The sequence below is a fragment of the Eubalaena glacialis genome, chromosome 5, assembly GCF_028564815.1.
Source record: "Eubalaena glacialis isolate mEubGla1 chromosome 5, mEubGla1.1.hap2.+ XY, whole genome shotgun sequence".
NCBI classification, from domain to species: Eukaryota; Metazoa; Chordata; class Mammalia; order Artiodactyla; family Balaenidae; genus Eubalaena; species Eubalaena glacialis.
This window is the reverse complement of record NC_083720.1, coordinates 81,833,024-82,121,381: the sequence shown is the minus strand read 5'-3', so window position 1 is coordinate 82,121,381 and position 288,358 is coordinate 81,833,024. Positions and strand designations below refer to the sequence as shown.

General features: G+C 34.8%; 1 pseudogene; it reads right to left on the bottom strand.

Annotated features, from left to right (window-relative positions):
- Positions 1–228,898: 228,898 nt before the first annotated feature.
- On the bottom strand, positions 228,899–229,052 carry LOC133092808 (small nucleolar RNA SNORA70; annotated as a pseudogene).
- Between the last annotated feature and the right edge of the window lie 59,306 nt (positions 229,053–288,358).

The following is a 288,358-nucleotide window of genomic DNA, read 5'->3' as shown; positions in this document are numbered from 1 at the left end:
TGTCCAGGCAGGGCTTAAGAGGCAGAGATTTTTCAAATCCTCTTTAAAGAAGGACGTCATCAGTGAGGCCTGACAACAGATAAACTGCCACTGCGTGTTGCATGAATCATGAATGATTGGATGAAAGGAAGGAAGGAAGGAATGAAGAATGTAGGGGAACTCCAACCAGCACTAGAGTTCAAGAGCAGGCCCTCACTCCAAATGCCAACAACAAACCACTGCTGAGAGTTTATGTAACTGGAGTGCAGACAAGCAGCAGTAAGATAGGGACCTAGTTCTTCAGACTGTCCATTTGCTGTTAGCCAGGGGCATTTTAAGACTCCTATTTAGAAGAGTGATAAAGAGACATGTTCCCTGTTCTAATTCAGGGCACCGGTTCTAATAAGTGAATTTCTGTCTTGTTTTGGGTTCCTACATGGAAACAGGAAACAAAGAATCCGGTCCAATTTCTAATACAAGGAGAATTTGTAAGAACCATTTTATCTGAAAAAGGATCCAAGGATGTTAGAAGGGGATACAAGGGTAAAAGACTTTTGGAAACCCAATAATGATTCTGCTGGTGAAGCCGAAGTCAAGAAAGACTGGGCCAGAGTGGGGCTTGGCCTGGCAGGAAGCAGAAATGCTCTGAAAACAGGATTCGCTCAAATCAGGATTACCAGTATACCTGTCTTGACTCAGAGTCACCTGAGTTTTCTTCAAAAAAAGTTTTTTGGTCAAATTATCCAATGCACAAAGTTATAAAATTCAAGAAGTTTCACAAGTTTATAAGAGCAACAAAAAGCAGTGCCTGCCCTATCCCTCTTCACTTCTGATTCTTGCTTCATGGAGACAGCTGTTTTAAATATTTCTCCTAGTAATCACCTTCGTATTTCTAAACAGAATGCTTACATAATATTCTGTGAGTTTGTAATTTTAATTTTGGATATTATCTGTTACCTTCCTACTAAAGATGAGGATGTAGCTTCTTATACCAGACCAGTACTTCACCTCACATGCATTTGCCTTTCCCCTGCCCTCCCAATACAGTTCAGTGAGAACATAGTTATTATCCCATGTATACATTATTATCTCTATGTAACTATTGTTCACAACTGAGCCCTTTGGCATATAAATATTAAAGTTCCTTTCTTATACTTATTTTTGCTTAAGTTAAAGATTGCCTACATTTTCATTCTTTTAGTTTTCTGTACTTTTATCATGAATTCACTCTCATACTCAGAATATGCCTTTTAAAAGGTTTCATTTTCATTTTAGTTTCACTTCTTCAGATTTTCTCTGAGCACTTCATCATCACCTCCAGGATTCCCTTTACCTCCCGCCTGGGTTAAATCTCTGGTGTTCTCAGTTCCATGCCTTCTTACTTGATTACCTCATCTACTTTGGTGAATGTATCTTTCAATATGTTCTTGAGAAGAAATGGATAGGAGGTAAATACTTTTAGGCCTTACATTGCTAAAAATTCTTTCTTCCATTCTTGATTGATAGGCTGGCTGAATATAAAATTCTAGTTTGGAAATTAATTCCCCTTAGAATTGTCAAGGCATTACTCAGCTGCCTTCTGGTTTCCAGGGTTGCTTTTGTGAAGCATATCATAGTATGGATGATTGCTATTTTGAGGACTTGTTTCTCTGGAAACTTTTCTGATTCTTTATTGAACTTTGTGTTTTGAAACTTCACTATGATGTGTCTCGGTAAGGATTTTTCCTTATCCCCTGGTAAATTTGTTTGCTAGAGCAGTTGTAACAAAATACCACAGACTCGGTAGCTGAAACAACAGAAATCTACTTTCCCATGGTTCTGGAAGCTAGAGGTCCAAGATCAAGGTGCCAGTAAGTTTAGTTCCTTCTGAGGTCTCTCTCCTTGACTTGCAGATGGTTGCCTTTTAGCTGTATCCTTACATGGTCTTTCTTTTGTGCAAGTGGGCCCCTGGTGTCTTTTTGTGTCTCCAAATTTCCCTCTTGTAAGGTAACCAGTCAGATTTGATTAGGGTCCATGATAATGACCTCATTTTAATCACTTCTTGAAAAGCTCTATCTCTAAATACATTCTGAGGTACAGTGGGTTAAGATTTCAACATATAAACTTGAGGGGACATAATTCAGCCCATAACATTTGGGGTAATCCCTTTAATTCTGAGACATTTCCTTGAATTAATTTTTTATAGTTTACACTCTAACCATTTTATCTATTCTTTCTTTTTGAGATTCTTATTATATGGATGCTGGACTTCTTAACCAATCTTCTCATTCTCTAACATTTCCTTTCCAATTTCCTTCTCTTTGTATTTTTATTCTTATTTCTAGTAATTGTTCTCCAGCTTTATTTTTTCATACTCATTTGATTCTCATATTATGTTTCTACTTTTTAAGAGATGCTTTGTATTCTCTGTATGTTCTATTTTTATGGACTTGTTTTATTTAATCATTTCCCTTATCCCTGAAATACCATGAAATATTATGTTTAAAAAATTTTTATCTGTTCTTTGTACTTTCTCTCTTTTCTTCTTTCATCTTATATCTTAGAGTTTTTGCTCAGGTGAATGGTGATCTTCGGCTGTCCATTCATATTTAGGAATAAGGCACCTTACAACTGATTGGACACTTTTGTCTAAGGTGAGTCTCATCAACTGGTTGATTTCACTATTGGCTGCTCTTTTGTTGGGAATACTGTTAATAATTGTACATTATTTCTTTTAGGCTTATTTTCCCCAGAGACAAATTCTCCAGTCTCTTGCCTATGGGATCTAAACCCACGTCTGCCAGCATTCTCAGGGTTTTGTGGAGCGGGTGACTAAACACAGTTTATTAACCAGACTTGCACTTCATCTCTCTCCTCTGAATCTTGGACTCCTGCCCTCAGTTCTTCTTGATATTCTTTAGTCCAGAGTTTCCAGGGTTCAATCTCATCAGAATAAACTCCATTCTTCTGGAGGTTTATGAAGCTTGATCTTGGAGACTGCTTAATGCAAAGGTTTTCAACTCTTGGTCCCTTCCTTTGTTATTTTGTACCTTATTAAACTTTTTATGTCATTTTAATGAGGTTTTATTATGTTAAGCAACTTGCTGAAAATTTTAGAGCTAAGAAATGCAGTTCTTACACTGAACCTCGAATATGTCTTGATTGAATTCTATTAGTCTGCTATGAACTCTGTTTTGCCAACTATCTTAGCCAAAAGGATTAAAAAAAAAAAGTCCACTTTTCAGAAGGCTCCACAAGATGAAGACAGTGCAGAACTGTCCTAAGGGGTGTAGGGGTAGAAGTGGGATGTCTAAATATGCAAGTGCTATAGGTGATGACTTCGTAGTTTCCCCATCCTTATTCCTAGGAGTAAATACAGAACGTAAAGTATGCTCAGAGAAAATGGTAATTTGCCTCTTTTTTTGTTTGTTTGTTTGGTACTTCTTTCTTAAATGGGAAAGTATGTAGCTTTACTCCTTAGGGGGATATTTCTCTTTCCTGGAAGATCCTCAGCCTATGCTCTCTGAAACCTATATAAACTATCTTCTCAGAACACATGGCTTTATTTTTTCCCTGATTTCTGAATTGAATTAAATGTGCCATAAGTACCCTAAAACTAGTCTAGTGTTTTAGAGGTTTTTTAAACCAAAATTAGAGTGAGATTGAAATACTTGGGCTCTGACAGTAAACCATTGGTAGACCCAGACTTCTCCACCTGGCCACCTCGAAGACTTCATATGCATAAAATTGACCTATGTTTCCTCTAGCTTGATATCCAACTGACATGTAGATGTATGTAAGGTAGAGTCATAGAAGCAAAGCTTTCCAGATAGGAAAAAACCTTAGGAAACCTCTAGTCTATGACTCTTATAGGAAAATATAAGTTTCAGTACTGTAATTACTTCAGAGAATTATTTTTTAATGTCTTAGTTAAATAGATTATTTAATTAAATGAATTTTTATGGCCTACATACATTTGTTAAAATATCCAAAATATTTAACCATAAACCTTTACTATTTTTCAATAAATCTCATAATAATGATATAGTATGATTTTATATCAAGTTGATAGTAACTTATGAAATTATCAATCTTGCAATTCAATAGTCAATTTCCTATTTCATTTATTTGCATGTAAAAATGCATAGCAGTTAACATTTTAGAAAGCAGGAAGCATTGTCTTTGCTTCTTCTTAAGTGCTATAAAGTACTTACTATGAAATTGTCATATTTTGGAACTGGATTAAACTATATAATTATGATTTCATGTATTTGGCTAATCTATAATTATAGAGTCTTTGACTATTGCACATAGCATTTAAAATTATACAACAAGATTAAAAATATTACATGTAAAAATCTGAGGCCAAATTAATAGTGAACTGCTGAATCCAAATGTTAATATATGGTATCTTTAAAGTTTAAAACAATACCAGTCCCCTATACGAGGAAGATTAAGTTAAAAAATTAGTGGTGTATGACAATATTCCAAGTTAAACAGAATATAGCTTCAGGAATTTCTTGGCTTGGAATGTCTTACAGATTACTTTTTTGATGACTATGTCAGTAGTCTAGATTTTATCTATCATTTATGTTAGAGCTTTTCAATTCATGCTGACATTTAGTTCACTGTTTTATAAGTTTTAGAAATAATTTTGTGGACAACACTTTCTGTTAATTCCCAAAGCTTAATCTGCCTAATTTTATCAAAGCTCCAAATATGGTATTCTCTCCTGACCAAAATTATATTTTTTTGAAATTTGTTTTTCCAAATATATAACTCATCAGAATGTTTGTACTTCTTTTGTAACTTCTTACATTCATAAACATTTCCCCTGTCCTTATTTGAAACACTTCTTTACAACTAAGAAATATTGCAGCAATACCAAAGTATCTGTAGACTAAGCTAAAGACCGGTGGCTAAGAGTCTTAAGAAAATTACTAAGAATTATGTGATACTGAGGAGATACATTTTTGTTCTACAAAAAAGATTTTCAGTTCTCTATGTTGCTAAGATCCTTTAAAGTTAGCATATTGATGAATGTTAGGATAAAATGTACCTTCTCCTACTTACTGTCATTTTCTTTCTGTAAAGAAAGTTGCTTTGATTTACACATTTCAAAATTTTGCTTGACTAGTGGAAGTTGTCACCTGCATTCTTCGTATTCAAATAATAGAGTGAGCAACAGTGAACAAGTGATTGAAAAACACCGCTTTTGTTTTCTCACATTCTTACCTTCTTAGTGAAAAGACATGCACTGCAAAATTAAGAAACAGAATAGTATCCAAGTGTTCAGGCACAGTATCAAGAATTACCCATGTATCCAGAAACAAAATGTTCCTCAGTGATATCAAAATAGAACAGGAGGGAAACAGAAAGGAAGGTATTACTGGTTGGATATACTGAAGAGCACTTTAGTTTAAAAAATTCTAAGATAAAGAAAATGGAAAGCTGTTGCAAAACAGAATATGTTCATTAAAATGAATTTGTTTTAAAGCTTCCTCTTCTAACTAGCAAATGAGAATCAAAGCACTAATAATTAAGTATAAAGACACTCTTTTTTGAGGGTTAGCAATGCAGGTTAATAACCCAGTCTAGTAAAGGCAGGAAGATATAGGAATACTGAGTTTCAGAAAGGCCAAGTTCTGTACTTTTATTGATATAAATGGCTTGTTTGAGACTGTTTTCTTTTTGTGAGCCTGCCAGAGGAATGTCTACTGCATCTTGATTATGGAGATTTTATTTATACAGCAACTATTAAAAATCAATGACATGTAGCAACTTACTTTTTAATATACTTTTGCTTTTGATTGAATTTTGCTCTGTATGGAGATGGATGGTGATTGGCTTACTAGCTTAACTTTGCTCAGGAATGCTGCTCCCATTTGTAAAACTGAAGTCAGTCTCCACTTATTTTCCCCGTCCTCACACTCTCAGGATTTTACAATAACAATATATCTTGGTATATTCATGTTCTTTTCTTAAAAATGAAAAAAAAAGGATTCCTCAGTCAGGTACACCATCAGTCAAATCTTCCCCAACTGAACTCCATCGTTCTGTGCTTAAGGAGCACAGACATACATCACCTCAAACCTCCATTCTACTGTGGCTGTGTCAGAATAAGATAGACAAGCATAGGTTAGAAATTAGTATCTTACTTCTCTATTTCTTATGTAGAAATATTCAGGTCTCCCTGAATCTTGAATTGTCTTATGCCCCATGAGTTTTTATAACCATAGCAATGCTTTTAAGATTATTCTTTTAACCTAATATTTTAAAAAAGAATAACACAGTCTAAGAGCCTTATCTGTATCCTCAGTTGTTCTCTGCCCTTTTCCTAGGCTGTCCTCTCTTCATTATTGCCAAAATGGTTGTGGACTAGAGGGACAAAAAATATTGAGATGTGGACAGAGCTAATTAGCTTCAGAACCCTAGTAAACCTCCTTATGTGAGAGCCATAACTGTAAATACAAGCCTGCTTCAAACCACTCTCTCATTCAAGAGCAATCATAACGAGTACCATCTGCCAAAGAGGAGAGAGAAGGCTGCTTGGAGCAGTTGGCTTTGTAGAATGAGCTGCAACTTGTATCATTGTGTTCTAGCTCTTTGTTTCAAGGAAGCATGTTTGCTTTGACAATGAGCTCATGTTTTCTTTTAAATATTGTTTACATGGGAGTTAAACATCAAATAAACAACAGGCACTGATGTTAAGAAATTCAGGGCTGATTTCCTTTACATTCCTCTTTCATCTAGCAGAGGATTATACTCTATTGTTCCTAGCTGCATTCAAATCATTTGCATATGTTGTAATTAAAATCTTTGAAGTTTACTGATTACTGTTATGTGTAGAACAAAGTATCTTTAATCAATATGTGCTGTACAGATAAATAATATGTATATAAAACACTGTTAGGCACTGTTGGTGTACACTAAAATTATTAGATACATTTTTTTCCATTAATAAGAGCCTTATTGTCTAGGTTTCAAGACAGGATATATGTGTAATAATGACGACAGCTAACATTTTTGGTATGCGTTATAATTCAGGTAGTTGCTCATTTAGATACATTGTTTCTTTTTTTAGATAATCACACAATAACATTTAATTGCACATCAAGACATGATATGATTCAATGGCCATGTATGGTTGTTGAGAGACTGAAAAGTATAATGTTAATCAAAGTGCTCAGGGAAGACATCAAAGAAGAGGGTACCTGATTATTACTGATAGACAGGTAGATACATAGATAGATAGATAGTCTCAGGCAGGATAAACCCAATAGTCTCAGGCAGGATAAACCCAAGGAGAAACATGCCAAGACACATAGTAATTAAACTGACAAAAATTAAAAACAAAGAAAAAATATTAAAAGCAACAAGGGAAAAATGAAAAATAACATACAAGGGAACTCCCATAAGGTTATCAGCTGATTTCTCGCAGAAACTCTGCAAGCCAAAAGGGAGTGGCATGATATATTTAAAGTGATGAATGGGAAGAACCTACAACCAAGAATACTCTACCCAGCAAGGTTCTCATTCAGATTTGATGGAGAAATCAAAAGCTTTACAGACAAGCAAAAGCTAAGAGAATCCAGCACCACCAGACCGGCTTTGCAACACATGCTAAAGGAACTCCTTTAGGCGGGAAAGAGACTAGCAACTTAAAAAAAAAAAAATTGTACATATATAGGCTGTTATATCAAAACCTCATGGGAAGAGCAAACCCCAAAACTACAATAGATGCATACATACAAAGGAAAAAGCAAGCCAAACACAACACTAAAAATGGTCATCAAACCACAAGAGAACAAAAGAGGAAGGGAAGAAAAAAGACCTACAAAAACAAACCCAAAACAATTAAGAAAATGGCAAAAGGAATACACACATTGATAATTACCTTACATGTAAATGGATTAAATGTGCCAACCAAAAGACATAGACTGGCTGAGTGAATACAAAAAACAAGACCCATATATATGCTGTCTAAAAGACACCCACTTCAGATCCAGGGACACATACAGACTGAAAGTGAGGGGATGGAGAAAGGTATTCCATGCAAATGGAAATCAAAAGAAAGTAGGAGTAGCAGTATTCATATCAGACAAAATAGACTTTAAAATAAATACTGTTATAAGAGACAAAGAAGGACACTACGTAATGATCAAGGGATCAACCCAAGAAGAAGATATAACAATTGTAAATATATGTGCGCCCAACATAGGAGCACCTCAATATGTAAGGCAAATACTAACACCCATAAATGGAGAAATCGACAGTAACACAATAATAATGGGGGAATTTAACACCCTGCTTTCTTCAATGGATAGATCAGCCAGACAGAAAATCAATACGGAAACACAGGTCTTAAATGACACATTAGCCCAGATGGACTTAAATGATGTTTATAGAGCATTCCATCCAAAAGCAGCAGAATACACATTCTTCTCAAGTGCACATGGAACACTGTCTAGGGCTGATCACATACTGGGCCACAAGGCGAACATCGGTAAATTTAAAAAAACTGAAATCACATCAAGCATCTTTTCTGATCACAACACTGAGACTAGAAATAAACTACAAGGAAAAAAACTATAAAAAACACAAAAACATGGAGGCTTGAAAATATGCTACTAAACAACCAATGGATCACTGAAGAAATCAAAGAGGAAATCAAAAAATACCTAGAGACAAATGAAAATGAAAGCGCAACAATCCAAAACCTACTGGATGCAGCAAAAGTAGTTCTAAGAGGGAAGTATATAGCAATACAATTTTACCTCAGGAAACAAGAAGAATCTCAAATAAACGACCTAACCTTATACCTAAAGCAACTAGAGAAAGAAGAACAAACAAAACCTAAAGTCAGTAAAAGGAAAGAAATCATAAAGAGCAGAGCAGAAATAAATGAAATAGAGAAGAAGAAAACAAGAGAAAAGATCAATGAAAATAGAAGCTTGTTCTTTGAAAAGATAAAGAAAATTGATAAACCTTTAGCCAGACTCATCAAGAAAAAAAGGGAGAGGACTCAAATCAATAAAATTAGAAATGAAAAAGCAGACGTTACAACTGACACCACAGAAATACAAAGGATCATAAGAGACTACTAGAAACAACTGTATGCCAATAAAATGGACAACCTGGAAGAAATGGACAAATTCTTAGAAAGGTACAGTCTACCAAGACTGAACCAGGAAGTAATAGAAAATATGAACAAACAAATCACAAGCACTGAAATTGAAACTGTGATTAAAAAACTCCTAACAAACAAAAGTCCAGGACCTGATGGCTTCACAGGCATATTCTATCGAACATTTAGAGAAGAGTGAACACTTATCCTTCTGAAACTGTTCCAAAAAATTGCAGAGGAAGGAAAAGTCCCAAACTCATTCTATGAGGCCACCATCACCCTGATACCAAAACCAGACAATGATAACACACGCACAAAAAAAAACTACAGGCCAGTATCACTGGTGAAAATAGACGTAAAAATCCTCTACAAAATACTAGCAAACTGAATCCAACAATACATTAAAAGGATCATACACCATGATCAAATGGGATTTATCCCAGGGATGCAAGGATTTTTCAATATATGCAAATCAATCAGTGTGATACACGACATCAACAAATTGAAAACCATATGATTATCTCAACAGATGCAGAAAAAGCTTTTGATAAAATTCAGCACCCATTTATGATAAAAACGCTCCAGAAAGTGGGCATAGAGGGAACATACCTTAACATAATAAAGGCCATATATGACAAACCTACAGCTAACATCATATTCAATGGTAAAAAGCTGAAAGCATTTCCTCTAAGATCAGGAACAAGACAAGGATGTCCACTCTCGCCACTTTTATTCAATAGTTTTGGAAGTCCTAGCTACAGCAATTAGAGAAGAAAAGGAAATAAAATTAATCCAAATTGGAAAAGAAAAAGGGAAACTGTCACTGTTTGCAGAGGAAATTATACTATAGATAGAAGATCCTAAAGACGCTACCAGAAAACTACTAGAGCTCATCAATGAATTTGGTAAAGTTGCAGGATACAAAATTAATACACAGAAATCTGTTGTATTTCTATACACTAAGAATGAAAGACCTGAACGAGACATTCAAGAAACAATCCCATTTACCATCGAATCAAAAAGAAAAAAATACCTAGGAGTAAACCTACCTAAGGAGACAAAGGCCTATACTCTGAAAACTATAAGATGATGATGAAAGAAATCAAAAAAGACACAAACAGATGGAAAGATATACCATGTTCATGGATAGGAATAATCAGTATTGTCAAATTGACTATACAACCCAAGACAATCTACAGATTCAATGCAATCCCTATCAAATTACCAATGGCATTTTTTACAGAACTAGAACGAAAAAAATATTAAAATTTGTATGGAGACATAAAAGACCCCAAATAGACAAAGCAATCCTGAGAAAGAAAATTGGAGCTGGAAGAATCAGGCTCCCTGACTTCAGACTATACTACAAAGCTATAGTCATCAAAACAGTATGTCAGTCGCACAAAAATAGAACTATAAATCAATGGAACAGGATAGAAAGCCCAGAAATAAACCCAAACACCTATAGTCAATTAATCTAAGACAAAGGAGGCAAGACTACACAATGTTGGAAAAACAGTCTCTTCAATAAATGGTGCTGGGAAAACTGGACAGCTACATGTAAAAAAATGAAATTAGATCATTCTTTAACACCATACACAAAAATCAGCTCAAAAAGGATTAAAAACCTAAATGTCAGACCAGACACTATAAAACTCTTAGAGAAAAACATAGGCAGAACACTTTCTGACATAAATTGTAGCAATATCTTTTTCCGATCCGTCTCCCAAAATAAGGGAAATAAAAACAAAAATAAATAAATAGGACCTGGACTTCCCTGGTGGTGCAGTGGTTAAGAATCCACCTGCCAATGCAGGGGACACGGATTCGATCCCTGGTCCGGGAAGATCCCACATGCTGCAGAGAAACTAGGCCTGTGCGCCACAACAACTGAGCCCACGTGCTGCAACTACTGAAGCTCATGTGCCTAAAGCCCACGTTCCACAACAAGAGAAGCCATCGCAATGAGAAGCCCGTGCACTGCAACGCAGAGTAGCCCCCACTCACCACAACTAGAGAAGCCTGTGCACAGCAACAAAGCCCCAACACAGCCAAAAATAAATTAAAAAATAAAAAAACTGGGACCTAATTAAACCGAAAAGCTTTCGCACAACAAAGGAAACCATAAACAAAATGAAAAGAAAACCCACAGATTGGGAGAAAGTATTTGCAAATAAATGATGTGACTGACAAGGTATTAGTCTCCAAAATTTACAAACAGCTCATGAGGCTTAATATCACCAAAACAAAACCCAATCAAAAAATGGGCAGAAGACCTAAATAGACATTTCTCCAAAGAAGACATACAGATGGCCAGGAGGCACATGAAAAGATGTTCAACATCGCTAATTATTAGAGAAGTGAAAATGAAAACTACGATGAGATATCACCTCACACTAGTCAAAACGGCTATCATCAAAAAAAATCCACAAACAATAAATGCTGGAGAGCGTGTGGAGAGAAGGGAACCCTCTTACACTGTGGGAATGTAAATTGGTACAGCCACTATAGAGAACAGTATGGAGGTTCCTTAAGATACTAAAATAGAGGTACCATATGATCCTGCACTCCCACTCCTGGGCATATATCCAGAGAAAACGTGGTTCAAAAGGATACATGCACCCCAATGTTCATTGCAGCACTGTTTACAATAGCCAAGACATGGAAGCAACCTAAATGTCTATCGACAGAAGAATGGATAAAGAAGATGTGGTACATATATACAATGGAATATTACTCAACCATTAAAAAGAATGAAATAACTCCATTTGCAGCAACATGGATGGACCTAGAGATTGTCATACTGAGTGAAGTAAGTCCGACAGAGAAAGAGAAAGATCGTATGATATCCCTTATATGCATAATCTAAAAAGGAAATGATACCTCCTTTGTCATAAATTAGGTGACCATATGTGCATGGGTTCTCTGGGCATTCTATCCTGTACCTACAATGGAGAAAAGACAGCCTCTTCAATAAGTGGTGCTGGGAAAACTGGAGAGCTACATGTAAAAGAATGAAATTAGAACACTACCTAATACCATACACAAAAATAAACTCCAAATGGATTAAAGACCTAAATGTAAGACCAGACACTATGAAACTCTTACAGGAAAACATGGGAAAAACACTCTTTGACATAAACCACAGCAAGATCTTTTTTGACCCACCTCCTAGAGTAACAGAAATAAAAATAAAAATAAACAAATGGGACTTAAACTTAAAAGCTTTTGCACAGCAAAGGAAACCATAAACAAGACAAAAGACAACCCTCAGAATGGGAGAAAATATTTGCAAATGAAAAAACAGACAAAAGATTAATCTCCAAAATATACAAACAGCTCATGGAGCTCAATATCAAAAAAAAAAAAATCCAATTAAAAAATGGGCAGAAGACCTAAATAGACATTTTACCAAGGAAGACATACAGATGGCCAAGAGGCACACGAAAAGATGCTCAATATCACTAATTATTAGAGAAATGCAAATCAAAACTACAATGAGGTATCACCTCACGCCTGTCAGAATGGTCATTATCAAAAAATCTAGAAACAATATATGCTGGAAAGGATGTGGTGAAAAAGGAACGCACCTGCACTGTTGTTGGGAATGTAAATTGATACAACCACTATGGAAAACAGTATGGAGGTTCCTAAATAACTAAAAATAGAACTACCATATGACCCAGCAATCCCACTACTGGAAATATACCCTGAGAAAATCATAATTCAAAAAGAGACATGTACCACAGTGTTCATTGCAGCACTATTTACAATAGCCAGAACATGGAACCAACCTAAATGTCCATTGACAGATGAATGGATAAAGAAGATATGGCACATATATACAATGGAATATTATTCAGTCATAAAAAGAAATGAAATTGAGTTTTTTGTAGTGAGGTGGATGGACCTAGAGTCTGTCATACAGAGTGAAGTATGTCAGAAAGAGAAAAACAAACACCGTATGCTAACGTGTATATATGGAATCTAAAAAAGAAAAAAATGGTACTGATGAACCTAGCTGCAGGGCAGGAGTGAAGATGTAGACATAGAGAATGGATTTGAGGACACGGGGTGGGAGGGGGAAGCTGGTGCGAAGTGAGTGTAGCATCAACATATATAAACTACCAAATATAAAATAGTTAGCTAGTGGGAAGCAGCAGCATAGCACAGGGAGATCAGCTCGGTTCTTTGTGATGACCTAGAGGGGTGGGATAGGGAGGATGGGAGGGAGGCTCAAGAGGGAGGAGATATGGGGACACATGTATGCATTTGGCTAATTCACTTTGGTGTACAGCAGAAACTAACATAGTATTGTGAAGCAATTATACTCCAATAAAGACCTATTTAAAAAAAGGAAATGATACAAATGAACTGATTTACAAAACAGAAACAGACTCATAGACTTAGAGAACAAAGTTATGGTTACTGGGGCGGGTGGGAAGCATGGGAGGAAGGTATAATTAGGGAGCTTGGGATCAACATGTACACACTGCTATTTTTAAAATGGATAATCAACAAGGACCTACTGTATAGCATAGGGAACTCTGTTCGATGTTATGTGGCAGTCTGGATGGGAGAGGAGTTTGGGAGAGAATGGATACATGTATATGTATGGCTGAGTTCCATTGCTGTGTACCTGCAACTATCACAACATTGTTAATTGTCTCTACTCCAATATAAAATAAAAAGTTAAAAAAAAAGATTGCATGCATATAATATGGTGGATAATTTGACTGCCAAGAGTATTGCTTTTTGAAGAAAAATTTGAGGAGGAAGAGACAAGCATAGTATAAGATATATAATCTAATGGTTAATATTCTGGGCTTTGGACTAAGATTTTAAATATCAGCACTATCCCCTATAAGATATATGATATTGGTCAAGTTATTTGGTTCCTTTATTTCTTTATGTATAGAGTAGAAATAATTTATTGCATCCATAACATTGTTGGTTGTTGTGAATATTAAGTGAGATAATGTATGCAAATGTTAGTATAGTGCCTGGCACAAAATATGTTAATAAATATGAATTATTGTTATTATTAAATAATCTCAATGAGGTTCTTCTATAATTGTAGAACTTAGGATCATAGAGGATTTTTATTTTATATTTGAGGACTTGAGATATCTGGAGCTAACTGGCTTTTCTAAGCACATGCACTAGTAAGTTGATGAACAAAAGCTAAGAACATTTACCATTTTTTCTTTCCATTACAACAATACATAAGCATTTTTTCAAGCCCTGATCTATTATATTTACCTACACTTTTTCTGTGAGACACAAAAATGAATCTTATTTACAAACAGACAAGCAGAGTTACCTCTCCCTGAGTCCCTGAGAGATTCTCACAGGATATAGTGTTAGTAATCAGGAAATCGACCAGTCTTAAAAATGACCAACTATTCCAGTTGTTTTCCTACCTCTTTCATTACTTTTGCTGCTTCCCCTTTCTCTCTCCCTACCCTGATTATGCCTTTATTAATACTCAGTTCTCTATATGGAATCTTCCTAATGGGGATTCTAAATTATGCTCACTCTTCAGCTTATCCAAGAGTTTACTATGCAGCCAGGAAAGTGTTCCTGAGATGTGAAGATTTCAGTAAACACCAACCACATTTCTACCACTGAGGAGACTTCCAACCCTGTCCAGAGGTTAATTATATCAGAATTTCCTTTCTCCTCACTACTGTCTTCTGCATTCACACCTCTTCCCACAGGTAAAATAGGCCGCGTGATCCAATGTTAATGCATTCCTAAAGCTTGTTGTCAAAAGGAGTGCCAAAGAAAACTGAAGGGAAGAATAGACTAAAGAGGAAAATATAAAAGAGTAATCGCCATGCTTCTAATACACTGAATTCAATTTCTGCCGTTCCAAAAAGCTGCCATGTATGATATGTGGCTTTTATTCTATTGGGAGTTGCCTTAAACTGAAGAAACTGAAAACAGTATAGAAGATTGTTTTGATTCTTAGCAAGAATTGCCCTCCTAGTGGCAATGGCCATTCTTTCTTCTCAAAGCTCTGTGATGGAGGTTTCCTGAAGGGTAAATAGCCCCTCCCTCCAAGCTGAGAAGAAGGGCAGCATTTGAAAGAACTTGAGCCCATTACAGAGTTCTTGAAATATAAAGGGATATGGGGAAGGGAAATGTGGGCAGGGAGGGAAGTAGCATCAGAAAGAGAGAACTAAGACCTCAATATAAAATTAAAAGTTTAAAAAACATGTAAAAAAAAAAAGAGAGAGAACAAGAGATAAAGTGCTAACAGATGAGTTTGAAGAAAATCAGGTAAGAGAAAAAAGGCATGGCAGAAAAGAGGAGAGGGAAAAAAAAGAGCACCTGCAAGCAGAGGACAAACCAAAGTTGCTGAATCTAGAAAAGCCAAATCTATTTATGGTAGTAACAATGGGAAATGAAGATACTCGCCATGGAAATCTGTTTGATCCTGCAGTATGGTCTGTAACATTAACTGAAAAAATAATCAATCAAGCCAAAGGTGAGAAAAAAAAATGCACTGAGGTGTAGAGCTAGCATCCCAGACTAGCAAACAATTGTATTCTCTGGTAAGGAGGAAATGGAAATTAAGTTCATATTTTTAATGTTTCCCTAAAAGCATCTGTAATTAGTTTATGTTTTAAATTTAACTGATTGATAAATCTGGATATAATTTTGCCCCATATTGTGCTGATTGAGTTATTTTTAAATAGTCTTTTGATTTGAAGTATGAATTTGAGAATCCTAATCAGGACTGTTTGGAATTTAAATTACTGAATCTGTGCATACTGTTCTGACACTCTGGTCATTATATATCTATATCTTATTGATGCAAAGGATAAATCATTAACTTAATTCCTACACAGGCTATTATTGATATATTATGGAAGATAATTAGATTGATTATGTCCGGGGGTGAAAAGTTACCTATTTTTACACTATTAATGACATAATTTGGATACACTGTCCAGGAAAAAAAAAGTTTGTAGCAGTGTGGAGCAGCATCACTGGGCAATATTATTTTTAGCTTTCTTCTGTGTAAAAAAAAGAGATATACTTTTAAAAATATCTGACATATCTTAGGTAGAACTAGTTATGTGTAATAAAACAATTTACCAATATTACCATTTACATTAAATGTATGCAACTACTCTGTGGGTATTTGGTATTGCTGTAAAATGTGATATCAATATTTTAATGTCTACCATATTCTGATATGATTTTTTCTAGGATAAATTGCAACATATCCCTTCCTCCCCATTTTGATGTACTTTAATTGACTTTTGAGTGATTTATGTATAGGTCTTATTTGGATGATATTTTAATGCCTAAAAAGAAACCAACACATTTTCCAAAACAGCTTTTCAATCAACCAAGTTTAAATTTTCACTTAAAACCATTTACATGAGGATTTGTCAGAGCCCTATCTATGGGGCCATGTTTCTCTTGGTCAAATGTTGATTTAGTTTTATTCCTCCTTGCTATTTTCTAAGTTATTTTTGAGTTTGGCCAGTTGGTTCCTTACTTTATTGTTGAAGCAGCTTTTCCAGACTTCTTATTCAATCATGGAAATTTTCTAACCAAAACCAGAAAACTTTGATGAATCACGGTGTATATTTCATATACACATTTCACAATAGCCTCATATTTTGGGGGGGTCTCTGGTTGCCCTGTTTGGGTTATTTCACTTAGAGTCTTCATAAAAAAAGTAAAGTTATTCAGTCTACTTTAAGATCCATGTCATAGGGAAAAAGACAAAAAACAATAATGGAGCTGTTAGAATTTATTTTTAGTACATTATAAAATAGCTTTCTACACATTTAAAAATAGAGGGATGGTGAATGAATATAAAATTTTCTGTTTAAAACACACAAGAGTTTTTTAAAAATCTTTTCCAGATAAAAAATAGTAGTATTTAATATCTATTAGCTGATGAGTACTAAAACCCATCTGTGGTAAGAGTTCTTAGTTTCATGCTTTATTTTCTACCAAATTTTCATTATTGCTTTCTTAAAATAAATGTTGAATATTCATTGCTTCAGATTTGAGGACCTGATATGAATCTTCATACCCTTTTGGGTCCAGAGGCCACATGATTAGAACTCGTTAAGATTTTCTTCTTGTTTCATAAATGTTAATTTTCGGAATTCTATTACACTTAGGTAATGCATAATATTTAAGTACTCTGCACAAATAAATAACATATTCAGCTTATATGGCTAAAATACAAAATGCTACATTATTTCCACGGTTGATATATTAAGCTTCCATGTTGCTAGCCTTGGAAAAATTGTTACCATATTTGCATAGCTGAACATCTGGAAGATCCTTTCCCTAAGGTTCTCTGGCCACACAGAAATCCTTCCAGTTATTTTTGAAACAGAAGGCTTTATTGACTGCCTGGAGCCTAAATGCCCACCACATAGTAAATGACCACAGTGGGTTATCCTTCAATCTTATCCATTCCTAGTTTGTTCATCTAAATGTGATCATTCACATCCATCTTCTTCCTCCGTTATCTGTTTTCTATTGACTTCCCCCAACATCTTGTGACTTCCAGGACCTTGTGCCATCTCCTTCCTTCCTTCTCTGCTCTAACAGTCTGTTCCCTTCCATGGGATATGCTATATTCTCATAAATTTTAGACCACAGTCATCAACATCTAGATACAAAGGGCTTCAAAGGAAAACAAATCTTATTTTCTTCAGGTCTATGGACAAGTGCTTATAACAACATTTTTGTGTATATTGTAGCTTCATAAAATAGTTACATTAAACTATCATTTCTCAATTGGTTTTCACGGTTCTACTTGGTAATGCTGTTATATTATCTCCATTTTTTTTAGAGGAGAAAATGGATGCTTAGAGAATTTATCTTACGTGACCAAAATTATTGAGCTGATATTCAATGAATGGGGGCTTTATACTACCTCTAAGCCAAATCCTTTTATACTACATCAGGCCAATATTCTGATGAGAAATTCTTGGAATGTTATTGATATCAATATTCAGGAATATTATATCCAAGTTTCCATGAGCCTGTGATCTAGGTATATACATTCTCAGAGTGTGCTACCATATATGAAATTTTATAATTCAAGAAAAAAGGATGAAGGGCAAGTTTTATTCCGCTTAAGTCAAAAGATATTTATAACATGACTTTTTTGTTTCGTGTTATGAGGGACTGAAAATAAGTAAAATACTGAACTCATTCATAGAGTTAGAAAGTGGAGAGAATTGGGCCAGCATCCATAAACATGGCATTAAACCCATCAAATGTGTGGTCAATGGTTAAAGAGTGGCAAAATGCTTTAGATACAATTGTAGGTACAATTTATTGAGTGTTTCCTATGTCTATATGCAGGAAACTATGATATATACACACGTACTCAAACCTACAAACATGTAGAGTTAAACCAGTCTTTACAAAACTATGTGAGTTAGATATTTGTTTCATTTTAATGACTAAGGATTTTGACAATAGAAAAATTAAGAGATGTGTCCAAGGTCACAAGTTGGTAAGAGACAGAATCAACATTTGTATCCAGTTCTGTTATCAAAGCCCAACATGTTTTAATGCCTAAAGAATGGGGGGATAGAATAGAATGTTCAGGAAAACCTTCCTGAAATGGATAAAATGTGTGTTTGGCTTTTAAGCATTAAGAAGATTTGTATATATGAGGAGATAGGGGAGAGATTATTGAGATTTAGAGCAATAGTGAGTAGAGTGCACCTAAAGGAATGGAAATCTTTATAAGGAATTTAAAGTGTAGTGGGAATATCAGTTCGGCTGGAATTATGATGACACATTGGGAACAAAGGAAAGTACAGACAGAAAAGCAAGCACATTGTTTAGGCTTGCAATATTTAGATTGCCAGGTAGGAAACCAAGAGGACTAATTAAATAACCATTGAAAAAGGTTTTTTAATAAACTAATTTTGAAAATTATTAAATATATTTTTCTTTTTTAGAGCAGTTTTAGGTTCACAGCAAAGTTGAGCGTAGGGTACAGAGATTTCCCATATACCTCCTGCCCCCACACATGCAGAGCCTCCCCCATTATCAACATCCCCTACCAGAGTGGTACATTTGTTACAACTGAACTTAACACATCTTAATCACTCAAACTCCATAGTTTACCTTAGGTTTTACTCTTGATGTTTTACATTCTGTGGACTTGAGAAAATGTATAATGACATGTATCCATCATTAGGATATTATACAGAGTATTTTCACTGCCCTAAAAATCCTCTGTGCTCTGCCTATTCATCCCTTCCCCTCGTCTCATCATGACATTTTTCGAGAATGAAAATATCTTAATAAAATTTATATTTTAGGAAGATTAATCTGATGCTGATATTCTCTAGGGATACCAAAGAAACATGTAATAGGAATATTATTTTTTCATAGTTGTAATTTGGAATAATTCATTCATGCAGTGAATGTAAAAGGAGGACCCCAAGAAAAAGAGTGGAAAAAGTCAAACCTCATTCTCTGAAGAGAGAGAAGAGGGCATGAAAAATGAGAGAGTTTTCAGTTTAACTAGTAGGAAAAAATGGAATCCAATTCATTCTACATTTTCCGAGCACCATCTAAGTGTGAGACATTATATTAAGAATTAGTTTAATCCTGTCCCAATAGGTAGGGGAATTGAGAGAGAAAGGACATCGTAGACAGAGATGAGTCTGATGTCATGCCGTAAAGAATTATTAGGAATCGTTTAATTTACAGGTGTCTGAAATAGGAGATAGAGGTCAATATTCGAAATTGTAAAATGGTCCTATTAAGGGTCAGAGAACAGAATTTAAAGAAGTGATGGTGAGGCCTTTCTCCTTGCAAAATATATTCTTCTAGAGGGGAAAAAAGAAGAGCCAGTGAGGAACATAAAGACCAATATGCAAAACAAAAATAAGAATGTTTTATTTTCATAAAGGAAAGATAGTTTATAAATTATGGAAAAGCACTAAAGAATCATTTTTAAGGACTTTGGAAAATGAAAGACTTGTATATTATATATATTTTTTTAATTTTGTCTTTTGGTTCAAAGAGATTTTGTTGTGGTTTTTGTTTGCTTCTCAAGCACGTATTTTCCCTCTATAAACTGTAGGCTTCAAAAGAAAACTCAGATTCTGGTTTAAGATTTCTTTCAAGAGTTTTCTATAGTGTTCTTACCAAAAAAATACTTTGCTATTGAAGAAAGAAAAGATCAAAACAGCAAAGTAATAGATACTTTATTAAAAAAATAAATTTTCTAAAACAGTTTGTTATGAAAATGTAATCTATTTTCCTTTATACAAGAGATTACCAAAAATGTGTGCAATTTCTAATCTCTCAGGAATGACATGATAAAAGATTATGATACCTTGGATGAACTGCACTGCTGTCATTAATTACAGTAACCTATGTTATCTAACAGAACCAACTTACTTAAAATATTGAAAGCATTATTGCCTAAAACAAGTCTTATTGTTTTGACTTGCTATGATTTTCACATACAATGGATTACATTATGTTGACAATACATATATCCAAGTTTACAAAGATGTAGCTGATAATCACAAAATTGATTTGGACCCTTCCTTTCCTTAAGGAATTTAAAAATGATAGTTCTAAAATATGAATTGATTTTTGTAGTGTGAAATCAGATATAAAATTGAATCGTGTGATTTGAAGTTCAAAATATTTCTAAGCCCAAATTGTCTTCTTGGGAATTGTTATGCACATTTCACATTGTTTTATATATTTTCATTGTGTTTGAATTCAATTCCCTTAAAAATCATGAAGAATGCTGTGTTAGGCTTGGCAGTATAAATCATAGAAGAGTCCCATGCTGTTGACAGTTGTTGCCTTGGGAAGTTTGATACTTCTAGGTTACATATATTCTTTAAATTTTATGTTACATTCATTAATAGTTATTATCCTCTGTTTCAAGTACCTCCTTTCAGAACTGTTTAAAAACCTGAGAAGACAAACCAAAGATATACCTCTCTACTATTCAGATATACCACAGTAATGGTAAAGTTGCAGAAGCATGGGCAATGCAGAATCACCAGGCAGTCCAAAACTGGTAGGTTATTGGTTTAAAATGAAGACACCTTGGTATAACAACTTGGCATAATACATAAAACACAGGCATTTTTTAAGTAGAACTCTGTGTCTTTATTTAGTAGAACTACATTTCTTCCTTAAATCACAGGATTACTGTGTGAATCAAATGTGCAACCAAAAATCAAGGGCAGAAGACTAGCATATGTTTTTATTTCAGGAAAAGTTATTTGCAAATTATAGCCCAGATATATGGACTGTATTTGATGACACACAGATGACCAAGAGGCACATGAAAAGATGCTCAACATTGCTAATTATTAGAGAAATGCAAATCAAAACTATAATGACGTACCACCTCACACCAGGTCAGAATGGCTATCATTAAAAAGTCTACAAATAATAAATGCTGGCGAGAATGTGGAGAAAAGGAAACCCTCCTATGCTGTTGGTGGGAATGTAAATTGGTGCAGCCACTGTGGAAACAGTGTGGAGGTTTCTCAGAAAACTAAAAATAGAATTACCATATGATCCAGCAATCCCACTCCTGAGCATGTATCCGGACAAAACTATAATTTGAAAAAATACATGCACCCCTATGTTCATAGCAGCACTATTCTCAATAGCCAAGACATGGAAACAACCTAAAAGTCCATCAACAGATGAATGGATAAGGAAGATGTGTTACATATATACAACGAATACTACTCAGCCATAAAAAAGAACAAAACAATGGCATTTGCAGCAACATGGATGCAACTAGAGATTATCATACTAAGTGAAGTAAGTCAGAAGGAGAAAGACAAATACAATATGATATCACTTATATGTGGAATCTAAAATGTGACACGAGTGAACCTATCTATGAAACAGAAACAGAATCATGGACATAGAGAATAGACTGGTGGTTGCCAAGGGGGAAGGGGTTGGGGGAGGGATGGAGTGGGAGGTTGGGATTAGCAGATGTAGGCTTTTATATGTAGAATGGATAAGCAGCAAGGCCCTATTGTATGGCACAGAGAACTATGTTCAATATCCTATAATAGACCATAATGGAAAAGAATATTAAAAAAGAATATATATATATAATGTGTGTGTGTATATATATATATATATATATATATATATATATACACATATATATAAAATTGAATCACTTTGCTATACAGCAGTAATTAACACAACATTGTAAATCAGCTATACTTCAATAAAATAAAATAAAAACAAAACAAAACAAAACAAAAAAATGGTGAGAACCTGAACAGACTTTTTCCAAAGAAGGCATACAGATGACTGACAGTTGAATACTCAACACCATTAATCATAAGGGAAATGCAAATCAAAACCACAGTGAGATATCACTTCATGCCTGTTAGAATGGCCATTATCAAAAAGATAAGAAATAACAAATGTTGGTAAGGATGCAGAGAATAAGGAAACCTTGTGAACTGTTGGTGGAACTCTAAATTTGGGTAGCCACTGTGGAAAACAGTATGGAGTTTCCTCAAAAAGTAAAAAATTGAACTACTGTATTATCCAGCAATTCCATTTCTGTGTATCTATCTGGAGAAAATGAAAACACAAACTCTAAAAGATATCTGCACTGCCACGTTCAGTGCAGCATTATTTATAGTAGCTAAGACATGAAAACATTCTAAGTTAATCAACAGATGAATAAAGAAAATTGCTATATATATATATATAAAATATATATATAATATATATTATATATTACATACACACACACACACACACACACACACACACACACACACAAAGGACTGTTATTCAGCCATGAAAAGAAGGAAATCTTGCAATTTGCAGCAACACAGATGCACCTTGATGGCATTATGCTAAGTGAAATGAGTCAGACAGACAAAGATAAATACAGTGTGATCTCACTTACATGTGGCATCTGGGAAGAAAAACAAGCTCATATATACAAAGAACAGATTAGTGGTTGCAGAGGTTGAGTGTGGGTTGGGCAAAATGGGTTAAAGGGCTCAAAATATGCAAGCTTCCATTTATAAAATAAATGTCACGGGATGTAATGTAGAGCATGGTGACTATAGTTAATAATATTGTATTGTATATTTGAAAGCTCCTCATAGAGTAGGTTTCAAATGTTCTCACATCAAGGAAAGAAAATTTGTAACTATGAGTGGTGATGGATGTTAACTAGACTTATTGTGATGATGATCATATGCAATATATACAAATATTGAAGCATTATGTTGTACACCTGAAAATAATGTTATATGTCAATTCTATTTCAATTACAAACACTAAGGAAATATTCCTCTAATCATAAACTATCCCCCTTTATCAAGAGAAAACATACATTTTCTGCCTAGAATTACATAAACAGAACTCTTCCAGAGCTCCAGGGAATAATAGGCCACCAGTGCCACCTTGGGCTGCAGGTTTCAGGAACATGAAAAGAAGACTTTTCTATCCTGGTTCTTGCCTTTTCAGTGTTCTCAGCTGTCAACATATGGTGGTGGGATGGGTTTGGGCCACGTTTTGTGTTCCTAAATAATAAGTTTGAGATGCTGTCCTCCTTCTCTACAAGAGCCCTGGACACTCATCTATCAACCAACTTGCCTGGGTATACCTACTATGTTAGGACTTTAGAAAACAAACCACTTCGTTATGTATTTTTAAAAGTAGTGGCAGGAAAGCTAATATTCAAGGCAAAACTAAAAAAGTCCTGATACTACCAAAGCTAAAGGGACTTGCCTAAGGTCACAGACACCAGAAGGTACAGATCCAGGTTTTAACTACATTACACTAGGACAAAATACAAATTTTTCAGCAAGGCTAAACTCCCTGGGACTTGGCCAGTACCGGTCTAGTCTCTTGACCCTCTGCAACTTGTACTCTTGGCTCCATATCCATCTTATATTTCCAGACAGCACCCTACTCATTCTGATCTCCAAGCCTTTGCACACACTGATTCATGTGCTCATAATACTCAGTCCACCGCCCACCTCCTTCACCTGGCTAATTGCTGGCCACAATTTTGTTCTAAGCATAAAAAAGCCACCCTATAGAGTGAACATATAATCTACCCTAAGTGGATTATCTGCTTACTCTATTAACAGATCTGAGTGTGTGTGTATAAACCTACATACTTGCATATTTGTATATAAGTGCATACACAAATACACAGAGTGTGCACAGTTCCATCAGTCAAGCTTCAACCATAGAAACAGACCAGCAGTAGATATAAATTGAGACCGATTGCAGGGCACTGGCTTGCAGGATCTTGGGGGTTGGCTGGGCAAGCCCAAAATGTATGAGGCAGGCTGTCAGGAAAGGCAGTCTGTCAGGAAAGGCAGTGTGGGACCCTGTTAGCCATGGCTGGAACTTTTGTCCACAGGTGGAATTTCTTCTTCATCAGGGAAACTTCAGCTCTGATCTTAAGGCATTTCAAATGATTAAATCAGGCATATCCAGATTATCTGGAAAAATCTATTTTACTTAAAGTCAACTGATGATAATCACATCTATGGAAATACCTTCAGAGCAATACCTAGATTAGTGTTTGATTGAATAACTAGGGACTGTAGCCTAGCAAAATTTACACATTAAGAATTCATCACAATAGCATGTATAGTATGTGAGTTGAGGAGTCGACAGTTTATAGTTATATAATGTCACATCTCTTTTCATTAATATTGTTAGCATCTAATATCCAGGACTGAGTTTTGAAATCCTTGGTTCCAAAAATATTGCAAATATATTAATATTATCAGAATTTATTGAATATACAGTACATGAAAATCATTGAAGTAGCAAATCATCTGATTTATATTACTGAAGTAATTATCCAAACATACTTACCCATTTTTTGTGGTTTTAAGTTTTAACATAAGCTTAGCCTATTCTTTCAGCATCCTGGGGGAACTATTATAATGCTATTTTTCTCTGAAATATTTAATATATATGGGTGCATATACATATACATACATTATATATGTACCAATCTACTAGATTATGCTATTAATATACTGAATACATTTTATTCCTGTCTTATGCTCTCAGCCAATGAAAGCTAGTGAATAAATCTGTTGTAAATATCCTTGGTTAAAAGTTTTTTTGCACCATTTCACCAACACTCAGCCAATAAGCAATAGATTGAGCTATCTTAAATTCAGTAAGATGTGAAATCTCTGCTCTTTATTCTACTGTGGCTTCATGTTAATTAATTTGTTTATTATTTTCTAATTTGTTTAATATTTTTGTACCATAATGCCTGAAAAAAATGTACAAGTGATAGCATAATAGCACTGTTCAGTACATCCAAGAAGTGAAGTTCAAGAAGATTCAAGGAATATATAATATAGCACACACAGAGCTAAAGTTGAATTGGAAATTACAAATTTATAGAAGTCTCCATACATGTTAGGGATTTAGCAAATATCACTTTTTCCTGGGAACATTACTCAACAATTACAGAAAATGTAGCTGGAAGCAACTATGGTCTAAGGCATGTCATTACCTCAATAGATGCAAAGAAATGAGAAAAGTGACCACCAATCTATGAAGTGAGAACTTAGAGCTGATTTTATTAAGAGTGCCTTTGGTGGAGATGCATTACCTCTCCTCTGACTCCAGACAAAATACAATATGCAAGTACTGAGACATTTTTAACGTGAGCGCTGTTCTCTATGCATTTGGTGCTACATTTTGGGTGGATAGAGAAAACTACAACAGAGTAGTTATATCCTTACACAAGATAAAAACCAAATTAGAAGTTCCAGGAGTAGTCACCTGAGAAGTAAGTATGATACCTGTTAGCAGCACAGTAAGGACAGCAGAAAAAGGGCTATTTTTATCAGAATGTAATGTTATGTGTAAAGGAGATGTACAGATGAGAAGTAGAAAGGAAACTTTTCATGAGAAATGTGGGGTTGGATCTGATCACAAAGGAAGTTTGCCTAAACAAAGGAGAGGCGAAGCCTTCTCTTTAAAGGGAGAAGTATTGGGAAGCTACAGTGTTCCTAGTAGAGTTTCAGACATGAATAGGGCAGCCTGGTTGCTGTGGAAGATTCGGGTACAGAATAGTAGGGGAAGAGGTTGGAAAAGTATGTTGTGACGAAACTGTGGAGGAATATCAATACCAAGAAACAAAGTTGGAATTTCTCCTTATAGGTAATGCTTCCTGAGAGAGCCATCAACATTGTGAGTGGTGGCAAGAATAACTGAACATGAGAATTTGAGAGAACACTTTAACTTAATAACTGTATCAGATGTATCACTTACCATAATGGACAGAATAAAATTATTTATTTTAGTGGTAGTGGTAACATATCAGGCCAGTGTTCTAATGAAAATGATTTGGTTTAATGAATTAACTTGTAAACCTACTGGGCAAGATATCTGATGCTATGTCAGGTACCAGGCTTAGCATACAGCCACTTTTCAAAAAGTGAAATGTAATAATGGGACTTGTCAAGGCTCTGAAGTAATAAATGTCATTAAACTCAAGAGATAAGGAGATCGCTTTGCTTTCATTTACTCAGGGACCTAAAAAGTCCCAGTTTCTCGGGAAAACATAAAAGCCTGTTAATAAATTTACATTTAACAGAATGAATACATTATATAAAGCCTGATTCAGGCCTCCCCATCGTAAAGGACAGGGAGTTTTACCTACAGTGATTGGTCTCTCAAAGATGTATGGGAAATCACCCCTCTCCTAATCACTGAATTAAACAAAATTTGCTAGCATTGGTTTAATCAGTACCCTGTAATCAAATCAGGCATGAAATCAAGTTTTGATTATACATTATTCTCCCTATTACGAACAAATTGCCAAATGACTGGAAACGCCCCTAAGTATGTAGGAGGATGGCAGAGGATGGAGGAGGCAAATAGTTTATTTAGCAGAACAGAGAAATACAATTAGATTTCACCAAGTTTACAGTTATTTAGCCTTCTTTTTGAGCTCTCCTGAAAGAACTAAGATTCCTTCCAGTAATACATCTAATTCTGCCCTAAAAGGCTCAACAAGTAGGGATAAAACTACTTGTTTTCTGTGAAATCTCTTCTTAAAAGTGCTTTAAAATGTACCATTTTTTAAAAAGCAAAGACAAGGACTTTCTATTTTTCCATTGACTCTTCTTATTTAATTCTCCAGTTAAGAGTGGTTTACTTAAAAAGTTAATTATAAAAATTTTGCTTTCTTCTAGATAAAGTCATGTTTAGGGTTGACTACCATGCCAAATTTTTTACTTACATATTCACGTTAAATTCTGACAACAGCACTATGAAGAAGGATTTCATTTTACAATAAGAAAAATGAGATTAACTTTTTCATCATACAGCTAAGTAGTAAATATGAAATCAAAATGTGCTTGATTCCAGAGTCCTGTTTTTTTATTACCATTATGAAGGCCATTTTCCCACTGTAAGATTTATTTGTTTTACCTGTTCAGGATGCCAGCAAGGTGGGTAATGAATATGGAAAAAAGTACCTCTCAGGCTAGTAGAGCTCATAAATTTTTTCAAAACTAGAAATCAATGATTTTCATTGATACATCAAGTCATTCAATTAAAAAAAAGTTTGTTGATGACCTAATGTGTTTCCGCATCAATTCAACAATACACAATCATTCAGCATAACCTAGTGTGCTTTATTAAAAGGACGCATGGTGTGAAAAATTAGAAAACTTTTGCATCCAGTACTAACTTTTAGTTTTAATGAAACTGATAATAGAAAAGGTGAGTGACCTACAAAGTATTGTTCAATTATTTGATTTATTGAAGAATTTTGTTTTGAAGGACAATATATGCAGACCACTGAATTGAGTTTTTGTTATTTAGAAAGAAAAGTTACACATAGTCCCGAGACCTCAAAAATCATTACTTCTACAGGGCATTTATTACATTTTAACTAGCAGAGATACATGTTAAAGAAAACTTCAAAAGTTTTTAAAAAAGACTATGGTTGAAGAACATGACTAGAATAATGAGAAAATCACAGAAATGATCAATGGATCAACTGACAGAGAGGCACATCAGAACAAAATGTGGTCAAGTGAATGACAAGAACAAAGCATTTGGGCTGAAAAGTGACAAAAATTTTAAAAAGGAAAGGATATTGGCTGAAAGCAGGAAGAGCAATGTTTGGCCTATAATTTCTTCTGGTTAACAGAGAAAGATGTTATATACAGAATTTTGAAGAAAAAAATATAACCCTAGAATTGTATGTTCAATTCAGCCATCACTTATGTGAGAAATAAAAATCTTCTCAGACATACACAGACAGAATCATTTATAAGAAATTATTTTGAAAACATGAGCTTACTATACTTTTAGAAAATATACACTAAAGAGACATGTAATAAAAGTCTATCTTCATCAATCCAACAATATTTATTGCACTATAACCATGTGCTAATCCCTGTAAGTAGGAGCAGAGTTTACATAAATGATCAAGATTAATTTTTTTCCTCTGTAAAGAGCTCAGGAAACATAAGATAGTAGCAAATAACAATACAAGATGATAAGGGCTAAAACAAAGGCACTATTAAAATTTAAATGGGATACATTTGTGGGAAAAAATTGACTCTGCCTAGAAGGAGAAACGGAAGGGGGATGATCTCAGGAAGTTATAGAGAAGGTATCACCTTTAAAAATGAGTAGGAGTTTGCTGGATGGAAAAGGAGACGGTGTAGATGAGGGAAGAAGAATAGAAGAGGGACTACCAGGTGAACAAAGTAGCATAAATAAAGGCCAAGATAAATAAAATGTTCTGCGGATTTGGGGATCAGAGATTCGACTACAGAATTGGGTACATGGTTGAGAGGGATGAATGTGGGAATATAATCTGGAGTCTGGTTATGAGGGATCGTATATGCTGTAGATCTTATATGCTGTATTTATTTTAAAATATCTAATGTAAAGCAAAACTTGAAGAATATACAGAAGTTAATTATTAATTTTAGAGAGTACATTTTATCAAACAGAGTTCATTCCACTCCTCAAAACTTTAAGCTTCATACTACTTTCATGAAAGTGTGTAAGTGACTTTTTTTTTTTCATAGACTTTTAGTTAATTTCTGGAGTTTTTTGTTTAGATAGAGTACGTATATTATGTTTCTTGACTTCGAGGAGCAAGTTTTAAAAATCCCTCAGTTAAGTTCACTATGAACACCTGTGTTTGAGAAGTAATTAACCACGAGCTTCATATCAATACTCTGTGTCCTAGGATAGACTAAGCAAACAGTCTTTTTCAAAATGAGTATATAGATATTCAATAGTCATTTTAATACCTGTTGTACAGCTGCTCACTTTCTCTCACCTACCTATAGGGCTTCAGATTTCAAATGATACCAAGAGTTGAAAAAATGCATAAATGATAAAAAAAAAATGTCCCATTGCTCTTTAAAATATGTTTTAAAAGCACACAACTAGTATACATAGAAATATTGCATTAGAATATCCATTCTTGGACTGGAAGAATCAATACTGTGAAAATGATTATAGTACCTAAAGCAATCTACAGATTCAATGCAATCCCTATCAAATTACCAATGGCATTTTTTACAGAACTAGAACAAAAAATCTTAAAATTTGTATGAAGACACAAAAGACCCCAAATAGCCAAAGGACTCTTGAGGGAAAAAAACGGAGCTGGAGGAATCAAACTCCCTGACTTCAGACTATATTACAAAGCTACAGTAATCAAGACAATATGGTACTGGCAAAAAACAGAAATATAGATCAATGGAACAAGATAGAAAGCCCAGAGATAAACCCATGCACCTATGGTCAACTAATCTATGACAAAGGAGGCAAGGCTATACAATGGAGAAAAGACAGTCTCTTCAATAAGTGGTGCTGGGAAAACTGAAGAGCTATATGTAAAAGAATGAAATTAGCACACTCCCTAACACCATACACAAAAATAAACTTAAAATGGATTAAAGATCTAAATGTAAGACCAGACACTATAAAAACTCTTAGAGGAAAACATAGGAAGAACACTCTTTGATATAAATCACAGCAAGATCTTTTTGACCCACCTCCTAGAGTAATGGAAATAAAAACAAAAATAAACAAATGGGACCTAATGAAACTTAAAAGCTTTTGCACAGCAAGGTAACTATAAACAAGACAAAAAGACAGCCCTCAGAATAGGAGAAAATATTTGCAAATTAATCAACAAAGGATTAATCTCCAAAATACATAAATAGTTCATGCAGCTCAACATTAAAAAAACAAACAACCCAATCAAAAAATGGGCAGAAGACCTAAATAGACATTTCTCCAAAGAAGACATACAGATGGCCAAGAGGCACATGAAAAGATGGTCAACATCACTAATTATCAGAGAAATGCAAATCAAAACTACAATGAGGTATCACCTCACACCAGTTAGAATGGGCATCATCAGAAAATCTACAAACAACAAATGCTGGAGAGGGTGTGGAGAAAAAGGAAGTCTCCTACACTGTTGGTGGGAATGTAAATTGATACAGCCACTATGGAGAACATTATGGAGGTTCCTTAAAAAATAAAAATAGAATTACCATACGACCCAGCCACGCCACTACTGGGCATATACCCAGAGAAATCTATAATTCAAAAAGACACATGCACCCCAGTGTTCACTGCAGCACTGTTTACAATAGCCAGGTCATGGAAGCAACCTAAATGTCCATCGACAGACAAATGGATAAAGAAGATGTGATACATAGATACCATGGAATATTACTCAGCTATAAAAAGGAATGAAATTGGGTCATTTGTAGAGATGATGATGGACCTAGAAACTGTCATACAAAGTGAAGTAAGTAAGAAAGAGAAAAACAAATATCATATATTAACTCATATATTTGGAATCTATAAAAATGGTACAGATGAACTGGTTTGCAAGGCAGAAATAGAGACACAGATGTAGAGAACAAACTTATGGACACCAAGGGGAGAAAGTGGGCAGGCAGTGGCTGTGATGGTGGGATGAACTACGAGATTGGGATTGACATATATATACTAATATGTATAAAATAGATAACTAATAAGAACCTTCTGTATAGCACAGGGAACTCCACTTTGCTGTACAGTAGAAATTAACACAACATTGTAAAACAACTATACCTGAACAACAAAAAAAGTAACTAAATCAAAATAAAAAAAAAAAGAATATCCATTCTTTTTGTATAAAAGGGTCTCTTAGAATATTTTTCCATTTTGAAAAATTGATTAGAATCCTATGGATCAATGCGTTTAGAAATTACAAGTTTATTACTCATTTTGAAGCCCTTATTACCATCTAGCAATGAACCTTTGTTTCTTTTCTTCTCCTGGTACACTCATGTTGATAACAGGGAGAACTCAGCCAGCCATGCACAGCCCTATGCCCACACTTCAGTTAAAATCTTCCTTCTTGTCCCATGAAGTTAGTACTGCTGAACTGCAATCTTTCTCTGTGTACAGACCTACTCTTTTGAAGCATATCATGACATCAAATTCAATGTCATTTTCAAGTAGATTAAGGTGTCTCCAGAGTGCCAATATGGATAAACAGCCACTCCTGTAGAAATGATGGATTTTATATTTTAAAAAAATAAGAAGCAATCCATGTACCTATTTGGACACAACAAACACCTTCCTTTCTATACAGAACTTACAAAACACTCCACAGGATCCTTGGCTTCGTGGGCTCTGCACTAGCAAGCCTATTTACTCCTACTGTGGCAAGCATATGTCTCTAGTGTTCACGAAGGGTTTACGGCTTTGTCAGGCATCAATTGCAGCAAATGTCTCCTTTTCTGTGTTTGATTATACCTTTTGTTCATGCTTTTCCTCAAAGCCTTTAAGTCAGAGGTTTTCAAGGACTAATACAGAAAAGGGGTAAGTGGGAAGCAAAATGCGCATATAGATCACTAGCATGGCTCACAAAATCAGGGATCACTAGGTTTTCTATCCTTTGAACCCATTCCAAATATATTTGGAATAAAATAGCCCTTTGAAATTGGTTGCTTAATGTAAACACATTACTAGCTTTACTTTTCTTAGCAAATACCTATTGAGATTTTTCAGTGTTTCAGCAGTGCTTATGCATAGAATAACAAGTATTAATACATGCACAAACTCTTGGGATTTGACTTTAGCATCCTACTAGATCTATATGTAACAATATACAGAGGCTAAAAACTTCATGTTGACAAAGACAAGATTTCTGTTACTATTGGTTATATAATATTTTTCATTCATTTAATTTATAAGCTCTTCTTGCAGGCTAACATTTATATCCATCCTATTTTAGACCTTGATCCCCAGAAAACAAAACCTGAGGCAAAGATTATTGCTAGTCGTTGACTTAGGAGTTACAATCACAGGGCAAAAAGAATGAGGGAAATGGAAGGTAAAATAGGAAAGGATGAGTAGCAATGCTGGTGATACTTTATTAAATTCACCAGTAAATGCAAGGAGATGCAACTAGCTGTTCAGGAGGTACACGCACTCTGCAACATAGGACATATCTCCCCAGCATGATATAGCCAACTGGGGGTAGGAAAAAGAGCAAATTTATTTGCCCAAAGCTCTCTAGACTTCTTTCACAATAACTAATGTTCCCACATAGAGAAAAAACTCCATTTCGCTTCTAATATTTATGTGCTAATCTTTCTTTAGTTGGTCAGGAAGCCAGATCTCATGCCCTATGGTGGGTGCTTCATTCAATTTGGAAGTGGTGGGAGAAACCATGAATTGAGGTCATGTGGCAGACATAATTGTATAGAGATAGAAAAATAAGGTCCAGCCCTAACGCAAACATCTAGTCCACCCCAGGCAGCAAAACCACATGGGCTTAAGCTATTATGCTCAGTGGCTGAGGGTCTGGGAAATGATGGTCTTGAGTGAATGGGAGGAGGCACTTGAAATATGCCCAATATTCAGCAAACCCTATAGGACATATATACTGCATTGCTTCTGTTAGGTTTTTTTGATGCTGCCCATCAGGATAAGAGGTATACAATTATTGATGATGGTCAAAAACTGTATTTTTATATTGAAAAATCATATTAATACTTTATGTTCATTGGGTATCAATTAGTAAATAATAATTATTTAATAATATTAAGATATAATTATATATATTATTTAGTAATAGGTTAGTAAATAATTTATATGGGTAATAAATCAAAGCCAGAAATAAAATAGCCAATATTATTTGTTGAGAGCCTACTATGCTCTAGGAATTGGTCTAATTTCCATGGATAGAAAATTGATTAAAACTAGAACTTCACACTTGAGATTCACAGTTGAACAGGATATAGATAAAAGTATATAAAATAGTATGATCTTAATAATGCGAAGTAGAAGTAACCTTAGGATATTACTGGAGTATAGAAGAGAAAAAGTCAAATAAGTCTTGGTAGCAAGATTCTTTAAGGAAAAAGTTAATCCAGTCTCAAAGGAAAAGAAAAGAGTTAAACAGGTGGATAAAGCAGACAAACTCATTAAAGGAAACGAAACCAGATTGTTCAAACAATTGGAGAAATGAAAATGTTCAGTATGAGATCAGCAAGATGTTTTACTTGGGGAAATGGTAAGAATTGAGACTGTGGACTTGTGTGATCAGCTGAAGAACTTTAGTTCAGTTCAAGGCAATTGAACCCATTCCCAAGGCAATGGGAACCCATTGAAAAATATGCAGGTCAGTGACAATACAGGTTCTGAGTTTTGAAATATCACTCTAGTTGTAGAGTGAAACCAATTGGAAATATCCAGACAATGGGCAGAGACTAGTCAGGACTTTGTTGTGTGGAAATAAATGAAGACCAACCAAATGAGAACAAGCAAAGGCTATTTATTCACAGCTTGCTATAGCAAGGGAGTCAGCCACCATCACTTGTGTTTTGGTTGAGTCTCAAAGGCAGACAGAGGAGAAGGAATGCTTTACAATGAAAAAAGGGAAGCTTCCAGGTAGGCTCTGATTGGAGACTATTGGCATGAGGAAGCTAGAGGTGGGCTAACTAGAAATGGGCATCCTGTGTGATTGGTTAGTGTACATATTTGGCTTTCTCTGGTTGGTCCTAAGTTGGGATAGAAGTTAGGGAAGCTATTGGTTACTAACCAAGGCCTGGCCATTTTGGGCCGACTGTTATAGAAGTTATCATTTAGCTTCCTGTATTGTTACTAGAGATAGTGCTCTGACTTCCTGTAAGTCTGACTTATAACAGGCTGGCTCCCTTGGCTGGTTATTGCACATAAAATTGTTGGTTTCCTGGGCAGGTTGCTGCAGGTTGTGAGACAGGTTTCTATTTTTATACATGGTCTAGACAGTGTTCATTTGTATATTCAGTTTCTCAGTTGGTATAGTCTAGTTAATACATAAGGACTGAAGAAAAGCTGTGACAGTGGTGATGGAATTGGAAAGATTTCAGAAGAAGTAATAGTATTTTTGTAATAATTTATATGTAAGAGAAAAATACACAAACATATTTCTTTTGGGGGCAAAATCACATTTGGTATAGCAGTAATCAGAGCAAGAGAACCACAGTAACAAAATAAAAAATGAACAAGTGGGAGTACATCAAATTAAAAATGTCTTGACAGCAAAAGAATGAGCAACGAAATGAAAAGAAAACATACAGAATGAAAACAATTGCAAACAATATATCTAATAAGGGGTTAATATCCAAAATATATAAAGATCTCATACAACTCAATAGCAGAATAATAATAATAATCCAATTGAAAAATGGGCAAAGGACCTGAATAAATCATTTTCTGAAGAAGGTGTATGAATGGCCACCAGGAACATGAAAAAATGCTCAACATCACTAATCATAAGGAAAATGCAAATCAAAACTGCAATGAGATATCACCTCATGCCTGTTAGAATGGCTATCATCAAAAGAGATAACAAATGCTGGCAAGGATGTAGAGAAAAAAGAACCCTCGTGTGTTATTGGTGGGATTGTAAACTGGTATAGCCAGTATAAAAAAAAGTATGGAAGTTGCTCAAAAAATTAAAAATAGAACTAAAATATGATCCAGCAATTCCACTTCTGGGATATATCGGAAGGAAATAAAAACACTGTGTCAAAGATATATCTGCACCCCCATGTTCACAGCAGCATTATTTATAATAGCCAAGACATGGAAACAACCTAAGTGTCTACTGACAGATGAATAAAGAAAATGAAAATTATATATATACATATATATAAAATAGAATATTACTCAGCCATTAATATATTATTTGAAAAAGGAAATCCTGCCATTTGCAACAACATGGATGGATCTTGAGGTCATTATGCTAAGTGAAATAAGTCAGACAGAGAAAGACAAATACTGTATGATCTCACTTATATGTAGAATCTAAAAAAATAACCAAAACCAAAAAAAACAAGGTCATAGAAAAAAAGGTCAGATTTATGGTTACCAGAGGCAGGGAGTAGCGGAGAGACAATTGGATAGAGATGGTCAAAAGGTACAAACTTCCAGTTATAAGATAAATGAGTACTAGGGATATAATGTACAACATGATGCCTATAGTTAAGACTGTTGTATGATATATAGGAAAGTTGTTAAGAGAGTAAATCCAGAGAGCTCTCAGGACAAGGAAAAAAACTTTTTTTCTATATATATGAAATGGTGGATGTTAATCAAAATTATTGTGGTAATCATTTTATAATATATATATATGTGTATCAAGTCACTATGCTACATGCCTTAAACTTATACAGTGCTATATGTCAAATATCTCAACTGGATAAAAAGAGGAAGAGAATGCTCTGGGGGTTTGGTAGTAGTGGACAGAGGTTACTCTGTTAACTTCATTTTGGGGCACATTGAGTTTCATGTATTAGTAGTTTCTAGGCATGTAAGAATAATTTTGCAGGGACCATATCTCCAACCTCTCCAAAAAAGCTTAGCAAATTGAAAGTCCTCAAAACACTTGATTTAGTAAGTTTAACATCTTGATTTAGCATTCGGGAGAAATATATAACCTGGAGATAAAGAATAGGTCACTGTTGGTGCTACAAATCATGATAATGGATAAAATTTTATCGGTTAAATATCTAGAGTTAAAGCGAGGGCTAAAGGGCCAATCCCTGGGGAAACCCTAATGTGTCAAGGGTAGGAAAGAGGAAACTGGAAAAAAGACCAATATGGGTGATACTCAAGGGTATTTTATGAAAAAGGAAAATAGCATTTAAGGAAGCTCAGTAATTTCTAAAGCTTCAGAAAAAAAGAATCACCATTAAAATGTGAGAATTTGGCAGATAAATGATGATTTTGGAAGTTAAGTCATGAACTTGTTGAGAGTTATTGACAATATACAATAGTATAAAACAAATAGAGTAATAAACGCCAAATACTTATAACCATTATGATCATTTTTACATTAAATAAAAATTTATTTTGTAACACAAATATGAAATATTGGGTTGGCCAAAAAGCCCGTTCGAGTTTTTCCATACCATCCTACAGAAAAATCTGAACAAACTTTTTTGCCAACCCAATACCTTATTTGCCTAAAGAATAAAATAAAATCTTGAAATATTAAAACTGAGGTACTTAGGCACAATTCTGAAAAGCTCTGAGATACTCTGGATTTTCATCTTTGGACTTAACCTGACTTTGTGAATGGTGTATATTTATTATAGTTCTAGGGATTAGGATTTATTAGTGAGGCTAGTGTAGCTATAAACTTGTTAGATGATGACACATAAAAATTTAAAATAATTGGGCAACCACTAAAGTAGAAATGCTGTATGCTGTCTTTCATTTATTTAATAATATCTATTGAGTATCTACTCTTTGCTGTGTAGTGAGAGAGCAACAGGAATACAATATTAGAACAAAAAGGCATAATGTACCTGCTTCAGGAAGCTTGTTATCATGTGGATGAGATACACACTAAAGAAATAATCACACAAATAATTAATAAATTAAAATCAAAATGTGACAAGTGCTATAACTGAAAGGTACAAGGTATATGAGAGCCCAGGTTAAGAAGAATTGATCTGTTTAGGAAGACAAGGAAAAGATTTCTTGAAGAGGTGAGTCTGAGCTCAGAATAGAACTGAATATTAAACCTGTTTGCAGGGCAGAAACAGAGACTCAGATGTAGAGAACAAACATATGGACACCAAGGGGGGAAAGTAGCAGGGGGGGTGGTGGTGGTGGGATGAATTGGGAGATAGGGATTGACATATATACACTAATAGTATAAAATAGATAACTAATAAGAACCTGCTGTATAAAAAATAAATAAAATTCGAAAATACAAAAAAAAAAAAAACCAAACTGAATATTAAACAGATAGTGAGAAAGATTGTGTGTGAGGGGGAAGAGGGCAGGTAAAATAATCCAGGTGGAGGGTATTACGGTTGTAAAGATTTGAGGAGGATGGGACAATTGAGGAATGGTAGGAGAGTATCAGAAAACACAAAAAGGGACTTCCCTGGTGGCGCAGTGGTTAAGAATCCACCTGCCAATGCAGAGGACACGGGTTCTATCCCTGGCCCAGGAAGATCCCACATGCTGCGGAGCAACTAAGTCTGCGTACCATAACTACAGAGCCCGTGTGCCCTAGAGCCTGTGTGCCACAACTACTGAGCCCACACGCTGCAACTACTGAGCCCGTGTGCTGCAACTACTGAAGCCCGGGTGCCTAGAGCCCGTGCTCTGCAACAAGAGAAACCACCGCAACGAGAAGCCTGTGCACCGCAATGAAGAGTAGCCCCCGCTCGCCATAACTAGAGAAAGCCTGTGCACAGTAACAAAGACCCAATGCAGACAAAAAAAGAAAAAAGAAAATACAAAAGACAAGGGCATAAAGGTGCGTGGTAGTGAGCCCACGAATGGAAGCCCATGTGAATTCATTAACAGTGTATGTAAATAAATTTAGTCATTATCCTAGCATAATGGAAAGAAAAATGTGTTTTTAACTAGGGGCAAGGGAATTAGCAAATATGTATTTCAAAACTATTGCTCTGGATTTAATGGATGGAATAGAGGAGACAAAAAACAGAAGTGGGGAGAAATATCGTAGTAATGTTGAAGCCACAGACATAATTCCCATTAGAAATTCAATTCAGTTAACTACATAGATACAGTTCTATATTCAGAAAAATCCAGAATATTTGGAACAGAAGTCTTTAAAATGTGATGTGTGTATATTAGTATCAACTACATTTTTTGGGGTTTTTTTCCAAAATGAACTCATCTGTCTTCCCTTCCTAACTTTCTTCATTCTGGTGTTTCTCGAGGTTAAAGTCATCTACATATTAAAGACATTTCACGAGTGATTCTGATATGCTCCTCTGATATGTTTACCAATTACTTAGCAACATGCTACTGAACAACAAATGAGTCAAAGAAGAAATTAAAAGAGAAATTAAAAAATACCTTGAAGGAGGAGCTTCAAAATGGTGGAAGAGTAAGACATGGAGATCACCTTACTCCCCACAAATACATCAGAAATATAACTACATGTGGAACAACTCCTACAGAACACCTACTGAATGCTGGCAGAAGACCTCAGACTTCCCAAAAGGCAAGAAACTCCCCACGTACCCACGTAGGGCAAAAGAAAAAAGAAAAAACAGAGACAAAAGAATAGGGAGGGGACCTGCATGAGTGGGAGGGAGCTGTGAAGGAGGAAAGGTTTCCACACACTAGGAAGGCCCTTCGCGGGTAGAGACTGTGGGTGGCGGAGGGGGGAAGCTTCTGAGCCACGGAGGAGAGCGCAGCAACAGGGGTACTGAGGGCAAAGCAGAGAGATTCCCACACAGAGGATTGGTGCCGACCAGCACTCACCAGCCCGAGAGGCTTGTCTACTTACCCGCCGAAGTGGGTGGGGGCTGGGAGCTGAGGCACCGGCTTTGGAGGTCAGATCCCAGGGAGAGGACTGGGGTTGGCTGTGTAAACACAGCCTGAAGGGGGCTAGTGCGCCACAGCTAGCCGGGAGGGAGTACGGGAAAAAGTCTGGAGCTGCCGAAGAGGCAACATACTTTTTCTTGCCTCTTTATTTCCTGGTGTGCGAGGAGAGGGGATTCAGAGCACCGCTTAAAGGAGCTCCAGAGACGGGCGCGAGCCGTGGCTATCAGCGTGGACCCCAGAAACGGGCATGAGACGCTAAGTCTGCTGCTGTAGCCACCAAGAAGCCTGTGTGCGAGCACAGGTCACTCTCCACACCTCTCCTCCTGGGACCCCGTGCAGCCCGCCACTGCCAGGGTCCCGTGATCCAGGGACAACTTTCCCTGGAGAACACACAGCACGCCTCAGGCTCTTGCAACGCCACGCCGGGCTCTGCCGCCACAGGCTGCCCCACATTCCATACCTCTCCCTCCCCCGAGCCTGAGTGAGCCAGAGCCCCCGAATCAGCTGCTCCTTTAACCCTGTTCTGTCTGAGCAAAGAACAGATGCCCTCAGGCCACCTACACGCAGAGGCGGGGCCAAATCCAAAGCTGAACCCCAGGAGCTATGCGAACAAATAAGAGAAAGGGAAATTTCTCCCAGCAGCCTCAGGAGCAGCGGATTAAATCTGTACAATCAACTTGATGTACCCTGCATCTGTGGAATACCTGAATAGACAACGAATCATCCCAAATTGAGGAGCTGGACTTTGGGAGCAACGATATATATATATATATATATATATATATTGTTCCCTTTTTCTCTTTTTGTGAGTGTGTATGTGTATGCTTCTGTATTTTGCCTGTATAGCTTTGCTTTTACCATTTGTTCTGGGTTTTGTCTGTCCGTTTTTTTGTTTGTTTTGTTTTGTTTTGCTTTTACTACAGTTTTTAGCACTTCTTATCATTGGTGGGTTTGTTTTTTTGGTTTCGTTGCTCTCTTCTTTCTTCCTTTTTTTATTTTTTATGTTTTTAATAAAGTTTTTATTTTAATAACTTTTTTATTAATTTCATTTCATTTTATTTTATCTTCCTCTTTCTTTCTTTCTTTTTTTTTCTCCCTTTTATTCTGAGCCGTGTGGAGGACAGGCTCTTGGTGCTCCAGGCAGGCATCAGGGCTATGCCTCTGAGGTGTGAGAGCCAAGTTCAGGACATTGGTCCACAAGAGACCTCGCAGCTCCATGTAATATCAAACGGCGAAATTCTCCCAGAGACCTCCATCTCAATGCCAAGACCCAGCTCCACTCAACGACGAGCAAGCTACAGTGCTGGACACCCTATGCCAAACAACTAGCAAGACAGGAACACAACCCCACCCATTAGGAGAGAGGCTGCCTAAAATCATAATAAGTTCACAGACACCCCAAAACACACCAACAGATGTGGACCTGCCCACCAGAAAGACAAGACCCAGCCTCATCCACCAGAACACAGGCACTAGTCCTCTGTACCAGAAAGCATACACAACTCACTGAACCTACCTTAGCCACTGGGGGCAGACACCAAAAACAACGGGAACTATGAACCTGCAGTCTGCGAAAAGGAGACCCCAAACACAGTAAGTTAAGGAAAATGAGAAGACAGAGAAACACACAGCAGATGAAGGAGAAAGGCAAAAACCCACCAGACCTAACAAATGAAGAGGAAATAGGCAGTCTACCTGAAAAAGAATTCAGAATAATGATAGTAAAGATGATCCAAAATCTTGAAAATAGAAAGGAGAAAGTACAAGAAATGTTTAACAAGGACCAAGAAGAAATAAAGAGCAAACAAAAAATGATGAACAACACAATAAATGAAATTAAAAATTCTCCAGAGGGAATCAATAGCAGAATACCTGAGGCAGAAGAACGGAGAAGTGACCTGGAAATAACTACTCCAGAGCAGAATAAAGAAAAAAGAATGAAAAGAATTGAGGACAGTCTCAGAGACATCTGGGACAACAGTAAACGCACCAACATTCGAATTATAGGGGTCCCAGAAGAAGAAGAGAAAAACAAAGGGACTGAGAAAATATTTGAAGAGATTATAGTTGAAAACTTCCCTAACATGGGAAGGGAAATAGTCACCCAAGTCCAGGAAGCACAGACAGTCCCATACAGGATAAATCCAAGGAGAAACACATTAAGACACATATTAATCAAGCTATCAAAAATTAAATACAAAGAAAAAATATTAAAAGCAGCAGGGGAAAAACAACAAATAACACACAAGGGAATCCCCATAAGGTTAACAGCTGATCTTTCAGCAGAAACTCTGCAAGGCAGAAGGGAGTGGCAGGACATATTTAAAGTGATGAAGGAGAAAAACCCACAACCAAGATTACTCTACCAACCAAGGATCTCATTCAGATTTGATGGAGAAATTAAAAGTTTACAGACAAGCAAAAGCTAAGAGAATTCAGCCCCACCAAACCAGCTTTACAACAAATGCTAAAGGAACTTCTCTAGGCAGGAAACACAAGAGAAAATACAAAACTACTGTAACAAATACAAAACAATTAAGAAAATGGTAATAGGAACATACATATCGATAATTACCTTAAATATAACTGGATTAAATGCTCCAACCAAAAGACATAGACTGGCTGAATGGATACAAAAACAAGACCCATATATATGTTGTCTACAAGAGACCCACTTCAGACCTAGGGACACATTCCATACAAGTGGAAATCAAAAAAAAGCTGGAGTAGCAATTCTCGAATCAGACAAAATAGTCTTTAAAACAAAGACTATTACAAGAGACAAAGAAAGACACTACAAAATGATCAAGGGATCAATCCAAGAAGAAGTTATAACAATTGTAAATATTTATGCCCCAACATAGGAGCACTTCAATACATAAGGCAAATACTAACAGCCATAAAAGGGGAAATCGACAGTAACACAATCATAGTAGGGGATTTTAACACCCCGCTTTCACCAATGGACAGATCATCCAAAATGAAAATAAATCAGGAAAAACAAGGTTTAAATGATACATTAAACAAGAAGGACGTAATTGATATCTATAGGATATTCCATCCAAAAACAACAGAATACACTTTCTTTTCAAGAGCTCATGGAACATTCTCCAGGATAGATCATATCTTGGGTCACAAATCAAGCCTTGGTAAATTTAAGAAAATTGAAATAGCATCAACTATGCTTTCCGACCACACCACTATGAGACTAGATATCAATTACAGGAAACAATCTGTAAAAAAAATCAAATACATGGAGGCTAAACAATACACTACTTAATAACCAAGAGATCACTGAAGAAATCAAAAAATACTTACAAACAAATGACAGTGAAAACACGATGACCCAAAACTTTTGGGATGCAGCAAAAGCAGTTCTAAGAGGGAAGTTTATAGCAATACAATCCTACCTTAAGAAACAAGAAACATCTCAAATAAACAACCTAACCTTACACCTAAAGCAATTAGAGAAAGAAGAACAAAAAAACCCTAAAGTTAGCAGAAGGAAAGAAATCATAAAGAGCAGATCAGAAATAAATGAAAAAGAAATAAAGGAAACGATAGCAAAGATCAATAAAACTAAAAGCTGGTTCTTTGAGAAGATAAACAAAATTGATAAATCATTAGCCAGACCCACCAAGAAAAAAAGGGAGAATACTCAAATCAATAGAATTAGAAATGAAAAAGGAGAAGTAACAATTGACACTGCAGAAACACAAAGGATCATGAGAGATTAGTACAAGCAACTATATGCCAATAAAATGGACCACCTGGAAAAATGGACAAATTCTTAGAAATGCACAACCTTCCAAGACTGAACCAGGAAGAAATAGAAAATATAAACAGACCAATCACAAGCACTGAAATTGAAACTGTGATTTAAAATCTCCCAACAAACAAAAGCCCAGGACCAGATGGCTTCACAGGCGAATTCTGTCAAACATTTAGAGACGAGCTAACACCTATCCTTCTCAAACTCTTCCAAAATGTAGCAGAGGGAGGAACACCCCCAAACTCATTGTACGAAACCACCATCAACCTGATACCAAAACCAGACAAAGATGTCACAAAGAAAGAAAACTACAGGCCAATATCACTGATGAACATAGATGCAAAAATCCTCAATGAAATACTAGCAAACAGCATCCAACAGCACATTAAAAGGATCATACACCATGATCAAGTGGGGTTTATTCCAGGAATGCAAGGATTCTTCAATATAAGCAAATCTATCAATGTGATACACCACATTAACAAATTGAAGGAGAAAAACCATATGATCATCTCAATAGATGCACAGAAAGCTTTCGACAAAATTTAACACCGATTTATGATAAAAAACCCTCCAGAAAGTAGGCACAGAGGGAACTTACCTTAACATAATAAAGGCCAAATATGACAAATCCAGAGCCAACATCGTCCTCAATGGTGAAAAACTGAAACCATTTCCACTACGATGAGGAACAAGACAAGGTTGCCCACTCTCACCACTATTATTCAACATAGTTTTGGAAGTTTTAGTCCCAGCAATTGGAGAAGCAAAAGAAATAAAAGGAATCCAAATCGGAAAAGAAGAAGTAAAGCTGTCACTGTTTGCAGATGACATGATACTATACATAGAGAATCCTAAAGATGCTACCAGAAAACTACCAGAGCTAATCATTGAATTTGGTAAAGTAGCAGGATACAAAATTAATGCATAGAAATCTCTTGCATTCCTATACACTCATGATGAAAAATCTGAAAGTGAAATTAAGAAAACACTCCCATTTACCATTGCAACAAAAAGCATAAAATATCTAGGAATAAACCTACCTAAAGAGACAAAAGACCTGTATGCAGAAAATTATAAGACACTGATGAAAGAAATTAAAGATGATACAAACAGTTGGAGAGATATACCATGTTCTTGGATTGGAAGAAACAACATTGTGAAAATGACTCTACTACCCAAAGCAATCTACAGATTCAATGAAATCCCTATCAAACTACCACTGGCATTTTTCACAGAACTAGAACAAAGAATTTCAAAATATGTATGGAAACACAGAAGACCCCGAATAGCCAAAGCAATCTTGAGAAAGAAAAATGGAGCTGGGGGAATCAGGGTCCCTGACTTCAGACTATACAACAAAGCTACAGTAATCAAGACAGTATGGTAATGGAACAAAAACAGAAATATAGATCAATGGAACAGGATAGAAAGCCCAGAGATAAACCCACACACATATGGTCATCTTATCTTTGATAAAGGAGGCAAGAATATTTATGGAGAAAAGACAGCCTCTTCAATAAGTGCTGCTGGGAAAACACGATAGCTACACATAAAGGAATGAAATTAGAACAGTCCCTAACACCACACACAAAAATAAACTCAAAATGGATTAAAGACTTAAATGTAAGGCCAGACACTATCAAACTCTTAGAGGAAAACACAGGCAGAACACTCTATGACATAGATCACAGCAAGATCCTTTCTGACCCACCTCCTAGAGAAATGGAAATAAAAACAAAAATAAACAAATGAGACCTAATGAAACTTAAAAGCTTTTGCACAGCAAATGAAACCATAAACAAGACCAAAAGACAACCCTCAGAATGGGAGAAAATATTTGCAAATGAAGCAATGACAAAGGGTTAACCTCCAAAATTTACAATCAGCTCATGCAGCTCAATATCAAAAAAACAAACAACCCAGTCCAAAAATGGGCAGAAGACCTAAATAGACATTTCTCCAAAGAAGATATACAGATTGCTAACAAACACATGAAAGCATGCTCAGCATCATTTATCATTAGAAAAATGCAAATCAAAACTACAATGAGGTATCATCTCACACCGGTCAGAATGGCCATCATCAAAAAATCTAGAAACAATAAATGCTGGAGAGGGTGTGGAGAAAAGGGAACCCTCTTGCACTGTTGGTGGGAATGTAAATCGATACAGCCACTATGGAGAACAGTATGGAGGTTCCTTAGAAAACTAAAAATAGAGCTACCATACGACCCAGCAATCCCACTACTAGGCATATACCCTGAGAAAACCATAATTCAAAAAGAGTCATGTACCACAATGTTCATTGCAGCTCTATTTACAATAGCCAGGACATGGAAGCAACCTGAGTGTCCATCAACTGATGAATGGATAAAGAAAATGTGGTACATATATACAATGGAATATTATTCAGCCATAAAAAGAAACGAAATTGTGTTATTTTTAGTGAGGTGGATGGCCCCAGTGTCTGTCATATAGAGTGAAGTAAGTCAGAAAGAGAAAAACAAATACCGTTTGCTAACACATTTATATGGAATCTAAAAAACAACAACAAAAAATGGTCATGAAGAACCTAGGGGCAAGACGGGAATAAAGATGCAGACCTACTAGAGAATGGACTTGAGGATACGGGGTGGAGGAAGGGTAAGCTGGGATAAAGTGAGAGAGTGGCATGGACATATATACACTACCAAATGTAAAATAGATAGCTAGTGGGAAGCAGCCGCATAGCACAGGGAGATCAGCTCGGTGCTTTATGACCACCTAGAGGGGTGGGATAGGGAGGGTGTGAGGGAGGGAGATGCAACAGGGAAGAGATATGGGGATATATGTATATGTATAACTAATTCACTTTGTTATAAAGCAGAATCTAACACACCATTGTAAAGCAATTATACTTCAATAAAGATGTTAAAAAAAATACCTTGAAACAAATGAAAATTGAAATACAACTTATCAAAACAATTGGAATGCAGCAACAGCAGTTCTAAAAGGGAACTTCATAGCAATAAATCCTTACATCAATAAGCAAGCTCAATATCTAATGAACAGTATAACTTTACACCTCAACAAACTATAAAAATAAGAAATAAACCCCAAAGTTAGTAGGAGGAAGAAAATAGAGATCAGAGTAGATATAAGTAAAATAGAGGAAAAAAAATACAATAGAAAAGACCAATGAAAACAAGAGCTGCTTATTTAAAAAGTTAAACAAAATTAACAAACCTTTGGGTAGACTCACCAAGAAGAAAATTATAGAGGATTCAATTAAAATCAGAAATGAAAGAGATGTCACTGCTGATACTAAAGAAATACAAAGTATCATAAAACACTACTATACAAAATCATATGACAAAAAATGGACACCCTAGATGAAATGGAGAAATTTCTAGAAACATACAACCTTCCAAGACTGAATCATGAAGAAATAGAAACTCTGAACGGACTGATTACTAGTAGGGAGATTGAATTGATAATCAAAAACCTCCCCAAAACCAAAAATTCCAGAACGAGTTGACTTCACTGGTGAATTCTGCCAAATATCTAAGGAGTTAATACAAATCCTCAGAAATTCTTCACAAATAGAAAAGGAGGGAACACTTCTACATTTTATGAGGACAGCATTACCCTGATACAGAAACCTGACAAAGATACCACAAGAAAATTTCAGGTCAATCTCTCTGATGAAGTATAGATGTAAAATCCTCAACAAAATACTAGCAAATCATATTCAACAATACATTAAAAGAATCATATAGTATGAGCAAGGGGGATTTATGCCAGGAATGCAAGGATGATACAGCATCTGCATATCAATGTGACACAACACATTAAGGAAATGATAAGAGAAATATATGATTATCTTAATATACACAGAAAAAAAAAATTGACTAAGTTCAACATCCAGTTATGATAAAAACTCTCAACAAAGTGGGTATAGAAAGAACATATATCAACATAATAAAGACTATGTAGGACGAGCCTACATGTAACATTGTACTCAACAGTAAAAAGCTGAGAGAACTTCCTCTAATATCAGGAACCAACAAGGATGCCTACTCTTACCACTTTTATTCAACATAGTACTGAAGTCTTAGCCAGAGGAATTAGGCAAGAAAAAGGAAAAAGAAGGCATCCAAAATGGAAAGGAAGAAGTACAGCTGTCACTGCTTGCAAAACACATGTTATTGTGTATAGAAAATCCTAAAGACTCCACCAAAACAACTGTTTTTACTAATAAATGAATTAAGTAAAGTTGCTGGATATAAAAATCAATATACAGAAATCTGTTGTGTTTCTATACACTAATAACTATCAGAAAGAGAAATTAAGAAAACAATCCCATTACAATTCCATAAAAAATAATAAAATAACTAGGAATAAATTTAACCAGGGAAATGAAAACCTGTACAAGACCTTTACACTGAAAACTACAAGACAGTGATTAAAGAAATTTTCAAACACATATAAATGGAAAGATATGCCATGCTCATGTGTCAGAAGAATTAATATTGTAAAAATGTCCATATTACCCAAGGCAACCTACAGACTCAATACAGTTCCTATAAAAATTCCAATGGCATTTTTCACAGAACTAGAACAAACAATCTCAAAATTTGTATGAAACTGCAAAAGACCAAAATAACCAAAGCAGCCTTGAGAAAGAACAAAGCTGGAGGCATCATGCTTCCTGATTTTAAACTATATTACAAAGCGATAGAAATCAAAACAGTATGGCATTGACAAAAACAGACAGATCGATCAATGGATAACATTAGAGAGCCCAGATATAAACTCAACCATATATGGTCAATTAATTTATGGCAAAGGAACTAAGAATATGCAACGGGGAAAAGACAGTCTCTTCAATAAATTGAGTTGAGAAAACTGAACAACCCAGTTATTATGCAAAATAATGAAACTGGACCACTATCTTACACCATACACAAAAGTTAACTCAAAATGCATTAAAAACTTGAAGGTAAGACCTGAAACCATAAAACTCCTAGAAGAAAATATAGGCAGTAAGCTCCTTGACATTGGTCTTGACAATGATTTTTTTGGATTTGATACCAAAAGCCATGGCAACAAAAGTTAAAATAAACAAGTAGAACCACATCAACTCAAAGCCTTCTGCAGAGCAAAGGAAACCATCACCTAAAAGAAGAGGTAACTTAACAAACTGGAGAAAATATTTGGAAATCATCTGATAACAAGTTAATATCCAAGATATGTAAAGATTTCATAAAACTCAATAGCAAACAAACAAAACCTGATTAAAGTGGCAGAGGATCTGAAGAGACATTTTTCCAAAGAAGACATACAAATGGCCAACAGGTACATTAAATGTGCACAGTATCACTAATCACCAGGGAAATATAAACCAAAACCACAATGGGATATCACCACACATCTGTTAGAATGGCTATTACCAAAAAGACAAGAGATAACGAATGTTGGCAAGGATGCGAAGAAAAGGAAACCCTTGTGCACTGTTGATAGGAAATTAAATTGGTGAAGCTACTATGGGAAACAGTATGGAGTTTGCTCAAAAAGTTAAAAATTGAACTACCATATGATACAGCAATTCCACTTCTGGAATATATGTGAAAGGAACAAAAACACTCTGCCAAAAAGATATCTGCACCCCAGTATTCATTGCAACATTACTTAAAATGGCCAAGACATGGAAACATCCTAAGTGTCCACCAACAGATGAATGGATAAAGAAGATGTGGCATATATATGTTATATATATAACAGGATATTATTCAGCCATAAAAAAAAGAAAATCTTGCCATTTGCCACAATATGGACGGACCTTGAGAGCATTATGCTAACGGAAATACATCAGAGAGACATAGACAAATACCCTATAATCTGACTTATATGTGGAAACTAAAAACAAAGCAAACCTCCAAACTCCGAGATATAGAGAACAGATTGGTGGTTGCCAGAGGTGCCTATCCTTATGAAGAGATAGGTGAAATGGGTGAAAGTTTTCAAAAGGTACAAACTTCCAGTTATAAGATAATTGTCACAGGGATGTAATGACAGCACAGTGACTATGTATACTGTATTGTATATTTGAAAATTGCTATGGAAGTAGATCTTTAAAGTTCTCATGACAAGAAAAACATGTGTTACTATATGTAGTGATGGATGTTAACTAGACTTATTATGGTGATCATTTCATATATATAGAAATACCAAATCATTATGTTGTATACCTGAAACTAATATAATGTTGTATATCAATTATTCTCAACAACAAAAAAATTTTAAAAATTGCTTAATAAGTAGTACTAAACCAAAGCAACATTTCTCAAAGATGGAATGTGGGTAGCCTACATCACTATCAGTAGGACATTTGATAAAAAGGATGACTCCTACAATTAATCTCATACCTATTAAATCAGAATCTCTTGGATTAGTGCCTGGGATTCTAAATATTTAGACTTATCCCATGTAATTATTATGGATGGGAAAGCTTGAGAATGCCTAATGTTGAAAAAAGAATGAATAGTAAGTTCTTCAAAAATACTCTATAAATATTGCTTTTCTTAATTAGTTTTTGATTTGTAAATACGAATTGCAGAGGGTTGGAGTGTTTGATGATGATCAGTAATTCAGGTACTATGTGTTACTGATTAGGGATGGTTAAATATGTATTAGAAATCAAGTAGCCAGATTACAGAGCTGAAATCCCTACCCAGAAATTAAGGAGCATGAAAAAATTCTCATCAGTATGGATGATCATCCCAACCCTAATATGATTTGCCCCTAAATACAATTCCTTTTCATTTTTATAAGAACCTTATGAAGAAATATTCTTATCAACATTGTTAAGAATTAGGGCTGTTTTTCAAGATTTACTAAGTACAGAGCCCAAGGGTTTTTCACTAAAATTGATTCAAAAAAAAAAAAAAAGGTCATGAAGAACCTAGTGGCAAGACGGGAATAAAGACACAGACCTACTAGAGAATGGACTTGAGGATATGGGGAGGGGGAGGGGTGAGATGTGACAGGGTGAGAGAGTGTCATGGACATATATACACTACCAAATGTAAAATAGATAGCTAGTGGGAAGCAGCCGCATAGCACAGGGAGATCAGCTCGGTGCTTTGTGACCACCTAGAGGGGTGGGATAGGGAGGATGGGAGGGAGGGAGATGCAAGAGGGAAGAGATATGGGAACATATGTATATGTATAACTGATTCACTTTGTTATAAAGCAGAAACTAACACACCACTGTAAAGCAATTATACTTCTATAAAGATGTTTAAAATAAATAAATAAAATTGATTCAAATATTCAAATAGATTCTGACTATAAAAATATAAACTTATATATTCTAAATGTTAAATAGAAAAATTTTATCTTAATATAAAGATGAAATAATACAGAAATATAGAAATAAAGATGAAATAAATATAAAAGTAGAATTTAGGGTATATTTTACAAATCCTTTACTGTGGGTATCCAATACTTATTTCCTTTTCTTAACAGCAAATTGCTATTCTTTCAGGGATTAATATTTTCAAATTATGCCCAGTCTTGATGGGATTGTTGACACAAATTTTCTATTTTCTCACTACAAAAATTACAGAATACTTTGAGATTTTCTCCACTAGACTCATAGTCTCAATGCCAACGAGTGCTCAGGCAATAGAATTCCTCTCTCTAGTCTAGGGACTGAGAATCTAGAAAAAGTCATGCAAGGAAAAATAGTTACTCAGAGCCTGATGTCAAGTTGTTCCAGTAACCTTCTGGAGCTACCACATTCCTGTTTTCAAGCCTATTTCTTCTACTCTAGTCAAATAAATGTGCTTTAGGGACAAATTCTTTAATAGGTGTGGTAAAGGGTTAGCATGCTGGAATTATCATAGGAATTAATTGTTTCAGTTAGGAGTTGATTTATAAGCTGAATGTATCATTGTCTATGTTTATGATGTACAGATATATGTCTACATCTCTAACTCTAAATTGCATACCTACTCATGGTTTATAAATGTTGATATGGCCCAAAGTGTGGAGGGGAAAGAGAAGGAGAAAGCATTTAATTTTTTCAATAATGATGTTGGTATTTTCTTTAGAAACCAGAAGTCAAACTCTGATACTGCTGCTGAAAGTTCTGTGTTGATATTAGTGCCATCTGTTAAATCATTTTTTGTGATTTATTGAGGACATATATTTCAAGAAATAACTGCTGTTTTTTCAGACAAACAATATTTAATTGTCTTTAATTAGTGTTCAGTGTTGCATGTTAATATATAATAATGGATGATAATCACAAACAAACACTGAGGTAGCAGGGATTTTCTGATATATCAATGTTTTTATGGGAAATTATTTTTTCTTTTCCTTTTTGAAGATAGACTTTTCTGTTTAGAAGAGATATGAAAGATGCCATCTTAATCATTAAAATAAACTCGCATATAAACAATCATTATTCCATGTGGGCATGTTACTCTGAGAACAAATTTTTAAGATACAGACCCATGAGGACAGTAAACTGCAGTAAATATTCCATGTTTTTTTTAATGATGTAGCAAATCTTATTGTTCATTGTCTTACCTGTGTTATCACCCTGGTTTATAATTTTCAACTGAAATCCCAGGTATATATGTATAGTCTCTTATACGGTTTTTTAGAACAGGTAAATATCACAGCAGAGATTTTCCATTTCTCTTTTGAGTTTCATTTGTAAAATGATTTGTGTTTCTATACAAATAACTATTTCTTCAGAAATACTTTTAAAACATAATGGGTACGTGTCATTCTACTGTTTAAAATCTTTCAATGGCTTCCTGATGCATTTAAGATAAAATTCATAGATAAAGCCCATAGTATGGACTTTGACAATTAGCATAATCCAGATTTTAACTAGTATAGACTCTCTAAGGACTCCTTTCCATGTGTACTTTCCTTTTGCTCACCACATATCCTGTTAACCTGGTGTTCTTTCAGTTACTCAAACTCCCAGTATGCTTGCTACTTTAAGCATGTATTATTCACATTACCTGGAATGTTTTTACTCCCATTTTTCTCCTGGTATCAGTTCTCAGCCATATTGTTCCCATGCTATTCATGCAGAAAATAGTTATGAACGCTTACTAAATGCCAGACACTCTTCTAGTCACTAGTAATCCAGTAGTGCATACAAAAGATAAAGTCCAGGCCTACCTAGAGCTTATATTCTAGTACACTAGAAACAATACATTGAATACATTGGTATGAATAGAATGCCAAGAAGTGATAAGAGCTATGGGAAAAAAAACACACAGCAAGATAGAAAATAGAATGGAAATAGGTACAATTTTAAATAGAGTGTTTAGAGAAGGCCTTCTTACGAAGGTTACATTTGAGCAGCAACCTAAATCACAAAAAAGTGAGCCATGCAAAAATCTGGAATAGAGTGATCCAAGAATAGAGAATGGCATGGCAAATATGCTGAAGAAAGAATTAGCATTATATTTTCAAAGATGAATAGGAAGGCCAGTAGGGATAGAGCCATAGGTGGTATAGACAAGAGGAAAGTAAAGACTAGATTATGTAGGTTCCATTGTCCATATGTTGTATTTTGTATTTATAATTTAAATTCATTGGATATTTTAAGGAAGAAAGTGATATGATCTGAATTATCATTAAAAAGCATCACCATGGCTACTAAGTGATAGCCTCTGAGAGATTTATAGACAGCTCTTGTCATATAACAAATCACCTCAAAAATAAAAGTACAGTGGAGGAAGAAAGAAGCCAAGGATGGTGAGGTGGCATACAAAATGGTGACTTACCATGACAGCACATGAAACAAAAGTTTCTAAGATGAGGAACAAGGCAAGGGTACTCACTCTAGCCACTTTTATTCAGTATGGTACTGGAAGTTCTAGCCAGAGCAATTAGACAAGAAAAAGCAAAAGGCCATCCACATTAGAAAGAAAAAAATTATCTCTGTTTGCAGATGACATGATCTTGTATGTACACAACTAAAGACTGCACACACATACAATTAGAAGTAATAACCAAATTCAGCAAAGTTGCAGGATACAAAATCAGCATACAAAACTCAGTTGCATCTTTATACACTAACAATGAACTATCTAAAGAATAAATTATGAAAACAATTGTACTTACAATAGCATAAAAAAGAATAAATACTTAAAAATAAACTTATCTAAAGAGGTAAAAGACTTGTACACTGAAAACTACAAACATTGGTGAAAGAAATTAAAGAATACACAAATGTAGTAATAAAAGCCAAATAGACAAGTGTGACTATATCAAACTCAAAAGCTTCTGAATAGCAAAGGAAACAACAAAGTGAAAAGACAATCTACAGAATGGAGAAAATATTTCAAGCCCTGTATTTGATAAAAGGTTAATATCCAAATTATATAAAGGGACCCCTACAACTTAATAGCAAAAAAGAACAAAACCACAAAACAACCTGATTTTTAAAATGGGCAAAGGACTTCAAGCAATATTTCTCCAAAGAAGACATACAAATGGCCAATAGGTATATGAAAATATGCTCAATATCACTAATTATCAGGGAAATGCAAATAAACCATATAAGATATCACCTCACACGTTAGGATGGCCATTATAAAAGAAACTCTTGTGTACTACTGGTCAGAATGTAAAATGGTGCAGCCACTATAGAAAACAGTATGGTAGTTATTCAAAACATTAAAAATAGAAGTACCACATGATTCAGAAGTTCCACTTCTGGATGTAAATTCTAATATGTCACAGGAGGACAAATACTGCATGATTCCACTTATATGAGGTACCTAAAATAGCCAAGTTCATAGAAATAGAGAATATAATGGTTGTTGCCAAAGGTTTGGGGGAGATGGAAATGGGGAGTTGCTCTTCAATGTATTTAAACTTGTTATTCAAGATGAATAAATTCTAGAGATATGCTGAACAACATTATGCCTATAGCTAACAATATCATATTTTACACTCAACACTTTGTTAAGAGAGTAGGACTCATGTTAAAATTTACCACAATAATAATTTAAAATGCTAGTTAAGAATGTAAGTGATGATATGAAAAAAGTTAATGTGATAGTGCCTGGTAGAGTTCAAATTTTGTAGAAGGGTAGTATTAAAAGAAATGGACCAGAAAGAGTGGGTAGTCACAGAGAAGGATGATTTCAGTTGAGGCCTGAATGTGGTGACATTATTGGTAGTGTTTAAGATATGAATGTAGGAGTCAAGAGGTGAGAAAAGGTTAGGAATAAGATCACTGTAGGTGAGGAAGTCAAGAAAATAGAAGACCAGGGTGCTGGGACAATCAGAATGGATAATAAAATCACAAGGCCTGTGTAATAATGAATAAAGATCTAGAAAACAGAATTCAAATGTCTTCAAGAAAGAGAGCATAACAGGGAGAATAGTGTATATTTGCAATGTGCAGAGAGAGTTGGTATCATGTGTTTTAGAGTAACTAAATTTCATTGGAAAGAAGGGAAAACATTGATCTGGAAATAGGAATAAAAAGCAGAGATAGATGACATAGGTGGTTGTGGTGGGGTTGGGGTTATGTGTCACAAGCATGATGAAATCAGTGCATCTTCTCCCTTCAACATATAATGGGGTCTCAATAAATACCTACTGAATGAAAGAATGCTAAGTATAAACATGAATCAATTCAGATGAAAGAGAAGGGGCTCCGGCCTTGTCTTAGTTAGTTTGGGCTGCTATAACAAAAATACCATCGAGTGCGTGGCTTAAACAAACATTTATTTCTCACAATTCTGGAGGCAAGGAAGTCCCAGATTAAGATGGTGACAGATATGGTGTCTTGTAAGTCTGCTTCCTCACCAGACATCATAGGCCATCTTTTTGCTGTGTCCTCAAATGGCAGAAGGGGCTAGAGAGTTCTCTGGAGTCTCTTTTATAGGGGTGCTAATCCTATTCATAAGGGCTCCACACTCATGACCTAATCACCTTTGAAAGGCCTCATCTCCAAATACCATCACATTGGGGGATTAGGATTTCAACATAGAAATTTGGAGGGAACACAAGCTTGAAACTCTGATATTAAGAAAATTTAGATATAATTTGTTTCTTACTAATAAAAAATGTTTAGGCTAGATTTGTAAGTATGATATTTGTTGAAAATAGTACTATTTGTAATATTATTATCACATTCAGTTCTTTAAAGATATTGGCAATAGTATAATTGAGAATATTCTATGACCATAAAACAAGCAACTCTTTCTAATTTTAGTTCCTAGTACTCCCTGGAATTTCAGCCAACACTAATTATTCTGAAAATGCACACTTTTGTATATTCTTTACTTATTTTTATATATTTAAATGTATTTCAAAGTTGTAAGCTTTTTTATTGAGTATCTTCATATTGTTACAGTAATATTCTAAATATCATTTTATTGCTTTTGTGATTTTTTGATAGAGTCTATTAAATACATTAGTAAGATTACTATAGTACTAATGACCGTTTTTTATTCTTGCCTTTACAAGTTCTATTATTTTCTTCTTCTAATTTTTGTCTTAGCATTCTAAAACCCATGTCCTTATTATTAAAATGATATGGATATTATGTGTATGTTTAAAATATTCTTGAGTTTATTTAGGAAAACAATATCAATAAAATATGCTTCTGTCCTGATTTTCAATAAAATTATTTAAAATAGTGAAAAGGGAATTCAGATAAATTATCATATGGAACTTTTAAACATACTGAATAATATTCTCCTCTCAGTGGCATTTGCTCCTATAAACAGAACTTTTGTTGACACCTGTGGATGTTACTGTTTGGCTAAAAGAAAAAGTGTAGAATGGATTACAAAATTATGAACTCTTGAGATCAGGAACATAGGGAGGCAACCTATGAAGATAGGGAAGTTGGCAGCAGAAAGAATTTTAAGAAAGTTGGAGGAAAATTATTGAGCTCTACTTTAAGTAGTTTTCTTAAAGAAAATTTAAAAATCTTATGCAGATATTTTATAGATAGTAGAAAGTAAGTGAAAGTCTACAAGCTGATGTATTCCTCTGGGAAAAGTAATATGTTGTAACAATGTGAAAGACATAATATGCTGTACAATTCAACAAAGCCAGTGGGAGATTGTATTGAGTACACTGGCCTATGCTTAAGTCACAAAATCAATAAAGATTTGCCTCTATATGGGAAGGCCTTCAGAAGATAAATTTCAGGGTACTAACACTAAATAATTATTTTTTTATCTACAGTATACTGAAAATAAAATAATTTTGTAGGTGGTATAGAAAACATCTTTCAATATTAAAAACATTTGGAAGAATATTTAGACATAATCAGTTTTAGTAAACACTTATTAAATAACTAATGTGTATATAAGACTACGCTAAATCTTTGGATGTAGGACATTTTCGTTTTCAATTCGTATTTTGCCCTTTGCTAATAAAAACCCCAAAGGTACAGAGTCATAATCATTTATAATGATTGCTAATAAAAACCCCAAAGGTACAGAGTCATAATCATAATAGAGTCATAATCATTTAAACTCCTCTTTCAGCCTGGGTTTTTTTCCTACTTATCTCATATGATTTTAAATATGTTGTTATATAATTTATTTTTTCTTGCATAAAATGAATTTATCCTGAAGTTGAAATACTGTGTCAATCATGCTGTTAGATATTCTTCAAAATGCAATATGCGTTTACCAGATAAAAGAAAAGGAAGTAAACCATTTGCAAGCACTCTAAACAAACTTCCAGACATTATTTCATGAGCACAATCAACTCATTAAGGCAACATGGAATGAATTAAGATATAGATCAAAATGACTATGATAAGAGCTTTAAAATATGCATTTAATATCAGCAGGCTTAAAATACTATTACAATGATCTTACTGAGCAATGACTAAATTTTTACATATTCAATTATTTGGAGCATAAAAATAATTCTAGAAATATTTTATGGAAAATAATTGGGTGATACATGGGAAACACAACTGGTTTTTCACCACTATGACAATGTTATAGAAAAGATACTTTTCTGCCACTCAGAATCCATCCTTCCTCTTACTAATGCATGCACATGCATATGGGCCCTCTAAGACATAGAACATACTAATAAAATAATAACAAAAAGAGAAAGCAAAATATGAAACAGATGTGAATAGGCCTAAAAATAATCCTTATTTACACACAAATACAATCTAACATTTAATAATTTTGTTTTCATTTTTAATAACATCCTATTTATTTTGGAAGATTTTTCCTGTCAAGGGGAAAATCTATTTTTAGTACAATATCAAAAATGCCATTCAGGAACAAAGAAAATTGAATATGAAAATAGGCAATATCAGTAGCTACTAGCCCTAGTGGAATTACATTTCCATATTTTCTCTTAATTAGTTGCAAAAGTATATTACTCTACCACAAAGTCTCTTTGCTGTACATTAGCAGTGCATATTTGTAGATTTCATTGTATTTGTGTTAAGAATATTTATAAATTATGTTCCTGAACAGTCTTGAACATGAATTAAAGTAAGTTCCCATTTAACACCAAGTTATTCTTTTACATTTAACCAATCATAATAAGTGGACATGGTTAATTTATAAGAGGAGATGGTTAATTTATTTGTTTTATAGTTGTATTTCATTTGACCTCTGTACAGCTTGTTATACAGCATATTTGTATTTATACAACATATTTAATGTCTTTGATGTGAGATTTTTAGAAATGTATAATAACTTCCTTTAAAATAGCATAAAGTACTTTTCAGGTGACCATGTAACACCTCAATACTATTAGAGAGTTGGAAGTAATGACAGTTTAAATTCAGCCACTAAAACATTTTTTTAAAAGTTATTATAAGTTCCCTTATTAGCTATGCTATTGTGTTGAAAATCTCATGACATCTGTCAAATGCCATTATATTTTTTGCAAACAGATACAACATCTAACCACTGTGGCCATATGAATATTACTGAATGTAGTTGCCTGGAATTTGTAACAACTTTTTAAAGGTTTTTTTCTTTTAATTCTAGGTCAGTGCATCTTTTCATCAATCATCCATTTACTATAATAATGGCATCTGTAAACATGCTGACAATCTATTGTCATGCCATAATATGCCTTGACACATTTATATGTGTGTGTTTTCTCCACATGATTTACTATTCAAAAGAAAGAGCAGAAATATTCATTGATAAATCAAGGAAGCATATCTTTATTTATGATGCCTCTTTCCAAGGCAAGTATTGAGATCTCAACTACCTAGGGACTTTTCCTAAACAATTTGCACATAGTCAAGCCTATCACTCTGTAGTAAGATGCTGAAGTGTTTTCAATCAGATTAGTTTCTGGATTGCTACACATTTTAAGACTCTTTATTACGGCAAATATTTAGTGTGCCTGTTTTGTAGTATCACAGATAAAAGTTTACATTGTATAAATGTAGCTTTTTCCCACTGGACAGCTAAAAGACTATACATAAAATGCTATCAAATTTTAGAAATCAGATGGTTCTCAAAGTGAATAGATTAGTTAGAAAAACAAGCTATTATTCAATGATCAACCAGAATAGATAATAATGAATGTTTTGCTGTTTCCTGATTTGTGAATGGCATGTTATTAGGTCCTATGAAAAATATTAAGAGTAACTAAAATTTATACAGAAGGGGGAAATACAGGGCAAATACATGTTAAAATGTAGGACGGAAAATTTGCCAAATGCCTATAGAAGAAATTATGTACTTAAGTTCTGAAAGAGACATTGAGCTCATTGAGATGACTATCTTTAGTCATTGAGATGACTATCTTTATTCATTGAGATGACTAAAGTCCAATAATTGTTAAAACGAGTGCACTTACCAGGGATTTTTAAATAGGTATTTTAAAGTTTGGAGGAGAAAATCATTGGGGAAAGGGTGGAGTCGATTCCAGTCTAGAGCAAAGACTTATACAAAGTTCAAGAACAAACACTCAAAATGTATCAACAGGAAAACAACCATGTTAGCTGGTCTGGAAGGGAACTTTTGCACAGATAGTAATGAAAGGTAAGTATAATTACATGAGGGAGCTTGAGAGGAAACATAGCTTACATTTGAAAAGAGGCACTAAACATCTTGGGTTTGAAAACAGCAAGAATGTGCCATTTATCAAGAAAAAAATAAAATTTACACCTACATAGTTTACAAATTTGATATCCTGTGTAGAGTTTTCAGTTAGATCATCTCGTGGTTGACACCCACTGAGCTTGGGTGGTCAAGGCTATCAAATGTTCTCTCAATGCCAAAGAACTACTCTCCCCTCCCTGGAATGGGAATTTGGGAAGTACAGGGGTGGCAATGCTAATTAGTGACTTTTGATAGGTGCATGAAATGTAGGCTTGGCAATTTTCCTTGGAGAAGTGATAAATGAATCATGGATCAGTTATTTAATGTGTTTTATTAATACAATTAAGACTCATTGAATTGACTAATGATTTTCAATAATGTAATACTTTATATTTGCGTCTAATTTTAGGAGCTTTATGGGCTCTAGAGAATTGTTTGGCTCAATATCATATTGAGGGGAAGAAATTGGGATTAACATTGGATAGAGAAATATATTAATATGAACTAAATCTCTAAGAAGTAAAAATCACTTTAAAAAACTAAATTCAAATGTTCAATTCACAAGCAAGATTCTTTATTAAATGTTGCAGTTCTTCAATGCCAAGTCCTAGTCTATTTCCTTTTCATTTTACATCATCTCCTAGAGTGATCTCATCCATGCCCATTATTGCCAATGACCACTTGTAAGCATATTACTCACATATTCTATCTCCAGCCCAGGGATCTCTCACGAGTTTTGTACTTGGCATTTTGGCATGGATCTCTCAAAGGCACTTGAAGCTGAACAAAAATAAAAAATAAATTCATGATCTTCTCCACACCCATTATTTTTTCTCTTTCATTGTTTTGAGTTGTACTTAATGGCAACATTATTTATTTTAAAAAGCAAGACATTTAAGACTTGGATTAAATGTCACATCTATAACTTTTGTTACAAAGTATACTTTAATGCATTTCAGACATTTTGTTTAGGATAATTGCCCTTATATCTTTATGTATATCCTTTAATTTTTATTTCCTCAGTAAATTTCTGTTAGTTTTAAAATGTTTTGTTTAAAATGTTATTTGGTTCTAACTTTTGAAAGGTATTTTGCCTTCATATAATATCTGATGTTGACATTCATTTTCTCATAGTGTGTTGAAGATGTTACTCCATTGTGTTCTGGCTTCCACTATTTCTATTGGAAAGTTCAGGAGTCACTTTAATATCAATTCCACAGAAGTTAATTGTCTTTTTTTTTCTGGCTGCTTTTAGAATTTTCTTTTTGTGTTAGGTGTTCTATATTTTATTTTGTTGTATCTAGGTGTGTATTTCTCTTTATATTTTTGAGGTGATTCAGCAGCCTTGTCGAATCACTGGCATATTGTACTTAATTATTTATGAAAAATTCTCATCCATTTTCTTGAATATTCTATCTCTTTCATTTTCTTTCTCTTTTCCTTCAGAAGCCCCAACTGGAGGTATATTACACATTCTCTCTGCTCTCTCTGTCTCTACTCAATGTTTTCATGTTTTCAACCTCTTTGTTTCTCTGTTATAATTTTGATAATTTCTTTACATCAATGTTTCAGGATATAAATTCCCTGCAGCTTCTTGTAGTCCACTGTTAATACTATTTATATAAAATTGCTCTGTTTAATTTGTAGGATTTTTACATGCATTTACATTGTATTCATATATGCTTGTGAATTTTTAACCCCTGACACTTTACTCATATTTTTAATTTCTTCTTATTGCCTTAAACATATTTTTAACATTATGCTTGATAATTTCAATATCTGAAATCTTTGTGCATCTCAGCTTTTGTCTTTTTTTTCTGTCATTCATGATGGCTTGTGTTTTGTTTGTTGTTATTATTTTTGTTTCTTTGTTTTTGCCACTGTGATTTTGTTATTCTTGGAGCATTATCTCTAGAAATTCCTGAAGGCAGCCATTGAAGGTGAGAATCTTAAAAAAAATTGTATTTGCGGGACTTCCATGGTGGTGCAGTGGTTAAGAATTGCCTGCCAATGCAGGGGACACAGGTTCGAGCCCTGGTCCGGGAAGATCCCACATGTCGCGGAGCAACTAAGCCTGTGTGCCACAACTACTGAGCCTGCGCTCTAGAGCCCGCAAGCCACAACTACTGAGCCCACGTGCCACAACTACTGAAGCCTGCATGCCTAGAGCCCATGCTCTGCAACAAGAGAAGCCAGCGCAATGAGAAGACTGTGCACCGCAACAAAGAGTAGCCCACGCTCACCACAACTAGAGAAAGCCCGCACGCAAGGAAGACCCAATGCAGCCAAAAATAAATAAATAAATTTATATATATATATATATAAAAAATTATATTTGCTTTGCTTTAAAAAGCATCTGGGAGCACTACAATTTTAACTAAATTCTCTCCTTGAAGTAACATGACCTCGTATTTAGGATTCCTTAAGTGAACTTTCCTCCCTTCATCAGTAAATTAACCTCCAGTATCTTGTTTCTTTCTCCCTATTTGAATACAAAACATAATTATTAACACATATCCTGGATGATGTGCTTTTTATTAAAGGCACTTGTTTCAAACTATCAAAGGCATAAGGATTTAGTTAGGCTCTAAGTGGAATATCTGAAATGATTAATTGAGTGCACTGGGTGACTAAGAAAATGTAAACAATGCCCTCCCTCCCCTCTTTTAATTGAAAATAATATAATGCTGTGCCTTACCTCCTAGTGTTTATAGTTAATTTCAGTTCAATGTTGAGTATGAGAACAATAATCTCACCATATGCAAACAAAAGCATAAATATAAATAAAGTTAAAGGCACAGAAAGGACTATTTACCAAAATTCTTTTGAAGTCAGTTAGAAAAATACCCTATAGTACCCAAACTTCTATTCCAGTATATAGCATAAAAATACCTTCTGAAGTGTTGTCTGGGTCTGCTCATCTGGTACATACACAGTATCAAGTTTAAGAACTCTTACTGTAGATGAACAGAGCAGTTATTTCTCTGCACTCTAAGTGTGATTTCAATATTCTGATATACTAAGTACTATCAAAATACACCATTTTAGAAAATGTTTTCTAAAGGCCACCTTGTATTTAACTTAACTAATGCTGTGGTTAATAGCTAACTATGCAACCACTTTCTCTCTCTTTACAAGTAAATCTCAAAATCCTCTATTTGCAAAAGGTCAACATAGGATCAGTATAAAAACAAAATAGTAATTGAATATAAATAAGAACTGTACTTTTTTGTCTTTTAAGTTGCTATAAATTACTTTATGATGTTAGATCAAAAAGGCTTATTTTCATGAATTGCTAGCTGTTTCCCTGTTTATGTTAATTGTAAGAAAAATTCTGCGCAATAGAGCTTTTTATTAATATGTATTTTTTCTATTTAAGAAAATAATTCTACTTGATTCAGAAGTCAAAGAAAACTGAGAAAAGCTCAATTAAGAAAAAATGACCTAAAATACCAATATACCAGAAGAATCATCTCTTTGGAGTGAACCCTTCTAAAATTTTGCCCATGTCTATGACATATAAAGATAGTTAAACTGTATAAACTATGTAATACATAAACATATATATATATATATATATATAGTGCATAAACACAGATCACAAAACCTACCACTCAGCATATATTATTTATAATTAGCTTTTTCAAAATACACATGTACACATATGTACTCGAAATACAGTTCATACAACTGTTATTTCAATGTTTTGATAAGCAACAGCAAATAAACATCATGATCCTTTAATTTTGTATGTTTAAACATAATTTTAATGATCATAGTATCTTCCTACCTAGTCTAAATGATTTCCACATTTTACACTCTCTCCTTATTACTATAAATAATTCAAACCTTCCAAAGGCAGTGCATTCTGGAGCATGAATTTTTATCTTATCTTTAAACTTGGGTGCTAATCAATGTCCAATATATATATACAGAAGCCTTGAGAGACTAGACAATGTCAGAGTACCATAAGTTCCAATGATAGCTACCATTTCTATGTCACTTTATATTTTATACAAAAATTTTTACAATCACTATTTAATAATATCTCTGAGGTAGATATTAATAGTAGCAGAACTGTATGGATTTAGGATAGAAGCAGACCTGGTTGAAATCAGCACTGAAACTTTCTGGTTCTACAGTCTCTGATAAGTTTATTAGTATCTCAGATCCTGTTTCCCCCTCCTTAAAATAGGATATTACCCATCTCCTGTATTCATTAGAGTGAATTAAAAGTGCATATGTGAACTGCTAGCATGAGTAAGTACTCAGTAAATGTCCTTTGTTATGACCTGCCTTTTTTCCAGATGAGGAAATGGAAGTATGGAGAGAGAAAAATCACATATCAAAACTTACTCAGTGGTAGTACCAGTAAAGTTGAACCTTGAATCCCAGTCTTTTGCACTGCACGCCATTTTCAAATATTGCCCTTTTAATATTTAGTACTCTCTACTGACAGGAGGTATGACAGAGAAATGGTAGGTCTAATTGTGGCTCTCAGCTTGAAATTGCAGAAAGAGGAGAATTGGATACTTTCCCTACGCCTTATACTAAGTCAAATATAAGGGAGATGCCTAGAATCTTCAGTATTTAAATGGTTCATAAATATAAGAAGGGATTAACAGAAATGGAATAAAAAACAAAAAATGAGAGTATTTAGTTTTAATGCTGGTTCCAAACACATTGTCCTAAAAAAATTTGCAAGGGTAGGAGAGATTTTGTATGTATGTCACTCTGTCCAATGTCAAACCAATTCTGCACAACATTTTTCATCAGAATATACAAGTTTGTTCAAATTCTTGATTTGGAATATTTTGCCATGTATTATTATAGCTTAAATTTTTTTCTATATTACTCTAAGTATTGAAAATATATTTAATGTCATATAATTTAATGTGAAATATAGAAGAAAATTCTAATTCTCTGGTAAAATGGATTAAGGGAGTCTTGACTAAATTTGACAATGGATCATCTCTTAAAGAGGTGTTAACTGGACTTATTTTAAAAGCAGAGATCACTTTAAAATTAGATTTAAAATACAGATCTAAGAAACCACATACTCAGGCAAAAACTATTTGTCAATACTGAAAATAAAACTGTAATAAGCTTCAAATAAATAGTCTTCTAAAGCTGTTGGTCAGCATGACTGAGATCTAAAAATCCATCTAACCCATCTAAATAGGGATCTGTGCCCCTCAGAAAACATATTTGCCCTATATGCTTACGTTGGGTGATACAAAGACTCAGTTGTCTAGTTTTTACTATAAAATAACGTTATCATAAAAATGATTTTGAACCTCCCTATAGCTCTATATTCATTCTTAACTTTATTAAATGCAGAAAAAGCAGAAAGATAAGGGAAAGAAGCAAAAAGCTCAACTTGGCAAAGCAACAACACATGTGGTGGCCCTGTGGAATCATCATTAGCCAGGATGTGGTCCTCAATGTTTCCAGATTTGAAACTCTATTTTTGGGTATAGCCAGACTGGATCTGGTCTGAAGAGGCTGAATCATGCTAATTAACAAGATAATGATGTATAAAGCAGATTCCAATTCATTACTTAACTGTGGAAGTTATATCTTTCCCAGAAAATTCATGTTCTCCTTACCCACAATGCTTATGTTATGTGATCAAGATCACAGGGCAACAAATTCATAATCAGAATCTGTCAGTTGTGTTCGAACATAGTAGCCCAAAAAAGGGATACACATGGTTGTGAGCAGAAGGTCTCAAATGGAGCTGATCTGATGGTGAGTCAGTCTTCAACACACCTGGGGAGATAATATATCTGCTTCACTTCATTCTCACCCTAACACTTCATAGAAATTCAGGGGGGAAAAAACCACAATTTTTTAAAGAACTCATATACTGTGATCAGCATGTGAAGTTTGAAAAATTTCTTTAGGTGATTCTGATATGCAGTTTGAGAACTACTGGTTTTGAGAGATATTTCTTCCAGGCCATGGGGAAACCTGATTAAAATATTCTCTAACATAGGATAGTTATTCTAGTATAGTCATACTAATCTCTGCCAGATAGTCAGGTCACACCTTACCTGATCAGCATTTGATAAACCTGATAAACATTTCACTTTTATGGCACAACATTCCTTTTTATTGATTATTTCTTAACTTCATTTTATAGATGATGGATTTGAAATAATGTTCAGTAACTTGGTCACTGTCACATTGATAATAAGTACCATAACTAGGATTCAGACACTTGTCTGCTTAAAACTTAAATCCTTACAACCCCACTTGCCCTCACTAGGAATAGTGTTTGATGAAACAAGTTATTTCACTGAGTACTATTTTTTACACCTGACAAATACTCTCCATATTTATTTACATATTTTCTGTAGACATCATCACGTGATTTTTTTTCATATAACACTATAATTGACATTTTGGTCATGTTTTAATTCTGATGATAAACCTTAGTTGGAGTCCAGGAACTCCTAAATTTTCATCACATTAAAAGTAGTTTTGGGCGGGAGATTGGCCAAGATGGTGGAGTAGAAAGACCCTGAGCTCATCTCCTCTCATGAGCACACCAAAATTGAAACTATTTGCAGAACAACTATCGATGAAGAAGACCAAAATCTACCAGAAAAGATCTTCTACAACTAAAGACATGAAGAAGGAAACACAATGAGACAGGAGGGGTGGACTCATGATATAATCAAGTCCCATACCCTGAGATGGACAACCCACAAAATGGAGGATAATTATATTGCAGAGGTTCTCCTCCAGGAGTGAGAGTTCTGAGCCCCATCTTGGGCTCCCCAGCTTGGTGGTCCTGCATTGGGAAGAAGAGACCCCAGAGCATTTGCCTTTGAAAGCTAGGGGGGCTTAATTTCAGGAGTCCCAAAGGACTGGGAGAAGTAGAGACTTCATGCTTAAAGGGTGCACACAAAATCTTACACACACTGGGACCTAGGGCAAAAGCAGTAATTTGATAGAAGCCTGGGCCAGACCTACATGCTGTTCTTAGAGAGTCTCCCAGAGAGGCAGGGGGGTGACTGTGACTCACACTGGGGACACAGACACTGGAAGAAGCCATTTGGGGGAGCTCTTTCTAACCCACATGGACACTGGTGCTGGCAGGCACCATTGTGCTATACTCTCTCTAGTTCATGAGCTCCAAAGCCTGGCTCCACCCAACAGCCTGTAGATGTCAGTGCTTGGACACCTCAGGCCAAGCAACTAACTGGGTAGGGACACAGCCCCACCCATCAGCAGACAGGATGATGCCTAACGACTTTCTGAGCCCACAGCTGCCTCTATACATGGTCCTGCCCACCAGAAGGCCAAGACCCAGCTCCATCCACCAGTGAGCAGGCACCAGCCCTGCCCTTCAGGAAGCCTGCACTAGCCTCTGGGCCAGCCTCACCCACCAGGGGGCAGACATCAGACACAAGAAAATCATAACCCCATAGCCTGCAGACCCAGTCTGCCCACAGCAGGCCAGACCTTGCCATTGGACCAGCTGGGTCTTGACCCTGTCCACTAGCAGAACAACACAAGCTTCAGAACAACTTGGACCCCATACCCAACTGTGTCACAAACTGGACACCCACCACCAGCAATCTGACACTAGCTCTGGGAACCCTGGGCCCTGTAGCCAGACTCCAGGACCTGGCTCTGCCTGCCAATAGTCTAGCACTAACCCAAGGACCTGGCTTCACCCACCAGTGAGCAGGCAACAGACCCAGAGTCTTCTGGACCCTGACACCACCCACCAGTGAACCAGCACTAGTCCCAGGGCCCCCTGGGGTTCTGCAGTCAGCCACCTCATGACCAGGCCCCACCAACAAGCAGTTGGCAGCCTCTGCACAAGGCAGGGCCTGGCAACCAACTGGACTAGGGGCTAAACAATACTGCCAGACTACTCACAGAGTCAGCCTGCTACAACAGAAGGACTCACATGGCCTTCATAGGGAAAACCTCTAGACATTATAGCTTGATAACAAGGAGAGTGCACTGCTGGGATGCATAGGATGTCTCCTACAGAAGGCCAACGTTGAGAAACATAACTAACCAACCAGATACATAAAAATACAAACAGCAACTTAAGCAAAATGAGGCAGCAGAGGGAGATGTTCCAGATGAAGGAACAAGATAAAACCCCAGAAGAACTAAGTGAGGAGATAGGCAATCTACCTGAGAAAGAGTTCAGAGTAATGATTGTGAAGGTGATCAAAGAAATATTATGCTAAGTGAAATAAGTCAGGCAGAGAAAGACAAATACTGTATGACATCACCTATATGTGGAATCTAAAAAGTACAACAAACTAGTGAATATAACAAATAAGAAGTAGACTCACAGTTACAGAGAACAAACTAGTGGTTACCAGTGGGGAGAGGGAAGCGGGGAGGGGCAATATGAGGTTAGGGGATTAAGAGGTACAAACTATTATACATAAAATAAGCTACAAGGATATATTGTACAACACAGGGAATATAGCCAATATTTTATAATAACTATAAATGGAGTATAACCTTTAAAATTATGAATTACTATAATGTACACCTATAATATATTTTACATCAACTATACTTCAATAGAAAAAGCAATTTGGATGGATTACTCTGCTTATAAGCAGAACTGAAAACATACCCAACTAAGGTTAAACATCAGTAAAACAAGTGATTAATATATTAGCAACCAGACATAATAGAATTGGGTAGGGGCTTGAAGAAGAAATCACTAGAAGACACTTCAGAGTACATTTTTGGCCTTAATCTTAGAAGGACAAGTTTGGTATTTCTAAGTGAACAGCATTTCTAATTAATTGTCACTTTCTGATAGCAGAAGAGAAACAGCAGTGTAGAATTCAGCTCTTCTGCAGCATTCTGAACAACTTCAGAAGACAATTTTCCCCCCTGAATTAACTATATACATTGTTAATCTCTGGAAAGCTGTTCACATTTACACAGTTCGATTGTCTATCTTGTGAAATGATAGATATATTCATGTCATTGGGGAATAAGTAGGAGCAAATAGGTTTTTCGGAGACCCACAAGAAGGTAGTTTAATGCCACTTTTATGTATCAATAAAACAAACTCTAGATCTCTAGCAACAATAGATTATTTAAAAACATCTGTACTTTCAGTGGGTTATGTGAACTTTCATTAGGAAGGCTGCATTATGTCTTGTAACAAAATCCAGTGTTAGAAGTACCCTGACAGTATCAGAATTCTCTTTGGAAAGGTTTCTGAAGTTCGTAAAAAGGTAAAGTCTAGGGCATTCTCTCAAGGGCCTCAGTCTCCATTGACTCTGACACCCCTGCCATGAGCGGATACATTCTTTCTTATGGCATTTGAATGCAGCACAATATCAATTTCACATAATTTAAATGAGAACCATGTCTATTGCATTTGTGCTTATGCCGTAAAATCAAGATTCATGAGGGCTCAAGGAGAATCAGGCCATGAATGTGTTATAAGTGAGATTGCTAAAGGCTGTAAAACTAAGGAAGTCATGTTATGGCAGTTTGTGATTCCCATCACAAATACAAATTTGAAAAATATATGCTATGTTGTTAAAGACTATAATAAATACAAAAATTATATTCATTTAGACTTTTCTAGGATTTGAAAGAAAAACATTATTTCAAAAATCTTCTCCCAAAACTGACTGCCAAATATCAAAAGGTTTGTGATGATTTATAGCTGAGGTATTTTTGTTCTTCACAATGAAGTGTGTGTGGGCTTTAGTTGCCATTCCTATGTAATTGATCTATACTAAAATATACCTTTTTAAGAAAGAAGATAGTTGCCTTAAGGTATAGCTTTCTGAATTCATACAGACACAAAAGAAAGGTCTCAATTCTCAATTCTACTTCCAGTGATTAAGATACTCTTAGATTTTGTTAAACTTTTACATTTACTTTATTTCCTCTGCCAGAATCATACACTTTTAATCACATAGCTTTTTTGTGGCATTTCTACTAAATAGAATATCCTTGTTACTGAGTGCAGTTTTGTTTTGTTGTTTCAGACACACAAAGTAGTAGAGTGCCTTTTCTTTTTTTGCCAATACATTTTGAATATAGTGACTTTAAATAATGTATCTTTTATTTCTGTATTTTCCTTTATATGTATGAATAATTATATATCACTGACATTGTACAGATCTTACCAAAACTGCATTTGTTTTATTAGGATTGGTTTGGGGTGGAAGCTATGGTACTTTAAGTCATTTTTTATTAATTCTGTGTATATGACCACAGGCAAGTGCTTTAAGTCAACATATTTAGATAAAACATTAAATAATTATATTCTCCATTAAAAATATTTCAAACCAATATACATTGACATATTTAAAATTAATTTCCACTCTAAGTGTTTACCAGTGGCACATGCTTGACATCGATAGTACTTAGTTTGATAACGGCCTTTGAATTTTGTAACTGCATATTGTGAAACAGTGTGACGGCTAACTAAAAACTTGATGGTCTTGCTTTGTCAAAATGGTTTAAATGTAAAAAATTCACATGTATAGCCTCGCAGTCTGCACTTCCTGCCCTCTCTTCTGACACCTGTGTCATGGATGGTTGCTCCAAGTCTCTCACCTATAGTCATAATAACCCTGTGCTCCTGCCCAATCCCTTTAACCTAATCATATGATAAACTCTCCTCCATCAAGATGATCTAGTATCATTTTTTTGTTGTTTTGTTGTGTTTTAATGTGTTTCATTACCCACTTCTTTCAAACTCAAGGTTTTCACAACCACTGTTTCCTCTGTGTAGACTTCTCTGACCCACTCTTCCCTTGGCTTTCCCTGCTCTTCCAGTAGGTATTTGGTTAAATATCACTTCCTTAGAGTGACTTTCCATGTGTTCTCAATATTGAATCAAGTTTCTCTTGTTATCCCCCCTCAAATTAAACTGCTCTTTTCCTTTATATCACTTACACCATTTATAATTACATATCTATTCAACTATTTGGTTTAAATCTATTTCTTTTACTAAAAAACAAAAGTCAAATGAAACGGAAAAAGGTCCCTGTGGACAAGTTCCATGTGTTTTGGTTTTACCATTGTATTGAATACTCAGCCCAGGGACAAATTGTGAATGAAAGAATGAAATAGTTTTGGTGTGAACATTACCTTGATGGTCAAAACAATGCTCTGTGAAATATCTAGAAAAACTGCTTTATGGATTATACTCAAACATGATCCCTAGGGAGGACAAATAAGCTTAGGAGAGATTAAGATTTTTGATAGTCATTTGAATCCTAGTTATAGTAATTATTAGCTACATAACACTGATGAAATAAACATTTTATTCTAGTTCCCTATCTATAAACGGAAAAGATCCAGCACAGTGCCTCAAATATAATATGTACCAAATAATCAGCAGCTATCAATATTGTAGAAATGTATTACAATAGAACTATACTATAAGATCTTTGTCTTTTCCTAGATTTCACATTAATAACTGAAATAGACTCAAACTATTCAAAATTATTATGCTGGTCACTACTGCTTCAGGCAAGTCATTTAGTGATTTTATCTTACTTGTAATTTCCATTCCAAAATGATGATCTTAACTATAAGTCAATGTTTTGTCAGGATTATGAGGTACTCTATTTTACAGATAGGTTTATAGATCAGGTTTTGCAAATCTGAAAAAACTATTGAAAAAATAAGTTGTGCTTTTTTTTTAAACTATCTTTCACAATGATCACCCTCTTTTTATTGTGTGAGCTTTCAGTGTGGGTGTATGAATGACCTGGGGTACATAACTGTTGAATCTGATGATTTGCTGAGGTGGCAAATGTTCTTCTGGGAATTTGTTTCTTTTTGTTGGGATTTAGCTAAAAAAAAAAAAATCAAGCTGATTTAAACATGTTTTAACAATGAAGTTTTGTGCAAATTTCATGTTCTTAATCAATGACATATGACCTAATAAAAATGAGAAGTGAAATGTTTAACATTTTTGTTTCAGTGATTGTTTTGTTTTAACATATGTTCCTATAGTTGTTTGGAGAATGATTTGCTGTAGTTTCAGATATTCTACATACTAAACTTTTCTTTCTTCTTTATCCTAATTAAAATTCTCATTTCTGTTGTATGATCCCAGGTAGACATAAAGAAGACAGCAACCTGTATAAATGATTAGAGTAAGATACATTAAGATATTAAATCTTCTCCTACACAGGAGAATGCATTAAAAAAAATAAATAAATAATTTAAATCTAATAAAGCTGCTGAAAAGTATCTGTGGGAAACTTTTTCATAAAAACTATCTGATTTACCTTATTATTTTCGGTCCCTTTAACATAAGAATGTATCACTAATGGGGTGTTGCACTTCTGAGAGACTTCTCAGATTACTACCTTATTTTATATAACAAGTACATTATAATGCTTATGTTGAACTTTAACATGAAATTCATAGGTGATTACTTTGAGGATTTGTGAATTCCTTTAGCAAAGCAAAAATAAATACATAAATATTTTTAAAAAATTAAAAAGGGGGAATTTCTTTTATTTTGCATTGTGTAATATATGTTTCTTGGCAAGCCTAAGTCATTAAAACACACACAGGCTGCCAGTTGATCTATTTTTTCCCCTCTGAAAAAGAGTTGGCAAATTGAATGTTTTTGGAGACAGACCCGTCAGCACTATACTGAGCTTTCTTTCTTTGGTTCTCTTATCAAACAATGACAATGATTAAAAGTGATGGATAGCAGATGCATTTGAATCTATAATTGAACTTTTTTAAGCATAATGACATTTTCACTCATTTTGAATTGGCTTGTAGGATCCTGCTGTTCAGCAAGAGCAAACGTTCATCCTAGAATGATTTATCTGTGGTCCTAGGTTGACTCCTCCAAACACTCTTGTTGCAGCTGGCAACCTTTAAATGAGAGACTAAAGCCAAATCAGAAGAGAGCTGAAACTTGTGTCATATTGAAAATGCAAGATACGTACCGGCCTTGAAGTACATATTACGCATTTGCTTTTTAGAGGATTATGTTTTTTCCTGCATTGATAGGACCAGATGTTGATGTTAATACATCTGGGAAACACATTTTTCTTTGTTTTGTATCAGAGGAGAGGAGGCTGTCAACTCTGGCAAAGTGCCAACTGATGCTTCTTAAGCTGCTGAAGGCACTAGGAAGGTAGACACTGATCAATCACAGAATGGAATTGTGGTGTTTTGGGTTACTGGAACTTTGACCAAGGATTCACATCACTATACATTGCGTTAAGGGAATTCATAATCCTCAGCAATTTTCAGTGAGTACTGGGTGATGTGTCTTTTTTCTGAGATTGTCAGTATATTGCCTAGAGTAGATTTTGAACATGTCAATCATTTGAATTGATGACTGAATTGGATGCAACCAATGATCATTTATCTGTTTTCCTTCTACACACTGAGACTAAGTGCGCTAGTTGTTTGTCTCTGTGAGACAACAGGGTACATTGGGAAAAAAAAGATATATATATCTGTGTGTGTGTATATATATATATATATATATATATATATATATATATACACACACACACACACACACACACACACACATACAGGCAATCAGAATACCAGAGTTTTAGTTCTACTGTGAGACTTTGGCTAGTGCCCTTATTTCTCAGTTCTTTGAATTATAAAAGAAGGAAGCTGACAAAATAATCTGAAATCCTTTGATTTCTAAGAATCTGTGATTTTCTTTACCTCTGACATTAAGACAAAATTGTAAACTTATAGCTCATATGTCTTTTGAACAGAAAACACCATATTTAGATGCTTCACATTTTCTGCCCCTTGTCACTATCTTTCATCCTTCTGTTTTGACATTTATATTGAAATGTGTTTTCGATTCCATAGAATTTTTAGTATGCATTTTCTTATTTTCTTACACCAAAATCTACAAAAATATGTATAGCAAAGATTAGTAGTATGTTATTTTGATTAGTTACCATTATTATTTTATGATCCTTCTTATAGAGATAAGGCAATTGAATGGTTAATTGAATTGTTCAAAATTTCCCAGTTAATAACAGGACTAGAATACAGTGTTGAATCCAGGTCATTTGTTTTAAACATTCAAAGCATATTAGTTGCCTCTTTAAACTTGGATCTAAATAAAGTAATAGCACGAAATTCATTACTCTGTCTAAATCCTGTCCTCTGGAAAACTGAAATCTAAGGTTCTCAATGTTATTCTTGATCTAGGTAAAGCATATACACAAACTCTAAAAACACTAGAGAAAAACAGACGCAGACAGTAAGCAATAAAATGGGTAACTGCTAACAGCAAAATGAAATATTAGGGAGAATTACAAGCTATAATTACTACAGCATTATTAGTCATATAGAGTTTTTTCACCTTCTGTTAAACAGTGGAATCTTCAAGTAAGATTCAAAGTTCAGAAATCATTTATGAGAAGTTCAAGTAGTAGTTAAAGAAAAGCAAATTTGGAGCTCTAGACCTGTGCTCTCAGGCTAGGTGTTTGCTGCCCAGGGTAAGTTCAAGCCACTCTAGACTGTTTTTTTCATTTACAAAATAAGGATTACACTAAGAAATATTAATTCTCCTTAACTCCAAAGTTTTGTGACATTTTTTAAAAAAAGCTCAGTAGCATTTCCCCTGACCTGGCTCTGATCTTTCTCCCTGACTCCTATGCTCATTGGGTTATTGCTTCAAGTGAATGGAAACTCCAAAGGCACAGAGATCCTGCCTACCTTCTTAATGATGTATCTCCGGCACCTAAAACAGTGACTACTACTAGTAGGGGATCAAAAAAAATTATTCTACTATAATGAATTAAATGTACTCAGATGTAAGGTATAAAAATAAAAAGCGAGGAGGAGACAAGATGACAAAGCAGAAGGATGTGAGCTCTCCCTTCTTACAGAAACACCAAAATCACAACTAACTGCTGAACAACCATTGACAAAGAAATGCTGGAACCTACCAAAAAAAGATATCCTACATCCAATGAAATGGCAGGAGGGGCTCAACTGCAATAAAATCAAATCCCACATATGCTGCATAGGCAACTCAGAAACTGGAAAACAGTTGTTTCACAGTTCTCCCACAGGAGTGAAAGTTCTGAGCTCCACACAGGCTTCCCAGCTTGATGGTCTGGCAATGGGAGGAGGAGCCCGCACAGAATGTGGCTTTGAAGACCAGTGGGATTTGACGTCAGGAATTCCACAGGGCTGGAAGAAACAGAAACTCTACTCTTGGAGGGCACACACAGGGTTTTGTGCACACCAGGACCCAGGGGAAAAAGCAGTAACCTCATAAGAGAGTGGGCCAGACTTACCTGCTACTATTGGAGGGTCTCCTGCAGAGATGGGGGGGCAGCTGTGGCTCACTGTGGGGACAAGGACACTGGCGGTGGCAAGCAGAGAAGAAAAAGAAATAAAGGGAATCCAAATAGGAAATGAAGAAGTAAAACTGTCACTGTTTGCAGATGACATGATACTATACACAGAAAACCCTAAAGATGCTACCAGAAAACAACTAGAGCTCATCAATGAATCTGATAAAGCTGCAGGATACAAAATTAATGCACAGAAATCTCTTGCATTCCTATAGACTAATAATGAAAGATCAGAAAGAGAACCTGAGGAAACAATCCCAGTTACCATCACATCAAAAACAAAAAAATACCTAGGAATAAACCTACCTAAGGAGACAAAACACCTGTACTTTGAAAACTATAAGATGCTGATGAAAAAAATCAAACATGACACAGACAGAAAGATATACCATGTTTTTGGATTGGAAGAATCAATATTGTCAAACTGACTATACTACCCAAAGCAATCTACAGATTCAATGCAATCCCTAGCAAACTACCTATGGCATTTTTCACAGAACTAGAACAAAAAATTTAAAAAATTTGCATGGAAACACAAAAGACCCCAAATAGCCAAAGCAACCTTGAGAAAGAAAAACATAGCTGGAGGAATCAGGCTCCCTGACTTCAGACTATACTACAAAGCTGCAATCTTCAAAACAGTATGGTACTGGAATAAAAACAAACATGTAGATCAACAGAACAGGATAGAAAGCCCAGAGATAAACCTACACACCTATGGTCAATTAATCTATGGAAAGGATGCAAGAATAAATAATGGAGAAAAGACAGTCCCTTCAATAAGTGGTGCTGGGAAAACTGGACAGCTACATGTAAAAGAATAAAGTTAGAACATTCTCTAACACCATATACAAAAATAAACTCAAAATGGATCAGAGACCTAAATGTAAGGCTGGACACTATAAAACTCTTAGAGGAAAACATAGGCAGAACAAACTTTGACAAAAATCACTGCCAAGAGTAATGAAAATAAAACCAAATATAAGCAAATAGGACCTAATTAAACTCAAAAGCTTTTTCACAGAAAAGGAAACCATAAACAAAATGACAACCCACAGAATGGGAGAAAATATTTGCAAACAATGGGACCAACAAGGGATTAATCTCCAAAATTTACAAACAGCTCATGAGGCTCATATCAATAAAACAAACAACCCAATCAAAAAATGGGCAGAAGACCTAAATAGACATCTCTCCAAAGAAGGCATACAGATGGCCATAAAGCACATGAAAAGATGCTCAACATCACTAATTATCAGAGAAATGCAAATCAAAACTACAATTAGATATCATCTCACACCAGTCAGAATGGCCATCATCAAAAAGTCTACAAACAATAAATGCTGGAGATGGTGTGGAGAAAAGTGAACCTTCCTACACTGTTGGTAGGAATGTAAATTGGTACAACCACTATGGAGAACAGTATGGAGGTTCCTTAAAGAACTAAAACTAGAGCTACCATGTGATCCAGCACTCCCACTCCTGGGCATACATCTGGAGAAAACTGTGACTCGAAAGGATACATGTACCCCAATGTTCACTGCAGCACTGTTTATAACAGCCAAGACATGAAAGCAACCTTAATGCCCATTGACAGAGGAATGGATAAACAAAATGTGGTACATATAAACAATGGAATACTATGCAGCCATTAAAGAGAATGAAATAATGACATTTGCAGCAACATGTATGGACCTGGAGATTATCATACTAAGCGAAGTAAGTCAGACACAAAGACAAATATCATATGATATCACTTATATGCACAATCTAAAAAAATGACACAAACTTATTTTACAAAACAGAAATAGATTCACAGACATAGAGAGTGAACTTATGGTTACCAGGTGGGAAGGGTGGGGGGAAGGGGTAGATTGGTAGTTTGGGATTGACATGCACACAGTGCTATACTTAAAATAGATAACCAACAAGGACCTACTGTATAGCACAGGAAACTGCTTAATACACTGTAATAACCTAAACAGGAAAATAATTTGAAAAATAATATATACATATATATATATAACTGAATCACTCTGCTGTACACCTGAAACTAACACAACATTGTTAATCAACTATACTCCAATATAAAATAAAATTTTATTTTAAATTTTAAAAATAAAAAGCTTATTAAACTTCTCAGAGAATATATCAGGAAGGCAGCAGAGAATTAACTATTAATAGTTCAAGCCCTGATTCTTGAATGCCTCTGTTAGTAACTGTTGGACCATACTAAGCTTTTCACGCCTCAATTTCTTCAACGATGAAATTGGGATGACATTAATACTGTCTCCCAGAGAGTTTTGTGATGATTAAATGAGATACTACACGTAATGCTTCCAGAAAATTGTCTATAATAAAAACACCTAAGATTTAGTGAAAGCTTACTAAAGACAATAATCTTTCAGAAAATTAGCTATTATTTTTACTTGGGAAAGAGTATAATTTTATCAGTGTATTCACAGTAGATACACAAAAATACAGGCTGACCAGCTTATATCATGCTATTCCTTATTCTTGGACCATTCTTTCAGGCAAGCTTCTATCAATTTCTCTTTTCCTTCCCTCAATGATTTCTATAAAATATCACTCAACTTGTGGATTTTCCTATGGTTTTGATACAAAAGGTGATTTCTTCCTCTGTCAGTTTTGCTCTGCACGTAACATAATTTACTTATTCTTCTTTCAGTATATTTGTTAGTTTCATGTTGGGCTTAACCTCTAAAATTCCCTCTTTAAAAAAATTTTTCATTTGTTGAAATTTCATGGTAATTTTTAAATTTTCATTTTTAATCTACTTTCCACACTAAGAAGCAATTCATCCTTCCTGAAATCTTCTTTTCTTTGGGTTTCTGTGACATTGGTTTCCTTTGGTTCTCTTATTTATCAGATATTCCTCTTCAACTTTATGTACTTGCTCTACTTTCCTCTTCCCAACTTTTGAGCGTAGGCTTCCCTTATTTTGCAAGCTCTTTTAATCCCAAGACTTCAAATATTAATTTTAGGTAGCTGATGCCAAAATCTATGTCTGTAACCCTTGGCCCATTCCTGAACTCAGACGTACATTTCTAAAAGCCTATTAAACATTTTCTCAAAAATCTTATAGATGCCATTCAAGTATTTCAAGCTCAATTTATCCAAATAGGACTCAGTTCATTTTTCAATCCACCCTTTCCCTCAAATATTATCCTATTCCCTAATTTTCAATATTATTTAATGGCATTTTATTCTACTCTGTTCTGCATTTTGTATGTTCTTACAAACCATAAGTGTTTAAACCGACTTAAAATATACAGTTACTTCCATTTGGTTATTCAATAAGTGATGATGACTGTAATAATTTTATTTATTCATCTTCTGGATTATTCTAAAAATATTTTAAAAGGCACCTACAAAGTACCTATTATAGAGTAAAACTAGTTTTAAAAATTAAAAAATGAGTTAAATTGTCATAGTGGTTTCAACCATATGCCTATGGTACAAATCTCATTATAATTTTAATTTTTTTACATAAATGCCCTTATAAGCAAATGTCTGATGTAATAGATACATTTAAACTATAATTGATGTCTTCCTAATTTTAATAAACTATACAAAATTATTAATAACTGAAAAATGTCAATAGTTGCAGTTTATGTAATAGGTGGGTTCTAACCTATATATGATTTATGAATTCATTTTATTTATATAGCTTTGATTTATTGATTGATTGGAGTATATTTGCTTTACAATTTTGTGTTAGTTTCTGCTGTATAGCAAAGTGAATCAGTTATACGTATTCATATATCCACTCTTTTTTAGATTTCCTTCCCATTTAGGTCACCACAGAGCACTGAGTAGAGTTCCCTGTGCTATACAGTAGATTCTCATTAGTTATCTATTTTATGCCAAACTCAATCCCAAACTCCCAATTCATCCCACCCACCCCTTCCCCCTTGGTAACTGTAAGTCTGTTTTCTATATCTGTGACTCTATTTCTGCTTTGCAAATAAGTTCACCTGTACTATTTTTCTAGATTCCACATATAAGCAATATTATATTTTTCTTTCTCTTTCTGACTTACTTCACTCTGTATGACAATCTCTAGGTTCATCCATGTCACTGCAAATGGCATTATTTCGTACCTTTTTATGGATGAGTAATATTCCATTGTATATATGTACCACATCTTCTTTATCCATTCCTCTGTCAATGGACATTTAAGTTGCTTCTATGTTCTGGCGCTTGTAAATAGTTCTGCAATGAACATCTGGGTGCAATGTATCCTTTCGAATTATGGTTTTCTCCAGATGTATGCCCAGGAGTGGGATTGCTGGGTCATCAAAACAGTATGGTACTGGCACAAAAACAGAAATATAGATCAATGGAACAGGATAGAAAGTCCAGAGATAAACCCATGTACCTATGGCCACCTAATCTATGACAAAGAGGCAAGAATATACAATGGAGAAAAGACAGTCTCTTCAATAAGTGGTGCAGGAAAAACTGAACAGCTACATGTAAAAGAATGAAATTAGAACACTCCCTATCACCATACATAAAAATAAATTCAGAATGGATTAAAGACCTAAATGTAAGGCCAGATACTATAAGACTGTTAGAGGAAAATATAGGCAGAACACTCTTTGACATAAATTGCAGCAATATCTGTTTCAGTCCACCACCTAGAGTAATGAAAATAAAAACAAAAATAAACAAATGGGATCTAATTAAACATAAAAGCCTTTGCACAGCAAAGGAAACCATCAACAAAATGAAAAGACAAGCCTCAGAATGGGAGAAAATATTTGCAAACCAAGCCACTGACAAGGGATTAATCTCCAAAATATACAAACAGCTCATGCAGCTCAATATCAAAAAAACAAACAACCCAATCAAAAAATGGGCAGAAAACCTAAACAGACATTTCTCCTAAGAAGACATACAGATGGCCAGGAGGCACACGAAAAGATGCTCAACATCACTAAGTATTAGGGAAATGAAATCAAAACTACAATGATGTATCACCTCACATCAGTCAGAATGGCTATCATCAAAAAGTGTACAAACAATAAATGCTGGAGAGGGTGTGGAGAAAAGGGAACCCTCCTACACTGTTGGTGGGAATGTAAATTGGTACAGCCACTATGGAGAACAGTATGGTGGTTCCTTAAAAAACTAAAACTAGAGCTACCATATGACCCAGCTTTAATTTATTTCAAAGAGTTTTCACTCATAAATGTGAAAATATTTTCCTTTTGCAGTTTAGATTTATAGTTTTTGAAGCCTAATATAGTGCTCATCTTTCTTGACAGGCATTTAAAATATTATATTCATAGCCATATTTCTAAAAATATTCAATATTTTATTATTAATTTTCAAAGCACTTTCAAGGTCTTGTTATTTAAAACCACGTTGTGAATGGGCATTATTAAAATTTTTACATTTTTAATTTATAGATTTACATTTAAAGTGATATTAAATAACATGGCCAAACCCACACCATTAGTAAATGGCAGAATTAGGACTTAATATACATCTTAAGATTCCCACTCCAATGCTCCTTCTACTCTATATGTCAAAATATCTGGGACATATGTTATCTCTTATCTATTTTATTTTTGGAGGAAAAATATCTTAAAAATTTTTCAATTACAATATGAATCTGGAACCATAGCCAGAATAATCATACTAAATCCTAAATCTAATCAAGTCACTTCACTTCTGGGTCCATTTTTGCCCTTAGATAGTCCAACCTCTGCAGCACAGGGCACCAGATCACTTCTCCAGCTTCCTGTCACACAGCCTCAACAAGTGAGCATGCTGTTACACATTAAACATTTTCATTTCTTTAATTTACAAGCTTTCCTAGCATCCAGATTTTTCCATATAATGCTTTCTTTGTCTGGGGGAAAGATTGAGAGATTTCCATGACTGGACTCCTCAAGCTTCATTTATATATAATTTGGGGGGAGCTCTTTCTTGACTACCACCTCTCCCCACTAACTTAAATCCTAGTATTTCATTGGTGGGCTCTCATAAGACTGTACTTCCTTATCATAGTACTTCTCGCATTGTTTTTAATTCCCTGCTCACATTACTGAATCTTTTCCTAGACCTTATTCAATTGTCCTTAGTGTCTAAGAGTACCTAAAGTAGGTACTGAATTAATATTCTTTGAATTAATTACAACTTTCCTAATCTGCTCTAGTTTTCTCATTCAAAGTCATTTAAGTATTGGTGAACTCATAATTTTTTGCTTATTCTCCAACTTATGATTTGACAGTTTAAGGGTGAGTGATCTATAAACCAGAAATCTGTCCTTCGAGCTGGACATTAGGATCACATTTTGAACCAAATACAGTAGAATCTTGTTATTCATGGGTTTAACATTGGCAGCTTCTACAATGTTGTGCTGATCTACCAGAAGGTTACTGAAATATAGTAACAACCACATCAGTTGAGGAAGGAATTGAAAGCAAATTCAATTTCAAGCTAATGTGAAAAAAGGAGTCACTTAACTAGTTATTGAGCTATTGACCTCCCAACTTCTGCATCCCAATGTGGCTTTGTATTTCTATAATGTAAACATCATCTTTTTTTTTTTTTAAATTGTCTGAAGAAAAATCCAGCTCTCATGTTTTGAGATGGCTGAAGCAAAATTTAAGAGGTCTGGTTCTTAGCTTAAAGGAGAAGTTTTATGAAGAAAATAATAAGGCATAGATGGTATTAACTCATCTCTAGTCATTTCTGGAACAAACTGAATATAGATAAATAAGAGGGAAATAGTAATATTTTACAAAACTGATATTCACAAAGATACATCAACTACAGATATCAAAGGTGTATCTTACAATAGCACAGTTGGTATTATTTTTACCCCAAACAATAAATGTTATAAAGAGTGAAAAAAACAGTATAATGTATTCTGATCATTTGCGTGGATATTTGTTTGTTTGTTTTAAAATATTTTTGAATAGGTCTATAAAGCATTGTAAAGTGAGTAGTTTCAATTTTTATGTTAACTTAGTTGAATCTCTTTGTGTTCAACTTCATTTTCCTAATTTCCTCCTCTTTCTTCTATCACTGTCTTCACGCCCTTGCTCAGTGAACTATTCCTCCACTATCACTTCACCTACCACATGTCCATCTCCAGATCTGGACTGTCTCTCTGCTGCTGATATTCTGAATAAAAATCATACATTTCCTTCTCTACCATCCAAACATGTTACTCATTTCTTATTTCTTTCCTTGACTAATAATATCATCATTTATCCAGTTACTCAGATTATGAATTGTGATACTATCCTTGGCTGTCCATCTTTCTACTTGCAATTTATCAGCAAATAATCATGTCAGTACCATCCTAAATTTTGTCTCATATATGTCTCCTTTCTAAGATCCTGTTTGCTAAAATTCATCATCCTTACAATGTTTCTTTCAAACAACTTACCATAATTTTCCTGTTGCTTTTTTCCTTTCTATTCCAGCCTCTATATTAATTACAGATTTTCCAGGTGACTTTCCATTTTTAAAACTTGTTAGGAAATTTCATTTAGCTAACAGTCTCTTTAACTCTTTCCTAAAATGTATTATCATTCATAGAAAACACAATATATAACATCTGAAATCAGCCTATTAACAAAATATTCATGAAAGTTATGAAAAATGCATAAAAATGATGTAACTAGAAAGAAAAATACAATTGAGGACTCATGTATGTTCTTAATAAAATAGAGATTAAAAAAAAAAGGAAAACAAAACAAAACAAGAGAAATAGATAAAAATGCTCTTGAAATACACTCTCATGTGGTATTACTTTTCTGGTGACCACAGAATTTTTCCTCTGTCAGTAATGCACCTCCGCACTTCTTAATTTATTCAGAGACTTCAACTTTTGGCAAATAAAAAGGCATTAATTGGTGACTGAGTCAGGGATTGTAGGTAGTAATCTACTGAAACTTGGAAAAGGTTTATTAACTGAAGATTAAGTTCAACAGCTTAAGTGGTGAATGTGAAAGAAGTAGAATGGATTCTCATAGAAATGCAGATTTTATTTAAGGATACCAAAAACTCTACTTTGAAATTAAGAGAATGTTACTATCACACATGGATTCAGCACTTCTACATCAGGCAGAAAAAATGCTAGGCCTTAGAAGCTGGGTTAGGAAAGATGCACGTGACAAGTTATTAATTTGAGAAAACCTTTCATCAAGTGATCAAAATTATAATGAGGACAAAGAATAGTCCATACATCTTCTCTGTTGACAAACTTTGAGCCATATTTGAGAATAAGTAAATAGAGTTGACCCGTGAACTTGGGGGCTAGGGGGCGGTGACCCTCTGCACAGTCAAAACTGTGTATAACTTTACAGTCGGCCCTCTATATCTGTGGTTTTGCATCTGCAGATTCAGTGAACCATGGATTGCTTAGTACTGTAGTATGTATTTAGTAAAAAAAAAAAAAAATTGAATATAAGTAGACCTGCACAGTTCAAGTCTGTGCTGTTCAAGGGTCAACTGTAGGAAAAGCAAAAACAAAAGCAAACAAACAAAAAAAGTAAAGGATGTAAGTAAAAATGGCAGAGTAAGGGAATGCAAATATCTGCCTCACCACAGAAGCAATAAAAAAAAAAAAAAAAGGGCAAAAACTGCCATAGTCAAAATTTTGGAACTCTGAAAACTAACCAAAAGCTTGCAGCAATTTGGGAATTGCTCCTTTAAGAAAAATGGCTGAATCTCTGTAAGAACATAAGACTTGTTAGCATTTTAACTTGAACTTGTCCCTTTTCCCACTTCCCAACTCAGAGGTACAGCTGAAAACAAAAGAAACATTTCTGGTACCAATACTGGAAAGAGCAGCATTGACCTCATTCCCAAATAATTGTCCTTATTTAATCTGTCTAATGACTCCCAGGAAAACCCACTCAAAATGTTTGTCTTTATCTTCCTTGATTCAGAACTCACCCTTCACTAAAACCATTACCTGGGAGGCATTTGTCAAAATATTTGTAGGTAGATATTTTAGTCACTGAGATAATGGATAGAAATTTTGGCAAACAAACATTAATCAAGAATGTTGGAAGACGTGTATACACTGCTATATTTAAAATATATAACCAATAAGGACCTACTCTATAGCACAAGGAGCTCTGCTCAATATTATGTAACAACCTAAATGGGAAAAGAATTTGAAAAAGAATAGATACATGTATATGTATAACTGAATCACTTTGCTGTACACCTGAAACAAACACAACACTGTTAATCAACTACAGTCCAATATAAAATAGAAAAATTAAAAAAAGAATCTTGGAAGAAAAGGCTGGAGAATGAGATGATTTGGGGGAATAAGGACTTTAAAAAGTGGGAATCTAGAGAGCTACATGCATGCCCAGGTTTTGTGCATGCTCAGGAAAGACATAAGATGCTAAGCATTCACTTCCAGCAAAAATTGAAGACTAAGGCAGAGTTGTAAATTGCCTGCCTGAGCATTGAAGGTGTGCCCCCAGCACATTCACAGACTGCAAAGACTGGGAAATATTTTGGTTCCAGGCATATAAGAAAATCTCTCTCCAATTATTAGCTTACCATGAAGTTAACAGAGCAGAGACTTCAGAGACTACACATGACAAGGAATACAGACTTCATAAAATTAGTTCAGAAAAGGCATTAAACAAGGAAAGAACAACAACAAACTGCAACAAAAACAAATCCTGGGGAAGAATCTTATTTCCAGAGTGGTCACATTATATATTCAAAATTTATGCTTCTCAACAAATAATTATGAGGCATGCAATGAAACAAGAATGTCTGGTCCATATGCAGGAAAAAAAGCAACCAATAGGAACTGTCCCCAAAGACACCCAGATGTTGGACTTATGAGACTTTAGATAATCTATTTTAAATATGTTCAAAGATCTAAAGGAAACTGTCTGAATAAGTGTGTGTAGCCATGGTTATATATCTGTATATCTGTATTTAAACCTTGAAATATTAAAAAATTGATTAGAATCTATTTTAAGTGAGAAAATGTCACCCAAGTCTATAAGATGGTGACATAGCTAGTAATAAATATTAGGTTTTTAGACTCCTCAGTACAATGTGGTTTCAATAATATCACATGTCTTCTTGTGACTTGTATATTATTTCTACAATCCTGTCTACTGCAGTATAATTTTTTATTTCTTCATTTATTTCAACTTGCACTTCTGACAGAAGATACTTTACAGTATAGTATCGGTATAGCAGAATTTCAGTCCTGACAATGTAGATCATCCAGTAAGATTTATCTTCTATGATTTCACTGAGACCATTCCAGTTATCTAACTGGATCCCCAAGACTGAATTTCCTTTTTGTTTTGTTTTATAACTCTAATGATCTAAATCACAACAGCTTTTTCTCACATAAATTTATTATAGATTATATTTTTCAAATTATATTTTTAAATATATTTCTACAAAATTATAATATCAATCTAAATTATAATAATTCTGTAAGCCTAGATTATACACACTATGATTATGTCACAACTATAATACTTAATGGGAGCCTGAACCCATAGGATTGAGACCCCAGTATCATTTTGAAATGGAAAATACTTATACATATATAATATTCCAGGTTACTAATTTTAGGATTTCATTTGGAATAGTTTGGGAACTAGGCCCTATAAATGTTTCATATACTTCAAAGTTACTCTCTTTTCCATCTGTCAATGTGAATAATACCCAGAAGCAACAAAGTAAGATTCATAACCTAAATTTCAATAATAACTATAGTTGCTATTCAAGATTTAATACTTTAAAACAAAGGTCAGTATCCTGAAAATTAGGTTTTGGTGTTCCAACAGGGAAATTTTTATTTCTCTGTTACATTTCTTTGTTTTAATTTCAGGTGATATCCTAAAGAAAGGGCACACATTCACTCTTGAAGGAATGATATTTTTCCCCGTATTTCATATACAGTTTTTCTTTTTTGATTAAAAAAAGGTACTTTAAATTATTACTCTTATATAGTTAAATAAATTGGGGTAAAATCTCCCTTGTAGGTATTCAAAGTGAGAAACCAATAACATTTTCTGTTTCTTCTTTGAGTCATGAAAGTATATGAAATATACATCAAAACAATTTTATTGCTATTCTTGTTTTCTCTTCATAATTTTGCTTACACAGTAATTATAGACTTCATACAATGTATAAACATCATCTAAGTAACATAAACTCAAGGGAAAAGTTTGGAGGTTAAGTGGGTGTTTAAACTGCATTGGATGGAATAATATCAATTATAAAAATGGTATACATTAGATATTACTTTTCTATTGATATATACAATATTTTCATGACATAATTAAAAACTTTGTTAATCAAGGTCCAAATCTCTAAAATTATCTTTGCTGTATGCTTTATAATGTTTTACTTACTACTTTGAGATAGTATAGAAACTACACAAACACCAAACAGTATTAAGCTAACATTTTCTTAATTCATAACTAATTCTTCATAATGAGCAATAGTATATATTTCAATTGGTTATTGTAATTATTATGTTACAAGGGCTTCTTTGGATAAATACAGCATTTTTTTTTCAATTAATGAAACGGTTATTTCTTTATGGCTTGAAACTTCAAAATCACCAACTAGGTTAAAAACTGAACATCCTGGGTTTAAGGGTACCTAATTGCAACTAGTAGGTATATAAGGTTTGGAGATCTAACACACAGTATACAATAATTATAGACAAACTGTATGTAATTATACAATAATTATAGACAAATGTATTATAAGTATTAAAATTTCTAAGAGACTATCTTAACTGTTTCCACCACTAGAAGAAATAATTATGTGGCATGACAGAGGTGTTAGCTAAAGCTACAATGGCATACATATTGCAATATAGCAAATGTATCAAATCAATAGGCCTACACCTTAAACTTATACAATGTTATGTCAATTACATCCTAATCATAATTTTAAAAAAAATGAACATCCCAGATAGGGAATAATATAACAGAATTATGGGAACAAAGTCCTCCAACCTTAATTAGGAACCACCATATCAGACAGCACCCGTCTTTTATCTTAGACTAGAGAGACAATGAATACCAGTCCAGTAAGGTCAATATCAGTTGTTATCACTGAGGCCAAGTCTTTTTCCATATCACAGTGTTATACAAAAAAAGAAGTCTGTTGTAAGTACCTAGGTTATATGTCTGGCAAATCCCAATATATCTCTTTGATGAATCACTTTACAAATCCTGAGATGATGTGCTCATTTACCACCAAGTTTCCTGTCTCCTCCATATTTCCAACCAGATGTCTTTTGAGGGTCATGATTCAGTTGAAATTAGTGGCTTTCTTTGTTCCCCCTCTACCTTCTGGTAAATGAAATTGGAACATAATACAGTTAAGAAGTTAGTAGTCTAAATGTATCCATTTTCAGCAAACTTATTTCTCTGTCACTTAGTTAAAATGGATAAGAGAAAATCATTGTCAAATAAGTACAATGATAAAATATTCCAGGATACTCTCCATTAAGAGTACCAAAAATAAATTAAAAATCCAAAAAGATAAGTCAAACCTGGCTTTTTCCACTTGCAGGAATATGACTTTAAGCAAGTGATTTATTTACACTAAGCCTCAGTATTTTCATCTTTTAAAACTTGGAGAGGGTTATTTATACATTCCTTGAAGGTTTGCTGTGATAATTAAATAAGTCAATAGCATGCACAATGACTGACATAGATAAAATGTATTATTAATTAGTCACTAATTTAATAATCATATATTCTAAAGAGACTCACTTATTAAAGATTTGTGCAAATGCTTACTAACAAGAAACATTTGGGGAAAAAAAATGAAGGGTTTTCATGTATTTCTATGTTTTAGTACTGTTTTATTCTACATAGGAATTCCTATCTGTACTTTCCTCATGGTATGTGGTTCAGCATCTACTGCTGAGTAGGGAGGAAATCTTTTATGGCTACATTAACATCTTATGGCCAGTAAGGGTTATTTTTTTTACTCTCTAGTCATAATTTATTATATTGGCTTTTTATTAGTTTGAAGAAGTCAATACTAGCATTCCCAAAGCACTAATATAGTCAAGCTCATTGTTGGGAAATAGCTATGAAATTTTCAGTGAATAATATTCTATAAACATAATTTGATAATGTTTTAATAGCAAATGCTTGGTAATAATTATGCTTTCAAATGTGCTGAGTAGAAAAACTCTTTAATGTGCTCTTGAGATCTTAATTCTGCAAGATGACTCTTACGAAGTATCTAGCAGCAAGTTACCACCAGGAAGTTAACTTTATTATGTGAGTATGCATGCATTTTCCAAACGTTGAATCATCTTATTTCTAATAGATACAGTGGTTATACCACTTAATTACATGCTTATTAAGAATTAATATGACAGCAACTGCCATAGACACAGCAGTGGTAGTAGATAATTTCCTGCAACATTCTTTATACCTGTTGCATTTAAGTTTCTCAAATAAAAAATATTCTAATAAGGTATTAATGTAAAATCTAAAACCTAGTCACTGAAATAAGAAAAACCAATTATTTATGAAAGTTGACACTTAATATTATGTTGGGACTCTAAGGAAAAGTCCCAGCCTTTAAAATTTATATCTATATGTCTATATCTATATCTACACACACCATATTTAAGACGTTACATTAATTTATATATACATATGTATTTAATGTAACATTTTAAATTTAAATTCCTTTTATCACTTTATCATACATTACCCAGATAATTTCTCATAAACATTTTTTGCCAACTATTAAAATAGAATCTACCCAAAAATAAAATTGAAGCAAATTTATTGCCCTTTGGTAAACACAACTTCTGTTACTTCACATATCAAAGGAAGCTCTTGTATCTAATAATTTTAAAAAATAACAAACTTTATTATTTAAAATTCTAAAAACATTTTATCTGCTTCCCTTAGGTCTTTAAATTTATACTATATTTCTTTCCTTTACTCCTTAGCACAATAGCCTAAAAACAAGTTTCTTAATTTTTAGTTGATCTAAAGGATAGCTTTTAAAAGTAATAATAGTAACAATATATTGGGTGCTATAGCATAGGGATAAGTGAAATGAATGACAGCAATGTCACAAAAGCAAGGAGGGAAGAATTGGGAATACTCCATTATCTAATACCTTCTGTACACATGAAGTGGTATAGTATTAGATGAGGGTAGACTTAGATAAAAATATATATATCGGAAACTTTATGACAAACACTAAGAAATACTGTAATTGATAATTGAAGAGAGGATATAAAATAGAATCATATAAAATGCTTGATTAAACTAGGGAAGGCTGGAAAAAAATGAAGAAATAAACAAATGCAATAAATAAACAGATACAAACATAGTGGATATTAATCCTACTATATCAATTACCATTTTATAAGTAAATGGTCTAAATGCAGCAATTAAAAGATAGACTGGAAGAACTGATTAACAATAAAGGACCTAACTGTATACCATCTACAAGCAACTCATTATAAATATAAACACTCAGATTCACATAAGTTCTAAACAACAGGCTGGGAAAAAATACACTGTAAATGAATCAAAGAAAGTGGAATTAGCTATTCTAATTTCAAACAAAGCATATTTCCGAACAGTAAAATTATCAGAGAATATAAGGGTATTCCATAATGATTAAAGAGTCAATTATCCAACAAGACAATAGTAAGTCTGTATATACCCAAAAGCAGAACATCAAAATAGATGAAACAAAACTGACAGAACTTAAGAAGAGATACACAAATCTACTACACTTGGGACTTCAACATGTCTCTTTCAGTAATTGCTATATCAAACAAGCAGAAAGTCAGTAAGGATATAGTTGACTGAACAAGATTATAAATCAACTCAATCTAATTGACATTTATAGAATAGTGTTTCCAATAACAGCCAAATACACATTCTTTTTAAACTCACAGGGAACAATCACCAGGTTGGACCACATTCTGTGCCATAAATCCCACCTTAACAAATTGTAAAGGATACAAACCATATAAAGTGTGTTCTCAGACTACAGTGAAATTAAACCAGAAATTATCAAAAGAAAGACAGCTGGAAAATCCCCCAATATTTGGAGATCAAACAACACACTTCAATATAAGATGAAGAGCAAATGAAGTCTCAACAGAAATTTTAAAACATTTTAACTAAATTATATGATAATGAAAATACAAAATTTATTGGATGCAGCAAAAACAGCATGTAGAGGAAAATTTACAGCACTATATATTAGAAACAAAGAAATATAAAGTCTATAACCTATGCTTCCATCTTAGGAAACTAGAGAAATGAGAGTTATTTAATTCTAAGGCAAGCATTACAAACAATACAATTAGAGAAGAAATTAATGATAGTGAAAATAGAGAAAACAAAAATAAATCAATGAACCCAAAAGCTGGGTGTTTGAAAGAGCGATGAAATTGATAAACTTCTAGTTAGGCCAAACAAGAAAAAAAAAAAAAGAGGAAATGCAGATTACCAATATTAGAAATGAAATAAGGGTTAACACTACTGATTCTTTGGACATTATAAAGAAATTAAAAGAATATGATGAGCAAACTCTATGGCTACAAATTTGTAACTTAAATGAAATGGACTAATTTCTTGTGATACACTGCCAAATCTTACCCAGTGAGGCCACACCTACCAGGCTGCCCATAGTATTCAGCCCATGCAACCCATGTAGGGGGCACCCCTAGAGCATGTATCTCAGGTGACCAGCAAGAAGTGAACTGCTGGCACACATAAGATGTCTCCTACAAAATGCCACTTCTCAAAGGTCAGGAAATGTAACCAAATACCAAATGCATAGAAATAAAAACAGCAACTTAGGAAAATGAGGTGACAGAGAAATATGTTCAAAATGAAGGAACAAGATAAAACCCCAGAAGAACTAAGTGAAGTGGAGATATGTAATCTACCCAATAAACAGTTCCAGGTAATGATCACAAGATGTTCAAAGAACTCAAGAGAAGACTGGATGAATAGATTGAGAAGTTAGAAGTTTTTAACAAAGAGTTAGAAAATATAAAGAACAAAACATAGATGAAGAATAAAATAACTGAAATTAAAAATACACTAGAAGGAATCAATAGTAGATTAAATAGAGAAGAACAGATCAGTGAGCTGGAAGACAGTAGCAGAAATCACTGAAGCTGAACAGAAAAAAGAAAAATAATAAAAGGAGATGAAGACACTTTAAAAGACTTCTAGGACAACATGAAGCATACTAACATTTGCATTATGGACGTCCCAGAAGGAGAAGAGAGAAAAAAGGAGCAAAAACATATTTGAAGACATAATAACTGAAAATTTCCCTTACCTGGGAAAGGAAACAAACATACAGGTACAGGGAGCACAGAGAGTCCTAAATAGGATTAACCTAAAGAGGACCACACCAAGACACCTTGTAATTAAAATGGCAAAAATTAAAGACAAAGATAGAATACTAAAACAGTGAGGGATAAGCAACAAGTTACACACAAGGGGTCTCCAATGAGGCTATCAGCTGACTGTATGCCAGAAGGGAGTGGCACAATATACATTTAAAATGATGAAAGGGGAAAACATGCAATGAGGAATATTCTGCCCAGAAAGGCTTTCATTCAGATATAACAGAGAGAACAAAATTTTACAGACAATCAAAAGTAAAGATTTCCACACCAGCAAACCAGCTTTACAGGAAATGTTAAAGGGACTTCTCTAAGTGAAAAAGAAAAGGCTACAACTAAAAATATGAAAATTGCAAAGGGAAAAATCTCATTGGTAAAGAAAAATACACAGTAAAGTTAGTAAATCAGCAACATATAAAGCTGGTAGGAAGGTTAAAAAACAAAAGCAATAAAATCATCTATATCCACAATAATTAAAGAATACACAAAAAGAAGTAAAACATGATGTCAAAAATATTAAACATGGGTGGGTAAAAATGGAGGTTTGTTAAAATGTGTTTAAATTTAAGAGATCAGCAACTTATAGTGATCATGTAATACATAGACTGCTATATATACATAAACCTCATGGTTACCACAAACTAAAAATCTATAATAGACACACAAAAAAAGAAAACAATCCAAACATAGCATTAAAAATAGTCATCAAATCACAAGGGAAGAGGGCAAGAAGGAAAAAAAAAAAAGAACAACAAAAAGAACGTAAAATCAATTAAAAAGTGGCAAAAAGTACATATCTATCAACTACTACTTTAAATGTCAATGGACTAAATGTTCCAATCAAAAAACACAGTGGCTGAATTGATACAAAACAAGACCCATATATATGCTGCCTATAGGAGACTCAATTCAGATCTGAAGACACATACAAACTGCAATTGAGGAGAGGGAAAAAGGTATTCCATGAAAATGGAAATGAAAAGAAAGCCATATTAGCAATACTTACAAGAGACAAAATAGACTTAAAAAAAAAATACTGTTAAGAGACAAAGACAGACATTACATAATGATCAAGGGGTAAATCTAAGAAGAAGATAAAGCAATTGCAAATATACATACACCCAACATAGAAGCACCTAAATACATAAAGTATATATTAATAGACAAAGAGAACACTGACAGTAACACAATAATAGTTGAGGACTTTAATGTCCCATATATCAATGGACAGATCATCTACACAGAAAATCAATAAGAAAGCACCAGCCTTAAATGACACATTAGACCAACAGGATATATATATATATATATATATATAAACATTCCATCAGTAAGCAGCAGAATACACATTCTTTTCAAGTGAACATGAAACATTCTTCAGTATAGATCAAATGCTAGACCACAAAACAAATTTCAGTAAAATTAAGAAAATTGAAATCATATCAAGCATCTTTTTTTGACCATAATGCTATGGCACTAGAAGTCAACTACAAGAAAAGAACTGAAAAAAAGAAACATGTGGAGGCTAATAATATGATGTTAAACAACCAATGGATCACTGAAGAAATCAAACAAGAAATAAAAAAAAATACCTTGAGGTAAATGAAAACAAAAACACAATGATCCAAAATCTATGGAAAACAGCAAAAGCAGTTCAAAGAGGGAAATTTATAGTGATACAGCCTACCTCAGGAAACAAGAGAAGTCTCAAATAAACTACTTAGCTTTACACCTAAAGAAAGTAACTATGAAAAGAAGAACAAAAACCCAAAGTTAGTAGAAAGAAAGAAATCATAAAGATCAGAAGAGAAATTAATGACCTAAAGACTAAAAAACAATAGAAAAGATCAATGAAACTGAGAGCTGGTTTTTTGAAAAAACTGATAAATCTTTAACCAGATTCATCAAGAAAAAAAAGGGATCCAATCAATAAATGGGAAATGAAAAAGGTGAAGTTACAACCGACATCACTGAAATACCAAGGATCAAAAAAGATTACTATGAACAACTATGTGCCAAAAATGGACAACCTAGAAGAAATGGACAAATTCTTAGAAAAGTACAATCTCCCAAGACTGAATCAGGAAGAAATAGAAAATATGAACAGACCAATTACCAGAAATAAAATTGAATCAGTAGTAAAACAACTCCGAACAAACAAAAGTCCAGGATCAGATGGCTTCACAGCTGAATTCTACCAAACATTTAGAAAAGAGTTAACATCTATTCTTCTCAAACTATTCCACAAAACTTCAGAGGAAGGAATGCTTCCAAACTCATTCTGTGAGGCCAACATCACCCTCATATCAAAACCAGACAAATATATCATACACATATATGCAAAACTTACAGGCTAATAACAATGATGAACATAGATGCAAACATCTTTAACAAAATATTAGCCAACTGAATTAAACAATACATTAAAAGGTTCATACATCATGATCAAGTGGGGTTTATCTCAGATATGCAAGGATAGTTCAATATCTGCAAATCAATGTGATACGTCACATTCACAAAGAATAAAAACCATATAATCATCTCAATACATGCAGAAAAACCTTTTGTCAAAACTCAACAACTATTTATAAAAAATGTTCAACAAATATGTATGGAGGGAACATACATCAACATAATAAAAGCCATATGTTATAAGCCCACAGCTAACATCATACTCAACGTGAAAATCTGTAATCATTTCCTCTAAAATCAGGAATAAGACAAGGATGCCCACTCTTTTCACTTTTATTCAACATAGTATTGAAAGTCCTACCCTTAGCAATCAGACAACACAAAGAACGATAAAACATCCAAATTAGAAAAATGTAGTTAAACCATCACTGATGGAGATAACATGATACTATACATAGAAAATCCAAAAGATGACATAAAAAAGCTACTAGAACCCAATGGATTTGGTGAAGTTGCTGGACACAAAATATATACAAATCTGTTGCATTACTATACACTAACAACAAACTACCAAAAAGAGAAATTAAGAAAACAATCTCATTTACAACTGCATCACAAGAATAAAATATGTAGGAATAAATCTGAATAAGGAAGTAAAAGACCTACACTTGGAAAACTATGAGAAACTGATGAAAGAAACTGAAGATGACACAAACAAATGGAAAGATATTCCATGCTCATAGATTGGAAGTATTAACATTGTTAAAATGACCAAACTAACCAAGGTGAGCTACAGATTCAATCCCTATGAAAATACCAATGGTATTTTTCATAGAACTAGAACAAATAATTCTAAAATGTGTATGGAAACCCAAAAGACTGAATAACCAAGACAATATTGAGAGAGAAAAACAAAGCTGGATGTATCATGCTCCCTGATTTAAAACTATACCACAAAGCCACAGTACTGAAACCCTATGGTACTGGCACAAAAACAGACACATATCATTGGAACAGAATAGAGAGTCCAGAAATAAACCCACACTTATACAGTTTATTAATATATGACAAGGGAGGCAAGAATAATGGGGAAAGACAGACTCTTCAAGTAACAGTGTTGGGATAACTGAACAGCTATATGCAAAAAAAATCAAACTGGACTACTCTCTCATGCCATTCACAAAAATAAATTCAAAGTGGATTAAAGACAATGTAAAACCTGAAACCATACAACATCTAGAAGAAAAAAGAGCCAGTAGATTCTTTGACATCTGTCTAAGTATCATTTTTTTCTGGATAAGTCTCCCCAGCCAATGGAAACAAAAGCCAAAAATAAACAAATATGGCAACAATATAAAAAGCTTTTGCACAGTGAGGGGAAATATCAGCAAAACAAAATAGCTGCCTATTTAATGGGAAAAGATATTTGCAAACTATATATCCAATAAGGGGTTAATATCCTAAATATATAAAGAACTCATACAACTCAACATCAAAAAAATCAAACAACCTGATTAAAAAATGGGCAGAAGATATGAATGGACATCTTCCAAAGAAGACATACAGATGGTCAACAGGCACGTAAAAAGAAGCTCAACATCACCAATCAGGGGAATGCAAATCAAAACCACAATGAGATATCACCTCACATCTGTCAGAATGGGTTTTATCAAAAGAAAACAAATAACAAGTATTGGAGAGGATTAGGAGAAAAGGGTACCCTCATGCACTGTTGGTGGTAATGTAATTGGCACGACCACTATGAAAACAGTATGGCAATTCCTTAAAATATGAAAAATACAACTACCATGTGATCCAGCAATTCCACAAATAGATATTTTTCTGAAGAAAATGAAGACGTTAATTCAGAAATATATGTGCACTCCTATGTTAATTACAGCATTATTTACAACAGTCAAGATATGGAAGCACATTGCCATCAACAGATGAATGGATAAAGAAAATGTTTATATATATTATATATATATATATATATATATATATATATATATATTTATACACAATGGAATATCACTCAGCCATAAAAAATGAAATTTTGCCATTTGTGACAACATGGATGGACCTAGAAGGTACTATGCTAAGAGAAATAAATCAGACAGAAAATCAAATACTGCATTATTTTACTTATATGTGGACTCTAAAAAACAAAACAAATAAACATAACCAAACAAACAGTTATAGATACAGAGAAAAAACAGGTGGTTGCCAGAGGAGAGGTGGGTGGAGTGAGGAAAAATATAAGTGAGGGAGCTTAAGATGGAAAAATTTCCAGTTGCAAAATAAACGTGTCACAGGCATGAAATGTACAGTGTGAGGAATATCAATAACTACATAATATTTTTGTATGGTGACAGATCATAACCAGACTTATCACAATGATAATTTTGAAATATACAGAAATATTAAAACACTATGTTGTTTAACAGGAACTAACAGTGTTGTAGGTCAATTATACTTCAAAAACAAACAAACTCACAGAAAAAGAGATCACATTTGTGGTTACCAGAAGCAGGGGGTGGAGGAAAGAGGAACTACATGAAGGCAGATAGAAGGTACAAACTTCTAGTTATATGATAACGAAGTACTAGGGATGTAATGTATGACATGATAAATATAATTAACACTGCTGTATGTTATATATGAAAACTGTTAAAAGCAAATCTTGAGTACTCATCACAAGGAAAATACTTTTTTCTATTTATTTAATTTTGTATCTATATAAAACAATGGATGTTCACTAAACTTACTGTGATAATCAGTTCATGATGTACACAAGTCAAATCATGCCATACACCTTAAGCTTACAGAATGCTGCATGTCAATTACGTCTCATAACTGGTAGAAAGAAAACTTATACAATGAGAAATATATAGTCTGAATAAGCATATATTTAAAAAATAAGTCAATGACTAACAATGTCCCAAAAGAGAGAGCTCCAGGCTCAGATGGTCTCACTGGTGAATTTTTATAAACACAGAAGGAAGAGATGATTTCAAATCTCCTCGATGTTTTTTAGAAAATAGAAACAAGAAGAACTCTTTCTGTCTCATTTTTATGAGGCCAGCGCTACCTTACTTGCAAAAGAAAGAAGCAGCAGAGACTATATTGTTCATTAACGTGGATGCAAAAATTCTGTACCTAATATTACCAAATCAAATCCAACAATGTATAAAAAGAATTACATTTCATGGAGAAGTATGATTTATCCCAGGTATGCAAGGCTGGTTCAATATTTGAAAAAAAATCAATGTAATCTACTACATCAATAGGATAAAGAAGATAAATCATATGATCATATCAGTTGATACAAAAAAAAATTGAAAAAATTCATTCAGAATTAAAACCACCAGAAAAATACATACATACACAGGGCATCTTTCTCAATGTGATAATGAACATCTACAAAAAGCCTACAGCTAATAGTACACTTTACCTCTAAGCTCCAGAACAACATAAGGATGTCCTCTCTCACTACTTCTAGTCAATGTCACACTGGAAGTTTCAGCTGATGCAGTATGACAAGAAAAGGATGCAAGATTTTATAGATGAAACTATATTACACGTGACATGACTGTCTACAGGAAAAATCTTTAAGTCTACACAATAAACTACTGGAATGAATCACATAGATCAATCACATTTCTATATGCCAGCAATGAACAACTGAAATTAGTATTTTAAAAATACCATTTAACATAGCACTAATGAAGGAAATTCTTAAGTATAAATGCAACAAAATATTTACAGAATCTATATGTGGAAAACTTTAAAACTCTGATTAAAAAACCAAAGTAGATCTAACACATATAGAGATATTCCATGTGCATGGATTAGAAAACTAAATATTGTCATTATGTCCATATTGATCTATAGATTCATTGCAATCATATTCAAAATCCTAGCAAGCAATTTGTAGATATCAACAAATTCTAAAGTTTATATGGAAAGGCACAAGTCCTACGACAGATGACACAATGCAGAAGAAGAATAAAATTGGGGGACTCAGAATACATGATTTTAAGATTTATTATTAAACTACAATATGCAACACAGCATGATCCTGGTGAAAAAACAGACTTTCATTCTAATGGAACAGAATTGAGAACACAAAAATAGATTCTTTTAAATATAGACAACTGATCTTTGACAAAGGAGCCAATGAAATTCAATGAAGAAAGGACGGTCTTTGAACAAATGGTACTGAACAGTTGGGCATCCATATTCATTCATATGCCAAAATAATAAACCTAGACACAGACCTTACATCTTCCACAAAAATTTACTCAAAATGGATCACAGGTATAAGTGTAAAATGCAAAACTATAAACCTTCTGAAAGAAAACCTAGGGGAAGGCAGCTATGCTCACCACTATACCACCAATGCTGAAAGAAAACATAGGGCAAAATTTATGCAATCTCAGGTTTAAATATAATGCCAAAGCTTGATCCATGAAAGAAAAAATTGTTAAGTTGGACGTTATTAAAATTAAATACTACTTTGTTAAACATATTATTAAGATAATTATGCTGGAAAGGGTGTGGAGTAAAGGGAACCCTCTTGCACTGTTGGGGGAACTGTAAATTGATACAGCCACTATGGAGAACAGTATGGAGGTTCCTTAAAAAGCTAAAAATAGAACTACCATATGACCCAGCAATCCCACTACTGGGCATATACCCTGAGAAAACCATAATTCAAAAAGAGTCATGTACCACAATGTTCATTGCAGCACTATTTACAATAGCCAGGACATGGAAGCAACCTAAGAGTCCATTGACAGATGAATGGATAAAGAAGATGTGGCACATATATACAATGGAATATTACTCAGCCATAAAAAGAAATGAAATTGAGTTATTTGTAGTGAGGTGGATGGACCTAGAGTCTGTCATATAGAGTGAAGTAAGTCAGAGAAAAACAAATACTGTATGCTAACATTTATATATGGAAACTAAAAAAAAAAAAAAAAAAAAAAAAAGGTTCTGAAGAACCTAGGGGCAGGACAGGAATAAAGACACAGATGTAGAGAATGGACTTGAGGACACAGGGAGGGGGAAGGGTAAGCTGGGATGAAGTGAGAGAGTGGCATGGACATATATACACTACCAAATGTAAAACAGATAGTGGGAAGCAGCCAGATAGTATAGGGAGATCAGCTCGGTGCTTTGTGACCACCTAGAGGGGTGGGATAGGGAGGGTGGGAGGGAGACATAAGAGGCAGGAGATATGGGGATATATGTATATGTATAGCTGATTCAGTTTGTCATAAAGCAGAAACTAACACACCATTGTAAAGCAATTATACTCCAATCAAGATGTTTAAAAAAAAGATACTATTAAGATAATTAAAAATTAACCCACAGACTTGGAGAACATTTTCACAAAACACATACATTATAATGCACTGGTTTCTAAAACCTTCAAAGAATTTTAAACTCAATAATAAGAAAACAGGGCTTCCCTAGTGGCGAAGTGGTTAAGAATACGTCTGCCAATGCAGGGGACACAGGTTCAAGCCCTGGTCCAGGAAGATCCCACATGCCGTGGATCAACTAAGCCCGTGCGCCACAACTACTGAGCCTGTGCTCTAGAGCCCGTGAGCCACAACGAATGAAGCCCGCACACCTAGAGCCCGCGCTCCGCAGCAAGAGAAGCCACCCAATGAGAAGCCCGCGCACCTCAACGAAGAGTAGTCCCCGCTCACCGCAACTAGAGAAAGCCCGTGCACAGCAACAAAGACCCAATGTAGGCAAGAATAAATAAATAAATAAATAAATTTTAAAAATAATAATACGAAGAAAACAATGCAACTTAAAAACTGACAAAAGATCTGAACAGACAACTCAGAGAATATATAGAAAGGAAAAATAAGCAAATGAAAATATACTCAACAACATTTGTCATTAGGAAATGCAAATCAAAATATTAGAATGTCTAGAACCCAAAAAATAAAAATAAAATAACTAACAATACTAATTGCTGGTGAAGAGGCAAAGCAACAGAAAATCTCATTCATAGCTGGTTGGAATGCAAATTGTTAAGTCACTTCGTAAGATATTTTGGCAGTTTCTTACAAAGCTAAACACATTCGTACCATTTAAACCAGCAATCACACTCCCAGGTTTTTATCCAACTTATTTGAAAATCCTTATCCACAAAAAAACCTGAATGTGAATGTTTATAGCAGCTTTATTCATAATTGCCAGAACTAAAAGCAACCACACAGTCCTTCAATAGGTGCATGAATACAGAAATTGTGGTACATCTATACAATGGAATATTATTTAGTGATAAAAGCAAATGAGCTATCAATCCACAAAAACACATGGTTGAATGTTAAGTGCTTATTTCTGTGTGAAAGCAGTTATTCTGAAAAGACTACATACGGTAAGATTCCAATTATATGACATTCTAGAAAAGACAAAACTAACAGTTAAATATATCAGTAATTTTAGAGGCTAAGGGAGATGGGAAGAAGGGTTGAATATGTGAAACAATTTGGAGCACAGTGACATTATTCTATATGACACTGTAATGGTGGACATATGACATTATACATAAAACTTCATAGCACAAAAAGGGGATCTTAATTTATGCAAATAAATATATCATTTAGGAGATTGAGGGATCCCAGGATAAAATGTGGAATGTGACAAAACAATCTAACTATATTATAAATGTATGAAACAAACTCACTGAAGGTTGGGGTGGGGGGAAGGTGCTGACCTAGGTAACTGTACAAATGAGTGGAACACTATCATTTTGATTTGGACTATCTTTTCAATAATGTTTATTTATAAAACAGCCTTGAAGATAAACTATCTTCCTATGGGGCAAAGGGCAGATATGTATACTATGCAGTATAATAAATACACTTTCTCCCTCTAGGACAAAATCAAGCAGGCTTACCACCTAAAAAGACTCAGAATCTCTAAGCTTGTGTTCTCATGTAACACAATCCCCAATTGGGAAGACACCACCTGGCTCCCTTCCCATTACATTATCCTGTGGGAATTGGGACTTTGGCTACTGATATTGCTGTGAGTAATAACACCCTATATATAGGTTCTTTTTTTTTTTTTTTTTTTGGCTATGTTTGCATATGGATGCTAATTTGTTCCAGCACAATTTGTTTGAAGACCATCATTTGTCTCTAACCCAAGTCCCATGTATTCTGCCAGCATCCATGAAACTGTTGCAGACTAACTAGTTAACTTGGAAGTAGTGTAAAATATCAGACACTTCACAGTTCTTTGTATACGTAGCTAGATGAACATGGCTATTAGCTAAATTGAATTTCAATAAGTTAGAGAGAATTTTTTTTTTTGATGCAAAGAACTGGAGCACATATTATGGTTCTCATTCTGTAGTCTCTGTGAGCCAGATATATTCCTTAAACTTCAACAAGTATTATTAAGAATTACAGTAGTTGATTGGTAAATAACCATTGATTGGTTACACCGTAGTAAGTACATTTGTTTTCTACTGTTGCCATAGCAAAATCACAAGTTTAGCTGCTTAAAACACCACAAATTTACATTTCACAGTTCTTTACATCAGAAATCCTGTAAGGTCAGCTCATTCCTCTGTACCAGGACCCACAAGGACAAAATCAAGGTGCCAGCAAGCCTGAGCTGTTATCTGGTGGCTATGGGGGGAATCCACTTTCAGGTCATATTATTAAAATGTAGAACTAGGTCCCTATTCCCTTTATGATTGTTGGCTGGTGCTTGCTCCCAGCTTTTAGAGACTGCCTACCTTGCCTGGTTTGTGACCATCTTTCTCCATCTTTAAAGTCAGCAATAGTTGGTTGAGTCCTTCTCATGGTTTGGGTCTCTGACTTCTCCTTATTGTTCAATTCTCCTGCTTCTTCTTACACCATATCTCTGACTGACTCTGCTGCCTTCCTCTTCTGCGTTTAGGGGTCCACGTGATGACACTGGGCCCATATCAATCATACAATGTAATCTTCAATTTTAAGGTCAGTTTATTAACATTATTAATTCTATCTACAGATTTATTTTGCCATGTAACGTAACACATTTGCAGGCGTAACATCATGGAAACCAAAATCCTGCCTACCACACAATGGAACTGAGAACAGATCTAGCCAATAGCTTGAGGATGTTCTATGGGAATTTTGGAAAGGAATCATAGAGGAATCATGATGAGAAGTTCAGTTTGGTAAACAAAATTAATTTTTTCTGGCAGGTAAAGTTAAATGTTAGTATGCGTTATTGAAGGATTATGTAATCTTTCTGGGAACTTCAGAAGATAGGATTAGACACTTGTCTTCTAGAATGGCTTTAAGGCAGTTTCCCTTAAAGATTGGAAATAGGTTGAATTCCCTGTCAAATATATATACCAGTTAGGCATTTAGAGTTTAATCAAATTATGAAAAATTTTTTTTTAAAACTGTTTTTTTTTTCTTTTAAGCAGACTATAAATTCAGTGTCCTCTTAACACTAATATATTCCAGAGAGGTAATTCAGAAGAAATGTTGTTCTGTACCGGATAAAAGATTATTTAAAATCTCATTTTTTGTATCTGTTTTCATCTTTAACTTCCATAATTGGAAGAACATTAGAAATTGAGTATTAAAAAATGAAGTAAAATTCTAGAAGATAGAGATCAACATTCCTATATCTTAGCCTTCAAATACTTTAGAATAGGAAAGGTAGATTTAAGTTCACTGTCTACCAAAAGTATAAAACCTCATTTGACTTAGAGTTGGTTTTACGTGACCTTGACTCCCCTTTGGGGGGAGAAGTTTTGAATTTTGTCAGTTTTCTTTTTCCATTGCTTCAACTGCATATGTTGTTTCATACAGTTGATTTCAAAACCTTCTTTAAACAATGTTCGCCAAAGTTCCTTAATGATAGGAATCACCTGGGTAATTAAAAAATAAACACCTGGGAGAAACCCGAAGCCTCATAAATCATAGGTAAGAGGGAATCTGCAAAGCTATATAACAAATGTCCCAAACGATTCTCATCATCAAGGCTAGTTTGGTAAATACTTCTAAGAAAGTGCCAAAATGAAATCAAACATTTAGAAATATTTTACCTCTAAAAAATTCACCATATTTGTGAAGCTGTAAGGTACAGGCTTATTTTTCTTATGCATGGTGATCTGACACTCAGCCAATTTAGAAGAATTCTAAAAGATTTTTGTGCTTTCTAGTGAGATAAAATTAATTTTGGACATTTATATTTTTTTTCCTCGCCTAGTTTACTTACTGTTGTGCCAAGTTTAGTTTTTCAAAACTCAGATGTTTATAAAATTACTGAGAACTATATATTTCCTTTTTTCTTTCCATCCCTCATAACTTTTTCACTCTGAATTTAATTCAGTATGATATATAGTACTCCATTCTACTTAAAATTTAAATGTTTCATGTTTTATATTATATATAATTTACACTTTAATAACATATTATTTATATATATTCATATATATAATTTTTTTCTCCCATTAGCTAGATGAAAATGCACAAAGATTTTCCATTGGTTATTGAACTTACTCTAATAGTTCCTCCTAGAACATAGAACCCAGAAACTGGGTTAATGTGAGTTAGTGTCTGTAAAATGGATTCATTTTCTTTCAAAGTAAAACATGATGAAAATTTAGATTAAAAATCCCCCAAAGTTTATGTTCTAATAATAGAAAGCAACACTGTTGTCTAGGCTTGTATACTCTTCCTACCACATGCATTTTTAAGAGAGCATTTCTCTTTGGTTAAATAGCTAACTAATACCTTTTTAAACTACAAAAGTATGTGTACTTGGTAAAGATTAAACTAATTCAGAATAAAAGAAACCACTCCACCCTTGCCCTCCTCCCATCTCTGGAGATAACTAGAGTTAATAATTTGGTCAGCTTTCTTCAGACATTTTTGCCTTGTATTTACAGACAACTATGTACACATTCAACTGTTTATTTTTCTTGAGTGTAGTGTGGGTTAGAATTCTGCTGCTATTTTTCCAAAACCATTCATCAAATGAAAAGAATTGAAAGATTACAATGATGGCAGATATCATTGTGTTGTCTTGGAATTGAATAAGAATTATTTCTAGCATTTTACCAATGAAGTTTAATATTTGTATTAGATATTTAGGGTACATTTGACATTCTTATAATGACTTCTGTTCTTTCTTAGCTTGCCAAGGTTTACAATGAATATTTTGTTTATCAAAACTGTCATTTTTTTTCTGTTGTCTGATAATATAGTGAATAGATTTCCAAGTGTAGATCTAATCTTGCAATCTTGAATTTCTCATTAACATGTAATATTCTTTTTAAAAAAATCAATAAATTTAGTATGAAAATATTTCATGTAGTGTTTACATGTATATTCAAAATAAATTTCTCCTATGTTTTTGTTTTATTGCACGGTAGTTTTCTGCTATTTCTAAAGTTTAAAAATGTTTAGAAATTTCCCTCTAGCAGTTATTTTTTAAAAATTATATTCACAGTCAATTGCTCGTAAATATTAAACAAAAACTCTATTTTACTCTCATAATTAAATGTTTCTTTAATCACTTACAAAATTATAAGGTAAAAAAGTGTTTTCATTGTAAAGTATAATACCAGTAAGAGTCTCCTTCTATGTAATTAATCTGTTTATTTATGCTGGAAGGTTTAGTATTTTTTCCATACCCCTAGATTAGAAAAAAAGTTTCAAAGGACATATCTGAATAGAAATTTTTTTATTAATCTTTCTTATGGTTAGGCTCTTTCAATCAGAATCCTAAGGTTTTTCTTCAGCTGTCGGAAATTATCTTTACCATTTCACTGGTTCTATATTTTTGTCAATGTTTTCACTTCTCTTTATTTAGAGATCCAAAGAGATGGATTGTTAAAATTGCTGGTTTTACCTATCACATCTTCAAACATTTCTTTGTTACTTTCCATTCATTCATAATTTTGTAATATATTCTCAGAAACTTTATCAGCTGATCTTCCAACTCAAAAATTTGATTATATATTCTGTTTTCTTCATAGCTAAATCCATTTAAAAGTTTTAAAGTTTTTGCATAGCATTCAGTTATTGTTTTATAGACACTTTCTTACCCCTTGTAAGGCACTAATTAAACCACACACACCAAAAAAAAAACTTCCATTTTCCATAAACTTTTTGGATGGTCTTTTTAAGAGAAGTTGTTGGCAAAATTGACTTAAAACTTAGTGTATACTTGACCACACAACCAAAGAAGAAACTGAAGGGATTGTCAAAGACTTACTAGTAAAAATACCACAGGTAATATAGTTTTATAGGTATAGGCTATATTTAAATTTAAAAATTGAAGCACATAATTCTATGATATTCAAATTAATATAGAGAAAAAGAAAGCTTACTAAATTATTTTATGAGGCAAGCAATATCCATTATTAAAAACTTATAGAACATAAGAAAATATAGACTCTAATCCAAGTATGAAGATGCCAAATTTTTAGTACACCAGTAGTAGAGCGAATACAGGGATGAACTGAAAAAATAATACACCATGGCCAAGTCTCTCTCCTCAACCCACAAATGTAGGAATGTTCAAAATTAGGATATAAATTACTATGAATTTTTACATTAATAGCTTAAAGAAGAAAACTAATGTATCAACACATTTACAAAAAATAGCTGGTACCTTTCAATAGTGCATAAAAATTTCTGCATAAATTATGAAAGAAATTTGTCTTAATATAATCACACAATAAGGAGAACCTACCATGATTGGTTGCAAACATTAAACTAAGGAGCAAACTTTCTGGGCTCAAATGTGGCTGCTCCACTTTCTAGCTTTAGTATTTTGGGCAAATCATTTAACATTTTTTGCCTCAGTTGCTTCATGGTATTCTTGGGAGAATTCAAAGAAGTAATACATGTAAAATGTTTGCAACACCTTGGCACATTGTAGCACTATTAAGTTTCAGTTGTTGCTGTTGTTATTATTATTTTTGCCACTAAAGACAAGGACATGTCAGTTGAGGTCTGCCATCAACTCTCTCATTCAACATCATTCTGAAGACTTTAGCTAATGTCATGGGATGAAGAAAAGAAAAGAAATGCACACACTGAAAAAAAGAGACCACTATTACACATATTAAAACATATCTGTATGGTATGGAGGGAAAAGTGACTTCCTATGTCTGAATTAATCAGTTGAAAAATGTGATAACGAAATAAATCTTTCACTGGAGATACAATTTTTATTTCTAGACACGAATATAAGAAATGTGCAAGATCTATATGAGAAAAACCAGAAAAAATACTGACATATATATACACTTATATACACACATATATAGGTACATAAATAATTCAGAAATACACTAAGTTTTTGCATAAGATGATTCAACAATTTAAGAGATAACTTCTGCCAAAATTCATAAGTACATTTAATGCAATTATAATCTGATTCCCAATATTGGGGTTACAACAGATTGCTTATAAATTTCACCTGACAGAAGAGCTAAAACCGTTTTTTAATAAGAACAAAGGGAAGAAATCCAGTTTAACCAGAAGAGAAGGAACATGTCTAAGATCAACAGTAGTAGGTAAGACTGTTCTTCTTTGAATCAGGGAACATTACAAAGATTTGTAAAAAAGAGCTCTAATATTAGACAACAGTGAATAATTGTCAATTTTTGACCATAGCATTGACATGTTTGAGATACCTAGGTTAAGAAACTAAACATTTACCTTTAAAATATAGCGTCGATCCTGAAGGATAAGGAATCCCGAAAGTCAAGTCTCTAACATAGTACACCAGAACAACCTGGGTTATATTCACAGAGCTATCGTGAGACCTCCTGAGTCAGAATTTCCCACACGGGAATATGCTAATCTGCCTTTCTAACCAGCCCTCCTGGTGATTCCAATGAGCAGGGTTTTAAACAATAATCTTAGCTCTCAAAGGTCATCATGCATGAGCATCACCTGAAGAACTAGTAGAAAATGTAGATTTCCAAGTTCCTCCCCAAGAGATTCTGCCTCAAGAGATCAAAGCAGGAAAATAGGACTCAAAATTTTAAAATAAGCATTTTAAATTGGAGCAGTAAACTCTAACAGAAATATAGCTTTATATTATCATTTGACTAATAGTAATTTTAATTGTAAATTTTATCTCCAAGTTAAATATGATTGCTATGTGCAGACAATTAGCTCAGGGAAAGATTACAGGTGGGTTTTAGGATGCAGTTCTAACAAGGTGGGTCCACGATTATTAGGAACAGGTAATTTGATACAGATTGGCTTTAAGGGTTTGGATAGAATTTACAGCATTTGGTAACTAATCAGTGTCACCTGTGAGAAGGAGGTGTCAAACATGGCAATTGGTGATGAAGTCAAAAGAATATGCAAGTTTGGGGAAGTGAACATATATCTGTGTTAGGTTTATAAACTTTATCAGTTAATAGAAATGAATAGGTCTAAAAGCTTCCAGGTAATGTAAGGCCATCTTTAAAAGAACAGAAATAACATTTGAAATATTTGAAAGGAAAAAAGACTGATGAAGAAACAAGCTTAGGATGGAACTTTTGAAAATGTAAATCTCTTAAGAAGTAAGAAGCAAACACCACAAATTTATAAAATGAATGAGAATGCAAAGTATTTGAATATTAATTAAATTTACATTGCCTTAATTCCTCAGAGAAAAGCTGAACGTAGCTGCCCTTTACCCTAATATTTTTTCCCTCACATGCACAAAGAATATGCCTATTGTATCATTTCCCACCTGTAACACAAACTTCCATAACCTTTAACTCAACTACTCACTGATTTGAAGTGTTATTTCTTTCTCCATTAACTGTATTTGTAATCCAAATATAGTGTGCAAACACTTGAATAACCTGTATTTAACCTCAAATAGGTATTAAATTACAAATTACATATGTCCAATATCAATCAGTTTTAGCCTTTGAAATATCCTTTTACAGCTACCAAATTTACCTTGGACCACTTTTCATCTGTGTTCAAAAAAAAGATATTTAGTATGTTAGAAATTGTTCTTTGAAATATGTGTTCCAAAAGATCTCTATGGGAATCTGATTTTATAAACTGAATAATATTTTAAGTGAATAGAATGCTTAAAAATTTTTTCCAGTGAATCAAGCTGTAGGTGAAAGAGTTTTATAATGTGCTCCTTTTCATCTTTTTTTATGGTCTACTTTTCATAATTGGATTTTTTATATCATTAATTTACAAAAATCATAAAATGAGATCTCTTAGGCTAATCTCCTACGCAATGAAAAAAATCCCCCAAATTGAGGAAGTTACATCAGCAAGAGACATAAGTACTTTGTACATCAATTCAGAAGTATATTTCATATAAAATTGATTTATTTTTCATTATAAGTAATTACTTTCTGCTTAACTTTAATAAATATACTTAGAAATTATCTATCAATTTATGGTGTAATGCATCTTTAATTTTTATGCTACATGTTTTATTAAAACCCCTGGAATATTCTATGACTATCTATTTTGAAGCATAGAAAGACTATTAAGAAATTAAAACTTCTAGATCAACTTTTTTCCTACTAGATTGTTCTTTTTTCCTTTTAATCGGTACATTGTTAATATTGTATTTCTTGAAGGTTCAGCTCTTGCTTCTATATTTCTCACTGGATTATGAATGGTAGGTTAGGTAAGGCAACTGTGAGCTTATCCCAGGGTGAGCCATCCTTTTGAATGTTGTGAGCCACTGGAACCTGATTAATCTTGTCTGTCTTAGACTAACCTATTTTCATCAGAAAAACAAAAAGAAAAAGAAAAACAAACAAACAAAAAAACATTTATCTTATCCTAGCCAAGAGGTCAATGAGAACTAGACCTCATGATATTTGGGGGCTTCTCTTCTCATAGTGCTAATGTTGAATTTAGACTCTGCAAGAGTATGTAGGCACACTGTCCATGCAAAACTCTAACCATATGAAATGAACAATCTGAGCCACCCTGTATTCTGATTTTTAATCTATTTCTTTCTGAACATGGATCTTGGCCCCACTGGCCTAATTTCATCTGAAGATAAACCCTACCAAATTTTAGGTACTTCTTTTTTTTTTTTTAATTTATTAATTTATTTGTTTATTTTTGGCTGTGTTGGGTCTTCGTTTCTGTGCGAGGGCTTTCTCCAGTTGCGGCAAGCGGGGGCCACTCTTCATTGCAGTGCGTGGGCCTCTCACTATCGCGGCCTCTCCTGTTGCGGAGCACAGGCTCCAGACGCGCAGGCTCAGCAGTTGTGGCTCATGGGCCCAGCTGCTCCGCGGCATGTGGGATCCTCCCAGACCAGGGCTTGAACCCGTGTCCCCTGCACTGGCAGGCAGACTCCCAACCGCTGAGCCACCAGGGAAGCCCCCAGGTACTTCTTGTTCTGTGTTTATATCAGCAAAGTTGCCTACTATATTAAATTTCTTTAATGTCAAACATGTCAAGCAATAAGTTCAAGTTCACCAGATTTAAGACAATTTCATTTTGGGCCACTGCTCATTCCTTAGAAAAAAAATGATACCCCTACAATCATTAATAGTTCTTAAACTCCTTACCACCTGAATTTAACTGTAATTCTACTTACGTTATGTCCTGGCTTCATAACACCAGCATGATTTAAAACTGTTGGCATAACTCAAAATTTTGATTAGTGACTTTCTTCTTCTTGGAATAAAATTCTTCTCTGTAGGAAATACTAATTAATCTTATTTCATCTTATTAATAAGCCATTATTATTAATCTTTTGTAGTTGAGCTAATTGCTTAACTAGCAATTCCTTTTTAAAAAATATATTTTTCATTAATAGTTTATCAGGTTGAAATCATATAAAATTTATTCCAATTCTCACTTTTCCTTTCCATTAAGTCTTTCAATAACTCATTCTCTAAGTAAAACTGGAAAATGCTGTTCATTCATTTTCTACTACCATTGACATGAAACAATAGCAACAAACCTTAAGATGTAATTAGCAATTGCATTTCTTAGTGTATAAGTGGTTTGCTTCACTAGTTATTAAATAATAACAATTGGAAATGAAATGTTTTTAGCCCAAGCTATAACCTTTTCCTTACAGTGGGACATTTAATTGAACTGGTCCCATATTACTTTTTAAAAAAATTTCCAGACATAAGCAAAAATAAGTTTACAAAACTTAGAACTCATGCTGACAAAGAGTATAGCAGCAGTTAATAATCAAATATATTGATCTATGCTTTAGTGGCATGGCTCATTAATTTTTGATTCCTATGGCATCTGTATAAAAATGTTCTGAGAACTTACTTTTGAATATAAATTGACTGAAAATAGGCAAACACCCCTCTACTAGTTTCCTTGTTTAATGTTGTTCTTACTTTTTTTTTTACATTTTGTTATCCTCAGTTCATTTTTTATATTACCCCATGAGTTTCATATAATAAATACCAGATGTGTATTTTCTTCAGTGAAATAATACTTAAAAAATTGGATTTATAAATGTTCTACTCCCACTTGTTGTAGGCCTCATTGTATTTCTATATCATATAATTAAATACAATTTTATAAAGTTCAAATGACTTTAAAGAAACATTGCTGTGCCCATTGAAAGCTTCTTTTATTAAAAGTGAAATTAAGTTACCATGAATTTTAGACAAATGGGGGAATGAAAAATTTACTACTTGATTATAACCTCTTATTCCTCTCTTCCATCTCTATGTAGGTCTTATAATATGCTGCTTTGAATTTGGAGGTTTTTAGAACCAAAGGAGGCAAAAATAGAAATTCAGTTTTTCCTACCTGTACCTCACAGTATAGAATAGATAAAATAAGATAAATCGTTTATCTAGATATCCAAATCATTATATCTATAAATTTGTAGGGGTTTCATTGTTTGATATCTGTTCACCTTTAGGCATTTATTTGAATGTCAGGCTCAGATAATTGAAATAATCATGCCCCTCAGGTTGTGGCACACTTTTATCATTTGTCCACTCATGGGCCCTATCTTTTTTAATTTATCAAAATATCTGATTCTGAACACTTTCTGTAACCTCAAATGCTATCACTATGTTTCAAACTATCATCATTTTTGACATGAGTTAATGTGTTAAGAGTCTCCCTTAGGGCACTGCACTGGTCCTGTTCTCTGACTGGAATGTTCTCCCAGACGTACTCATGGATACATCCTCCAATTTCTTCAAAACTTTGGTCAAATATCTATCTCTCAGTATCTAACATATTAATCTGTACCCCACCCTTGCCAAATCTGTTGAAACTTTTTATCTTGCTCTATTTTTAAAAAAATATTATGACACTTTTAACTTTCTGTAATAACTTATTATGTTTTCTATTTATTATCTTTTGCCTTTCAGCCAACATTGTCTTTTTTTTTTTTTTCTTTTCTCAGTTATGTTAAAGTGCTTAGAATAATGTCTGGCCTTCAAATGAGTGGATGAATAAAGCTTTTACCTTACGTGTAAACATGTATCCTACCTAGACTTTTGGGGGCAATTAATACTTTTTTGTCAACAGATATATCAGCATGGCACTATCAATGTAGTGGACAAATATGATCAGGCTCCATGTTCTCCTTCTGAAATCATTCTATGATATCCCATTCTATGGTGAATAAGCTTTTCGTATGCTTCACCCTCTTACATATCATTCTTTGTACCTCTCTGTCTTGAATAATTCCTGACTTTCCTCCAATTACACCATTCTGCCTGCAGCTTTTTCAGATGGAAACTGCTTCTGCTCCCATAACCCACAAAATCTCCCATTATAATTATCCATAGAGTCAGATATGAGGTCAGACCCTCCTTATTCCACATTGTGTCTTCCAGACCATTGCTTTTCCAACAGCAAGAAAATCCCAGCTCCTCTAAGGCACATGCCTTTATTGAAGTCATACTTATGCAGCAAATTACATAGCAAGCATTATGATCAGAATTGTACAATACAGTTAATGAAATATAGTTAATGAAATCCACATATGTCACACTCCATTATTCCTCTCCATTTGCATTTACTAAAGCCCTAGTTATTTACCATCATTTTATAAAGTTTTAATTTCTCCTATAGCTATTATTCTGAGTGACCTTCAAAACCATCCACAAATAGCTCAATACTCAAATCCTGACCTTCTCTGTTTCTCCTCCTTCATCTTTTTCTCTGCTTTTACTGTAGACACCACTCCCATTGTCACCCCTAGGGCTTTCTCATCACAAGCCTAATAGCCTATCTCCGAATGTCCACCAAGAGATTACTTTCCCCTGACCTTCAAACACTCTCCATTAGTTCAGCCTTCTACATTTCTGAAATCTCCTGTAGACATTTGGTCCCATAACCCTCTATATTTTACTTAACTATGACATTTATCCCATAATATGTGATTATTTAATTATCTTCTCATTTGCTTTACAAAGCAATCATCATCTTTTATCTCCCTATTAGCCCTCTCCTGCTCTTACATTCTACTTATCCAGCATAGATTCTTCAGCCCTTTACTCTAACTAATCTGTAGTCAGTTTTTCTAACTCACCCATTATCATTTCATAGCATCACATCCCAATTCTGCATAATTTTATACGTTATCGTATCCCTTTCCTATTCATAGGCAGTTGAGAGCTGCTGAGGAACATTTATAATAATGATAGGTAACATTAATAGAATGCTTACCCTGTACCATTTGCTATTTTAAGTGCTAATATCTACCAATTTTATAATCCTCAAATCACATAAAGTAAGCACTACCATTAATCCATTATTAAAAAATGAATAACTGGAGATAAAAAGAACTTAAGTAATTTGACCAAAATCATACAGCCTTTAAGCAGTACAACCAGGATTGAAATGCAGGCAGCCTGGTTCCATTGTTTGTATTTTTAACTACAATATCCTATCACTGCTTACTAAAAAAAAAAAAAAAAAAAAAAAAAATCACATGCCCAGACTGACTATAGATAACCATAATTTTATAATCTCTAATTTCAAATGAGTCTTTCATACTGTCAAGCAGTCTATCTCTTTTTAACCATTTTGTCAAAAAATTCAAACTTGACACAGAGAAATCAAAAGTTGACATTTTGCTTCCCCATTAAAATTCTTTTAAACCTACTATTCTCTAGGTTGAAAGTTTTCAAATCACACTCAGACAATAAAAAGCCCTCTGTTAACTGTAGTTACAAATAACAATTTAATTTCAGTAAATGATAATTCAGTATCATATAATGATAAAACCTTTAATATTCATTTTAAATTTCCCCCTCCCTCATTTCTGGCTTATTTCTAGATCAAGCCTACAGTTGAAAATGAGAGAAATTTGGGCTCTCTTCTATTTCACTGGCTTTCCTCATTCCCTTTGCTTGTAGATTTCTAGTTGTGATTTGTAGTAGTTTCAGCTCAACAAAGAGATAGAAAAGGTATAATAGTAAAGAAAGATCTTACTCGCCTGTTAATATCATGACATGACACTAGTCCTTTATTGATTTGGAGGGTGTTAACAAATCTTAATATTTTGATGTGAGCTGTTGGTTCATACCCTCTCCCTGGATATTTCTCATTTGCCTTCCCTTAATATGGGTAAAGCCTCCTCTGCCTCACCTCTTTTGGTTTAGTGTCAGCCTCTGGTTTTTGGTGGTCCACCCACACACTGTGAAGATCCCATTGCTTATTCAGAAAGCCTTCTAAGGCAGAGTACCTTCAAGATGGCCACAGAATGGCTCTATTACTCCCACTTGGCTCATATCTAATGCACAGGAAATATATATGCTTCCTTTACCCCAACAAGTTCTGGGAATGCAGACCAATTCTAATGTAGACTCTTCTTTCTCCACCATCAGAGCAGTAAGGCAGGCTGCTATTCTCATGAGTGATGAATGAATCAAACAGTAACTCCCACTGTCACTTACTCTGGGAGACATATTAAGCTTTCCAGGTAATCTTAAAGCTCTTCTCTAAGATTTAACTTTCACTCTTTTATATGTTGATATGAAGTATGAGCTAAATACTAAAACATTCTTTAAACAATCTTCCTTGCAATACCTAAAGAAGTTTTCTAACATCTTCAGAAAGAAATGTCGAATAAACTGACCTCTATTATTTTGTACGTGGACTTTGGGTCTTTAGCTAAAACAGAGTCAGAATGGTTCCCATTCTGTTATGCTGTTCATACATTTCTTAGCACCTTGAAAACCTCAATGACTATTTTTAAAGATATGTTTATTGAAGCATATTTTACATATTATAACATGTAAGTGTGCAATATAGTGATTTTTAGTAACTTACCAAGTGGTTAATCATCACCATAGATCAGTTTTAGAACATTCTCATTCCCCCAATAAAATCTCCCATGCCCATTTACAGTTAATTTCTGCTCCTACCTTTAACCCCGGTGACCACTAATCTACTTTCTGTCTATAAATTTGCTTTCTGGACATTTCATATAAGTGAAATTATGCAATATGTGGTCTCTTGTGCCTGGCTTCTAGATTTTGAGGTTTATCCATAAAATACCATCAATAGTTTGTTCCTCTTGTTGAATGATATTCCACTTTATGGATATATACCATATTTTATCTATCCATTCACCAACTGATAGACATTTTGCTTGATTCCAAGTTTTTGTTATTATGAATCATGTTATGATGAACGTTCCTATGCAAGTCTTTGTGTTTTCATTTCTCTTGTTTACATACCTATCAGTGAAATGACTGGGTTGTATGGTAGTTTTATGTTTAACTCTTTGAGATCCTACCAAAATGTTTTCCAGTGTAGCTGCAACATTTTCCTTTCCTTCCAGAAATATATGAAGGTTCCTGTTTCTCCACATCCTTGCCAATACTTGTTATTATCTTTCTTTTTTTATTATAGCCATCCTAGATGGTGTGAAGTGGTATCTCCTTGTGGCTTTGATTTGCACTTACCTAATGACTAAGGATGTTGAATATTTTAATATGCTAATTATATATTTGTATATCTTCTTTTGTGAAATATCTGTTAATATGTTTGCCCAACTTTTATTGGGTCATTGTCTTGTTCTCCAGTTGTAACAGTTTTTGTATATTCTGCATTCAGGTCTTTTACCAGACATGTGTTTCTCCCAAGTCTGCTTATGCTTGTCCCTAGCAGTTATTTTAAACTTTTCTATGATACTCAAATCTTTAATCCTACCACCCACCTTATTTTCCCATCATGCTGAAAAAAATATCAGTTTTCTTTTTCCAGAGAATCTACGTGCTGTCAAACTAATAACACTTATTTTAATGCCAATGCACTGACAAACATAATTGCATATTCACCTATGATTTCCAAGTTTCTCTTATTACAAAGTGTTGATTCTTCTCTTAAGTTTAGTTTTCAGTTTATGCTTTGGGTTTTATCCCTTCCTACTCTCTCTGGCACATAAATCTATCAGTCACCCCTTGTCTCTTGTTTCTTACAGTTTTCTGACCCAACTATCTTCTTCCCGTTAGAATTCAAATATGCTCAATTCTCTTCAGGGTTTAATTTTTAGAACTAAACTAAACTCCCTCAGTTCCACGTCTTCCTAAAACCAAGGCTGTCTCTATTTTCTTTCGTAATAAAACTTCTTTCATGAATTTTTTTCACTATCACGTCTCTAGTTACTCATCCTTCACTCTCTTTAACCTGATACTGCTCGATTTACCATAACACTGAAATGCCTCTCAACAAACTCATTAATAAACTACTTTTATTAATAAAAACAATGCATCATTTTGTTTTCATTTTATTTGACCTTTACCCGTATGTGATAATATTGAATTCTAGCACCTCCGCTGGTTTCCATGATATTACATGCTTCTAATTGTCCTCTTCCCTCTCTGCACTTCTACTTCTTCTACATGAAAATTCTTTACAAGCTCACCACATAAAATTGGCATTGTTTATAATATTGTCACATTTCTTATCAGTTTATACACTATTCACTTAGATGGTTTCAATTATTTATTAATATATTCTGAAGTCTCTAAAATCTATTTTCTGTACAAATCTTTTATCAAGCTCTAACAGACTTTATAATCAACTACCCATATCTATTTGGATGTCATTTAATCACCACAAGTTTATCATTTCTCTGAAACAAAACTCATCACCTGGACTTAGAAATGCCTCCTTTCCCTGCCTACCCGATAACAATGAGTATAACATCACCATCCAAAATTTGCCTCTAATAGAATTTGGACATCAGAGACCTCTAGAAGCTTAATAATTCCATTGTAAATGGGTAAAACTGTGAAAAGCCATTTCACTAAAGAAGAATGCACTTTGCCAATAAGCATAAGAAAATAAATTTAAATTTATTTAAATTCACTGGCAACTAAAATGCTAATTAAAATAATAATAAGATGCAACTTATTGTCTATTTATTGGCAAAATTTAAAGAGAATTACAAATTTATACAGTTACTGCTTGAAAAATAGATACCTTCTTATGATATTGGTACTAGTACAAATGGTAAGCTTTTCTAGAGAACAATTTTGCAATCTGTTTTTTGATCCATGCCATCTATATTTGTACATGAAATTATAACAGTATTAATAAAATATTTAAGTTATAATGATACTACTCATCAAACAAATGTTAAATTTGACTATAAACTTAGACAATTGTGTAGTCAGTACTTACTAAAGATAGTTTAAATTTTTCATGTGTTTAATGTGTCCGTATATTAAAAATCCAACATTATTACCTTTCTGATAATGTTGCATATTTGAGTTATAACATTGTCCAACATGAAAATACTATACTACAATTTAAAAAAAATCTTATAGTCCAAATTCCATCACAAACCAGATGGTATACTGACATGGAACAATTAAAGAGGATTGAATAAAGTGGCTATTCACAAAGACATTGTCATAGTGAAAGAAAACAAACAAAGGTGAAGCCTCCAGGTTAGCCCCAACAGGGAAAGGAGTATCATCAGCTCTAGTCTTCAAGGGGTCGAGACGATGGAGAGGTTACCAGAACCTGAAGAGAGTGTTGTAGACTAAGAGAGCTACCTGACAGGAACTGGGCCTTGTGTTCCGAACACAGCCACAGCAAATCTGCAGCCAGACAAAAACAAAGCCAGAAGAATATATACTTCATCCTCATTGACACCTTATCCACTAATTTCCTTTCCTATAGTCCTGAAACCAGTGGAAAGTCCAAGTGCAAGAGAGCCTGTTGACTCAGTTCATGATGTTCAGCCTTCTCAGGCACAGACCAGGATGGATAAAAGTACAGAATGATTTTGGAGATAAATGGACAATATTGATGACAAATATTTTCAAAATATCAAATGTAATTTTTTAAATGTTTATTGCATTTTTAGAACAAATTCAATGGAAAATGATACTAAATACTAAAAGACATTAATTTTGTTTTATGTAACTATAATTTTCCTACATGGAAGTTTATATTTTGCTAATTACTACACACAAAAATTTTAAGTTAAGCTTCTGCTACACTGAGACAGAGATTATGAATCCTTTGCAGTAACACTTTATTGCTTGATAATTAGTCATAATATTTTTTATGTTTATTTTTATTTATTTTTCTTATTAGTCATCCATTTTATATACATCAGTGTATACATGTCAGTCCCAATCTCCCAATTCATCCCAACACAACACTCACCCCCCGCCACTTTCCCCCCTTGGTGTCCATATGTTTGTTCTCTACTTCTGTGTCTCAATTTCTGCTCAGCAAAATGGTTCATCTGTACCATTTTCTAGGTTCCACATATATGTGTTAACATACGATATCGTTTTTCTCTTTCTGACTTACTTCACTCTGTGACAGTCTCTAGATGCATCCACGTCTCTACAAATGACCCAATTCATTCCTTTTATGGCTGAGTAATATTCCATTGTATATATGTACCACCTCTTCTTTATCCATTCGTCTGTCGATGGGCATTTAGGTTGCTTCCATGACCTGGCTATTGTAAACAGTGGAGCAATGAACATTGGGGTGCATGTGTCTTTTTGAATTATGGTTTTCTCTGGGTATATGCCCAGTAGTGGGATTTCTGGGTCATATGGTAATTCTCTTTAGTTCTTTAAGGAACCTCCATACTGTTCTCCATAGTGGCTGTATCAATTTACATTCCCACCAACAGTGCAAGAGGGTTCCCTTTTCTCTACACCCTGTCCAGCATTTGTTGTTTGTAGATTTTCTGATGATGCCCATTCTAACTGGTGTGAGGTGATACCTCATTGTAGTTTTGATTTGCATTTCTCTAATAATTAGTGATGTTGAGCAGCTTTTCATGCGCTTCTTGGCCATCTGTATGTCTTCTTTGGAGAACTGTCTATTTAGGCCTTCTGCCCAGTTTTGGATTGGGATGTTTGTTTTTTTAATATTGAGCTGCAGGAGCTGTTTACATATTCTGGAGATTAATCCTTTGTCCGATGATTCATTTGCAAATATTTTCTCCCATTCTGAGGGTTGTCTTTTCATCTTGTTTATGGTTTCCTTTGCTGTACAAACACTTTTAAGTTTCATTAGGTCCCATCTGTTTTTGTTTTTATTTCCATTACTATAGAAGGTGGATCAAAAAAGATCTTGCTGTGATTTATGTCAAAGAGTGTTCTTCCTATGTTTTCCTATAAGAGTTTTATAGTGCCCGGTCTTATATTTAGGTCTCTAATGCATTTTGAGTTTATTTTTGTGTATGGTGTTAGGGAGTGTTCTAATTTCACTCTTTTACATGTAGGTGTCCAGTTTTCCCAGCACCGCTTATTGAAGAGACTGTCTTTTCTCCATTGTATATCCTTGCCTCCTTTGTCATAGATTAGTTGACGATAGGTGCATGGGTTTATCTCTGGGCTTTCTTTCCTGTTCCATTGATCTATATTTCTGTTTTTGTGCCAGTATCATATTGTCTTGATTTCTGTGGCTTTGTAGTATAGTCTGAAGTCAGGGAGTCTGATTCCTCCAGTTCCGTTTTTTCCCTCAAGACTGCTTTGGCTATTCAGGGTCTTTTGTGTCTCCATACAAACTTTAAGACTTTTTGTTCTAGTTCTGTAAAAAATGCCATTGGTAATTTGATAGGGACTGCATTGAATCTGTAGATTGCTTTGGGTAGTATAGTCATTTTCACAATATTGATTCTTCCAATCCAAGAACATGGTATATCTCTCCATCTGTTGGTATCATCTTTAATTCCTTTCATCAGTGTCTTATAGTTTTCTGCATACAGGTCTTTTGTTTCCCTAGGTTGGTTTATTCCTAGGTATTTAATTCTTTTTGTTGCAATGGTAAATGGGACTGTTTCCTTAATTTTGCTTTCAGATTCTTCATCATTAGTGTATAGGAATGCAAGAGATTTCTGTGCATTAATTTTGTATCCTGCAACTTTACCAAATTCATTGTTTAGCTCTAGTAGTTTTCTGGTGGCATCTTTAGGATACTCTATGTATAGTATCATGTAATCTGCAGTGACAGTTTTACTTCTTTTCCAATTTATATTCCTTTTATTTCTTTTTCTTCTCTGATTGCCGTGGCTAGGACTTCCAAAACTATGTTGAATAATAGTGGTGAGAGTGGACATCCTTGTCTTGTTCCTGATCTTAAAGGTAATGCTTTCAGTTTTTCACCATTGAGAATGATGTTTCCTGTGGGTTTGTCCTATATGGCCTTTATTATGTTGAAGTAGGTTCCCTCTATGCCCACTTTCTGGAGAGTTTTTATCATAAATGAGTGTTGAACTTTGTCAAAAGCTTTTTCTGCATCTATTGAGATGACATACGCTTTTTATTCTTCAATTTGTTAATATGGTGTATCACATTGATTGATTTGCATATATTGAAGAATCCTTGCATCTCTGGGATAAATCCCAATTGATCATGGTGTATGATCCTTTTAATGTGTTGTTGGATTCTGTTTGCTAGTATTTTGTTGAGGATTTTTGCATCTATGTTCATCAGTGATATTGGCCTGTAGTTTTCTTTCTTTGTGACATCTTTGTGTGGTTTTGGTATCGGGGTGATGGTGGCCTCATAGAATGAGTTTGGGAGTGTTCCTTCCTCTGCAGTTTTTTGGAAGAGTTTGAGAAGGATGGGTGTTAGCTCTTCTCTAAATGTTTGATAGAATTCACCTGTGAAGCCATCTGGTCCTGGACTTTTGTTTGTTGGAAGATTTTTAATCACAGTTTCAATTTCATTACTTGTGATTGGTCTGTTCATATTTTCTATTTCTTCCTGGTTCAGTCTTCGAAGGTTATACCTTTCTAAGAATTTGTCCATTTCTTCCAGGTTGTCCATTTTATTGGTATAGAGTTGCTTGTAGTAGTCTCTTAGGATGCTTTGTATTTCTGTGGTGTCTGTTATAACTTCTCCTTTTTCATTTCTAATTTTGTTGATTTGAGTCCTCTCCTTTTTTTGATAAGCCTGGCTAATGGTTTATCAATTTTGTTTATCTTCCCAAAGAACCAGCTTTTAGTTTTATTGATCTTTACTATTGTTTTCTTTGTTTCTATTTCATTTATTTCTGCTCTGATCTTTATGATTTCGTTCCTTTTACTAACTTTGGGTTTTGTTTGTTCTTCTTTTTCTAGTTCCTTTAGGTGTAACGTTAGATTGTTTGTTTGAGATTTTTCTTGTTTCTTGAGGTAGGCTTTTATAGCTATAAACTTCCCTCTTAGAACTGCTTTTGCTGTATCCCATAGGTTTTGGATCATCGTGTTTTCATTGTCATTTGTCTCTAGGTATTTTTTGATTTCCTCTTTGATTTCTTCAGTGATCTCTTGGTTATTTAGTAACGTACTGTTTAGCCTCCATGTGTTTGTGTTTTTAACGTTTTTTTCCCTGATTTCTAATCCCATAGCATTGTGGTCAGAAAAGATGCTTGATATGATTTCAATTTTCTTAAATTTACTGAGGCTTGATTTGTGACCCAAGATGTCATCTATCATGGAGAATGTTCCGTGAGCACTTGAGAAGAAAGTGTAACCTGCTGTTTTTGGATGGAATGTCCTATAAATATCAATTAAATCTATCTGGTCTATTGTGTCATTTAAAGCTTCTGTTTCCTTATTTATTTTCATTTTGGATGATCTGTCCATTGGTGTAAGTGAGGTGTTAAAGTCCCCCACTATTATTGTGTTACTGCCAATTTCCTCTTTTAGAGCTGTTAGCAGTTGCCTTATGTATTGAGGTGCTCCTATGTTGGGTGCATACATATATATAATTGTTATACTTTCTTCTTGGATTGATCCCTTGATCATTGTGTAGTGTCCTTCCTTGTCTCTTGTAACATTCTTTATTTTAAAGTCTATTTTCTCTGATATGAGTACAGCTACTCCAGCTGTTTTTGATTTCCATTTGCATGGAATATCTTTTTCCATCCCCTCACTTTCAGTCTGTATGTGTCCCTAGGCCTGAAGTGGGTCTCTTGTAGACAGCATATAGATGGGTCTTGTTTTTGTATCCATTCAGCAAGCCTGTGTCTTTTGGTTGGAGCATTTAATCCATTCACGTTTAGGGTAATTGTCGATATGTATGCTCCTATGACCATTTTCTTAATTGTTTTGGGTTTGTTTTTGTAGGTCCTTTTCTTCTCTTATTTTTCCCACTTAGAGAAATTCCTTTAGCATTTGTTGTAGAGCTGGTTTGGTGGTGCTGAATTCTCTTAGCTTTTGCTTGTCTGTAAAGCTTTTGATTTCTCCATTGAATCTGAATGAGATCCTTGCTGGGTAGAGTAATCTTGGTTGTAGGTTCTTCCCTTTCATCACTTTAAGTATATCATGCCACTCCTTTATGGCTTGTAGAGTTTCTGTTGAGAAATCGGCTGTTAAGCTTATGGGATTTCCCTTGTATGTTATTTGTCATTTTTCCCTTGCTGCTTTCAATAATTTTTGTCTTTAATTTTTGCCAGTTTGATTACTATGTGTCTCGGCGTGTTTCTCCTTGGGTTTATCCTGTATGGGGCTCTCTGTGCTTCCTGGACTTGAGTGGCTATTTCCTTTCCCATGTTAGGGAAGTTTTTGATTATAATTTTTTCAATATTTTCTTGGGTCCTTTCTCTTTCTCTTCTCCTTCTGGGACCCCTATAATGCGAATGTTGTTGCTTTTAATGTTGTCCCAGAGGTCTCTTAGGCTGTCTTCATTTCTTTTCATTCATTTTTCTTTATTCTGTTCTGCAGCAGTGAATTCCACCATTCTGTCTTCCAGGTCACTTATCCATTCTTCTGCCTCAGTTATTCTGCTATTGATTCCTTCTAGTGTAGTTTTCATTTCAGTTATTGTATTGTTCATCTTTGTTTGTTCTTTAATTCTTCTAGATCATTGTTAAACATTTCTTGTATCATCTCAATCTTTGCCTCCATTCTTTTTCCGAGGTCCTGGATCATCTTCACTATCATTGTTCTGAATTCTTTTTCTGGAAGATTGCCTATCTCCATTTCATTTAGTTGTTTTTCTGAGGTTTTATCTTGTTCCTTCATCTGGTACATAGCCCTCTGCCTTTTCATCTTGTCTGTCTTTCTGTGAATGTGGTTTTTGTTCCACAGGCTGCAGGATTGTAATTGTTCTTGCTTCTAGTCATAATATATTTTTGTTGTTTCCCCATTTCATGGAAATGTATACCTATTTTAATTGGTAGGCATTATCAATTATCAATGTATACCTATTTTAATTATTGGTAAATAATAGTTTAAAAATTTAATTAGGAAATTGATAATTAGTGAATCCAAATAGATATGATGTGTTTCTTATGTTTTTATTCCTTTCTTTCGTTTTCCCTATCACTTTTTCTAATTTCAAGAATATGTTATGTCTGTGAGAGAAGGCAAAAATGAACCTGATTGCAAAGTGAAAATCTTTGTCAATTTTTTAGGCCTTTTCTTGTCATTGAGTATTTGTAATAGATAGTCCTAATTAGCAAATAATTGTGGTGGTTTATTTGTTGTAATGCAGATATTAGATGTTATGTAGATTGGGAAATCTCTTTAGTAGCTACGTGATAAGCAGACACAATTCAACTGTGACAAGAAAAGAAATCTAATACCAGAAAATTAGCATCGAATATTTAATGTATTATAATCTTTACTCTATTTCACTGATAGCCATAATATATTACAACAAAACTGATTTCAATAGCCTTTTAAAATTTCATTTTGTACCTAATTATTGACGTATCCAATTATAAGTGTTATCCTTTGCTCAATACCAGAGTCAAATGCTTTATTAGAGAAGGAGATGATAAGATTTCTAAAAATACTAGCTCAATAGTGTACATATTTATTGCTGAGTAGCTTACCAAACATGAAGGATTTAGCATGATTACAAATTTGACCCCAAATAATTTATATTGAATTTAAATCACATAAGTTCTCATCCATCAAAGACAGTAGAAGAAAAAAAAAAAAAGCAAAATCACGTTTCTGAAAATAAAGTTCAACATTCAGTAGTATTTTATTGAGTACATGCTTTCTATAATAACTGAAGCAGGAATATAAACAGACTCAGTCTGAAAAAACAAGCATACTGTCTTGAAAGAACTGAAAGTCTACCGAAAACATACAATTATGGTCCTATATGGAACTAATTAAAATAATGTATTGAGAAAGGATATATAATGCTCATTGAAAATATCTATTAATATATTTTCTTCCTTTTTCACTTTTCTGACACCCTTGTGATATTTACTCAGCCTCTTACTCCTATTCACAGGCACCAAATTAATGTTCACAAACAAATTATATTATGCCTATTTATCCTCAAAGTAAATAACATCCAGTTGCTCAGGGTATCAAACCAGCTTCAAGTGATCATTGCAGATTTATCTTACTCTCTTCTCCAAAATCAGTTATCTGACTCAGCCATGTCATCCTGTTTCATTAGCATAAAAATTAACTGCATCATTTCCCTTGATAGTCTACAAGGAGGTACTTAGCAATAAACATAGGGCAGTGTTGGTGTACTACAGAGTTAGACAGCTGTAATGCAGTTGGATTGTACTTTGATTTACAGTGATATTTTCATCTCAGTGCATTCACTTGAATTAATGTTGCTGCAAAGGGTTAATACTATAAAAATATTATATCAGTTAACCAATATGAAACCGTTCTTGGTTCTGTTAATGACCACCATTCACCAAAGACCACCAGGAACATCTGTTGCCAAATAGAGTTGATATTCATTTCACCAAAAGAGGCTGCAGACCATGTGGAACAGGGGATGTCTCAGAAGCTGGTAGAATAGGCTTGTTATAGAACTTGGGGTTGTGTTAAATAATTTGGAGGAGGGTTTATACATTATTCTTGCTTTCTTTTCTCATATGAAATTTTTTTGACATTGTCTCATGACAAAGAGTATATATTATATTTTCTTGTTTCCTCAATAAAGCCTGCTTTAGTACTATGTTAAGCAATTAACAGATATTTGCTGATTTCAATATTCATTTCTGATTTCAATATTTTATTGTTTTATTTTGAAGGAAGGTATGTTTCATCTTATGCAAGTAAAACTTAAGACAATATGTGAAAATCATATTATAGTTATGTTCAGAGAAAAATAATCAAGATTCTTACTTTAAATATTTAGTTTAACCCATGCAGCCACCATCATAAAATGACAGCAATAGAAAAACTTAATAATTGAGAGTACTATTTTATTGTTACTATTCTTTAAAGTAGATTTCCTATTTATAGACCTTCCGAAAGACGTTCATGGAATGATATATTTTATTAAAATACAAATCATTTAGAAAAATTTTAGAATGTATAAGCTAGTTATATCAGTTAGAATTACTTTATTTGGAAATAACAGAAAATTGTAATACAGTGCCTTAAACAATAATGGGTTTATTCATCTTAATAATGAGAAGTTCAAAGGAAGACAGGCCAGGGTGTATATGGCAGTCCAGTGATGTCATAAAAGACCCCAGCTCCTTCTCTCATCCTGCCCTTCCATTCTTGGTGTGTGTTTTTTTTACAAGATGGCTGCATTATCTCTTGACTTTGCATCTACGTTGCCAGAAAGATGAAAATGAAAGGCCCAAACCATCTCCTCTCTAAATTTTGTTTGTTTAAAAGAAAAAAGGCAACCCACAACAAATACTTCTTTTTATATCTACCTGGCCATAACTGTGATTCCTGGCCATCCCTAACTGCCAGCCAATTTAAAAAGAGGAATATATTATCTTTCTTATCTCTGTAGTAGAGGAAATCAAGGGAAGGAGTAGGTTGTAATTGAGTTTAGGAAACATTCTATAGTGGCCATGCCAAATAAAATAGACATATACACATACATGATTTAACTACATATACATGTTAACTTATAAGTTCTCAAAAATTTCAAAATGATTTGTATTTTAATCAAAGATACTTATGAATGCCTTCTTGAAAACCTATAAATAGGGAATATACTTAAAATAGTTATATATATCTTTAAAGCTATATTAATGTATATAAAATTATATATGTACATAGACATATGTAAAGAAAAATCTATTGTGCTGAAATAAATTAAAGATGTAAAAATATATCTTTAAAAATTAATGATTATATCTTTATTTTCATATCAATATAAAAAAACAGAAATGCAATTATCACATTGCTAAGCAAAGTTTCATGCTTCAGTCTGTGTAAATCTAGGAGATACGATTTTAAAATAAAGTAATAAATACTCATGAAATGAGTAGGTAAGTTTTAAAGTTACATTGAAATTTAAAACCTGAGAGAATAATTGCAAAATTGGATTTTGGAAAAAAATTAAATGCATCCCATTTACCTTGTTCTGCATTATATTTCCTTAGACTCTATTTTTTGTTATATTTTGATAATTCATTCTAGAAGTAAGAAAAATTAATTCAGACTCCTTATTGGTAAGAATAGAAAATGTGTGTTGTTGATTGTTTATTATCCACTAAGGATGTTCAAATATCCTTCTCTGGTCCCAGCTCAGGTTCAAAGTGCACAGCCCCCTCCATCCCTAGTCTAATATTGCCTACCAACAATTTACCATTGTGCTTCACTGGGTCGACCTCATGTATATTAACCCCTTCTTATTTCCCACTTAATTCTTATGTAGCTTATACATTTGCATGGGTTCAAAGAGATGACTGTGCTGTGTGAGGAAAATGAAATTTTATTTTCCATCTTTCCCAACCCTCAAAAGACATACACATAAAAATAAATTGCTACCCATATTCTGATTGGTACAGAGATGAGGTCTTGTAAATATTAGAATGTTTCCATTTAATCTAGCTTCATCTGCTTTATATTTATAGTGAATTCCCACAATATTGTGTGTATGTTTTCTGTTTCACTTGAATTTTATTGCTGTTAGATAGTACTTCTTTTCTCCATTTCCATAGAGGTTTTTTTTGTTTGTTTTTTTAAATTGGGAATTAAGAGAGGCTGGTTTGAATATGAAAGTTCTAAACGATACTTTGGCAAAGAAAGTGATGACAGTTAGCTAGCTTGAGGAAAATGAATTGAAATTAACGTGAAAGAAAACAGGAAGAGAAAATTTAAATTTATTAAAACTGGGAAAATTTTGAAACTACAAATAAAGATGATCAAATCCATGGATATTAAATAGAAGTGGACCTAAATGTATTCCAAATGGGAGAATGAGAGTTTAGAACAAGATTATATAAATATTCAATCTTCTTTATAGCTAATAGCTAGATTTGCTATGGGCATATTCAAGTAATTCCCAATAAGTTGATTTTGAAAATTGTTCTTGCTAAGGGGTCTTATTGTTGGATTTACTAGCCTTCCTGATCTGGGAGAACCTAAATACTGACTCTCAAGTCACCACGAAAGATATGATGATATAATGAACCAGGATTTTCTTATTTTGATTGATTATTTCAATACCTTAAAAAAAAAAAAAAAAAGACAGAAAGGGAGAAAGAAGAAAGAAAGAAAAGAAAAAAAAGATTGGGAGAGAAAGGGAAAGGGAAATGTTACCAAAGAACCATTTACTTAGTCTACATTACAATATATAAAGTTGAAATTATTAATTCTTTGTGCAATGACTGGACTTCCTTACATCCTATTTAATAAACTGACTTTGAAAATATTTTAAGCTACCAACTTGTGTGAAAGTATTAAAAATTCATTCAAACATATTTTGATGATTACTTCTTAAATTGGCACTGCTAAAAAATGTCTAAAACAGAGACAAATTTTAAGGAGGGTATAGTAGTACACAAAGGCAAGCTACATCAATGATATAAGGTTTTATTAATTGATTTTAAAAGGTTTGGAATGTCTTTTACTTGCAATAAGTGGTGCATACAATATTCATATAGCCACGTGTGTACTGACTGGAATGTAGACTATGATATGGTTCAAATTGGCAAACTTTCTAAACCAAAGGCACTAGATGAGACAGGATGAAATAAAAATGTTCTTCAGTCTTCAAAACTTCTAAGAAAAGAGACTAAATGAGATAAAATAAAAATAACAGATGAGACTCCTTTGTCATATTTAGTTATGCACTTTGGGTACTCTTTCCATGTCATTTTTGGCAGGGATGAAGGATGCTAATAAGGAAAAAAAATTCAGACAACACCAATTATTTTAAGGGCATGCAGTTAGGTACATAGCAGCTAACCTGAAGCTTTGTGGATTCCAGATGGGACAAGTAATCAGATTACTTGCGGGTGTTTTAATAGTACCCAGAGGGTATCATAAAATCACTCACCATATGCCTAATATCCCTATAGCTCTGTTTCTTTGAACTGTTACTTTAATCTTCCTTTTTATTTACTTTTTATTGCCATACACTTAAACTGATGTCTTTTCTTATCTACAGATAAACTTATAGGCAATATGTGAATACTCATGCACATCTCTTATCTCTCATTTTACTGTACTTCCTACTTTTTCTATTGATATTTTAGTTGTCTGCCCTATAATGTGGCTATCTCTTAAGCTTTATGTCTAAAGATTTCCATTTCTGTGTCTTTTTGCTGAATTTACCCTTGGTTTTGTGATTAGGAGTATAAAGGTCAGAAACCAAATTGTGATGGGTTGGAAAAAAAATAGAAGGTACAGAAATATAGAAAGTGAGTATAAATTGTATGTAAATCTATCAGAAAACTTTAAGTGGTTCTAAGTCACATTTAATAGGGTTGTTTTATGCATGCATGCGAGGCTAGCTTATATTATAATGGTCTGAAGTAATATGTTCCCATGAATTGCTTAGTTGTTGGTAGGGTGACTGAAATAGTGTTGCAACTTTTTTTCTGATAAATGGGGAACGTGTTTTCAAATCAAACTGAGGTGGGGGGGGAGTGTTTGGTAGCTGGAAAACAAATTTAAAAAGTGTATAAGGGAAAAGGTATTATCAACTGTGTCAAATGCTATTTAATAGGCCAAGTAAAATTAAAGTTGAAATTGGGTATTGGATTTAGCAATTTGGAGGTCATTGATGAACCGGATACAATCAATTTGTTTGAATAACAGGGATAAGAAACCTGCTTGGAATGGGTTCAAAATGCAAAGATAGAAATTGGTGAGTATTTTCTGAAAAAAAAAAAAGAAAGAAAGAAAAAGCAGATAAATTGACACTGAAAATTTTATCAGAATTATTTTTTTTTGTTTTACTTTGTTTTGTTTTTGTTCTTTTTTCTTTCTTTTTTTTTCTTTTTTTTTTTTTTTTAGAATGGAGAAATAGCAGGATGTTTATATGCTGATGATAATTATCCAATATAGAGCTGGGAACTGAGGAGTGAGTAGATGACACGGATGTTATCTAATAAGACGTAAGGAATTGTCTTAAGAAATGAACACTAATAGTTCTACTTTAATAGACAGAAAGGTAGAGTATATGGGCACAGATGCTGATAGCTGTCCATATGTGGTGTTAGGAATCTATTAAGGTTTTTAGAATTACTTCAGCTTGTTTTGTGAAGTAAGAAGAAAGGTCATTAACTAAGAATAAGAGAAGAAAAACATGTTCTTTTTTTTGGAGGGTGGGGAGAGTCACAGCATATTTTTATATTTTTATTGAAGTATAGTTGATTTACAATATTATATTAGTTTCAGGTCTATAGCACAGTGATTTAATATTTTTATAGATTATACTCCATTTATAGCTATTATAAAATATTGGCTATATTCCCTGTACTATACAATATATCCTTGTAGCTTCTTTATTTCATACTTAGTAGTTTGTATTTCTTAACCCCTTACTCCTATATTGCTCCTCCCCCATTCCCTCTCCCCGCTGGTAATCTCTAGTTTGTTCTCTATATCTATGAGTCTGTTTCTGTTTTGTTATATTCATTTGTTTTATTCTTTAGATTCCACATATAAATGATAGTATACAGTATTTGTCTTTTCTCTGTCTGACTTATTTCACTAAGCATGATACCCTCTAGGTCCATCCATGTTGCTAGTTTTTGAAGCGACTAGAGAAGGTATAAAAGAATCCTTGAGGGAAATGGGGAAGTGATGCTAAAGATAGCAATGTGGTTTCTAAATAGCTTTAAGCCCCCTTAAGGTTGTGGTCATGATTTTTAAAGGGAGACCAATTAGTGTGATTGCTGTTTTTCTTCTAATAAGTTTACCTGTATAAGTTCAGGCTCAAAGTAGGCAGATAATTACATTTAAACAATGTTATGGATATTTCATGCATATAAGGTCAAGTGAGAGAGGGACTAAGGAGTTGAGGTATGTGAGAGAAAGTAATTATGAGAACTGACCATAAAATTAACCTGGATAATCAGGAAAGAGAGGTCATCAAGATGATCAATGTGTGACAGTAATTGGTAATGACAAGGTATAGGATTATCTCTATGGAAATAAGTGGCTTAGGCAGAGTGAAAGTTGAATATTTGAAGGTAAAGAAGAATATGGGTAGCATGATTCAAGTATTGTTTTTAAGGAAGGCAGGGAGTAAAATTGTTTGCCAGAGTCAAGGAGGCTAAAGAAGGAGATTATTCTAACTTAAACATAGTGCTATGAAGGAAATGGGAGAAAGAACAGTAACTGTGTTAGAGGGCTGCAGCAGAAGCAGTCTAAACATTGCTCAGGTTTAGAGCAAAAGGGGATAAGGATTCTCAGAAAGTGTTTGAGAATGTAGAGAAATTTGTTGATTATGGACTGGGAAATTAAGGGCACTGTGTCAGGTTTTCATGAGTTAGCGGGGAGCGGGAGATGGAAAGAGTGAAGAGGATGTGCAAAGATTTTAGGGTGGGAGAGATAAGGGTGGCCTGGAACTCTGAGCTTCTGGTGTCAGGTGTCAGCACATACACAGAAATAAAGGATATAATGAGATTAATTCAGATGACCTAAAGGCATTCAGTAATGGTGGTGATGTGGATAGAGGATGGCTGGAACCTTTCTAGTTGATGTAGTTTAGGATATCTGTGAAATCAGGATCTTTCATCTCCTCTTTCTGTGTGGGTCAATTGTTTGAGGGTTAAATTGAATCAAAAGAAAAAATGCTTGTATTTAAGTCATCATGTGTTCTTAAAACCCTTAAAATTTAGAGCTAATTGAAATCTCTGCATACTATCTAGCAAAAAAAGAAATATGGTAGAAAAAAAAATTTTAGGTCAAATGAAATTTGGAACTAGATTATGAAGAATTAAATAGCTGCCTTGGAAACCAGCACTATTTAATAGTGGAGTGGAGATAATATATGCCTGATCCATACACACTTCTTCAAATATTGTGTAATACTTATCTTAATATTTTAATAAAGTTTGTTAGGTGTTTGATAAAGCATATTAAATTAAGCCTGCTCAAGAGTATTGCCTCTATAGCTTTACATGTTTTTAAATTTCAGCCCATATGAACATATTATTTTAATTATTACCTGGGATAAGTTGCCTTGTAAAAAGTATAATTATGTCACCAAGTACAATCTATGTTACTTGGATTCTGTTACATGCATTGGTTACTTTTGATGTCACTTTTTATGAGGTCCAGGTGACCTGCCTGACAGATCTGACTTGGTAAACAGAACTACTTTGCAATGGTAAAAGTTATTTTTTCTCTTTGAGACATGTTAAAGGTCATAATGTTCAAATGTTTATCCCCTGAAGATCTCAAAGGTAACTTACCCATGGGGACTCATTATTTCTCTCCCTGTTGAAATTCATGTTTTTATCTTTAGACTTGCATCTGTAAAAAGTTGGCATGGAGGAAAAGAACTGTGTCTAGTGCATAATATAGTGTATAAAGAGGCAGCAAAACAAGTTTCATTGTCATTCTGGTCACTAACTTTGTATTGAAGGCATTCAGGGTATATTTATCTTTTGTAACCTAAAGCTAAAATCTCAAAATTATTTAGTTAAAATTTTTTTTACTGCTTATTATGTGTATTAGTATAGGTCTATTATGCTCTAGTAACAAACTCATAATTTCACTACCTCAAATTCATAAAAGTATATTTCTTGCCAAGGATTGACTGTTTTCTTTTGTTTTATTTCTGTAATGTCCTCACTGCAGGATCCAGCCTGGTAGAGTAGACACTCTAGAACACTACTAGTCATCAAGGCAATAGGAAATAAATTTTGGAGAGGTTTACTCTGCAATTAGAAGCTCTAGTTGGGAGCCACACATATCACCTCTTTGCTAATCACCACTCCCAAGTAACCCAGAAGTCCAATCCTACCCGTATGAGGAAGGTAGAGGGAAGTAAGTATTATATAGTTATATAGTACTAATAACCACTATATTGGTGTCATTATTCACTGCATTTTCTTTTTAAGAAAATTTGAGATTTCCAAGGGAGCTGATAACAGTGTTATTAGAATATGCCTATAGATTATACTTGAAAAGACAAATCAAATGAGACACACCATTAGTGGGGATAGAGTGAATACAGATATTAATGAATTTTTTTGTCCGGAAAAATCTTAACTTGTTTTGTTAATAACAAAAAGGACAAAGTTTACATTTTGATTAGGTCTATGCTAAATCTACATGTTAATATGAATATACACATAGGTTAGGGATTAAACAGTATATTGTATAAAATAATTTACATAAGAATTGTAAAGTTTGTGATTTTGGTTTTATTTCTGTTTTGACTTTTTCATAGCTTGTAAGCAAACAGATGTCAGGCTTGCTCATTTTGTATTTTGTAGGACTCTGGGAGCAGATATTCATTCTGAAAAAGCACATAGTAAATTAAGTTGCTAAAAATAGAGAAAATGGTCTTAATTTTCCCCCAAAGTACAAATAGAAGAAACAAAGAGGAATACAAATTATTGACAATAAAATAGTTGACTTGATTTAAGAAATAACTACTCATATTAATCTAAAAGTAAACATTGGTTTTGGCCAAAATCAAAGGAAAAATATAATTCAAATATGAATGTATTTATTTATATACAAGTTTATGACAATAAGAATATATATTAATGTGTCACAATGTGTATGCATTTTAGAATGTTTAAATATCACAGTCTTTTTTTCTTCTAAGATATTAGAGAAAAAGAAAAAGTAAAAATTTTTTAAAGTGTCTGTAGTATACCAAATATAGATTTCTTTTTTAAAAAAATCTAGGTTTTTGAATATTTATTTTTATCTAAACCCTTCATCTGGGAAAGAAGAATTTGTGATTATATGTAATTAAAATTTTGTAGAAATTATGATGATGAATTTGTACTTTCTACCTTGTTAACCCATCTTACTCAAAGCTGCAATTGAAAGAAGACTAGCTGCATGAACAGATTGTGACTGTAGGATGGAGTTTTTTTGAAATAAGATGGTGCGTTGATTGAACATTATCTTGGCCCATTGGTACTGTGCTATCCCCATTTGTACAGAGAAAAGCAAGAAGAGGAACAATTAATCACATTCCTGTTCTCCACAACAGACTCAATGAAAAGGAGAGGACCAAAAAACATGAGTGCAATCTCTCTGAAGTGCTTTCATAAATAATTAGGAAGGAACTTTTAGTAATCATCTCTTCTTCAGAGTCAGCTTGACAAACTAGGAGAATTAGGAGTCCAGAAGTTGATCTTGCATCATAAGTCTAATTTTTCTGTCTTCTATTTTTCAACATTTGCTTCAGTTTTCATTGCTTAAAACCCTCTAATGACTGCTCATTGCTTTAAGCACAATTCAGTATTCTTTTTTTTCTTTCCAGTTCTATTGAGATATAATTGACATACAATAATATATAAGTTTAAGGTATAAGCACAGTGATTTTATTTACTTACATACCTTATGAAATGATTACCATAATAACTTTAGTGATCAGCTATTATCTCATATAGATACAAAATGAAAGAAAAAAATTTTTTTTCCTTGTGATGAGAACTCTTAAGATTTACTCTCCTAACAGCTTTTGTATATAACATATAGTGGTGTTAACTGTGTTAATCATGTTGTGTCGCATTCCTAGTACTTATTTATCTTATACCTAGAAGTTTGTATCTTTTGACCACCCTCACCCAATTCTCCCTACTCTCACCCCTCGCCTCTGGTAATATAATCCCTTTTTCTATGAGTTTATTTGTTTGTTTTTTAAAGTATAATTGACCTACAACACTATGTTAGTTCCTGGTGCACAGCACAGTGATCTGATATCTCTGTACATTACAAATACAGAACAATTCAATATTTTTAATGTCAAATACTAAGTACTAAGTTATCTGACCTCTGATTATGTCTGTGACCTCATGTCAAGATTTGTACACACACACACACACACACACACACACACACAATGGAATATTATTCAGCCATAAAGAAGAAGGAAATCTTGCCTTTTCCAACAACATGGATGGACCTTGAGGGCATTACATTAAGTGAATAAATCAGACAGAAAAAGACAAATACTGTATGTTCTCACTTATATTGGAATCTGAAAAAAGTCAAATTCATAGAAATAGAGAGCAGAATGGTAACTACCAGAGGCTTGTAGGGTGGGGAAAATGGGGAGATTGTGGTCAAAGGGTATAAACTTTCAGTTGTAAGATGAATAAGTTTTAGGGAATCTAATGTACAGCACAGTGACTACAATAAACAATACTGTATTATATACTTGAAAGTTACTAAGAGAGTAGATCTTAATGTTATCACTGCAAAAAAAAAAGGTAAAAAGGTAATATATGAAGGGATGGAGGTGTTAACTAAACCTTTTGTGCTAATCATTTTGCAATATATATTGTATCAATCATCATGTTTACATCTTAAACTTACATACGTTATATGTCAATAATATCTCAATAGAGCTGGAAAAAAATGATTCCATGTGCTTCAGGATTTTCCATCTCTTCCCTCCAACTCCACCCCCCCCTTTCCTCTACTTCAAATACCCTTTCCCGTCAAATGCCTATTTATCCAATGTAGTCTCATATTTAGCACTCTCAGAAAACTTCTTTGAACCCTAAGGCTAAGTTAGATCTCTTACTATAAAGCAACATAGCGTTTTGTACTACAGATTATACAATATTGTATAGTCAAGCTCAAACATTCTGAATCAAGCAGCAAAAGAAATAATAGGAAACAGAATGGACTATTGTGGCAGTAAATAAACTGCCAATTAATGCTTTTGTATTCTGAAAACAAACTGAATTACTGGATTGCATAGTAGTCTATCTCGACTCAGGGCTTATTCCTTTTATTTCCTTTGCTTCTAGTTCCAGGAAACTACAAAATGTTTTCAGCAAACAAAAGGAATAGCCAGTCTCCTCAATTAACATCAAACCTAATAAATTATCCTTTTGAGATATATAATCTCTTTCCTCATGCTCCACACTTTAATTAATTAAATGAGGGGCTTCCCTGCTGGCACAGTGGTTAAGAATCCACCTGCCAATGCAGGGGACACGGGTTCGAGCCCTGGTCTGGGAAGATCCCACATGCCGTGGATCAACTAAGCCCGTGCACCACAACTATTGAGCCTGCACTCTACAGCCTGCAAGCCACAACTACTGAGCCCACGTGCCACAACTACTGAAGCCCACAAGCCTAGAGCCCGTGCTCCACGACAAGAGAAGTCACCACAATGAGAAGTCCACGCACCACAACGAAGAGAAGCCCCCGCTTGCGGCAACTAGAGAAAGCCCGTGCACAGCAACAAAGACCCAGTGCAGCCAAATATAAATAAATAAAATAAAATAAAATAAGTAAATTACAAATAAATAAATAAATAAATAAATGAAAGAATAAACAGTTGAGTCTAGAGTGTTCGTATTTCTATAACCTCACCAAGTCTGGAGTTAAATCAAGAAAATTGAGTGAGTAAAATGTTTAGGTCTGAATGATTAATAAGGCTTCTCAAAAGAATCCTTCCTAAATAAGGAATGTCTAGTCAAAGGACACAGTTCTGTACTCAATTCTCTAGAGTCACAGGAAGCAAATTTTGGCTTTCAGGTGCTAAGGACTCAGAAATACTGAGGATTTTTTTCAGAGAATCCTCCTATGTAAACCAAAGAAAATACTTCCCCAAAAATGAAATCATTGGCCCTACTTACCCCATACCACCTCTCATTTTATCATATAAAAAGTCACACTGGCAAACTACCTTGTTGGGTACTGGGGACCTAACCACTTTATCTCTTCTTTTCTTTAGCAGAAATCATAGCACCTATGATTATGCATTTATGCCTAGGTGCTCCACTAGAATGTAAGTTCCATGAAAGCAGACTGTGTGTAAGTCTTAGACACAACTATGTGCCATTACCCTGCCAGATGCTGGTGATATAAGTACTCAAAAAATATTTGTGGTTGAATGAATGAGATTAATAAGTGTGCACAGATAAGCGAAAAGCATGTTTACAATACAATAATGCTACAAGCTATTTTTTCCAGTGTCATCATTTGTGATGACATTTATTTTTTCCTAAAGAGACATTTTAGTACAAGGAAAGTCTTAATTTTTGAAAACGTTTCTCAGTTGACATTTCTCTTGCGAGCATGAATTACATCGCAAGAGAATTATGAAATCATCTATTGTGTGCCTTACTAAACTTTGTTTCCCCATTTCTTATTTTAGGGTCTGCCATAATTTATGCACTCAATAATAATTTGCTAAATATTTATTTGTATGTACTTTAAAAAGAAGTTAAATAAAAGCAATTTTAGAGGGTTTATTGATTCTGATATGGGTTCATTGACAAATTATCTTTTCCTGTTTATCAGTATTACTCTACAATTATCAACAGTAAAAATTATATTGCATCTTATTTCAGAATCTTAGTACTCTAAGCATATAAACTACTTTATACCTCCCACTGTTTTATAATTACTTGAAATTCTCTAACTGTATTGCTTATGTACTTTATATACATTTAACTTCATTGTAGAGAGAATTTGCCTGTCTAAAATGTATTTTCCTGATATAGAATGAAAATGTGTTTTGACATCAGGAAAATATGTGGTTTGGTGATAAACAATAGCTATACAGAGTGCAAATGTATTTGAGGTGGATCATAAGATACAAACTCCACACAGCGGTTATTTCTGAACAATCCATATTCAATCAAATACTTCAGACTATCACTTTCTGAAGAAACAAAGATAGGACTCTGATTTGCTTTTGGACTGAAAGATGCAATTGTGACACTTTGTAGCAAAGAACTTTGGTTTGAAGTAGAAAACTAATTAATAAAGCAGGCAGAAACAATTTCTGAGGGCATTTTTACTGCTTTAATTGGCAGTATTAGAAGCTTTGGTTAAAAGGAAATCCTTAATAGGAACAAAGAAGGAAATTTAGAATGAAATAATTTCTAAGGTTGCACTAACTTCCATTGTGTGTTTACTCCTTGCATATTCCTGCATGATAAAATTCTATTAGAGCTATTTCTTTTACTAATCAGTGCATTAATTTTTAGTAAACCCCTATGTAAGTCCAATATGTTTATTATTATTCAATACTATAAATTAAAAACATGAACCCTTTTGCCACAATTCATGTTAACCAATGTTGTTATACAATGCAATAATTTCACTGCAATGTAAAAATGGAATTTACTTTATACAAAGAAAAATTGCTGCCTTTCCTACAAGAGAACATATGTGGAAAATGAATAGTCCTTTGGACTGAATACTTAAATTTATTTAGTAATGGAGGATTTGGATATTGAAACAATAAGCATCTAAGCTCATAGGCTGATTCTCATTTCCCAGGCAGTTTCTGTCTTCATTGGAAACCTGAAGTTTAACCCACATTTATTATTGTAACCACAAAAATTTTGGAAGTTACTTACTGCACAGCTTCTATGGTGTGAATTTTGCTGTACATCTGGCTGTCATCCCATTCTTCCTTTCTTCTCACTTAAGGAACCATTGGTTCTTAAGACTTAACAATTCTTGGGGCTATTTAGTATTCTCTCAATAAAACAGCTTTGTTTTAATTAATGTCATTTTCTTTTGCTTGCAACTAAAAACTCCCACAAGTATGGTCTTATATTTCTTATTTAAATAACAGCAAGGATGAAATCTAACGTGTAGAATAGAGAGGCATGGGCTAAATGTATGGCCCCAGTTGCTTACTACCTACCGGTACTTGACAGAAGGCAACACACAGGATGAGCTGGGAGAATCAAGACAGATTAGCATTTGAGGTATGGCTTAAAGAATATGGAATTTAAATATTCAGAATCTAAAAGAATATCAGAGAATAACAAGTGATTTGGGGAGATTGGAGCAAAGATTATATGAAAAAATGAAATGGAAAATGACACTAGAAAGGTGAAATAGGTTACAACTCTGCAAGTCCTTGAATGCCTTATAAGAATATTTGAATTCCAGAAATAAAGGTGGACAATTGAAAGTTTTCAGGTGGAGGAAAAAAAAAAAAATAGAGATAATCACCTACTCCTAATTACATAATTTATTCATCAGGCAATATTTTAAAATGGTTTAATCATACATTCTACTTTTCATCGAAGTATAGCATACTTATAGAAAAGAGCACAAATCATAACTGTGTAACTTCGTGAATGTTCAGTGTTGAACATGTTCAGCTAACTAGAACCCACTTCAGAATCCTAGAAGTACTCTTCATCCCCCCTCCAGTCACTATGTCCTCAAACGTAACCCCTCTCCCAATTTCTAAAACATAGATTATTTATTGAACATTATACAAATAGAATATACGTTTGTAATTTTTTTTTTTGTCTCTGTTCTTTCAACATTGCATGTGTAAAATCATCAATATTATTGTGTATTTGGCAGTTTGTTTTTCTCATTGCTATATTGTGTTCTATTGTTGAGTGTACCACGATTAATTCATTTTGCTGTTGATAATACGGCTATTTTGAATGAAGCTACTATGAATATTTTGTACGTGTTATTTAATGAAAATAAGTATACAAAATATTTTTTAACATCAGTAGGATGAGCTTGGACTGAAGTCTCTATTATTGATAAATATTCTGATTGATTCTACTAGTCATTCCATATGGAGATATCAAAAATATATAATTCATAAACTGTGTCTCTGATAAAAAATTAGTGGTCATATTTTATATACTAAATCAGCTTTAATAATAAAATGTACATAGAGTTGAATTTGTTGTTTTATCATGACCTGAGTTGAATGCTGAAAGCAGTATACTCTCCTGGTCTACTGGTTACATTGAACTTTATGAAAATGATGTTGCTCATAAGATTGTTTCAATAAGCTGTGATATCTGCTTCTGCCTTTTAAATCCAGGGAGGAAAAAAAATGAAAAACTATGCTAGACTTTTACTAGGTTTTACCCTGCATATATTTGTATCTCAGGGAGTTGTCTCTCCTCCCTCTTCTCATGCAATCCTATTATGGAAGATTTTTTTTTTTTCTGTTTTTAAAACAATATATTATATATATATTTAAACAAGTACCTGTCCTTCAACACTAAAATTTTATCCACAGCCACTTCAATAGGAATGTTTCTAATTAAAGATAATTTTAGGGAGCATCCAGTTTCACTTGTGACAAGTAGAGAGCTTGGAAATAATCACTCGTCTTTACAACAAGAGAATACCAGACAAATGGAAAATCAATGAGTTTTCTTGGAATAATCAGAGAGCTGGAATTACAGGGAAAACTTCCATCCTGAATTCTGGAGAGACGAATCTAGATAGTCACAGCCAAGATCTGCTTCCTTGGAACAAAAGCTGTAGGAGCCATAAACTCTAGGAAGACTTACCCAATAATATTGAACAATGGATGGTAATGAGTGTGGACTAGCATGAGATTAAGAAGCTTGCAGTGTTGTGGGGAGCATGTTTCTGTGGACTTTACCTCCAGGAAACTCACAGTGATAATCCAAGAAAGATTCACTTCTTTTCATGCCCAGACCCTTCTCTATAACTAAAGCCTACTCTCCAAGAAGGGCTTTGACAGAGTGCAATTCTGAAACTTGATTATCGAGCTTAGGAAAAGGAACTGCTTCTCACCTCATGTCCCTTTTATACTTCTAGCTTCACTTAAGGGGAAAAGAAAATAACATAATCAACAGGGTACAGGAATTCTAAATGAATGAATGAATGAATGAATAAATAAATAAATAAATAAATAAAGGAAAGCTGCCGCCAGGGAAGGGAGTGGGGGACAAGGAGAAAAATATTATACCATCAGGGGAGGTACAAAAACACTTGTGAAGATCACAGTCCAAGACATAGGCACACTAGAAGACTGAGACTTAATCAGAAGATAATATAAACACTCCCTCCCCAACACTCTGCCACTCCATTTACAAACCTTAGTAACAGTATTACACTTGACAGAGCTTCCATACACAGACTCTTTTTGATGAACAGTGTATAGGGAAACTCCCAAGCCAAGATAAAAAAAAAAAGACACTAGAGAAATCTGAAAACTTTAGTACCTATATCACAACATATATAGCTAGATTAACATAAAATACTAAATACCTGATACAACATGACCAGATTTCAAAAAAATATTATAAGATATCAAGATATCATGAAAGGCAAGAAATAACAGTCTGAAGAAACAAAGAAAGCATCAGAATCAGACCCAGATGAGACACAGATGGAATTATCAGACAGATGTTATAAAATAATTGTGATAAATATGTTAAGGGCTCTAACAGAAAAGGTAGACCACATGAAAGAATAGATGAATAATGTAAGCAGAGAGACAAAAGCTCCAAGGAAAAAAAATCCAAAGAAAATGCTAGAAATAAAAAATGGTATAACAGAGAATGCCTTTGATGGATTCATCAGTGAACTACACACAGACAGGGAATGAATATGTGGACTCAAATATAGGTCAATGAAAACTTTGCAAAATAAAATTCAGAGAAAAAAAAACAGAAGAGATCATCTAAGAAATGCAGTATAAAAATTTTTTAAATGTAGCCTATGCAGACATGAAATATAAAAAGTAAAAGAAAGATAGAACAAAGTGGAAGAAATATTTGAAATAATAATGATGGAGAACTTTCCAAAATTAGTGACAGACTTCAAACCACAGATCCAGGAAGCTGAGAGCATCAAGCAGGATAAATACCAAAAAATACTTCTGCATATTCAAACTGCAGAAAATCAAAGAAAAGGAAAATCTTGAAGAGAGCCACAGGAGGACGCAGATAAACAACTTATCTATGGAGGAACAAGGATAAGAGTTATAACAGACTTTTCATTTCCACGCAAGCAAGAAGAGAGTAGAGTGCTATCTTCAGAGTGTTGAAAGAAAATAACGCCAACCTAGAATTCTTTACTCAGTAGAATTATTCTTCAAAAGTGAAGGAGAAATAAAGACAATCATGGATAATCAAAAGCTGAGGGAATTTATTTCCAGCATACCAATTTTACAAGAAATGTTAAAAGTTCCTCAGGCAGAACAAAAATGAGATAGTGAGAAATTCTTCACTCCTTAAGTGTGAGTGGTACATATTGACTTCTTTCCAAGAGAACAGTACATAAGAGGAGGAAACAGCAATTTTACCCTGGAAAAACCTGACAAACACTGCCTCAGCCAGGTCACTAAGGTTAACATCATCAGTGATAAGTCCTGTTGACAGTATGTACATGATATGATGAGAATGGCATCTTATTTCTGTTGTGCCTATCTCCTCAAAACCAACAAGCCCAGTCTAACCTTGGGAAAAACATTAGGTAAATCACAATTAAGGGATATTCTATAAAATGCCTGATAAGGTCCCCTCAAGACTGTCAAGGTATTCAAACAAGGCAAGTCTGAGAAACTGTTGTGATCTCTATCTATCTAAGGAGACGTGATGACAAAGGAGACTTGATATCTGAATGAAATGTAGTATTCTGGATGGGATCCTAAAACAAAAAAAGACATTCATTAAAAATATAGAGGAAATCTGAATAAAGTACAGACTTTAGTTAATAATAATGTGCCAATATTGGTTAATAAGTTGTAACAAATGTACCACACTAATGTAAGACATTAACATTACAGGAAACAGTGTAGGCTATCTTGGGGTCTCTGCATTATCTCTCCAAATTTTCTGTAAATTACAAGTTATCATAAAATAAAAAGTTTACTTTTGAAAACAAAGCAAAGGTGAAATAAAAAAGCAATTCCAGTGGCTTTATAAGTATTAGGTTGGGCACATTTCACTACGTCTTTTGGATTTGGAGCTGCATTCTATTCCTGACTGTAGGAATAAGTCAGTTTATAAGTAGTTTATAATAAATAGTTTATAAGGATAAAAAATATTTTTTATCTGAAAATCTTTGATAAAGAACTCTTCACTCTTTTAAGCATAATTCCACATCTCTATTTTCTATCTAATGGTATATACGCAGAATTGAAAAAAAAAGCATGTTGTGATTTCACTTTTAATACAAAATAATGTGAAATAATTATAGCATGCAGTGATATTATCTTATTAGAAGTACTATAGAATTAATGCACTAATAATCTTTGCTTTTAAATTTCTTTAAAAAGTTGATAACAGTTGTTCTACTCTGAACTTTTAAAAGTGTGTAAGCTTATTTAGCATTTCAGAGGAAATTAAACATGTTTCAAATTATCTAAAATAGCTTTAATTTGGAGAGTTCTAAACAATTATTTAAATGATAAACCAGATTTTGAAATAGTGAGATAAAAAACCTTACTTATGTACATCTGGAAGGATTTTTTCATGAACAAGATGGAGGTTAATTTGGTGCCTTGATTAGAATACCAGCCATAAGGTCTAGGTCTGAGATTTTATCCATATGTAGGCCAGCTGACTTCGCTACATAAACTGAACAGTGGCTACTCCTCTGATATTGATTAGCAGGGTATTTTAGAGATTGGACTCTCATGGTCAGGATTCTGGTAATCCTCACAAATTTTATGGTGAGTTCTGTTATTTACAGATGAAGAGATTCTGTGATGCAGCGATGTGCCAGAGGATGCCATGCACTCTGATTAACTGGTAGAGTCAGTCTGAATTGAAACTCAGTTCTTCATCTCTATGTAAACTGCCTCCCCAAATTTTAGAACCTGGCCCAGTTCTTATGTTTCTTGTGCAATACACTGGGAATAAAACTGTTAGTTGAATTATATCTCCTCCTCACCCTTATCACCCTTGACATGTTGAAGTCCTAACTCCAAGTACCTCAGAATGTGACTATATGGAAATAGTGTCGTTACAGAAGTAATCAACTTAAAATGAGGCCATTAGATTGATCCTAATCCAACATGACCAGTGTACTTATAAAAAGAGGAAATTTGGATACAAAGCTAGACATGCATAGTAGGGAGATGATGTGAAGACACCAGGAAAACACCAGGTGAAGACAGAGGCAGAGACTGGAGTGATGCTGCCCCAAGCCAAGGAACACCAAGGATTGACAGCCACCACCGGAAACTAGGAAAGGCAATGAAAAATTATCTCTTACAGGCTTCAAAAGGAGCCTGGCCCTGCCAAAATCTTGATTTTGAACTTCCAGCTTACAGAACTGTGAGAAAATACATTTCAAGCTGCCCAGTTTTTGATATTTTGTTATGGCAGCCCTAGGAAACTAATAAAAAAACCAAAGTAAATTTTCAGTTACACTGAATAGTCTTAGACTACTATACGATCATTTCACTCAACTTTCTACTTTATTTGCTATAATTTGATATAGAGTCCATATTAAGAATTTTATCAATTTTTTCCCATTATCCAAGCTCTATTCATATTTTTTTTCATGCAGTCAGTGTCTTCCTCAAATTAATGGCTTTCCCAGCCAATTCTGAGGAGCATGCATTTTTTTCCCTATTGTTTTAGATGTTTCTTAGCCATAAGTGGAATGTTGCTTGCCTCTTCATACAAATTGAACTCTCACTTGATTTCTCTATATTAGTTTTTTTTTTAAAGACTTTACTGTGCCATTATTTTATACCTATCTTGCTTTCCAGTTTCTTACAAAGTTCTTGATCCTACCTTTGCAATGCTTTAGTTAAAGAATTAAATAGTATTACTGAAGAATTCAGTAATATTGGGAATATTGTTATCTTGCTTCATCACAATGTGGGTGTGTGCACACACCCAAGTACTTGTATATATGTGTGTTTTCATATGAGCATGTATGCACCAAATGTTTATACTGCTAGTGACTTTTTCTTTAATTATTAATAATGTTAATTCAAATTCTCCAAGTATACACATCTAGGGAAAGTAGCAGAGAAGTTTGCAGAGTGCCAGAAGTCTGACTAAGGCTACATATTTGCTGCAATAAATCCACATATGAATATTTCAAAGTTCAGTCTTACTTTAGTACACTAAATGATAGGTCAGTTGACAAAGGTTTAATGCATTTTAAGAAATGAACTAATTTTGCTCTTTTATCAAGAAGAATTTTTTTCTCCAAAATTTAATCAGATACAGCATAGTAGCTTACTTCAAGATTTGTTATAATAAACATCCTAACAAGTGAATTATCAGATTTATAATTTTCATAATTGAGTTATTTCACTGATATACATATCCCTGAATTTAAATCTTTTATTTTACATTTTATTTTGATAAGTTATGCTGCAATGATTTCTAATAGTTTTATCACTTGTATTTTAAGTTACTATAAATTTCTTAAGATCCTAACTGGCAGTGGCTAATGAAATTGCTAAAGATAAGTCACTTCTACAGCTTTTTCAGTTACAGCCATTTAAAAAGAAAATATATCATTAAAGCAAAAACGTTCTATTATGTTCTATCAAAGACAGTTCATGTAATTTTCATTTTTAACAACACAAAAAATACTACATGTGAATCTTTTATCCACTAATAAACATAATTTGGTACTTGTGCTGTACATCACTGTAATTACAACGATATCTTTTACGCTAAAGACAGCCTCAAACTATGGGTAAGAGGAGGAATTTTTTTTCTTTTGTGAGAGGGTTTAATTAAGTAGTCTCAGAATTATCTTTGTTGCTTAGTATTTGCCTTCCTTTCAAAACACAATACTCCAATTTATCAAGTAATCATTCTACCTGCTCTTTTATCTCTAATTTCACATATTCATCCAAAAGTTTTAAAAATAATTATTTTGCGATATCTGCATTTGTCTTTCTTTCAGCTTGGATGGTTCATTTCTGAGTGCTTTCTGTTCTAACCCCTACCACTAGTAAGAAGTGTACAACTTCCAAAACACATGAATATGTAAAACACATGAAAGTTTTTATAAGATAAAGTTATAAAAATTCATAAATCAGAGGGAGAGGAATGAAACCCATACCCTTTATCTGACAGTTACTGCTTTGAATTGTACGACCTAATTGTATACAGGATTAGATAATATATGAGTACTACAATTTTTGTTCTTTGTAGCATAAGTCTGATGAAGGAAAAGCACTATATAACAGTTCATTTTTTAAAATAATTACAAATTAATTAGACGTCTTTTAGTCAATTAGCGCTTGATATTGCAGCATTTGTAATATTTCTGAATTCTTATATCTGATTGCCCCAACCTTCATTCTTTATTGACTGTAAGATTTTTTTAAACTTATAATTTCTGTATTTTAAGTACATGACAATTGTTAACATTTTTATTGTTTTTAATAAATCTTACATTGTTATCAGTAATTTACAAATGTGTCCTACTAAATGTTTAAAGACATAATTTTTGGAAAGATGTAAGCTGGTTTGTATCTTACATGCTATGCAGCTTTAGGTAAGTTTTGTAAAGTTTGTGAATCACAATATTCTCACCAGTTAGATGGAGATAATTTATGCAGAAAATAAGCATTAAATACCTGCTATCTTTAAGAGCTCTTCTGGGTGCTGAGGATACCATTTTTAATAAAATCAGCAAATCTCTGCAGTCCTGGAGCTTACATTCCAGAACACAGTAAAGTGGTTGAAAGCAAATAACAAAAAACATAAACTACTAGGAACTATAGATGCAATGGAAAAGAATAAACAGAGTATGCAGTTAGAAAGTTAGATGGCAAGATGCTATTTAAACTGAGGATGGTTGGTAAAGACTTTTTGCTCTGGTGACATTTGAGCAGCAACCAAAATTAAGAGAGAGTGAATTAATAAAGTATCTGAGGGAGACGGAAGCAGTAAGTGCACAGTTCCTGAGAAGTATGTTGATGCCTCCAAATTGCAGCCAACAAGCTATTGTCAGAGAGGAAGAACTTTTCCTCTACCCTTGTAGGTTCTTCCAGCTGGTCTAAGAATCAATTAAATTGACGTGAGACAGATTAACGGGAGAAAATCAAATAAAAGTTTATACCATGCATACATGGGAGAGACCCAGGAAAACTGAGAAACTCAAAATAGAAGAAACCCTCACCTTAAATACCATCTTCAACTAAAGACAAAAGAGAATGTTGGGGGTGGTGATTTGAGACTTCAAAGGGGAGGAGGGCGATTCATATGAAGATGGAAAAGCAAGTGTTTGGTGAACAATTGTTTGCCAGGCCATGCACAGATAATGGGACATAGAGTGGACTCTGATCTCTAGGCCAGAATTTCTCCACCACACCTAGCCCATATTCTTTGCAGATATCTCTGGTGATAGCTTTATTCCAGGACCAGGTCTTCGAGTTAAACTTATTTTTAGGTAGTTAGAGGGAAGGTAAAATTTCTTCCTGAGTTTTTTGGGCCTTGATTGTTTTCAGCTTGAAATAATCTGCATGCCAAAGAGACCATTTAGGGTGGCAAATTTTGCTCCCCTACGCTATTATGGCCACAGCTGAATGACCAAGGATGAGAATGGAAATAACTGAACCCCCCACCCTTGATATCTGATCACCCTGGCCTGTCTTCTGCAAGAATACTGTTAAGTTGATTTAACCAGAATCTCCTACTCTTGATGACTCCTCTAAATAATTTTATATTCACAAACCACCTCACCCAGCTTTTTGGCTATGAATCCTCACTTGTCCTCATTATATTTGAAGTTGAACCTGATCTCTCTTCCCTATTGCAATACTATTTCTGAACAATTGGATTAATATTTTTCATTATTATTCATAACTTAAGTATAAATAAATTTCTACCTGTATTAAAAGTTTTTTTTTAATTTAATATAGGTAATGGATTCTGAGGTGTAGTTATGATAAACAAGTTTGCTCAAAAATCTTTTCCCATTGAAAAAAAATGAAATGCCAGTTTATTTTAAAAAAAAGAAAGAAAGAAAAAGAAAACTTTATGGAAACATCAAAATGCTGATAAATTTAATAAAGAATTACTCAGCCCAAATCTTAGTGAAACAAGAGAGCTGAGAAAGATAAAGGAGAGCTAAAATGGTTGTTTTGCCCTGAGGATATTTTCTACTTCAGTATAAAAAGGCTGCAGATTTGAAATCTGGCTAGAAAGGAGACACTCTTCCCACTCCACATTTACATTAACATGTAAAGAGAATCAGTGAGACAATTTATTTAAAAAAAAAAAAAAACTTGACTATGTTTAACATAAAAACAAAAAAAGCGGCACAATATCTTTTTTGTAGGAAGGATGAAAGGAAGGAGGAAATTACTAAAATTACTACTACTCACTACGCATAGGTTTCTTAGAAAAATTTGTATTTCTTTAACCTCTGGGCCTTTCCCTAGGCCTATTACCTCTTTTCCTCCTTGCGTTTTTTTTTTTTTTTTTTTTTCTAGAATACTAGAGCAACTAGTTTATTGCTACTCTGAGAGAAAGCAGTTCTATTATTGCCCACTTTCCTTTCTTGGAAATAAACAATGCAAGTATGCACGTTAAAATCTCTGAGAAATTCTGTAGTAATGAAACCAATATTTTAAACTTATTTTACCCTTCAACTCTTTTTCTTAATATACATATATTAATAGCTTCTCAAAAAACATGATTCCTTGAGTTGCAAGTACAGAAAATATGTATTAATATTATTTTGTATCTTTTATGGTCTTTATCATACTTATAGAAATTGAATTAATATATCAAATCAAAACAATGGCTTTGGTCGGGGAGGGGCAAGATGGCGGAAGAGTAAGACGCGGAGATCACCTTCCTTCCCACAGATGCAGTAGAAATACATCTACACGTGGAACTGCTCCTACAGAACACCCACTGAACGCTGGCAGAAGACATCAGACCTCCCAAAAGGCAAGAAAATCCCCACGTACTTGGGTAGGGCAAAAGAAAAAAGAAATAACAGAGACAAAAGAATAGGGACGGGACCTGCACCAGTGGGAGGGAGCTGTGAAGGAGGAAAGGTTTCCACACACTAGGAAGCCCCTTCGCGGGCAGAGACTGTGGGTGGCAGAAGGGGGAAGCTTCAGAGCCACGGAGGAGAGCGCAGCCACAGGGGTGCGGAGGGCAAAGCGGAGAGATTCCCGCACAGAGGATCTGCGTCGAGCAGCACTCACCAGCCCGAGAGGCTTGTCTGCTCCCCCGCCGGGGCGGGCGGGGGCTGGGAGCTGAGGCTCGGGCTTCGGTCTGATCACAGGGAGAGGACTGGGGTTGGCAGCGTGAACACAGCCTGAAGGGGTTAGCGCACCACAGCTAGCCGGGAGGGAGTCCGGGAAAAAGTCTGCAGCTGCCGAACAGGCAAGAGACTTTTTCTTGCCTCTTTGTTTCGCGGCGCGCAAGGAGAGGGGATTCAGAGCGCCGCCTAAATGAACTCCAGAGACGGGCGCGAGCCGCGGCTATCAGCGCGGACCCCAGAGGCGGGTGCGAGCCGCGGCTATCAGTGCGGACCCCAGAGATGGGTGCGAGCCGCGGTTATCAGCGCGGACCCCAGAGACGGGCATGAGACGCTAAGACTGCTGCTGCCGCCATCAAAAAGCCTGTGTGCAAGCACAGGTCACTCTCCACACCGCCCCTCCCGGGAGCCGGTGCAGCCCACCACGGCCAGGCTCCCGCGATCCGGGGACAACTTCCCCGGGAGAACGCACGGCGCGCCTCAGGCTGCTGCAACGTCACGCCAGCTTCTGCCGCCGCAGGCTCGCCCGCCTCCTCCGTACCCCTCCCTCCCCCTGGCCTGACTGAGCCAGAGCCCCCGAAGCAGCTGCTCCTTTAACCCCGTTCTGTCTGGGCGGGGAACAGACGCCCTCAGGCGACCTACATGCAGAGGCGGGTCCAAATCCAAAGCTGAACCCAGGGAGCTGTGCGAACAAAGAAGAGAAAGGGAAATCTCTCCCAGAAGCCTCAGAAGCAGCGAATTAAAGCTCCACAAACAACTTGATGTGCCTGCATCTGTTGAATACCTGAATAGACAACGAATCATCCCAAATTTAGGAGGTGGACTTTGGGAGCAGAATATATTAATTTTTCCCCTTTTCCTTTTTTTGTGAGTGTATATGTGTATGCTTCTGGGTGAGATTTTGTCTGTATAGCTTTGCTCTCACCGTTAGTAACCCGTCCGTTTTTTTTTTTTTTTTTTTTACTTAAAAAATTTTTCCCTAATAAATGTTTTCTTAATAAGTTTTTCCTTATTTTCTATTTTTAAAAAGTTAAAAAAAATTTTTTAATAAGTTTTTTCATATTTTTTATTTTAAAAAATTAAAAATTTTTTTCTTAATAAATTTTTTTCTTAATAATTTTTTCTTACTTTGTATTATAAAAAATTAATAAATCTATTTTTTAAAATTAAAAAAAATTTTCTTAATAAATTTATTCTTAATAATTTTTTTCTTATTTTTTATTATAATAGCTTTATTTTATTTTATTTTATCCTCTTTCTTTCTTTCTTTCTATTTTTTTCTCCCTTTTATTCTGAGCCGTGTGGATGAAAGGCTCTTGGTGCTCCAGCCAGGCATCAGGGCTGTGCCTCTGAGGTGGGAGAGCCAACTTCAGGACACTGGTCCACAAGAGACCTCCCACCTCCACGTAATACCAAACGGCAGATATCTCTCAGAGATCTCCATCTCAACATCAAGACCCAGCTTCACTCAACGACCAGCAAGCTACATTGCTGGACACCCTATGCCAAACAACTAGCAAGACAGGAACACAGCCCCATCCATTAACAGAGAGGCTGCCTAAAATCATAATAAGGCCACAGACACCCCAAAACACACCACCAGAAGTGGACGTGCCCACCAGAAAGACAAGATCCAGCCTCATCCACCAGAACACAGGCACTAGTTCCCTCCACCAGGAAACCTACACAACCCACTGAACAAACCTTAGCCACTGAGGACAGATACCAAAAACAACAGGAACTACGAACCTGCAGCCTGTGAAAAGGAGACCCCAAACACAGTAAGATAAGCAAAATGAGATGACAGAAAAACACACAGCAGATGAAGGAGCAGGGTCAAAACACACCAGACCTAACAAATGAAGAGGAAATAGGTAGTCTACCTGAAAAAGAATTCAGAATAATGATAGTAAGGATGATCCAAAATCTTGGAAATAGAATAGACAAAATGCAAGAAACATTTAACAAGGACGTAGAAGAACTAAAGAGGAACCAAGCCATGATGAAAAGCACAATAAATGAAATTAAAAATACTCTAGATGGGATCAATAGCAGAATAACTGAGGCAGAAGAACGGATAAGTGACCTGGAAGATAAAATGGTGGAAATAACTACTGCAGAGCAGAATAAAGAAAAAAGAATGAAAAGAACTGAGGACAGTCTCAGAGACCTCTGGGACAACATTAAATGCACCAACATTCGAATTATAGGGGTCCCAGAAGAAGAAGAGAAAAAGAAAGGGACTGAGAAAATATTTGAAGAGATTATAGTTGAAAACTTCCCTAATATGGGAAAGGAAATAGTTAATCAAGTCCTGGAAGCACAGAGAGTCCCATACAGGATAAATCCAAGGAGAAACACACCAAGACACATATTAATCAAACTGTCAAAAATTAAATATAAAGAAAATATATTAAAAGCAGCAAGGGAAAAACAACAAATAACACACAAGGGCATCCCCATAAGGTTAACAGCTGATCTTTCAGCAGAAACTCTGCAAGCCAGAAGGGAGTGGCAGGATATACTTAAAGTGATGAAGGAGAAAAAACTACAACCAAGATTACTCTACCCAGCAAGGATCTCATTCAGATTGGATGGAGAAATTAAAACCTTTACAGACAAGCAAAAGCTGAGAGAGTTCAGCACCACCAAACCAGCTTTACAACAAATGCTAAAGGAACTTCTCTAGGCAAGAAACACAAGAGAAGGAAAACACCTACAATAACAAACTCAAAACATTTAAGAAAATGGGAATAGGAACATACATATCGATAATTACCTTAAATGTAAATGGATTAAATGCTCCCACCAAAAGACACAGACTGGCTGAATGGATACAAAAACAAGACCCATATATATGCTGTCTACAAGAGACCCACTTCAGACCTAGAGACACATACAGACTGAAAGTGAGGGGATGGAAAAAGATATTCCATGCAAATGGAAATCAAAAGAAAGCTGGAGGAGCAATTCTCATATCAGACAAAATAGACTTTAAAATAAAGACTATTACAAGAGACAAAGAAGGACACTATATAATGATCAAGGGATTGATCCAAGAGGAAGGTATAACAATTGTAAATATTTATGCACCCAACATAGGAGCACCTCAATACATAAGGCAAATACTAACAGCCATAAAAGGGGAAATCAACAGTAACACAATCATAGTAGGGGACTTTAACACCCCACTTTCACCAGTGGACAGATCATCCAAAATGAAAATAAATAAGGAAACACAAGCTTTAAATGATACATTAAACAAGATGGACTTAATTGATATTTATAGGACATTCCACCCAAAAACAACAGAATACACATTTTTCTCAAGTGCTCATGGAACATTCTCCAGGATAGATCATATCTTGGGTCACAAATCAAGCCTTGGTAAATTTAAAAAAATTGAAATCATATCAAGTATCTTTTCTGACCACAACACTATGAGACTAGATATCAATTACAGGAAAAGATCTGTAAAAAATACAAACACATGGAGGCTACACAATACACTACTTAATAACGAAGTGATCACTGAAGAAATCAAAGGGGAAATCAAAAAATACCTAAAAACAAATGACAATGGAGACACGACGACCCAAAACCTATGGGATGCAGCAAAAGCAGTTCTAAGAGGGAACTTTATAGCAATACAAGCCTACATCAAGAAACAGGAAACATCTCGAATAAACAACCTAACCTTGCACCTAAAGCAATTAGAGAAAGAAGAACAAAAAAACCCCAAAGCTAGCAGAAGGAAAGAAATCATAAAGATCAGATCAGAAATAAATGAAAAAGAAATGAAGGAAACAATAGCAAAAATCAATGAAACTAAAAGCTGGTTCTTTGAGAAGATAAACAAAATTGATAAACTATTAGCCAGACTCATCAAGAGAAAAAGGGAGAAGACTCAAATCAATAGAATTAGAAATGAAAAAGGAGAAGTAACCACTGACACTGCAGAAATACAAACGATCATGAGAGATTACTACAAGCAACTCTATGCCAATAAAATGGACAACCTGGAAGAAATGGACAGATTCTTAGAAATGCACAACCTGCCGAGACTGAACCAGGAAGAAATAGAAAATATGAACAGACCAATCACAAGCACTGAAATTGAAACTGTGATTAAAAATCTTCCAACACACAAAAGCCCAGGACCAGATGGCTTCACAGGCGAATTCTATCAAACATTTAGAGAAGAGCTAACACCTATCCTTCTCAAACTCTTCCAAAATATTGCAGAGGGAGGAACACTCCCCAACTCATTCTACGAGGCCACCATCACCCTGATACCAAAACCAGACAAAGATGTCACAAAGAAAGAAAACTACAGGCCAATATCACTGATGAACATAGATGCAAAAATCCTCAACAAAATACTAGCAAACAGAATCCAACAGCACATTAAAAAGATTATACACCATGACCAAGTAGGGTTTATTCCAGGAATGCAAGGATTCTTCAATATACGCAAATCAATCACCGTGATACATCATATTAACAAATTGAAGGAGAAAAACCATATGATCATCTCAATAGATGCAGAGAAAGCTTTCAACAAAATTCAACACCCATTTATGATAAAAGCCCTGCAGAAAGTAGGCATAGAGGGAACTTTCCTCAACATAATAAAGGCCATATATGACAAACCCACAGCCAACATCGTCCTCAATGGTGAAAAACTGAAACCATTTCCACTAAGATCAGGAACAAGAGAAGGTTGCCCACCCTCACCACTATTATTCAACATAGTTTTGGAAGTGTTAGTCACAGCAATCAGAGAAGAAAAAGAAATAAAAGGAATCCAAATAGGAAAAGAAGAAGTAAAGCTGTCACTGTTTGCAGATGACATGATACTATACATAGAGAATCCTAAAGATGCTACTAGAAAACTACTAGAGCTAATCAATGAATTTGGTAAAGTAGCAGGATACAAAATTAATGCACAGAAATCTCTTGCATTCCTATACACTAATGATGAAAAATCTGAAAGTGAAATTAAGAAAACACTCCCGTTTACCACTGCAACAAAAAGAATAAAATATCTAGGAATAAACCTACCTAAGGAGACAAAAGACCTGTATGCAGAAAATTATAGGACACTGATGAAAGAAATTAAAGATGATACAAATAGATGGAGAGATATACCATGTTCTTGGATTGGAAGAATCAGCATTGTGAAAGTGACTCTGCTACCCAAAGCAATCTACAGATTCAATGCAATCCCTATCCAACTACCACTTGCATTTTTCACAGAACTAGAACAAAAAATTTCACAATTTGTATGGAAACACAAAAGACCCCGAATAGCCAAAGCAATCTTGAGAACGAAAAATGGAGCTGGAGGAATCAGGCTCCCTGACTTCAGACTATATTACAAAGCTACTGTAATCAAGACAGTTTGGTACTGGCACCAAAACAGAAATATAGATCAATGGAACAGGATAGAAAGCCCATAGATAAGCCCACGCACATATGGTCACCTTATCTTTGATAAAGGAGGCAAGCATATACAGTGGAGAAAAGACAGCCTCTTCAATAAGTGGTGCTGGGAAAATTGGACAGGTACATGTAAAAGTATGAAATTAGAACACTCCCTGACACCATACACAAAAATAAACTCAAAACGGATTAAAGACCTAAGTGTAAGGCCAGACACTATCAAACTCTTAGAGGAAAACATAGGCAGAACACTCTATGACATAAATCACAGCAAGATCCTTTTTGACCCAGCTCCTAGAGAAATGGAAATAAAAACACAAATAAACAAATGGGACCTAATGAAACTTAAAAGCTTTTGCACAGCAAAGGAAACCATAAACAAGACCAAAAGACAACCCTCAGAATGGGAGAAAATATTTGCAAATGAAGCAACTGACAAAGGATTAATCTCCAAGATTTACAAGCAGCTCATGCAGCTCAATAACAACAAAACAAACAACCCAGTCCAAAAATGGGCAGAAGACCTAAATAGACATTTCTCCAAAGAAGATATACAGATTGCCAACAGACACATGAAAGAATGCTCAACATCATTAATCATTAGAGAAATGCAAATCAAAACTACAATGAGGTATCATCTCACACCGGTCAGAATGGCCATCATCAAAAAATCTAGAAACAATAAATGCTGGAGAGGGTGTGGAGAAAAGGGAACACTCTTGCACTGTTGGTGGGAATGTAAATTGATACAGCCACTATGGAGAACAGTATGGAGGTTCCTTAAAAAACTAAAAATAGAACTACCATACGACCCAGCAATCCCACTACTGGGCATATACCCTGAGAAAACCATAATTCAGAAAGAGTCATGTACCAAAATATTCATTGCAGCTCTGTTTACAATAGCCAGGACATGGAAGCAACCTAGGTGTCCATCATCGGATGAATGGATAAAGAAGATGTGGCACATATATACAATGGAATATTACTCAGCCATAAAAAGAAATGAAATGGAGATATTTGTAATGAGGTGGATGGAGTTAGAGTCTGTCATACAGAGTGAAGTAAGTCAGAAATAGAAAAAGAAATACAGTATGCTAACACATATATATGGAATCTAAGGGGAAAAAAAAAGGTCATGAAGAACCTAGTGGCAAGACGGGAATAAAGACACAGACCTACTAGAGAATGGACTTGAGAATATGGGGAGGGGGAGGGGTGAGATGTGACAGGGTGAGAGAGTGTCATGGACATATATACACTACCAAATGTAAAATAGATAGCTAGTGGGAAGCAGCCGCATAGCACAGGGAGATCAGCTCCGGTGCTTTGTGACCACCTAGAGGGGTGGAATAGGGAGGGTGGGAGGGAGGGAGATGCAAGAGGGAAGAGATATGGGAACATATGTATATGTATAACTGATTCACTTTGTTATAAAGCAGAAAGTAACATACCGTTGTAAAGCAATTATACTTCAATCAAGATGTTTAAAAACAAAAAACAAAAAAAACAATGGCTTTGAATTCCCAGCACCTAGAGTGGTGACTAGGTGCTCAATAAATATTAGCTGATTGAACTTTATGAATCAGGTTTTCGCGTATGAAATTATGAAGTCACGTAGAGTCGAATATTTTATATCTGTTCTGTTAAGTTTCACTTCACCTTTGTTTTTTCTCACAAAATCTGAATTTTCTCACAGGATCACTATTTGCACATGTGTCACCAGCACAGCTCACTGGGGTCCTCAGGAAAAATAAGATGGAATCTACGTGATAAGGTCTAACCTCTTGTTTTGTGCTCAGTCCAGCGTCACTTGCTCACAGGGTGCCGCGCGCATCAGCCCTTCAGAGCACAATCCGTAGCGTGAAACAGCTGCGCAGACACCTCAGTGCGGGAAGTGTGCAGAAGCTCCCACAGGCTACCTTGACTTAAGATGGCGGTGGCTGGGCATGCGCAGAGATGCTGCACCCGCACTGCTCTGGAGCCACGTGAGCAGCAGGCGAAGACTCCGCTCCCTCCCCCCTTCCCACTGAGGAGATCCCTATAAAGCAGCCCCGCCCGAGGCTTCTTTGGAGAGGCGGTTCGTCAGAGCGGGAGCTCACACCTCTCCATTCTCTGCTCCAAGAATAAAACTTTCCTTTGCTTCAGAACCAAACTCAAGGGAAACCAGGAAGGAGGACCCTTGTTGGGGCTGAACTCCAAAGGGTAGGTAACACATGATCTATCACTGTGTTTATTGATGACAGGACTTCACCAGTCGACCGAGCCAGCTTTCAAGGCTATCTTAGGATAACAATGCACACGTTTTCCTTGTGAAACAATCAATGTAGAACGCTAAGTTGTTTTCCAAATTTCTTGAAGTGTTTAAAAGAAGGTTATTTTTGTCCAAACTTATAATATACTGATGAAACAGACTAGATAATAGTGATGAGAAGAATGCTAAATAAAAGGAAGAGAAATTTGTTCTTTGAAAAATCCAAAAAATAATATGGATGACATCAGGGAAATGTCCATACTAACCATGATTTTTGAACATGTGTATTAATAAAATAAGAGAAAAAAGACCAAAAAACCAATCCAAACAAAACAAAGGATGGAAAGAAGAAGGAAAAATTGTTATATTAGTAATTCTGCCAGGTGTTTTTTTAATATATTAGTATTTGTCATTTTGTTAAGTGGTATATATATTTTTTATGTATCATCATGATTCAATGATAATATTAAGACTTGGAAGTATTAAAAAATGATTTTCAAGGTTCCAGACTAGTATGTAGCACGTGTGAAGGTACACACATAGTTCTTTTTGATTCCAGTGCAGGTATTAATGCATACCTTTCCCTATGTATATGTGCCTCATTTTGTAATTAAATTGTGCCATGATCATATTGATGGGAATGTTCTGGCCAGACCTATGGACTCACTTGAGCCAAGACAGGTTAACTCTGCAATTTGTATGTACTCATTTTTATGCTTCCTATTATAAATGACATTATGATGCTTATAAGGAAGTTTAAATATATGATTTTTGTCAACAGTGATACCTGCAGGGCAATTTTCCATTTCAAACGAGTATTGGATTTTGCCATTCTGTCCTGTGGTTTTTGCCATCATTATTATCATTATTATTTTGATCATTATTACCATTATTTTAATTTCAGACCCACATGTACACCAGTAAATATAGTTCTTTTTTTTTGATGATTTTGGCTTTATGGATAGAAAGTGAGTATGTGAAAATAATTATTTATCTAAGAAGTGTCAGTTTTAATTTGACATGAACTCACCTTGTTCTTGACTTAATGTCTTTCTCTATGACTATGTTGCTTAAAATAATATAACCTGGCATTATACTAAATAGTGAAGTATACTGTCTACATGTCTCAAGTGAGTGAAGATGTACTCAGATCCAAGACATTTTGTTTTATTGAATTTATCCAGGTCTCTCAAAATAATCCTTAGAATCTAATTGAGTGTTTTTCTAATAAGCAGTGTTGTTAAAGACATATGTAAATGTTATGTAATTTTTTAACTCATCAAAAGTTTGCTTTTATTAAATTTGGTGTAATGGTCTAGCTTATTTCCTACATTTGTCTTTTACTGAACAATGCTTCTTTTGAGTATATGCAATTTGCAAGGTATGTGATCAATTTGTTTTTAGCAGTAGTAAATAGCTGCAGGAGATCTCTGTCCACCTCAACAGAATTTCCATTGCAATTTGCTCTTAAATTGAACATTAATAACAACTAAACAATACACTCTGTCTTTGGGGGGAATAATGAAAATTTGGATGATGTATTTAAGAATGCCATTTTAGCCCTTACTGCCCCAGGTTGTTAACAAAACATGATTTATACATATAGCAAATTTCCTTTCTCTAATGATCTTACTTTGAAAGTGAAGTTTTAAATAATTTCACTGTCACTACTCCCTATGCTTCATAATTCTTTTTCTTTCAAAAATAGAATCTGCTCTTTGAACTGATATTTTGTGGACTATGGACGGAAAATGCAGGCATCTTTTAATATGTTGATATTCATCCTTTAGTGCTGAATACTACTTGCATATGAGTGAATAAACTGGATGGCTCTTTTTTGGCACACTAAAGAATACAGTTAGAATTTTCAAAATGTCATATTGATTTTTTGTTGTTGTTCATGTTGTGGGTGTCAAGCACTGGGGCTTAAGGGCAAATTTGTCAATGATATGAATGCTAGAATGAGAAATAGAATCTTCATCATTTCCTGTAAGGCATTTTGCAGTTAGTCTACCAAAACCTTCACAGTGTCATTTTAAAATATCTGAGATCTAATTTTTTACTACTTTGTACTAATCAATAAATTATTTTATCCTTCAGCAGAGTCAATGGGAATTGCTTTGTGGAAATCCATTTATAGAACATTTATGAAATTGTGTGAGATACAAAATAAGCATTTCTGCAGAATGTTACCTCTCTCATCCCCACAAAAGCTGCTCCACATACACACACATATGCACACAAAGTTTTGAACAAAAAAATCTGGAATATATTAAACACTGCATTCATCCTTAAAGACCTTAAGGCATGATATACATTTAAAATTTACTGAATCCAAAATTTTTCACATTGCTTGACCATTGTATCTTTTCTTCCCCAAGTCACAGTAACATAAATTCCTCCTAAAATGTTTTTCTAGGTATTAGGAAACCGTAGAAGGTTTTGAGCTTCATGAGAACAAGGACACTATCTGTATATATTATAGCATCTAAATATTGCCTTGTGTGTTATAGGTGATCAATATATATTGGTGGAATAAAATGAATAAAAGGAGTAATCAGAACTCAGCTTTGCTTCAAGAGAATTAATCTTGCAATAATGCGTACAATGGAGTGGAGTGGGGAATATTAGAAGCAGTTGAAGTTGGACAGAAAGGTACTACGACACTTAAGACAGATGCTATGAGATCACTATAAAAAGTGCCTTGCTTATTCCTAATGCAATGCCTACTCTGTTAATATGCATAAGTTTCATAACTCCATTAATAACAATGCAGATTCAATTTATTTCCTGAGTTTTAGTCTTTGTACTCATAGTTTAATAAACACATTTGGTATGTTGTTCTGACACCTCAGGTATAGTTTGTTGGGGACATTGAATTCATATATCATTTCAGTTATTTTAAACTTCTCCATTAATACCACCAATGAGCCGTACCTAATGCCACAGACAAAACAAGATCACCAAAGAGCATTTACTCAATCACTGTCAAAACCATTTTTACTGGAACTCCTTTTTGCATCAGTAGACAGGTGAGACACCCCTAAGTAAATACTAAGTGACAAGTTAATGTGGAAAAATTGGAGGCAAAGTAGAGTGAAAAAATTGCCAAAGTACAAGATTAAGCCAGACTACTTTTTATGTTACTTCATTTCCCTGCTTTAGATATCTTTTATCAGTCTGTTGAAATCACATTCTTACTTTAAAATTCAGCTCAAATCCTGCCTGCTTTAAGATTTATTTTCAAATATCTTCTATTGCAAAGCACTTTTCTCTCAACTTTTTATTAACTTACTCAAAAAGTCTTTATTTAGCACCTACTGTTAGTTTGTTACTATTCTACATGCTGGAGAGTTAGAAGTGAACTAAATAGACCAAGAATCTGATATGGCTCTTACTTTCTAGTATGAAAGACAGACAATAAGCAATAAGGAAATAAAGTTTGGCGAGTAGTGCTAAGAGCTATGGAGAAAAAATAAAAGCAGGGTAAATGGCTGAACCTTATTACAGAAGTCATGCCTGTTTGTGTGATAATCATGTGGGTTTATGTCAACAGCTTCCTGAGAGAATTGTAGTAATAAGTCTGACTCAACCTTTTGAAATTTGACCGCTGACAGCTTTAAGTCTCACACCCCTTCCTCCTCCCTGCCTCCACACATGGGCAAACTGATAAGAAAGTGCAGACATTCTTTCCTTTGGCACCAGTGGGAGTTTCAAATCATACAAGCCCCTGCCAAAAAGCAGGAATCCCATCCCTTAACCACCATAAAAACCCCAAGTCCCTCTTCTTTCCTTGCTCTCTCAAGCCATTTTTGGACCAGCTTGGGAGGACAGATCTGATCTCTCCAGAAAAACCTCATTTTTCTTTCTGTGTGACATCGGCGGTCTTAACATCCAAAACAAACTTCCAGTGGGGGTCTGTAGTAATTTTGTAGAATGGTTGCACCACTTGCAGATATGGATGAGGTGAAATATGAACAAAGCTCCAGAAGTATGACATGTCCTGATGTCTGGGTGAACTAAAAGTTCAGTCTCACTGGAGTAAACGTTATGAAGTATAAAATGGTGTGAGATGAGACTAGAGAGGAAGGTATGAAATACGTGACTAAGTTACGACATATTTATTTCTTGGTGAACATCTTGGCCCATATAGCAGGGTTGATGAGAGCATAAGATTTGGAGTCAGAGAAACCTAGAAAACAACCCTAGGTTAGTGATGCTGGGAGAGCCAACTAATCTCACCAAGACTCAGTTTGTTCCTAACAAGTTATATTGCGTCCAAACTTGTATTCACGACATTCTTTTTCCACAATAGTGTCAGAGTGGTTTTCCAAAATACACATATATGATGCAAATCCCTTGTTTATACCAGTCAAATAACAGTCTGATAGCTTTCAGGACAATATTCAAGCACTAACTAGGTCCTACCTGACTATTCCTTCTTATCTTTTGCCATTTCCTGATACCTGATTGATTGACTTGAATCATAATAAAACATTTGAACATCTTAGAATGTCATGGCACATTCTAAGATGTTCAAATCAGTGCCAGTGTGCCAGCCGATCCTTTGTCTAGAATCCCCTCTTTAGCTTGCTTTAACATCTAAACAGTCCTTATTTGCTTTTCATGTTATAACTACAGTGACCTTATTTTTTTTTCTTGGAATTCTTTCTAGGCCACTCTGTTCAATCAGAGCGGATCCTCCTTTATGCTGATGTATGACTTTGCATCATATTGTTTTTCATGCTATTTTATAGTGGATCATCTTTTGCATGAAATAACTTCTTTTAAAAACTATGTTTTTAAAAAATCTCTCTCTATTCCTGGTGCCTGACATATAATAAGTGGTAAAAAAAAAAAAGTTTTCGATGAATGAATGGATGAATGAACAATTCTGAAGTTACAAAATCAGATTTTGTTAGCAACAGGATGTGAAATATGAAAGACAAATAGAAAAGGCTTTTCTTTTGAGTGTGTCTAGAGTAGAGCAGGCCAGGAATCAGCTTAGATAAAATTCTGTTTTAGTCATATCAGATAGAGTAGTTGGAAATTCAGAGCTGTGACTCAAAGAGGTTGGGTACAAAACATATGGCTTTGAAACTCAACGGTCTATACCTGTTTGATACTTGAGGAATAATTGAGAACATCTGGATGGGAGATAGAGTGACGATAAGCCACAGGAAATATAGATATTTATATAAAAGTAAAAGGTATCCAGTAATATGCCTTAGAAGAAATAGTATTATTTTATGTGTGATTATTAATTTATTGTTTCTTCACCAAACTATAAGAGAGCTCTCCAGTGTCTGGACTAGATCAGGCACAGAGTTGAGTACACAGTAAGTATTTGTGGAAAGAATAAGCTTCCAGAAAGCTGGGAGGAGAACCAGGAGGTCATATTGTCGTAGGAAACAAGTTTTACATGGTTAGAGAGTTTACTTTAATGGTAATATTAGTTGATAGGAATGCTTAAATGGTGTACCTCAAATCTAAACCAGTTTTAATATGACATTTACTATAAATAAGCTAGTTTCTTTATCATTCGGCATTGCCCAATTAATATAAGTGGGTTTTGCCCCTCATCTCCAATAACTAAATATAATGGTTATTTTAGCATTTTTGGTTATTTCCTCTGGCCCTCAATTTTACTAGGCTGTTTTTACCTTATTATTCATATAAAATTATTCTCCTCTATTTTTTTTTTTTGTGTGTGTATCTTAGTCATTGGTGTTTCAGATGAAGCATATTTATTGCATCTAAGCTGTATTTAACCAACAATAAAACATCAACATTCATTTATTATTATAAATGATCTCAGAGAAACTCTTTAAGTACTTGTCACTACTCCTACAGGTGTCTTAGCATTTGTTGAAAAAAATAGCATTACACAGTATTTCAAAACAAACATATTTTTACCTTTTATATGTATTTTAATATTCTATGAACTTGGTTATTGTTATGAATTGAATGTTTGTCCCCCTAAAATTCATATGTTGAAACCATACTCTCCAGTGTGATAGTATTAGGGGGTGGGACTTTCAGGAGGTAATTAGGATTACATGAGGTCCTGAAGGCTCCACACTCATGAATGAGATTTGTACCCTTATAAAAGTCACGAGAAAGCCCGTCTCTCTCTCTCTCTCTCTCTCTCTCTCTCTCTCTCTCTCTCTCTCTCAGCCAGGTGAGGGTGCAACTAGAAGACATTCATCTACAAGCCAGGAGACAGTTCCTCACCAGACACCAGATCTGCCAACACCTCAGTCTTGGACTCCTCATTGTCCAGAACTGTGAGAAATAAATGTCTATTGTTTAAGCCACCCAGTCTATGGTAATTTGTTAAAACAGCCTGAGCTGACTAAGAATTTATCTAGTCAACACGTGTCTTTTACAGGTCAGATGATCAGGCATTGATTCACCATGATACGTTTGAGTTCATCTTTAAAAAAATTTTGTACTGAATGAGCATGAAAATTAAATTTATTTAAACATACAACAATATTTCAGTAAATAACTGGGAGTTTATTCAAGCATTCAGTGTTTTGATGAATTGTTTTTTTCGACCAGGAGTTGACAATCATTGTTATAATCCTATATTTTTTAAAATATGATCTTCTTAGCATTTAGGTATTCAGTTTTCTATATAGAAATTCGTGACTATATATAAATCATAAATTTTTTTCATTGAACATATTTTGTATTTTCCATCAGAATGAGGGAGGGAATTAAAGGATAAACAACATTTACTTTATTTCATCATCACAAATTACAGTAAAGAGTACTTCAATTAATTATTGAAAGTTATTATTTATTGAGTGTTTATTTTGGGCCAGAAATGGTTTAGGAACTTAGCATATTCTATCTCTTAAATCCTCACAATAGTATCATAAGGAAAGAATTGCTTTCAGAGGAAACTGAGGCTTAGAAAATTAAATAATATGCCTATTTCTCCAGCTCCTGTGGTGGAACTGGGATTTGTACTAAGTTCAGTCAGTAGAAGCAATCATTTCTGTTGGTTATTTGAATATTTTCTTTGTTAATTTTAGGTGAACGTATCTCTCTTAGAAACTGAACTTGAATGAGACAAGGATTTGAGGGCTAATAGATTATTTAAGAAGTGCATTGTGATATGACCCTTAGACCTGGAAAGTAGGACCTTTTCCTGAGGCTGGTGCCTCAGGGTTTCTTGTGCTTTGAAGTGCTTTTCTCAATTCTACTAAGTTTCACTCTGGTGGCTGGGAGCAGCCTGGGCCAGCAGTGCCATCTGGGCAGAGTGCCACAGGCCCAGGCCACTTGGTGGCCAAAAGTGTTGTCCTTGAACTTTTAAGTTTTGTGGCAGTACTGTGTGATGGTGTATACTGAATTCCCACTGTGAATCTCATGGGACACGGTCCCTGTTTTTCCTTTTGGAGAGTTTTCCAACCTTCTACTTTAAGTGTGGAGTTGACCAGGTGTACTGAGGTGTTCTGTGACTCCCCCCGTAAAGTTTTCCCAGGGTCCTGGTTCCAGGAGGACAGCCTGGTGAAAAGACTGAATCTGCTGGTCAGCACAGTATTTCTTTCTCACTGTAGTATGATACTGGATGGTGCAGGATGCACTGGTTCTTGATGACTCTCACTTACATAGCACACAGGTTGAGGTCAGGGCTCTGGGTTACCCATAACCAATATCAATTCTTGAGCTTCAGTTGGTGTGAGCCCACATGTCAGCTGTCACCTATGGGTGCTCTAAGCATGATGCCACCCTCATCTATAACATTTGTGGTCAGTGGGGGTAGCAATAAGTATTGTTTACCCTGTGAATCCCTAGCCATCAGCACCCAGAGCAGTCACTCCACCTCCTCTGCAAGTTCTTGCTGTGTGTCAGTCAGTCCTACAGGACTGGCTGTACCTACCTCTTTTGAGGCCTTTAAAGATATTTCAACCCAATGGGCCTTTTCAGTTAATCTTTTCTCTTGCCTCTATCAATGAAAAAATGAATCAGTAGTCAATCTAAGAGAAATGGAAAATTTTATTTGTGGCAACCTGAGGATTATAACCCAGGAGACAGTCTTTCAGATAGCTCTGAGGCCTGTTCTGAAGAGGTAAGAGCAGGAGGCCTGTATATATGTGATTTTGGTGAAGGGGTACCTGGAATCAAGCACACATCTTGGTAGAAGGTTATTATTATTTGTGAGGAACAGATATTTTAGTTAATGGAGTTAGTGCTTTTCTAAGTATGGGAAAATGCAAGAACCTGGGTTCATAAAATTTTCTCCTGAAAATATCAAGCTATCTGAGGGCCAGTTCTGCCAGTTTTCCCAGAGCACAAAATGTCTTCTTCTGATCTTTGCCCTGAATCCCTTTCAAGATGTTCTGTAGGTAAGCGACTGCAGTGGCTAATGACTTGATTTTTATAGAACTGGGTGGTGGGCAACATTCTTTATTTTACAATTCCCTCCCTTTTGGTCTTAATTTCAACCAAGGTTTGGAGGCATTTCGTGACCAATTTGTCCCACAGTGCTAGGAATGCTCATTCCTAGGTTACGTGAGGATTTCATTGACAGGTCACTGAATGTGCTATTACTGGACTAGGTCCTGTTAACAATAGTCAAATCCTCTGGACTGCCTGTCTTACTAGTCTGTCATGGTCCAGAAAATGATTTCCTCTTGTCGTTTCTTTCCATATCTAGAGTTACACTATTACAGCCGTTGATCTTATAGAACTATTTATTTGGTCAATCGTTTCAAGTCACCTAGTCATCATTACTTTTACCAGAAGCTCAGTCACACATTTGGTAGTTCAAGAAACAATGATCTGTAAAATAGGCTGGGTACAAATAATATAGCTAGTAACATTAATAAGGTCATAAGTAAGTAATGTTATCTTATAAGGAGTTACAAGGCTGATGCCAGAAGAAGAAAAAATTGATCTTTATGGTTGAGCAGGTATTTCTGTCATTGGGGAGGTCTGGTTAATGCATAATGCAGATATATAAGGCACATTAGAGAAAGGGGGTGGAGGCCCAAGAAGCAGAGAAAACATTTTGTTTAAATTTTATTTTTGTCTTGCCTTTAAATATGCATTTTATTTCATTATCTATGATCAGTGTGGCAATGTAATGCTCTTCTTGATCAGGCTTAAACTATGCTGAACTAGAGACGGATATTCAGTATTCGCATGAGTGGGACAGCTCTTCTTGATCCATTCATGGGCCCCTCTGTGTAGTCTCCCTTGTGGTAGCGGTGTGTGGAAGGCAGGGGAATGGACAAATTTAAGCTCTAGAAGAACAAATATTTTTCTGTTTCATTTAGTCCTGTTTCTTCAACACCTAGAACAATTCCTGGAATATAGTAGTAGTTTAATAAATGTTTGTTGAGCAAACAAATTAATGAATCTTACTTGACTGCCTTCAGATTACATTAATCCCAATTCATAAAATATTTTCTCTCTTATTGTCTTCTCTTACATTTATCTCTTTGTGTTTTTTTGTACCATTTAAACATGAGTTGGTCCTTGTCTCCATTCTTCACTTTTCTTAGTCTCCTTGAACAGGCTCATCTACTCCTCTGTCTGCCATTACTTTGCATCTATAAGATGATAACCCTGAAATGTGTTTTTCCAACTCAAAAAGTTTCTTCAATCTGCAGACAGAATATATCAGATAGCTCCAGCCAGATATCATACAATATGTCATCCCCATACATCTGAAACTCAACTCATATTCATACCCATAACTTCTACTTTTCCTATGTTCCCTTTCTCAAATATCTGCTCAACAAAGCCTTTTGCCTATAAATAAAGAAGAGACAATGCAGCATAATAGACTAAAGGTTAGATTAAGGAATCTATCATGAAAAAGCTCTAATATGATAAAAATGTCTTCTGAATATTATAAAGGAAAGGGGTAGACCTGGCAGGTAGAGCCTTTTTTTCTTGTACATTGGCTAGAAATTTGAGCTGAGAGCATGAAAAAGAAACAAGTTGTAAGATTTATGGTGAAGAGTCCAATGGAAGGAAGATCAATAATTCAGTTACTTAGCACACATTTCATTGTGTGGTATAATTTACTCTTTTCTACTTTCATCTGAGAATTATACTTTCACAGTCCAGAAACAATTTAAAATATTCAATTGAATTTGATTTGATTCAATTAAACAAATAGTTATCTTCCTGTTATCTTTCAGGTACTTTCCCACTGCATGTGAAAAATCGATATACAGAATAATCAGTAATCAAGACAGACATAGCACTCATTGAAAAAGCAGGTATTAGAGATGATTTGCCATTAGTATTTTTGTGAATTCAAACAATGTGGTCAGGAATCTCCCTCTTCCTCTTCTAACTATGTTTTCCTTTTTATGACCATGCCTGAACCAGTCAATACGATCTAGGAAGGAAGTGCTCTGAATGGTTAGGTTCAGACCATTTGCACATTCTGGAACCTGGAGTTGGCATCAATCCTGTACAGATCACAAGGACAGAGCATAGGTGAGGGATAGGTTCTGAAAGAAAGAGAGAGCATTTGTTATCAGGAGTAGAAACACTCTATAGGCAAAAGCGCAGTAAACCAGCTATATTCTACCACTTTTATGGGGGCTTAGAACTTTTCTTCCTATACATTTCATTTAAAAAATGTTCTCTCTTAACATAATGCAACTATCCTATAGGCAATTGAAAATTCACTCATCCTGTCCTCAGAGGAAAATAATACATAACCTGCCCAGTTCTACATCCAGGATGATTATCATTCCTTTTATATGGGTCCGGATGGAGCTCATCACAGTCCAGTAATCCTTGGAGAAATGATAAATTTTATAAACTCTTATACATCTAAAACACAATGGTGCAGGAGAATGACAATAAAAGTTGCCATTTGGAACCTGGTAAAGGAAGAATGAATCATAGTGGTCTTTCTGGGCAAGGGTAAGTGAAGATTCCTGTCTTAAGAGGAGGAGTAAGTTCTGAGGCAGCCAGGTCCGTTAGGGTGACCAAGACTCTTCTCAGTAGGAGTTCTTTAGTCTACTATCCACACGTAAAATAACTGGAAGATTTTTCCTTCTGGAGCTGCATCACTTTATTACAATTTTACAATTTATTTGGGGGACTAGGGAATTTCAATGATGGTGAATCAAACCTGTGACAGATTTAGATACGGCCTTTGTCTTACCGTATAAGTTCTCAATTAATGTTGGCTTGAATCCAAAGACTTGTAGCTTGAACTCTGAGAATTCTTTTTCTGTTAGAATGTGTAATTGATGGTGGCAGGGATTTTCATTTGTTTTATTCATTTTGTTTGTTGTATAGCCAAAGCCAGTAATCTTGCAGTAGTTCAATAAATGTGTTAGATGAATAAATTAGCTCTTCCTTTCTCTTATTCTGTCCCAAGTTCTATTTCTGCCCACTAAGTAGCTTTGAACTTGTTCACTTCTCTCTCTTTCCCTTTATCATCCTATCCCAATTCATCATCACCTACTGCCTAAAATACTGTCAGCCTGTGAAATGGTCCCTCTTCCACAAGCCTTGTTCCACCCCCTTCCATTTTACACACAACAGCAAAACTACAGTTTTTAAGCATGGATCAGATCATGTTAATCCCAGATTTAACTGGTTTCCCATTGCTTTTAAGATCAAGTTTAAAATTCCTACCATGGCTTATAGTCTGCTTTGTCTTTTCTTCTCTGTACCTCTGCCCTGCCATTCTGCTGATCTCTCTTTCTTCCTTGTTCCTTAGATTGCAACCATTCTGAACTGTAGTCAGTTTATTAAATATTCTACAACATTTGAAATTTTTTCTTTCATTTGCTATTCATTCTGTCTAAAATATCTCTTTTGACTTTCTCCCATCTCTCTGCTCTTTGGTAGATTCCTGGTTATTCTACACATCAGGAAGATTTTGACAAGCCTTACGTTAAATTCCCTTGGTAATGAATTCTTAAATGCAATTTAATAACACGCATCCCTCTTATAATTACTTGCCGAATGTCTGCAAAGTGGACATCTGTTGTGTTAGCCTGCACAGCACTACTTCTGGTACAAAATCCTCCTTTCCTTTTGGGAGCCATCCATTCTACTGACATTTTCATTGCTGGTAGTTCAGGCAGGGTGTCCTGCACCCTATTACAGGGCAAGGCACGTGATTCAGATCTGGCCTTGGAACTCTGCTTTCCCTCTATTTCTTAGCTTTATGGTAGAGACAGGCCTCTGGCTCAGGACAACAGTAGGGTTAATTTCTTCCCTTCTCTCTAAGCTGCTTCCAAAAATGGTTTTATAAAAAGGAGACAATAATTATTATTTTTTCAATCAGAGGGTTTTGGGGGGAGGAATCTAAGAGGTCAAGCATTTCCTGGGCTTCCAAAAAGAAATAGTATGCTCCTAATATAAATTTAAATCTTTGGAATTTTAAGACAGAAATACTGCTTTAATTTTTAATTCACTCATCTTTTTAGCTTCTACTTTATATGGTTTTAGAAAACAATTAGGATCCTTGCAGCATCCTCTTGTATTTAAATTCCTAGTGTATAAAGTGGTGTCGAACAAATAATAATTACTTAGTACATATTTTTAAATTAAAAAAAGAACAAATGAATGAACAGCTCAACATGTTTTCCTTTTAACAGTTTCTTATAGTCAGAGCACGAAAAACTCATTTTAGAGATTATTTTTCCATTCAGACCTCATGAGGATATTTTCATTAAGATCCTAAGAAACATATTCACCACAGGGAAAGATTAGGTTATTTTGAGATAGGAGAAATATACACTTAATGGTTTTAATCACTACCTTTATTTTCTAGGCTAGAACATATTAATGATAGATTTTTTAAATGAATTTGAGGAGCTAGGTGGTTTTAGAGTCATCATTAATTTCATAGTTTCTCATTTTTCACAGTAAGTCTTCTTTTTCCGTATCCTGTGATAAGAGTGAATTCACTTAATCAGTTTTGCTACTATTTAAAAATCTAGTTCAATTGCACATGTCTGTATTGGGTTATTCAAATCTTGGGTCACATAGTGTCTTTGAAATTTATAGTATACAGGTCGAAAAGAAGATGAAATGCCTATAAATCTATTTCTAAAGTTCCTTTTAAGTACCCAGGAAAATATTCATATAGGAAAAATACCACTAAATTCTATAGCAGCTCTGAAAATACAAGTGAGAATCAAATATTTGTCAGAATCAAAGATGTTTTTAAACTAATTACATCACTGATTGGAACAGATTAAAAATGTCATCAATGTTTTCAATATGTCTCATTTCTGAAAACATACAGATAACTTTATTCACTAGTAAATGTATGTTTAAAATATGATCAAAGATGATGTTATTTACTAATATGTATGGAGTATGAATAAGTTATAAATTATGTAAAGGATGTCTTATCCTGAATTATTTACTCTGGTGCATTGTGTAGAAAAATAAGCAATGTAAAGTAAGTAAAACTATTCACCCTCTTGTTAGTTTAACTCACTCAAAAATAATGGCCTGCTGTATGCTTCAGATATAAACTGCCCTAATGTTGTAAACAAATACAACATAGTTTATAAATGAGTGACTTATTTTTTAAACATACTCGTATATACTACAGGTACAAATGCACTGATAAAAATGAAGTAACCTTGAACAACTAGAATATAAGGTGTGTCTATGACACCCAGGGTCATAAGTAGTATAAAAAGCCCTCTATACCATTGAATATCAGCGAGCTACCACATTGGTCTTTGCATCTCCTCAGAATATGGTGGGAATTTTCATGGACTGGAGTGAAAAATATCAGAGAATAAGCAACTCCTTGGGCAGATAACATTGCAGGTTATCAGTGAACAGAGGCCATTAGGCGCCAGCTGGAAGGGAAGAGTTCTTCCAAGGGCCTAGAGAGAGATGGACCTGATCTGTCCCTATGATGACAGTGTGTGCCATACACTCCTCCCTGTTCCTTTTCCTCTTTGTGAACTAACATAGCTGCTTAATTGCTAAATTAACTTAATTGCTTAATTGATTTGAAGTCTCAAAAAGCTTGTTGAATCTGAATAAATTTATGTTCATAAATGCTTTTTTGATTACCTCTTCCAACATCCTGAACTGTGTCTTTGCTATAAAGCTAGCCAAGATTGATTTTTAATGCAAGCACTTGAACATACTTATTGGATATTAGCTCAAATGCAATATATGAAAAAATACCACACCACAGAGAAAAAATTGCTGAAATAAAACAGTGTATAAAATTGTCAATGCTGAATGATCATATTAAGCAACATTAACCTGAAATAAATAATTCCAAAAAACTTATCTCTGTAATGGGAGCATGGATTTAATTTTCCATTCTTTCTAATATTCTATATTATCAAAAAATTAGTTATTTCTATTTCAATTTAAAAGATTATAAGATTGTGTATATGCAATGCCTATTTTATGTCTAATTGCATAACACTTTCACAATTTAAGTATATTTAATAAATATGACTGATTCTGTTCTAAGACTCCATTATAGGTTGGGCTACAATGGAAAATATGTCATAGTCAGTTATGGAATGAGTAGGGAGCAGACTTGAAGTTACAGTGTCTTGCCTGATGCTACAGGGTTAGGTTTGTGTTAAGAAAATTTGAATAACATAAACATGGGCAAACACGACATATAGAAACTATAGTAAAAACCTATTAAGGTTGACAGATGTGAATATCATACTGTAATATTAAATGCATATATTAAAATGGAGCTAAAGAAAATAGGGTAATACCTGCTTCATGGAGTAATTTCAAATGCCAGTTCATTAATTAAGCTTTTTGATGCTTCTATTATTTTGACAAAAGTAATTATTTTAATAAGTATGAGTACTAGTCTTTAATGGAGAGTTTAATTTTCATAAACATCGTTAAAATCAGTTTATTGATTTCATAGTCAAGAACTAAAATTAGTTATAATTTTACCTATGGATGTACATGATGAAGGCTTGTGAGCTACTTTAAACTTAGAAATTATAATTTTTAAACAAAAATTAATTTTAAAGCATTAAAATTTATAACTTGGGAAGCTGCTTTTTCAATATCTCTATATCCTATTTGATTTCTGTTTGCTTTTGAGTAACTTTTAAGTATCTAGTTATCCTGAAGCCAAGCTCCCTTTAGTCTAGAATCAACTTTCCTGGTACATGCAAGCAACGAGCAGCCCCTAATGAGTGAAGGTAGTGTTTTATTTGGTAGGGCTGCTGTAACAAAACTACAGACAGAAATTTATTGTCTCACAATGTAGGAGGATAGAAGTCCAAAAGCAAGGTGTCTGCAGGTCTGGTTTCTTCTGTGGCCTCTCTCATTGGCTTGCAGATGGCTGCCTTCTTGCTGTGTCTTCATATAGTCTTTCCTCTTTGTGTGTCCTAATATCATCTTCCTATAAGAATATCAGTCAGATTAGATTAGGGCACACTCTAATGGCCTCATTTTATCTCAGTTACCACTTTGAAGGAACTATCTCCAAACACAGTCACATTCTGAATAGTACTTCAGGGGGTTAGGAGTTCAACTTAAAAATTGCAGGGGGACACTATTCAAGTCCATAACTACCAGGGAGCCCTGCCTGGTCAGATTTTTCTACCTCAATTAATTTATATTTCCTGGATTTGTAGTGGGGCTTCAATATAAATTTGAGAAAAAAACAAAACAAAACAAAAGTGTATGTATTTGAATATGTGCTAAGGTAGTTAAACTTCGCATAGAGAAAGAGTTCATTAGATATGCTTTACACACTGTGGTCCTTATTTTACCATCACTATTGTATCAGTAAAAATTAGCAATGAAGATTTCACTTACATCAGACTCCTGGTTCTTCTTCTGGTACCTAATCATTTACAAAATATTATATTATCTTTTATAAACCTAAAGTATTAGCTTCTAGAGCTCCATATTTTTGGGGTTTCTGTGGTTCTCAGACTCCTATCTTTGTTTAGTTTTTGTTTAGTCACTATAGCATAAAGTTTTTCTATTTTAATTAGTAATACATGTTGCTTCTTTTAATGCTGTTTTTGCACCTTAACAATCATGGAGAAATAATCAAATTGTTTTCTATATTATTCTCCCCTTCTTTCCTGTCAAAGGGTAGGGCTAATGTTGATCTACTTCTTGAGGAGAATCCTATGCTTCTGGTGGGAAATACTATCTTTTAAGTGGCTAATTAGTAAGCTGTCCTCATGAGTTAAAAAAATAAAAATGGAACACTTTATTGTCCTTAATATTTGTTTACTCATGGTATTTCAATTGCTACTATGTGGCAGGTCAAAAAGCAAGGCATACTAGCTGGCAGGAAATTGTTCTTTCTTCTCCTCTCATATATAACATGCATGATATTGCATATTACTGTACTATAATAAATTTTTAATATTTTAGTTACCTCCTCAGTAATCACGTCCCCAAGGGCTTCTGTAAAAATAAAATGAAGGCTGAAACCAAGCCAGCTTCAAGAAATTTAGAAGAATTTATTGGCTTCTTGGAGATCACCAACATGGTATCATAAACTGCATGGTACTGTGTATAGGGTGCTTTCTGAGAGAAATGTATGTAGTTTCTACAGGGGAGGTTTATTCAAGTAATTCAAATTTCTCTGGTTTACATAGGAAGGGGTTTCCTTTCACCATTGGCCCTCTCCTTACTCCTCCAATTTAAGGTAGAGTGAGTTAATTCATTCATAGATTCCAGCCATTGGTCTGCATTTCTCAGTTGGATGGAGAAAACTTGAGTGTATATGAAAGAGATCCCTATTTATATCCTCTCCCATTTATCCTGAATCAGGTCGAGTTGGTGACCTGGGTAGATGTACCTTTTCTGAAAAGTCCAGCACTTCCTCTGATGCGCTGTTCAAGTGGACTGGAACACGGAGCTCTCACACTGAGGTGTGCCCTGCAGCAGCACCATCAGGGATGAAGCAAACCTTTCCTTCCCTTTCAGTTGATGCTTTCATCTTTTTTTACTTGGTTTGGAACTTAAGAGGGATGCTAAGTGTTGAATTTCTCAAACCTCAACTCTTTGAAAACTTTCTTCCCCTTGGAAGTATTTTCCCATCAACACAACAGCTCAAACCATATATGTGAAGGGTGCCAGGTGTGGTAAGTGTTGGGGAGGAATTATCTGAAGAAAAAGGGGAAGCAGCAATTATTCATATACAACATATGACAATAATTGAGAAATATTATTCCTTGGAGGTTTTAATCAGTCAACTTACTATTCAATACTTTGTTCTTGATTCCTGGAGATTCACCCGCCACTAAAATCACTGGAGAAGTTTGTGAAGGAGGTGGCGGTTCTCAAAATCTTGACAAAAAGGCACAGCTTTGCCAGACATGTCCCTAATTTAAGTGATAAGAAAGAGAACCTTAATGCATAAATTCTACATATTATATAAAAGACAAAAGGTTAAAAAAATTCTGTGAAAAAAGACTATGAAATTATCACCAAATCTATCCACCCTTAGATAAGGAAAGTCTTGCCATTGGTGAACCTGGAATACTATTTAATGTGGAGACTCCAGTGGCTAAAGCAGAGTAAGTGTTAATCTTTTAAGCTGAATGAATATAATCACCTTAACTCTACTGAGCACACACTTTTTAAGCCTGCCTTAATATTATCGATTTCGTACACTTAATCATTAGTTTTATTCTATCTTGAAACTTCTGAACTGAGTATGGGTCTGGTACATAGAAAGTATTCAATAAAATTGGAAACAAATAAAGGAAAGGAAGGAGTAGGAAGAGAAGAGAGAGGAAAAGAGAGAAGTAGGGGTAATAGATTTTTAAATACATCCCTTTCTTTTACATCTGAGTTCCATAACACAAATATTAATTGAAGATGTGTATAAACATAAATGAGAATCTGAAACCTTTTCAAATACAAAGAAATATACTTTTTTCCCCTTAAATTAAATCTGTTCCACATATCTCAGTAAACATTACAGATTGTATTTTTGAGACCTGGCACTTATTACAGCTGAAGATCATGTGAGAAATATTTTAATATTAATTTGTATATATGTTTCCATCTTCATAGTTTAACATACCATAACATCTTGAAGTAGGTGTATCTTTTTAAACATTTAAGAAAACTGAGTGAGTTTTCTTTTCGCTGTCAATATAATACATATTTCAGCAACACATTAGGAGATTCTTTCTCAGTGAATTATCCCTAGAGATTAAAAATAAAAGTATGGTGGTGTAGAAATGCTGCCAAAGCACATTATATGACTGTTCCTGGCTCCCACTCTATCTTTTTTTCTATTCAAATGAAGCATCTTTCTGCCAAAAAGATACAGGTGTGGAAGCAGATCTTTCAGTCTCTGAACACTTGGGTTTACATCTGAAGGATATATCTTATTTTAGAATATGTATTGATGGTTTATAAAAAAAAAATAGAAGTGGGATGTTCTTATGAAAATGAATAAGAAGGAAAACAGTTGTCACCCTTTTGCATTATAGAAAATGTCAGTGGGATATATCTGGGATATAACTACTTAGTTATGTTCAAATATTTGTGATGCAATATTGGGTGCAGTGATCCAGATACACATGTTGAGTGTTAAAAAATAGATCTTAAATGCAATCTGCAGAACCTGCACAATATTATACTAGTTCATAGAGATGTTCGGAAAAATCAATGCTTATAAGTGACTTGTGTTTTATGTTTCGCCAAGTATGATTAATGTGATGTTATAGTATTTTTGATGAATAGTCTAAAAACATTATATTCCAGTGAAAAGAAGCGATGATTACAATAGATCCTGGCAGAAGGAATGAGAAAATATTCATATAAGAATCTCAAGATCATTTTAGGCATAGTTGGAAATGTGTTCTTATTGTTGGAAAAATACAGCAATTAAATTGTTGAATAGCAGATATTCAGATTCATGAAATATCATTATTTTTGATTCAGTAGTCCTGTCCAGTGAACTGCTTTATAAACAATATGTGTGTCTATATATTAAATTCAGCATTACAATTTGAATGATAACCATGGCCAACTATCATAGGAAGCAACATGTAGGATCCAAAATGGTCCATGGTATGAAATGGTTTCTTTTCTTAATCTTTAGTTTAAAAATATTTTTCTGGTTCAAAAATAAAGAGAAATTTGGTTCTCACCTCTCTAGTGTTTACTGAAGTGAGGTCATGTCCCTTATTCTGAAGTTCAAGTTCTACCACTTTTGGTTCCCAACTTATATTTTCATTTTTATCCTCCACTCATCTTCACTTGAGCACACAGTTCTTTTCATCTTAATGATCTTCTTCACATTTTCAATAGTGTGGAGATTAGGTCAGGTATCAACATATTAACAGTGTACATAGTGCATGTAAATATTAGAACAGAGAAATTATAAGAACAGATAAGAGGAAGAAATTACTCTTGACCAAGGTGATCAGAAAGTACACTTAAGTAGAAGAAATATTTGAATTGAGCTTGAAGGAAAATTTCATTTTGACCATCCAAAATGTTGACAAAATAATATTTCTGAGAGAGGAAAGGATGAGTAAAGATGGAAAAATGAAAATTATACATTGAAGTATATTTCTGAGGGCTTTTTTTGGCGGGAGGGTGGGGTGAGAAATTACGTTAAAAAGGCAAGATTAAGGTAGTGGAAGGAGTGTGTCAGATGCCAAGATTGTCCCAGCAAATAGGGGAAAAACATGCATCTGTCTTTTATTTTAAAGGAATGTAGTTCATTTCAGTAAATTAAAGTTGTATTTGTAAAAATTGTCAAGAGGATTTATAAAGATAATCATGTTTGTACATATATTTCTAGCAACAATCTAAAAGCCAACTAAATATGATTATTTAGAGTTAGTTTAACTACAGCCAGTTGTTCGACTAACCTATTAATGTTTCTGATTAGAGTAGATGCAAAACAAAAAACAAAAAAAAAATACATCAGTGCAAAGGAAAAAACACAATGAAAGTGGTTTTCTTAATTGTGAATATGCTAAATTATATAGGCATTTAGGAATGGTACCATCATAAGAAGAGTTCTGTTCACAGAAGAACAGAATTGGGAGTTAGGAAACTAAAGTTCTTGTCAAAGTTCTGCCATGATGTAGCTAAGTTATCTATCTTAATTATTTTTAATTATATCGTCTGCAAAATATTGATTCAGGCTCAATGACTTTGGCTGTTTTGGGCTATACATATTTAAATAATTAAATATACACTTACATATAAAGTATATATATTTTTTGTTACAGGAATTCACATCAAAATATCCTCACTAAAAATTTATTAGTGAACCTTGAGCATAATATATGTCGTTGATATTTTCAGTTTAATTAAAGAGAAGACAGTTTAGCAAATTTTCATCATTTCTGACCTTTCTATCTCAAAAACATTCATTGGCTTATACAATTCATTTTATTCCCTTTAAATAAAATCATATCCAAACTAATAAGCACTTATAGTTTATAAAGTCCCAATATAACCTGCTATACATTTATGTGGATATTTTATTGAAATATTATTTTTATATTAAATATGTATTAGGATAATTTATTGATATATCATCATTCTAATTACTGAATATTAGCTATATTTTCCTTCCCTACACAAAAAATCTTTTCTGATTGGATTTGGGGCTTTCTAAACTACAGGAAATATTTTCCTTGCTTGGTGTTATGTTGTGGAAATGGAAAATTTACAAGGTATTGGGAAACAGCCCCCTAAACAGGTTTCTGTTTTTTGGGAGTCAGCTCTGTCAGATGTCCAAGTAGAAATGGATAGCAATCAATTTAGGATAATTCAAGGAAGATTTATTACCAGGGGTTAATTATAAGGTATGGGCAAGGGTGCAGGGAGACCTTAAGGAACAGTGAAAACACAGTGCTGAGTCGTAGTTCTCAAACTCTCGGTTCTATTCAGCTTTACTTTCAGCACCTGCAATTTGCTTAGCCTCCTTATTTCAAACTAAATGCAAGAACACTCTACTCTACACAGTGTCTGCACTGATTCTGCCCTCAATAAATGGTTATTTGAATTGAGCTAGATTAATAAAACACATAAATCAAGAAGACTTGATTAAAACCTAATTCACTTGAGGCTTAATTTAACATATGTAAAATTTTTGAATAGTAAAAAAAAAGATATTAAAAAGTTATCGCTTTATCCTGGTAAAACACAGAGCAAAATGTTACCTTAGAGAATGTCTAAAATGTATTTTCACATTAGTAGTTGAAATAACCAATACAATATAAAATCAATCATTAATATTGTCAGATATATATATAATAGATATATAATTCACTTTTTGGGGGGCAGTAAAATCTCACATATAATACCCCAGGAGGTCTACTTCTGCCTAGGAAGATTGTTACTTACAAGTAGAAATGGAGAACAAGCGCTCTAGAACCCTGTAAAGAATTTGGCTATTTATCTAATGTCAAGAAAAGAAAATTTATCCATGATTACACTTTTATATTATCTATCTTGATGAAATATTCCCTTTGGTTTTCAAATGAAATAACTTCCAAATTTATCTCAGCTCTTATCTGACATTTATTGTTCATTCTGCTGTCCCTTTAGTACATATCTAGCTACCCTAGACACTAGGTGTTCAAAGTCATCCAGTACCTTCCCAACTATTCAGTCTACTTTTACAATTCAACAGCTTCCACTGAAGTCACCTTGTCTTTGTCTTTATTGAAAGATATATCATAATTGGAAATGCTATTGATACAATTCTGAGCATTTATTTGTATCGACCAGTGTTTAGTAGCATTCAGTTAATTGCTGCTGGGTTAACATATGCCTTAATTACATATTTACATTCCTTTTCCTTATATGAAATAGGATTATTTTTAGTCTTAAATATATTTTTGTGAAATTTGATAATTTGATATATATTCATGCTAAATAAAAGCTTGATGCAATGGGAAATTTGATGGAATTTGATAAATTCTTTCAATTTGAGGACATTTGGCATAATGCCATTCAGTAGTTGCTTGCAAATGCCCCTGTAAATTGTCTGGAATAGTTCATATATTCTAGGCTTTTGAAAGAAACTGAAAAGTGATGTAGGTCATCTCTGGTGGAAAATGTTTTCAAGTATAGTCAAATATCTATACTTTATCAACAGAACAGTGATAAAGTCCATAATGTTTTTGATACTTTACTTAAATTATGTTTAAGGAGTACTTTTCAGCAGTGGAATCAATGGTCAGACACAAAGCAAAATGGGGTTTGCAGAAAGCAAAAAGTAGAAATGGAAGAGCATGTCTTTTTCTCAATTTCCGCTTCCCAATTAAGATTCCCTTTTTATGAAACATCTCATTTATATACTTCCTTTCCTCAGGTTCATGCTGCTGAGTGTCCTTGTGTTTTCTAGTTCCTCTCAATTTTTTAATCCTTTTTTTAGGAAATGATCTCATATCAGCCATTTATGTTTTCTCATATGAAAGGCTTTCTCCCAATTAAAGGAATTACAGGCATGGGAAAAGATTGTTGGAGAAGCACTAAGATCTTCCCACAGCCTTGAAAATCACAATGTGTGGACAGGTGCTTGCTGCACTAATGAGGAGAAAGTGGCCTTGCTCTTGATGTGTGAAAAGCTCTAAGGACAAGATCAGCATAAGTGCAGCAATTATATCTATTTCCCCAGATGTGTGGATAGGGAAGGGGGGGGGGCTTTTGAAACAGGCAATTTCAATGCCAGATATTGAGGAATTACTTCTGACCATAGTGAGTGCAATGAAAATGTAACACTTTAAAAAGAGTGTTGACACATTTATTACCTATATAAGAAATGATCGATCATTTGGGATGTTGAAGAAGGGTACTTGGGAAGGAGAGGAAGTGTTAAATATTAAAGTACTTGGAACCTACAGCAGGAAAAGACAGAAATCAATTTATTCCACCACAACAGGTGGTTAGCTGAGGGTGGTCAGACAGGAAGTGGAAGCCAAAGAAGCAAAATCTGTAAAATGAGCAACTGATTGACATGAGGATCTGAAGGCTCCAGAAACAAGAAACGGGGAGCCAAAGACAATTGAGTTGAGAGAATGATGCAAAGAGGAGTGAAAAATGATACTACATATACTTACAAGGCTCAGAAAATGATCTGCTATTTCAGCTCAGTTTTATCCAATTCCATAGTCACAAGAGTGATAGACTCCTCCCCACCATCTCCAGTGTTTTAGTTGCTCTAAAACCAAGAATGCTTAAGGAAATTGTGGTCTGTATAAATATCATTCCAAGAGTAGCATCTTGCAGAACTGATAAGGGTAATAATATGACAGAATCTCAAAGTCATTTGTGGGTGTTTCAGTGGGTGGGTTGAAGCTGTAACAATTTTTGGACTCCTCTATGAAGGAGGCCACTGAAATATTCTTTGATGGATTATTGTTATGGCTGTGCCTTTATAATCATAAATAGAACATTACAAAGTGAGGGGAAAAGGTATGGGCTTCCAGACACCTGAATAAGAAAATGGGTATATTTTATATTCTGTTAATAATGAGAAAAGTATGCTATAACTAGACCAATACTTTAGATGCATTTAACCTTCAGTAGATGGGTAATAAGTTCACTTGACTTGTATTTAAATTGTTTTGGAGACAGATTAAACACACACACACACAAACACACACACATATTTCCAAGAAGTGTTTTTTATTTATAGGGCTGAACCTTTATTACTGAATGTAAGATAAAATTTAGGCTTAGATGAAAAATCTAGAGAATATATAGTAAACTGCTCCCCTGTTCTTCCCTGCCATTCCTACCTTCTATGTAATAGATGGAGAAACTAAAGCCAAGAAAATTAAATAAATCTCTAAATGACTTACAGTTATTTAGAGTCAGAAGCTTGGTTTCTTCCTTCCAAGCTAATTTTATTTTCTATTTTTACCATACTACCTCTGTCAGTATATAAGCAGAAAACATTTAAATTTGGTTCTTATTTATTGCCATATTTTTTCAAATGGTTTGGAAATTGATAAAACAATAGCTTTTTTCCCTTTTAAACACATAATCATATATATTCTAGTTTTTTAAATTTGAGAGTTGTTTTTTAATATGAATTAATAGTATTAATTATTTACTTAATGGGCACAGTCAAGGTTAGCAGCACAGGTAACATTTTAAAATCTATCTGGAAATGTTTGATAGGTATGGTTTAAGTTTGTGGCATTATAATTCACAGAATCTTAGACAAAAGTTATTAAATATCCTGTGTTACCTTTTTGGGGGAGAGATGGGGAGACCAGTATTGGAGAGAAGAATGGTAAGAGTTAAGTGTTCTGTAGGAAATGTAACTCCGTTTCCAGAATGCATTCCAAAGAAGAAGTGACTGTTTCTGCCAGAGGGTGTGTCAGCCCTTTCCCACAGCTCACAGGAAAGTGTTGATGGTGGTAACACAGAGAGAATGAGTCCTCCATAAACATATAAAACAGAAAGTGCTGCAGTGACAGAGACAGGCTTTTGGGTTTTTTTGGTTTTTGTTTTGTTTTTTAAGTACAGTGCAGTGATTCACAGAGTCAGTAAGTTAAAGATCAGGAACAATCTGTGGTCAACAATAAAGGCCATGAGACAAGTAAACATCCTGGAGTATGGTTGAACCAGAACATAGTGGGGTGCACAGAAGTGGAGACAGACTGGGACAGTGCTATTACCATAATCATTAAATGAACCTGTTTCTAAAATTCCCAGAGATTTAAGAAGTTTTGACTTTGGTTAGTTAACTTTTTAAAAATTTATTTTTATTGAAGTATAGTTTCTGTACAGTATGATATAAGTTACAAATGTACAATATAGTGATTCACAGTTTAAACCAATATAACACATTATTTTTAATGTGTTATATTGGTTTAGAATATATTTAATAAATGTAAAACCCACTGGAGAGTTTCAGACAGTTTTTTATCTTATCCATGGAGGTTAATAGTTATCACTAGTTTCTTATTGAAGGGTAACTGAAGGCATATGAAGATCCACTAAAAATAATTTTTTATATGTGGCATTTATCTCTATGAAGTTCATTAGGGTATGCATTGTATTTGTTAAAGATTGACTACCCAATACCTAGCGCAGGATTTGATTTCTGAGACACTTCAATAATAAATTAATGAATAATGAATAAATTACCTGGGCCAGGTTTAATCTTTCTTAATTAAATCTTAGGTTAAAGAAACCGTCAATGTATTCTTAAATGTAGATAACGTATTTGGTAAAATCTATTAGTGTTGCTATATTTAGAAGTAAGAATACAGGATGTACAATTAAATCTGAATTTCACGTAAAAAACAAATTTTTAGTATAACTGTGTCCCAACTATTGCATGGAACATATTATACTTAAAAATGTTACTTATCTAAACCTCAAATTTAACTGGACATCTTGTATATTTTATCTAGCAATCATAACCTTTCCCGACTATTAGATTAAGAATTCTATTTGTAGTATGAAAACAAGGTTAGTGGAATCCTTTATGGAATGCTGTGTTTGAAAAGACCTATTTCTGTCAGTGTTTATTATATGTGTTAGTCCATCACTCAGACATTGAAATACTTTCATGCTTACTTCTATTCTAGACTATGGATGTTCTTTTACATTATTATGAATACTTGCCTTTCTCACCCCTCAATTTCTGGTACATAATATACTATTAATTCCCATTTCATTTTATAAAAGAATCATTTTTTTTAAACAAGAAAGAATACCAGGGATCATCAGGTTCAATATGCTTCTTTACCAAATGAGTATACTCAGTTGCAAAGACATAAAGGAATTTACAATAATTTGTATGTCTAGTTAGTAAAAGAGGTATTTTTATTCCAGTTCCATGGACTATCCAACTCACTCCAAATGGCGGTTCACTGAATAAGCAAAAACAATTAGGCTGAAATTAAAAAAAAAAAAATTGAATTTGTCTGATAAGATTAACAAATTTAAGGAGAATAAAGAACACAAATTTATTTGGCTAATACTATGTTCCAGACTATGTGTTTCCTCATTTAATCTTCTCAAAAATCCTGCGAAGTAATTATTATACTTATTTTATAATTTCTCAAGAGGTTCAGAAAGTATCATTTGGGAGGTTTGAGAAATTATCCCCCAAATACATAATTCAAGTCCAGTTCTGTATCTACCCCCAAATTTTTCTTTCTTCTCCTCAGAATTTCGTGTTCTAACACATTATCAGCTAAGAAAGTATCAGGTTGTCTGGAGGTATACACTGAACTAAAATTACAGGTATTTGTCTGAGTAGTTTCAGATGAAGAAAATATGTAGAATTTAGCAGGGGAGACACCAGGAGACATTATTTTATCAAGTAGATCGCATATACTTTGAACAAAAGAGCAAAGAGTTTCCTGTCTATATGCTGCCACTGTCACTCTTAGTTTTGGAAGCAGCTTCCCACGGCAATTAAATTTTTCTCTTCATGGGTCCAAAGGATCGTTCTACATATTACTTTTTTTTAAAAATGTATTTTATTGAAATATAGGTGATTTACAATGTTTTGTTAATTTCTGCTGTACAGCAAAATGATTCAATTATACATACATATACATTCTTTTTCATATTCTTTTCCATTATAGTTTATCACAGGATATTGAATATAGTTCCCTGTGCTATACAGTAGGACCTTGTTGTTTATCCATCCTATATATAATAGTTTGCATCTACTAATCCCAAACTCCCAATCCATCCCTCCCCCTCCCGCCTCCCTGGCAACCACAAGTTGTCTGTGGGTCTGTTTATGTTTCGTAGATAAGTTCATTTGTGTCATATTTTAGATTCCATATATAAGTGATATCATACGATATGTCTTTCTCTTTCTGACTTACTTCACTTAGTATGATAATCTCTAGGTCCATCCATGTTGCTGCAAATGGCATTATTTCATTCCTTTTATGGCTGAGTAGTATTCCACTGTATGTATGTACCACATCTTCTTTATCCATTCGTCTGTCAATGGACATTTAGGTTGTTTCCATGTCTTGCCTATTGTAAATAGTGCTACAGTGAACAGTGGGGTGCATGTATCTTTTCAAATTATAGTTTTCTCCAGATATATGCCCAGGAGTGGGATTCCAGGATAATATGGTAACTCTATTTTTAGTTTTTTGAGGAACCGCCAGAATTTTTCCATAGTGGCTGCACCTATTTGCATTCCCACCAACAGTGTAAGAGGGTTCACTTTTCTCCACACCCTCTCCAGCATTTGTTATTTGTGGACTTTTTAATGATGGCAATTCTGACTGGTGTGAGTTGGTACCTCAATGTAGTTTTGATTTTCATTTCTCTAATAATTAGCGATACTGAGCATCTTTTCATGTTCCTGTTGCCATCTGTTACATATTGCTGTTTTTAAAATAAATTTTAATTAATTAATTAACTTATTTATTTTTGGTTGCATTGGGTCTTCATTACTGCACAGGGGCTTTCTCTAGTTGCGGTGAGGAGGGGCTACTCTTTGTTGCGGTGTGCAGGTTTCTCACTGCAGTGGCTTTTCTTGCTGCAGAGCACGGGCTCTAGGCGTGCAGGCTCCAGTAGTTGCAGCATGTGGGCTCAAGAGCGCAGGCTCAGTAGTTGTGGCACATGAGCTTATTTGCTCCGCGGCATGTGGGATCTTCCTGGACCAGGGCTCGAACCCGTGTCCCCTGCGTTGGCAGGCGGATTCTTAACCACTGCGCCACCAGGGAAGTCCCCATATTGCTTTTTTTTTTTTTTTTTTTTTAAATTAACTATCAGCATTTTAATTAATGAATTAATTAATTTATTTTTGGCTGTGTTGGGTCTTCGTTTCTGTGCGAGGGCTTTCTCTAGTTGTGGCAAGCGGGTGCCACTCTTCATCGCGGTGCACGGCCCTCTCACTATCGCGGCCCTCTCACTATCGCGGCCCTCTCACTATCGCGGCCCTCTCACTATCGCGGCCCTCTCACTATCGCGGCCCTCTCACTATCGCGGCCTCTCTTGTTGCGGAGCACAGGCTCCAGACGCGCAGGCTCAGTAGTTGTGGCTCACGGGCCTAGTTGCTCCGCGGCATGTGGGATCTTCCCAGACCAGGGCTCGAACCCGTCTCCCCTGCATTAGCAGGCAGATTCTCAACCACTGCGCCACCAGGGAAGCCCCCCATATTGATTTTTTAAAGATACCATTTGACTTCAAAAAGTCACCACCATTCATTTTTAAGTCTTTTCTTTGAAGTTCTTTAGCTATGTAAAGAGCAAATAAGATCATGCCACTTTCCTGCTTAAATACTTTTATCATATGTCAAGTTTTAGTGTGAAAGTCACTTCTTGAGAGTCAACCCTAACCACTTCCCACAGCCCAGACTTGAAGCCTCTGTACTTACTCTCATCCCTATGGCAGGTATGGCAATTACTGCACTTAACCAACTTGTCTGCCTCCCACACTAATTTCCTTGAAGGCAGAGACTTTGTCATATTCTTCATTGTGTTTTGAGCATCCTGCATAATCCTAGTGGTGAGTAAGTGCTCAGATTAGCTGTTGAATGACTATTGAGTCTGCAAGTTAACTATGTTTATGTACATAGACAAGTTTAAATTTTTTAAACTTCTTTTATGTTTTACAACTAACAGAGGATAGTACTGTTCAGAATCTGCTTTTAATTGTAGGCTGGACTTTAAGTTTTTTTTTTCCTAAAGTGGCTTCATCCTTGATATGTATTCTCTCATTTTCCTCTTACAGGTGTTATACATACCTGAGTAGAAAAAAGAGCTATTAATGAGGTACAATAGGGATTAAAGCTTCAAATAAAAGTCAATTTACATTTCTCAGGAATCTCTAGGCTAGCTATTTTAATACCCAACAAAATCATCTCAGATCATTTCATTACACATTCACATGAATTGTCAGTTTGAGATTTGCTTTAGATACTTTTACTCTTCAGAAATAATCTTAGGATGAGAGATTTTTTAAAATGATAAAATGACACAAAGTATATTACACACATAAAATTAAGTGGAAATTTTGAATAGAAATTTAAATTATTATCCTCTTTATTTTTATGTCCCTGTACAAAGCACCTGTTGAGTTTGAAATTAGCATCTTCTTTATAGGCAAGATGTAAGCAACTAAGATTGAACCCTGATGTTGCAGTTAACGGCATTTATCTCTGTTCATGGTTAAGTTTTTCACATACTCTGATATTTAAAGGAAAGATACTGAAGGTAATACGTTAAACTATATATGGCATTTTAAAGAATTGCAACTGCACATCACAGAAGAGTGCATCTCAAAACACAATGTGGCTATTTACAATCAGAGCCTAATGTGGAATGTGATGGCCCATAAAATATAAATACAAATCTTAGTGGATAAATGTGCAATCTCTTCAGTACTAAATTTCCACTCTGAAAAATTAGTGGCTGTTCAGAAAACTGGTTCTCTTCCAGGAGTGGGAGTTTTCAATTATTAGAGGATAGATCAAATCCTGTGATAATTTAGCATCAGCACATTTCTGATTGAAGGGTCTCTCCCATAAAGCATCTGACAAGGTCAAGAGGTTTCGTTCTGCGCTGTTTACTCACAATTGATTTCTTCCCTCACTTCGCATTTTCAAGCAATTAATATTTTTCCTGTACTAAATGTATTCTACTCCCCGTTGTTCCCCTATCAAATTCTCTATTTCATGAGTGAAGAAGAAAGAAAAAAGAAAAAAAAAGGAAATGCAGGCTTAATATGTTGAAGTGGAAAAAACATGAAGCTTCTGTTTAAGGAAAATACTTTTGTATATCTAAGTTAGTCAGGCAATGTTGTTTTAAAATTACTTAAGCAGTTTCTTCAGTTCTCCTAATTAATTTGGGTATATGTTCTCATTTTTTAATTACCTAAAGACTTTCTGAGTTATAACTTTAAAGCAACCTTAAATCTTGTGTTTGTGCATTTTATTACTTAAAAAATCCTTTAAAGATCATGCACCCTTAAACTCTAACAAGCATTAATGTCTGGAGGTGAAAGATCTACAGGATGAAACACTTATGAGAAAAATTTCAAGGACATGTAATTATTTAAGTAATTAATAGAGGATTGGTGGTTTTCATTGTGTCTGTTCTGTAAATAGATCTAGAGAGAGAGAGAGGGAAATTGAGAGGGAGAAATATTTTTAACTGAACCCATCGGTCAAAGCATATAGAAATTTTGACTAGGACTTCCCTGGTGGCTCAGTGGTTAAGAATCAGCCTGCCAATGCAGGGGACACGGGTTTGAGCCCTGGTCTGGGAAGATCCCACATGCTGCGGAGCAGCTAAGGCCGTGCGCCACAACTACTGAGCCTGCGCTCTAGAGCCCGCGAACCACAACTACTGAGCCTGCGTGCCACAACTACTGAAGCCCGCGTGCCTAGAGCCCATGCGCTGCAACAAGAGAAGCCACTGCAATGAGAAGCCCGCGCACCACAACGAAGAGTAGCCCCCGCTCACTGCAACTAGAGAAACCCCCTGCTAAGTAACGAAGACCCAACGCAGCCAAAAAATAAATAAATTTATTTTTTTAAAAAAAGAAATTTTGACTAGAAAAGAAGTTACCTGTAATCTGCTCACCATATTTTAATCTCGGAGACTGATTTTTGTTCATTATGATGAGAAATTTCAGGGTATCAAATCTTTTACAAATGACAGAAAGCAAGTAGGTTATCTTGTCCTGATATTTTCCCCTATTAAGAGAGTTAGAAATATAGCCAATGTATGACAGTCTCTGTTCGTTCTGATGTTTTTCCATGAAAAGCCCTGTGATAAACTGACGACAGAGCAGATTATGGAAAGGTTTTTCGTAAATGTTTTATGTTGTGAAATTGATTTCCATAATTAAAAAAACACTAAATATTTACAATTTTCTTTTTGAAGGAATGTTTTCTTCCAGACAGTCATGCTATTATATAATATATTCAATGTTTATATCAAACTTTGATTAAATATGAAAAATTAGTTACAAAAATTTAATTACATTTTATTCAAGATGGTGACCCACTTGAATAGCCAATTATTTTCATTTTGGAACAAAGTACATTTTTAAAAAAATTATGCAACCCCTTTTACCATGTGAGGATACAACAGACATGTGCAGTCTGGAAGAGAGCCCTCACCCAATCATGCTGGCACCCTGACATCAGACTTCCAGCCTCTAGAACTAAGAGAAATAAATGTCTGTTTTATATAAGCTTAAATAGATAGATAGATAGATAATTTCTGACAGACTATTTCTGACACTTTAGTAGAATAGACTTGGCTCACTTCCGTCTTCTCCAGCATTTAGATATGCTCCTGTCCCCAGATGAATTAGAGGAAATTTATATACTAAGGAAAAATATTTGAGCACTTGCTTTTGTGTTTCTTTATAATTGCCTTGTCCTTAGGTGTCAAAGTGTCTGTCAGTGAATCTTGACTTAATACTCTTAACCATTTTCTTGGCAGTTCTGGTTATTTATCATGTAATGTGGTAGATCAATGAGAGACATGATAACAATTCTTTATGTTTTTACAGAGGTCAGGATAGAAATCCTCTTCTTCTCACTGGAATCTATAGTGGTCACTCAAAGTCTCTGCTGTCATATTCCCAAATTCACCTACACTAAACCCTCTTCCTCCATTCTGAGAATGACTATTCTTTTCATGGACTTAAATGCTCACCCTTGCTTATAAAATGTCTATTGTTTATCATGGGAGTAGAGTTGAAAAACGTTGATTGATATATAATCAACAATGGGATAGAAAAATAAAGTAAATCAGCAAAAGAAAACCACATACTATTCAACACACACACACACACACAAACACACACACACACCCCAGCATTCTCCTTTAACCCAACACCTAAAGGGCTTATGTGCCTTGGAAGTCCCACTATCCTGTAAAATCAGTAGGACTTCTGTGCTTGAATTAACCCTTCCAGGTCTGAGACAAGTGAAAAAACCACCCACATTTTTTCTGGATGCTTTTCTAGTATACAACTCTAACTGCTTCAGTACTGTCTTTTGCTGAATATAGCCCACCATTTCTTTTTCTTAGGATATCCCCATAAAAGAGAGAATACAAAGCATTTCTAAAGAAGACAGTGGGTGTTTCAGAAAGGAGGTAAGCAATTTCACAGAAGGTGGAAAATACTTAGGCAAGCAAATGATTGGATCAATGCCTGGGACTGTAAGGGCCCTGCTGGAGGTTAATATGAATGAGATGTTATGCTTCATTGACTAAGTTTACCTAATTCTTTTATACATCAATATTGCTTTTTATGATGCAGTTGCCTAACTTTGTTGCAAGTTGCTACCTAATCTATAATGCTATTATTACCTCAACAGTGATTGGGAAAGCAGCAGGAGAATGCTCTGATTAAACCTTAATTATTATACCACCGTTACTATATGTACAGTGAGAACGTATGATCTCTACCACCCCTATTACTCTCAGCTTCTTACTTCAAAGCAGCAGCTAAAGCCACCACATCTGTTTAAAAGCAAATCTGCTGTTAGTTTTCATAATGAACTGCAAAATCACAGAGTTTTTTTTATCCCCTCTTACCTTAGGCTCAAGAGAAACCCTTAGTTAACCACTAATATATTACACAATGTCATAGAAAGTAGAAGCTTCATAAATGCAAAATGTTCTGGTTTGTTTATTTTAACATATAGCTAAAAGCTTGATTTTGTATTCTGTCAGTTTCTATAGTTAAAAGTTGTATTAATGTGGCTGAAATACTTTGAAGTAAGTAGAGCTAAAACAAATCAGCAGGTATTTAAACTGAGGGCTATGAGGTGGAAAAATCACCCCTTTCCCTTCAGGTAGAGGCCTGAAAATATATCTTTCTTAATGAGGTTTCATGCTGTCCTACTGGATCCTTAATCATTTAAAATGCAAATTCCAAAGAATGAAGTAAGAGCTATCACATATATAAGAAGGTGGCTAAGTTTCTAATAAAAGATTATGCCACCTGCTTCCCTCATCATTCTACTGACTGTGAAACTCCACCTATGCAATTAAATTAACTTGTAAACTATAAACAACATACCTCAAAAGTCAACAAATGGAATATCACTTTTCCTGGATTCCCTGCCTCCTCCCATAGTTTAGAGTTTGTTCATATTGTCAGGCACATAGGAGGGTAAGAATTACCTTTTCTGAACACTGGACATTCTGCTATTTATGATTCTTATTATTTTTTAATCAGTAATTTCTGAATGAGTTAGAAGAATTATTTCAAAGTGACCTACTTGAGATATCTTGAATACTTAGAGAGCCTAGCTGTGCCTGAAATTTTTTTCAGGTAATTTTGTATGAAATCAAGAATGCAGGAAGAGAACTTTGTGTTTTCAGAGGGGGATTTTTTTTCTCAAGGAGAACTCGGGGTTGACTTACACTCCACTTTCAATGTCACCTGCCTCTAATGTACTTGACGAGTTTCTTTTTATTTCCTGTTTTCTTCTTTTGTTTTTTAATCCCACTCCTGACTCAATCCATGCTGCAATCTCCTTCTCTCTTGCTACCTTGCTCTTAACGGCTACTCTTGGGTCTGTTTTGAGTCTCCCCTTATCTCCCTGCTGCCCTCACCTTGAACTCTGGAACCACCATATTTTCATCCTCATTCTGACCCTAGCAAGGGCTGAGTAGGCTGTCTTTACTGTCATTGGCAAATCTCTTAATTCTTCTCAATATCACTAACACACATTCAACAACAAAGCAAAGCAATATGAAGCAAAGAAATAAACTAAGCAATAAAACCATTCTAGAGTTGAGAAAGAAATAAACACCGAGTCTTCACAAGACAATAGCTCTGGATGCATTCGATTTGTTATCTGGCAACTAAGTACAAATTCTTTGTCCTCCTTAGAGACCTGGTTTCTTAAGAACTGTTTGTTTGGTCTTGGAATCCTAAAGGCTCACTTGTGCTTGAATTATCATATGTCTTTAATATGTATTTATAAAATAATTGAATGATTGAGTTTGCATTTAAATTTTTTATTATGCTTTGTCCCAACATAAAATGGTGAGGTTTTTAAAAAAATCTATCGTAAGTTAATGTGTTAATGAACTCCCCAAGAGATATGTATTTTTGAACTGCTTAAATAAAATCAAAGAGGGAGTGTTGAAAATTGAAGCGGGTAACGTAGGGTAAGACTGAGGTCATGAAAGGCCTTGTATTCCAGGATGAATTTGGAGTTTATTTTGATGAAAATGGACATTTATAAAAATATTTGATATAAGGAAAAGTCTATCACATTTGCAATATTGAATAATCACTTATAATGGCAGTAGCTGGGTGTAAGATAGGTTAGGAAGCTATTTGGGTCATACTGGTAAGAATAATGACCATCTGTTTATGACAGTATGTGTTGGTGAGCGGGAGGATATCTTAGGAAGCAGCTGAAGAGAGAAGATTTTGATTTAAAATTCTCAGAATGTAAGTAACAAGATTTTGCCTAACTTTTCAAATTAAGAAACACTCAAAAATGTCCCATATATGATGCTATCCTGCATATAATGTTCAGCTCCTAAGTCTCAGTCTAATACCTAAATAAGGTATTCAATCGAGGCAACTTCTGTTGTTTTCTTTTCTCTGGTATTTAAATCACATCGTATTTGATTTCAGTGTTTCTCTGTCCAAACTGACTTTCAACATTCTGGGTAAATGACAATAAAATAAATCTGATTCCCTCCCAAAGTTATATAGCTTTACATTATTTCAAATCTCCATATCATGCAATATAATTAAAAAACACTTATTATATATGTAGGCTATTATATCCAATTTAATATTATTATTTAAAATGCAATGTTTCAAGTAATTTGTATAAACTAATAGTGTGTGTGTGTGTGTATGTGTATCTATGTGTGTATTGGTGGTCTATTTTACTTTTCATCAGTGTTCCTAAATTAAAATAGGAGGGCCAGCTTTTTGTTTATTAATTTTTTAATTTGTCACAAGAAGTGTCTTGTCTTAAAAACTAATGTGATAGGGCTTCCCTGGTGGCGCAGTGGTTAAGAATCTGCCTGTCAATGCAGGGGACACGGGTTCGAGCCCTGGTCTGGGAAGATCCCACATGCCGCGGAGCAGCTAGGCCCGTGAGCCACAATTACTGAGCCTGCGCATCTGGAGCCTGTGCTCCGCAACAAGAGAGGCCGCGATAATGAGAGGCCCGTGCACCGCGATGAAGAGTGGCCCCCACGTGCTGCAACTAGAGAAAGCCCTAGCACAGAAACGAAGACCCAACACAGCCATAAATCAATCAATCAATCAATCAATAAATAAACCCAAAGTTTAAAAAAAAAAAGTCCTTCCCTACTTCGTTTAAAAATACATTCTTTAAAAAAAAAAAAAAAAAAACGTGATAAATCTATTATAAATATGAAAAACAGTAACCTATTTTAAGTATTTCTAAGAAAAAGCAGATAAAAGGAATTAGCACAAATGTACAATTATGTAGTGTATAAAATGGTATTTTAAAAGCTGCTCATGCATTGGTTTTGTCATATAATCCCCAATACAATTTTCTACATAAATCTGAAAACTTTAAACTCTGATTTATAATGAAAGCTCAGAATTCTATAAAGTAGATTATGTGAAGTAATAAGAAAAAGCCTATGGACAAATTATTTCTTAGTTAGAAAATTGCAAAACTGCTTCAAGCTACTCTCTGTAGAATGTCAGAGGTAAAAAAAAAGTTAGAAAGAAGACTGACTATGAAATTGTTTTCATGTTTTTAATAAATAGAAAATAGTTTCTTTCTCTAGAATGATTCACAAATGTGTATTCAATCAATAATTTTGTGTCTACTCAGTCTGTCACGATGCTAGCTAGCACTGTGGGGACACAAACATAAACACTATCTCTCCTTCCTCAGCTTGTAGCATAGCAGGGGACACAAAATAATTATTAAACAAGAGAGATTGTCACATGCCATAAGAGACACTGAAATACGTCTTTAAAACTTCAGAGGAAAAATAAATCACTCCTGGTGAGGGTGATGGGGAAAGAAATCTAAAGGAGGTAACATTTGAGGTGATTTGTGAAGAATGAACAGGAGTCAACAGTGGGGAGATGGAGAAGAAAAGACATTGTAAAATAAACAACATGAGAAAATGTGTGTCAGTGAAAGAATATGGAGAAAAAATGGGAAATGACTGGTGGCAACATAACACATGAACTTTACAAACGCTATACGATGCCTAGGGCAATGGAAAGGTGATAGAATTATGGTGACGAGGATGACCTTGAGTGATGAAGTAAAGAATTTGGACTAAATTTTTTAGTCAAGAGAAACTGGACTAAGGAAGTGGAGGGACTGATGGGGAGCCATTGAAAATAGTAAAAAGATGAACATGGAAGTGAAAGAATTAGAATAATGTTTTAGGATGAATTAGTGAGCATTAAGGAGAGACGTTAGATAAGTTAAAAAATAAGTCAGAAATTTACTGTATTATCTAGATGAGAGCTATTAAGGATATAAACAGTGTAGGTGTTTATATTAATTTTTAATAAGAAAATACCACCTTTTGGAGCAATTACTTTGGTACATAGAGTCTAAAATGAAGGAAATGTTGCCTTATATTTTATTTTGAAGAAAGGAATAGAAAAGAGAATGGCAAATCTATTGATGACCCATATCTTATTGTGCACTGGGAGTTGCTAATTCATATTAATTTTTGCTAGTGAATTATCTATGCAAACAGGCTTCTATGAAAAGTACTTCCTATTAAATAGCCATGTATTCTGAGTGGAAAAGTTAAGCAAATTTGGGGAAGATGCAACATTTATTCAACATTTTCAAATCATCAATTTTATTTAGCATGTTTCATATGAGATTTGAGATATATTATTTAAATATCAAAATCACCAAATTTGAAAATGACTGTTTCATATTTATCTAAAAGATTGCAGGTATTTTAAACTAATAAAAACTGAGATATTTTCTGAGCCCCATAATGTTATCAAGTAATGGCCAAATTAAAGTTTATAGAAAAGAAATTACATGCTATTATATGCCATCCATATTTGTCATCTCATCTTAGTTTCTAGAGGCTCCAAATATCAGTGATAAAAAGAAAAGTATCCAATTTTTCCAAAAAACTATGCATATTTCTGGTACTATTTGTATGCAACTCCCAGTATGTTTATTTTATATTGCTAGATGTAAAATTCAGTTCTCTCCAGATAGATAGGTAGATAGATAATAGATCGATAGATATAGATATGTAGATATAGATAGATAGAAAGATAAAGATAGATATCTATCTATATATATATATATCTCCTCATGTGTTAAAATATTATGAGTGGCTCTCTCAATCTCTATGTATCTTTTATTTGGAGGTTTTGGAATGCTGAAACCTACATTTTCTAAACTCCCTTGCAGTGAGAATTCTACATATGAATTAGTGCTCACCAATTAAGTGTGCTCCCATAAAATTTGAAAGTCAAAGTCCAGGAAGGCCCTCTTCCTTCAACTCTGGCTACACCTGCTATTTAGGAAATTCATGGCTGTCTTGCATGGGGTGCCCAGTGCTTATTCTTCAGCTTTCTGAAAGAAGCAGTAACCTCTTGATGTTACTGCTTACTCCTTGGGTTACAGCTTTGTGTGTCATTTCAGTTTTTTGCTATTCAGAGCTTCTCTGGAAGTAGAAAAGGCATTATGGCCCAACCTAGAGCAGCCTAGCTTCAAAAGCGGGCTGGTTCTAGATTCTTCTTTGTATCACCCTGGAACCCCAGCCTTGAACTGGCTCCTTTAGCCTTTTCAACAATTTTGTAAGCAACTAATTCTAATACTAAATTCTTTTTTCCTTAGAGTGAGTGGTTTCCGTTTTCTGTCTTGGGCACTACATGGTACAGCCAGTATTGTATTGAAATTATATAAGTATGATTATCTCCAACTTTACCTCTTGATATTTTCTGAATTTTTATAACAAATTTCTTCAAGTGAGTGCTATTCACCCCAGACTAAGTAACTATGGAATGGGGAAATATGCTTTGTAGGAATGCTTTGTCTGAAAACAAGTTATCAAAGCTAAAAAAAGTATGGTTAATTCTATTGGGCATGTGTTTTTGTGTGGATGGCCATCCTTGTGTGTTCCTTGCTTTTGGACTTAGAGTTTGCTATGTTTTCTTTCCTTCTTTCCTGTGTTCCTCCTTTAAGCATTCTCCCTTCCTGTCTTCTGCCCTCTTCTTTTTTTATTACTCTGTTTTCTCATATTTCTATTATTTTTCAGTCACTCTTTCCATCCCTGTCACAATTCTCCCTCACAGTAGTCCAATCAGTAATTTTTATTTTGCACTGAGAGAACAGGTTCTTTTGGTTCAAGGCCTGAAAGAGCTGTCAAAAATCACAGATATTCTCTAAATGTATCCTCAAATTTACTGATTTGTAGGGTGCCAGAATCATTGCTTTCTCTTAAGGTTCCTTTCCTCTAATAGAATAAAATTCTGAGATTGTGTTTGGTTTTTTCATTGTGTAAAAAAGAAGTTGATATGTACACAAATAAAAATGGCAATAACAATTGCTTTAAAGAATGTGGGAAGAAGTAATATAGAAGCAGCTATCTAGACATAATTGAACTTTAGAAGCCTCATGAAAGATTTAAGATGGCTATTGAAATGGTCTTGCTTGCTGCGGGAATTCACTGATTAGTTTTACGAGAGGGGTCAGGAAATTTTGGCCATTTTCTCATATTGCTACATAAGACCTGTTGTGGTTCAAAGGAAAGGGATAATTAGGTCAATGGGGAAACCTAACTACATATATTTGTCAGATGAAAGGAAGTGCCTTGAAGTTTTATAATATGCTTTCTAGATATATACTCAGTTCACAGAGTTAGAAAACTTACCATGTAAACTCAAGGCTTATGAAGAAAATCTTCCCTATAAATGTTGGCAATATAACGTACAAAACTCATAGACTTACCTTGCCATTGGTTTGTATAAAATATTTTTATTTTCATTACTAGAACTGTGCGTATCACAATTATATTAAGCAGACATGAGAAAGAGTAGATACACGATTATGATAGTAAAATGACATGAAAAAGGATAACATGTGATGTACATCTTAATGAAAACAATCCTTATGAAACAGCTAAATAAGGCTTTTTCTGATTTAATTGTGCAAAATTTGTCTATTCATACCAATGTGATCAATCTAGTATTTGAGATATGTTCATGATTATTATTTTATTTTCTGACAGTTTTCTTTGACATTTAATTAAAATCCTCAGTGCAATTAGCAAGAAATTGATCAACACGGTGATGGTTAAATTTTATGTGTCAACTTGACTGGGCTAAGAGACACACATAACTGGTGAAACATTATTTCTGGGTGAGTCTGTGAGAGTGTTTCTGGAAGAGACTAGCATTTGAATCAGTAGACTGACAAAGAAGTTCACCTTTACCAATACAGGTGGGCATCATCCAATCCATTGAGGGCCTGAACAGAATAAAAAGGTAGAACAAGGCTCTATTTGCTTTTTTTCACTTGAGTTGGGACACTGATATTCTGCTCTTCAACAATGGTGCTCCTGGTTCTCAGGCTTTTGGACTTGGAATGAGACTTACACTAGCAGCCCCCCAATTCTTGGGCCTTTGAACTTGGACTGAATTACACCACCAGCTTTCCGGTTCGCCAGCTTGCAGATGGCAGATTGTGGGACTTCTCAAGTCTCCATAATCTGTTCATGATAATTTTAATTCTCAGTACCTGTTTTATCAATGAGTTAATAATTATCCTAATTGTTAATATAGATTATATTATTTCTAATAGGGGAAAATAATTCTATGCATTGAGTATTTTTAATTTAAAACTCATGTAAAAGTTGGGAAAAAAACTATATCATATATCTCTGCATGGAACAACATCTGGCAAACACATGATGGTAATATTCCTTTAGTCCTGGACATCACATGCAGGTTCAAACCTTTAGCATAAATTCTCTGGAGCAAGAACACAGAAGAAAATGTTAATGGGATTATTGCATCTAACTGGACATTTTCCTTTCTCCCCATTCCTTTCTCTTGTTACCTATAATGAGACACTGGAGCTCACCACAGTTCTTAAGGCTACATGGTTTACAGTCCTCAGAGCTGGTTCAGCCATTTGCCCATAGGAAGCCTCTGCACTTCCAGCTGGAAACTATCATGCTAATGATGACACTAAGTACTAATTAAACTAGTCCATGGCTTTTTTCCTCTTCTTCTTTCAACTGTCTTTGTGATGCCTCCTGATGAACAGAATTTCTTAAAATTAAGAGGTTATTTTTTTAAATATATTATTGGCAAGTAATAAAGTGTACCTATTTAAAGTATAAAATTAAAAAAAAATACATATGTATACACGGAGAAACCATCAACAAAATTAAGATAATTAACATATTAATCACCCTAAATTTTCTTCATGCCCTTGGTAGTTCCCCAGGAAAACACTGATCTAATTTCTCTCATTAGAGATTAGGTTTCATTTTGTAGAAATGAACAATATATAAAGAGACTAATAGAGTATGTCTCCTTTTTTCCTTTTTTTTGGTTTGGTTTCTATTTTTTAATTTTCTATTTTTAAATTTTTGTTTATTTTTAACATCTTTATTGGAGTATAATTGCTTTACAATGGTGTGTTAGTTTCTGCTTTATAACAAAGTGAATCAGCAATACATATACATATATATCCCCATATCTCCTCCCTTTTGCGTCTCCTTCTCACACTACCTATCCCACCCATCTAGGTGGTCACAAAGTACTGAGCTGATCTCCGAGTGCTATGCGTCTGCTTCCCACTAGCTATCTATTTTACTTCTGGTAGTATATATAAGTCCATGTCACTCTCTCACTTCGTCCCCGCTTACCCTGCCCCCTCCCTGTGTCCTCAAGTCGATTCTCTATGTCTGCATCTTTATTCCTGTCCTGCCCCTAGGTTCTTCAGAACCATCTCTTTTTTAAATTCCATATATATGTGTTAGCATACAGTATTTGTTTTTCTCTTTCTGACTTACTACACTCTGTATGACAATCTCTAGTTCCATACATCTCACTACAAATAACTCAATTTCGTTTCTTTTTATGGCTGAGTAATATTCCATTGTGTATATGTGCCACATCTTCGTTATCCATTCATCTGTCAATGGACATTTAGGTTGCTTCCATGTCCTGGCTATTGTAAAAAGAGCTGCAGTGAACACTGTGGTACATGGCTCTTTTTGAATTATGGTTTTCTCAGGGTATATGCCCAGTAGTGGGATTGCTGAGTCATATGGTACTTCTATTTTTAGTTTTTTAAGGAACCTCCATACTGTTCTCCACAGAGGCTGTATCAATTTACATTCCCACCAACAGTGCAAGAGGGTTCCTTTTTCTCCACATCCTCTCCAGCATTTGTTTGTAGATTTTTTGATGATGGCCATTCTGGCTGGTGTGAGGTGGTACCTCATTGTAGTTGTGATTTGCGTTTCTCTAATCATTAGTGGTGTTGAGCATCCCTTCATGTGTTTGTTGGCAATCTGTATCTCTTCTTTGGATAAATGTCTATTTAGATCTGCTGCCCATTTTTGGATTGGGTTGTTTGTTTTACTGATATTGAGCTGCATGAGCTGCTTGTAAATTTTGGAGATTAATCCTATCTCAGTTGCTTCATTTGCAAATATTTTCTTCCATTCTGAGGGTTATCTTTTCATCTTGTTTATGGTTTCCTTTGCTGTGCAAACGCTTTTAAGTTTTACCAAGTCCCATTTGTTTATTTTTGTTTTTATTTCCATTTCTCTAGGAGGTGGGTCAAAAAGGATGTTGCTCTGATTTACATCATAGAGTGTTCTGCCTATGTTTTCCTCTAAGAGTTTTATAGTGTCTGGCCTTACATTTAGATCTTTAATCCACTTTGAGTTTATTTTTGTGTATGTGTTAAGGAGTGTTCTAATTTCATTCTTTTACATGTAGCTGTCCAGTTTTCCCAGCACCACTTATTGAAGAGCCTGTCTTTTCTCCATTGTATATTTTTGCCTCCTTTGTCAAAGATAAGGTGACCATATGTGCATGGGTTTATCTCTGGGCTTTCTATCCTGTTCCATTGATTCATATTTCTGTTTTTGTGCCAGTACCATACTGTCTTGATTACTGTAGCTTTGTAGTATAGTCTGAAAGCTGGGAGCCTGATTCCTCCAGCTCCATTCTTCTTTCTCAAGATTGCTTTGGCTATTCAGTGTCTTTTGTGTTTCAAACAAGTTGTGAACTTTTTTGTTCTAGTTCTGTGAACAATGCCATTGGTTGTTTGATAGGGATTGCATTGAATCTGTAGATTGCTTTGGGTAGTATAGTCATTTTCACAATATTGATTCTTCCAATACAAGAACATGGTATATCTCTACATCTGTTTGTGTCATCTTTGATTTCTTTCACCAGTGCCTTATAGATTTCTGCATACAGGTCTTTTGTCTACTTAGATAGTTTTATTCCTAGGTATTTTATTCTTTTTATTATAATGGTAAATGGGAGTGTTTCCTTAATTTCTCTTTCAGATTTTTCAGCATTAGTGTATAGGAATGCAAAAGGTTTCTGTGCATTAATTTTGTATTCTGCTACTTTACCAAATTCATTGATTGGCTTTAGTAGTTTTCTGGTAGCATCTTTAGGATTCTCTGTATATAGTATCATGTCATCTGCAAAGAGTGACAGTTTTACTTCTTCTTTTCCAATTTGGCTTCCTTTTATTTCTTTTTCTTCTCTGATTGCTGTGGCTAAAACTTCCAAAACTATGTTGAATAATAGTGGTGAGAGTGGGAAACCTTGTCTTTTTCCTGATCTTAGAGGAAATGGTTTCTGTTTTTCACCATTGAGAACGATGTTGGCTGTGGGTTTGTCATATATGGCCTGTATTATGTTGAGGTAAGTTCCCTCTATGCCTACTTTCTGGAGGGTTTTTATCATAAATAGGTGTTGAAATTTGTTGAAAGCTTTTTCTGCAGTATTGAGATGATCATATGATTTTTCTCCTTCAATTGGTTAATATGGTTTATCACATTGATTGATTTGCATATATTGAAGAATCCTTGCATTCCTGGGATAAACCCCACTTGATCATAGTATATGATCCTTTCAATGTGCTCTTGGATTCTGTTTGCTAGTATTTTGTTGAGAATTTCTCCATCTATGTTCATCAGTGATATTGGCCTGTAGTTTTCTTTCTTTGTGACATCTTTGCCTGGTTTTGGTATCAGAGTGATGGTGGCCTCGTAGAATGAGTTGGGGAGTGTTCCTCCCTCTGCAATATTTTGGAAGAGTTTGAGAAGGATAGGTGTTAGCTCTTCTCTAAATGTTTGATAGAATTCTCCTGTGAAGCCATCTGGTCCTGGGGTTTTGTTTGTTGGAGGATTTTTAATCACAGTCTCAATTTCAGTGCTTGTGATTGGTCTGTTTATATTTTCTATTTCTTCCTGGTTCAGGCTCAGAAAGTTGTGCTTTCCAAGAATTTGTCCATTTCTTGCAGGTTGTCCATTTTATTGGCATTGAGTTGCTTGTAGTAGTCTCTTAGGATGCTTTGTATTTCTGTGGTGTCAGTTGTCACTTCTCCTTTTTCATTTCTAATTCTACTGATTTGAGTCTTCTCCCTTTTTTTCTTGGTGAGTCTGGCTAATGGTTTATAAATTTTGTTTATCTTCTCGAAGAACCAGCTTTTAGTTTTATTGATCTTTGCTATCATTTCCTTCATTTCTTTTTCACTTATTTCTCATCTGATCTTTATGATTTCTTTCCTTCTGCTAACTTTGGGTTTTTTTTTCTTTTTTCTCTAATTGCTTTAGGTGTAATTTAGGTTGTTTATTTGAGATGTTTCTTTTTTCTTGAGGTAGGATTGTATTGCTATAAACTTCCCTCTTAGAACTGCTTTTGCTACATCCCATAGGTTTTGGGTCATTGTGTTTTCATTGTCATTTGTTTCTAGGTATTTGTTGATTACCTCTTTGATTTCTTCAGTGATCTCTTGGTTATTAAGTACTGTATTTTTAGCCTCCATGTGTTTCTATTTTTTTACAGATTTTTTTCCTGTAGTTGATATCTAGTCTCATAGCATTGTGGTCAGAAAAGATGCTTGATAGGATTTCAGTTTTCTTAAATTTACTGAGACTTGATTTGTGACACAAGATGTGATCTATCCTGGAGAATGTTCCCTGAGCACTTGAGAAGAAAGTGTAATGTGCTGTTTTTGGATGGAATGTCCTATAAATATCAATTAAGTCTATCCGGTCTATTGTGTCATTTAAAGCTTCTGTTTCCTTATTTATTTTCATTTTGGATGATCTGTCCATTGGTGAAAGTGGGCTGTTAAAGTCCTCTACTATGATTGTGTTACCGTTGATTTCCTCTTTCATGGCTGTTAGCATTTGCCTTATGTATTGAGGTGCTCCTATGTTGGGTGCCTAAATATTTACAATTGTTATATCTTCTTCTTGGATTGATCCCTTGATCATTATGTAGTGTCTTTCTTTGTGTCTTGTAATTGTCTTTATTTTGAAGTCTATATTGTCTGATATGAGAATTGCTACTCCAGCTTTCTTTTTATTTCTGTTGGCAGGGAATATCTTTTTCCATCCCCTCACTTTCAGCCTGTATGTGTCCCTTGGTCTGAAGTGGGTCTCTTGTAGACAGCATATATATGGATCTTGTTTTTGTATCCATTCAGATTGTCTGTGTCTTTTGGTTGGAGCATTCAATCCATTTACATTTAAGGTAGCTATTGATATGTATGGTCCTATTACCATTTTCTTAATTGTTTTTGGTTTGTTATTATAGGTCTTTTCCTTCTCTTGTGTTTCCTGCCTAGAGAAGTTCCTTTAGCATTTGTTGTGAGGCTTGTTTGGTGGTGCTGAATTCTCTTAGCTTTTGCTTGTCTGTAAAGGTTTTAATTTCTCCGTCGAATCTGAATGAGATCCTTTCTGGGTAGAGTAATCTTGGTTGTAGGTTTTTCCCTTTCATCACTTTAAGTATGTCTTGCCACTCCCTTCTGGCTTGCAGAGTTTCTTCTGAAAGATCAGCTGTTAACCTTATGGGGATGCCCTTGTGTGTTATTTGTTGTTTTTCCCTTGCTGCTTTTAACATTTTTTCTTTGTTATTTAATTTTTGATACTTTGATTAATATGTGTCTTGGCATGTTTCTCCCTGGATTTATCCTCTTTGGGACTCTCTGCGCTTCCTGGACTTGGATTGACTATTTCCTTTCCCATATTCGGGAAGTTTTCAACTATAGTCTCTTCAAATATTTTCTCAGTCCCTTTTTCTCTTCTTCTTCTGGGACCCCTATAATTCGAATGGTCATGGCTTTAACGTTGTCCCAGAGGTCTGTAAGACTGTCCTCAATTCTTTTCATTCTTTTTTCTTTATTCTGCTCTGCAGTAGTTATTTCCACTATTTTATCTTCCAGGTCACTTATCCGTTTTTCTGCCTGAGTTATTCTGCTATTGATTCCTTCTAGAGAATTTTTAATTTCATTTAATGTGTTGTTCATCATTGTTTGTTTGCTCTTTATTTCTTCTAAGTCCTTATTAAATGTTTCTTTTATTTTCTCCATTCTATTTCCAAGATTTTGGATATCTTTACTATCATTGCTCTGAATTTTTTTTCAGGTAGACTTCCTAGTTCCTCTTCATTTGTTTGGTCTGGTGGGTTTTTGCCTTGCTCTTTCATCTGCTGTGTGTTTCTCTGTCTTCTCATTTTGCTTAACTTACTGTGTTTGGGGTCTCTTTTTCACACGGTGCTGGTTTGTAGTTCCCATTGTTTTTGGTGTCTGCCCCCATTGGCTAAGTTGTTTCAGTGGGTTGTGTAGGCTTCCTGGGGGATGGGACTAGTGCCTGTGTTCTGGTGGATGAGGCTGAATCTTGTTTTCTGGTGGGCAGGACCGCATCCGGTGGTGTGTTTCGGGGTTTCTGTGACCATATTTGATTTTAGGCAGCCTCTCTGCTAATGGGCGGGGCTGTGTTCCTGTCTTGCTGGTTGTTTGGCATATGGTGTCCAGCACTGTAGCTTGCTGGTTGTTGATTGGGGCTGGGTCTTAGCGTTCAGACGGAGATCTCTGGGAGAGCTTTCGCCGTTTGATATTATGTGTAGCTGAGAGGTCTCTGGTGGACCAATGTCCTGAACTCAGCTCTCCCACCTCAGAGGCACAGGCCTGACACCTGGCCACAGTACCAAGACCCTGGTAGCCACACAGCTCAGAAGAAAAGGGAGAAAAAAAGAAAGAAAGAACGAAAGAAAAATTAATAAATAAATAAAGTTATTAAAATTAAAAATTTTAAAAATTATTAAAAATTAAATAAATTAAAAAGTAGTAAAAAGAAAACCAAAGAAAGAAAGAAGAGAGCAACCAAACCAAAAAACAAATCCACCAATGATAACAAGAGCTAAAAACTATAGTAAAACAAAAAATGGACAGACAGAACCCTAGGACTAATGGTAAAAGCAAAGCTATACAGCCAAAATCACACAGAAGCATACACATACACACTCACAAAAAGAGAAAAAGGAAAAACAATATATATATATATATATATATAAAAAAAGAAAAAAAAAGGAAGAGCGCAACCAAATCAATAAACAAATCTATGAATGATAATAAACTCTAAATACTAAACTAAGATAAACATAAAACCAGAAACCAGTCAGTCACATACGGCAAGCCTGAAGTCTACAGTTGCTGCCAATGTCCACCACCTCAGTTTTGGGATGATTCATTGTCTATTTAGGTATTCCATGGATGCAGCGTACATCAAGTTGATTGTGAAGATTTAATCCGCTGCTCCTGAGGCTGCAGCAAGTAAGTTCCCTTTTTCTTTGTTCGCACAGCTCCTGCAGTTCAGCTTTGGATTTGGCCCCCCCTCTGTGTGTAGGTCACCTGAGGTCGTCTATTCCCGCCCAGACAGCATGGGGTTAAAGGAGAAGCTGATTAGGTGGCTCTGGCTCACTCCGGCGGGGGTTAGGGAGGGGTACAGAATGCGGGGCGAACCTGTGGCAGCAGAGGCCGGGGTGACGTTGCAACAGCATGAGGCATGCCGTGTGTTCTCCCGGGGAAGTTGTCCCTGGATCACAGGACCCGGGCAGTGGCAGGCTGCACAGGCTCTCAGGAAGGGAGTTGTGGATGGTGACCTGTGCTTGCACACAGGCTTCTTGGTGGCTGCAGCAGCAACCTTAGCATCTCATGCCCGTCTGTGGTGTCCATGCTGATAGCCATGGCTCGCAACCGTCTCTGGAGCTCATTTAGGCGGTGCTCTGAATCCCCTCTCCTCGCGCATCCTGAAACAATGGTCTTGCCTCTTAGGCAGTTCCAGACTTTTTCCTGGACTCCCTCCTGGCTAGCTGTGGTACCCTTGCCACCTTCAGGCTGTGTTCACATAGCCAACCCCAGTCCTCTCCCTGGGATATGACCCCTGAAGCCCGAGCCTCAGCTTCCAGCCCCCACCTGCCCCAGCAGGTGAGCAGACAAGTCTCTCAGGCTGGTGAGTTGTGGTCAGCACTGATCCTCTGTGCAGGAATCTCTCTGCTTTGCCCTCTACATCCCTATTGCTGCGCTCTCCTTCGTGGCTCCAAAGCTTCTCCCCCGCCATCTCCCCATCTCTGCCAGTGAAGGGGCTTCCTAGTGTGTGGAAACCTTTCCTCCTTCTCAGTTGCCTCCCACTGGTGCAGGTCTCATCCCTATTCTTTTTTTTTTTTTTTTTTTTTTTTTTTTTTTTTTAAAGGAATTCCTTTATTTCTATTTTTTATTTATTTATTTATTTATTTTTGGCTGTGTTGGGTCTTCGTTTCTGTGCGAGGGCTTTCTCTAGTTTGGGTGAGTGGGGGCCGCTCTTCATCGCGGTGCGCGGGCCTCTCACTGTCGCGGCCTCTCTTGTTGCGGAGCACAGGCCCCAGACGCGCAGGCTCAGTAGTTGTGGCTCACAGGCCTAGTTGCTCCGCGGCATGTGGGATCTTCCCAGACCAGGGCTCGAACCCGTGTCCCCTGCATTGGCAGGCGGATTCTCAACCACTGCGCCACCAGGGAAGCCCCATCCCTATTCTTTTGTCTCTGTTTCTTCTTCTTTCTTTTCCCCTACCCAGGTATATGGGGAGTTTCTTGCCTTTTGGGAAGCCTGAGGTCTTCTGCCAGAGTTCAGTAGGTGTTCTGTAGGAGTTGTTCCACATGTAGATGTATTTCTGATGTATTTGTGGGGAGGAAGGTGATCTCCACATCTTACTCCTCCACCATCTTGAAGGTCTCCCTCTCTGAAGCAAGGTCCTGGCACAACACCCCACCCAGTGAAGCAGGTGGAGGGCATCTGGTTTGATTCTTAACAGAATTATTTAGAGAATCATTCATGTTGTAGAGTGTTTCAATAACTCATACCTTTTTGTTTCTAAGTAGTTTTCCATTGTATGGATATACTACAGTTTATTTATCCATTCATTTGTTATTGGATATTCTGGTTGTTTCCAGTTTGGGCTAGTATAAACAGTTCTTCCAACACTTGATATGATCAATGTTTCTAATGTTTAGCCATCCTAATATGTGTGTAGCTGTGTGTTATTGTGGCTTTAATTTTAGTTCCCTAATTACTAATAAATGATGATGAACATCTCCATTATGTATCTTCTTTGATTAAATAGCTTTTCAAAACTTTTGGCCTTTTTTTTAAATTGGCATTTTAAAAAATGGATTTTTGAGAGTTTTTTTTTTTTAATATATTGTGACGACTCAATTCCATGATTTGCAAATATTTTCTCCTAGTCTGTGGCTTGTCTTTCATTACCTTAAACATGTTTCTAGAAAAGCAGATATTTTTTTTTAATTTTAGAGAAGTTAAATTGATCTTTTCATTCTTTAAAGGAAATCTTTGACAAAATCACAAATGTTTTGTCTTATGGTTTTTTGGTAGAAATATTATAGTTTTAGATTTTACATTTATGTCAGTAATCTACTTTTGTTAAATTTTCAATATGGAATAAAGTATGGATCAAAGTTCATTATTTAATATGAATATCTAATTAATCCAAAACATTTGTGGAAAGAAATCAAATATGAGATTTTGCCAAATGTTTTTTCTGTGTCAGTTGAGATGATCATGTGGTTTTTCTTTATTATTTTGTTTACATGGTGAATTACATTTATTGATATTTGAATATTAATCCAATCTTGCATTCTTGGGATTGACTCTATCTGGTCATTGTGAATTAGTCTTTTATACATTTTGGGTTTGATTTGCTAAAGTTTTGTTTAGGATTTTTACATCCACTTTGACAAAAGATATTACTCTGTAGGTTCTTTCTTGTAATAATGTATTTTTTTGTCATTTTTATATCAGGGGAATGCTCTCTTTATAAAATGAGTTGCAATATATTCTCTCCTTGTCAATTTTATGGGAGAATTTGTATAGAAAAAGTATTATTTTTTCCTATAAATGTTTACTAGAATTAGCTAGTGAATCCATTCCAGCCTGGTTTTCTTTGTGGGGAGGTTTTTAGCTATAATTTCTATTTTCTTTTACATGCTGTTCTATTCAGTTTCTCTCTTCCTTCCTGATTAAGATGTGCATTTCAAGGATTTTTGCCCATTTCTGTTAAGTTGTTGAATCTATTGTCATTATAATATTTATAGAATTTACAGTGATGTCAATTCTCTAAATCCTGATATTTGTAATTTATGTATTCTCCCTCTTTTTCCTGGTCAATCTGCCAATAAATTTGTCAGTTTATTGATCTTCTTAATGATTAAGCTTTTGGTTTCGTTGATTTTATCTACTTTTTTTCTTGTATAAATTTAATTGATATTCATGCTTACCTTTATGGTTTCCTTTCTTTTATTCATTTTGCATTTAATTTGCTATTCTTTTTATAGTTTCTTAAAGAGGAACCTAAAGCCTTCATTATGGATACCTCTATTATTTTCTAATGCAGTTCTAATATATTTCAGTATCATCAGTTTCCTTCTGTATACTGCTTTTTAACAATGTTTTATGAATTTGAATATGTTGTATTCTCATTTTCATTCAGTTCAAAATATTTGCCAATTTTCCTTTTATTTCTTCTTGAATAATGGGTTATTTTAAGTGTTGTATCTGGTTTCTAATTATTTGGAGATTTTTAAAATAATTTCCCTAATATTAATAACTGATTTAATTCCATTGTTGTCAGAGAATATATCCTATGGAGGTTAATTTTTCTAAAGTCTATTGAGACATATTTTATGACCCAGAATATGGTCCATCTTAATAAATATTGCATGTGTATTTGACAAGCATGTGTATTCCATTGTAGGATAGAGTGTTGTATAAATGTCAAAAGTGAAGTTTGATAATGTTGAACTCATAACCTTATTTGTTTTCTATCTCTTCTCCCATAAATAATTGAGAGAGGGGTATTGAAATATCTGCTAATATATTTTGATTTATATATTTCTCCTTGCAGTTATATCAGTTTTTGCTTTATATATTTTGAAGCTCTGCTGTTAGGTGCACAAACACTTAATATTTGTTGTACTCTTGATAAATTGGCACAGTTATTGCTATGAAGGAGTCTTCTTTAACCTCAATAATATTCTTTGCTATGAAATCAAGTTTGTCTTACATTAACATAGCTACTCCTGCTTTCTTTTGACCAGTGTTAGTATATTTTCTCTATTTAATCTATTTGAGTCTTTATATTTAGAGTGTATTTCATTTAATTTATTTTATTTTTATTGTGGTAAGACACAACATGAGATCAACAATCTTAACAATTTTTAAGTGCACAATACAGTATTGTTACCTATAGGTATAATGTTGTATAGCAGAGCTCTAGTTCTTATTCATCTTGCGTAACTGAATAGCACCTCTCATTTCTTTCTCCCTCAGCCCCTGGAAACCACCATTCTACTCTCTGTTCCTATGAGTTTGACTAATTTATATACCTTATATAAGTGGAATCATGCAGTGTTTGTCCTTCTGTGACTGGCTTATTGCACTTAACATAATGTCCTCTAGGCTCATCCATGTTGCCCCATATGGCAGGATTTCCTTCTTTTTAAAAACTGAATAATAATATTCCATTATATGCATATACCATATTTTCTTTAGCCATCATTCATTGATGGAAATTTATGTTGCTTCCACATCTTGGCTATTATGAATAATGCTGCAGTATTCATGGGAATGCAGCTATCTCTTCAAATCATGATTTCAATTCTTTTGAATATATACCCAGAAGTAGAATTGCTGGATCATGTATTCATCCTATTTTTAATCTTTTGAGGAATTTTCTTACTGTTCTCTGTAGCAGCCACACCATTTTATATTCCCACCAATAGTGTACAGGGCTCTGATTTCTCCACATCCTCTACAAGAACTTATTATCTTTTGTTCTTTGGATAATGTCCATCCTAACCGGTGTGAGGTGTTATCTCTTTGTGGTTTAGATTTGAATTTCCCTGATGAGTAGCAGTGTTGATCATCTTTTCATATACCTGTTGGCCACTTGTATGTCTTCTTTGGAGAAATATATATTCAAGCCCTTTGTCCAGTTTTAATTGGATCATTTATATTTTTTGCTATTGAGTAGTTTTAGTTCCTTATATATTTTGGATATTAACCCCTTTTCAGTTATGTGGTTTGCAAATATTTTCTGCTACCCAATTTTTTTTTACATACATAGTAAAAATAATCCTGAAATGCATATGGAACCATGAAAGACCCTGAATAGTCAATGCAGTCTTGAACCAGAAGAGCAAAGCTAGAGGCATTGCAAAATATATTACAAATCCACAGTAATTAAGACAGTATGGTACTGGCATAAAAACAGACATATAGAACAAAGGAACAGGATAAGAATCCAAGAAATAAATTCATACATATATGTTCAACTGATCTTTGACAAAGGTTTCAAGAATACACAACGGGGAAAGAATAGTCTCTTTAACAAATGACATCTGCATGTCAAAAGAAAATTGACATCTGGATGCAAAATAATGAAATTGGATCCTTATCTTACACAGTACACAGATATCAACTGAAAATAGATTAAAGATTTAAACATAAGATATGAAACTATAAAACTTTTACGGAAAACATAGGAGAAAATTTTCATGACATTGGTGTCAGCAGTGATTTCTTAAATATTACAACAAAAGCACGAGCAACAACAGCAAAAATGGACAAGTTAGGCTACATCAAACTAAAAAGCTCTGCATAACAAGGAAACCATATACAGAGTAAAAAAACCTATAAAATGGAAGAAAATATTTACAATTGTATATATGATAAGGGGTTAGTATCTAAAGCATGTTTCATTTAGGCAGCATATAGTTGAGTCCTGGTTTATTGTCCAGTCTGAAAATCTGTCCCTCATAATTGGTGTGCTTAGACCATTTGCATTTTACTTTTTGGTTATTATTTATGTGATTAATTTTAAATGTACTATCTACATCTTACTTGTTTACTACCTTTCCAATCTATTTTTGCTACTTTTTCCTCCTTTTCTCTATTTTTTGAATTAATTAATTTGTTATTCCATTTTATTTCCTTTTTTGACTTACTAATTATACTGTTTTATTTTAGAGGTTTCTTCAGAGGACATATATATATGATATATACATATATATGATATATACATATATCATATATATATACAAGAGAGATTTTATATATATAGGAAAATATGTGTATACAAATATATAAAATCTTCATGTTTACAGGCATACTGTGTCCTATTGCGCTTTGCTTTATTGCACTTCACAGTTGGGTTTTTTACAAATTGAAAGTTTGTGGCAACCCTGCATCAAACAAGTCTATCGGCACCATTTTTCCAACAGAATTTTCTCACTTCGAGCCTCTGTGTCACATTTTGGTAATTCTCACAATATTTTAAACTTTTATTGTTATTGTATTTGTTACAGTGATCTGTGATCAGTGATCTTTGATGTTACTATTGCAAAAAGATTACAACTCACAGAAGGCTGGGATGATGGTTAGCATTTTTTTAGGAATAAAGTACTTTTTAATTAAGGTATATACATTGCTTTTTTAGACATAATGCTATTACTCACTTAATAGACTACAGTATCGTATAAATACTCAAAGGGGAAACTCTCCAGATTCCTGGAATTTTCTCTCTGTTCTCTTCCCTTCTATCTGTAGTCTTTCCTGTGGACAATAGCTATCTTATTCTTTCTGTAATCTCAGCTCTGTCTCTATAATTCAGGGAATACATTGGAGTCTGTCTGATTTCTTGCTCTTTGGACCACACTTGTAAACCATCTACATCTATAAGTTTTAATGTTCATAGAGCTCATCTTATTTTCTCATCTCTCAGGGATCACTAAACATACCTAAAGTCCAGTGACTTTAAAACCATTGTTTCATGTTGTCTGTTTTTTTGTTGTTTAAGCAGGAAGGTAAATCTGATCCTTGTTACTCCATCTTGAACAGAAGTAGAACTACTACCCATAGGTTTTTGACCTTTGTGATTTTCAAAATCAGAATGTATTGGAAACAATGGCATTTTTCTTATCTCCTCAACGTTCAACTGTTTTCTGTTCTAACTCATTTTGAACCATGAGTTACATTTCTGGAGGACATGTTTAACCTCAAAAGTGATTGCTCAGCCCTTAAGTTAACAGGCTATTTTCCAGATATATCATTATCATTATTAATTACTATCAATGCTATTGCAATGGCAGCACCAACCACCTCATTAGGCATGTCAGTAAGCTAGGTGTCAGCATTGACATCTCCTTTCCATCATCCTTTTTCATTTATTACCAAGTTCAGTCAATTTACATCATAAATTTTTCTAAAATCTTTGACTCCTATCAATATCCACAACCAAAATCTACCACCATCTGTAGGCTGATGTATTGCAATCATTTGATAATTGGCCTCTCCTCATCCACTCTTAGACTCTTTTTAGCTGTTTTCTCAGGCTGTGATCAGAGCAACTTTCTGACACAAAAATTTGATCATATTAACACTTTATTTTAAACAAATTATTGACCTCTCTTGCTTTTAGGAAAATTATTAAGATCCTTAATAAGACCTATAAAACCCCTGTTTTAAAGTTAATTTAATTTTAACTTTAGTATAAAGACTCAGTTCCTTAACATGATGTATTTCTCCTTAACACTAATCACAACTGTAATTTTTTACATTACTTTGTATGATTATTTGGTTGATATTTACCTCCCCCACAGGCTTATAAACAAAGTATTTGCTTATTTTCAAATTCCCAGAACTTAGTACAGTGCTTGAAACATTTTAGCAATAAATAAAGATGTGTTGATTTAAACATACAACTTAGTTATTACATTAATGCAATTATAAATATAGGTAATATTATTATAATAAAACTATTTTGAATACTTTAAAAGGCATTATGGTAAATAATTTACATAAAGCATCTCATTTTGTACTTAAATTCACCCACTGTGCTGTTATTTAAACTATATATAAAGAGGAAAAAGCTTCAGAGAGATTAAGACACTTGCTCAGTGTCAAACAGCCAATAGAAAGCAGAATGGAATTTAAATGAAGATTTGTCCAACTCAAATATACACCAGCTCCAACACTATGATACATTGTTAATTTCTCCTCTATAAAATCTGAATAAACTGACAACCAGCTTTTATAAATAAAAATCTTTGCCACAGATTTCTAGTTCACCTATGGGCAAAGTTCTTTTTTTTTTTTTTTGAATTTTATATTATTTATATTTTTATACAGCAGATTTTTATTAGTCATCAATTTGATACACATCAGTGTATACATGTCAATCCCAATTGCCCAATTCATCACACCACCACCCCCACCCCCCTGCGGCTTTCCCCCCTTGGTGTCCATAGGTTTGTTCTCTACATCTGTGTCTCAAATTCTGCCCTGCAAACCGGTTCATCTGTACCTTTTTTCTAGGTTGCACATATATGCGTTAATGTATGATATTTCTTTTTCTCTTTCTGACAACTTAACTCTGTATGACAGTCTCTAGATCCATCGACGTCTCAATAAATGACCCAATATCATTCCTTTTCATGGCTGAGTAATATTCCATTGTATATATGTACCACATCTTCTTTATCCATTCATCTGTCCATGGGCATTTAGGTTGCTTCCATGACCTGGCTATTGTAAATGGTGCTGCAATGAACATTGGGGTGCATGTGTCTTTTTGAATTATGGTTTTCTCTGGGTATATGCCCAGTTGTGGGATTGCTGGATCATATGGTAATTTTATTTTTAGTTTTTTAAGGAACCTCCATACTGTTCTCCATCGTGGATGTATCAGTTTATATTCCCACCAACAGTGCAAGAGGGTTCCCTTTTCTCTACACCCTCTCCAGCATTTGTTGTTTGTAGATTTCCTGATGATTCCCATTCTAACTGGTGTGAGGTGATACCTCATTGTAGTTTTGATTTCCGTTTCTCTAATAATTAGTGATGTTGAGCAGCTTTTCATGTGCTTCTTGGCCATCTGTATGTCTTCTTTGGAGAAATGTCTATTTAGGTCTTCTGCCCATTTTTGCATTGGGTTGTTTGTTTTTTAATATTGAGCTGCATGAATTTTTACATATTTTGGCGATTAATCCTTTGTCCGTTGATTCACTTGCAAATACTCTCTCGACTTCTGAGGTTTGTCTTTTCGTCTTGTTTATGGTTTCCTTTGCTGTGCAAAAGCTTTGAAGTTTCATTAGGTCCCATTTGTTTATTTTTGTTTTTATTTCCATTACTATAGAAAGTGGATCAAAAAGATCTTGCTGTGATTTATGTCAAAGACTGTTCTTCCTATGTTTTCCTCTAAGAGTTCTATAGTGTCCGGTCTTACATTTAGGTCTCAAATCCATTTTGAGTTTATTTTTGTGTATGGTGTTAGCGAGTGTTCTAATTTCATTCTTTTACATGTAGCTGTCCAGTTTTCCCAGCACCACTTATTGAAGAGACTGCCTTTCTCCATTGTATATTCTTGCCTCCTTTCTCATACATTAGTTGACCATAGGTGCGTGGGTTTATCTCTGGGCTTTCTATCTTGTTCCATTGATCTATGTTTCTGTTTTTTTGCCAGTACCATATTTTCTTGATTACTGTAGCTTTGTAGTATAGTCTGAAGTCAGGGATTCTGATTCCTGCAGCTCCACTTTTTTTCCCTCAAGACTGCTTTGGCTCTTCGGGGTCTTTTGTGTCTCCATACAAATTTTAAGATGATTTGTTCTAGTTCCATTGGTAATTTGATAGGGATTGCATTGAATCTGTAGATTGCTTTGGGTAGTATAGTCTTTTTCACAATATTGATTCTTCAAATCCAAGAACATGGTATATCTCTCCATCTGTTGGTATCATCTTTAATTTCTTTCATCAGTGTCTTATAGTTTTCTGCATACACGTCTTTTGTCTCCCTAGGTAGGTTTATTCCTAGGTATTTAATTCTTTTTGTTGCAGTGGTAAATGGGAGTGTATCCTTAAATTCTCTTTCAGATTTTTCATCATTAGTGTATAGGGATGCAGGAGATTTCTGTGCATTAATTTTGTATCCTGCTACTTTACCAAATTCATTGATTAGCTCTAGTAGTTTTCTAGTAGCATCTTTAGGATTCTCTATGTATAGTATCATGTCATCTGCAAACAGTGACAGCTTTACTTCTTCTTTTCCGATTTGGATTCCTTTTATTTCTTTTTCTTCTCTGATTGCTGTGGCTAACACTTCCAAAACTATGTTGAATAATAGTGGTGAGAGTGGGCAACCTTGTCTTGTTCCTGATCTTAGTGGAAATGTTTTCAGTTTTTCACCATTGAGGACAATGTTGGCTGTGGGTTTGTCATATACGGCCTTTATTATGTTGAGGAAAGTTCCCTCTATGCCTACTTTCTGCAGGACTTTTATCATAAATGGGTGTTGAATTTTGTCGAAAGCTTTCTCTGCATCTATTGAGATGATCATATGGTTTTTCTCCTTCAATTTGTTAATATGATGTATCACATTGATTGATTTGCGTATATTGAAGAATCCTTGCATTCCTGGAATAAACCCCACTTGATCATGGTGTATGATCCTTTTAATGTGCTGTTGGATTCTGTTTGCTAGTATTTTGTTGAGGATTTTTGCATCTATGTTCATCAGTGATATTGGCCTGTAGTTTTCTTTCTTTGTGACATCTTTGCCTGGTTTTGGTATCAGAGTGATGGTGGCCTCGTAGAATGAGTTGGGGAGTGTTCCTCCCTCTGCAATATTTTGGAAGAGTTTGAGAAGGATAGGTGTTAGCTCTTCTCTAAATGTTTGATAGAATTCGCCTGTGAAGCCATCTGGTCCTGGGCTTTTGTGTGTTGGAAGATTTTTAATCACAGTTTCAATTTCAGTGCTTGTGATTGGTCTGTTCATATTTTCTATTTCTTCCTGGTTCAGTCTCGGCAGGTTGTGCATTTCTAAGAATCTGTCCATTTCTTCCAGGTTGTCCATTTTATTAGCATAGAGTTGCTTGTAGTAATCTCTTATGATCGTTTGTATTTCTGCAGTGTCAGTGGTTACTTCTCCTTTTTCATTTCTAATTCTATTAATTTGAGTCTTCTCCTTTTTTCTCTTGATGAGTCTGGCTAATGGTTTATCAATTTTGTTTATCTTTTCAAAGAACCAGCTTTTAGTTTCATTGATTTTTGCTATTGTTTCCTTCATTTCTTTTTCATTTATTTCTGATCTGATCTTTATGATTTCTTTCCTTCTGCTAGCTTTGGGGTTTTTTTGTTCTTCTTTCTCTAATTGCTTTAGGTGCAAGGTTAGGTTGTTTATTCGAGATGTTTCCTGTTTCTTGATGTAGGCTTGTATTGCTATAAACGTCCCTCTTAGAACTGCTTTTGCTGCATCCCATAGGTTTTGGATCGTCGTGTCTCCATTGTCATTTGTTTCTAGGTATTTTTTGATTTCCCCTTTGATTTCTTCAGTGATCACTTCGTTATTAAGTAGTGTATTGTGTAGCCTCCATGTGTTTGTATTTTTTACAGATCTTTTCCTGTAATTGATATCTAGTCTCATAGCGTTGTGGTCAGAAAAGATACTTGATACGATTTCAATTTTTTTAAATTTACCGAGGCTTGATTTGTGACCCAAGATATGATCTATCCTGGAGAATGTTCCATGAGCACTTGAGAAAAATGTGTATTCTGTTGTTTTTGGGTGGAATGTCCTATAAATATCAATTAAGTCCATCTTGTTTAATGTATCATTTAAAGCTTGTGTTTCCTTATTTATTTTCATTTTGGATGATCTGTCCATTGGTGAAAGTGGGGTGTTAAAGTCCCCTACTATGATTGTGTTACTGTCGATTTCCCCTTTTATGGCTGTTAGTATTTGCCTTATGTATTGAGGTGCTCCTATGTTGGGTGCATAAATATTTACAATTGTTATACCTTCCTCTTGGATCGATCCCTTGATCATTATATAGTGTCCGTCTTTGTCTCTTGTAATTGTCTTTATTTTAAAGTCTATTTTGTCTGATATGAGAATTGCTACTCCAGCTTTCTTTTGATTTCCATTTGCATGGAATATCTTTTTCCATCCCCTCACTTTCAGTCTGTATGTGTCTCTAGGTCTGAAGTGGGTCTCTTGTAGACAGCATATATATGGGTCTTGTTTTTGTATCCATTCAGCCAGTCTGTGTCTTTTGGTGGGAGCATTTAATCCATTTACATTTAAGGTAATTATCGATATGTATGTTCCTATTCCCATTTTCTTAAATGTTTTGGGTTTGTTATTGTAGGTGTTTTCCTTCTCTTGTGTTTCTTGCCTAGAGAAGTTCCTTTAGCATTTGTTGTAAAGCTGGTTTGGTGGTGCTGAACTCTCTCAGCTTTTGCTTGTCTGTAAAGGTTTTAATTTCTCCATCCAATCTGAATGAGATCCTTGCTGGGTAGAGTAATCTTGGTTGTAGGTTTTTCTCCTTCATCACTTTAAGTATATCCTGCCACTCCCTTCTGGCTTGCAGCGTTTCTGCTGAAAGATCAGCTGTTAACCTTATGGGGATGCCCTTGTGTGTTATCTGTTGTTTTTCCCTTGCTGCTTTTAATATGTTTTCTTTATATTTAATTTTTGATAGTTTGATTAATATGTGTCTTGGTGTGTTTCTCCTTGGATTTATCCTGTATGGGACTCTCTGTGCTTCCAGGACTTGATTAACTATTTCCTTTCCCATATTAGGGAAGTTTTCAACTATAATCTCTTCAAATATTTTCTCAGTCCCTTTCTTTTTCTCTTCTTCTTCTGGGACCCCTATAATTCGAATGTTGGTGCGTTTAATGTTGTCCCAGAGGTCTCTGAGACTGTCCTCAGTTCTTTTCATTCTTTTTTCTTTATTCTGGTCTGCAGTAGTTATTTCCACCATTTTATCTTCCAGGTCACTTATCCGATCTTCTGCCTCAGTTATTCTGCTATTGATCCCATCTAGAGTATTTTTAATTTCATTTATTGTGCTTGTCATCGTTTCTTGATTCCTCTTTAGTTCTTCTACGTCCTTGTTAAATGTTTCTTGCATTTTGTCTATTCTATTTCCAAGACTTTGGATCATCCTTACTATCATTATTCTGAATTCTTTTTCAGGTAGACTACCTATTTCCTCTTCATTTGTTAGGTCTGGTGTGTTTTGACCCTGCTCCTTCATCTGCTGTGTGTTTTTCTGTCTTCTCATTTTGCTTATCTTACTGTGTTTGGGGTCTCCTTTTCACAGGCTGCAGGTTCGTAGTTCCCGTTGTTTTTGGTATCTGTCCCCAGTGGCTAAGGTTGGTTCAGTGGGTTGTGTAGGTTTCCTGGTGGAGGGAACTAGTGCCTGTGTTCTGGTGGATGAGGCTGGATGTTGTCTTTCTGGTGGGTTCGTCCACGTCTGGTGGTGTGTTTTGGGGTGTCTGTGGCCTTATTATGATTTTAGGCAGCCTCTCTGTTAATGGATGGGGCTGTGTTCCTGTCTTGCTAGTTGTTTGGCATAGGGTGTCCAGCACTGTAGCTTGCTGGTCGTTGAGTGAAGCTGGGTCTTGATGTTGAGATGGAGATCTGTGAGAGATTTTCGCCATTTGGTATTACGTGGAGCTGGGAGGTCTCTTGTGGACCAGTGTCCTGAAGTTGGCTCTCCCACCTCAGAGGCACAGCCCTGATGCCTGGCTGGAGCACCAAGAGCCTTTCATCCACACGGCTCAGAATAAAAGGGAGAAAAAATGGAAAGAAAGAAAAAAAGAGGATAAAATAAAATAAAATAAAGCAATTATAATAAAAAATAAGAAAAAAAATTATTAAGAGTAAATTTATTAAGAAAAAAAAATTTTTTTAATTTTAAAAATAGATTTATTAATTTTTTATACTAAAAATAAGAAAAAAATTATTTAGAAAAAATTTATTAAGAAAAAAAATTTTTTAATTTTTTAAAATAAAAAATATGAAAAAACTTATTAAAAATTTTTTTAAAAATAGAAAATAAGGAAAAAATTATTAAGAAAACATTTATTAGGGAAAAAAAAAATTTTTAAGCCAAAAAAAAAAAAAAAAAAAAAACGGACGGACCTAACCCTAGGACTAACGGTGAGAGCAAAGCTATACAGACAAAATCTCACCCAGAAGCATACACATCTACACTCACAAAAAAAAGGAAAAGGGGAAAAGTTAATATATCCTGCTCCCAAAGTCCATCTCCTAAATTTGGGATGATTCGTTGTCTATTCAGGTATTCAACAGATGCAGGCACATCAAGTTGTTTGTGGAGCTTTAATCCGCTGCTTCTGAGGCTGCTGGGAGAGATTTCCCTTTCTCTTCTTTGTTCGTACAGCTCCCGGGGTTCAGCTTTGGATTTGGACCCGCCTCTGCATGTAGGTCCCCTGAGGGCGTCTGTTCCCCGCCCAGACAGAACGGGGTTAAAGGAGCAGCTGATTCGGGGGCTCTGGCTCAGTCAGGCCGGGGGGAGGGAGCGGTACGGAGGAGGCGGGGCGAGCCTGCGGCTGCAGAAGCCGGCGTGACGTTGCAGCAGCCTGAGGCGCGCCGTGCGCTCTCCCGGGGAAGTTGTCCCCGGATTACGGGAGCCTGGCCGTGGCGGGCTGCACAGGCTCCCGGGAGGGGCGGTGTGGAGAATGACCTGTGCTCGCCCACAGGCTGTTTGGTGGCGGCAGCAGCAGCCTTAGCGTCTCATGCCCGTCTCTGGGGTCCTCGCTGATAGCCGCGGCTCGCGCCCGTCTCTGGAGTTCGTTTAAGTGGCGCTCTGAATCCCCTCTCCTTGCACGCCGCGAAACAAAGAGGCAAGAAAAAGTCTCCTGCCTCTTCGGCAGCTGCAGACTTTTTCTCGTGCACCCTCCCGGCTAGTTGTGGTGCGCTAGACCCTTCAGGCTGTGTTCACGCAGCCAACCCCAGTCCTCTCCCTGGGATCCGACCGAAGCCTGCGCCTCAGCTCCCAGGCCCCGCCCGCCCCGGCGGCTGAGCAGGCAAGCCTCTCGGGCTGGTGAGTGCTGGTCGGCACCGCTCCTCTGTGCGGGAATCTCCGCTTTGCCCTCCGCACCAATGTGGGTGCGCTCTCCTCCGTGGCTCCGAAGCTTCCCCCCTCTGCTACCCGCAGTCTCTGCCCACGAAGGGGCTTCCTAGTGTGTGGAAACCTTTCCTCCTTCACAGCTCCCTCCCACTGGTGCAGGTCCCGTCCCTATTCTTTTGTCTCTGTTATTTCTTTTTTCTTTTGCCCTACCCAAGTACGTGGGGATTTTCTTGCCTTTTGGGATGTCTGACGTCTTCTGCCAGCGTTCAGTGGGTGTTCTGTAGGAGCAGTTCCACGTGTAGATGTATTTCTCATGTATCTGTGGGGAGGAAGGTGATCTCCGCGTCTTACTCTTCCGCCATCTTGCCCCTCCCTCCCTGGTTCAGTCTTGGAAGGTTATACCGTTCTAAGAATTTGTCCATTTCTTCCAGGTTTTCCATTTTATTGGCATAGAGTTGCTTGTAGTAGTCTCTTAGGATGCTTTGTAATTCTGTGGTGTCTGTTGTAACTTCTCCTTTTTCATTTCTAATTTTATTGATTTGAGTCCTCTCCCTCTTTTTCTTGATGAGTCTGGCTAATGGCTTATCAATTTTGTTTATCTTCTCAAAGAACCAGTTTTTAGTTTTATTGATCTTTGTTATTGTTTTCTTTGTTTCTATTTCATTTATTTCTTCTCTGATCTTTATGATTTCTTTCCTTCTGCTAACTTCGGATTTTGTTTGTTCTTCTTTCTCTAGTTCCTTTAGGTGAAGGTTAGATTGTTTATTTGAGATTTTTCTTGTTTCTTGAGGTAGGCTTGTATTGCTATAAACTTCCCTCTTAGAACTGCTTTTGCCTCATCCCATAGGTTTTGGATTGTCATGTTTTCATTGTCATTTGTCTCTAGGTATGTTTTGATTTCCTCCTTGATTTCTTCAGTGATCTCTTGGTTATTTAGTAACGTATTGTTTAGCCTCCATGTGTTTGTGTTTTTTACGTTTTCTTCCCTGTAATTCATTTCTAATCTCATAGCATTGTGGTCAGAAAAGATGCTTGATAGGATTTCAGTTTTCTTAAATTTACTGAGGCTTGATTTGTGACCCAAGAGGTGATCTATCCTGGAGAATGTTCTGTGAGCACTTGAGAAGAAAGTGTAATCTGCTGTTTTTGGATGGAATGTCCTATAAATATCAATTAAGTCTATCTGGTCTATTGTGTCATTTAAAGCTTCTGTTTCCTTATTTATTTTCATTTTGGATGATCTGTCCATTGGTGTAAGTGAGGTATTAAAGTCCCCCACTATTATTGTGTTACTGTTGATTTCCTCTTTTAGAGCTGTTAGCAGTTGCCTTATGTACTGAGGTGCTCCTATGTTGGGTGCATATATATTTATAATTGTTATATCTTCTTCTTGGATTGATCCCTTGATCATTATGTAGTGTCCTTCCTTGTCTCTTGTAACATTCTTTATTTTAAAGTCTATTTTCTCTGATATGAGTATTGCTACTCCAGCTTTCTTTTGATTTCCATTTGCATGGAATATCTTTTTCCATCCCCTCACTTTCAGCCTGTATGTGTCCCTAGGTCTGAAGTGGGTCTCTTGTAGACAGCATATATATGGGTCTAGTTTTTGTATCCATTCAGACAGTCTATGTCTTTTGGTTGGAGCATTTAATCCATTCACGTTTAAGGTAATTGTTGATATGTATGTTCCTATGACCATTTTCTTAATTGTTTTGGGTTTGTTTTTGTAGGTCCTTTTCTTCTCTTGTGTTTCCCACTTAGAGAAGTTCCTTTAGCATTTGTTGTAGAGCTGGTTTTGTGGTGTTGAATTCTCTTAGCTTTTGCTTATCTGTAAAGCTTTTGATTTCTCCATGGAATCTGAATGAGATCCTTGCTGGGTAGAGCAATCTTCGTTGTAGGTTCTTCCCTTTCATCCCTTTAAGTATATCATGTCACTCCCTTCTGGCTTGTAGAGTTTCTGCTGAGAAATCGGCTGTTAACCTTATGGGAGTTCCCTTGTGTGTTATTTCTCATTTTTCCCTTGCTGCTTTCAATAATTTTTCTTTGTCTTTAATTTTTGCCAGTTTGATTACTATGTGTCTCAGCATGTTTCTCCTTGGGTTTTTCCTGTATGGGACTCTCTGCACTTCCTGGACTTGGGTGGCTATTTCTTTTCCCATGTTAGGGAAGTTTTCGATTATAATCTCTTCAAATATTTTCTCTGGTCCTTCCTCTCTCTCTTCTTTTGGGACCCCTATAATGCAAATGTTGTTGTGTTTAATGTTGTCCCATAGGTCTCTTAGGCTGTCTTCATTTCTTTTCATTCTTTTTTCTTTATTCTGTTCCGCAGCAGTGAATTCCACAATTCTGTCTTCCAGGTCACTTATCCGTTCTTCTGCCTCAGTTATTTTGCTATTGATTCCTTCTAGTGTAGTTTTCATTTCAGTTATTGTATTGTTCATCTCTGTTTGTTTGTTCTTTAATTCTTCTAAGTCTTTGTTAATATTTCTTACATCTTCTCGTCTTTGCCTCCTTTCTTTTTCTGAGGTCCTGGATCATCTTCACTATCATTATTCTGAATTCTTTTTCTGGAAGGTTGCTTATCTCCACTTCATTTAGTTGTTTTTCTGGGGTTTTATCTTGTTCCTTCATCTGGTACATAGCCCTCTGCCTTTTCATCTTATCTATCTTTCTGTGAATGTGGTTTTTGTTCCACAGGCTGCAGGATTGTAGTTCTTCTTGCTTCTGCTGTCTGCCCTCTGGTGTATGAGGCTATCTAAGAGGTTTGTGCAAGTTTCTTGATGGGAGGCACTGGTGGTGGGTAGAGCTGACTGTTGCTCTGGTGGGCAGAGCTTAGTAAAACTTTAATCCATTTTACTGCTGATGGATGGGGCTGGGTACCCTCTCTGTTGGTTGTTTGGCCTTAGGCAACCCAACACTGGAGCCTCCCTGGGCTCTTTTGTGGGACTAATGGCAGACTCTGAGAGGACTCAAGCCAAGGAGTATTTCCCAGAACTTCTGCTGCCAGTGTCCTTGTCCCCATGGTGAGCCACTGCCCACCCCCCGCCTCTGCAGGAGACCTGCCAACACTAGCAGTTAGGTCTGGTTCAGTCTCCCCTGTGGTCACTGCTCCTTCCCCTGTGTCCCGAAGCACACACTACTTTGTGTGTGCCCTCCAAGAGTGGAGTCTCTGTTTCCCCCATTCCTGCCAAAGTCCTGCAATCAAATCCCACTAGCCTTCAAAGTCTGATTCTCTAGGAATTCCTCCTCCCATTGCCAGACCCCTAGGTTGGGAAGCTTGACGTGGGGCTCAGAACCTTCACTCCAGTGGGTGGACTTCTGTGGTATAAGTGTTCTCCAGTCTGTGAGTCACCCACCCAGCAGTTATGGGATTTGATTTTACTGTGATTGCGCCCCTCCTACCGTCTCATTGTGGCTTCTCCTTTGTCTTTGGATGTGGGGTATCTTTTTTGGTGAGTTCCAGTGTCTTCCTGTCGATGATTGTCCAGCAGCTGGTTGTGATTCTGGTGTTCTTGCAAGAGGGAGTGAGAGCACGTCCTTCTACTCTGCCATCTTGGTTCCGATCTCTCCAAAGTTTTAAGTGTACACTTTCCTTCTGGCTATTAGGAATTGTATGTTAAGAAGTCCAAGACTGGACTTCAGAAGAAGCTGAATCAGGCACTCTCTGCCCCTCAATCAGAGTTTAGGACTAGAGCTGTGTCCCAACCACCTTCTGCTACTAACTGGTTGTTAGCAGTGACTGTGGGCAAGTTGAACTGCCTTGGCCAAAGTTCTTATGTGCACATATTCTGCTATCATTCTGTAAATTATAATGCACCCACTGAAAGATATTTAGAAATCATGTAATGTGACATTTCTGCCAGTTTTCCCAATGTACAACAAATTACAGTATAATGAGGGAATGATGAGAATGGGATACCTGATTATAAATTCAAGGCCTGTGTCCAGCATAAATATATGCAGACCTCCAGAATTTTAAATGTAAGAAGTAAAAAGCAACTTGGAATCATTCATGGTCAACATAGTGTAAGGAAAAGGGAAACTATGGGATGTGGTTCTCCTAGATGAGTCACTTATTAAATAAATAGCCTTTATATTAACAGAATATTGCCTCTCCTCTTTCATTCACAAAGTTAGGTGTATCAGATTGTGAATAAAATAATCTTTAGGAAAATGTTCTATTGTTACTCTTGTGTTCTAATTTTTATTGTAATACCCTTAGGGAAAATAAATCACAAACACAGAGTAGGGTTATTTGAGAAAAAAATCTCTAAATGACTACATCTTATTTTACTAGTAAGAATTCTAGTGGTTTACATAAGTTCTTTCCTATTAATTTTTCTGATAAACTCAAAGATTTCTTTAACTTGCCCATAAAGTACTATACCTGCCAGGATGATCTGAATCTGGGTGTACTGTTGAAATCCAATTCTCTAACCTATGACTTCAGGAAGTTAAGTGTTGTTTGTATCTTGTGGCTTGTTAGTGAACTTTGTTGCTAACACAGCCTGCTAAAACCATGGCAGTTCATGGAGCTGAGGCTCTGACTCCCTGCCTCTTCCTGCTCTTTCTCAGAGCAAACTCTATGACCACTGCCATTAATGCAGATCTTAGAGTATTATCCAGGCAGTAACAGGTTTGAGGTAGCACTTAACTCTCCCCTCCTTTGGTGTCCTTCCAATGCAGGACATGTAACCAAAGAAAATAGTTAAATGGAAAACATTGTGTCAAAAATGTGCAAGATTCTGATTTCCCAGTAGAAAGATATAGTATAATAAAAACTAGATTAGAAAACATGGCTTTTAGTTGATATTAAAGTGGGGTCTCCTGCTGCTTACTCTAAAATAAAATTTGGATTCATTTGCTCAGGTGTGCCTATATATTATGAGATAAAACTAGCTCTGCTTGGCATATTCCAAGGCTGACCAGCTACATAGAAGACTACATTACTTACCTTGCTTCAGAAGAAAAAGAAAGTACTTGGAACATAGCCAAATATGGCAAAATAGGCCAGACCAGGTATGCTTTGTTACATAGAAGTAAAGAACTTAAAGTCGGTAAAAGGATCTGATATGTATTAGCTTCATTGACATTTCATGTATTAATAGGATTCTTGCACACTAGTGAAAGGGAACTCAGTCAGGCTTTCATCAATAACAGCAGCCCCCATAATGGAGAGGGATAAATAAGATTAAAAGAGGTATTTCCCCCAAATCTTATGTATGGTCAGATGGTCATCTGTGGGCCAGGACTGCAATGTGTGTATATTGAAAGGAGCACAACTGTTTCTCCCTATACCTTTACAGAGTTGATTACTTGAGGGAGTTTCTTCCCTCTAACTACATTTAGTCTGGAATATTTGATTGTAAAACTTCCGGGGGGGGGGGGCGGTGCTCAAAGTTTATAGCACTAGAGAAGTGATTTTTTTGAATTCACGTACAGAGAGTCATTACCCCTATAGTGCAGGTAGTTGGGCTGTATTTGCTTCTAGAGTCAGTTATATGCAATGCCAGAAACACTCTATTTGACAACTTGAGATCCACTGCTAAATTAAGAACAATATAGTGCCTAGGCTATCCCATCTTCTAAATAACTGTACTAACTAGAGTACATTTATTTTTAAATGGTACATAAATCTGTTCTTATAATCCATCTTGGGACTGGCGTGTGGGCACAGTGTGAGGTGGCATGATCATTATCAAGGTCTTATACATTTGCCCTCAAGAGTAATCTCTACCCATCTTACGTTTGAATGATGAGATATATTGAAATGCTATTAGCAGCTAACACATTAAACACTGTGTTTTGTCAAACATTCTGTGAACGTGCTAGCATGCATTATCTCATTTAATCTTCACAACAAACGTAAGAGTTCAAATATAATTCTTATGGATGGGCATGATGGTTAATTTTGCTGTCAACTTGCCTGGGCTTTGGGATATCTAGAGAGCAGGTAAAATATTTGTGGGTGTGTCTGTGAGGGTGTTTCTGGAAGAGATTAGCGTTTGAATTGGTAGACTGAGGAAAGAAGACCACTCTCATCAATGCAGGTGGGCATCATCCAATCCACTGAGGACATAAGTAGAAGGATGAATTTGTTCTCTTGCACTGGGACACTCATATTCTCCTGACTTCAGACACTGGTGCAATTTTGGACTCAGACTGGGACTTATTATTGGCTCCCCTGTTTCTCAGCCCTTCAGGTTTGGACTGGAACTACACCACCAGCTTCCTTGGGCCTCCAGCTTGTAGACAGATCATGGGACTTCTCAGTCTCCATAATTGTGTGAACTAGTCTCTTACAATAAACATCTTTCTATATAAATCTATATATAGCCTATTGGTCCTGTTTCCCTGGAGAACCCTAATACAATGGGGTAACTAAAGCTTAGAGAAAATAAACAATTTGGCCAAAATAATACACCTAATAAGCAGTGGACCCAGAACTGAAACTGTAGATCCAAGGGCAACTGATAATATTTAGCTGCATCAGGAGCACTGATGCCTTAATTGGGCATGAATGAAACCAATTCCACCTACCACCAGTTTGTAATTCTAAATTCCTCGTCAAATAATTTTTGAAAGGTCCTCTTATAGTTACAATATTATAAAATAATCATATATATATAACATATATAATTACAATCTTATAAAATAATCATATATATCATATATATTATATATATATATAACACAGAGCTATTTGTAAATGTACATATATTACTTTGGGCACTAAGTGGTTATAGCTGACAAGAAACTTGCTTTTTGTTTTTTCCCATTTAAAAACATTGTGTTCCGTTTTCCAAAAATAGAAGATTATATACATGCTTGGTTTTTCTTGCTTTAGACCTGGAACTGATTTTAAGGATGTGACAATTGGATCTCACAGCTTGAAATTTTCTGTGTCTAGCATTAGATATAAAGATCTTGAACGGAATTTATTGCCCAAGAAAACTGTAATAAATGGGCTGTTGCAAAAGACGTAAGTTGATATATTAGAGGGAGTATTAACTTCTCTCATTGAAAAAGAAGAATTGGTGGAATATTACGATGGTATAGGTATTATTTTTATTTTAAATATTTTATTTGGGGTTTGAGTAATATCAGAATCCCTGATACAACATCAGACTACTTTTCCTTAAATGAAGTGTAGGTAAACACTAAGGGGCAAGCTTGGGTATCACATATAAAACAATAAACAAAATTGTCCTTCAAGGGTAGGTTTGACTGCTAGAGAGAACTGTCATAATGTGTCAAGCAGGAGAGATCCCCCATCCTGAATGAGAAAGTTACTTGTCTATATGTTTGGCCACTCCAATAACTCACAAAACTAAATGTGGTTATACTGTACAATATTGATGAATGGCTAACTTATTATAAAAGCCTAAGAATTAACATAGAGTTAAGAAGTTCAAAGATTTAATAATGGGGTGGCTTCAATCATATGCCTTATTGAGTGCCAGGTATTATTCTAAGCACTATCTGAATTAATGCATGCAAAGCTCTGGTAGCACAAAGTCCACATATTTGTGCTAAAAATGTGGCTAATCTACTAATGCCTTTTTTGATATGAAAGTGTCTTTGCCAGGAGTGAACAAACTGAAATGGCTACATGCCAAGCCTATGGAGTTGAATAAAGGATGCAAGTTAATATTTAACAGAGAAAAGCACCAATGTTAAAGTCAGAGTTTCAATAGACAAAGACTGGAGCATAAACCTTAGTCTTTGTTTTCTCTTGCCTCCATTTTAGTAAATGTTCTGCTCTCAGACCCAGTGACTTATGAGTAAGGCTCCTTTAGGACAACTTGTCTGGATGGTGTGTCAAACTATTGTTGAAAGCCCAAAGAGTTATGGGAACTTAGACATCTCTATCCCAGCTGGAGGAAATACCAGCTCTAAGGTGAATGCAATTACCCACATAATGAATTACAGATATTATTTCAAGAAACTAAACAGACACGACTGATACAGCTTGAGACAGAGAGCCTTGTGAAAGATCCTGTAGAGACCATGAATTAAATTCATTTAGAAACGCTATTTCCACTAAGAGATGATCATTAAACCTGTCTAAGAATTGGCATTGGCAGGTTAACAACTGGATTCTTTAAAATTTTAAATTGCCATTTTCACCACTAAATCTTTAAATATAAAAACTTCTTTCTTGTTAGTATAAATAATGTTATCCCTGAAGAAGAGCACCAGAGCAATGGTTCTATTTTTCTTTTTTAAAAATAAATTTGGAAAATTTTATTTGAGCCAAATTTGAGGATTGTAACCCAGGAAGAGCATCTCAGAAAGCTCTGAGAACTGTTTCGCCCGTTAGAAGTCAAGGCACAGTTATGTAAGTTTGAGGTAGAAGGTTGTACATCAAATGGCATATTATTGACAGTTTACATAATCCAGATCTAAGCATGATCGTGGTGCGTCATGTGACCCCTTACAAGATCAAGAAGGAATGTTATCTTTTAAGGAGTTGTCTTGTTGATGCTAGGAAAGTGTTACTCTTTATGGTTGAGTAGACCCCGTTCCCTAAAAACCAAGTCCCCCTAAAACTGAGTTCCTCTCCCAAGTTTATGATTAACATCTCTATCCAAGACGATGGTTCCCTTTTCTTGTCCAACATCTATTCTCCTCAAGATTGAGGAGTATCAAAGAAAAGGGGGGATTGATACTGCGTAGGGCCCTGTGGGGCTCCTGGGCACAAAGACTTTCTGTGTCCCCCATTTATTTGATTATAGGAAACAGCCTTCATTCAGCCTCGATGATCTTCCCTGGGTTCCAATGGGCAGATTCAAGCAGTTGTTAATTAGGGAAGGGAGGGGATGTGAGACCAGGGAGAAACAGTCAAGAGCAGCCTTGGGGCAAGGTCCTGTTTCCCCATTAACAATACACACAACAATATCTTTGAGCTGTTTTGCAGATGTTGAAACCCCCTCCAGGTGGGAGAAGTTAAGGATGGTATGCTGCCCCGAGCAATGGTTCTTAACCAAGGGCAATTTCTCCCCCAAGGGATATCTGTCAAGGTCTGGAGACATTTTTGGTTGTCACAGCTGTGGAGTGGGTGCTACTGGCATATACTGGGTAGAGGATAGAGTTAGTGCTGAATACTCTACAGTGCACAGTACAGCCCCTCCCACGAGAGCACTATTCAGCCCAAAACACCAGTAGTACCTAGGTTGAGAAACCATGCACTAAAGTAAAATTTATAATATGTAAATGAGTCACTACTGCTATGATCCATTTCATTTTTAACTATTTGTTGGCATCCTTTAGGTATATAATAGTTAACGTGGTAAAATAAGCTGCTTTGTAAACGTTTTGGAAATGTTTTATGTCAATTTATAAAACTCTCCCTCTCTCTCACTTTCTCTCTCCCTCTATACACACACTTATGTATATCAATACTGGGATCAGTGTTTAAAAATTAACTTATTTTCTATCAAGCCCATTAGATTATAACCTCTTAAATGTTTGAGCCATCTTGTTTATATTCCCAAGTCCTAACAAAAGTCTTTTCTTTCCCTATGATGAAGTATGTGCAAAATAGACAAACAAATGACGGGTTTACATTTTGTGCATGTTGTGTTCAGATAGAAATAAACTGATAAGAAACTAATGAAATAAATAATATAGCATGATGGTTCTGATTATGATTTATACCTCTTTGGTTTAATCTTATTTCCTTTACTCTACCAGCAGCATAACATTGGCCAAGTTGTGTAATGCCTCAATGCCTCAATTTGCTAACATATAAAATGGATCTATTATACAAGATTGTTATAAGAATTAAATAAGAAATATATTTTAAAAATTCACAGCAATGCCTGGGCATATAAAACATAATTATTTCTTGCCATCTGTATCCATTCTTCTTCCCAAATTCTTTTATAGGGTGGTGAAATTAGGCAGAACCCAGATCATTCATCTGACCTCAGCATTTCTCCCTGTACCTCTATAAGAAAAAATAGACATGGTACCTTCTTCTTCTTTGTATAGAGTATAAGAATAGGGTCTACAGTGGATGAGAGATTGTGCTTTGCTTCCAGATCCCAGGCAAATAATGAGGACCTCAAGACTCCTTGAAGGCTCAGCATGCAGAATCCAGTAAATTCCATCAGAAAGGGGCTATGCCTACCATTGGCTGGGTGTTATCTTGGGAGGACCTACTAGAACCTGCTGACTCCATTTGATTTATTGGTAAACAGCTCTTGTGTGTTGATTGTCACTAGGCTTACTGCTTGGAGGAGGACTTTTGACACATATCAGGAAGACTTGAGATATGAAATTCCTCCATGTGCATTCACAATGGAATAAATCTCTACCAGCTTTTTCTCTGTCTGCTCCCTAGAGAAGAGTCCTCCACATCTTCTAGTCATTCATTCACCAGTGAGAAAGGAATCCTGAAAGAATACATTAGGGCTTATTGAACTCAAACTCTTGATCAAGAAGAGAAAATAATTACAGCTCAATAAAGGATGTGTTAGCATGAACAATGAAGATGGATGTTCAGGGTAGACATTCAGAACAAAAGTCTCTCCTTGAAGTACATTAAATGAAAAAGACAGGATTTCATTGTGAAAAAATTAACAAAAATAATAGTAATGAGAAAGCCCACAAATAGGCACAATGATTTTCTGAAACAAAAGAAATCCCAAGGTTTTCAAATTTTAAATTTGTAGATTAACTGAAAAATAGGATTTTTACTATTATGAATAGAAATATTATTGAGGAAGATCAAATAATATATAAATATAAATTGTGACTTTTCTCTCTGTCTGTAATATATATGGAAATGAAATTCATGAGGGAAAATAACAGGCATGTAGAACAGGTAAAGGAAATCTCATATGCAAATAAAAGAAATTATATAACAGAAAAATATTGCAGAGATGGTTATTGAACATAAGAGAATTTCCCTAAATTGAAGAAAATCTTTATTTAAAAAAATTCCTAGAAAAATTAATTTTAAAGACTTATTCTAAGGCACAACAGTAATATTTCTACATTCTCAGGATAAATGGATATTTTACCGACCTTCAGACCCAAATAAATCCTACTTACAGTTATGTTATCTGCTATACTAGAAGATAAGGACATTGGAAGAACATCTATAGACTGAGAGAATATGACAGAAAGCCAGAGTCCTCTATCCAGCCAATATGTCTCTTTACTGTCAACATCAAGTATGACATATTTAGACATGTGAGAACTCAGAAAATATTCACTCCTATATGTACTCTAACCAAATATCAATTGCATCAGTACAGATATTTAAAGATGTTAAAGATACATTAGGCAAACCGTGGCGGGTGAAAAACCTTACACTATCTATGCTTAAATTCGGATGGTAATATCATAACTATAGGTAAAAATAAGTAATTAAATAATGATTATTGAGGCAGAAGATAAAGTGTGTAAGGAAAAATATATAATAACCCAGAACTAAGGCATTTTATATTTTGGCAATATAATCAGAGATAAAATCAGGCAAGTAAAATAATTCTAAATTAAGCTTTCATGTTGTAGAAGAATGAAGTAGCAAAGCGAAAGTATTCAAAATGTTTCACTCTGATGGAAAAGCTGTTGGTGAATAAATCATCTGGGTGAGAGCATAATTTGAAAGACTAAAGAAATATGGCTCTACTTATTATTGATAAGAAAGGGAAGGATCAGGCAAAATTGAAAAGCAGAACTGAATTTAAGAACTAGGAAAGGTAAAAGATAAATGAGCAGAAACATAATCAGATAGTAGTTACCAATGACAGGAATACAATCAAATGTCAGTTATTACACTACATGTGGATTGGCTGACTCCTTTATCAAAATACAGATGTTGTCAGATTGGGTGTCAGCCCATAAGATTCGTACAGTTGCCCTTTATAATCCTCGGGCTGTTGGTTCCAGGACACACCCCCTCCCTTGGTGATACCAAAATCCGTGGATGCTCAATTAAGTTCCTTATATAAAACGGAGTAGTACAGGCGGTGCTTGGTCTTTCCTAGTTCCACATCCGTGAATTCGATCTGATGTCGATGTGGAGGGCCGACTGTATATTAAAAAAAGTCAATAAGGTAGATATCATTCATAACAAACTAGCCTAAAAATGAAAACTAAGGCTTAAACAAATATATGCCAAGCAAGTGAAAATGAAAAAAATCATACATAGCAAATAAATATCAAATTGGAGCTAAGGGTCAAAAGCATTCTATAGGAGAAAGAGGAACATGTACTTACTAAATTTAAAATCCACGAAGATACCAGACACTTATAAACAAATGACAAAAAGCCAAATAAATAAAAACTAATTTGAAATGCAGGGCAACTTAACAAAAGCACAAGTTTAGTGGATGATTTAATATACCCTTTTGAGAATGTAAGAAGCCAGTTATACAGAAAACCAAATATATAGCAATAACATAAAAGATTTAAATAATGCATCATCAAAAGCTTAAATGTTTGTGTGTACAAATGTTACATGTGTGCAATTTTCATCTCTATAGATAATGCACATTTTTCTTTTATCCGTACTTCCCTTACAAAAACCTATCATATACTTTATTACAAAGATACTCTTATTTAGTTCCAAAAGGGTAGCTACTTTATGTTATAATTTGATGAAACTTATTAAGAATAGAAACATGATCAAAGGAGGTATATACTTTTTTTTTTCCACAGGAAAGTAGGATTTATTGGTGGGCACGAGTAAGGAGGGGACAGTACCAAGGCTCTCATGAGTGCAGGGCCCGCCATTTGTCCAGAGGGCCACAATTAAAGATGTAGTTGACCCCACAGCCTTCCAAGATGAACTGCTTTTCTGCCATCATGTTTTCAAATTCATCTGCATTAAACTTAGTAAATCCCCACTTCCTGGAGATGTGGATCTTCTGACGGCCAGGGAACTTGAACTTGGCCCTGCAGAGGGCCTCAATCACATGCTCCTTGTTCTGCAGCTTGGTGCTGATGGACATTATGACTTGGCCACTGTGGACCCTGGCCACTGTGTCCTGGGGCTTTCCAAAGGCACCGGGCATACCTGTCTGGAGCCTAGATTGGGAACAGCATGCCAGCCATGAATGTCCACTGGAAAGGGCTGTCTCTAAGGTCCCTTGGGGCAACCCATGCAGGTAACAGGCCGCATACACTACCGAGGAGGCTGCTGTTTGCAGCCATTGCACACTGGGCCCCCATGGGGAGAGATTTATACTTTTAAAAATTAAGAAACATTCTCCAAAATAACCACAGGATACTAGATAATATTAAATACTCTCTAGTAAGTAATTGCAAAAGAAAATGATTGCAAATAAACCAGAAAATAATGAAAAGCAGAGCAATTCAGTAAACCTATGGGAATCAAGCAAGAATGTATTTAGACAAATAATTATTACTGCAAACATATTTATTATAAAAAGCAGATTAAATAAATATTTAATAAATTGACACTAAAAAATAAACCACAGAATTGGGAAATTAAATTATTACTAATGAAATATGACAAAAGGGAAAATAATAGAACTGAACAATAAAATAAATTCTTTTTTTAAAAAAAGAACAATAAATCTTTCGTAGCTTAATTTATGTAAAAAAGAGAGACAAAATTTACAGCAATTTCTGTTATTGTTTAAGGCTGTGTTAATTTCCTATTCATAATCATTCTGCCCATTTTGTTGCTTATAAAACAAATTATTTTTTACTGTCCTGCAGGTGATCAAGGTCTTCAGGAGAACCTAGATTGTCAATTTTGATGGATCTAAACAAATACGGATAAACTAAATCATCCTACAGAGACCTTGCTTTAGTTATGGACATATAGCAAAATTCTCAAAAATAAAAAGAGAGGGAAAGGCAACTTGCTGGCTTATGAAAAAAAAGTTTCTAAAATGAGATACTAGATAGGGATATTTTATTTTCTGTCTAAGAATGCTGAAATCTGTATTAAATTACTGAAAAGTTTCCACTCATTTAGGGGGCCATGAGGGGAGTCAGTAAGATTATTTCTTAAATTATGGTGCACCCAGCAACATCAACGTTACCTGGAAACAAGATAGAAAAACAAAATCTTGACCCACTCCAGCCCAGAGCTACTAAAGTAGAAACCCTGTGCTGTAACAAGCTCTCCAGGTGATTCTGACACAGGTTAAAGTTTGAAAACCACTGCTTTCAAAGGAAAAGCAACATCCTAAAGATGGATGAGGGGAAATATTGAAGATAGTTGGGTCTCAATAATGTTGTTAAGCTGCTGATTTAATGAGACCTGTGACTGTCCTATCTCCAGAATTCTCTCTCCTCCTCTTCCCTCTCTTCTCCTTTCCTTTCCTTGTCTTTCTTTCTCTTATTTTTGTAAAGCAATACAATGAGGTTTAATGCATTGTATGGCAGTTAGATTATTAAGTCCATGGTTTGATAAGACCAAAAGTACCTTTATAGAGACTCTTGTTTTTGCCAACCAGGAGAGCCAACCACAGAGAAAACTGCTTGGCTTGGCCCCAAGAGATCCAAAAAAGAAAATGATGACTAATAGTAAAACCCTGACTGAGGACACAGAGGTCTATGCACAACTATGAAGCTTTGACACCTTTACACCTTTTTAATTTTTCAACTTATCTTTTTCCTTTGTATCTTCCATTAAAATGTTTTTATCACATTATATCCATAAGTCTTTTTTCACAACTAGGTGCATAGTTATTAATAAACAGTGTTAAAATTTTAATTAATGTGACATCTCTTGTTTACAGAGGTCGTTTGATTATCCAGATTTGTTTTACTTGTTGCCTAAAGCATGTTAACTTAAACTCATAAATAGAAAAAGAGAAACAAATCTAACAATGAAAAAACTAAAATTATAAGAGAATGTGACATGCAATGCAATCACAATACTTGAGAAAATCTTGAGAAAATTGATTATTTTCCAGCATAATATAAAGTAACAATTTTACACAGGAGAAGTTAAAAAAATTGAACAGGCAAATACTAATGAAGAAATCAGAAAGGCAATTAAAACTCCATCTTTAAAAGAAAGATATGGAACGCCAATGTTTTCTATTGTTTTGTTTATGTTTCTAAACAAAAGGTAATTTCTTTATTCTTTAGATTATAAAAACAATTGTAACTTAGTATAAACTTAATATTCTAACAAATAAAGATAATCCAAATTTATAGTCACTTGTAAATACAAATAGAACATGCAGAATTTTATATGGATCCAGCAATTCATAAAAACAACATAATATGATCAGTCAGCTTTTAATCTAGAAAATTCATTGCAAAGGAAAAAAATAAAGAAGGAAAACAAATAATTTAATAATAGATTCTAGAAAGCCAAGTGATAAAAAATATCAGTCATAGTAAAATTCTAAGTAAGATAGAAATAGAAACTAGTTAAACAGGATAGAGTTAATTTTCAAAGCACAGTAGAAAACATTAGATGACATGATGAAATATTGAAGTCTTTTCCCTTAAATTCAGGAATAAAAGAGGAATGCTTTTCCTCACTATATAATTCATGATCAGGGAAAATTGATACATATTTTGGAAAGAAATGCCAAGATTGTATATTTTTTTAAATGATAGGATTATAAACTTGAGTCTCCAGTTAGTGAAATAAGTGAGAATTTTTAAGATAGTTGGATAAAAAGATAAACACAAAAAATAGTTTTTCTCTAACTCAAGCAAGAGCTATATACAGATAGAAATAAATACACATGCATAAATATATATTCAAAATAGTGATCAAAGATATAAGAACCTGAGGAATAAATGTAATAAGGAATATATAGGATTTATATGAGGGAAACACCAATTTTTAAGGACATTGAAACTGTAAGAAAAATTGGAGAGTTATACTGTGTTCTTAATGAGAAGATTTAATTTCAAGAAAGAAACAATTCTCCAAAAATAATATGTAAGTATAATGAAATTCCATTGACAATACATGAGGATAGTTTTCTAGATTCTAATAAGGAAGTCTACAGTTCCATTAAACAAGAAAATAAAAGAAAAAAAAAGAATTATGGAGAACACAGTTTACAAGCTATTGAATTTTTCTATAAAACCATTGTAATTATAACATGATATTATCACAGGAATAGTGAATTAGATCAGTGTAACAGAATACACAGTCCATAAAGTTTAATATAAAAATGTTTACATTTCAATTCAGTGAGGAAAGGAGGTTTATTTATAAATGATCTCATCTTAATTGATTATCCATCTGAAAGCAAAAAACACATTTTTTAATTTTTCACTTCACTCCTATAAATAGATAATTCCCAACATGTCAGAGATTTAGATGCAAAAAAAATATTAAATGACAATGAAAATTAGGAAAATACTTGAGAAAACATGAAATGTATATCCCCAAGAAAAAAGAAAACTCATAAGGGAAAGATACACATATTTAGCAATATGAAAATTTTTTTAAATGGCAAAACGTACAGAGTGAAAATGCAAATGATGGGCTATTAAAAATATTTTCAACATTTATGAAGTAAATTTTCTAATAATTCTGATTTTTAAAAGAGATAAATAAGAGAAATAAGGTCTGGAGAAAAATCTGAAAAGAATATGAATAAAAAATTCACCACAAAAGTTAAAATGTGCTCATCTTTAGCATCAGTAAAGAAAATACAAATGTAAATAACATCAGACTGACAAAGGGAATGCCTTCCATTGCTAACGGGAATGTTGGCACTCTCATATGTTGCTGAGCACTTTTTTATTACCATGCCATATTTGGAAAAATATAATATGTACTAACATTTTAAAATATGCATAATCTTTAATTTCATTGTATGAAAATTTGAGATGTTAGACTATAGAAATTAATTCACTTTTTATAAATATACATATATATGTATATTTTGTACAAATATATGTGTATATATATAAATGTACAGAACCATAGATAGATAGATATATATATATAAACGTACAGTACTATTTTTATGGGCCAAAACTGAAAATATTTACTTTCTTGAACAATAGATAACTATCTTGGTGTTATCATTGCTATATTATATAGGATTATTTCATCTTTGTTGCATAATATTTTATAGTTCTTAAATAATTTACTCAACCCAACAGTCCTCCAAAGTATTATCATTTCAGAGTTCTAGCACAGTAATATCACAAATTTGATTATTGTGTTAACCACTGGATCTTCTATGACTAATAAAATTAGAGTGTAATATCCTCATTTTCATCATTTCTATAAATTTAAAATTCCCCCCATAATGTTGATATACAAGTTTTTTCTTGACTGAATTAGTGATTATTTTTAATATGAATATACTTCAGCAACTAATTTACATTGAGAATATGTTTAGTACACTTTCAGAGAGTATATTAAGATTAATAAAATTATATATTGGAGGCAATGAAAATATTTTCTGAGATTCAAATTTTAGCTATATATTTTTATAAGATTAGTATGAATTTACCATATCAAATAGTTGTTTACTACAAATAGTTAATCCAGATTGCCACACAAGTGATTTGGCAAAGTCAAATACATATATTTTAATCTCATTGATACTGTTATACCATTCTGTTAAAAAAAAATTCTCACACTGAGTGACTCATGTAATCATAACTGTATCTCCTTTGATTAGGTTAATAGAGTGTCTGAAATTGTGTGTATCAGAAAGCTATTGAGATAATCTCAATATGCTTAAACTTCTGCTAATTTATCCCTTTCATCTCAACATTTTCCAATTAAGCTATGCTCCCACAAATCTCTTGAAAATGACACAGACAAATAAACAAGCAAAAAAACAAATGGAGCTGTTTTATGGTATCAACATTTTGAAGCTGGAAAAGACATTAGAACACATCTCTTTTGAACCTATTACTTTATAAAGTAAGATACTCAACTGTAGTACCAAGTAAGAAGTCCTTCTAAACATAATGGACACCATAAAAATTCTGCTAAGGTTAATTTAAAAAAGATACATATGAAGTCAAATAGATAATTAACAGGAGAGCTCAGAATCTAAATTATATTTTTCTATTCCAAAGTCCAGTTTGCCTGTTGTTCCTCAAATGTGAATTTGTTAAAATGCATGTTCCTAAACTCCTTTACTGGAGACTTCAAATGGTTCTGCAAGTTTGTGTACCTGGCTATTAATGTGATCAAGGAAATTTGGGAAGAGCTGTACAATAGGGTTACTGTCAATAGACTAAGATATTGCCAAACCTCAAATTTAACCTAATGGGTATAAATATTAGTTGCATCTACTCTGTAGTATTCTCTCCTCCACTCATTCTTTCTCTGTAAAGACTAATCAGGTCAGAAATTCCTGCCTTTTCCTTCCCTTCCCTTCCCTTCCTTTCCCTTCCCTTTTCCTTTCTTTTCTTTTTTTTGACAAGTCAGGGAACACTATGAACAGTAGACTTTCCCCTCTGACTGCACTCAGTTAATATCCGTATCTCCTCCTATAGGATTCTTAAAACTCCAATTAAACAAAAAACTCACTTCTGCTGCTTAGTAGGTTGGACACACTTACTTTAACTAACAGGCGTATATGAACATTGTATTTAATATATATATGAATGTTTATTGACCCATAGATATAACAAAACTTTGAGTCTATTAAAGTCATAAAACCTATCAACAAATAATTAAGAAAATATCCAATAAATATACGTTAACTTATCCATAATTTATCTCCATTTATTAATGAAAACTTGTCTGACTTTTATTAGCACAGTAAGAGAACCCTGTGCTGTTACTGATATTTATTTTTATTTTTCAGTACAATATCAATATAGGGTAAGGAAATTGTGCAGCCAGAGTGAATTCAAATTTTGCCACAACTGGTAAGGTGGTTGAACTAAATAATCAGGGCAGGCAAGAACCAAAGACAAGTGAATCACCACACTAGTGCATATCAACTTCAGATAAGTATTAATAAGGAGTATTTATTGAGTATTTATATGAGCCAGTGTTAATATGAGTGTTATATGAACCCACATCTGCCAGGTACAAGAAACAGAGAACACAGTAGTTATATAGATGGTTGCAATTCAGTGAGAAATGGGTATTAGCATTATAAACACTTGGGCTCAATCATACTTCTCATTATGTCGAAGAATTTTTGTTGAAGATAATTAATCTCTGTAGGATCCAAGTGTCTTATCTATAAACAAGGTGAAAAGACATTTGTTTTGAAGATTTACTATGAAAATTAAACAATATTTTTCTTCTGAGCTAGTGGCCCATAGTTGTGGCTCAAGCTCCAACTGTCTACACAACTCAATCTCAAGCTACAACTGTTCATACATTCTTTTAGAGTCTCAGACTCAACTGTCCCAAACTATTGAGCCTATTATAATATCTTTTATTAATAGAGTATCTGTTACAGTTATTAGTACTAATTATCACGAAGATCAGTTAGAATTATCACAAATAATAACTTAGACCACACAAAATGGGGATGACTAATTCAGTAGTGTTAGAAAAAGTTTCAAAGAGAAGATATACAAGTTTAGCTATGACAATAGATAATTAATTGTTAAACATTGAGTGGAAACTATGATTCTGGTGGGATGGAGGCAAATGGCTATACAAGCTTCCTCAATTATACTGAATGTTGTCTGTGTCTTATTCTTGGCTGTGTTTATAGAGCTTATCACAGTGCTCAATAGCTTTTGTTTTAAATGTTGTTCATGTGCCTGTGCATGTATATGAGAGAAAGAGGGAGAGAGACAGAAACAGAGAGGAAACAATTTAACACTGTTCTTCGATGAGTAGTCACCAAATGATTACTAATTTTTTCCTCCTTGTATCTCTTTTCAGTTTTTTTCATTCCTTACTTAATTTCTTTCCATATCTTGGTATTCACTATCCCTCATTTTTTGTTTTTTTTTAAACCTCAGTAGCTGCCCTTTCCTGCTCTAAGTCACTCCTGTAATCACTAAGTGGATGGATGCCCTAGGAGTAACATGTTAAAGTATAAATTATGACATCATGTTGAATCTCCTGGAGGACCTGGAGGACATCCTGTGCTAAATTCCTAAGGATCTGTTTTGAATAAAGCATAACACTTAGAGATAAATGAAGGATTTATAATATTGCAAAGTTATTTATCCATCTCTACTCTTGATTAATAGCCAAATAGTTTATTGCTTGTTATTCAAACAAGCACTTGATATGGCCCTCAACACATAGAAATCTAAATCAGTATTCTTATGGCAACTCACATCTACTATAAATATTGAGTTAAAATGAGATGTTTCACAATCTAGCACGTACTTGATCCTCTGAACTGAAAGCAAGAAAATAGAAAATTAATAAACATATATACTTACAACTGCATGGGATTAATATTGACAAATTTCAAACTGGTCTTTCCGAATTAAAAATATGTGTATCCTTGACATTCAAATGGATTGATTAGTCTCATCATTGTATAAGACTTTCCCTTGGTTTTTCCTAAATTAAAGGTGTAAAAGGAATACAAGCTCTTAAATGTGAAGAAAATAGAGAGCTTGGATCAACGAGAAGGGAAGCTTTATTAAGGAGAGTTGAAGGTTGGTTGGGCTCTCAGGACTCCAGCTCAAGCATGCCTACTATTAATTTCAACTCAGAGGCTCTGAACTACCATGGCTGATGGTACTGATATATCTTCAACTATAAAAAAGAATAGATTATTAAAAATTTTTTGTATCTCTATCTCTGTGTCTATATCCTCTATCTATTTATGAAAGGGTAAAGGGACTGTTTCATCACATACAATTTTTACTAAGAGTTTTTTCTTCTTCTGGCTTATTTCCAACTGTGGGTGTCAGATGACCTCTTCTGAATTGAGCGGATGGCTTAGCCTAGGAAGTCTCCACAACCTGAGGCAGCCTGTGGACATTCTTTGGAAGCCTATTGTATGTCTTCCCAGTTAATTTATATAACAAGATTTATGTTAGTTTTCTCGATTTACTTTCTGCAGTAAAACCTATGTTGCTTCTTTTCACTGTGTCAATTTAGCTAAGCTAGAGCCATGTTTCACAGATTTTCTTCACTGCATGGTGTCAAGTTAGATTGGCCATAAGAGAAGTTTGTGTGGAAGGAGAAGTGGCCCTATTTTTTATGCTCTGAAGTTTGGTGCAGGGCCAGGTGCTATTGCTGCTTCCACATATCCTCACTCATATGTGGGCTCAATAGTTGTTTGGGAACAGCAGTCCTACTTGCAGTCTGTTCTGCTCCCACTGGATCTTCTCCTTCAGCTTTGAATCCTGGGCCAGGGGTGTGCAGATCCACAGTGAAGAGCTGCAGGCTATCCTGCAGGTGGCCCTTATCATAAAGGTTGGAGGTGGTAAGAGACAGATGGCTTCCAGTTAGTCCTTGTTCTTCCCCTGCTATGCATCTTTCCTCTTCAACCCCTATAGACCTGAATTCAGTCCTAAAACTAGATGCAGAGCCATAACTAGACTACTGAACTAGCTCCCACAAATGCGTAAGGTCTAATTCTGGTGAAATATTCCTTTTTATATATCACGGAGTGCTTCTTCTTTTCTTATCAAATCGTAGCTAATATAAAAGCTTTTATATCAGGATGTTTGGCTACCAGTCACACAAAGACATTTGTTTTTCTCTCATCTGTATTAAAATATGGAATATTTCATGATCCAACTTTACATTACAGCTAGATGCATAAATAAAATGAAAGACAGTGCAGATACTGAGAGGATCTCTTTTTTTTTTTTTCTCCTGTGCTGAGGGATACTCCCTCAAAGCTATGTAAAGAGGATTATCCTGTCTTGGAGAAGCAATCCAGATACACACCAGGACCACACCTTTGGAAAAGCTTAGGAAGAAACACTCTCCACAGAACATGGCAGAATATTGATTTGTTTTTGTGGAACGTAAATCTCATTGGATCATACTACTCTATATTATTAAGGAAACAATTTTTACTTTCTCATGGGAGAAAACTTTGTTATTCGGGGTCTCAGAGGGTTTTGCACAGCAAAAGGGACAGAGTATTGGGCTGACATTCTGTCAGCACTTTTGTTGTTGATTATTCCAGGCTGAGTCACGAAACTGCTATTCTATAGATGACTCTCTCTCCCCACCCTTAGTCCACCTTGATGGGTCTATCAAGTAACTCAAGGATTTGTCACATACACCGAACAGCTGCTAGTCTGTGAATGCCTTTGTAGGAATTAGGAAAGACATCTCTCCATGCCAGAGAGCACCTACATGATGGCTTTGCATGTCTGTTTGTTTAACGTTCAGTGATAATCTTGAAGATCTTTAGCATCTTCCATAACAAAGAAGCTCTTTGTTGGGCTTCAGAGTGCCCATCATTTGGAAACACTTTCTAATATTAGTGTACAGTAAGTCCCCTACATACGAACCTTCAAGTTGCGAACTTTCAAAGATGTGAACATGTACTGTTCATCCAACCTATAGACCAGGGAGTTATAGCTACTTTCAAGAAATATTATTTACATCACACTTTTCATCAGGCAGTAAAGATGACTGATGAATCAGGAACAACCTTGTGACAATTTTGGAAGGACTATAACATCTACAAGGCCATAAAAAAAAATCGCCTTTGCTTGGCCTGTGGTTATGGCCGTCCCCATGAATGGGGTTTGGAAGAACCTTTGCCCACAGTTTGTTCACAATTTTTGTGGATCTGAGAAAGTGGATGAGAAGTCCAAAGAGGTCTTCAGCAGCTTAGTGACCCTCAGCAAGAAGCTGGAGTTAGATCTGCAAGAGGACGACTTCACTGAACTCCTTGCTGTGCGACACGAGGAGCTTACTAATGAAAACCTGATGGAATTGGAGGCCCAGAGAAAGGATAAAGAGAGGCAAGAGGAAGAAGAAGTGAGTGAGGAACCGAAGAGATTCACAACGCAGGCAATAGCAAGGGGATTTTTCTTTATTGTGGAGGCACTGTTAGTTTTTGAGGCACAGGACCCAAACGTAGAATGGTACATGAAGGTTGTAGCAGCCATTCAGAATGCAATCCATTGCCACCGTGTCATCTATGATGAGAAGAAATGAGCTACTACCCAGGGATGTCATTTTTTTAAGAGGGTAGATAGAATTGAATCCAGCAAGGAACCAGAACCTGTGCCATCAATGTCAGATGTGAATGAAATTGTAGTTTGCCCTGCATCTCTTATTGTTGATAATCCTTCAGCTCTACGATCTCCCACCTCCTCTCCCTCCTCCAGTCAGTAACTCTTCTTGCCTGTTCACTTGATGCCAGCCCCTGTATGCCAGCTGTTGTACTGTACTACTGTACTTTTCAAGGTGCTGAAAGGTACCTTCTCCCATCATGCCCTTTCCTGCCTGCCTCCTTCCCTCCTTCTCTCTCTCTCCCTTCCTCTCTTTCTTCCTTCTGTCTGCCTGTCACTGATTTCTTCCCTCTTCATAAGTTAAAAAAAGCTTAACCATGATGGATTTTTTTTAATGAAAAACGTTTTTTCTAATTTTAATCTCAAAGTCTCCTGTTTGAACTATCTATATTAGTAAATTTCCTGATTCTATCCAAATTTCTTAATGATGCAATTGGCTTCCTATTGAAATAGAAGATTGTTTAAACCCTCAAGATAAAGTACTATAAGATGTTATAGATCTAGAAGAGGATACTAATTTATAATTAGTATGGTAATTAGTATCTTTCTTTTCAGTAAACTTATTTGTATATTAGTTTCCTCACTTACAAAATGGGGATAAAATTTGAGGACACATTTAAAAAGATACCTAGGAAATTGCCACTACATAACTTGTGAATGGAAAAGAAATGGTGTAATTATACTGTGGCCTAAAGATATTAAGAGCTTATTTATAGCTTCTACCATTTTTCTGACTGAAATGTAAAAAGTTCTAATCACAGAGGTCTGTTGGTTGACTTGTGAGCAAAGCACTCAACAATTTAATATTAGCCATTTGTTATTCATTCAGGTTCTTTCTAGTTACCTTTGATTCACAGAAGGCAGGAATTTAATAAATCAATAAATTTTAAGTGTACTTTATATTTTCCTTTCATATTTTTAAGCATTTATATTTTCAAAGATAATAGACCTAAAGTATGTTGAAAGATCTTTCTCCTTGAAACTCCAAATTTATCTTAGTGCTTTATGAATATAGTGTATATTAGTAATTTAGTGAAACAGATGAGTCACTTAAATTAGAAAGAACAGATTTTTCAGGATCTCCAAACATATCTCTCAATATATAACAGTGGAAAAAGTATATGAAAAAATTTTAGAAATAAATTTTGGAGGTAATTCTGATTTGCCTTTGCAACTAACACTTACTTGAAATCAGCAATCTACTCTGATACTGAATTAATCTTTCTTTCATTGTATAACTCATTCAATTAATAATATAGAAATGAAATGTGCTTATATCCTGGATCTACTTTCCATTTAGATAGGCCAATATAATGATGATATCATCCTGAGAAAGATATACACTTTCTTTTCTTTCCATTATTTTCCCTTTAAGTAACAATTTAGCCCATAAGCAGAGACATTGAACTAATTTTCCCCATAGTTAACCCAGGAGTATCATTGTCTCCTATCTCCACTGTCAGTAGTTCTCATTAATTACTGTTTAGAAAAGGATTGACTCAGAAACCAATTATTTTACTGGAAAAAAATTTGCCACAGAAAGTCATTTTTCATTTGAGACCTATTCTTCATGTCATGCTCATTATCAAAACATTGGTATTTCTTAAAACTGCTATGTTAATTTGGTTATGGAAAGATTTCCCATGTTTCAGAGTTGATGGATTTTTCTTCCTTGTCTACTTTTATACCCCCAAATTAAACAAATTTTTCTATATTTTTAGATACTTGGCTCATTTATGAATTTTGCTTAGATTAATGTTGTTTATGAAATAAAATATCCCTGGAATTTGTCTTGCACTGAATAAATTAGTTTATTCATAATCAAAATAAACTTAATTTTCTCTTACCACTTAGCTTCTGTTGAAAGCAGGTTTTCTTTCCACTACTTCATTTCTGGCTTGTGTCTATGAAAATCATGTGTCTGCTGAGGTTTCTTTTTATTCATATACTAGAAAAATAAATGTTTACTGGGTTTTCCAACATTTCCAGCTCTATGCTTTTAATATGTTATTTTTGCCTTCTAGGCCACCCAAAAGTATGTTAGATATTGCATAATTCATTAATCATAAGTTTTTCATCATAAGTAATTAGAAATATAGTTAAAAAGGCTGATAAGAAGAAAGATATCAAGAATCATGTGTCTGTTTTGCCCAAAAAAGAATACTATAAAAACATTATGAAAAGTTGGCAGCAAGTTTTTTTTTTTTCTTTTAATATCTTCACTGAGTTCAAAATAAGAAGTAGCTACAGATGACAGGATATGTGAGGTACAAGAAGACATTTCCATCCCAAATCAGTATCTTCTTGCACATGACCTTATGTTAGCTACAGCTACTCAGCTTTCCAGTTCTCATTTTCATGTTAGTGACATTTCAGAAAAAAATAGCATTTGATTTATTTTTGTCTTGTATCCTGTTTTCTCTTTATTTTTAATGGTGCTTTGTGGGTTACTTTTGCTTCTTGTTCATTGAAACCCAACCAGTCTCCAGCACGAATGATAATGATGAAAACATTTGGATTAGTACATTTTGCGATGTTTTTATCATGGGATTCTGGAAGGAAACAGAAATTTTCTTCTCTGGACTATTTTCATTAAGAAATAGGCTCGAAGAGGTAGGTTGTCTTGCCCAAGGCTATTCAGGTGTTAACGGCAGAGGCAGGTTCAGAACGTAGCCGGTCCTTTTTCGATTACAACATGCTACTCAGTTTCCCGTAATTACAAGAGGGTGTTCCTCTCCTTGGCCAGAATTCTCTTTGGCATTGGGGGCGGTGCTTTGCCTGATTAGCTTTCAGTCAGCTGTCAGGGTTCAGCAACCATCTCAAAATATATTCATCTCATCATTTTTGTGCTTGTTAGCAGCTGCATTTTCCCTTTTACTCTGTCATAATATTTCAGGTCCTTTACAGTATTCTCTCAAGGGTGACACACAGAGATAGTTTCATGCTATGGGAGAAATCCTGAGAGGAAAAGTTCATGGTTTAGTATGTGACCCAAAGAGAGATTTGTCCCAAGCAGTCAAACAAACAGCTTTACTTAGATCTAAGGCACAGGGACTAAAAGCTCAATTGAATAGGTAGGTAACTTGGCTTTCTAGAAAAGAGTTGTGACACTCCAGGCTGGAGATATTTGTGGAAAGGTATGAGCCTTTGTCAGGAAGCTATTCTTGTTTGCTCTAAACCCTACTAATCACCTCTGATGTGTGCTGCCCATCGACTTCAAAGAATCTGTGGCCTGGGTAGGTAGGAAGTGTGCTGAGGAAAAGGAAAAAGAAGTCCATGGTGGTTCAAAGTCACATTAATCCTCCTTGATGATTCAGGGAGCCAAGTAAAAGGACAAAAAACAACAAGGAGAGATGCTTTAAAATAAATGGAAATAAATGTAGAAATAAAAGAGAGACATGAAATGAAAAAAAAAGTCTCTTTGGTCAGTGGTTTCTATTTTGTGAATTCTTGTCCTATTTTCAGTGTCTCATTTCTGAAGCTTAGTCAGTATTCTTTCTTTGAGCTTCACATAATACAGAAAGGGAAGGGCAAAAAAGTTTGTCCAACATAATACCTATGTGTGTTGTATCACCTACTCTGATTAGTTATATTGTATTGGCAAAATTGGTTCTTTGTTCTCCATAATTAGATTAAACAATTCTGCTTCTATGTAGTTAATTTTTAGCTCACTTTATTTCTTTATGAATGCCTTAGTTAATTATAGTAATTGATATTAACTGCAGATATCTACTGAAAACATGAATAATTTTATACCTTTTATTTCCATGTGTATACATACATATATATATAATTACTCTAACTAAAAGGAATTTCCCTTGTCAATAAAATGATTTACATGTTTGGTACAGAGGAGATAGAATTTATATACATAGAATTATAGTATACTAAGTACTATATTATAATTTGTCATTAATATACATATATGTCTTAGCATTGTGTGTAATATGTATTTTAAATTTAGATTGTAAGGAATTAGGATCCTATGATATATAGTAAATTAATCATAATTTAATTTCTCTGAGCAAGAATTTCCATTATCTTCCCATGTATCTCCCACATTAATTTTTTTTTAAAGGAATTCCTTTATTTTTATTATTTATTTATTTATTTATTTATTTATTTATTTATTTATTTATTTATTTTTGGCTGTGTTGGGTCTTCGTTTCTGTGCGAGGGCTTTCTCTAGTTGTAGCAAGCGGGGGCCACTCTTCATCACGGTGCGCGGGCCTCTCACTATCGCGGCCTCTCTTGTTGTGGAGCACAACCTCCAGACGCGCAGGCTCAGTAGTTGTGGCTCACGGGCCTAGTTGCTCCGCGGCATGTGGGATCTTCCCAGACCAGGGCTTGAACCCGTGTCCCCTGCATTAGCAGGCAGATTCTCAACCACTGCGCCTCCAGGGAAGCCCTAATTTTTTTTTAAACAAATGGTTGCTGTTAAGGCCCATTCTGAAAAAGGGGGAGTACAATGTTAATCACAATTTCTTCCCAATTCAGTTATCATGTTATCAATATGGTGGTCAGCGAACACAAAAATATTTAAAAACTGTTTGATTTAATATAAATATATGTGATGAAATATGTATTGCCATCCTTCAAAATTATGCTATTATTGTAAGAAAAATCATCAGCACTTGATTGTAATCTTCAAGTTGCTAAAATCTTCCTCTTTATCTCTTTGTTAAAATTATTCTGTGACAAAAAATGTGAATTTTTGTTTTTTCTCAGTGTAATAAAAAGGGAATCTTTTGTCTTTTATTTTTTCCCAGCATTACTGAGATATAATTGACATATAATATTGTGTAAGTATAAGGTGTACAATATGTGATTTGATACATGTATATATTGTGAAATAGTTACCACAATAAAGTTAGTTATTATCTCCATCACCTCACATAATTATGGGGTGTGTGTGTGTGTGTGTGTGTGTGTGTGTGTGTGTGTGTAGTGAGAATATTTAAAATCTAATCTCTTAGGAACTTTTATGTATAAAATACAGTATTGTTAACTATAGTCACCACGCTGTACATTAGATCCCCAGAACTTATTCATCTTATTACTGGAAGTTTACCCTTTGATTAACATCTCTCCATTTCTCCCAAACCTCAGCCTCTGTCAACAACCATTCTTTTCTGTTTCCATGAGCTCAGCTTTTTTAGATTCTACATATAAGTGAGGTTGTACAATATTTCTCTTTCCATGTCTGACTTATATCACTAAGCATAATGCCCTAAAGGTCCATCCACATGGTCATAAGTGGAAGAGTTTCCTAATTTCTCAGGCTGAACAATATTCCATTGTATATATTTATACCAATCTTCTTTATCCATTCATCTGTAGGTAGATACTTATGTTGTTTCCGTATCTTATATGGTGAATAATGCTGCCATGAATGTGGGGTAAAGATATCATTACATGATAGTGATTTCATTTCCTTTAGATATATACCCAGAAGTGGGATTGATGGATCGTATGGTAGTTCTATTTTTAATTTTTTTGAGGAACTTCCATATTGTTTTGCAGAGTGGCTGTATTAATTTAGATTATCACCAACAGTACACAAATGTTTCCTTCTCTTCACATCCTTGCAATATTTAATTATTGTCTTTTTTATTTTGGGAGGGTTTTTTTAAATTTTTTTAAATTTTTTAACATCTTTATTGGAGTATAACCGCTTTACAATGGTGTGTGAGTTTCTGCTTTATAACAAAGTGAATCAGCGATACATATACATATATCCCCATATCTCCTCCCTCTTGCATCTCCCTCCCACCCTCCCTATCCCACCCCTCTAGGTGGTCACAAATTTTTGTCTTTTTGGTAATAGCTGTTCTAACCTAACAGGTGTAAAGTGATGTCTAATTGTGATTTTAATTTATATTTACCTGATGATTAGTGATGTTGAGCACCTTTCCATGTACCTATTGGCCATTTGTGTGTCTCCTTTGGAAAAATGTCTATTTAGATCCTCTGCCCATTTTTAATTTGGATTTTTTTTGTTATTGAGTTATATGAGTTCCTTATATATTTTGGATATTAATCTTTATCAGATAGATGTCTTGCAAGAAAAATTTTCCCATTCTGTAGGTTTCCTTTTCATGTTGTTGGTTATTATTATTATTATTTGCCGTGTAGAGCTTTTTAGTTTGATGTTGTCCCACTTGTTTACTTTTGATTTTGTTGCTTGTGCTTTTGGTGTCATATCCAAGAAACATCATTGCCAAGACTAAAGTCAGGGAACTTTTACCCTATGCTTGCTTCTAGGAGTTTTATGGTTTCAGGTCTTATGTTTAAGTTTTTAATACATTTTGAGTTCATTTTTGTGAGTGGTGTGAGGTAGATCCAATTTCATTCTTTAGAATGTTATTACCCTGTTTTCCCAACATCATTTATTGAAGAAACTATTCTTTCCCACTGTGTGTTCTTGGTTCCCTTGTTCTTGGTTGACTGTATACATAAGGACTTACTTCTGGGCTCTTGATTCTGTTCCATTCAGCTATGTGTCTGTTTTTATGCCAGTACCACACTGTTTTGATTACTATACCTTTGTAATATAGTTTGAAATCAGGAAGTGTGACGCCTCCAACTTTGTTCTTCTTCTCAGGACTACTTCAGCTATTTAGGGTCTTTTGTGGTTCCATATGAATTTTAGGATTACTTTTTCTATTTCTGTAGGAAATGCCGCTGGAATTGTAATTGGGATTGCACTGACTCTATAGGTGGCTTTGAGTAGTATGGGCATTTTAACAATATTAATAATTCTGATCCGTGAACACAGAACATCTTTCCATTTTTTGTGGAAAAGTTCATTCTTCAATTCTTTTCATCAAAGTCTCATTGTTTCCAGTATACAGATATTTCACCTCCTTGGTTAAATTTATTCCTAAGGTTTTTTTTTTTTTTTTTTTTTGATGCTATTGTAAGTGGAATTGCTTCTTTATTTCTTTTTCAGATACTTCATTTGTTAGTGTATTGAAATGAGACTGGTTTATGTATATTGGTTTTGTATCCCATAACTTTACTGCAGTTGTTTATTAGTTTTAACAGTTTTTTTTTGAAGCCTTTAAATTTTTGTATACATAAGATCAAATTATCTGAAAACAGAGATAATTTTACTTCTTTCTTTCTAATTTGCATGCATGCCTTTTATTTCTTTATCTTGCCTGATTGCACAGGCTAGAACATTCAGTAATATATTGAGTAGAAGTATTGAGAGTGAATACCCTACCCTTGCCTTGTTTCTGATTTTAGCGGGAAACTTTCAGCCTTTCACTGTCAAATATGATGTTAACTGTGGGCTTGTCCTATATGGCTTTTATTATCTTGAGTTATGTTCCTTCTACACCCAATTTGCTGAACATCTTCACTGTGAAAGGATATTGTATTTTGTCAAATTCCTTTTCTTTTTTAAAAAAAATTTTATTGGAGTATAGTTGATTTACAGTGTTGTGTTAGTTTCAGGTGTACAGCAAAGTGAATCAGTTATACATATATCTGCACTTTTTCTAGATTCTTTTCCCAGATAGGTCATTACAGAGTACTGAGTAGAGTTCCCTGTGCTATACAGTAGGTCCTTATTAGTTATCTATTTTATATATAACAGTGTGTATATGTCAATCCCAATCTCCCAGTTTATTCCTCCCTCCCCATCATGCCCTGGTAACCATAATTTGTCTTCTACATCTGTGACTCTACTTCTGTTTTGTAAATAAGCTTTCCTTCTGTGTCTATTAAATGATCATATGATTTTTATCTTTCATTTTATTAATGTGGTGTGTCATATTTATTGATTTGCATATGTTGAACCATTAATGTGTCCAAGGGGTGAATCCCATTTGATCATAATGTATGACCCTTTTAATGTGCTATGAATTTGATTTTCTAGTATTTTGTTGAGAATTTTTGCATCTATATTTATCAGGGATATTGGCCTATAGTTTTCTTTCCTTATAGTATCCTTATCTGGCTTTGGTATCAGGGTGATGCTGGCCTTGTAAAGTGAGTTTAGAAGTGTTATCCCCTTTTCTAGTTTTTGAAAGAGTTTGAGAAGGCTTGATGTTAATTCTTCAAATGTTTTGTAGAATTCACCAGTGAGGCTGTTTGGTCCAGGGCTTTTCTTTGTTGGGAGGTTTTTGATTACTGATTTAATCTCCTTAATCATTATTGGTCTGTTCATATTTTCCATTTCTTTGTGAGTCAGTCCTGATGGGGTTTATGTTTCTAGGAATTTATCCAGTTCTTCTAGGTGACCCAATTTGTTGACAGTGTCCCTTTTGCTTTCCCTAGGGTGGTGCTGTATGCTCAAGTTTGTGGTTTCTCCCAGGCGCTCAGATTCAGGACAGCTTTCTGCACATGCTCACTAGCAGTCTACAAAAGCTCATTATGCTGTTGGGAACATGCATAGGGAGCTGGCCAAGGAGTGGGTGTTGTGTGGGTAAGGCCTGTGGAGCACTGGGGGTGCCATGGGCCCAGCAGCTCATGGGTGGGCCTTCAATGGAGTCTATGACAAGATTTGTAGGATCCTCGTCCCTTTGATATGTTCCTCTTGAGCCTTCACTGCTGTTTTCCTAGCTGCTCACTAACCCTCAGTTATACTCAGTACTCTTGATGGGGTGAGAGAGAAACTGGTCTCTTGGGCAGCAGCCCACACAGCTAGGGAAGCCAGGCACTTTCCCTTGTGGGAGAATACAAAGGCTAAGAGGTGCTCTCCTGGCACTGAGCTGTGTAGCCTTGGGAGAGGGTGATGTGGGTTAAGTCAAATAGTTCCTCTTACCCTCTTCAAAGCATCCAAGTTTGGTTTTTTTTTTTGTTTTGTCTTTGATACAGTGGTGTACTGGAACTTCTCCACTTGACTCCTGGACTTCCACAAAGACTCTCTTATCTGTGGGTTAGAGTCTAGATCAGTGTTCTCCAGAGGTTTCTGAACCATGGCTAAGAAGGGCTAGAACTGGCTGAAGGGCCATTTCAGGGTCCACAGCTAGGACTGAGGTCTGTATGCCTATTTCCCAATGTGTGGGTTGGCAAGACTCTTCCCAGGTCCCTTAGCATATGGTGCTTATGACAGAACCAAAGCCAAATGGAGCTGTAACTGAGTTTTCAAGAGTATGGAGCTGTTTCTGGGTCTATGGTTAGGATCTGGGTGGATGAGTTAGCAGCCTATGTGTGAGCCTGTCTTCTCAAAATGGTTTTCCTTGTTTTGTTTTTGGACTGCACCAGGGTTTCATAAAGTTCTTCCTGGATCCCGCAGCTCCCAGAAAGGCACATTTGTCCATGGATAGATGCCAAATTATTCTTAAGCAGAGGATATGAACTAGGGACATCTTATTTGACTATCTTGTTGACATCACTCTTTAAGGAATTTTTTAAATGTGGTGACTTGAAGTTAAAGTGAATTGTAAGAATATACTCTGAGTATAGGCAAAGGATTTCTGAACCTGAATGAGCACTTACTTGGTTGGGCTAATTGTTAATTTGTTTATAATTAGTTTAATGTCATATATGAATTCTAAATGCTCACTGAGTAAAATCTTAGTTAAATTATAATGAATTCCTGATTTTTCTAACATTAGCTAGGATGTATTCCTAAATTTTTGTTCTATCATGTTTATATGAAATATTATTCATTAATAATTATAATCATAGTATTTGAAGTATTTTTGATGTCAAGTAAAATACCTAGAATTTAGTGTCTAGTTGTACTCCTAGTTGTACTCAGAAATGTTAAGCTATAATTATCACAATCATCCTTATTATTGCAAAAGAAGTAGAGAAAGTCTATTGGACTTTTTAGCCTCAGTTTCCATAAATATTATGATCTTTGTATATTAGAATTTTAAAAATTGATTTTTATTGGAGTATAGTTGCTTTACAATGTTGTGTTAGCTTCTACTGTACAGTAAGATGAATCAGCTATATATATATACATATATGCCCTCTTTTTGGATTTCCTTCCCATTTAGGTCACCACAATGCATTAAGTAGAGATCCTTGTGCCATACAGTATGTTCTCATTATTTATTTATTTTATACATAGTATCAATAGTGTATATATGTCAAACCCAATCTCTCAATTCCCCCTACCTTCCCTCTTGGTATCCATACATTTGTTCTCTATGTCTGTGTCTCTATTTCTGCTTTGCAAATAAGATCATCTATAACACAAAATGATTAGTCAGTGTTGTACTGGAGTTTAGAAAAATGAACCCTGAACTAGTGTTTAGACTACTCAGAAATCACATTCCTGTTCTTTGAATCTACCACCACAGTAGTTAAAATAGAATCTTTTCTAAAATGTTAAAGCAATAATTCAATCCTATTTAAAAACAAAAACAAACTAATGATTCAATCCAAGAATCAGAATTATATGATATAAAACAGACTAGTATAATGAGGGACCTGTTTTATTTTTCTGTTGTTGTAGAAGTATTGGTGCCAGTATTAATCACTTTATCTTCTAGTTCAGATTAATCATTTTGGTTCATTTTTGAATAAAAATAAAAATAATTTTAAAAGAGCTTATAATATGAAAAAATCCTTAGAGACTAATAATATAAAATTATAGGATACAGGCCACAAACCTTAAAACTTTTAGTTGCTAATATATTACTTTTCAGAAATATTTACACACCTTTTATTTATAATTATACTTTTTGAGAAAATTGCAGAGCCACATGTAGTTATAAAAATAATACAGAGATATTGTGTATACCCTTTACCCACTTTCCCCCAAAGGTAATGTCTCGCAAAACTATATAGTATATAATTTCTAACCAGAATATTGACATTGATGCAGCACATTTCCATCATCACAAAAATCCCTAGTGTTGCCCTTTTATGGCCACACCTGCTTCTCCCTCCTTAACCCATAGAAACCACTAATTTCTTCTTTATTCCTGTAATTTTTGTCATTTCAAGGGTGCTACATAAGTTTTATATTATGTAACCTTCTGGGATTGTCTGTTTTTCATTCAGCAAAATTCTCTGGAGATTCATCCAGGTTGTTGCAATTATGAATCATTTATTCCTCTTATTAACAACTAGCATAGTTGTACCATAATTTGTTGAACCATTCATCCATTGAAGAATACATGGGTTGTTTCCAGTTTTTGGCCATTATGAGTAAAACTGCTATGAACAATTATGTATAAATTTTGTCTAGTCTGAAGTTTTCATTTTTCTGGATAAATGTAGTTGTATAGGTATGTGTATATTTAGGGGTTTTGTTGTTGTTGTTGTTGCTTGTTTTTTGTTTTTTAGACACAGACAAACTGCTTTGAGAGTGTCTGTATAATCATGACATCCATTTCTTTGTGTCCTCACCAGCATTTTTATTTTAGCTATTCTGAAACTATCACATTGTAATTTCAATTTGCATCTCCCTAAAAGCTAACAGTGTTTAACATCTTTCTATGTGCTTATTTGGTGTCTGTATATTTTCTTCAGTAAAATGTCTGCTCATGTCTTTTGACCATTTTCTAATTGGGTCATTGGATCTTTGCTTTTTGGTTTTTTACTTTTGAATTTTGAGTTCTTTACATATTCAAGATACTAATCCTTTGTTGAACATGTGTTTTGCAAATATTTTCTGCAAGTCTGTAGCTTGTCCTTTCATTCCCTTTAGGTCTTTCAAAGAGCAGGTTTGATGAAGTCTGATTTATCAACTTTTTTTCTTGCAAGGATTTTGCTTTTGATGTCAAGTGTAACAATTCCGTGCCTAGCCCTAGAACCAAAAGAGTTACTCTTATATATTTTTTAAAGGATTTTAGCTTTATATTACATTTAAGGCTGTAATGTGTTTTGAGTTAACTTTTATATGAGGTGTGATACTTAGGTCAATTTTTATATTTTACCTATCGATATACAATTACTCCAGCATTTGTTAAAAGGGCCATCTTTCCTCACTGAATTGGCAAAAATCAGTTGAATATATTGGTGTGGATCTATTTCTGGACTCTGAATTCTGTTGCATTTATCTATACATAAATCTCTTTTCCAATACTACCAGTCTTGATTACTGTGACTATATAATTGAAATTGGATAGATTCCTACTGTGTTATTCTTCTTTTTCAAAATTGCTTTTAGCAATTAAATTCCCTTGACATTCTATACAAATTTTAGAGTGATCTTATCTACATCTAAAAACTATCTTTCTGTTTTTTTGATAGGAAATGTGACAAATCTTTATATCAATTTTTCCCAAATTAATCATCTTTACTTTGATGAAACTGCCAATTTATGAATACAGTATGTCTCTTCATTTATCCAATATTTTAATTATTTCATAAACACTTTGTATTTTTAAGCATAAAAGTGCAGCATATGTTTTGTTAGATTCATACTACATATTTCATTTTAAAAAATTGCCAATATTTCTATTTCAGTGTCTACGTCTTCATTGCTGGTAAATAGAATTACAATACATTTTTAAAAGATTTATTTATTTATTCTTTATTTAATTTATTTTTGGCTGTGTCAGGTCTTAGTTGTGGCACATGGGATCTTCATTGCGGCATGCAGGGTCTTTCATTGTGGCATGCGAGCTTCTCTCTAGTTGTGGTGCAAGGGTTTTCCCTTCTCTAGTTATGGAGTGCAGGCTCCAGGGCGCATGGGCTCGGTAGTTTGCGGCACACAGGCTCTCTAGTTGAGGCACATGAGCTCAGTAGTTGTGTCACACCGGCTTAGTTGCCCTGTGGCATGTGGCATCTTAGTTCCCTGGTCAGGGATGGAACCCGCGTCCCCTGCATTGTAAGGTGGATTCTTTACCACTCGACCACCAGGGTAGTCCCTACAATACATTTTTGTATGTGTATCTTCTACGCTGTTTCCTTGATGAACTTACTTAGTTATACGAAATTTGTGTGTGTGTGTGTGTGTGTGTGTGTGTGTACTCTTTGAAATGTCCTAAAGAGCCAACATATCTTATGCAAGTCGGGTCAGTTTTAGTCCTTCCTTTCCAATCTCTATGCCTTTTATTTTCTTATCTTGATTTATTACATTGGCTAGAACTTCCAGCTCTATGTTGAGTAAGAGTAGTGATAATGAACATCCTTGCCTTCTTTCTGATTTTAAGGGGGAAAATTCATTTATTCACCATAAAGTGTAATGTTCTTATTTTCTTCCTTCTGCTTGTTTTGGACTAGTTTTTCTTGTCTTCTGCTAATTTCTTGAGGAAGTACCTTAGATTAGTGACTTCAGATTTTTCCTATTTTCTAATGTATGTGTTTAGTATTATAAATTTCTCTCTCAGTACTGCTAAATTGTACCTCACAAATTTTGATTTGTTATATTTTCATTTTAATTCAGTTCCATGTATTTTTTTTATATATAAATTTATTTATTTATTTATTTTATTTTTGGCTGTGTTGGGTCTTCGTTTCTGTGCAAGGGCTTTCTCTAGTTGCGGCAAGCAGGAGCCACTCTTCATCGCAGTGCGCGGGCCTTTCACTGTCGTGGCCTCTCTTATTGCGGGACAGAGGCTCCAGACGCGCAGGCTCAGTAGTTGTGGCTCACGGGCCTAGTTGCTCCGCGGCATGTGGGATCTTCCCAGACCAGGGCTCGAACCCGTGCCCCCTGCATTGGCAGGCAGATTCTCAACCACTGTGCCACCAGGGAAGCCCCAGTTCCATGTATTTTTAAAATTTCTCTTGATACTTTCTCTTTGACCAATGGATTATTTGTAGTCCATGCGTGCTGGATTGTAAATAATCCATATGTGATATTTAATTTCAAAGTGTTTGGAGATTTTCCTGTTAGATGTAATGTTGTTGATTTCTATTTTGATTCCAATGTGGTCTGAAAGCATCTTCTGTTTGATTTCTGTTAAATTTGTTGAGGTTTATTTTATGACCCATGATATTGTCCCTCTTGGTGTATTTTTCATAGACACTGGAAAGTATGTGTATTTTGCTCTTGTTAATTGGAGTGTTCTATAAATGTCAGTTATGTTGATTGATAATGTTTTGAGTTCTATTTCCTTGATATTTTCCTCTCCCTTTGATTATCACTTGTTTAGAAAAGGTTGTTAAAGGTTTGTTGTAGATTAATCTTTGCTTTAAATATTTTTCAGTGTTGCTATTTGGTGAATACACATGTAAGATTGCTATACCTTTCCTGTGGATTCACACTTTTGTGTTTATATACTATTCCTCTCTCTCTGGTAATTTTCTTTTCTTTGAAGTCTACTGTTTATGATCGTATGGCCATTCTTGCTTTATTTTGATTGTTTTGTAATATATCTTTTCCTTTTTTTTATTTTCAATATGCTGATAATATCATTACATTTGAAGTGAGTTTTTTACAGACAGCATATGGTTGGGTCATATTTTTTAATCCACTCTGCCAATCTTTGTGTTTTAAATGGTGCATTTAGTTCATTTAACATAATTAAATGATGTATTTAGATATGTTAGAGATTATGTTGGCCATTTTGTTTGTTTGTTCTCTGATTTTTTGATTATCTGTATGCTTTTTCCTGCCTTTCTGTAGTGTACTAGAACATTTTTAGAATTCCATTTTGATTTATTTATAGAGTTTCCAAGTATATCTCTTTGTATAACTTGCTTTGTTATTGCTCCAGGTACTCTGTTGTATAAAGATAATTTATCACAGTCTACTAGGATGATTAATTTTCCAGTTATATTTTCCAGTGTAGAAAACTTACTTCCCTTTATGTCTCCTTAACTTCTGTTTATGATATAATTGATTTAATTTTTTAACATACATTTAGAATGAAATCAGTGTCATAATTTTTGCTTCAATCATCAAACATAATTTAGAAAATACAATAGAAGGAAAGACAATTGTATTTATCCATATTTTTGCTTACTGTATTCTTTCTTACTTCTTGATATTCCAAGGCTTTTTTCTTTGTTTCCTTTCTGTTTAGAGAACTTCCTTTAGCCATTCTAGTAGAGTAGGTCTGTTAGCAACACATTCTCTTAGTTTTAGTTCATCTGGGAATGTTTGATTTCTGTTTCATTCCTAAAGAATCTTTATGCTGAATATTGGGTACTGGGTTGGTGGTTCTTTCTCTTTTGCACAGGAAACATCATGTGCCACTTCCTTTTGGCCTTCAAGGTTTCTGATAAATCCATTGTCATTTGAAATATTTTTTCCCATAGAGGTAAGGTGATTCTCTCTTTCTGTTTTACTCTTGATTCTCTTTCAAGATTTTTTCCTTAGTCTTTAGTTTTCAGAAATTTGACAATCACTATGACTCTGTCTTGATGTGGATTTCTTCCAGTTATTTTATTTGATGTTCACTTTGTCATTTGTCAAATTTGTTCATGTTTCAGTTATTAATTTTTAAGCCTCACCTTCTTTCTCTTCTTCTAAGACTCTAATGACATGAAGTTTCAATATTTTGTTTTAGTCCCACAAGTTGCAGAGGCTCTGTTCATTTCTTTTTCAGTCTATTTCTTTTTCTGTTCACAAGACAGTATAATTTTTATCAATCTTTATCCAATTTCACTGATCCTTTCTTCTGTTTCCTTTATTGTGCTCTTGAACCATGCATTGAGTGTTTTTAATCTCAGTTATTGTATTTTTCAGTTCTAACATTTCCACTTCATTCTTCTTTATATTTTTTTATTTCTTTGTTCAACTTTTTTTAATTTCTAAGGTGTTCTGTATTTCTTTTGTATCAAGTGTGTTTAAAATTGCTCTTTGAAGCTTTTTTATGTCAACTGCTTTAAAATCTTTGTCAGCTAATCTTAGCAATTCTGTCATCTTGGTGTTGACACCTATTCACTGTCTTTTTATTCATTCAGTTTTAGATCTTTCTGGTTCTTGATATAAGTGATTTTTTTTTAAATTGAAACTTGGACACTTTGAATATTATGTTATGAGGCTAGAGTTCTTACTTAAACCTCTGTTTTACTGGCTTCCTTTGATACCTTTCTGACACAGAAAGGATGGGGGCACTGCCTCATTACTGCCAGATGGATGTAGAAGTCTAGGTTCCTCAATAAAAATCCATTAACACCTGAGGAGAAGGCTCCTTATTACTGCTAGGCATGTGAGGGAGTTCTATCTCCCACTAGGCCTACAGTGGTATCTCTCTGGATGGGATGGGTGGAAACGCCTCCTCACTGATCCTCATGTAGTTGTCACTGACACCAGAGTGTGTCAGTGGCCTTATTACTGGGTGGTGGTACTGAAAGTCCTGACTCTCCACAAAACCTTCTCTGACACTACCTCAGAGGGGAGCAGAAGGTGCAACTTGCTATTACCTAATGGTGGTGGTGTCCAGGTTTCCTTTGTTATCTACACTGACATCATAGGAAAGGGGCTGCTTACTGCCTTGTGGAGATGAAAGTCCTGACTCCCTAATTGACCTATTCTGACACCACCCTGGTGCAAGGAGGAGGAGTTGGGGTGCTATATTAGTCAGGATTTTCCAGAGAAACATAACCAATAGGATGTGTGTGTGTGTGTGTGTGTGTGTGTATATATATATATATATATATATATATATATATATATACACAGAAGTCCCCTACGTATGAACAAGTTTCATTCTGAGAGCGCATTCATAAGTCCAATTTTGCTCGTAAGTCCAACAAAGTTAGCCTAGGTACCCAACTAACACAATCGGCTATATATAATAGTACTGTACTGTAATAGGTTTATAATACTTTTCACACAAATAGTACATAAAAAAATAAGCAGACACAAAAAATAAAGAAAATAAAGAAAAGATATTTAAACTTACAGTAGAGTACCTTGAAAAGTACAGTAGTACAGTACAACAGCTGGCATACAGGGGCTGGAATCGAGTGAACAGGCAAGAAGATTTACTGACTGGAGGAGGGAGAGGAGGTAGGAGATCGTAGAGCTGAAGGATCATCAGCAATAGGAGATGGAGGGCAAGCTGCAGTTTCACTCACACCTGACATTGATGGCACAGGTTCTGATTCCTTGCTGGATTCAATTCTATCTACCCTCTTGAAAAAATGACATCCCTGGGTAGTAGCTGTTTTTTTCTCAACATCTGTGACACGGTGGCACTGGATTGCATTCTGAATGGCTGCTGCAACCTTCATGTACCGTTCTACATTCAGGTCCTATACCTCAAAAACTAACAGTACCTCCTCAAATAAAGAAAAATTCCCTCGCTATTTCCTGCACTGTGAATCTCTTCGGTTCCTCACTCACTTCTTCTTCCTCTTGTCTCTCTTTATCCTTTCTCTGGGCCTCCAATTCCATCAGGCCTTCATTAGTAAGCTCCTCATGTGGCACAGCAAGGAGTGCAATGAAGTCATCCGCTTGCAGATTTAGCTCCAGCTTCTCACTGAGGGACACTAAGTTGCTGAAGACCTCTTTGGACTCCTCATCCACCTTCTCAAATCCACGAAAACTTTGAACAAACTGTGGGCAAAGGTTCTTCCAAACCCCGTTCATGGTGATGGCTGTAACCTCAGGCCAAGCAAAGTCAATGTTTTTTATGGTCTTGTAGATGTTATAGTCCTTCCAAAATTGTCACAAGGTTGTTCCTGATTCATCACTTGCCTCTACTGCCTGATGAAAATTGTGACATAAATAATATTTCTTGAAAGTAGCTATAACTTCCTGGTCCATAGGATGGATGAGCGATGCATGTTCACACCTTTGAAAGTTCACAAATTGAAGGTTCATATGTAGGGGACTTACTGTGTGTGTGTATATATATAATGTAAGTATGTATATATATTTGTTTATATAATGCAATTATGTATATATATTTGTTTATATACATACATATTCCCTTGAGAAACATCTATATATATAAAGAAATTTATTATAATGTGTTGGCTCACATAATTATGTAGGCTGAAATGTTTCAAGATTTACAGTCAGCAATATGGAGATCCAGGAGATCCAATGGTGTAGTTCCAATCTGAGCCTCAGGACATGAGGATCAAGAGAGTTAATGATGTAGTTCCTGTTCTGTTACAGTCAGGCCTGTGACCTAGGACAAGCCCATGTTAAAGTTTAAGTCTGAAGGCATGAAAAAACTGGTGCACCACTTCAAATGCTGTCAGCCAGAAGATGTTCCCTCTTATTCATGGGAGGGTCAGGCTTTTTGTTCTATACAGACTTGCAATTGCCAGTATGACACCCATCCACACTGGGGAGGGCAATCTGCTTTACACAGTCTACCATTTCAAATATTAAGATTATCCAAAAACACCTTCACAAACCAGACACACCCAGAAAAATGCTGGACCGAGTGTCTGAGCACCACATGGCTCAGTCAACTGACAAATAAAATTAACTTTCAAAGGTGCCTTGTTATAACTTGGCAGGGATTGAAGTCCTAGATTCCCACTTGGCCTTTGATTACATGAGTGGAGATGGGGCCACTGACTTTTTTTAAAAATGTGGTGTTTGGCTATAGGAAAGCAGTTATTGTCTAAAAGTTTTTCTATGCTTGTAGGCTGCCCACTCCCATTCTTTAGGCCAAAGGGAGAAGGCTTTTGCTAGGGCTTTTATTATCTGTGCCTGTTAGTATTTCTGGGGGGTTGCTTCTTCAGCTCCAAGTCCGAAATATATGAAAAAAAATATGAAAAAAAAAAAAAAAGCCTGAGGGAATCTATCACTGCATCATTTTTTGGGTTTTGAGTTTCCTATCCAGTCTGCCTTTTTTCTCTACTTTTGAAAGTCCACGTTTGTTTTATACATAATGTTGAGGTTTTAAGGTTTACTTAGTTGGAATAATAAGAAAAAGTAAATCTCTTGCATCTTCCTGAAAGCAGAACCCATGAGAAATAAATTTTTAAATGCCTTGGTCTGGGGTCTGATCTATGTATCACAAGGTCAAGAAACAGCTTGATCATCACACACAAGCTTCTGAGTTGGCATTATATCCTAAATTTTGGCTTTGCTTTTGATTATATTAACTAGATAGTCATCAACTTATTAATTCATATTGTACTTTGTAGACACATTCTTTAAAAATAACTTTAAATACGTGAATGCTGGTCTCCAGTATTCATGGACTGTAGCAATTTATTTTCTCATCTTTGTTCCTATGAGGCCTATGAAAACATATTTGAAGTCAATTGCAGAAGGTTGTTCTGCTTACATTTAAAAGCCATTCAAGAAACAGACCTTATGGGAATTGAAGTGATCCAGGCTATGCTGTTTAAAGCCTTAGGGGGGAAAAGTGTTTCTATGCTTTCATTTAAAAACCTTGAAATAAATGAAAATGTTTCAAGCATAATTTTTTCTACATAGATTCACTTCTTTTGGAATGTTTGTGTGCCTTCCAGATTGTCTCTTAGCTACAATTTTCTCTGTGACAGCGCTGACTATATTTTTTAAAAGGGCAGAAGAATATAGTTATCAAATGCATAGTTTAACTGAGCCCAAAGATTTAGAACTCCATTCACAAATATTTAACTTTTATATCCAGTTGTAGTTTAAATTAGGATGCACTTTACAGCAGTGTTATCCTTCAGTATATTTCAAAAGTGTGAATTCATAATAAAACATTTAAAATAAAACACTTTAAAATATAATACATAAGACTTTTATAATATATGATGAGAGGATGATTTTAAAATACATGCATGCTCTATTATAAGGTGACCATTTTATTTTAATGTTCATATTTCATTGAGCCATATATAATCAAGATGTCATAAAATGCTAAATTAAAGTTTAATAAATAGGAAAGTATCAGAAGATTAACTTTCTGTTCTGGATATAGCCAAATATTACTTCCTCTTAAATGCCTACTGCTAGAGATGAGAATCATGGAACATAAACTTCTGTTTATATTTATCACTGAGACATGCCTAAAATAGCATTTGGTAAATATCACTAAAAGCCACTTAGATTTTATTGTATATGTGTCACTCTGTTAGAAATTTCTTTCTAGCATTTGGGAAGGGAATCAGGTTTATAATTTCTTTTGGTTTGGCATTTCCCTTCATTTACTGAGAACTTACTCTAAGTTAGACACTTTATGTCATTTAATCCTTACAACGCCCAAATACACGTATCATTTGTAGACAAAGAAACTAGAGCTTTGAATTAAGACATTTTTCTTCTAAAATTCTCTCATGCCATGGCGCATAGTCATTTCAATTAGCTTTTATTAACATTTTTACCCTGAATTTTGTATTCTAAATTATATTTTCTTGCACTGTCTGAGTTATAATAATTAAAATTTTTTGAACATAAAGCTTCTACTTTTCTTTTTATATTGCAAATATTTTTGTTATTTTCATTTTTAAAAATTATTACTAGTTTTCATGTATTCAGATTATTCTTTCCTCCTCAATTCTCATTAAGTAGTGTGTGACTAGTTCATGAATTTTCCACATTGTATAGAAGTATTTGCTTTCTTTATCCAGTGTTTAGTAACAAAGACTTTTATTCCTCCATTAATAAATATATAGTTATTATATATATAGTCATAACACATATAGTCATATAATTATAAAGCATAGTTATACAGATGCTTATATATATTTATATATGCACATACTTATTACATTTTTTAACAGTAGGGTAGAAAATAAAAGATTTGTTTTAGCAAATTCTTTAGAGGTATTATATGGAGAATTTATTGTAACAGCAATGACTAATACTGGACTAGACAATCTCACTTTGAATTCAGGTTAGGTATTATTTGTCTAGAACTCCAGGGGAATCACAAACTCTTACCCTATGAAAATAGCTGAGTGTTTATCTACATACTTCATTTCTCTTCAAGCTTGATTTTGAGTTGATCTTCCTATGTTTCTTGATTCATCTGAAATGTAGAAATATTTACCATTCTCTGGGTAAGAATCCTTAATATGTGAGTAATTTTTTCAAGTGACACAAACACATTTTCTTTCATTTGTCTACAGCGATTTTACTTTCCCCTTTGTAATTTATGGCCATATTTATATTGTCAGACTTTTAAATTACATAAATTATTAATAAACATGCAGGACTTGATAATTCATCCAATGAGTTTCTTTCTCATCATTAAAGTCAGGTGGTCTCCACAGACCTTCTTTTTCAAAGCTCATTTTGTTTTCCTTTATTTTGTTTTGACAGGACAAAACATGCCTTTCTGTGATATAGATTTTCTGACTTTACAACACTGCTTATGTTTTTCTTTTGCAAATGGATAGCATCTGGAGATTCTAATATTACTGGACATTCCATTTCAATTATAAACTCTCCCTTTAAAATAAATTGGTTTTCCAGCATGGACTGTATACTTAAAAGCCATTGAGTAGTAATTTCTTGGCAAGTTTCTAAAATGGGGAGGACATTGGGGATTAGCTCCTGTTCTTTACTGTTTTTATATTTTATATTTTTACATTTGATACTCTAGTCTTTCTTCCTCTGTATTTAATTATACTGAAAGCTGTAGACTTGAATTCTTCTGATTCACAGCTGCTTACAAGGTGTTGTGCAGGTAATTTTTACTTGTTTTAGAGTAACAAACCCTAAATTTTCCACAATTTGATATTGAAAATATGATAACTATAAAGTAATAACACTGTGATATTACCAGTATCCAAATATTTTCTAAAATCCAGAACAATTGAAAAATGAAAAAAGTTTGTCATTAGAGAAAAGCAATCCTAGTGGTTACTATCAATAAATAGTATTGGAGATTGGGGAATGTGTAATAACTTCTACTTACTTCTCAACCTCTGTATCAATTAAGAAATGAGTGGTCAAACTTATAGTGTGATTAGAAAATATGGCATAAACCTACAGTCAGATATTTCCTAATATACATCCCCCTCACCTTTTGCTCTCTTGAATTATATTATTATCCCCAGTCAGAGGCATCCCCAGAGGAACAGGGAGCTTACTGAATTCAAGAGAAAGAAAATATGTGCATCCTGAGGACAAGTGGTTCTGCAAGATTCAGCGAGAAAGCCCAGAAGGGTTGATATACATATGTGCAGTTTATTCCCCCATATTTAATTATGTACCTCAGTTGTTGAACAGGGAGCAGTAAGCCACCCAAACGTGTTCCTTCCATGCTTTTCCTCCTATGGGAAATAGAGGCATGAGCAATAATGTATTCTAGTAAATAATATTTTAGGAATACAATTAAAGTTTAAAAGGACATTGATGATATTTAAGCCCTTAATATAACTTCAGACATATGTGTTATCTCTTCCTAGCTAATGTAATTTGCATTTTAAGATGGCTTTTTTGACAATGACTTCTCAACTGTAGGGCAGCCAGGGTGCTGTGGGTACTGCTGTATATTTGCACTGTACAAAGGCATCTGGCCAAGAGGAGAGTAGAGAGGTAAAATCTAGCACTTCCTGTGCTTGTTAAACCCTTCGCTCTCTTTTGAGGCTGAGTCAGCCTGTAGGAAGGGCTGTCTTGTATTAATATGACTAAAAGTGCTGCTTGTTTTGCAATATGCACAACGACTCTTTATAGAAGGTAGTGGAGGCCCTTTTTGACAAACAAGGGGTTAAAGATGGCCATCTAAGAAACTATTTTAAATATATAGCTATCATTTTGGAGCAGATGAGACTTTTAGAGGCCTATAAATAGTATCTCACAGGCCACTCTGTTGCCACTTAATAGTGGCCTTGACTGTAAAGAACAGTGCAGCATTTTAAGTTTTAAAAAAAAAATTTTTTTTTTCTATTTGAGGCCTTGGGTTGTAAACAATCTTGAATGTAGTTGCTATATGTTTCAGTATTGAAACATTTTATGAATACAAGTGTTCTGATAGGTATAAAAGGGACAGCTCCTTGCTAGAATAAAACACATGTTTCCTTCTGAGACATCTCCACCCTATCCATGTAGCATAATGATACTGCTTACAAAGAAACTCAGAAACAAAATAATAGCTCTCAGCTATCACTTTTCTATAACTATTCAGCTAATCTTATGTATAACATTAAAAAGTGGCTTTCATTATAGTAGACTTCTATTTCTTTTTAATTGCTTCCATTTTTCTTGAAGTCATTAATATGCAAAAATTCAATCATTGCACTTACTTCATTTCCTTTTCGAGATCCTTAGATGAAAGACTTGATAAAGCTATAAAATATAAAGAATTATTTCCATATTGGAATCGTTTTTAAAGCAGGATTCTGAAGTCTTGCTTTACACAGAATAAGCCTGGACTCTTTTGATATCTAACAGCTGAGAAATTACTTTTGAGAAAATGTTCTTAAGTTCAAGGACTTTTGTCTTCTCTGATAATTGCTCAAATGTCCATATTTTACTTCATGTTTTGTTCCTTGGAGATTTTTCGTTTATTCTAATCGCATGCAAAATTCTGAATACAGAAAATATGATTTAAATTTAGAAATTTATTTCAGAAACACTGGCTTTCTCTCTTAAGAGGGCAGTGTTGGAAGTGCTATTTTGCATTTCTTTTTCATATATTTTGCTATGTGAACCTCTGTAATTTAAAGTACTTCAGTTTCATCTTTACAATAATAGGGATTCACTTATTTGCAAGTTCTGGTAAAAAGGTATTGTTGGAGATATTTTAAAATTTAAACACATATGTTAGAATGAATAATTTTTTTCAGACATTTTTGAGTTACATCTAGAATAGCATTTATGCAAGTCCAGGTTAGTATATTTTTCCAGAGATATATATTATCATAATTTTAAACATTTGCCTCTATCCCTTTTTCTTTTTACAAAATTTGGGTAATATATTAAGAATACTGTTATTCTTATTTCCACTTATTTTCTAGTCATTAATATTTTCAAATATTGTTAAATAATCTTCAAAGTCGGGTATAAAATTGTGTCCTTGTCAGCAGGTTGGGGTGCAGGAAAAGTATTATTGTCTTCAATGTTCCAATTTAATCCTGCAAGTCACTTTATCACCCGTTAGGGGAATGACATTTTCTCCTCCCAAGGCCATTTGCCCAGTGATAACCCTAAACCAACCTCACCCATATATTTGTCCAAAGGCTTTCCTGATCACATATGTAGTCAGGATGGAGCCAGAAATTTAAAACACCCCTGTTTTAAAAATGCTTCCAGTACCACCAAGGAAGAAATCCAGTGCCCAAATGGATACCTAAGAAGTTTGCTCACTATAACTGTAGCCCCCATGTATGGTTAATCCTCTTTACTTCACTTGGGCCCTTAAGACTGAATCCTGTCCTATTCTCAGAGGTCTTTGAAGATGAGGAGAAAAGAATGAACCACCTCACTACTATCTCTACTTCTTCACTCTGATGAGAATATTGTATTCTTATGTGGGGCCTAAGTTCCCAGTATCACAATCTTTTATTTTAATGACACAGTATCTTTCCTTAAAAATGCAATCCTGTCCCCAAGAGACTGGGTCTAACATATTTTGACATCCAAACCCATAACCATTTTTCCCATCTATCTCCTGACTAGAAGGAAATGGCAGAACATCGATACAGACTCTTTCTACTTCTACGGCAATTTAAATTCCCAGGACTCACTGTCCTTCCTTATTGCAGATCTTTTAACAAAATGACTTTTGTACCTTTTTTATATCAAAACCAGATTTCCCCTAGGGGCAATCAGTTTCCTGTGGGTCTCTCAATAAGTTCTCAAACTTTTATATATGAAAGTGTCTAGGATCTTGGCGATGATGTCAGCCGCCTCTTCATCCTCCATGAGTCATATGGTTTGCAGCCCCATTTGCCAGAGCAGGGTCACATTTTCTATCCTCCAATCAGACTCCTGAGCTCAACATATTAATAATATATTCTCCAATCAAAATAAAATTTAAAGATTCATTTTTCTAAGATACTGTCATACAAATGATTTGTAAAACTTCTAAATTTTTTTGCATGAATAAAGTAATACTTCAGTATTTCCAAAGCGGGGGGGGGGGGGGAATGGAATAACAAACACAAAAGAGAACAGAGTTATTTTTGAAAAGAGAACCTTAATATATAGCCTCCACTCCTTTAGCTAACTCCTTCTACAGAGGTCTCCTTTTTTACCTCCTCCAACCTGATTCAGTGGCTCTTTGCAGTATAAGATTAGAGTCCTTAAATGTCTATATTTCATCAATTACAGGAAATATTTTCTCATAAAATATTTGTTTTATTTAGTGGAGTCCCTACCAACTCCTCTACTGTCCGCCGCCTCTCTAAACACTTCTTATATCACTGATAGTTTTTTTTTCAATTAATTATGACTTTGAACAGAAGAAATACAGTTAATTAATTCTACTGCTTCTTAGGGGTTGGATTCCTTTGGCAGCAAAATTAATTCTAGCTTTCATGGGGAGTTTCTGATCTTACTCACATCCACTAACCCTGCTTCACAGGCTCCTGCTCTTTCCAAAACCTAGAGTGCCTAGAAAGCCTGATGGATCTGAAATGGGAATTTTGGTACTAATACTTTGAAAATTTTGTGGACCTACCTTGTCTTCTTGTATCCTTTCTTGTCCTTTTGGTCATTAATGACAATTTAATCTCTTTCCTCCACTTGTATTTTAGCACATCTGCTTCTTAGATTCAACTTCCTTTTTACCTCCTTCTTTTCTAAATGTTCAGCTCTGCAATCAGGAACCTGCAATCCATGTTTTAAAATTTCACATTTACTTTAAGCCTATTTCATAAAATTAATCTATACCTACTGGTCATTGCTGACACCACTGCCTTAGCAGCCTTCTCAGTCTTTCTGCTGATTCTTCTCTACCCCAGTTATTACAGAGTTGAGAAGGCATGTCAATATCTTCCTCCCTCTCCAACCTACTTTCAAATACCATTTACCTACCCTTATAAAGTGGAAACTTTTATATATTTGAAAGCCACATTATCTGGAAATATTACCCTTTTTGTTTCTGCCTCACTACCCTAGAAACTACCTCTCAGTTCCTGAAGAATATGCTCCTTTATGCTGAGAAATTCATGTGCCCTAGATGATGTCATCTTTATGAGGACACCTGAGATATCACCCTTCTCTCCCAATGCATTAACCTTCTAAATCTTATATGTCATGAATTGAATAGTGTCCTTTCAAAAAATGTATGTTGGAGTCCTTACCCCCCAGTACCTCAGAGTGTGATCTTGCTTGGAGATAAGGTTCTTACAGGAATAATCAGGTTAAAAATGAGGTTATGAGGGTGGGCTCTAATTCATGGTGTCCTTATAAAAAAAGGATACATTTGGACAGAGAGGCAAACAGGCATAGAGGGAAGATGATGTGAAGAGACATGGGGAAAAGACATCCTCTACAAGCTAAGGAGAGAGGCCTGCACCAGACCCTTCCCTCTCAGCCCTCAGAAGAAATCAACCCTGCCAGCACTTTAATTTCAGACTTCTAGCTTCCAGGATTGTGAGACAATAAACTTCTGTTGTTTAGCCACCCAGTTTGTGGTACTTTGTTATGGCAAACCTAGTGAACTAATACACCATACCTATTACCAAAACTCAGCTCCTGGCATCTAATTCCAAAACCACATATAATTTGGTTAAACTAATAAACCTCAAAAATATTAAAGTCAATAATCCCATACCTGACTGCAATCTTTTTACGCTTGATATCATCTCACTTAATTTATACTTTGACTCTATTAAGGCCACTAGCATTTTGATACACTTCTCTACTGTCAGTCAATTCTCTTCTGTCTTCAGTGATTCACCATCTAACTCAGGTGATAGAATTCATCATTTCAACCTCAGCTGCTTTGCTGTTGGCATTATATTGCATCAAATATTGCATTTTATTCCTGGATTTTCTTCTCTCCTTTTACATTTGAACTGCTCAGTGCTACTGAAAACGAATTCAGGTAACCACAAATATGCTGCCTGTACAAATTTATGGTCTCAAACAACACTAGATCTTTATCAAAAAGTACTAAATCTCTATCCTTCTTTTATTTCTACTCAACTCTCACCATTGATCTCAAGTACAACATCGAACCTTCTCTATTGTCCCACCTCTTATCCACTTTTTACCTTCAGATGACCTCAGCTATTTCTCTCAGTTGTCAAACACCATCATACTGAAACACCTGACATTTCCTCCATCTCGATGACAAATCCAATTTCTGCTCCCGGAATAATTGCAGTAACTGTAACATAACTGTAAAATAGCTCCTTTGATGTATGCTCTCTCTGTTCAGGATTCCACCTATTCACATCTCCATCAACTGGTCATTCTCTTTTCTTTGTCATCAACTTTTCCTTTCCATTGGCTCCCTTACCCATTAAACAACAGCTATTATATAACACATCTACTCCTATCTTTTAAGTCCTTCTACTTTTAACCATTCTCACCAAAACCATTTTATTACAGGGAATCATTCCTCTTTGCCTAAATTACTCTCACTTCCTCCTAAATTGGTATATTGTTCATTCTTGCCAACTGCTGAAATCCAATCTATTCTTACACTACATTTCTTGCAATCCCAATGATTCTAACATATAAATTATTTCCTTTCCATTATTTTAACCCATGGATGTTCACTGAACTTAGTAGCTCACACCCATCAGTATTATATAAAGGAAGCTAGTAGTCCATCTTGGTTTGCCTGAGAGAGTCCCAATTTATACTTCCTGTCCCAGCATAATTGAAAATTCCAGGGAACAAAAACCACATTTACAGAAAGATAGACAAGATGAAAAGGCAGAGAGCTATGTACCAGATGAAGGAACAAGATAAAACCCCAGAAAAACAACTAAATGAAGTGGAGATAGGCAACCTTCCAGGAAAAAATTCAGAATACTGAGAGCGAAGATGATCCAGGACCTCGGAAAAAGAATGGAGGCAAAGATCGAGAAGATGCAAGAAATGTTTAACAAAGACCTGGAAGAATTAAAGAACAAACAAACAGAGATGAACAATACAATAACTGAAATGAAAACTACACTAGGAGGAATCAATAGCAGAATAACTGAGGCAGAAGAACGGATAAGTGACCTGGAAGAAAGAATGGTGGAATTCACTGCTGTGGAACAGAATAAAGAAAAAAGAATGAAAAGAAATGAAGACAGCCAAAGAGACCTATGGGACAACATTAAACGCAACAACATTAACATTATAGGGGTCCCAGAAGGAGAAGAGAGAGAGAAAGGACCCAAGAAAATATTTGAAGAGATTATAGTCGAAAACTTCCCTACATTGGGAAAGGAAATAGCCACTCAAGTCCAGGAAACTCAGAGAGTCCCGTACAGAATAAACCCAAGGAGAAACATGCCAAGACGCATAGTAATCAAATTGTCAAAAATCAAAGAGAAAGAAAAATTATTGAAAGCAACAAGGGAAAAACAACAAATAATATACAAGGGAACTCCCATAAGGTTAACAGCTGATTTCTCAGCAGAAACTCTACAAGCCAGAAGGGAGTGGCATGATATACTTAAAGTGATGAAAAGGAAGAACCTACAACCAAGATTACTGTACCTGGCAAGGATCTCATTCAGATTCGATGGAGAAATCAAAAGCTTTACAGAAAAGCAAAAGCTAAGAGAATTCATTACCATCAAACCAGCTCTACAACAAATGCTAAAGGAACTTCTCTAACTGGAAAACACAAGAGAAGAAAAGAACCTACGAAAACAAACCCAAAACAATTAAGAAAATGGTGATAGGAACATACATATCGATAATTACCTTAAACGTGAATGGATTAAATGCTCCAACCAAAAGACACAGGCTTGCTGAATGGATACAAAAACAAGACCCATACATACGCTGTCTACAAAAGACCCACTTCAGACCTAGGGACACATACAGACTGAAAGTGAGGGGATGGAAAAAGATATTCCATGCAAATGGAAATCAAAAGAAAGCTGGAGTAGCAATACTCATATCAGATAAAATAGACTTTAAAATAATGTTACAAGAGACAAGGAAGGACACTACATAATGATCAAGGGATCAATCCAAGAAGAAGATACAACAATTATAAATATATATGCACCCAACATAGGAGCACCTCAATACATAAGGCAACTGCTAACAGCTCTAAAAGAGGAAATCGACAGTAACACAATAATAGTGGGGGACTTTAACACCTCACTTACACCAATGGACAGATCATCCAAACAGAAAGTTAATAAGGAAACACAAGTTTTAAATGACACAATAGAACAGATAGATTTAATTGATATTTATAGGACATTCCATCCAAAAACAGCAGATTACACTTTCTTCTCAAGTGCACATGGAACATTCTCCAGGATAGATCACATCTTGGATCACAAATCAAGCCTCAATAAATTTAGAGAAAATTGAAATCATATCAAGCATCTTTCCTGACCACAACACTATGAGATTAGAAATGAGTTACAGGGGAAAAAATGTAAAAAACACAAACACATGGAGGATAAACAATATGTTACTGAATAATCAAGAGGTCACTGAAGAAATCAAAGAGGAAATCAAAAAATACATACAGGCAAATTACAATGAAAACATGCGATCCAAAACCTATGGGATGCAGCAAAGCAGTTCTAACAGGGAAGTTTATAGCTATACAGGCCTACATCAAGAAACAAGAAAAATCTCAAATAAACAATCTAACGTTACACCTAAAGGAACTAGAGAAAGAAGAACACACAAAACCCAAAGTTAGCAGAAGGAAAGAGATCATAAAGATCAGAGTGGAAATAAATGAAATAGAAACAAAGAAAACAAGAGCAAAGATCAATAAAACTAAAAGGTGGTTCTTTGAGAAGATAAACAAAATTGATAAACCATTAGCCAGACTCATCAAGAAAAAGAGGGAGAGGACTCAAATCAATAAAATTAGAAATGAAAAAGGAAAAGTTACAACGGACACTGCAGAAATACAAAGCATCGTGAGAGACCACTACAAGCAACTCTATGCCAATAAAATGGACAACCTGGAAGAAATGGACAAATTCTTAGAAAGGTATAACCTTCCAAGACTGAACCAGGAAGAGATAGAAAATATGAGCAGATCATTCACAAGTAATGAAATTGAAACTGTGATTAAAAATCTTCCAATAAACAAAAGTCCAGGACCACATGGCTTCACAGGCAAATTCTATCAAACATTTAGAGAAGAGCTAACAGCTATCCTTCTGAAACTCTTCCAAAAAATTGCAGAGGAAGGAACACTCCCAAACTCATTCTATGAAGCCACCATCACCCTGATACTAAAACCAGACATAGATACTACAAAAAAAGAAAATTACAGACCAATATCACTGATGAATATAGATGCAAAAATCCTCAACAAAATACTAGCAAACAGAATTCAAAACACATTAAAAGAATCGTACACCACGATCAAGAGGGATTTATCCAAGGGATGCAAGGATTCTTCAATATACGCAAATCAATCAATGTGATACACCATATTAACAAATTGAAGAATAAAAACCATATGATCATCTCAATAGATGCAGAAAAAGCTTCTGACAAAATTCAACACCCATTTATGATAAAAATTCTCCAGAAAGTGGGCATAGAGGGAACCTACCTCAACATAATAGAGGCCATATACGACAAACCCACAGCAAACATCATTCTCAGTGGTGAAAAACTGAAAGCATTTCCTTTAAGATCAGGAACTCACCACTATTGTTCAACATAGTTTTGGAAGTCCTAGTGACAGCAATCAGAGAAGAAAAAGAAATAAAAGGAATCCAAACTGGAAAAGAAGAAGTAAAACTGTCACTGTTTGCAGATGACATGATACTATACATAGAGGATCCTAAAGATGCCACCAGAAAACTACTAGAGCTAATCAATGAATTTGGTAAAGTGGCAGGATACAAAATTAATGCACAGAAATCTCTTGCATTCCTATACACTAATGATGAAAAATCTGAAAGATAAATTAAGGAAATACTCCCATTTACCATTGCAACAAAAAGAATAAAATACCTAGGAATAAACCTACCTAGGGAGACAATAGACCTGTATGCAGAAAACTATAAGACACTAATGAAAGAAATTAAAAATGATACAAATAGATGGAGAGATATACCATGTTCTTGGATTGGAAGAAACAATATTGTGAAAATGACTATACTACCCAAAGCATTCTACAGATTCAATGCAATCCCTATCAAATTACCAATGGCATTTTTTACAGAACTAGAACAAAAAATCTTAAAATTTGTATGGAGACAAAAAATACCCCAAATAGACAAAGCAGTCTTGAGGGAAAAAAACGGAGCTGGAGGAATCAGACTCCCTGACTTCAGACTATACTACAAAGCTACAGTAATCAAGACAGTATGGTACTGGCACAAAAACAGAAATATAGATCAATGGAACAGGGTAGAAAGCCCAGAGATAAATCCAAGCACCTATGATCAACTAATCTATGACAAAGGGGGTAAGGATATACAATGGAGAAAAGACAGTCTCTTCAATAAGAGGTGCTTGGAAAACTGGAAAGCTACATGTAAAAGAGTGAAATTAGAACACTCCCTAACACCATACACAAAAATAAACTCAAAATGGATTAGAGACCTAAATGTAAGACCAGGCACTATAAAACTCTTAGAGGAAAACATAGGAAGAACACTCTTTGACATAAATCGCAGCAAGATCTTTTTTGATCCACCTCCTAGAGTAATGGAAATAAAAACAAAAATAAACAAATGGGACCTAATGAAACTTCTAACTTTTTACACAGCAAAGGTAACCATAACAAGACAAAAAGACAATGCTCAGAATGGGAGAAAATATTTGTAAACAAATCAACGGACAAAGATTAGTCTCCAAAATATATAAACAGCTCATGCAGCTTAATATTAAAAAAACAAACAATGCAATCCAAAAATGAGCAGAAGACCTAAATAGACATTTCTCCAAAGAAGACATACAGATGGCCCAAAGCACATTAAAAGCTGCTCAACATCACTAATTATTAGAGAAATGCAAATCAAAACTACAATGAGGTATCATCTCACACCAGTTAGAATGGGCATCAAAAGAAAATCTACAAAGAACAAATGCTGTAGAGAGTGTGGAGAAAATGGGACCCTCTTGCACTGTTGGTGGGAATGTAAATTGATACAGCCACTATGGAGAGCAGTATGGAGGTTCCTTAAAAAACTAAAAATAGAATTACCATATGATCCAGCAATCCCACTACTGGGCATATACCCAGAGAAAACCATAATTCAAAAAGACACATGCACCCCAATGTTCATTGAAGGACTACTTACAATAGCCAGGTCATGGAAGCAACCTAAATGCCCATCGACAGACGAATGGACAAAGAAAATGTGGTACATATATACAATGGAATGTTACTCAGCCATAAAAAGGAACGAAATTGGGTCCTTTGCTGAGACGTGGATGGATCTAGAGACTGTCATACAGAGTGAAGTCAGAAAGAGAAAAACAAATATTGTATATTAACGCATATATGTGGAACCTAGAATAATGGTACAGATGAACCAGTTTGCAGGGCAGAAATTGATACATAGATGTAGAGAACAAACCTATGGACACCAAGGGGGGAAAGCCGCAGGGGGTGGGGGTGGTGGTGTGATGAATTGGGTGATTGGGATTGACATGTATACACTGATGTGTATAAAATTGATGACTAGTTAGAACCTGCTGTATAAAAAAATAAATAAAATAAAATTCAAAAATTCAAAAAAACCCCCATAAATTCCACCCTTTAACATTCAGAATGGTCCTGATTTAGATGATAAATTATCCTCACTATGGATCCTTTTATCTGGCTCTTGATACAGAGTTAGTTCATCTTTTCTCTTCTGATTTCTTTTTCAGGAAACACAATTTATTAACATATCTTAACAAATACAAGAGTTAACCCACACATGTTTTTCTTATATATAAATTAGAAATATTCAAACATGTTTTCCAATCAGTTCCAAGGCACTAATATATTGCTTTTCTTTATATAACAGCTTTATTATAATTAATATACCTTGCAATTCACCCATATTAAGTGTAAAATTCAATGGTTTTGGTATATTTACATTGTTCTTCAGTCTTTGCTTGTTCTTCTGTTTTTGATAATATCATGATATCATCAATGTAGTATTAGCACACTCAGAACCTGCGTTAAGTCCAAATCCCTCCTTACCAAATTAAGACAGTAAGTTGGTGAATTCAAATAACCCTGTGACAGTCTAGCAAACATTAATTGGGATCCTTCCCACATGAAGGCAAACTTTAATTGGCTCTTTTTTGAGATCAAGATCAAGAAAAATTATTAGTAAGGTAAATCACAGAGTAGTGGTCTCCTTATCACATTGTATTTTTTCCAGCCACTGTGAAAACAAATTAGTGACTGCTGATGCTCTAGGTAGTACTCTTTATTCAAGCCTCAGTAATATATTGTTAGTCTCCATAAGACATCTGCCTTTTTCAGAGGCCACACAGGGCAATTGTACAGCAAATTTGTTGATAACAGTCCTCTGACGTCTAATATGTCCTTAGTTAAAGTGGTAGTGTCTTTTTCTCCACCACGTATCTGATAGTGTTTCATATTAATTATCTATGTGGGCTCAGGCAAATCTCTAGGTTGCTATTTAGTTGCTATTGTATCCAGTTAATACTGGGAAAAGAGAAACTTACATGCCTTCTGTTTTACAATATTAAATGAGGGGATGTTCACCCATCAGACATAATATCTTCCCCAATAATAGATTCATGTAAAGAAGATGCAAACACTTCACATAAAGTCTGTTCAGTTTTCCAATTTTCTTCGAAATTTTACCTTAATCTCATCAACCACTGCATCCTCATATTATTCCGATTTCTTTATAGCCCTCATTAGGAGTTCATCAAAGGTTTTGGCATCACAGTGCATTGGGCTGCTGGGTCAGAGTCCCAGAAAGGATTCTTCTCTACCCTTGGCCATTTTACCCCTATATGGCCGTATGGTGTTGGGGGATCTTGTTTTTTCTTCTATTCTCACTTTCATTAATTTCCCAGACTATCAATCTGACAATTCAAGGTCAGGTTTCTCATCATCCTTTCTGTCTTCTGGCTTTCAGAATTCCTACAGATGAGGATAAATAGAGGGGGTTTTCTTAGGCCCTTCAAAGTTGAGGGACCAGCAGGAGCTCCCATCAGCCCACCCCACCTCTGCTAGTGCTGCATTATGATTTTGCTTTGACCCCATCAATGTTTGCTTAATTCATACCATTTCGTAGTCACAGTGTTACAATTTTCACCCTGCTGAGACAAGTCCCTTGACTATTCTAATTTTCTTAGCATCTGTAAGACTAATAAGAGGAAGCTGACACACCGAATCTGATATGGCTTCTCTGATCGTTGCTTGATTTTGTAGCAGCTAGTTTATGTTGGGTGCTCACGCCAAAGGGTTCCTTAATCACGTATTTGTTATGACCTGGGTAAGAAGCATATTAATTAGATGCACATCTAATCATCATAAAGTCAATCTAGCATGGTTTGTATGTACAATATATCAGCTGCTTCATCTTGGGAGTTCCACTTGGAATTTAAAGGAGAGGAAGGACAATTCTCTTTCTCAGGATAAACAAATTTTATAGAAGCATTTATCTAGTCTACCATGCTAGCTGCACCTTTGGGAACAACCTGCTGTGTATTTGGATCATTTATAGGCAGACGTAATTGTTCAATAGTAAGTTGTGGGTCCTGTATCACCCAAACATCCTCCTCTATTCTGCAGCAAAACCAGTGAGATTGCTCCTGTATTAGTTAATTTCACAATGAATTTTAGTAAAAGTTCTTTAGGAAGCTAATGATACCAATCTACAAAATGAAACAACTGCTTTATACTATACATCCAGATTTCAGTAGTTTCTTGGTTTTGTTCACCCTCATGCTACCTGGACTAATTTTGGGGACCAGATGTCATAGAGGTGCTATCTCTTATTCCAGCATAATTTGTGACAGCATTTAAAAAATAAAACAAAATACATTTAATAAAATGTGGCTTAGAAACTGAAACTATAAAACTTGTGGGAGAAAATTAAAGAAAACCTGAAAAATGAACAATACATGTTATATTTTTAAAATGTTTACAAGTATCAGGGGAAGTACTTAAGGTGGAAAATAAACATTACTGCTAAGCTTGAAAATTATTTGAATGTATTAATTATTGACACTGAATGTGACTATTATATATTTCTTTTATTGATTGAATAGGTCTAAGAATATGTTCCAATATTCTAAATCTCTCATATCATTTTTTCTTGATGAATTGGTAGAATACCTTATCAAAAATACTGCCAATTGGCTTGAAAAATAGTGTTGGCCCCAGAATCTACTGGTAAGCCGGTATCAGGAATTAATTAATGATTTCATCTGCCTTAATGTTTTTGCATGATATTAGGAATTCTTAAATTTCTTAGCAACTACTTTAAAGAAAGGTCAATGTCTTACTTTCATAAACCAATATGATATTCTCTAAAATTATTATAATTATTCAGATACCAATATAATAAAATATTTTAATGATAAAATTGAAAGGCTAAATTAACAGTGCACAACAAGAGTGAGTGGCAATTTTAGAACTCTGTTCATCTGATCTCCAGTGTAGTGGTCTGCTTTCTGTATGGTATGGTGGACTGCCTTTTCCTTCTTTACACGCATAAATCTCCATCAGCGTCTCAGTCTGCTCAGGTCACCATAACAAAAATACCACAGGTTGTGTGGCTTAAATAACAGAAATTTATTTTCTCACAGTTCTGGATGTTGGAGAGTTCAAGATCAAGGTCCAGCAGGCTTCAGTTTCTGGTATGAGCTCTCTTCCTGGCTTGCAGATGGTCACCTTCTTGCTGTGTCCTCACATGGCTTTTCCTCAGTGAGAGAGAAAGAGAGAGAGAACATGAGAGCAAGCTCTCTGGTGTCTTTTCTTATAAGTACACCAATGCTCTCCAAACAGCTTAATTACCTCCTAAAGACCCTATTTCCAAATACAATCATATTGGGAGTTAGGGCTTTAACATAAGAATTTGGGGGGAACACAATTCAGTCCATAGAAATCAGATGCTACCTTTTTGACTTGAGAACTAGCTAAATTTTTCAGTTATATTTTTAAACTTTAAGGTTATCTATATCCAGTTAGCTTAGGAAATCACTCTGGATTCTTCCTCACACATTTTTCTTCCCATTTCTGCCAGACTTTTTCTCTAACATCTATTCTATTGGCTTACACCTGGATTTCGTCTTTTTACCTCATAATCTCATAATCTCTGATGTCCTAATTATTAGCACATGGGCTGTTTCCCTGGCTTATTTTTTTATTTTGATTCTGGATAATGCCTCTTGGAATGCTATTTCAGTGATGCACTACAAATTCATTGATAAAATCCAGATTATTCCCATAATCAACCAATGGTTCTAGGATACCTTACTTCAGTCTGGACCCAATGCTCAGGGAACTCACAAATCTGCAAAGGAGAATGAGAAAAGAAAATACTAGTTAATTATGTAACCTCTCTCTAGTCTTTTTAACTACTTTCTGTTTGTTCTTTTGAATTTACATTTACACTACTTCAGATTTTCCCATCTCCTAACCAGAATACTCTTCTGTCTTTCTCACCTTATAGCCCATATTGAAAACATTACCTCTATTCTTTGTTCCACTCTCTCACTTTCTACCTACATCTCAAATCATTGTTAATTCATCCACTGAAACTGCTCTTCCTATGCTTAATTCTTGCTGTTAAACACAATTCATGAAAATGTTTGTCTTTTTCTTACAAGAGCTTACTTTTGATTGATCTCCAAAATCCTTTCTCTATTATAATTATAATTATTATTACTATTACTATTACTTGACACTCATCTGTTTTCCTCTTACTTTCTGTCTGCCCTTTTTCCAGAATTCTTGACTGAATCATAATCTCAACTGTTGTCATTTCTTCATGTTCTGATTTTAGTCCTGTGCTATCCTCACACCACTGACTCTCCTCAGAAGACTTCATTGCATCCATTTTTTAAGCTATCATGTATAAACTGATAGAAACTAATCCCCATAATAAGTCTAACTCCTCACTCTACATTTTCATTTAGGCCACTTGCACCACGTTCGCAACTGACTAAACCTGTCCCCAGATCCCAATTTGTTCAACTACTATATTTATCCTTTCACATGAAAGGACCAACATTGACCTAGTATTCAAAGTCAAAAACCCAAAAATGCTAGTCCTGAGCCTCTCTGCTATGGTTTGAATGTTTGTGTCCCTTCATAATTCATATTAAAATCCTACCCCCCCCAAAGGGGATGGTATTAGTAGATGGAATTTTTTAGAGGTGCTTTAGTCATGAGGGTGGCACCCTCATGAATAAGATTTATTTATAAAAGAGGCTCCAGAGACATTCCTAGCCACTTCCACCATGTGAGGATACAATGAAAAGTCTGTGACTCAGAGGAGAGCCCTCACCCAACCGTGCGAGCACTCTTATCTTGGACTCCAGAATGCTGAGAAATAAGTTTCTGTTGTTTAAAAGCTACCTAGTCTGTGGTATTTTGCTAGAGCAGACACAAAAAACTAAAGACACTCTCCCTTAGCCCCCAAGTCTAATAAATCACTCAGTCCTAGCAATTCTACTTCCCAAACAAACCAGTCCGCTTTAGGTAATTTAGGTAATTCTCAATGCTATTATCACTGAAGTTCTCCTAACTTCTAGTGTACTAATTCATCTTTCTGTTTCTGTTCTTGCCTACCTTCAATACATTCTCTATTGTGTAACTCAGTTGATCTTACAAATCTGATTCTTTATTCCTCTGATTAAAAACCATCTCATGATTCCAAGGAGCTTCAGGGCAAGTCTCCTTATTGTAACATCCAGAATGCTTTATAATGTGGCTCATATTTACCCTTCCAGCCTCAATTCCTACAATCATGTTCTCATATTCTAATCTCCTGCCATTCTGAACTAGCTGTCATCTATCAGCTGGATCATATTCTCAGGTTTTCTTAACTTTTAACATGTACTTCTGCTGGATGAAATATTCTCTAATACTTTCTTCTTGTTTCTTAGCAAATTTCCATCAGTCATTTAAGACTTCTCATCTTTTTTTTTTTAAACATCTTTATTGAAGTATAATTGCTTTACAATGGTGTGTTAGTTTCTGCTTTATAACAAAGTGAATCAGTTATACATATACATATGTTCCCATATCTCTTCCCTCTTGCATCTCCCTCCCTCCCACCCTCCCTATCCCACCCCTCTAGGTGGTCACAAAGCACAGAGCTGATCTCCCTGTGCTATGTGGCTGCTTCCCACTAGCTATCTATTTTACATTTGGTAGTGTATATATGTCCATGACACTCTCTCACCCTGTCACATCTCACCCCTCCCCCTCCCCATATCCTCAAGTCCATTCTCTAGTAGGTCTGTGTCTTTATTCCTATCTTGCCACTAGGTTATTCATGACCTTTTTTTTTTTTTTTTCCCTTAGATTCCATATATATGTGTTAGCATACTGTATTTGTTTTTCTCTTTCTGACTTACTTCACTCTGTATGACAGACTCTAACTCCATCCACCTCATTACAAATACCTCCATTTCATTTCATTTTATGGCTGAGTAATATTCCATTGTATATATGTGCCACATCTTCTTTATCCATTCATCCGATGATGGACACTTAGCTTGCTTCTATGTCCTGGCTATTGTAAACAGAGCTGCAATGAACATTTTGGTACATGACTCTTTTTGAATTATGGTTTTCTCAGGGTATATGCCCAGTAGTGGGATTGCTGGGTCGTATGGTAGTTCTAATTTTAGTTTTTTAAGGAACCTCCATACTGTTCTCCATAGTGGCTGTATCAATTTACATTCCCACCAACAGTGCAAGAGTGTTCCCTTTTCTCCACACCCTCTCCAGCATTTATTGTTTCTAGATTTTTTGATGATGGCCATTCTGACCGGTGTGAGATGATACCTCATTGTAGTTTTGATTTGCATTTCTCTAATGATTAATGATGTTGAGCATTCTTTCATGTGTCTGTTGGCAATCTGTATATCTTCTTTGGAGAAATGTCTATTTAGGTCTTCTGCCCATTTTTGGATTGGGTTGTTCGTTTTGTTGTTATTGAGCTGCATGAGCTGCTTGTAAATCTTGGAGATTAATCCTTTGTCAGTTGCTTCATTTGCAAATATTTTCTCCCATTCTGAGGGTTGTCTTTTGGTCTTGTTTATGGTTTCCTTTGCTGTGCAAAAGCTTTTAGTTTCATTAGGTCCCATTTGTTTATTTGTGTTTTTGTTTCCATTTCTCTAGGAGGTGGGTCAAAAAGGATCTTGCTGTGATTTATGTCATAGAGTGTTCTGCCTATGTTTTCCTCTAAGAGTTTGATAGTGTCTGGCCTTACACTTAGGTCTTTAATCCATTTTGAGTTTATTTTGTGTATGGTGTCAGGGAGTGTTCTAATTTCATACTTTTACATGTACCTGTCCAATTTTCCCAGCACCACTTATTGAAGAGGCTGCCTTTCTCCACTGTATATGCTTGCCTCCTTTATAAAGATAAGGTGACCATATGTGCGTGGGTTTATCTCTGGGCTTTCTATCCTGTTCCATTGATCTATATTTCTGTTTTTGTGCCAGTACCAAACTGTCTTGATTACTGTAGCTTTGTAATATAGTCTGAAGTCAGGGAGCCTGATTCCTCCAGCTCCATTTTCTGTTCTCAAGATTGCTTTGGCTATTCGGGGTCTTTTGTGTTTCCATACAAATTGTGAATTTTTTTGTTCTAGTTCTGTGAAAAATGCCAGCGGTAGTTTGATAGGGATTGCATTGAATCTGTAGATTGCTTTGCGTAGTAGAGTCATTTTCACAATGTTGATTCTTCCAATCCAACAACATGGTATATCTCTCCATCTATTTGTATCATTTTTAATTTCTTTCATCAGTGTCCTATAATTTTCTGCATACAGGTCTTTTGTCTCCTTAGGTAGGTTTATTCCTAGATATTTTATTCTTTTTGTTGCAATGGTAAATGGGAGTGTTTTCTTAATTTCACTTTCAGATTTTTCATCATTAGTATATAGGAATGCAAGAGATTTCTGTGTATTAATTTTGTATCCTGCTACTTTAGCAAATTCATTGATTAGCTCTAGTAGTTTTCTGTTAGCATCTTTAGGATTCTCTATGTATAGTATCATGTCATCTGCAAACAGTGACAGCTTTACTTCTTCTTTTCCGATTTGGATTCCTTTTATTTCTTTTTCTTCTCTGATTGCTGTGGCTAACACTTCCAAAACTATGTTGAATAATAGTGGTGAGAGTGGGAAACCTTGTCTTGTTCCTGATCTTAGTGGAAATGGTTTCAGTTTTTCACCACTGAGGACAATGTTGGCTGTGGGTTTGTCATATATGGCCTTTATTATGTTGAGGAAAGTTCCCTCTATGCCTACTTTCTGCAGGGCTTTTATCATAAATGGGTGTTGAATTTTGTCAAAAGCTTTCTCTGCATCTATTGAGATGATCATATGGTTTTTCTCCTTCAATTTGTTAATATGATGTATCACGTTGATTGATTTGCGTATATTGAAGAATCCTTGCATTCCTGGGATAAACCCTACTTGATCATGGTGTATGATCCTTTTAATGTGCTGTTGGATTCTGTTTGCTAGTATTTTGTTGAGAATTATTGCATCTATGTTCATCAGTGATATTGGCCTGTAGTTTTCTTTCTTTGTGACATCTTTGTCTGGTTTTGGTATCAGGGTGATGGTGGCCTCGTAGAATGAGTTGGGGAGTGTTCCTCCCTCTGCAATATTTTGGAAGATTTTGAGAAGGATAGGTGTTAGCTCTTCTCTAAATGTTTGATAGAATTCGCCTGTGAAGCCATCTGGTCCTGGGCTTTTGTGTGTTGGAAGATTTTTAATCACAGTTTCAATTTCAGTGCTTGTGATTGGTCTGTTCATATTTTCTATTTCTTCCTGGGTCAGTCTTGGCAGGTTGTGCATTTCTAAGAATCTGTCCATTTCTTCCAGGTTGTCCATTTTATTGGCATAGAGTTGCTTGTAGTAATCTCTCATGATCGTTTGTATTTCTGCAGTGTCAGTGGTTACTTCTCCTTTTTCATTTCTAATTCTATTGATTTGAGTCTTCTCCCTTTTTCTCTTGATGAGTCTGGCTAATGGTTTATCAATTTTGTTTATCTTCTCAAAGAACCAGCTTTTAGTTTCATTGATTTTTGCTATTGTTTCCTTCATTTCTTTTTCATTTATTTCTGATCTGATCTTTATGATTTCTTTCCTTCTGCTAGCTTTGGGGTTTTTTTGTGCTTCTTTCTCTAATTGCTTTAGGTGCAAGGTTAGTTTGTTTATTCGAGATGTTTCCTGTCTCTTGAGGTAGGCTTGTATTGCTATAAACTTCCCTCTTAGAACTGCTTTTGCTGCATCCCATAGGTTTTGGGTCGTCGTGTCTCCATTGTCATTTGTTTCTAGGTATTTTTTGATTTCCCCTTTGATTTCTTCAGTGATCACTTCGTTATTAAGAAGTGTATTGTGTCGCCTCCATGTGTTTGTATCTTTTACAGATCTTTTCCTGTAATTGATATCTAGTCTCATAGCGTTGTGGTCAGAAAAGATACTTGATACGATTTCAATTTTCTTAAATTTACCAAGGCTTGATTTGTGACCCAAGATATGATCTATCCTGGAGAATGTTCCATGAGCACTTGAGAAAAATGTGTATTCTGTTGTTTTTGGGTGGAATGTCCTATAAATATCAATTAAGTCCATCTTGTTTAATGTATCATTTAAAGCTTGTGTTTCCTTATTGATTTTCATTTTGGGTGATCTGTCCATTGGTGAAAGTGGGGTGTTAAAGTCCCCTACTATGATTGTGTTGCTGTCGATTTCCCCTTTTATGGCTGTTAGTATTTGCCTTATGTATTGAGGTGCTCCTATGTTGGGTGCATAAATATTTACAATTGTTATACCTTCCTCTTGGATCGATCCCTTGATCATTATATAGTGTCCTTCTTTGTCTCTTGTAATAGTCTTTATTTTAAAGTCTCTTTTGTCTGATATGAGAATTGCTACTCCAGCTTTCTTTTGATTTCCATTTGCATGGAATATCTTTTTCCATCCCCTCACTTTCAGTCTGTATGTGTCTCTAGGTCTGAAGTGGGTCTCTTGTAGACAGCATATATATGGGTCTTGTTTTTGTATCCATTCAGCCAGTCTGTGTCTTTTGGTGGGAGCATTTAATCCATTTACATTTAAGGTAATTACCGATATGTATGTTCCTATTCCCATTTTCTTAAATGTTTTGGGTTTGTTATTGTAGGTGTTTTCCTTCTCTTGTGTTTCTTGCCTAGAGAAGTTCCTTTAGCATTTGTTGTAAAGCTGGTTTGGTGGTGCTGAACTCTCTCAGCTTTTGCTTGTCTGTAAAGGTTTTAATTTCGCCATCAAATCTGAATGAGATCCTTGCTGGGTAGATTAATCTTGGTTGTAGGTTTTTCTCCTTCATCACTTTAAGTATATCCTGCCACTCCCTTCTGGCTTGCAGAGTTTCTGCTGAAAGATCAGCTGTTAACCTTATGGGGATGCCCTTGTGTGTTATCTGTTGTTTTTCCCTTGCTGCTTTTAATATGTTTTCTTTATATTTAATTTTTGATATTTTGATTAATATGTGTCTTGGCGTGTTTCTCCTTGGATTTATCCTGTATGGAACTCTCTGTGCTTCCAGGACTTGATTAACTATTTCCTTTCCCATATTAGGGAAGTTTTCAACTATAATCTCTTCAAATATTTTCTCAGTCCCTTTCTTTTTCTCTTCTTCTTCTGGGACCCCTATAATTCGAATGTTGGTGCGTTTAATGTTGTCCCAGAGGTCTCTGAGACTGTCCTCAGTTCTTTTCATTCTTTTTTCTTTATTCTGCTCTGCAGTAGTTATTGCCACCATTTTATCTTCCAGGTCACTTATCCGTTCTTCTGCCTCAGTTATTCTGCTATTGATCCCATCTAGAGTATTTTTAATTTCATTTATTGTGTTTTTCATCGTTGCTTGGTTCCTCTTTGGTTCTTCTACATCCTTGTTAAATGTTTCTTGCATTTTGTCTATTCTATTTCCAAGATTTTGGATCATCCTTACTATCATTATTCTGAATTCTTTTTCAGGTAGACTACCTATTTCCTCTTCATTTGTTAGGTCTGGTGTGTTTTGACCCTGCTCCTTCACCTGCTGTGTGTTTTTTTGTCTTCTCATTTTGCTTATCTTACTGTGTTTGGGGTCTCCTTTTCACAGGCTGCAGGTTCGTAGTTCCCATTGTTTTTGGTATCTGTCCCCAGTGTCTAAGGTTGGTTCAGTGGGTTGTGTAGGCTTCCTGGTGGAGGGGACTAGTGCCTGTGTTCTGGTGGATGAGGTTGGATCTTGTCTTTCTGGTGGGCACGTCCACGTCTGGTGGTGTGTTTTGGGGTGTCTGTGGCCTTATTATGATTTTAGGCAGCCTCTCTGCTAATGGATGGGGCTGTGTTCCTGTCTTGCTAGTTGTTTGGCATAGGGTGTCCAGCACTGTAGCTTGCTGGTCGTTGAGTGAAGCTGGGTCTTGATGTTGAGATGGAGATCTCTGAGAGATTTTCGCCGTTTGGTATTACGTGGAGCTGGGAGGTCTCTTGTGGACCAGTGTCCTGAAGTTGGTTCTCCCACCTCAGAGGCACAGCCCTGATGCCTGGCTGGAGCACCAAGAGCCTTTCATCCACACGGCCAAGTACATGGGGAGTTTCTTGCCTTTTGGGAGGCCTGACGTCTTCTGCCAGCATTCAGTGGGTGTTCTGTAGGAGCAGTTCCCTGTGTAGATGTATTTCTAATGTATCTGTGGGAAGGAAGGTGATCTCCACGTCTTACTCTTCTGCCATCTTCCCTTAATTCTAAGACTTCTCATCTTCTTCCCTATACCTAACCCCTTTCTATATATTCAACTATCTTTTTTTTGTTTGTTTTTGGTTGCCCCGGGTCTTAGTTGCGGCAGGCAGGCTCCTTAGTTGTGGCTCGAGGGCTCCTTAGTTGTGGCATGTGAACTGTTAGTTGAGGCATGCATGTGGAATCTAGTTCCCTGACCACGGATCGATCCCGGGCTCCCTGAATTGGAAGCGTGGTGTCTTAACCACTGCATCACCAGGGAAGTCTCAATATATTCAACTGTCTTGATTTGTATATATCTTTCAACCAGCAATTGCTGTAATTGCTCATTACTCATCCACAGGAATGAGGGTGTATATTGTTCATCTTTGAATCTCAACTTCTAGTACAGTGCTAAGGTGATGTGGTTGCCAAATGCACAGATGTTAGCAAAACACAGGAAGTGAACTCTAAACTTCCAAGCAGATTCAGAAGCTGAATGCCAGACTGTATCGTCCCAAAGTTAGTTGCAACAGTATCTCCTATTCCACGTGCTCTTCTAAAATGTGACTGTGGAACTTCTCCCATCAAGAATTGTGGTCTATGTTCCCTCACTGTATCACCTTGGCCTTGCTTCCTGGAATGCTCATGCTTGGAGGCTTGAACTGCCATATGTGAAGTCCAGTTACCCTAAGGCCACAACACTCTGAAAGCCCAGCCACATGGAGAGGCCATGTGTAGATACTCAGGTCCACAGACTTCTAGTCCTGCCTGTTGGAGAAGTCAGCGAATGATCTTCAGATGATTTTGATTGCCAGACATCATTGTCAGTATTTGAGTTTTTCTAGCTAGTGCATCAGACTTTGTAGATCGCCGTCAAGTAGCCCTGGCTGTACCATTTCTGAATTCACAACACACAGAAACTGTGAACCTGATAAACAATTGTTATTGCATGCCACTAAGTTGGGAGTGGTATATTACACATGAATGGAAACTGGAACAAGAAATATCACCAGTAAAAAAAAAAAAAAGGCACCAGCTTATTAGGTGACACTCAAAGGGTGACTAAAAGAGAACATAACTTTCTTCACAACTTGGGAAATTAGAGATTACTCTAGAATAAGAAAGTACTGCTTTAATTTTCTTTCACATTCCTGCTATTTTCAAGGAGTTTTTGATTTCTTTTAGGTTTTGCCTTCCAAAGAAATTAAAATTGAAATTAATAGAAATTTTGATTACTAGATAATCCAATATATATATCAAGATAATCTAACATGTTCAGATAGCAACTTATACTTTTACTGATTCTAGCCATAAAAATCAACCTGCTAAACTGTAGAAACAAGTTTTTAATTGGCAAACAAATCAAAAGCAACACTCAAAAAAAAATATTTTTTTCACTAGTTTTTTCTCCTCTTTGGTGTTGCCAAAACTTCTAAATTTGTTGCCTGGAAGCATTTCAAATATACCCTTCTATAGGAGGGGAAATCACCTTGAATTTTCTCTTCATTTTTTTCTCAGTTCATCTTCCCATAAATGTATGGAGCCATTTTACTATGAATAAAAAATAATTTCAATCAATTCTTGCATAAGTTGATATTTTTGCCTAAAGTCGGAATTTATTTTGTCTATAAACGGGAAGGAAAAATTACCAAGTTATTTGAGTTTTTCAAGTATCCAACAAAGAAAAAGGAAAATATTAAATCTTATTTGACCTGTAGCTTTTACAAAGACAAGGTATTTTTGCCTTTAGGAATTCAATTATGTACCATTATATAATAAACATAATTGTGCATATAATTATGGGAATACTTAAATTAAAAAATTCTTCAGAAATTATTGAAAATATGAATTATATATCATATTTTAAAGTATATTAAGTCATTCTTCTGCCCTTTAGATGAAAAACATTCTTTGAAAATGTAAGCTTTTAAAAATAATTTTAAGACAACGCTTATTTATTTGAAACAAAAATGAGAGAAATATTGACTCATTTTCTTTCTAGTCCAACAATTGAAATGTTTTTATTTTTATACTCATTTCCAGTCATTGCCTATAAATATTCATCAATTATAAATAGCTGAAATTCTAGAAGTTAATTTTTCATTATGTTTAGTTATATTTATTGCATGATATTATATTAAATATATTTATTTATTTTTATAATTATCATTTTTAATTATTTCAAATGATACCATTTTCTGGAGAAATTAACCAAAATTATAACAATTCACATACTATTGGATATTTAGGCCATTTTTTTAATTTTGAAAATAATGCTAAAACATCTTTACACATATGCTTTTTGACTATTCCTTTGAATTATTTTCTTAGAGTGGTTTCTAGTAGTGACCCTATATGTGTCATAAATGTAAAAACTCTTCATGACCCTTGACAAATGTTAACATATTGCTTTCTAGAATAGTTACTCAAAGTCACTGTTATATTATGTGTGTTCTAGGATGACTGAAACTTTTTAGACATAAGGTCACATTTTTAAGAAATATTGCTAGTTTTAAAATGTGTGAAATTATATCTGTTCTTATTTAATTGAAAATACTTTTCATGACTTTTAAATCATAGAACTCTTTTAAAAGTTGACTTTTTATATAATCTTCATATGGGATCTCAATGGTTCCATAAATCATATAGTTAAAATTTCTGCTTGTGTAGTCAATGAGAAACTTATTTGAATCCTGGCTCTTCCCTATAGCAGCTGTGTAACATTGGGCAAATAACTTGGTCTCATTAAATTTCAGATCTATTAACTCTAAAATAGGAATAAAAATGTTAACCATTCTCATAGTGTCAAGAAGATAAAATGGGATAAAATATGAAACCCTTAACACAGAACAATGCCTGAGTAGAACATACTCAATATTATCTACTGTTGTTTTTATTATTATTATTATTGTAATATTTTTGCTTGTCAGCCAATTTGAATTATAATATTCAAATTGAGATAATATTATCAAAAAATGAACAATATAGCTTGTGTGTCACTGTAACCTTAGTAGCTAACACAGTTCTTGGCACATAGTAAATTCTCTGTACATAATTGTTAAATAATTGAAGAAGTGAATGCATAGATAAGAACTAGAATTCATGTATACCTATTAAAGTATATTTTAAGCAAACATATTTTTCAGAATTAATTATTCAATTTACTATGGCCTACACAGAAGTAAAATTGATACTTAAACTTGAAAGCAGTTTTATGGAAATTATCTAATTCTCATTTTAATCTACATGATTAATCTACATTTTATTAGGGATAAACCTACTGTGGAGGCTTTATCAAACACAGATTTGTGAAGATTAGCTCTCTATAAAAACTATATACAGGACTTCCCTGGTGGCACAGTGGTTAAGAATCTGCCTGTCAATGCAGGGGATGCGGGTTCGAGTCCTGGTCTGGGAAGATCCCACATACAGCAGAGCAACTAAGCCTGTGCACCACAACTACTGAGCCCGCATGCCACAACTACTGAAGCCCACGCGCTTAGAGCCCGTGTTCCGCAACAAGAGAAGCCACCGCAATGAGAAGCCCGTGCACCACAACGAAGAGTAGCCCCTGCTTGCTACAACTAGAGAAGGCCCGCATGCAGCAATGAAGACCCAATGCAGCCAAAAATAAAATAAATAAATTTTTAAAAAACCTCTCTATATAGTATTTTGGACTTCATCTCTCCAACCTTAAAATTAAATTTCTGCATAAAATATACTACAACAAAAATTGGAAGTTATAAAAATCCATAATTTCTTAGGAGAACTTGTATAATTTTTATGTTAGCCTTTTATGGAAGATAGTTTAGCATTTACTGTTATCAAAAACATAGCAGTTGATAACTGCTTTATTTGGAGTAGATTTTGGATTTAGTCCAATCTATCTACAATTTCTATAAAAGCAGTGAAAATTGCTATCATTGCAATTGCTTGATCATAGTCCCATTATAATGGGATTAACATAAAACGTCTTGAGAAACATTTCAAAGTAATAAGTTTTACAGAGTAATACAATTTGTAGCTGTCGGTCACTGAAGAAATACTATGCCAACCAGCAACATTGCGTAGAATAGCGTTTTCTCATTTAGAGCTTAAGGAGTTGTTAACTAAATATGCTAGTCTTATCTCATTTTTAACTATTTCAGAGAAAGAAAAATGAGTAAAGAAACATCTAACATTATAATTACAACACTCTAAACCATACTCTAAGATTCAAAACAGAACAAGTTTTCATTATAAGCATATTTTAGATGGATGATTTAAAAAAGGGTTTTTTTTTATGTCAGGTAACAAATTAACTATTTTGTAAAATTTATTTAAATAAAGACCATTTAATGGCTAAATGTAAATCTGAAACTAATTTGAAAATAATTTGGAAAACAGTGCAGTGATATATTTAGAAGATATGTTACTTTAAATTTAAGTTTTTTTATTTTCAATTAAAAAGTTGTAAATATTGAATATATTAGATGTAAAACTGTATGATTTAAAATGTGAAGATATTCATGTGGAGGAGAAGAGGCAAATGAGAGAGATAAGAAGACTGGAAGAAAAATAAGCCTACTGGAAAGAGAAAGCTAGTCATAGGATTTGGAAGGAAAATAGCCCAAATCAGACCAAGAAGAGTTAGCTTGCATTTTTTTCATGTCTACTATTTTATGTGGAAGAAGAAAAAAAGAAAGTCAGGGGATAAATAATGTCTTAGATGCGTATTAACATAGCTCGGCTAAAGGCTTTGCTGTAATTAGAAGACCATTTCAGGTAAATAGGTGAGAAACAAGAGGAGGGAAACGAATGAATGTTTCGGTGTTAGGTGGGAAATGAGACAAACACAAGACCTATTCAGAATAAACATAACCAGTCAAAAGTATTGTCTCTTCTGTTAAGTGGGACTTAATTAACTGAGAAAGAAACCTGAAGTTGGCTTTTGCTAAATCTCTTAGAAACTACAGGGAATTCTTTAAAACTGCAACTAAGCTTATATAATTATATAAGAATAAGTTTTCTTATTTTGAAAAAAAATTCATGTGTACTAAGATTTGATGAAGCCTGGGAGTATGAGTGGTTTAATTTAAAATGTTTTAATAATTGAAAAATTAAAAGGAATTCTTAGTTTAAAATAGTATTAAAAAATAGGTAACTTGAAAAAAGAGCAAGTTAGAACATTACTTACACCATAAATTAAAGTAATTTTGTATTTAAAAAATACTAGAAAGAAATATAGATGAAGATTTAACCATGTTGGAGCAGAATTTTCTAAGCACAAAAACACTAGAAGATACCACAAGGAAAATTTGGTAAATATATACTAAAAATACTAATGATACATATTGCTCAGTGATTGACTTGATACTTGACTTTTACTGAATATTAAAAACTTTCCAAAATATATTTTATTTCATTTTTGATAAAGAATTGAGACATCATTAAAATGATAGGCCTTCTCTCATTAAGCAATATTAAATAAACAGCATTACCTATGTACTCTTATGCCAAAAATGTTTAACCTAATCCAATCAAGCCCATATCTAATGTCTAATTAGGAGAAAATATTGAGGATAAAGAAGCAAGATAAAGGTCAAAAGATACACAAGTTAATGTCATGACAGAGAGAGAGAGAGAGAGAGAAGGTTCAAAATTAAAACTGAAGAGACATAAAAGCAAATATAATCCATGGTTCTTGACTACATCCTGGTTTTAACAGACAGATTGTAAAAGACTTTTTGGGGATAACTGACCAAAATTTGAATACATTCTGGACAAATTATAGCCTATTTCT